This window comes from Hyperolius riggenbachi, chromosome 8 (assembly GCF_040937935.1).
Source record: "Hyperolius riggenbachi isolate aHypRig1 chromosome 8, aHypRig1.pri, whole genome shotgun sequence".
Taxonomy (NCBI): Eukaryota; Metazoa; Chordata; class Amphibia; order Anura; family Hyperoliidae; genus Hyperolius; species Hyperolius riggenbachi.
Genome location: NC_090653.1, coordinates 242,358,029 through 242,603,801, shown reverse-complemented (window position 1 = coordinate 242,603,801; position 245,773 = coordinate 242,358,029). Strand labels below are relative to the sequence as shown.

The window sequence follows — 245,773 nt, the reverse complement described above, 5'->3', positions numbered from 1 at the left end:
TGATAGATACCACATCCACTGCAACTGATGTAGGGAATGAACTAGACAGATGTTCAGGTGTATGTCTGTTTACTCTGCACAACCCCAACCTATTGGCTCGGGGTCTCTGCGAATCAAAACTGAACTAAACTACTGTCAAGGTGTTAATCCCATGTATGGTTTGCAGTGTGAGTTGTGTCCAAGGGTCAATAAGTTAAAGGGATCCTGAACAGTGATAAAAAAAAAACCTGGGCTTACCTGGGGCTTCCTCCAGCTCACCTGTAGCCTGCGAGGTCACTTGGCATCCTCTGTGGTCACGTTGGGAGCCCCATTATCCTGGCGACTTCAGCGCACATGGGTGCATGCACAACAGCCTATCTATGCACCTATCTATGCACTCGGCTCAATCATGCATGCATTGCCGTAAGCCTCTTGACCATGCCCAGTTTTTCAAAGACTGAACTGACCAGGAGTCTTACTGCGACCCACATGTGACAGTCTGGTGCAGGCACATGCTCAGTTACTCATGACTTTGGCCCAAGTCATAAGGATAACGGAGCTGCCAGAAGCACCACGGGGGGGGAGGGGAGGAGCCTTCACGGGCAACAGGGGGGCTGGAGGAAGCCCCAGGGAAGTCCGGATTTTTTATCACTGTTCTGGGTCCCTTTTATGTTCATCAAGGTATATTCCAAATTAATCACAACACTCCATTACGGCAGCAAGTGAACACTGGGCACGGAGCGTACTTCCAGAGCCTGCGCATAATGAGCCTGTGTTGCTAATGCTGCATACACACTTGAGATAAAAGTCTCTGGAAAAGGCAAGATCACAGACCAATTTTACCCCATTCCATGTAGTATGAGAGCCATACTCTACACAGTCTATTCTATGGAGCTGAACTCCACATCAGATAAAATCTTTGCAAGATGCTGCACACAAAGATGCCCGTACACACTCAAAAGATCATTATCTACAAAAGATCTCTTCCTGCAATAGATCCATTCCTTCAAAATGCATTCACAGTCTATGAGATCTGCAGATCATCATACACACCTTGTTTAGCAGACTTCATCTGCATATCTGGCAATCATCTGCAGATCTGAAAATCCATCCTGGTGGATCTGATCTGCAGATGATTGCCTGCTAAACAAGGTGTGTATGATGATCTGCAGATCTCATAGACTATGAATGCATTTTGAAGGAATGGATCTATTGCAGGAAGAGATCTTTTGCAGATAATGATCTTTTGAATGTGTACAGCATCTTTGTGTGCAGCATCTTGCAAAGATTTCTGTCTGATGGGGAGTGCAGCTCCATAGAATAGACTGTGTAGAGTATGGCTCTCATACTACATGGAATGGGGTATAATTGGTCTGTGATCTTGCCTTTTCCAGAGACTTTTATCTCAAGTGTGTATGCAGCATAAGGCCCTCTGGGCTGGGGATCGTTAGGAATAAGGTAACAAATTAGCTGTATTCTCCGGGCACTGTATAATTTTACAAGCCTCTCTATATCTGCAAAACATTTTATCGCTACACATTACACTGTATAAATACAAGTCCCATACACACCCGGAGATCGCTGTCGCCCGACACAAATTGGAATTTGATCCCTCAGGTGACAGTGCATAGTTGATGCTGCACATATGCGTCACTAGCCTTAAGGCTAGCGACACATATGTTATGAAGGGGAGGCATTGAGTGGCGCATGATGGAACAGTTTACCGCAGGAGGGGCGAGTGGGGAGAACAATGTGCCCATCGCTCACTCGGGCATTGGGGGTGATCTGTTTTTCATCAGATTCTATCTTTATCGAATCTCATGGACGATTGTCTGGCAAGTCTACAGATGTATGGCTATCTTAAGAAATGCGCACATTTTAAACGTTTTACTGACTTATTTCACTTCACATAGTTTGTCACAAAGCCCTCTAACTGCAATAACGTAAAATCATTGCATTGCTTCTAATCTCCAGTGACCTCCAGTCTTAAAGTAACTCAGGCTGGTCAACTGGTCACACACTGGCAGCTCATCCAGCAGATCCCTGCTAATAGTGGTCGTACAATAAAAACGTTAGATTTTCCCATTTTATTCAACCAAAATGATTAAATCAAATGAAAGTTGAAAATCTTTTTATTTATTTTTTTAATCAAGAAAAACAAACGATTATCCCAGTTTTTTTTTTTCAATAAAAATCTGATTGGACATGTTGGAAAGATCTTTATATTCGATCTAACGGAATAATCGAATGAAATTATCTAATCGGAAAAAATTAATAAATTGTACCGTGTATGGGTGGTATAAAAACCGTGCAAGTAGGTTCCATTGTATCCACTTCAGACATGTGGTCATGTCCAGCAGTGTTACACAATTGATTCAGTAATCTGTGTGGACTGTTGCTGCATTAAAGTGATCTAATGGAAATCTGCTAGTGTGTGTCCAGCAGTAGTAAACTCAGCCCCATTGTTAAAAATATTTGCAGTTGCTTACTTGTCTTATGACATTTACCACAAAGGTACAAAAAATGGATTTATGCTTTACCAGGTAATTCTTTGTATTCCCCTCTTTAAAAGAACTCTCCACCCACAATTTTGGTCTAGTATTGCAAAGAAAAGGAGTCCATGAACGATATTGATATGATCTAATCAATTAGACCGTTGCAGTGTTCCCCAACCCTGTTCTCAAGGCCCACCAACCGTACATGTTTTGTAAATTCCACAGGGGTAGGTAATCGGCTCTGCTGAGACACTAATTACCTCACCTGTGCATGTTTGTGGTTTCCTGCAAAACATGTACTGTTGGTGGGCCTGGAGGACAGTGTTGGGGAGCTCTGCTTTAAGGGACAACTGAAGCATAAAAAAAAGACATTTCCACCACCTTGCGTTATACAGTTGTGCTCATAAGGTTACATACCCTGGAAGAATTTCTTTCTTAACCATTTTTATCATCAACGGTGTTTACTCTTTTTATATCATAATCGCTACACTGATCAAAAGCTTACATACCTCCGTTCTGAATACCATGCTTTCCCCCATTTAACATCGACAGCTTGAAGTCTTTTGTAGTAGTTGTGGATGAGGCTCTTTATCTTCTCAGATGGTAAAGCTGCCCATTCTTCCTGGCAAAAAGCCTCTAGTTGCCATAAATTCTTGGGCTCTCTTGCATTGAACTGCATGTTTGAGGTTTCCCCAGAATGGCTCAATGATATTGAGGTCAGGAGACTGGGGTGGCCACTCCAGAACCTTTATGTTGATGTAGCCAATGACTTGGCCTTGTGTTTTGGATCATTGTCATGTTGGAATGCCAAAGTACAGCCCATACTCAGCTTCCTGGCTGATGAGTGCACATTTTCTTTCTTTCTTTATTTTTTTTTGTTAACTGACTGCATTCATAAAGCCATTAATGCTGACTAAATTTCCTGTGCCTTTGTAGCTCACACATCCCCAAAAACATTAGGGATCCACCACCATGTTTCACAGTTGGAATGGTGGTGACCTAAAGCGATATAGGACAGCACTCATGATTTGCATACTTGATATTGATTGAGATGCATTTTGTGTGCACTATATAAAGACATTGTGCTGCATATCTCAATTGTGCTGTGTGGTGTGATCAAGAGTCTGGGAGGCTCAAAACGGTGGGCCATAATCACTAAAGCGTTACAGCAGTTTGTCAATGCCTATATGATTGCTGTAACACTTTTGCAATAAAGTGGATTTAAAAGAGCAGTGCTGGATCTTGTGGGTGACGGTAGAAATTGTGTACCTTTTCTTATAGGCCTTGTTGACTCTTCACTAAATGTAGCATTTATGGTTGCAGCCGAAAAGTTCAGTGTTAACTTCAGCACTCTAAGGGCCTTTTTCCACTACACAGCTGAATCGCAAAATCGGAACTCGCTCGTGATTTTTAAATCGCTAGGGTTGTTACTTTATCATAGAACTCATAAGAAGAATTTTCCACTATAGTGATTTGATTTGGAAATCACAAATTGCAATTGCTTTCTGAAGCGATTTTTAGAGTGATAATGCAGTGCAAAAAATCGCAATCGCATAACAGAATTCATGAAAAATCGCAATCGCTGGCGTACGTGATTGCGATTGCTAGTGGAAAAGGGCCGTTAATGAATTTATGCCAGAAGGGTCTGAGGCTTGTCTCTGTTCTGTTTGGCATATTGTAAGCGGGATACTTTGTGGCATTTGCGTAGTAATGGCTTTCTTCTGGCAACTTGGTCATGCAGCCCATCTTTATACAACTGCCTTCTTCTTATATCTTGAAACGGTCACACCACATTTTTGTATTTCACCTGGTTATTTGGATTGTTGCGTTCCCCAACATTTCTGGCAGTTGCGGCTAAAATCTCAGTTTGTCTACCTGATCATGGTTTGGTTACAACAAAACTCATCATTTTCCACTTCTTCATTAGAGTTTGAACATTGGCATTCTCAATTGTTTCGATATTTTCTTATATCCCTTTCCTATTTTATAGAGTAAGTCTTCCTTTTCCGCAGATCCTTTGACATTTCTTTTGCTTTCCATATGTTGTAGAAACCCAAAAACATCAGTGCTGCACTGAATGAAAGATGCAAGGGTCTGTCAGGAGTCCAGAAGCTCATTGACCTTATATACACACCCACTTATTACAAGCAAACCGATCACAGCTGAAGATGGTTACCTTTTAATAGCCATTTAAAACCTGTTTGTGTCAAGTTGTGTGCATGTTATCAGGCCAAATCCCCCGGGTATGTACATTTTTGATAAGGATCATTTGAGTACTTTATGTAGTGATTATGGTTTAAAAAGGGTAACCACAGTTTTTCGACAATAAATGGTTAAGAACTCATAAGTTCTGCCAGGGTATGTAAACTTGTGAGCATAACTGTAGTTGCTATAGGGTTGTTATGGTAAAATGCTGTTTTCTTTATTTCACCTAATGCGTCTTCTGGTACTATACTAGATCTAGCAGCTTCTCACTAGACTCTCATGTTGAGAGACCTCCCTCTGCTTTTCACACCCCTTCCAAGCTGGTGCTAGTTTTTCAAGTCCACATATGGTACTTTCATGTCATGAAGTTTGTATCCATCTAATTTGCAATGTTTGGCTGACTGACTCCAGGTTAACCAATGTTTCTAGTGTTGCATCAGCCAAACATCCAGACTTCTGGCACCAGTAATTATTGGTTGCTAAATGTATGACAATGGTGTTAAGCTTGTGGTATTGCAGTGTGAATTGATGGACTAGGAAATTGAGTATTTGTTACATCACCTTTCTTTCAATTAACTAAATGTTGAAAAAGTCAAAAAAAATTATCCTTTGCGTACTAAACTTAAAGGAATACTATCGATGTATGCATTTATTTTTAAATGCTGTATGTTGTAGCACACATTAGGACAAGTACTAGGAGCAATTTGATTCCTCACACAGCTGTTCCTCTCAGCTGTAAAATCCTCGTCAGTTTTGGCCGTCAGTGTTTGATACAAATGTATCTATATGCTGAGGGCTCCCAGAGGGCTAAGCCCATGTCTGCACAGGGGAGTTGCTATCAACTCCTCAGTTTATAGTTTAATTATCACCTTGCTGAAAGAATCTTATTGATATGGTGGTAAGGGGTTAAAGATTCTAGCAATGTGTGTTTATTATCTTTGCTTCTCTTGACTGATAAAGATACTAATAATGCTAATTGTAGACAGTGGTCTGCCCCTCTCAGCAGCTTGTAAAGTGGATGCAGCCTGGAGTGAATCTCCTCAAGCAGGCAGCAAGTCTGAGTGTAAACACAGACTATTGTTATAGCTTGTTATATTCCAGCAATATTCCAGCTCATTTAGTTACCTGTTACCACCTCAGATCAGCCTATTTCTCCTCATGTCTGCTGCATGCTGTGAGTGACACAGTGAAATATATTTGTGAGCTGTGTGACAGAGTAACCAAGCAGCTCAGGGTGACCCAAACTACTATGAGCTGTGTGAGAAATGAATTTTTAAGCAGGGATAGCAAGAGAGAGACCTGGGTGAATAAATAAAGTGCCCCTAGCACTAGTGGTAATGTGTACACTAATATACAGTATTAAAAAAAAGTCGTTTCAATCGATAGTACTCCTTTAAGGTTGTGGGAGGAGTGTCTTTGTTTTCTTTTTTTGTTTAACGTAAGCCACTCAAGAGGACCAAGTTAACCGAATTAGCGGAGTGTAGTACATTGTGATGCTGGATCCTGGTGCACCCTCTATTAGTCTATCCTGACTCTTCCATATTGCCTGTCTAAACTCAAAATGAAAGAAACTCCAGTAGGGCTAGTGCAGACTACTTCAGCATTGTCTTGAATTGCTCACTGCTGCATGACACATTGTACAGAGTGGAGTGCAACCTACACCCCTCTCAGGCACCCATCTCAATGTTTGTTGCCAGGACTGTATTCTCTCTCCTAGCTGTAGTCAGTCCTTGCTCCTATAGTCAAACACTAGGTGGCGTTAACACGATGTCCCATTGTTGATTAGTATCTCTGTGAAGTAGAGGCTGTACACACCACTGCACTGCCGAAAATGCATCATGATCAATACAGGGCAATGCTGGTTTAGTCTGTACTGTCACTGATTTCTGGGTGGTGGGGGTGGGTAGCTTTTAAAGGAAACTGGATTCAGAGGACCATAGAGGCTGCTAGCATTAATCTTTATTCATACAACTGGTAGATCATGCATTTAATAGTCAGGCTTGAGTCAGACCACCTGCCTTTACTTAATCTGGGTCCATGAGATGTGATTGGAGACAGAGGATCTGCATGAATGTCCAATAGGCAGCATTTAAAGTGAAGATGCCACCTTTTGTCACTTAAAAAAAAAAACCCCAGTGCTATAATATAATATTCTCTTATGAAGTATTGTTCAAAACGATTACTATCTCAATTTTTATCCACTTATGAATATATAACATTCCCAGAGACTCAAATAAGGAGCTTACCATACACTATACCAGTGCTGTCCAACTTCATGGACAGGGGGTGTGGCCAGCACCAGATTTTTTGGGGCTGAAGGGGGCAGAGCATTAATGTCCTTGATTTGAGGGGAGGTGCCAAGCACAAATAAAAGATGGGCCTGCCAAAGGAGAGGGCCTGAAACAAAAACAGTCCAGGCAAGTGAGTGCGGGCCGGTGGCCACATCCAGTTCGCGGGCTGCCAGTTGGACAGCCCTGTCCTATACAATCTGATTGTACTGTCTTTATTCAGTCTTGCAACAACTATGTTGTATAAGTCTCTACATGAGCTATCTATCTATATATATCTATATATATTGTTCAATATGTTGGTCCTCCTATCAAATAGCTGTTAATAGCTGTTGGTAGGTTGGCCAAGGATTATACAGATCGGTTTGTATGGCAAATGGTAAAATTATGACTAGGTAAATTCCAGGGAATGCTTCTGTTAAGAATAAAGGAAAACTGAAAACCCATCTTCCATGAGGGTATGAACTAGTTAAATGTTTCAGACCTATTAGGTTTTATCTACCTACTGTAAATTACACCAACATAGGAAAAAAGTAATGTATAGTGCGTTTTACTCCGAAAGAAATGTACATTTGAAAATATATTTTAACCACTTGAGGACCACAGGTTTATACCCACCTAGTGACCAGGCCATTTTTTTTGCAATTCAGCACTTCACCACATTTATTGCTCGGCAATAAAACCCAAATTAATTTTACCTCCTTTTCTTCTCACTATTAAGGGATTTTTTTGGGTGGTCTTTGATTGCTACTGTGATTCTTTTTTTAATTAATTTAAAAAGTAATGTTTTTCTTAATATAAATCCTATGTTTCTTTATTTCCCTCCCCCCCCCCCCCCCCCCCACCCCCCCCTCGATGGGCCCTGACTGAGATCCTTACACTATACTAACCTCTCATAGGCGTCAGCCTATGAGAGGAATTAGATTGTGAGCAATTCCTGGGGACAGTTCAGTGACAAGGTAGTCCCCTGTACAACGCTGCGGTAGATCACAGCACTGTACAAATGTTAATAGCCTTTTTTTCCCACTACAGCTCCGATCGCGGCTGCCCGGCTTTTAACGGATCCCTGCTCTGTTTACAGCCGGAGACGCGTGCTCGAGTGAACATGCATTTCCAATCGGCGTTAGGCGCTCCTAGGAGAGCCGCTCTGCAGCCGCCCATTGGCGATCGCAAAGTGGTTAAATTTTAAAATTTTTCGCGATAGTAGTCCTTTTAGCCCTGGTCCTTCTGACACCAAATCCTACCCCAAGTTTGTGCATGGGCCTTAGTGGCAGACGTGACTGGGACTTAAAGGGGTGAGGTATATGGAGGCTGCCATATTTATTTCCTTTTAAACCATACCATTTACCTGGCAGTCCTCCTTATCCTCTGTCTCTAACACTTTAAGCCATAGACCTTGAACAAGCATGCAGCAGATCAGGCACTCTGACTCAGCGGACTCAGGTTTTACTGGATTCGCCATATGTTTGTTCCTGGGTTTTGACTCTACTTTGAAATTACTTATACCTGAAGATCAGCAGGGCTGCTAGGCAACTGGCATTATTTACAAGGAAATAAATATGGCAGCCTCCGTATCCCTCTCACCTTAAGTTCCCTTTAAAATCTGGGATTTTCAAGGCCTATTTGTATCTTGCCTAGGCAGGCAGAATAGCCTTTAGGACTATAGCAGGTAATCTCTGACACCACAGTGCTGTACTTTCTAGCATGGCTGGCTGATCAAATTTTATGATGAGACAGGTTCATTTCCAGTTAAAAAAAAACTATCCATTTCCTCCTGTAGTTTTAGTGGGAGGGAGATGTAATATTGTTAACTTGCAGTATTACCAGTCTTTATAAACAAAGGTGTAAATGGCTTCTAATAGGACTCTGTGCCCTGCTGCCCACTTGCTGTGTGACTCTACAGGCAGGCCTGGCACTTACCAGCCTCACCCTAAATGTTCTTCCTTTTTAAAACTCTGTAGGCCTTTGGTAACTGATGATTGTTTAAAAAAAATTAATCATAATTACTTGGGATTTTTTTCCCCTCCCTTACTAAAGGTTCTACTCTTTGTTTTTTCTGGTGGTGTGGTTGAGGGTAGGTCTTTTTTTTCCTCAGTGCGTCAGAAGGTACATAATTTATTGCCAGGTTAAAGGACTTGGGGCACTTTGAGGGAAGGGGAGGAAAACTGTGAACGTGTCTGACCCTTTCAGCGATGCCCTAGATAAACCGGTCATTCCAGAAATAGTCCATGTATGCCACACATACCAATCTTTTCCATATTCTGCTGAGCTTAGCCAGTCAAGTGCAACTATTGATAAATAGGAGCATTAAAGGACAACTGTATTTATTATACACACAAGTGCATTTGATTGCTTCCCAAAGGACCCCCTATGGATCTTCTATGTTTGATGTCCAGTATGCATGAGTTTAGACAAATGTATGCATGTTTTCAGCAAACATATGCAGCTTTAAAAAGGACCAATCCATTTAAACCTGGTTTAACCATTACACCTCCAAGTTAGATCCCCTTAAAAAAACAGAGCAATTTTCACCTGTCTGCACTCCTTCCATTCATTTGCCTATAACTGTATTACTACTTATCACAACAAAACCAATCTATATCTTGTTTTTTTCACCACCAATTAGGCTTTCTTTAGGGGGTACTTCTTGCGAAGTATGATTTTATTCTAAAAGTGTTTTAACATGGAAAATAAGAAAAAAAATGGAAACAATTCATTCTTTCTCAGTTTTTGGCCATTGTAATTTTAAAATAATACATGTTACCATAATTCAAACCCACACATGTTATTTGCCTATTTGTCCCAGTTATTGCAGCATTTAAAATTCTTCCCTAGTACAATGTATGGCAACAATATTTTATTTGGAAATAAAGGTGCTTTTTTAAGGTTTGCCTCCATCCCTAATTAAAAGCCAATAATTTATAAAGTAACAGTAATATACCCTCTTGACATACATATTACAAAAGTTCAGTCCCTAAGGTAAAGATTTGTTTGTTTTTCTTTGTAAAAATGTTTAAAAAAAAAAATTGGGAAGTGTGGGAGGCCCAGAGCTAATTAAAAGTATAAAAATAAGTATTTAATTGAAAAAAAATATGGATGTAATTTTACTATTTGGCCACAAGATGCCCTCGCACCTGACTTCCTTATGTGTAGTATTACTACGCAAAGAGGGAGTGATGCATGGACAGTCTTTGTGAATGGCGGTGCCGTCTCATGGATCATTCACACGAACTTAGATCAATGAATGGTAACTGTGTTCCCATTCATTGATCTAGCGGCTACCGATCGGCAGCGGTAACAAGGGGGGGGGGGGGGGGGGCGAGCAGGAACGCGCGGTAGGAAGGAAAGTAGTAGCTACACCCCTGCAAACAGTTATGGCATTTTGTAGGGACGTAGTTACTTGTCCCGGTTGAGGGGAAGTGGTTAAATTGATTGGCCCATTTTCAAGCTGCATATATTTGCATACAAATTTGCATACATTTACATAAACTTGGAAATATTTGCATCTCATTGATCATCCCTAATGTTGAGAGGTTTGGCCACTGTGTCCCAGTGTCCCTCGTCCCTCTTGTCCACATTGGCATTTGTAAACAAAAAGAATGTCCTCTTCTGTCCACCTATAGGAAATGGCTGAGGGGTTTACGCTTCTGTTTGTTAGGGCAGGTCTTCCAACATTACAGCCATAGGTTACTATTGCTTTGCCACTACCAACTTTAGAAGCCCCACCCCTTGTCTTCGTCCTAGCTTTTTTTTTTTTTTTTTTTTTTTTAGATAGGCAGGAGATGACATCACTTTGTTAACTGCCAGCATGGACTGGAGGGACAAAAGCATCCAGATATCTGTATCCACCATCCAAGTTGGGGGAAGTCCAGTTTAGTTTTTGAATGACAAAAAAAGGTACTTGTGTGCATGTGTACACGCATTCTTTAAGGTTATTAAAACCAACAAAACTGGGAATGGTTTAGATTATCCACATGAGTTGAGGCCCGCACACACGCTAGATGGATGTCGCCCAGCAGGGATTGGGATTCCTTGGAAGACATTGCTTGACCAAAGTTGTACAGATGCGTAGTTGGCCTGCAGGCTAACAACGTGTTCTGTTGCAGTGGGGGGGGAGGGGGGGGGGTTTATTAGTGCTGGCAGGGCAACACAGATATGGCGTCATGTGGGGCCATATCTAGCGTGTATACGGGCCTTTAATGTTCATGGTCTGGATTTATGATAATCGTATAGACGTATAGAAAAAATACAATATCAAGGTGCACTCCTTCACTTCTTAACAGCACAGATCATGCCTCGTTTTTTGGATCGCTTAGACCCAAGGTGAGGTGTCACACCCTTGGAAAACTTATTGTAAATGGTCCAGAGCTCAACAAGTCTGTAAATAGTATATTTCTCCGCAAGTTTATAAACAGTGTACTTCTTCAAACCGGTACAGTTCAATAATGTTAGGTTCAATTCAAGCAGTGCTTCAGTAAATCATACTATCAGATTATGCTCACCAGATTACGATGCTAATCGATTACAGATCAGCTCGTGCGGTTTTTGGCCTAGCCAGTCTACTTTCTCCTGATCCTTATCTCCTGGATGCCTCATGCAAAAGAAAAAACTCCAATAGTGTAGTATGTTCTATCAATCCACTCTGTAATGCCCACACAGATAAATTGCGCTCACCAAATAGTTATGCCAATCAGTCACAGATCAGCCAACGCGCTTTTGGCCCGGCCAGTATTATTTTCTCCCAGGTAGTATCTTCAGTCACTCGCAGGTATATAGAGAAAAATAAACACATAGTGTAGTCTGTTTATTTAGCCACCACCAAGAATGCACCCATCCATGCAATGTGCTCACCAGATAGCAATGCCAATCGATCACAGATTAGCTTCACAAGTTTTTGGCCCAACCAGTATGATATATCTTCAATGACTCAAAGATAAAAGCAGACACATTTATGGTGCAGCACATCCAGTGTAATCACCCCTCATGTGCACATACCACCTGCAATGCCCCTATATATAGAGGTATAGAAAAGCCTTACTGGGAAAATAAAAGGGGCAGTCCACCAGATACTGCTTTCTCGATTTTCAGTTGTAGCTGATGGTTTAAAGGGGATTTGCAGTACAAGTAAATACATACAAAATGCAGTGCTGGCTGCTCCTATTCTTACCTAATTCAGATTTGATTGTATGTCATCCCAGCAGCCCCATCAATTTCAACCAAAACAGGAGAGTTTTCTGTGTTGTCATTAAATACTAATACATTGTCTGCTCAGCAAATCGGGAACAAATCGCATGATGCTGCCCCTAGCAACAAGTGGCTCTGCCCTCATTGGGTGCTGATGGCTGGTTTGCAGGACTTGACTTTCACGAACCAAATTATTTGTGTCTATAGAGAACAGATCATATCTACTTCAATCAGACCATACGAAATAGTATTCTGATTTTTGTTTTTTGTCCTTTGAGATAAATTTGAACTACCGGCGTGCAGATTTTGGGGCATTCCTTTATCAAAGTGGTGCTAGATCTCGTGATGATATCTCAGTGAAGGGGCTAGGAGATCACCAGATGGTATTCGCCGTGGAGGTGCTAGGAGCGAACACAGTAAATCCAGCACTGGAGACTTGGGCGCAGCCGGCGCCACCATAGGCCGTAATAGGAACTACGGCTATCGCAGGCACAGGGAGTAACTTCAGCGCCGTCAGAAGACGGACCTGAAGTTGCTTTTAAAACAATAATTCGGATTCCAGCGATTGCTGGAAGCCAAATTATTTCATTCCCCCACTATCCATGTCGGCCTGGAGGGGGAATAGTAATTAACACGGCCCGGACTTGTGCGGCAGCAGGATCGGCCATATACTGGCTGTGTCCTGCGCCCAAGTCTCCGGCGCCGTTCTCTCTCGTACGCGCTAGGAGATCTCTGGGTAATATTCTCAGTGGAGTGCCTAAGTGATCTCACGATGATATTCTCAGTGGAGGTGCTAGGAGATCTCCCAGTGATTATTCTTAGTGGAGGTGTTGGGAGATCTTGGGATAATATTATTAGTGGAGGTGCTAGGAGATCGAGGGATGAGATTCTTAGTGGCGATCGAGGGATGATATTCTCATGGAGGGGCTAGGAGATCTCAAGATGATAATCTCAGTAGAGGTGCTAGGAGATCTCCGGGTATCTCAGCGGAGGTGCTAGGACATCTCAGAATCTCTCAGTGGAGCGGCTAGAAGATCTTTTGATGATATCTCGGGAAGATATTCTCAGTGGAGGTGCCAGGAGATCTCAGGATCACCTCTCAGTGGAGGTGCTGGATCATCTCAGGATGACATCTCAGTGGAGGTGCTAGGAGATCTCAGGAAGATATTCTCAGTGGAGGTGCTAGGAGATCTCCGGATCACCTCTCAGTGGATGTGCTGGATCATCTCAGGATGACATCTCAGTGGAGGTGCTAGGAGATCTCAGAATGATATTCTCAGTGGAGGTGCTAGTAGATCTCAGGATGATATTCTCAGTGGAGGTCCTTGGAGATCTCAGGATGGTATCGGTGGATGTGCTAGGAGAGCTTGTGAAGATATTTTCAGTGGAGTTGCTAGGAGATCTCTGGATAATATTCTCAGTGGAGGTGCTAGAAGATCTCAGGATATTCTCATTGAACACATTAGGATGTGTTTACTGAGGATATCTAAGATGTTTGATCGCTGGAGATACATTAGTAGATCAGGTCCAATGTCTTTGTGCAGGATGTTTTGGTTCATTTTGAGTTGTTGTGGTTTCCATCTGTCTAGGAAGAAGGAAGTGAATGGCATCCTCTTGAAAAGGAAAGACTGGCTGTTTGAATTCCTTCTGAGGAAATGCCACTCGCCTCTTCTGGTGGCACTGTATTTGGTCTTCTCATTGGGAAGCAAGGGAATAACCTCAGCTGGAACCCTCTCAAGGATATCAAAAACTGGTTCTACATCTTCTCCCCTAATTTCAAAATGAAAACAAAAAAAGGGTTAGCTGCCGTTCCACCTAAACTTGCAGCACTGATAAAAAAAAATGTTCATGTTGTTTGATCCACAATCAGCCTGCAAATAATCATCTTTGCTACTGGCAGACATGAAAAAAAGACAGCACTTACAGCCATTATCTATAACCACTCCCCTAACAATGTGACGGGCTTAAAGGTTGTTTTTTTATACATATGCACACAGGAAGATACTGGTTGCTTGGCAGTTGAAAATAGCCATCATTTCCCACAATGCAACATGGCTCAAACAGTGTGATGTTCTGCCTAGATCAGGCATGGGCAAACTTGGCCCTCCAGCTGTTAAGGAACTACAAGTCCCACAATGCATTGCAGGAGTCATGACTCATAAAGGCAAATGCATTGTGGGACTTGTAGTTCCTTAACAGCTGGAGGGCCAAGTTTGCCCATGCCTGGCCTAGGTCCTGACTTCACACTGTGGGAGGGGTTTTATTCAAATATCAGCCATACAGATTTTCCCAATGATTTATTTGAGAAAAGGTAAAGATTTCTCATGGGAAAGGGGGTATCGGCCACCGATTGGGATGAAGTTCAATCCTTGGTTACAGTTCCTCTTTAAAGTAAACAGGCCACCTATTGTGAGTGGCTAGGCCTCCTATACCTATCATGGGTGTGGCTGTGTGGGCGCAGGTAATAGAGTGTAAGGGAACGGTAAGGATGATTTGTGAAGCACCTATCTCATAGTTGACACTCCCTTCCTATACTGTCTGGTAATGGCAGCGCTTAAAGAGCCCAAGCCGGAAGCTCCAGTATGAAATATGTTCTAAGAGGCACCTTTTTTTCTTCTGTGAATAAAAGAGACTTTTGCTTTATTAACCAATGCTCCCCTGCTGTATGTGTAGCTGCAGACCCTGATCCAGCCTCATTCTGGTGAGCACAGAAAAGGGTCACTCTGTGTTTTATTTTTTTTACCTTCTATGCAAGTGAAATAAAAGGGGAGCTATTGAAAAACAAATCTGTCCTCTCGCCTGTCTTTTATGTGTGAAACAAAGTTTGATGTTGAAGTTTCAAATACAATTAGAATGCCTTCCATATCTCTGAAGTGGAGGCTTCTGGGTAATTGCCTTCGATTATTGTGTGCTTCGGGGTGCTTAGTCATTCCAAGAAAGAGATCTGATATAGTTGTACTCGCTGACACAATGGTGCTGCGGCTTCATCAAGAATTCTCTAAACATACCCCGGCGTTGGGGAGGGCATGTTTGGGCCTACTGAGAACCTCTTTAAAGTGGGGCTCTGGGCACAGAATGATGACAGTACTGTGTGTCCTGGATGACACCCAATAGCATAACAGCTGTTGTCCAAAAACTACGGTGCACACTGTAGTCAGCCGGATTCCTTTCCTACCCCCCCCCCCCCCCCCACCCTTGCAGAGTCATAAGAGTGCGTTAAAACTCACCTGATCACTGATGCGGTCAGGATGTGCCAGCGGCATGTGACGTGACACCCTGTGGCCATGCAGACATTGGAATCAGCGATCGGGTGAGTTTTAACCCGCTCTTATTGCCCGCTCGCGACTCTGCAGAGGAGGGAGGAGGGAAAGTGTTTTAGGAATGCAGCCCGTGGATCGCAGTATACGGCCTGGGCCACATTAAAGGAAGCATCCAAGCAGCCCAAAAAAAAATCTACTTACCTGAGGCTTCCTCCAGCCCCTGGAGGCCACTTTGTCCCTTGCTGCAGGTGCGGGATCCCCTGCGTTTCAGAAGCTGACCTCGCCGGGTCGGCCTCTACTGCGCCTGTGTGAGCGCTGCTGTCAATCACAATTATGTGGTCTGGAGTGTTCTGCGCAGGCAAAGTAGAGGCCAAACCTAGGGAGATCGGCATTCTGAAACAGAGGGCATCCTGAACACCGGAGCTGCGGCAAGGGACATATAGGCTGCCAGGGGCTGGAGGAAGCCCCAGGTAAATAGATCTCATTTTTGTTGGGGAGAGGGGGTGCCTGCTCAGATGTTTCCTTTGCCCAAGCCTTCACTAGAGGCATTGTGGCACATAAGCTACGTGACCACTAGAGGGCTCTAGTGTTTTGTCAGTTGATGCACAGCTCCCTGGGAGTAGAGGAAGACTTCCCAGCGGTGGCAAGAAGGCATGGAAGGAGGTGCTGGCAGACAAGTGAGAGTAGAGTTGACCCAAAATCAAACACCTCTAGGGCTTACTTCCGACCTGCCACTGAACCAGCAAAATCTTCTATCAGGCAAGATCAACCAAATTGATCGTTTTGGCCAGAAATGGCTAATTTGGGATTAGTTTGTGAAATCTATTTCTAGCAGATTCCATGAGATGATCAACTTGGCTGGATATTGATGAAAAAATGTGAATAGCCACCTTTACTCCTCCAACCCAGGAGCTTCTGGTCACATGATCAAACCTATGGTAACTGAAGTAAAGTATAACATGACAAAAATGTGTAAAATGTTACTTAGGTCTAGGCTGAGGCCATTGTTCACCTTCTTACCCCTCCCACTCTGCTGTACACAACGCTGTTGTCCCTATTGCCCTTCCCTCCTCCATGGCAACAGAAAGCATCGCTAGCATGTAGGCTAGCAACTCTAGTACACAACTGTCACCCAAGTTCTGATCCCTGCAGGTAACAGTAATTGTGTATGTGTACACACTAAGGTGGCCATACATCTCTCGACTTGGTAGTGATCGAATATCCGATTATCGAATCGGATGAACGTAGGTGCTGCCAAGAACATGCTCGATTGATGAGGTGAACAATTTTGGGCCAAAAATTGGTGCATGTGTTGATCAGACATGCTGCAAGATGTTGGGCCGGCATGGTCGACGGGGTGCACGGTGATGACGATATCTGAACACAGTGGCGTAGCTAAGGAGCTGTGGGCCCCGATGCAAGTTTTACATTGGGGCCCCCCAAGCACTCTATACATAACAATTGATATGGCGCTCCAAAACCTGCCAATGGCAACTACAGTGTCAGAGGTGCAAGAAGGGGATAGGGAACAGATTATTAAAGATTACCACTATTCAAAGTATCTATAGAAGTGATTATTATGAGCACAGGACCAATAGAGAGCTAATACTGTAGTTGAGAGAGGGCCCTTCGGGGCCCCGATGCGGTTGCTACCTCTGCACCCCCTATTGCTACGCCCCTGTCTGAACATTAGTGATGGGTTGTTCGCAAACGAGCCGGCTCTTTGCTGCGAACGACAAGAGCCGGCTCTCAGTTTTAAAAGAGCCGATGCCTCAGCTGCCCCACACAGCTCTGATTTGCTCTGTAATAAAGGACGCTGAGGCATGCTGGGAGATGTAGTCCTCCTCTTCCAGCTTGTAGGAGTGTATGGGGCAGAGCAGTAGCAGGAGGGATTGCCCCATTCCGGGAAGCAGTCTGGAGTTGTCATGGAGGCGGGGGCGGGGCTTTTACTCCAATTCTGAGTGGTGTCTAGTGATATGTAATGAAGAGCCAATTCAGAGCCGTAAGAGCCGACTCTTTGATGGGAGCCGATTCAGAAGAGCCGATTCTCCGAGAAGAGCCGGAATTCCCATCACTACTGAACATGCGACAGGAACCCCCAGCGATGTCCCTCCTAATGTAAAATGTGCCCGCCCAGTGAATATTTTACCTATTCGTGCTCGCCGCTGGCTCAGGTCCGCAATCCGCGTACGCACTTTTAAGCAGTCTACTTCTGTTTTCTGAGGAAAATGCAGTGTTGCCAACTCAGCCCTTTAATTACTGACACATATGAGTTATACAGGTTTTGGGGCTAGGTAGATGCAGTTAAAGCACTGCTTATGTGCAAATAGCCCCAGAACCTGTATAACTTAGATGTGTCAGTAATTAAAGGGATGAGTTGGCAACACTGGGAAAATGTCCTCCTTCCCACCTCCGATATTTCCAGGGGCCGCTCAGCAGCTCATGTGACTCTTCGGCAATGTTTCTGCCTGTTTACTCAAACCAAGAGTTCCCTTTCCTCTGGTGTACATTAGTCGTGGTGTATTATTGTATTGATATTATATCCCCTAAAGCTCAGATGTTAGCAGAGTTCATATTTATTGTGTTCCTGCAGCTCACACACTGATTGCATAAAGTGATGAGCAGGTATCTGGCGTGTGAAGGGTTAAACTCGGTGATAGCGCTGTTGTGTTTGCCGGCGGGAGGTTCTGTATTGCAGTAGTGTGTCTGGTGTGCCGTCCTTATAGGTACAGTGCTTTACATACAGTGGGGGTGGAGGCTGCGGGGATGGTAATCCCATATGAATAAGGGGTGGCTCTATAGGTTCATTGCATTACATGGAGAGCAATATCACTATAGACTATAACACTGATCAGCCAAAACATAATGGGCTTGATTCAGAAAGCGGTGCTAACTGTTAGCACGCCTCTGAAAACCCCCTTAGCACGTCTAAACGAGCTTTTCGCGCGCAAAACTTTACGCGCGCACTGCACAGAGCGCAGGGCGCTCCGTGTGAAGTGCCCATTAAAGCCTATGGGACTTAGCGCGCGCATAGGACTTTGCGCGCGTAAAAGTTTACGCGCAAAACTTTGCGCGCCATCTGATTGAGGAATCCGGTGCTAACCTACTTAGCACCCTGGTTAGCACGTCTAAAGACTTTAGACGCGCTAAGTAGGTTAGCACCGCTTTGTGAATCAAGCCCAAAAACTACCTGCCTAATATTGTGTAGGTCCCCCTTGTGCCACCAAAACAACTGTTGCCCATAAGGACTCCACAAGACCTGTGATGGCGTCCTGCTGTACCTGGCACCAAGACCTTAGCAGCAGATCCTTTAAAAGCAACTGACTTCATAACTTCAAAACACACAAGACAGTGTATATAATTGGGTCCTTGATACTTGCAGGTCCCCCTGTTTAACTGGACTTCCCTCCATAGCACTGATCTGCTCCAGTCTAACAGTGTAAGGGCCCGTTTCCACTACAGCGAATCTGCATGCGTTTTATGCATGCAGATTCGCATACCTAAATAGAAGTAAATAGGGCTGTTTCCACTTGTCAGGAAAACAGCATTTTGCTGTGCAGAAAAAATCTGCACAGCAGAGCCATCAGAATTCGCACACCGCAAGCTAGTGTGCGATTCGCATATCATGTAATTAATAGTAAATTTGTATGCGGTTTTGCTTTGCGAATTTTAATGCGAGTTCGCATATCTTTCCGCATTAAAATCAATGAAAAAAGCACACAGGCACTGATATGGTTAAATTCACATCCTTATACAGGAACGCGTAAACGCATGCGAATTCACATGAAAATTTGCATACAAATTTTCATCCGCATGTGAATTTGTTTATGCGTTTTCCGCATAGCAATCGCACCGCACTAGTGGAAACGGACCCTTACATTGATTTTATGCAAAAACATACGCGAATGCACGGAAAATTCGCATAGCGAAAACGCATGTGAATTTCCTATTAATTACATTGTATGCGCAAGGCGGTGTGCAAATTCTGATGGCTCTGCTGTGCAGATTTTTCCTGTACAGAAAAACGCTCTGTTGTCCTGACAAGTGGAAACAGGCTAATTAACTTGTATTGGTTTTGCGAATCTGCATGCAGAAAACGTATGCAGATTCACGATAGTGGAAACGGGCCCTAAAGCAGCTGTAGCCAGAAGTGTTGGGAGTATGGGTATTGTTTTGTATGTGGGCAAAGCCACAAACGGGCAGCACAACAGCAAAATGGTGAGGGCCCATCCTAACAGGGACTGGTAAGTTTCAGGACTCCTTAAAAGGAAACCAGAGCTGACTAATAATAAAAGTTTTATACATACTTGGGACTTCCTCCAGCCCAATCCGTACGGATCACTCCCACACCGCCATCCTCAGCCTTCTCCTGCTCTGGTATTGGGTTTTGTAACTTCAGCCAGTCGCGGCCAGTCTGACACAAGAGAAGTGTGCTCTTTACGACTCTCTCCAGCAGCTGCCGGAGAGATTAGAGGGCGCACTTCTCTTGCGCAGACTGGCCACGACTGGCTGAAGTTACGGGAGAAGGCTGAGGATGGGAGCGATCCATGCGGATGGGGCTGGAGAAAGCCCCAGTTATGTATAAAACTTTTATTTTCCTAATGCCTCCATGGCAGCACCTATGGGTAGTAGTCCCGCCCCCTACCCTGATAGGACAGGTATCTAGATAAATTAAAGGTAGTAGGACTCCACCCCGTCTAATTTTTTCGTCCTTACCTCGACAGGTGTTCTAGGAGCTGTGCACCCATATCTGCAGTGGTTTTCCCCCAGGTTCAGCCTCTCCTGGGGAGTGGGCCTAATAAACTCTAATAGAGTCTTATGGCCGACCCCGTTTCTGCTGGTCTTTGGGGGTCCATGATGTGCGTCCAGGCTTCCGGAGGGGCTGTCAGGTGGGAGGCTAAAAGCTTCTCTTTGCCGCTCGCCGCACAGACTTTGGCTGGCTAAATGCCGGTGTAGAGGGCAGAGGGTCCAGGCGCGTTTTGCTCCGCCGCTGCGGCGGTTGCACTGCACTGATTGGGCGGCCGGAGAGCGGCATGACGTCACTTCCGGTTGCGCTCCTCGCACCCGGAAGTAGGAAGTGGTCCGACCTGGGTCGCTCTCTGGTGCGCTCCAGGCCTCCAGCACAGTCCTGGGGGTGGAGACTGCCTAGGGGAAGGGCTGGGGAAGCCTTTTAGAGGCAGACAATGGCGGTTTTGGCGTCCTACGTGCGGGAGCGAGGTCTGCTGCTGCTGGAACCGAGCTGCCACTGTGGAACACTTGGGAGTGTACTTCTCCGATCAAGGTGGGTAAAAGAATGTATTTATTTTTTGCCTACCTTACACTTCGCATACCAATAAGCCTCATTGCATGCTGGAGTCTCAGTTTGGGTTTTGTCTCTCTGGTCTGTTGCAGATTGACTCTTTATCCGATCTCCAGTATGGACCCTCTAGCGCCTAATACAGACCAGCCTCACACTGACAGGTATGTGGTGCTTAAGGTAGGTTTGTGTTTTTTTTGTTTTTTTTTAGGAAAAGAGTGCGAAAATTCTAAGACATACAATTATGTCTCCTGACAGCCCCAGAAGACTGCAATCAAGCCATTCCTCGGAGGTGGCCAGTACCTCGAAGAGGAAGGATCATCCAGAGGGCGGCTCTCCCAAGAAACATCGCAAAAAGAGATCACACAAGCACTGCTGGGCATGTGGAGAAAATACTTTACCAGGGAAACTGGTCTGTGGAACGTGTTTCATGCAAATGTCCCGGGAAGAACAACCACCTGTGGAAGTATCGCAGTTAATTAAGCAGGCGGTACAAGAATCCATGGCAGAGTACATAGCAAACCTGCCACAAACAGCGCCTACCTCAGAACCGGTACCTTCAACCGCTCAACAACAGGCGGAAACAGAGATCCAGGAAACAGAAGTGGGGTTTAACTTCGCCCTGGTAGAGCCTTATGTTAAGGCGGTGAGACAGGCCATCGAGTGGGAAGAGGAATCAGATGAGGATTCAAAACAGGATAAGAAAAGAAGGACCTACTACAAGCATCTTAAAAAATCATGTACACCATTTCCAGTTATGGAGGAGATAAACCAAGTCATACAAGATGAATGGGAAAAGACTGAAAAGAAAGTAGCAATAGCAAACAAGCTGGCCAAGCTCTACCCGTTACACGAAGAACATTCAAAATCCTTAGACAATGCTCCCGTGGTAGATGCCTCAGTAGTCAGGCTGGCCAAACACGTCACGCTTCCACTGGAGGATGCCATATCGTTTAAGGACACTATCGATAGAAAGATGGACTTCGACCTCAAAAAAGCGTACACAGTCTCTGGCGGAGCAATGAAGCCTGCAATCGCATTGACATCTGTAGCGAAAGCCATACATGCCTGGACAGACAATCTGGAGACTGCGATTGCAGGTGATACCGATAAGGAAACCCTAATCGACTCGCTACAAGAATTCAGACTAACAGGAGACTTTTTGGGAGAAGCAGCGGTGGACATCATACGCTCAACAGCGAGGTCTATGCTCCTCAGCGTGACCACTAGACGAGCTCTGTGGCTTAAGTCGTGGGCGGCCGACCCCAATTCAAAGCAGAATTGGTGCAAGATCCCGTTTGACGGAGGCAACCTATTCGGCGAACGCATGGACAAAGCGATAACCAGAGTCACTGGAGGGAAGTCCGGTCTTATTCCGCAGGACCGAAGACCCAAGAGACCATTTACTGGTCAGCAAAATAGAGGTCAGCAAGCGCGCTTCAGAAGCTCCAGATCCTACCGGCCCGGAAGAGATTATAAGAAGACCTGGCAGGGGGGTCAAGCGACCCTTACTAGGCTGAATAAACAAAAGGCCTCAACCTCTTCAGGCACTTCCGCAAAGGGCTTTTGATGGTGCGCTCGCCCAGGTATGCCCGGTGGGTGGAAGACTTCAGGCCTTCGGGCAGATCTGGGCGGACAACTGTCGGAACCCTTGGGTGATATCCACAGTGAGAGACGGGCACAAGTGGACATTCAAGCGAGACCCTCCAGATTCCCTATTTGTACCCACGAGAATTCCAAACTCGCAAGAGAGAGGGACTATCTTAACAACATACATCCAAGACTTACTGCGGAAGAAGGCAATTCTAGCAGTACCACCTCAGGAGAGAGGACAAGGAGTCTACTCACCACTGTTCTTTGTTACAAAGAAAACAGGGGAGCTAAGACCAGTCTTAGACCTAAGAACTTTGAACAGCCTAATCAAGTTACCACGGTTCAAGATGGAGTCGCTGCAGTCGATAATATTAGCCACCAGAGTGGCAGACTGGATGCTATCGATCGACCTAGAGGACGCATATTTGCATATCCCCATAAGACCGGATTATCAGCGTTTTTTGCGTTTTGCTATAGGAGAGAAACACTTCCAGTTTGCCTGTTTGCCCTTCGGAATAAGTACTGCCCCGAGGACTTTTACAAAGGTGCTAGTCCAGGTAATAGCCCTACTACGTCTGAAAGGTCTTCGAGTTTATCATTACCTGGACGACATTATCCTGCTAGCCCAGAGTCAGACACAGATAATGAAACAGAGGGAGACTTTAACCACCCTGGCGTTCTGATTAAATCGCCAGGGTGGCTGCGGGAGGGTTTTTTTTAAATTAAAAAAAAACTATTTCATGCAGCCAACTGAAAGTTGGCTGCATGAAAGCCCACTAGAGGGCGCTCCGGAGGCGATCTTCCGATCGCCTCCGGCGCCCAGAATAAACAAGGAAGGCCGCAATGAGCGGCCTTCCTTGTTTTGCTTATATCGTCGCCATAGCGACGAGCGGAGTGACGTCATCGACGTCAGCCGACGTCCTGACGTCAGCCGCCTCCGATCCAGCCCTTAGCGCTGGCCGGAACTTTTTGTTCCGGCTACGCTGGGCTCAGGCGGCTGGGGGGACCCTCTTTCGCCGCTGCTCGCGGCGGATCGCCGCAGAGCGGCGGCGATCAGGCAGCACACGCGGCTGGCAAAGTGTCGGCTGCGTGTGCTGCTTTTTATTTGACAAAAATCGGCCCAGCAGGGCCTGAGAGGCAGCCTCTGGCGGTGTTGGACGAGCTGAGCTCGTCCAGACCGCTCAGCAGGTTAATACAGACTTTACAACAGTTTGGATGGCTGATAAGTTGGCGCAAGAGCCAGCTACTTCCAACACAAGATATAACCTTCCTAGGCGCGAGATTTCAAACAACCTTCAACTCATTCAGTCTACCAGAGGAGAAAAAGGCAAACATAATCAGGAAGGTGGAACACACAATCTCGTCTCCTCATCTTCGTGCCAGACAATGCTTAAGTCTACTGGGGACATTGACAGCAACTATACCCATGTTGAGATGGGCACAATGGCACACCAGGCCATTCCAGTGGAACTTCTTGAATCAATGGCGCAAACAAGAGATGCAACAGTGGATAGAGATTACACCGTCAATGAAAAGCAGTCTAACATGGTGGATGAATCCGATGAATCTGTGCAAATACCAACTGATAGAGGAGGTGAAGCAGTTTATGATAACAACCGACGCAAGCTCCAGAGGTTGGGGAGCATACTCAGCAACCCAATCGATACAAGGTGTATGGAAACAACAGCCATGCAGGGAACCGGCGAATATCTTGGAACTGAGAGCTATTCTACAGGCACTACGCTATTTTCTTCCCCAGATCAGCAACAAATCTGTCCTTATCAGGAGCGACAACCGAACGGCTGTAGCTTATATAAACAGACAGGGGGGAACCCGCAGCCTCAGACTGCTACAACAGACGGCACCGCTAATGCAGTTTGCAGAAGAACATTTGAGCAATCTCAGAGCGTTGTACATTCCGGGGCCATCCAACAGGAAGGCGGATTATCTGAGCAGAGTGTCTATCGACAACAACGAATGGACTCTGAACCAGAAGGTGTTTCAGACCCTATGCGACCGTTGGGGCAGTCCGGAGATAGACCTGATGGCGACAGCACAGAACAGGAAATGCATACGCTTCATCTCCAGGAATGCATGTACGTTGGCAGAGGGTACGGATGTAATCACAGCAGCATGGAACTGCCGACTGGCCTATATGTTCCCTCCGATCCCGATGATCAACAGAGTGCTCAGGAGACTTGCGAGAGAGAAGGTGACTGTAATCGCTGTTATACCATTTTGGAGCCATCGACCCTGGTTCCCACTGTTATGGGAACTAAAGATCAGACCCCCGTGGATGTTGCCGACAACACCAGACATTCTGATACAAGGGCCTATTCGGCATCCGGATCCTCAGAGACTACATTTAACGGCCTGGCTCTTGAAGGGGAGAGGCTAAGGGAGGCTGGTTGTTCTGAAAACGTCATTACCACCATTCTAAAATCTCGGAAACCTTCGACAAATAGAGCTTACCATCAGATCTGGAGCAAGTTCATCGATTACGCAAGGGACCACAGTTTTGATCACAAGTCCCCAGAACCCTGCAACCTACTGGCATTCCTACAGACAGGTCTTGAGAGAGGGCTCAGCTATGCGGCACTAAAGGTGCAGGTAACAGCTTTGTCGGCCCTAACAAATGTAAGATGGGCTTTCAACCCCCTAGTAATCCAATTCTTGAGGGGCGTAATGAAAATCAAGCCGCCTAGGAAGAATGTTTTCCCAAAATGGGACTTGCCAGTAGTACTACAGGCCTTATCGGGGGCTCCGTTCGAACCACTAGAGTCCTGTTCACTGTGGAACCTCACGATGAAGACGGTATTCCTGACTGCGGTATCATCCGCGAGAAGAGTATCTGAACTGCAAGCAATCGGAACTAAGGAGCCATATCTCTGTTTCTTCCCGGATAGGGTAGTCATTCGACCTTTACAGCATTTCATACCCAAGGTCTCCACAGTGTTTCACTATAACCAGGACTGGACACTTCCCACTTTCCAGGAGGACCAGTCATCAACACCTCACAAACTAGACGTGGGGCGTATGCTCAAATGTTACCTTGAAGCAACTTCGGAGTTCCGCAAAACGGAAACATTGTTTGTAATACCAACGGGTTACAGAAAAGGCGAGGCCGCCTCTTCAAGAACGATTTCATCTTGGATAGTAAAGACGATTCAAGCGGCATACAGGGCTGTCGGTCAGGAACCTCCAACAAATATTGTGGCGCACTCGACCAGGTCCATCTCAACCTCTTGGGCAGCGTATTCAGGAGTGTCGGCGGACCGAATATGTCAAGCGGCCAATTGGAAAACAATTAATACGTTCATGCAGCACTATAGGGTTAACCTAGCTGCAAATTCCTCTATAGAGTTTGGAAAGACAGTATTGTCTGTTAATTCTTCAGTTAATCCATAATGACATAAAATTTTGTTCGATTATTCTGTGAAGTAATAAATCCTTTTTGTTTGGTGCACAGGCAATGGTCTCCCTCCCTCTATTTTTTCTTGTGACTAGTTAGATCCCATAGGTGCTGCCATGGAGGCATTAGGAAAGCGGAAAATTGTATACTTACCTATCGGTAATTTTCCTTTCCTGATGCATCCATGGCAGCACATAGGGCCCACCCATATCTCGGTAAGTCCGACAGGTTAGACGGGGTGGAGTCCTACTACCTTTAATTTATCTAGATACCTGTCCTATCAGGGTAGGGGGCGGGACTACTACCCATAGGTGCTGCCATGGATGCATCAGGAAAGGAAAATTACCGATAGGTCAGTATACAATTTTCCGCTATTACTCAGCTTTGGTTTCCTTTAAAGGGACTGTGGAGTTGGTCAGGGCAATGTTTGGGGACCTAGAGTCAGAGATTTCATAAACTGAGGAGTCGGAATAAGATGATTTTTTTTTTTTACTCACTCCATAGCCCTGCAAGTCCTGTGGAGTCAAGGAGTTGGAGCAATTTTGGGTACCTGAAGTCTGAGTTGGTGGTTTCATAAACTGAGGAGTTTGCGTTGGAATCGTGGTTACATAAACTGAGGAGTTGGATGATTTTTGTACCAACTCCACAGCCCTGCCCCTTAATACACATATTGTCATGTGATTTTGAACAATAATTAGGGCAGGTCACGTGCCCTTTAACGCCTGTAACTTGTGAGGTGGGGTTTCCATGGATTGAGTGTAATCTAGTACATCACACAGATACTAGGTTAGATAAAGATCTGATGGCCAAATAAAAATCCAATTTGAGCAGTCCGCTGCCTTTCATTGCTTCATGGTCCAGTCAGGGCTGGATTTGAGCCAAGGCCACATAGGCCATGGCCTAGGGCACCCCAGGATGAAGGGGCACCACAAGATGAAGGGGAGGTGGGCAGCAGGCTATACTGGGGTCACCTGGCTACCTATACTGGAGGGAGAGGGTGTTATCAGGCTATCTATACAGAAGAGGGGGGTATTCTAGATTCTTATACTAGAGGGAAGGGCCGGGGGGAGGGTCGTCAGAATGCGGATACTAAAGAGAAGGGGAGTCATCAGGCTATCTAAACTGGAGGGGGGAAGGGTTATGGGGATACCTATACTGGAGGTTGCGGGGGAAGGGTCATCTGGCTGCCTATACTGAAGAGGGGTGGCTGCTGACAGTGGCCTTGGGCGGTAGAGAGTACAAATCCAGCCCTGGGTCCAGTTGTAACCTTGATGAGCCTGTTGTAGATGCTTTTGGTGCTGGAGAAGGGTCCACATGAGGTCTGCAACTATGCAGCTACATCAATTTCACCAGTTATCCTTGAACCACTTTAGGTAGCTATTAACGACTGCATACTGGGAAAACCTCACAAGTAAGGATGAGCGAGATCAAAGCGCTTGAACACGGCAGGGAGCCCTGTCACAAGAACAAATCACACAAGCTCTTGTCATATGTCCCAAGGGGTCTGGGGTGGGGTGGAGGGGCGGAGCGACGGGTGGCGGCGAGCGGCGATGATCGAGTTATGCACGCAGCTAGCAAAGTGCTAGCTTCGTGCAATAAAAAAAAAATTGTGAAAATCGGCCCAGCTCAGCTCGGGATAACCGGCAAGGAGGTTAAATAAAGATTTAATATTTCAAAAAAGTGGAACAGTGCAGAAAGAAATATATACAAAAATATTTACACAAAAAAAACAAAGTAAATAGTACAAAGACACAAGCCAATTTTCTTATCAAAAGAAAAAGAGAATAAAACAGAAATCAAACTTTACCAGCGTAAAGGTCCGAACTTGGTTTTGCGGCAGGACGCAGCTGGTCAGAAACCAGAGTAGTCCTAACTTCTCGCTATCTCCTGGGGAACTACGAGTTCTAAATCCTGGAAGCGGTTTCTTATAGTACGAAGTATGCCCTGGGGGCTATCCAGGGCCGGTTCTAGTAACAGTGGGGCCCCCCAATAGACCAAAAAGCGGCATTAGGGGCACTTTTTTTGCAACAAATTTCCCTTCTGGGCTCCTGAACTGACCCTCCCTTCCAATTAACGCCTAACTTAACTGTGGGCCCCGGGGCCCCTGCAGAGCTTTTGGCAGTGTAGCTTCTCACCTGCCCACCAACACAGGTGAGACGTTCCTCTGCCAAAGACTCTGCAGAGGCCCCTGGGAGCAACAGTTAAGATGAGAGGGAGATGCCTTGACTCTTGAGGGCCCCTGCAGGCTCTGGGGCAATTGCCCTCTTTGCCTCTATGGTAGCGCCAGCCCTGAGGCTATCCAATCGCCTCATTTAAAATTAATCTAATTTCCTACTATTCCATAAATTTGTCAAGATCTCCAGCTTGCTATTACATGCAAATATCAGTTTCCTGTACTGCTTTGAGCCTCCCGACAGTAGACTCTAGACCAGGCATGGGCAAACTTGGCCCTCCAGCTGTTACGGAACTACAAGTCCCACAATGCATTGCAGGAGTCTGACAGCCACAGTCATGACTCATAAAGGCAAATGCATTGTGGGACTTGTAGTTCCGTAACAGCTGGAGGGCCAAGTTTGCCCATGCCTGCTCTAGACAGTCCACGTTGTGTATTGGAACAATATGTAGCTGTATAGGTGTCAGGCTTAGCTGTCCTGGAAGGCAAACTTCAAAGCGATGCAAACATCCTTCAAGCACATCAGACTATTCATGAAAAATGGCTGGCTAATTAACAGTTTCCTTGCTAGAGGCCAGCTAAACATTTCCTACTACAGGTTACAGGAAATGAAATGCATATATACTCTGCTTACATACCATGGTATTTTACAGACAAGATGGAGGCTACCTAAGATACCAGTCAAAAATGGCCACCATGTTCTGAATATTACCGTACATCCTCATCGCCCAATTTATCCTTACACGGGGACGTAGCAATAGCCATAGCAACTGCTATGGTGCCCTGGAGCTGAGGGGGGCCAGGTTGTACTTGATGTGTTCACTATTAACTTTCCATTGTTTCTCCGCCCTCTGACTTTTTAGCCCAAAACACTATGTAGAGTGTACATTACACGGGAATGTAAATTGGCCAATCAACTCATATCCATAGGGTAGGGGAGGTGGCATTGCTCAAGAGTGCCTCGTTCCAAGGGCCCCATTAAAATGTTGCTATAATAAATGTTGCATAAATTCTAGCTACACCACTGGGTACACGTGAAGTTTTTCATTGTTCGTCAAGCTGTCTACAAATAACATAAAATGTTGTTGGATTGAAGCTATGTTACAGTTTTCTCCAAAGAGAGCGTGACCTGGATATCTGGGAACGTTCACCGTTAAAGCAGGCAATTTTTGATAAATCACTGATGTTCTCCATTGTTCACCTACTGATGAGAGCCTTAGTAATGCAGGCTCTGTGGGCACAGCACATTAGAGGGAAGAGGCAGAGATATCAGTCCCCTGTGGATAGATTTGTCTATACACAGCATTTTCCTGGGCTGAGAAGGGGAGGAGCTGCCTTATCCAGAGACAGAACAATAATTAAGCCGTCTCTGGTGAGTATTTCACATCAGCCTGTCACTGCAGTTCTGTCATTCCTCGCTATCAACAAACACAACTCGCTGATATTTATATTCATTTATCAAACACATTTATCAAATACTTCACTGCATTTTCCAGGGTACACAAATTGTTCCCATCAGTCTCTGTCCTCACATTGAATGAGCACCACCCTCTCCTCGGTGTTACCAAAAATGTTAACTTACATTTTTTTTACTGTACTTAAAGGACACATCCAAGCAATTTTAAAATTAAAAATCCACTTAGGCCCCGTTCACACTTGCGGTTGTCTGCCAAACGGACCGGATGACCTGACCGGATCCGGACCGGATCCGGATTGGAACCGTACGGTTCTGATCCAGATCCGATCCGGATCCGGTCAGGTTGCATCAGGTGTTCATCAGGATGCGATCCGGATCCGTTTGGCAAAAGTTACGTAAAAAACAAAAAAAATGTTGGGGTCTGGGAGGTCAGCAGAAGGGGGACCTGTGGAATCAGGCCCTCCGCTGTTTAGCACTCACCTCCACCTCCAACATGCTGCCAACATCTCCAGCTCGTGCTGCTCCACTCCAAAATGCTTGCCCATGTGTCCCCGATCCAATATCGCCGCAACAATCCTCATAGGAAGTGGGGTAGAACATCCGGATTTTTAGCCAGTGTGTTGTGCGCTATCCGGTTCTCATTGATTTGTATTGGCCGGATGGTGCAGTCCGGCTCCGCCTCGGATACGGCTGCCGGAGGAGCCGGACCAAAAAATAGCGCATGTTGGAACGGACGCCGGAGTCCGGATCCGGTCCGGTTCCGGTCCGGACGAAACAGACGCATGTGAACGGTGGCATAGACTTACATTGCTATGCCGTCTGTCCGTTTCGTCCGTTCCGCATGCGGTGCGGCTCCGGCACGGCGATTCCGGATAGCCACCGCTAATGTGAACCGGGCCTTACCTGGGGCTTCCTCTAGCCCCTGCCAGCCGTTCTGTGCCCTCGCCACAGCTCCGCTCTCCGCTGTTGGTCCTGTGTCCCCTCTGGCGCAGGATTCCTACTGCGCCTGCGCGAGTGGTTCTCAGAGTCGCGCTGACGTCATCTGGACTGTACAGTGCAGATGCAGAACTGTGCCTGCGCTGTACAGTCCAGATGACGTTAGCGCGACCAGTGAACCGCACGCTGGAGCGCAGAGAAAGCCGACCTGGAGAGGTCGGTAGCCAACGGAGCTGCAGTGAGGGCACAGGACGGGATGCCAGGGGCTGGAAGAAGCCCCAGGTTAGTGGATTTTTATTTTTAAATTCCTTGGACCTTCCCTTTAAAGGGAGTTGTAACATCTAATAATAATAAAAAATACCTAAAAATAGTGCCTCAAATATATATGTATATATTTTTTCTAAAAGTCCATATATGCCCCCTAATTTTGTTAGAGTGCATATGTGCTAGGCATGTGTGAGTACTTGCCTAGTTAAACCAAGTGCTCATGCTCGGAGGAAAAAAAAAAGTCAAATGGATGCACTCGTCCATGGCTGGGGGTGTGGCTAGAAGATAAAAAGGGACCCATTGCTGGATTGGTGGACTCTATGAGGATGCAGGGAAGCCCCTGGACCATACAGAGGCTTTGATAAATGGAAGTAAGTATCCATTTGGTGTACTTTAATACTTCTGTTTATAATAACCCTAGCCGATAAAAGTAATCCTCCCTTATTTTATCCCCTTGCAAACCCACCTAAAAAGACATCTAACCCCAACTGCTAACTCTAATTAGTTCTTTTGCCCCAGCTCTTTGCCTTCTACTTCATACCTATTCATTCTGGATCTAATGGACATGGATATGGTGCATTCATAGGCAACAGCCAGTGATAAACAGAACAAGCAGAGCCGTTTCTTGGGCAGGGGGACCGCCGTGGGCACAGATCGGCAAGTAGAGACAGGGAGCGCAAGCTGAAGGACATAACCGCTTCAGAGCTGGTGACGCACGTTGCAGCCAGATGGAAGAAGAAATAAGATTACCAGTGTGATCACCTTCCTTGACTCCTGGGCTGCCTGCATCTGACGTCAAGTCGTCATCACGTCACCACCGCGTGATGACACCTGATGTCCTGTAGCAGTACTGCAGGCTGTCAGTGCGTGGCGCCCATGGAGGAGTCAGCTTTCCTGGTCCCTGCTCCTCCTGGATGTGCGGCTAGTCACTAGTAAGTGGGCAGATCTACTTGTGACCTGTGGCTGTGTGATTGTCCCTAAAGAGTGAGGGTTCACAAGTCCCTGGGGGAGGGGCCAAGGGGGCTCAATTTTTACACCCTCGCCCTGGGTGCAATTTAGCCTAGAAACTGACCTGAGAACAAGCATGGGTAAAGAGGACATGTAGAAACTAAGAGAGTCGCTATCAGATTTTTCTCTCGCTACTACCATCCTAGCATCCTAGCTAATGCATCCCCTAAAGTTGTCCTCTCCATTCTGGGACAGTGCCAGTACCCAATCAGTGGCAACCTCCTACGTGGGCTGCAGGAGTAGAGCTGGCATTCGCATGAAGCAGATCCACAGAAATACTTGTTTCTTCAATCCCAGTTTAACCGCTTACCGACCGCGTCATGCCGATGGGCATGGCTGCGGACGCAGCCCCAGGACCGCTTAACGCCGGGCGTTTGGTCCTTGGGGCGGGTATTGCAGGAGATCGCGCGCTGATGCCTGCACATCTCTGCATGAATCATGGAGCTCCGCTCCGCCTTCAGCCTCACAGTGGCGATCACCGCTAGGAGACTGTTAGACGGCGAAACCGTTGTCTAATTACCGTGTACAGTGCTGCGCTGTAGAGGCAGGAAAGTGATCAGCTGTCATAGGCTGAAGCCTATGACAGTCGCTCACGCTGATTGGCTGGCGGGGGGAGGGAGGGGGGAATACAAAAATATAAAAAAATAGGGAAATGTAATAAAAAAATAATAACATAAATATTTGTTGAAAAATAAACAAATATCTGGGGGGTGATCAGACCCCACCAACAGAAAGCTCTGTTGGTGGGGAGAAAGGGGGGGAGATCACTTGTGTGCTGAGTTGTGCAGCCCTGCATCGAGGCCTTAAAGGTGCAGTGGCCCAATTTCAGAAAAATGGCCTGGTCTTTAGGGGGGTTCAACACTCGGTCCTCAAGTGGTTAATTGTGACCATAACGTACACAGAATCCCTGGAAGGTTCTCACAGTACCTTTGTCTTCTGCAAAACCCCTCAGGAAGGCGTACCCTAACCTAACAGGTGAAAGGGGTGAGACAGGCAAACTGTGACCTCTCACAATGCAGGGCCGTGACACAGCAAATCACAGCGGGGAGCCGTTCCAGCTAATTCTGGAAACACTTAATTTTAATTACTGACACTTTACTCATGAGCTCCATTTCCTACACTCTTCTGGGAGTAAAGTGCCCATTAGTGTAATTAAGGCCTCTCTTCCACAGGCAGCTGAACTGCTCGTTTGTTGGGCAGTTCATCCTGATGACCGCTGGCCACAAGCACCATTTGGCTGCAATTACATGGCAGCATTTGGTAACACCGCACGTCTCCTGTTTGACGTGGTATCGTTGCCCAGTGGTACAAAGAAGTCTCGCTACATCTCAGGACGGCAACCAGGGCTGGTCCTAGACTTTTTGCTGCCTGAGGCAAACTTGTGAGAATGCTTCCCCCCCCCCCCCCACCACCACCACCATGCACGCACGCACGCACGCACACACACACGCACACACACACACACACACACACACACACACACTGCCCTTCCCTATTTGGAGTGATCGCACAGCATCCAACAGTTTACTCTGATTCACGTAATTCAAATGAAACACTGCTGCTCTCCTGCCTCCCCTCCTCACTCACTGTCAGGCTCCTCACACAGCACAACAAGCTGCTTTTGCCCAATGATGACCTTTCACCTCGCTCACTCTCCTCTCACTTCTCCTTCTACTCTGACTGAATTCTGTAAGGGCCCATTTCCACTAGCCACCGTGCGCGGCTGGGAGACTGGGGCACTTCCGGGTCTGCGGCACTCAGACGAATCTCAGAAACCGTGCCACGGCAATGGGATTCGCTGCCTCCCAAGCGAAAACTGTGGGCAATGCCGGCCGAATCGCTAGGGCAAGCGATTCGGCTGTCGGCGCCATTATTTCCTATGGCAGAGTTACCCCGAGTGATTTGCCTACGGGGAAACTCTGCGGATTTGGCGCGGTTTCCGCACTAGTGGAAACAGGCCCTAAGTGTAAACAAACAGTACAAAAATGCTGCCCCTGTAATCTCTGCGTCTGATGCAAATGTTTCACCTTGCTTCATGAGAGAACCAGCCCTGACGGCAACTGCTGTGCTCAGATGCAACTCAATGGGGGGGATGTTGCCTGTCCACTGACTATGCTGAGCACCAGCAAGTGCTGAACGTGACTAGCTGACAGGTGGTGATTTCACTGCCTTCAGCTGCCAGTGGTAATGAGTGAAACAGCGCAAAATGATGCTGGGAAATTTGGGCACACCATGCTCCGCTGTAGGCCATACAGCTATCGCGGGGCTCAGACAGTTATTTGGGCGCTGTCAGAAACAGCGTAATTTGGTTGCCAGCAATAACTGGAAACCGAATTATGTATTTCCCCAGAGTCCACGGCGGCCTGGAAGGGGAATAGTAATTAACGCTGCCGGAACTTTTGCAGGAGCAGGGTAAGCTGTTTTTCGGCTTTACCCTGCACCCCACAAGCGTGCGCCTCCGCTCCGCCCACACATGCCCGCCCCTGTCCTCTTCCGGTCCTAACAACCGCCCGTGCTACACATGCGCAGTAGCGCAAAAGCACGGACACAGGGACAGGAGGGGATGCAGGGACACGGGTTTTATAGCATAGGTTGCCATTCACACTTGTCAGCCTGCAATGGATCCATGACCGCACATCTCTGCAGTTCACGATAATCCCGGGCCAGGCGGATGCGTTCCCCATATAGCCTATGGGGGTAACACATCTACCCTGGGCTCCAGCAGACTTTAGGAGCAGACATTACACTGTTCGCTCCTGTTGGCTGCATGTGGACCGGTGCAAGTGGGAGCCAAGCATTAAATTGGCGAATTGCTTTGGGCTGTTCGCCTTTCCTCTGGTTGCCCAAATGCAAAGATCAGTGAAACAATCCTGAATTTTTGATTTTTCATGAAGTGGACTGAAGTCAGTGGGCGAGAGAAAACCCTTTATCTCAAAAATTCAAATATTTGAAAATAAATAAATGATTCTGGCAATAATACAGGATCATCTTTAGAGGTCAGAAATGGGATGCTTCCATATTTCTCCCATGTCATGTTTAGCCATACACAATTCAATTTTTTTTTCAATCAGAAAATTCTGATCAGTTATTCCCCTCAATCGAATGAATCTAAAAGAGGTTGATTTTACTAAATATCTGGGAAAAGTGATTGAATAATCAAGAAAAGATGGAGTTGGTATGTTGCTGCTGCCGCTGCTCTGCTTTTATGTACATAGGTAGGAGAGTAAAGGGGGTATACATGTAATTAAGGCGATGGGTCATTTGGGCACAGGGTATTATTATTTAGTACTTATATAGCATCAACACCTTCCACAGCACTGTACAGAGTATATTGTCTTGTCACTTAACTGTCCCTCAGGGCAGTTTCTAGGCCAAACTGCACCCAGGTCAAGGGTGTAAAAATTGCGAACCCAGTGGACTTGAGAATGTTATATGCGATGCGGTATTAAGCCCCTCAGCATAGGTAGCAAGGAATAAGTGCCCCCCGTATAGGTAGCCAGGTATAGGTGCTCCCAGTATAGGTAGCCAGGTATAGGTGCCCCCAGTATAGGTAGCCAGGTATAGGTGCCCCCAGTATAGGTAGCCAGGTATAGGTGCCTCGCATATAGGTAGCCAGGTATAGGTGCCCCGCGTATAGGTAGCCAGGTATAGGTGCCCCGCGTATAGGTAGCCAGGTAGAGGTGCCTCCCGTATAGGTAGCCAGGTATAGGTGCTCCCAGTATAGGTAGCCAGGTATAGGTGCCCCCAGTATAGGTAGCCAGGTATAGGTGCCACCAGTATAGGTAGCCAGGTATAGGTGCCCCGCGTATAGGTAGCCAGGTAGAAGTGCCTCCCGTATAGGTAGCCAGGTATAGGTGCCCCCAGTATAGGTAGCCAGGTATAGGTGCCCCCAGTATAGGTAGCCAGGTATAGGTGCCTCGCATATAGGTAGCCAGGTATAGGTGCCCCGCGTATAGGTAGCTAGGTATAGGTGCCCCGCGTATAGGTAGCCAGGTAGAGGTGCCTCCCGTATAGGTAGCCAGGTAAAGGTGCTCCCAGTATAGGTAGCCAGGTAGAGGTGCCCCGCGTATAGGTAGCCAGGCATAGGGTACGCCCAGTATAGGCAGCCAGGTATAGGTGCTCCCAGTATAGGTAGCCAGGCATAGGGTGCCCCCCAGTATAGGTAGCCAGGCATATGTGCTCCCAGTATAGGTAGCCAGGTATAGGTGCCTCCCAGTATAGGTAGCCAGGTATAGGTGCCCCCCGTATAGGTAGCCAGGTATAGGTGCCCCCCGTATAGGTAGCCAGGTATAGGTGCTCCCAGTATAGGTAGCCAGGTATAGGTGACCCCCGTATAGGTAGCCAGGTATAGGTGCTCCCAGTATAGGTTGCTAGGTATAGGTGCCCCCAGTATAGGTTAGCCAGTTATAAGTGCCCCACTATAGATTAGCCAGATACAGTGGGATGCAAAAGTTTGGGCAACCTTGTTAATCATCATGATTTTCCTGTATAAATCGTTGGTTGTTACCATAAAAAGTGTCAGTTAAATATATCATATAGGAGACCCACACAGTGATATTTGAAAAGTGAAATGAAGTTTTTTAGATTTACAGAAAGTACATAATAATTGTTTAAACAAGATGAAACAGGTGCATACATTTGGGCACCACAAAAAAAGAAATGAAATCATTATTAAGTAGATCCTCCTTTTGCAGAAATTACAGCCTCTAAATGCTTCCTGTAGGTTCCAATTAGAGTCTGGATTCTGCTTGAAGGTATTTTGGACCATTACTCTTTACAAAACATCTCTAGTTCATTTAGGTTTGATGGCTTCCGAGCATGGAAAGCTCTCTTTAACTCACACCACAGATTTTCAATTATATTCAGGTCTGGGGATTGAGATGGCCATTCCAGAACATTGTACTTGTTTCTCTGCATGAATGCCTTAGTGGATTTTGGGCAGTGTTTAGGGTTGTTGTCTTGTTAAAAGGTCCAGCCACGGCGCAGCTTCAGCTTTGTCACTGATTCCTGGACATTGGTCTCCAGAATCTGCTGATACTGAGTGGAATCCATGAGTCCCTCAACTTTGACAAGATTCTCAGTCCATGCACTGGCCACACAGCCCCACAGCATGATGGAACCACCACCATATTTTACTGTAGGTAGCAGGTGTTTTTCTTGGAATGCTGTGTTCTTTTTCCTCCGTGCATGATGTCCCTTGTTATGCCCAGATAACTCAATTTTCGTTTATCCAGTCCACAGCACCTTATTCCAAAATGAAGCTGGCTTGTCCAAATGTGCTTTAACATACCTCAAGCAGCTCTGTTTGTGCTGTGGACGGAGAAAAGGCTTCCTCTGCCTCGCTCTTGCATACAGCATCTCCTTGTGTAAAGTGCGCCGAATGGTTGAACGATGCACAGTGACTCCATCTGCAGCAAGATGATGTTGTAGGTCTTTGGTGCTGGTCTGTGGGTTGACTCTGACTGTTCTCACCATTCGTCGCTTCTATCTATTCAAGATTTTTCTTGGTCTGCCACTTCGAGACGTAACTTGAACTGAGCCTGTGGTCTTCCATTTCCTCAATATGTTCCTAATTGTCGAAACAGACAGCTGAAATCTCTGAGACAGCTTTCTGTATCCTTCCCCTACACCATGATGGTGAACATTCACCACTGTATAGGTGCCAGCAGTATAGGTAGCCAGTTATAGGTGCCCCTAGTATAGGTGATTGAAGGGGGAGCACATTTGGAGTCAGGCGTGGGGGGCCCTACTCCTCCCTCCCTCTCCTTGGGCCCCTCTCCATGCTCCCCCCTCCACTGCAGAGTTATAGCTCAGCCTTGTAGAAACAACTCACCTCCTTCCGGGCTCCAAGCAAAATTCACTTACCGCCAGGCTCCTCTTTCTGCAGTGCTGCTCACTACTTCGTGATTAGCGAAATAGTGGGGAGGTTAGTGTTAGGAGTAAGGCTTCGAGAGGGAAGACAGTGATAGGAATGGAGAGGGAAAAGTTGTAACATCTATCAGTAACATCTCATGTCCAAATCACTTGAGGCAATCCTAAACGTACTTGAAATTTTAGAGAGCGCTTCCCCCTAGTTGTGCTGAGCATAGACCCGGATGTCCAGACACATTATGTAGCAAAGAGTATGAAAATTCCATTCATCCTCCATTGCAGACCAACAGTAGTGCAATGATTTCGAGCCAAGCAAGAAGACAGAGCACATTTCTGGTCATTACTAGTGTCTGCCGAGTGCCGACATGCTGGAGCTGTACGGTAATGAGGGCCTGGTCACTATGCATTAGCCTGTCTGCACTGTGCTGAACATTAAACAGCGTCTGTTACCAGAAAACATGGCTTTTCCCGATATCTGCCTCCCAATTACTGCTGGTGTCTGCTTGACACCTGTAACATGTCTTGTTAAAGGGAATCGTGCAATGCTCTTTAAAGTGGACCTGAACTCTTGCACAGGGCAAAGGAAAAACAGAGAAATGCACTCTGTGGCCCATATGCAATTCCTTTTTTCACCTGAGTTTTCTCCTAGGAGATCATTTTTCATTTTCTATTTAAAGTAATTTTCCAGAACTTTTCAACTGAAACAGTACTGAAAAGTTGGTGAAAAAGTACTAAAAGGACAGAGATCGGCTATTTTCTCCTATCTCCGTGCGGAGAGCTGCAACAGCGCCCCCACTGGAGCCAGGAAAGGTAAATAAATCAGCGTTTATCAGCGCTTGTCAGGCTTGTCAAGGGAGGATTGCGGAATGCTTCGGGGGAGCCAGCGCTGGATTGCCTGCAGCTACAGGGGTGGAGGAAGCCTCATTGGGACCCTGAGGCTTCCCCCTCCCGAGGTGAGTACCCCCAGGGGAACTTTTTTTGTTACAGGTTCTCTTTAACCCATATCCATGGGGTGGGGCAGGTGGCATTGCTTAAGAGAGCCCACATCTAAGGGCCCCATGAAAGATTTGCTATGGAGCCCCATGATCTCTCGCTATGTCACTGCCCTTGTCTGTGACTAATATCAAGTTGTAATTTGATCCCTCAGCGGTGTCAGCTGACTGCCACTGCAGAGAGCTCATTTTTAAACACGGGATGTTAACAATATGATTTATTGTAGGATTTGTATCAGCCGTAATAAAGATTTGTATTTCTTTAAAGTGACACTGAAGCAAAAAAAAAAGTACGATATAATAAATTGGTTGTATAATACGGATTAATAGAGCATTAGTACAAAAGAAAATAGTGTTATATTTTTATTTTCAGGAATACAGCTTTTTTTTTATAACATTGCATCATTCTCTAATAATTGCAGTTTCCACATTACACTCAGCATTTTAAATGATTGCACAGAGCAGGCTAATTGACCCTTTGAACTTTTCTCTGCAGAAAAACCATAAACATAGAAACCAGGAGAGACCGTTGAGATAAGTGCTTCAAAAGACAGTGCTGTCCATGACTTTATAAAATCGCAGAGCTCAAAGAAGCTCTTTTGCATAGATAACAACTGAAGTTTCTTAACTCTTCTTGAAGTGAAGTGAAATTTCACTTCTTTCTAGGGGTCTTAATTTTGCCCCCTCTTGTCATTTTAATTTGTTTATCACTATATTGGATATGAACAGGTTTGTCCATTCTCTTCTCCTCAAAAAACACTTCCTATCACAAGATGGACCAGACAATATTAGTCGTTTGATCGCACATATTCCCACCCCTATCCCTGACATACTTCCTTTCACAATACCAATACCATTGCATCTCTGCAACAATTGGCAGCAGAGAGTGGCGGTGGGATACAACTGGAAGAAGTATGATTATTACCCCGCCCCTTAAATTGAGATTATTATAGGGTACAAAGTCGCTCAACGCCTGTTGAGGTCTTTCAGGATGAAGTCGAACGGGAGCTCAGACTTTTGGAGCAATACATCAGGACACGACCGAATTTGACTCCCCTGAGTTGGCGGCATTAAACAGACAAAAAATAGGAACGATGTTGTAATACGCAATGCTGACACAGAGGGGGCGGGGGGGGGGGGATGCTGAAGACTACAGGTCTGAGGCCCTACGGCAGCTCGCTGATCCTGACACATATACACCCTTGCGGTCAGATCCCACGTATGAATATAAGCCTGAATTGGAATTACTCATCTCCATAGGAGAAACAATGGGGGCTTTGAGGAAAAACATGGCTGACTACTTGAGGGTGCAATGTCCAATCATCCCAGTCTTCCATCATCTCCCCAAGGTGCACAAACCAGTAGAGATGGTTCGGGTTCACCATGTAACGCAAACTTTTCCGGAAGTTCGGTTCGCCCCCATAGTGCGCCATTAGTTTCAACTTTGACCCTTTACATCACAGTCAGCAGGCACATTGTAGCCAATTAGGCTACACTCTCTGCTGGAGCCACTCCCCCCATATAAAAGGCAGGCAGCGCTCGCCATTACACTCACTCGTGTGCCTGCATTAATTAGTGAAGGGACAGCTGCTGGCAGACTCTCATAGGGAAAGATTAGTTAGGCTCTTGTAGGCTTGTCAGCTTGCTCCTGGCTGATTCTTATTTCTAAAATAGCACCCATCAACAGCTCTTTGTTGAGGGGTGCTATTCTCCTGATGTGTTTTTTTTTTTGTGTTGCCCACTGACACTGCATTATACAGCCCTATCTGTTGCAGCTGGACCTTGGTAATTGCTATTATTGTGCCAGCCAGGCCCTACCTAACTATCTATACTGGGACACCTACCTATGCCTACCTAACTACTGGGGCACCTACTTACCTATACGGGGACACCTACCTATGCCTACCTACCTATACTGGGTCTCCTACCAATGCCTAGCTAACTACTTGGGCACCTACCGCTGCCTATCTACCTATACTGGGACACCAACCTATGCCTACCTACCTATACTGGGACTCCTACCTATGCCTAGCTAACTACTGGGGCACCTACCTATGCCTACCTACCTATACTGGGACTCTTACCTATGCCTAACTAACTACTGGATCACCTACCTATGCCTACCTACACTGGCACACCTACCTATGCCTAGCTAACTACTGGTGCACCTACCTTCTGCCTATCTACCTATACTGGGACACCTACCTATGCCTACCTACCTATACTGTGACTCCTACCTATGCCTAGCTAACTACTGGGGCACCTACCTATGCCTACCTACCTATACTGGGACTCCTACCTATGCCTAGCTAACTACTGGGGCACTTACCTATGCCTATCTACCTATACTGGGACACCTACCTATGCCGACCTACCTACCTATACTGGGACTCCTACCTATGCCTATCTAACTACTGGGGCCCCTACCTATGCCTACCTACCTATACTGGGACTCCTACCTATGCCTAGCTAACTACTGGGGCACCTACCTATGCCTATCTACTGATACTGGGACACCTACCTATGCCTACCTACCTATATTGGGACTCCTACCTATGCCTAGCTAACTACTGGGGCACCTACCTATGCCTATCTACCGATACTGGAACACCTACCTATGCCTACCCACCTATATTGGGACTCCTACCTATGCCTAGCTAACTACTGGTGCACCTACCTATGCCTATCTACCTATACTGGGACACCTACCTATGCCTACCTACCTATACTGTGACTCCTACCTATGCCTAGCTAACTACTGGGGCACCTACCTATGCCTACCTACCTATACTGGGACTCCTACCTATGCCTATCTACCTATACTGGGGCACCTAACTACTGGGGCACCTACCTATGCCTATCTACCTATACTGGGACACCTACCTATGCCTATCTACCTATACTGGGACTCCTACCTATGCCTAGCTAACTACTGGGGCACCTACCTATGCCTATCTACCTATACTGGGACAACTACCTATGCCTACCTACCTATACTGGGACTCCTACCTTTGCCTAGCTAACTACTGGGGCACCTACCTATGCCTACCTACCTATACTGGGGCACCTACCTATGCCTACATACAAGAAGATAATAAGGTTGTTGCTTCATTGTGGACAGACCAAATTTGATCAGCTGGACAGTCACTGTTGTTCTATCATTGAGCTACCACAGCCCAGCGACCATATGGGCTTGAAAACCGCCACGGCCTGCACTCTCGCCATGGTGCGCACCAGTCCAGCACGGCCGTCACTATGCAAACAGCTGTTTGCGGTGCGTTACACAGTGAGTTTGGTGTGTCAGTGTGAATCAGTACTCTAATTACACTCCCTGATTGATGTATACACATGCAAGGTGTTTTAAAGCACTTTAGGCCTGCAATTTAGCATTCAATGTGATTTCTGCCCTTAAAACGCTGCTTTGCGTCAAATTCAGATTTTTCCCCAGGACTTTTGGCGTTTATCCCACTCCGCCATGCCCCCCTACAGGTGTTAGACCCCGTGAAAAAAAGATTTTCCATCACTTTTGTGGCCAGCATAAATGTTTCTAGTTTTGAAAGTTCGCCTCCCCATTGAAGTCTATTGTGGTTTGCGAAAGTTCGCGCGAACCGAACTTTCGCGGAAGTTCGCGAACCGAAAATCTGGGGTTCAGGCCATCTCTACAGAGGATCTCTGAACACTACAAAGGGGCCTCCTGGAATTCAGAATGGATTTCAAGTGTTGCAAAGCATTTTTGGACCGTACATGGCGGAGACATGCGCAGTTTTGTGTATTTTTTTCCCTTTGCCCAGTGTTGCTGCTTGCAGTCCAGCACCCCAACACGGATGCCAAGAGTGCAGTGGTGTTTTTCTTGTACATTTAAGAATAAATACATTGTATTTATTCTTTTCCAGGTCAAAGAGTTCACTTCCTGACTTGCGTTACAAAACCGCTCAGAAAAAACGCTTAGAAAACCGCTAATTACAAAATGAATCGCCCACCCAAGCGCCGGGAATTGAAAAGAAAAATGTGTCAAGAACCGCCCAACGCGGACGGACACACGAACGGAACGCAATGTGAACAAGGCCTGAGGCAGGGATCACATCTTATTTTTGTTGCTAGTGTTCATTTTCCGCACATGTAAACCAACAATCAGCTGATAGCAGCCAACTATCGGCAATGGAAATCACACGCGATATGCGAAGAAGTAGTGCGTGCAGCAATTTTTTTTCTGCACTAATTTGAGCCAGGCCATTGATTAACATGGGCTGTAATACCAAAAGCGTTACACACGGGTAAGAGTGTGTATAAAGCACACAGACAGTACAATCTGCAGGTCACACCAGTTAAATGACATGACAAGGGGAATAACAGCATAACCCCCATAACAGCAATGTAATATTGTGCGGGGCGCGAAGCGGTAATTCGGGGCTCTGGCAGTTGCCAGACGTGGAATTACGTCTGCGACAACTCGTAGGGGGAATAGTATTTAACGCTGCAGGGGAGTTTTGCAGCAACAGGGAGAGCCAAAATTCGGCTCGCCCCACGCCGAACTGCCCAGCGCCGTTACAATATGTACTTGAGAAATACACTATGGCGGAAATGCTGAAAACAGCTGAGTTTACCGAGCACTTAGAAAAATGTCTATTCATAAAAGCTGTTTCCGCATGAAAAGCTGGCATTTCCGAGCAGAGCGATAAATTACTACCTTGTGCGGATAACAGCTAAGTTAATGGAGACAGACCTCCCAGGCAGCAGCAGTGAGAGCAGAACAAACAAGGCATCCCAGAATACCCAGGCTTTGTTTTTTAACCCCTTTGTGTACCTGTTTTCAGATATATGTCACATCAGAAAGCCTGCATGTGTAACATTTCTGGGAGTTCTTCTAAGCTGTGGCAATTAAATAGATGGTTTAGAAAGACTAATAGACAGATTCAGGGCAAGGAGAGGCAGTTTTAAAAAAAAATGCACATCTAAAGGGATGCTGGGGCTGCCTCTTCTATTGTAACGCTGTCTCTGGAGGAGAAAATGTAAGAACTCAGCGTTTCCGCCAGTCTACCGCCAGCCTAGAGCCAGCCTAGTTTGGGAAAATACCGCAGTGCTGTCGCAACTGTAAACATTTTTATGAATGACCACACAGAAGTCTAAAATACCGAATGCGGTATTTTCCCGCATGGATTTTTTTTTACCGAACACACTTTTATGAATGATAGCACATGTATGTACCGTATTTTCTGGCGTATAAGACGACCCCCCAACTTTTCCAGTTAAAATATAGAATTTGGAATATACTCGCCGTATAATACTACCTCTCTTCCAACGCACACCAAATAAAAATTAAAAAACCATCATACACTGGTACTGTACTGTATGTATGGAACAGTCCTGTATATAACCAGTATATAACAGTATACAGGGGATTGACTGCTTGGATTGGTCAACTCTCCCTTGCCCTAAGCGGATTGGTCAGCTCTCCCTGTTCATCAGAGCGGTATGGAAGAATAGATTGTGCTGTGCCCATAAAACACGCCTCTTTCACCTGTCTGGCCCGCCCTTCTATCTTATTTACCTCCTTCTCTGCCTCTCAGATCTCGCACATGCGGTAACAGGATAGGAGGGGCAGACGGGTGGAAAAGCCGGGTTTTATTGGGCACAGCGCAATCTCTTTCTTCCATAACCTGGGCGTCCCAGACCTTACAGCGAAAGCGATGAGATCCCACCCAGCATATGCGGCGACTGCAGAATCTCCAGCACCTGATAATTAACCACTTAACAACCACGGTCAGCCGATCGGCGGACCTAGGTGTTAAGTGGTTTTACATGGAAACGGCCGCTCGTTCGAGCGGCCTTTCCATGTCAGTTCACGGAGGGTGTCTCTGTGAACTGCCTGCGAGCCTCCGATCGCGGCTCGCAGGCGAAATGTAAACACGCGGGGAAGAAATCCCAGCTGTTTACAAAAGGAGATCGGCGATCCCCGGCCTCTGATTGGCCGGGGATTGCCGGCATCTGATAGGCTGAAGCCTATACTAGGCGGCGCAGGACGGATATCCGTCCTGCGCAGTCCACAACGTAAGGGAGAGGGAGAGAAGGGCAAAGAGGGCGGAAATCGCTGCGGAGGGGGGCTTTGAGGAGCCCCCTCCCCCCCCCCCCGCAAATCACGGGTAGCCGGCGGCGATCAGACCACCCCAGCAGGACATCCCCCTAGTGGGGAAAAAAAGGGGGGGGGGGGAGTCTGATCGCCCTGCCTTTTACTCGATCTGTGCTGCGGGCTAGAGAGCCCACGCAGCACAGATCATCCAAAAATCCCCTGGTCCTTAAGTGGTTAAACATCAGCATGTTGCATATGCGCATCACGTATTAGCATCGCGTATCACGCGGCATCAGTAACACCTGGCGTATAAGACGACCCCCGACTTTACCAAAGATTTTCAAGGATTAAAAAGTAGTCTTTAGAGAGTTTAGCCTGCCTACTTCTCCCTCATCTGTGAATAATCACAACTGTAATTTAATCTTTCAGCTGTGTCAGCTGGCTGCCTCGGCAGAGCAGCTAATTTTTAAGCACAGGATGTTGACTCTATGTCTGCTTCCATGAAAGCAGGAAGTAGGCACACTGCAGATTTATTGCAAGATTTGTTTCAGCTGTTACTAAGAATTTTTTTTTCTTTATTATTATGCTGTTTCTTATCTTTTAGAGCGGAGAGAAAGCTCTAAATTCAGGTCCACTTTAATGTTCATAATCTACAGCACACGCAGGCACAATTCCAGGAAACCTAGGCATGTCCTTGGAGCTGGCCACTGTGGGGATATTTTCATTGTCACCCCGAGGAATAGAAGATGGACGGATGGCTTGATAACCGCAGGCCCATTCATTAAACCTCGCCATCTTCAATAACACTTTCACGCACGCAGCACACAAGCAGGATGCCGCTGTCTTATTGGTTTTCCTTATCGCAGATTGTTCGCCTCCACGCACTGAGAATTCATTTTGTTTTCTTGCTGTGATGTTATCTGCTGGTAAACAATAGTATATGTTCTTACTGCTGCCGTGCTGCTGAAGGGCGGCCAGAACACAGCATCCCCTATCAGCTGTCTGTCACCCACAATGCACTGCGGCTGCTCCAGCTATCGCCATCACACCTATGCACGATGCGAGAATGCCTGAGGTGCCTCTGGGTGTCACTGCGAGCAATCAAGAGTCTATAGGTAGCCATACATCTGGCGATTCTAATTCATTCGACAAAGTATTTGGTTTTATTGAGTGATCGACTTGAGTATGGTTAATCAAATCTAGATCGACTAGTGGCCCACACACTACAAGCGATATCCTATCCAATTCACTAATCGATCAATAATCGATCTGACCGATGTTGTGCTTCCATGCTCTGAATGCAAACATTGATTTAGAGTCTATTAATTGACATGTGAACAGTAGCCGATTTCTGTGCGATCGACCGATATCTTCCATCCTGCTCGACAGACAAAACTAGTCGATTCGACATGATATCAGCCACTTTTGAATTGGCTGGAACATACTCGATTCTCTCTCGATTCGATAAAATGATCTAGTCGAATGGTTGATCGCACAGCCAAATCGCTAGATGTATGGCCACTTTTAAAGTAGCCATACATCTTGTGATGATGGGCAGATCCGACCAAGCGACAAATCTCTCTCTGATTGAATCTGGTTAGAGAAAGATCTGTCAGTTGCCCACACACCACAGGCCAATTCTCGATCGATTTTAGTGTGAAATATCTCTTAGGCCTCATTCACACCTGTCACGGACGATTGCGGGGACACAGGCGCGTCCTGGAACCGCCCGTGAAGAAAAGAACGATCGCACTCGATTCCTGCATCGATTGCGCTTCAGATCAATAGAACCAAGATTTGATGTGTAGTATCTCTCTGCCTAGGAACAGCTGGGGGATCTGTCTTAGCTGAAGTGACAGCCTGGGGGGAAGGTGTTAATTAGCTTGGACATATTCCCTGTGGAAGGCACAATTCCCCTTTTGGTTCTGGGAACCAGGTGACACTTAGCTGATCTCATGGAGATGCTAATTAACCAAAGGATGCCTAGGTACAGCCAGGCAGGCTACGAATCCACGGGAGGTCTTGACACTTTGCTCCCTAGTAAAGATCAAAGGAAAGTCAGCTGTTAGCAGCTAGAACACACCCTGAATAAACCTGAAGTCTCATGGCATAATCCATAACTTCCCAGATCTGTAATATTTCTGGGGTTCCTGAGATGGCAGCTTCACCAAACGTGGGGGAAGTGTAGCATGAGCCCCGGTGCTGGTTCTGAGGAAGTTTCAGAACATTCTGAGGTAAGGACTGCCAGTTAGGCAGTTTGAAAATGCCCTGATGATACCACAGGGGTCCCACCCCTCATGTCTGGTATCAGGGCGCTGGGTAAATCGAGACAGACCTGAAAATGTTAATAAATCTGCCCTGACCTGTACGGTTCTGTGAGATAGAGCCCATATATGGGTAGATATGATTTCTAGCCCCCAGGATAAGGGGAGGGCTCATCTCATCTTCTAAGGGGGTGTATGGCTCCCCGCCCTCACTCCCTCCTACTGAAGCAGGGGCATAAGAATGGCTGAGGACCCAAACTCAGTGTCCTCCACACTGAAACATCTTGAATTCATCAGATGCCAGCTTGAGGATATGCTGGCATCCACCTGGTCTGAACTCTGAACTCAAATTGAAACCCAGAACTCTGTTTTCCCACAAAAAGGACATCTTTCCAGGAACTAAGTATTTTTCTCCCTTCTTTTATTTTTTATACTGGCTATTACTGTTTTAATAATTGTTGATTTTAATAATTGTCTGTATATATTAATTATTTATATTGCGTGAATAAACGACTTTCTCCAAGTCATTCACTATCCGCTACCCTGCTTATCAGCACACGCAGAACTGATCCCGGGTCTCTGAAGATACGCTACTGTTTGTTTGTTGTTGGCTAGACAGAATACCATGTGTTTAACCGTTTTATTCGCAGGACTAGTCAGTCAGTTAGTGGGCTCCACGGTCCCATGGTAACCGCGGTGGTGGCAGTTTACTCTGAACCAGTAGGTGACGTTGTAATTACCCGTGTCTCACAGGCTCCCTTCTGAGCTGTCTGCGGCTAATTCTTAACGGTTCCTGCGCATTGACTGCGACCAGAGTTCGCACGATCTGTGCGCTGGCACCGTTTAGAAGGCTAAGTGCGGTCAGCCACTAGGGCTCCTGTGACAACACCTAAAATCGAAAACGCAAGCATTTTGTGTTTTAGTGCACTTTTTTTCCCCCTCCCGGCGCTCCACTGCATGCTGGGTATCTGGTAAAAGCGCTTTTCTAAGCGCTTTTCCAGAGCGGTTTTGTAATTCACTCCCTGACGCAAGTCAGGAAGTGAACTCTTTGACCCGGAGATTAATAAATACAATGTATTTATTCTTAAAAACGTGAACGCAATTGCTGCACAAAGCGATTTTTTTGAGCGTTTGCGTTTTTCCTATACCTTCCAATAAGGCAAAATCGCCCCAAAAATGGTACAGGCATTGCTTTGCTGCACGCACAGCGCACAAACCGCGCTGATATGAACTTTCGGTACTTATCCTTTAGCCGGGCGCATCCGGCAGGTGGCGACAAAACTCCACCAGAGTTACATCTTTCCCTACTATCCATGTCGGCCTGGAGGGGGAATAGTAATTAGCGCCACCTGCCGGATGCGCCCGGCTAACGGAAAAGTACCGAACCTTCTTATAGAGATTCATTGCACAAGTGTTTTATGAGCGAAATTCGCCTGCGCTTGAAAAAAGGCCCTAGTGTGAACGAGCCCTCAAAGTGCACCTGAACTCTTGCACAGGACTGAATAAACACATAGAGAAATGCACCCTGTATGTATTTAGACAGTTTAGCCTGTTTAATTCCCCCTCATTTGTGTCTAATCACAAGTTGTAATCTGATCTCTCCCCTGTGTCACATGACTGCCTATGGCAGAGATGGCAGTTAAGGCCATTTGAAAGCACAGGAGGTTAACAATATGTCTGCTTCCATGTATCAGGAAGTAGAAACAGTGCAGATTCATTTTAGGATTTGTATCAGGTGTTTTTTGTTTAAATGTTATTATGCAGTTGCATATCGTTTAGAGCGGAGAGGACGTTCTGAGTTCAGCTCTGCTTTAACTTGTGTGGGTGATGGGGGGATCATTTTGCAAAAATCTTTGGAAACTGGCCACACACTTCAAATTACAAGATGTCTTGTTATTGTACATTCACCCTCGTAAAGCTGTATTGAGTAATAGAAATGGTGGTTTTTACCATTGTCAGAAGCTGAAAGCCAATTGGATAGCACCTACCATGCAATCTCACAGCAATTAAATTGTTACACAATCACCTGTATGGTAAGATGCTGAGCCAGCCGCGCACACAGACTGAGCATGATAAATCTCATACATGATAATGCTTGTCAAGTGTTTGTGCAATAGCGCTGCAGAGTCTATTCCCCCTGGAGCCCAGGCTGTGTAATTCACATTTACAGTGACAGGGTGACGGATCCGCAGGGACGCTGCTCCTCTGCCGTGGTGTGAGCGCTGCTTAAACAACCAGGCTCTGTGCGTTATTGATTAGAGGCCTGCTGGGCCCACTGATTGCGGACTAATGGATTTAGACGTTGTCCATTTAATGTCCGCTCGCTCACCCCATCCCCACACTGCCGTCGTCCTAGATGTCACCTGTATACAATGGATTGCACAGCCAGGCAATCAGCACAGGGTGATACAATACTGCAGCTTTATCAAGGACATGGGTGACTTCAGAGGAGTAGAAAAAATAATCAAGTATATCGGGCCAGGGGCGTAGCAATAGCCATAGCAGCCATATAAACTGCTATGGGGGCCTGGAGCAGAGGGGGCCCAGGCAGTTCTTGATGTATTCACCAGTAACTTTCTTGTGTTCCTCCACCCTTTCAGTGCCCATGGACTATACGCAGAGTAGATTGCCAATCACCTCATATCCATAGGGTAGGGGCAGGTGGCACTGCTCAAGAGCGCCTACATCTGAGGGCCACATTAAAGTTTTGCTATGGGGCCCCTTAATCTCTAGCTACGCCAGTGTATCGGGCCCAAATGGTGGGGAAGAGGTGGCCTATATCGTAAGCCTCGTGCATGCCCTGGTAGTACTCACCCAAGATGATTGTTTTGGGCCATGTTGGCTGTGACTCTGGCAACCGTAAAACAGAATTCAACCAGAAGGAGGAAAAAACACTATCCTGCACCCCCACATATCCCAGTAGATCCAGTCATGGGCTGTACTATCATGGGTGGGAAGGGGAGGGAGGAGCAATCGCCATGGCCACAATTGCACAATTGTCACGTGACTGCTAGCAGTTTGGCTCCCTGGCCATAGGGGGTCACTGTGAGAGTGGGGTAAAGAAGTGCGAATGTGGAGGGGGGGGTATAAATCTTTTGCTGGGGAGCCCTGTGGTTTGTAGTTATGCCTCTGCTATCCATCCTGTACATGTGCAGCAGAGAAACTCTTCCATGAGTAGCAGTCCCTCATCTTTATGAGGTTCCCTACGTGCAGCAGCTGCCCTTCCATGCCAGTCCATAAGGGCAGAAGCCAGGGGCGTAACTTCAGGGGAACAGCCCATGCAACTGCAGTGGAGCCCAAAGCTGTGAGGAGGCCTGACTTCTAACCTTCCCTTCCCCCAATAAAGGGGTCCATTCTTGAGATCAGGTGAATTGTGGCTACACTTGGTAGGAGTGTGAAATTTATGGTGACCACACTTGTTTTATGGCTCTTATAAGATGGGCAGTGAGGGACTGAGGGTCAACAATACTGTTTGTGCCCCTAGGCCAAGTATGTTGGGGCTCCCCCTCCCATTTCATGTGCAGCGATACCCCTCCCATTCCATGTGCTGCCCCCTCTTCCATGTGTATCTATGAACAGCTCCCTTGAGCATCAGTTTCCCTTTTTCATGTGTTGCTCCACCTTTTCAGCCTCCTTTTTCATAGTTACCACTGGCGTAACAATAGGGGATGCGACCCCTGCCGTCGCGTGGGGGCCCGAGGCCCCCCTAGGGCCTGGTCGGGGACTCGTGGCAGCGGCGACGGCGGCAGGCAAGCACATACCTCCTTCTGGCCGGAGGTCTCCGATCACTAAGAGCTTCATAGAACTTCCTGTTTACACAGGAAGTTCCATAAAAGCACTTAGTGATCGGAGACCAGCCAGAAGGAGGTATGTGCTCAGCTTGCCTGCCGCCGCTGCCGCTGCCACGAGCACCACCAATGATTGCAGGCGGGGGAGCGCTAAGAGGAGAGCCCGAGGTGAGGGAGGGGGGGGGGAATTTTCCCCCTCCCCACCGATCTGCGGCCACAGCTCTCCTCTTATGCTGCAACCCCTCCTGCCCCCAAAAAGTCCCCGAGCGGGAGGGAAGCCCGGAATTTTTTTTGCAGGGGGGCTCGGGGCTTTCTAGGTACGCCCCTAATAGTTACATAGTTATTTGGGTTGAAAAAAGACATACGTCCATAAACTTCAACCAGACAACAAATTTCAACACCAGCCTGCTCCCTCACATATCCCTATTGATCCAGAGGAAGGTGAAAAACCCTTACAAGACATGGTCCAATTAGCCCCAAAAGGGAAACAATTTGTTCCCGACTCCAGATGGCAATCAGATAAAATGCCTGGATCAACACCACTGGGCATTACCTAGTAATTGTAGCCATGGATGTCTTTCATCACAAGGAAAGCATCTAAGCCCCCTTTAAATGTAGGTATAGAATTTGCCATAACTACTTCCTGTGGCAATACATTCCACATCTTAATCACTCTTACTGTAGAGAACCCTTTCATAAATAGATGGCTAAAACATTTTTCCTCCACGTGCAGATCATGTCCTCTAGTCCTTTGTAAAAGCCTGGGGACAAAAAGCTCATCCGCTAAGCTTCAATACTGTCCTCTGATGAATTTATACATGTTAATTAGATCCCCTCTAAGGCGTCTTTTCTCCAGACTAAATAAACCCAGTTTATCTAACCTTTCTTGGTAAGTGAGACCTTCCATCCCTCGTATCAATTTTGTTGCTCGTCTCTGCACCTGCTCTAAAACTGCAATATCTTTCCTGTAATGTGGTGCCCAGAACTGAATTCCATATTCCAGATGTGGCCTTACTAGTGAGTTAAACCGGGACAATATTATGCTAGCATCTCAAGTTTTTATTTCCCTTTTAATGCATCCCAAAATTTTATTAGCTTTAGCTGCAGCGGCTTGGCATTAAATATGTAGAAACCCTCTTTAATGTTTAAGTGCCCCCTTGGGCAGCAGCCGGCCAAGGCCAAGCCTTTGCGGCCTTTCCAGATATCTGGCCCTGGTCACCAAGGGTAGGAAGGGGAAATGGTGTGAACATTGTGGGCCACATCAATGTTTTTCTGGGGAGCCCCATTATTTTTACTTGTCTCTGGCAGCATCAACTGCCCATTTTCTCCATATGCAGTCAGATCCAGGCCATGTATCCACTTGTGTAGCCTTTACAGAAATCCATTCTTGCCTGAACTAAAGGACAGCTAACAAAGTTAACTAAAATTGTACATGTCACATATATTTCCAGTAATTACACAATACAAAGGCTTTTTTTCATCTTTTCATGTTTCATGTGAAGAAAATTACATTTACATAGAACAGATTTCACTGTGGGCACTGGGCATTACTATGGAGGACTGTGCCCAGTATATCCAGCATACGGAAACAATCTTCACTGGCTCTAATACTGTGAGTAAAATGTGTTCAAAGTGATAGAAAGCAGAAATATTGCTTCAAATGTGTGTAAATAATCATCAGCTGCAGCTCTGTCTGTGTGCTCCTGTGTCTCTTTCTCTCTGCCACAAAATTGTTACAAACAGCTGGTAAACTCAAGATATTGTGTCTGACCTACAAATCCGTCCACAAAACCTGTCCAAACTACATTTCTGATCTTACTCAGAGAAACACACCAAGCCGCTCACTCCACTCCTCAAATGAACTTCGCCTGACCGTCCCCCTCATCACCCAGTCCCATGCACGCCTCCAAGACTTCTCAAGAGCCGCTCCAACACTATGGAACTCCCTACCACCACCCATTAAGGCAGCCCCCTCCTTCAACACCTTCAAGAAGGCCCTAAAAACTTACCTTTTCACTCTGGCCTACCACCCCTCACAATTGCTCTAAACCCACAGCTGAACTCTGGTCCCCTACCTCTCGTGTCCCTACCTCTCCCTCTAGATTGTAAGCCTTTGAGCAGGGTCCTCCTCCTTTTGTGTCCTACCTGATCATGCACCTCCATTACTGTGCACCCATGCTATGCATCTGAGTGAACTTAACTTGCCTAATCTCCATGCTCCCCTCCAGTGACTGACTAAGCATTACCTTGTACTCATACTGTGCTGTGTGATCTGGTTTTCTTGTATTCCTGTATTGTCATATTGCTGCTTGTCACCCCTAAATATTGTCTGTAACCTAAATTAATGTCCAGCATTGCGTAATATGTTGGCGCTTTATACATACAATAAATAATAATAATAATAATAATAAACAAGGCATATTTTTCACACAGGCCTTTGAGCTGAGAGATCTCTGAAAAACTTTCTAGTGTTGCTGGCTAAAAGCTCTATAGGTATGTGGGGTTTACAGAAGAACAGTTTCTTTAATAGTGGTTCTTAAAGGGGCACTATGGCGAAAAATTGTAAAATTTAAAATATGTGCAAACATATACAAATAAGAAGTACGTTTTTTTCCAGAGTAAAATGAGCCATTAATTACTTTTCTCCTATGTTGCTGTCACTTACAGTAGGTAGTAGAAATCTGACAGAATAAACAGGTTTTGGACTAGTCCATCTCTTAATGGGGGATTCTCAGGGATTTATTTATTTTCAAAAGCACTTAGTGAATGGCAGTTGCTCTGTCCAACTGCCAAAAAACTGTGTAGTGAGCAGGGAAGCTGGCCAGCATCATTATTTAAATCATTTTTAGGGAATATCTTTATAAAGAATAAAAGAATCCCCTATGAAGGGATGGACTAGCACAAAACCTGTCGCTTCTGTCATATTTCTACTACCTACTGTCTGTAAGTGACAGCAACATACCGTAGGAGAAAAGTAATTTATGGCTCATTTTACTCTGGAAAAAAACGTACAATTTTTCACCATAGTGCCCCTTTAAGCTCACTGACGTCAGGTGGCTGAGAGATGATTGCTGATTGGCTGATACCTGTTGATGTACTGTACCAGCTGTTTTTTTTTCTTTACTCCATGAATCCAAGTGCAACACATTGCGGATAGTCTAGGTAATTTGAATGAATTATAGATGTGAGCACTGCAGTGCTATACACTGACAGACAGCGCTGCGGCAGAGACAAATGTTTGGCCCCTGGTGTACAGACAGAGATGAATGGGCTCATTCCCCAGCCAGCTCTCCGGTGGTTCACGCTGTAATGTATAGGAAGCTTATGTTATACAGCGTGGTGCTGTGATACAAGCTGAGGACCCCTGAGAGGCTACAGTCTATGAATGAGCGCAAATCCCATCCACATTAGCAGTCAGGTACTCCCGGGACTGCTGGAGACTCTTGTAGCATGGGTGGTGAAGTACAATTTACACCCCTCCCCTACTGTGTCAGAACTAAAGGTGGTCCTACATCTACCGATTTTGCAGCACGATCAACCTTCCGATTCGATCATTTTATGTAGTCAGTTGAAAATCAGTGCCGAAACAACAATAACAATAACATTTATATAGCGCTTTTCTCCCTGGGGACTCAAAGCGCTGTGACCCTGCATTATGCAGTCTCAAAGGCTCAGGAAAAGAGGTGAGTTTTTAGCCTTTTTTTAAAGCTGTCCAGAGAGGGAGCCTCTCGTACTGATTGTGGAAGTGAGTTCCATAGAGTAGGGGCTGCGTAGGAAAAGGCCCGAGCACCAAATGTTAAGTGTATCCTGGGAATAACCAGCTTCATCTTGTTGGCAGAGCGGAGGGTGCGTGGAGGGGCATAAAGTTCCAATAGATCCGCTATGTATTTGGGTCCCATGTGGTGTAGAGCCTTGAATGTCAGCAGGCAGATCTTAAAATTGATTCTCCATTTTACTGGCAACCAGTGAAGAGTTTGCAGTACTGGGGTGATGTGTGAGCTGCGGGGGCATTGGCTAGGAGTCTGGCTGCAGCATTCTGTACTAGTTGTAAGGGGTGCAGAACCTTATCTGTAGATCCCATGAACAGGGCGGTGCAGTAGTCTAGGCGGGAGGATACAAATGCATGAACCAGGGCAGGTAGGTCTTCAGCTGGGATAAGGTGTTTGATTTTCGCTATATTTCTTAGATGGAAGAAGGAAGACTTGACGACAGCTGATACCTGCTGAGTTTTAGATTTCCATCCAGGATCACCCCAAGGTTTCGCACAGAGTCTTTATACTGTACAGTATCTCCCCCAATTGCTAGTTTGAGGTAGTGAGCGTTTTGAACTTTATCCATCATGTTTGGACCACCTACCACCAACACCTCTGTTTTGTCAGAGTTCAGCCTCAGCCAGCTGGTGTTCATCCAATTTTGTAAATCAACTAGACACGCATTTATGGATGCTGATGGGTCTTGGGTGCCAGGCTTGAAGGACAGATACAGTTGTGTGTCATCTGCATAACAATGGTATCCTAGGCCATAGTTCTGGATTATTTTGCCCAGTGGGAGCCTGTAGACTGCAAAGAGTAATGGTGATAGTACAGAACCCTGTGGAACTCCATAGGGAAGTGGAACTGGATTAGAGTAGTGTGTGCCCAGACATACTTGCTGTGTCCTGCCAGATAGGAAGGTCTGAAACAAGCAAGACAATTGATGATTCAACAGATTTCAGGCTGAAATTGGTTGAATGCATGATCGACTGGACATGCTGGAAAGCTCTCAGTCACGATTGCTCGATAGCGTGCGTGCAGGGCCAGATTTAGGCCAAGGCCGCCTAGGCCATGGCCTAGGGCACTATAGGAGCAAGGACACCAAAGCAGCAGATTAACTGCATGCAATGCAGGGAGATCAGGCGAGCGCCTGACTTGGACACCAAAGCAGCAGATTAACTGCATGCAATGCAGGGAGATCAGGCAAGCCGCCGACTTGCTCTCTGTGCATGTTTGGATTGTGGTCAGCGGCTATGGACTTATGCAGCATTTGAGATGGAAAGAAAGAGGAAGCTTCTACACTGGAGATGAGCTGATGGCTGCTGCATTGTGAAGGCAGCTTGTTACCTATACTGAAAGGGGTGGGGGCAGGAGGGATTAAGGGAATTATCTGGCTACCTACACTGGAGGAAAAGGGGGGAGGGGTCACCTGGCTACCTATATTGAAGGTGGGGGGGGGGGGGGGGGTCATCTGGCTACCTATACTAGAGGGCAGGGGGGGGGGTAACATACGGCTACCTATACTGGTGGGAGGGGTCACCTCACTACCTATACTGAAGGGGGGCGGCTGTTGACAGTGGCCTTGGGCAGTAAAAAGTACAAATCCGGGTCTGCCTGTGTGGCGGCAACGGCATTCGAGATTACTGACAACCGCGCCAAATGTCACCTGTCTGGCCGCCCTCAAGTGTAAATGTCCCCACCGGTGCCTGTGCGATGTAAAATCTAACCTGTCCAGCTACCATGACTATGAACAAATAAAAGAGCCAGCCAGACAGGTGAGACGTTTGGCTTGTACTTCTAGCCGTGAGGCTATGTTATATTATTTGATAATGATAACAACAATAACAATAACAATAATATTTATATAGCGCTTTTCTCCCTGGGGACTCAAAGCGCTGTGACCCTGCATTATGCAGTCTCAAAGGCTCGGGAAAAGAGGTGAGTTTTTAGCCTTTTTTTAAAGCTGTCCAGAGAAGGAGGCTCTCGTACTGATTGTGGAAGTGAGTTCCATAGAGTAGGGGCTGCGTAGGAAAAGGCCCGAGCACCAAATGTTAAGTGTATCCTGGGAATAACCAGCTTCATCTTGTTGGCAGAGCGGAGGGTGCGTGAAGGGGCATAAAGTTCCAATAGATCCGCTATGTATTTGGGTCCCATGTGGTGTAGAGCCTTGAATGTCAGCAGGCAGATCTTAAAATTGATTCTCCATTTTACTGGCAACCAGTGAAGAGTTTGCAGTACTGGGGTGATGTGTGAGCTGCGGGAGGCATTGGCTAGGAGTCTGGCTGCAGCATTCTGTACTAGCTGTAAGGGGCGCAGAGCCTTATCTGTAGATCCGATGAACAGGGCATTGCAGTAGTCTAGGCGGGAGGATACAAATGCGTGAACCAGGGCAGGTAGGTCTTCAGCTGGGATAAGGTGTTTGATTTTCGCTATATTTCTTAGATGGAAGAAGGAAGACTTGACGACAGCTGATACCTGCTGTCTGAGTTTTAGATTTCCATCCAGGATCACCCCAAGGTTTCGCACAGAGTCTTTATACTGTACAGTATCTCCCCCAATTGCTAGTTTGAGGTGGTGAGCATTTTGAACTTTATCCATCATGTGTGGACCACCTACCACCAACACCTCTGTTTTGTCAGAGTTCAGCCTCAGCCAGCTGGTGTTCATCCAATTTTGTAAATCCACTAGACACGCATTTATGGATGCTGATGGGTCTTGGGTGCCAGGCTTGAAGGACAGATACAGTTGTGTGTCATCTGCATAACAATGGTATCCTAGGCCATAGTTCTGGATTATTTTGCCCAGTGGGAGCATGTAGGCTGCAAAGAGTAATGGTGATAGTACAGAACCCTGTGGAACTCCATAGGCAAGTGGCACTGGATTAGAGTAGTGTGTGCCCAGACATACTTGCTGTGTCCTGCCAGATAGGAAGGTCTGAAACCATCTAAGAACAGTACCCCTTAGGCCACAGTAATTCTTCAGTCGCTGGATAAGAATTTCATGATCCACAGTATCAAATGCTGCTGACAAGTCAAGAAGAATCAGAATTGAGCAATCACCCTTGTCCCTTGCAGTAAGTAGATCATTCATTACTCGGATATGAATGTTTTTTTAATTGTTGTTTATAGCACTTTGTGCACTTACTGCACTTTCAACGAGAAAACGAGAGAGAACTGTGAGAGTACATACTGGATTGATGTGGGTGATGAGAGGCAAGTATGTAAAGTTATACTCACAAACATGGGTTACCACTAAGACAACCACTGTAAATGCAGGTGGGGAGATTAGACCCATCCCCACTCAGGATTAAGAAGTCGCTCTCTGTAGATCTGGAAACAAGGGGTTAACAACCTTCCACCATGGGTGGACTCAAACAATGTGGAAATGACCAGAGACGCCAAAAGGATAAAAGTGGCTAAAATGTTTTAAAAAAAGAGGGGAGGCAGTGGTGGACTTACCCCCTCCAAGCAGACACAAAAACAGGTTGATATTATATCAACAAACAAATGTATTCATATATACACTCCAAAGGGTCATGGCAACGCGTTTTGCAGTTGTGTCCCCGCTTCATCAGGCAATAGGGAATGGAGCATACAGCAACGAGTGTCTATGTCTCAGCCTAGTGCCTCTGTCTGCACTTTGTATCTGTCCCCGACGAAGCCACTTAAGCTAATGGGAGTGAAACATGTTGGGCTAGGGTGGTGTTGTGTCTTATAAATATGCATCCTGAATAGGAGGCTTTAAAGGGGAAAACACACTGATCATTTTTTGGCTTTTTGAGCCAGTAAAGGGTGTCTCAGACCTCCAGTGCCCCTCTTATATCATCATATTTCAAATTTATACAGGTAGTACAGGCAGCACTGGGTTTTAGAACTGAATTAAAAGTTAAGCTGTATTAATAACTATCTCCTACTATAAGCATAAATTGTGTGTTGTTGTTTTTTTGGGAAGAATTCAGCTCAGTATTTAAACAGCTGCCATGACTCCCAGTCCAACCTCCTCCGCCTTCACCCGTGTGGCACCAGACACATGTGTGTGATGTCACACACGCACCGTGCGGTATACGTGCCATCACATGTTGACGGCGGTGCTCAGGGGAGACAGGTGAGAATTACAATGCAGGGAAGGGGGGCATTTACATTTGGGGGGCAGCCAAGTGGGCGGAATTGGCATCATCACCAGATAGGGAATTGGTCCGTGTTGTATGGGCAGCCAACAGATTTCTCTCTGATGAGATTTTATCACAGAGCAATCGGTCTCTTGGTCGATCTGCTGGTACATTGCTAGATGCATGGGCACCTTGAGACTCTTAAAGTACTCTGCAAAGTTCAAGTCAAGTTTTTCCAAATGTCTTTAATAGAAACATTGTTTTACATGAATTACGCATAAAAAGTTTTATAGAAAAAAGGTTTTCAGGAAGTTACCTGCTGCTGAGTTCATAGCTTCTGATTTTCGCATCAGCGATCTCCTGATGCCTGCTGGCTCCCAGCCTCCCACGCCCTTCCCTCCCACGGACTGAAGCTATGGTGCCTGTCAATCAGAACGTGGCTTCACCTGACAGAAGATCAGCGTTTGGCTCCTGGGTTACAGCCAAACTTCCTGCTGGGAAGATGGGCTGGGGAGATTTTTACCATTACACTGTTGAAAACTGATAAGAGTGAACTTGTACATGTTAAACTACAGCATTTTGGCGAGTGACACCCCACTTCAGTATCACTTTATGGGGTCTGATGGGGTAAAGTAAACCTGTGTTTCAGTGGTGTACTTAAAGTGCTATAGGCCCTAGTGCAAGTTTTACATTGGGCCCCCCAAGCACTCTATACATAACAATTGACACAGCACACGAAAATCTGCCAAGGACAACCACAGTGACAGAGGTGCAAGAAGGGGGTGGGGAACCGTTTATTAATGATTACTACTATTCAAAGTATTTATAGAAGTGATTATTACCAGCACAGGACTAATAAAGAGCTAATACTGCTTTTGAGCCGATCTGGCCCAAGGGCCCCGGTGTGGTCGCAACCTCTGCACCCCCTATTGCCAAGCCATTGCTGTGTTTGTATTTGAATTTGACAAGCTTTGCTGCATACTGTATATGTAAGTCTAGCCTAGCCAGTGCTATTTTCATGTTTTTGAAGTGTTTTGTTGATTCTGTTGAATACGGTATACTGAGTAGCTGCAACAACATGCTATTCAAATACAAATGAAACACCTATTTAAATGCAAATGATGATCACCAAAACGCACCAGTGACATCACCAGACAGCATCAGTGACATCACTAGCAAGTACCAGTCAGCACCTGCTAAGCGTGTGGTTGGGACTAGTGTTATATTAGCTCCTTCAGTGTGAATGATCTCTAACTATTAACCACCCTGGCGTTCTATTAAGATCGCCAGGGCGGCTGCAGGAAGGTTTTTAAAAAAAACAAAACAAAACTATTTAATGCAGCCAACTGAAAGTTGGCTGCATGAAAGCCCACTAGAGGGCGCTCCAGAGGTGTTCTTCTGATCGCCTCCGGCGGCCAAAAGTAACACGGAAGGCCGCAATGAGCGGCTTTCCGTGTTTTGCTTACTTCGTCGCCATGGCGACGAGCGGAGTGACGTCATGGACATCAGCCGCCTCCGATCCAGCCCTTAGCGCTGGCCGGAACTATTTGTTCCGGCTGCGCAGGGCTCAGGCGGCTGGGGGGACCCTCTTTCGCCGCTGCTCGCGGCGGATCGCGGCAGAGCGGCGGCGATCGGGCAGCACACGCGGCTGGCAAAGTGCCGGCTGCGAGTGCTGCTCTTTATTTCATCAAAATCGGCCCAGCAGGGCCTGAGCGGCACCCTCTGGCAGTAATGGACGAGCTAAGCTCGTCCATACCGCTAAAGTGGGACATGATAGAGGTGCTCATTCCCTTTCACTGCAGCCAGTGCCACCAGGTTGAATTTGATATTGCCCTGAGGAAACAGGAAGAACCTGCAAAACGCATTGTAGTTTTGTGTGCAATAAATGTATTTTAATTCATTATAAAATAGGCTTTTTCATTGAGAGAGGCTCTTTTTGGGAGGTGTTATTGACTTAAAGAAGTCATTGTCTGACCCTGTTTCAGTGCAATCATTTTTTTTTCACTTCCTTTGGGGGGTCTGTGTGGCTGATTGTGTGGTGGAACCCCTCCGGGCTCTCTGTACCAGACATGTACAGTACCTGTGTTTGTGAACACGCATTCCCTAGGGATGCTCATGTTTGGCAGGTGGTCACACCAAGCAAAGCCCTTTATTATGACAAATACATGATATACCTTCCTGTACATGTCAACAAAACTGCATACACAGAGACACGTTTATATCCTGGGTGTCGCGACCACCCACACTGCACCACTACGGAACAGAAATGACAAAATTCACACAGAACAGTCGGGGACAACGGCCTCAAGTGTGGAGAGCGCTGAACTCGCCCCTACTGGAATACAAATATTTGCAGGGAAAGCAAGAATTCTCGGTTTTACATTAACCTATTCCCTGTCAGAATTCCCCTGGCACTAGCTGGAGAAATGGCGTTTGAGCACAAGAATGTCACGCCAGCTGCCTGACTGTAGGGAAATATCAATATGTTTTGATTTAATAATAAAATATTTTTATGAAATAATAAAAAAAAATGCATGTTTTAAAAAAATAATTGAAAGATGTGAAATATTCCAATATTTGTTATTTTTTCCAGGGATAGGGGTGGGGTGATACCCACCTACTGGCTACTGGCTTGACACCTACTGGCCATTACACAAGCCAAGTCCCTGGACTTGGTGGCCGATGATAAATGGGTCCTGCTGTTCACCGTGGAGCTATTTTAAAGTACCCATGAAGCAGATTTAAAAATAAAAAAATAGACACTTGATACACACATTCAGTTTTGATCATCTTGACATTTCCATGCAGTATGAGAGCTTACTTGCATAATCTGTTCATAGTATTTAAAATCTGCTGGCCCTCATGCTGCATGGAGGTGTTAAAATTGGCTAGTGATTGGCCAATCAATATTGGATGTGTGTATGCACCCTTACCTATGGAGTGGGAACTCTCTGGATAGAGCAGAACTGCAGATGCTTCCCATATCTTCTTACACCTCACCGGTCCTGCAAAGAGTCCTCCTAAGCTTCTTTTCTTTTGTGCAGGAGTGGCTTCGCTCTTCTGAGCATGTGCAGACCTAACTTGCACATGCCCAGTCAGGATGCACTCATCTACAGCAGGGAGCGTAGCCGAAAAAAGCTTATTTGACAGGTTCTAGTTTAGGAGGACTTCTCGCTGGAACAGTGAGGTGTAATTCTCTGGAATGTTCAGAGGCTTTCCATTACCAAAAAAAGTACCGTCAGGGCCGGATTTGTACTCTTTATCGCCCAAGGCCACTGTCACCAGCCGCCCCCCCTTCAGTATAAGTAGCCAGATGACTCCTTCCCCTTTCCCTCTAGTATAGGTAACCTGATGACTCCCTTAATCCCTTTTTCCCCCCAGTATAGGTAGCCAGCTTGCCTTCACAACGCAGCAAGTTGTAGATACACGATGCATCGGTTGGGAACTGGTTAATCCAAGCCGGAATTGAGTATCCTGGGATTTTGTACACTTATTGTTTAATCTTATCACTGTGTTATTACAGCAATCTGGTTCTATGGATGTTAGCTGAGTAAGGGTCATTCTATTGTGTTTCCTTCTATTTTCACAACAGTGAATTCCCCACGATTATGCAGCGACAGGAGGAAAAAAAGCTTGGTGGAGGAAATTGTTTGAATTGCAAAGTTCTAGGGAAAATCGCATAGCGGCGTGAATGATCACTATGTAATTTTTTTAACCTACAATGAAGCAGTCCAGCAATTGTGATTTGGAAAAAATGTAATCGCACTAGTGGAAAAACAGCGCTGCTATGTACACGTTAATCGCGGTGCTGTAGCGATTGGAAAAACACAAGCAATCGGATTTTCGGATCGAAAGGCACCTGGTGGAAAAGGCCCGACATACATCTCAACTGTTATCATCTGAAATCTTTGTGCCTGGTTGATTGGAACAACACAGCGAGCAGAACCAAATATAAATAGCAGGAGCAGTTTGTGGGTAGTGGGGGAATATCTACAGTATACTTAAAGGATACCCGAGGTGACATGATGAGATAGACAAGGGTATGTACATTGCCTAGCACACAAATAACTATGCTGTGTTCCTTTTTTTCTTTCTCTGCCTGAAAGAGTAATATAATATTAGGTATGTAAGTGGCTGACTCAGTCCTGACTCAGACAGGAAGTGACTACAGTGTGACCCTCACTGATAAAAAATTTCAACTATAAAACACTTTCCTAGCAGAAAATGGCTTTTGATAGCAGGAAAGCGATAAAAAGGGTCAATAGTTCATAGATTTTAGCTCTGGCATACTTCAATGAATGTGTCATTGAGCAAAAACAATACAACAGTAAAAAGTAAATAGTAGTATAAACATAAAATAAAACTGTGGAATATCTTAAAAAGCCATTTTTAGGAGAAGGAAGATAGATACAATCGTTTATTTCATTCGTTTATTTTCGCCTCGGATGTCCTTTAAGCCTGGTATACACTTTCAATTATGATTGGCCAATCACTGACCAATTTTACCACCTCCATGTAGTAAGAGGATCCACAGATATTGAATACTGTAAGCAGTCTGTTTAGGTAAACCCTAATGCTACCTGGAGGTGGGAAAATTGGTCAGTGATTGGCCAATCATAATTATAAGTGTGTACCAGGCTTTAGGGTGCATACACATCCACTTTTGGAAGTGGTAAAAGCGGTCAATCAATATTGGACGTGTGTATGCACCCTTATGAATGGCGCATGTAGCTGTTATAAATGATTGTGTCAGGCAACCAAAGTAAAAGGGGTTCTTTGAAGGCTTTAAAAAAAACAAAACAAAACGGACACTTACCTGGGGCTTCTATCGGCCCCCTGCAGCTGTCATGTCCCGCTCCGTCCTCCTATGATCCTCCATTCCCCGCCGCTGGCACCGGTCTATTATTTGTCTAAATAGACGAACAGTGCTTGTGCCGTACGCGTCATCGGGAGCTTACTGCGCAGTACGAAGTTTTCTTGTACTGCGTCTGCGCAGTAAGCTCCCGATGGCACACACTGGAGCGAGCACGTGCGCGGCCAAGGCCGAGAAGTCGGATTAGATGCCGAATTAGACCGGGAACGGCAGATTGTAGAGGACGGCACGGGACATGACGGTTGCAGGGGGCCGATAGAAGCCCCAGGTAAGTGTTCGTTTTTTTTTTGTTTTTTTAAACCCTCACAGAACCCCTTTAAAAGTTTATACAAGCTACAACATGGCTCCCACATGTGCGGAAGTTCATGCTCCTGAAAGTATAATTGTACATACTTGCTGCTGTCTCTGGCAGACCTGCTGCCCTAGGCCGCAGCCAATATGGCCCTAATGAGAGACTATTTGTTCTGGCGCCAGTCATGTGAAAAAATAATAATAATAATAACTAGTCTACCAGACTACAGTAGAAAAAAAACACATTTTCTTTTGCGATGTATGATCGAGTGTCTCTGGAAATTAGGTGGCGCCGCCGGCGTTGGCCCAGATGTGACAATGACCTGGAGAGCCTCCAGTAATTTTAGGAGAATAAAAGGAATTGTATAAATTTTAAAAGCCCTTGGGCGTACTAATGACTGCAAATCTAATTCCATTAAGGTCGCCGGGATGTGGGACCAGGCGGGAGAGTTATCATTAATGGAGGCAGCTACTGACTCACGCGGCACAACACATAGCAGGGACAGTAATGATATACCGTCACTGACAGACTCAGCTACCTCCTGATAGACCCGCGTGTTACACAATGAGCAAACGCCTCAAATATAACATGAGTCATCAGGCCCAGTTCTGAGGGCAAGGCGGATGACCCCGGGGCTCAGGGCAGCAGGATTGCTGGGAGCTATAGAGAGTGCCTGCAGACACATATGCTGCATGGCTGCTGGACTCCGTGTGCTTTCAGTCAGGCCAAGGACTACATGACATCTTTATGGGCAGCTATAGCAATGCCAATGCTAAGTGTTAGTTTTATTTAGTATTATTATAGGTAATATGGTTAAACCTCCCTGGCAGTGCATTTTTTCTGGAATTATGAGTCAAAAGTGGTACATTGTTTTTTCAAGAATTTTAGGCCTCCAAATCTTAAAGAGACTCTGTAACAATTTTTTCAGCCTTAGTTCTTCTATCCTATAAGTTCCTATGCCTGTTCTAATCTGCTCTGGCTTACTGCAGTCTTTCCTAACTGCACTGTCTCTGTAATAAATCAATGTATCTTTCCTCTGTCCTGTTTGTCGGGCTAAAGCTTGATTGTGTGGAATGTGCAGGGCTGCTTGTGATTGGTAGAAGCGATACACACCCTCTGCAGGCCCCCTGCATACTCTGAATGACTCATACACTATGCTTAGCTGAGCCTATTAGAAGCTGGTTAGTTTGTTTGTAAACACTGCCTAAAACTGTTAATTACAAGCCAGGATTGCAGCAGAGAGTGGCAGAAACAGCACAGAGGGGCACAGGAGAAAATAAGGAATAGAATGGTATGCTTTTTAGTGTAAGAATATTAGAGTACAGATTCTCTTTAAAGAGAACCCGAGGTGGCTTGTAAGAAGCCTATTAGCACACAGATATATAAAAAGGAGAACCGAGAGCCCAATATAGAGTAGTAAGTCAATGGCAATTGGTATAATGAGAAAGGAGTAAGATGTATACTCACAAACCAGGGTTACCTCCAGGCAACCACTGTATAAGCAGGTGAGGAGATTGACCTGTCCTCGCTCAGGATTAAGAAGTCGCTCTCTGTAGATGTGAAAAAAGGGGTATCCCCCTCCACCAAGGGTGGATATATAATGTATTATAAACAGAACAGAGGCGCCAAAAGGATAAAAACAGTAATTAAAATATTCAAAATTGCTTAGGAGGCAGTGGTGGACTTACCTCCCTCAAGCAGACACAAGAAAGCTGTGTAATTCAACATAGGGAAATTTAATGGTACACTCCAAGGGTTTGTACAAAACCTTAAAAACTCTCAAGGTTTTCTATATTTTTAAAAGCACTTGGTGAATAGCAGTTGCTTTGTCCAACTGCCAAATAAGTGTGCAGCAAGCAGGGAGGCTGACCAGCATCTTTGTATAAATCTTTTTCAGGGCATGTCTTTCTAAAGAATAAAGGCCATGCTGAGAATCCCCCATGAAGAGATGGACTAACCCAAAACTTGTCAGTAATATCAGATTTCTACTAACTACTGCAAGCAACAGCAACATAGGAGAAAAGTAATTTATGGCTCATTTTACTCTAGAAGAAATATACAACTTATTTGTATGTGTTTTAAATTTTAAGATTTTCGCAACAGTTCAACAGTGATGTAACAATGCAGAGTTGCTAAAGGGAATGCTCAGCTTCGGATGAGGTAGTTATCACAGAAGTTATTGTCAAAGTGGGTAGGATGAAAGACTTAAGTGACTGTGAACAAGGGACGATTGTCGGTGCAAGAAGCGCTGGTGCTAGCATCTCTGAAATGGTGACTCTTTTAGGATTTTCTCACCCAACAGTATCTCGGTTGTTTAGAGATTGGCAAGCGATAAGGACTGTTCTGGTCAAAAAAGGCTGGTGAACGAGAGAAGTGAAATGCGAGTAGTCTGCACCAACAAAAGGTCAACAACACCACAAATTAGTTACAGCTGAATTATTATTATTATTTATTAGATTTATATAGCGCCAACATATTACGCAGCGCTGTACAATAAATAGGGTTACAGACAATGAGAACAGGGGTGACAGAAAAATACAGGTAATAGACTATAGATACAACAATACCGGTAATAGCAAAAAGATACACAACACAATGCAGACAGTAGTACAATGCCAGATCATACACTGGAGTGGTAGTGGTAAAAATTACATGTTCCAAATTCTGGGTAAAGTGCACACAGGGTGGGGTGGACACCGAGGCCAACCAAGTTATCCTGGAGTATTTGGGGGCTGATGGTATTAAACACCGAGCTGAAGTCGAGTAGGAGGATCCTGGCGTAGGAGTTCGGATGTGAGAGCCACCGGCCTGAAGTTGTTGAGGACAGAGACACCCTGCTTTTTGGGGACAGGGATGATGGTGGACCTCTTGAAGCACGCTGGAACTTTGCCTTCCTGGATGGATTTGTTGAAGATAGAGGAGAGAATAGGGGCAAGCTGCCATGCACAAGTTTTCACACAGGCTGGTGACTGGGAAAATGGCCTAGTCCTCAATACTGCAAAAACAGTAGAGATGATCGTGGACTTTAGAAAACGTGCTGCCACCCCTCCTCCAATCTGCATCGATGGTACGGAAGTGGAAAGGGTTCCCTGCACACGCCTTCTAGGCACTACAATCTCCAAGGACCTTACTTGGAAAGCCAACACGTCCTCCACTCAGAGGAAAGCCCAGCAGAGGCTATTCTTCCTACAGCAACTGAAGAAGTTCGGGATGGCCCGGGAGCTTCTGACGAACTTCTACACAGCCACAATTGAATCTGTCCTCTGCTCCTCCATCCTTGTCTGGTACGCTGGCGCCTCCGCCAGCGACAGGCACAAACTACAGAGGGTCATAACATCAGCTGAAAAAATCATCGGGAAATCACTCCCCCCACTAGACCAACTCTACAACTCCAGACTTTGCTCCAGAGCTCTGAGGATCGTCAATGACCCGTCCCACCCAGGCTTCCGCTTCTTCCAGCGGCTCCCCCTGGGCCGGAGATTCCGGTCCATCTACACCAGGACTGAAAGACACGAATAGCTTCTTTCCCTCAGCTGTAAACTCTTTGAACTCTACAAACTTCTTACCTGCCCCATTCAAGTAGCATTCGGTAGCACGCGACATGACTGCACTGCCGCACATCTTACACCTTACATACTTGAGCTCTAACTTGTGTCAACATGTATGGTTAATCGCTGTATCTGTATTGTTTACTGTATTGTTTTTTGTACTGTATTACCGTATTTTTCGGCATATAAGACGCTCCGGCATATAAGACGCACCTTGGTTTAGAGGGCAAAAATAAGGGAAAAAAAAATAAACTAAACCTAGGTGCGTCTACATTGCTGGGGCGTCTTATGGACCTTTTACCCCCTAAAACTGCCTCTAAGCTACTCTACATCTACACTACACTACACTAATCCCTGCTGCCCTAACAACTAAACTACACTGCAATACAATACACTACACTACCACAACACATTAATACACTTCACTACACTATGCTACACTACACTACCACAACACTAACACAACACACCACTGCAATACCCTTCACTACACTATACTACACTACAATGCACTGACACAACACACAGCTTCACTACACTACACTGTACTATACTAACACTAAGCTGCACTACAATGACATTAATACTACACCTGTTCCTGCCGCCATGCTCCTCTTCCCCTCGCTTCAGCCGCGATCCTCTTCACCTCCTCAGGCGCAGTTCTCGGATGCCAACTCCGCCGCCAGGTCCTCCTCTCCTGTGAAGGGGAAACGAAAACATTAGTGGCATTGTCCCCCTCTCCTGCCGCGATCCGCTCGACGCTGCCACTCACGGAAAGCCGCCGCCGCCCCCTCCGCCGCTACACGCCGAGCGTCCATCCTCTTGCCCTCCTACTTCCTGTTTACATCACGTGCAGCAGTAAACAGGAAGTAGGAGGGCAAGAGGATGGACGCTCGGCGTGTAGCGGCGGAGGGGGCGGCGGCGGCTTCCCGTGAGTGGCAGCGCCGAGCGGATCGCGGCAGGAGAGGGGGACAATGCCACTAATGTTTTCTTTTCCCCTTCACAGGAGCGGAGGACCTGGCGGCGGAGGTGGCATCCGAGAACTGCGCCTGAGGAGGTGAAGAGGATCGCGGCTGAAGCGAGGGGAAGAGGAGCATGGCGGCAAGATGGGTAAGCGCTTCCCTGCGCACTCTGCAACATTTTTTTGGGTGCATTTGGCATATAAGACGCACCCAATTTTTCCCCCCTGTTTTGGGGAAGAAAAAGTGTGTCTTATATGCCGAAAAATACGGTATATTGTATGTCTTATTCCACACATAGCCCTGTACATGCCAAAACCAATTCCGGGTTCGACCCAGTCGTGCTTGGCGAAATAAATTATTCTGATTCAAGTATGATACACAAGGGGAGAGGGCCCTGCCAAAGGCTTACAATCTAGAGGTAGGGGTTGGTGACACAAAAGGAGGGGGTGCAGCAAGAAGTTATTGGCAGAGAGGATTAGGGCAGTGTTGAGTTGATGTAGGCCTCCTTGAAGAAGTGAGTTTTAAGTGCTTTTTTGAAGGTGTTGAAGGTGGGAGCGAGCCTGATGGGCAGTGAAAGAGTTCCACAGGATGGGGGCAGCTCGAGTGAAGTCCTGCAGTCGTGCATGGGAGTGTGAGATGCGTGAGGTGGTTAAGAGGAGGTTGTTGGAGGAGCGAAGTGGGCGGCCAGGTTTATATCTGCTGACCAGGTCAGTGATGTAGGTTGGGCAGGACTTGTGTATGCATTTGTAGGCCAAACATAGGATCTTGAAGCTAATTCTGAAGTGAATTGGAAGCCAATGAAGGGATTTGCGTAGGGGAGTCGTGGAGACAGAGCGGTGGGAGGAGTAGATGAGTCTGGCTGCTGCGTTCATGATGGATTGTAGGGGGGCTATGCGGTTTTGAGGGAGGCCTGACAGGAGGGAGTTGTTGTAGTCCAGGCGGGAGATGATGAGGGCATGGACAAGGAGTTTGGCAGTGTCTGGGGTCAGGAAAGGTCGGATCTTGGAGATGTTGCGTAAGTGGAAATAGCAGGCCCTAGCTACGGTTTGGATGTGGGAGGTGAAGGAGAGGGCCGAGTCCAGGGTGACACCCAGGCAGCGGGCTTGTGTGGTTGGATGAATGATTGTGCCATTGACAGTGACGTAGAGGTCAGTGGGGGGTGAGGCAGCACGGGGCGGGAAGATTAGGAGTTCAGTCTTATCCAGGGTTACTTTTAGGAACCTGGCAGACATCCAGGATGAAATAGCCGAGAGGCCAGAGGATACCTTCTCCATGGTGGTGGTGGAGAGGTCAGTGGTATGAAGGTAAATCTGGGTGTCATCTGCATATAGGAGATAGTTAAAACCCAGAGAGGAGATGAGTTTTCCGATGGAGGCGGTGTAAATGGAGAACAGCAGGGGACCAAGAACAATGCAGGTGTATCACAAAGCAAATCCAAATGCACAACAAGATGGACTTTGTAAAGGATGGGCCTTAGCAGAAAGAGACCATCAAGAGTGCCTTTGGCATCACAGACAAATAGAAAAAGATGCCTGTTGTGGGCCCTTGCCACCATGCTCTATCAGTCTCAAATTGGTTTGAGGAACATCAATCAGAGTTTAACCTTCTTCCATGGCCAGCTCAGTCCCCTGACCTCAATGCTATTGAGAACTTATGAGACGAATTTGAAAGATCACTTCAAAGCTTTGAAACGCCGCCATCCAATCTGACCCAACTTAGAGCCATTATGTCAGCATGGGCCAACATTCCTCAGCAATGGTATCAGCATCTTGTTGAGTCCATGGCAAGAAGAATATTGGCTGAGATCAGGGCCGGATTTGTACTCTTTACCGCCCTAGGCCACTGTCACCAGCCGCCCTCCTTCAGTATACTGTAGGTAGCGAGATGACCTCTCCCTATTTCCCTCTAATATAGGTAGCCTGATGACCCCCCCCCCCCCCCGTATAGGTAGCCAAATGACTCCTCCCCCTTTCCCTCCAGTATAGGTAGTCAGATGACATCTCCCCCCTTCTCTCTAGTATATGTAGCCAGATGACTCATCCCCCCTTTCCCTCCAGTATAGGTAGCCAGATGACTTCCTTAATCCCTCCTCCAGCCCCTCCCCCCACACACACACACCTTTGAGTATAGGTAGCCAGCTCGCCTTCACACTGCAGCAGCCATCTGTGTCACTTATTTCGCCTCTCTTCTCCATTGCAGAAGTCTCCAATGCTGCCCAAGTCCATACCCGCCGGTCAAAATGCAAACGTGCACAGAGAGCAAGGTGGCTGCGGCACAGGCAGCTAGCAGCAGAGTACCGCGATCAAGCGCTGGCCTGATCTCTCTGCATTGCAGCTGTTGCAAGCTTGCAAATGCTGCACCAGTTTGATGCTTTTGGTGCCCTAGGCCATGGCCCTAAATCCGGCCCTGGCTGTGATCAGAGCTATTATTAGAGGATGTCTTGTCCACTCAGTGTGTGTGTCTAAAAGGAAGTACTTATGTCATCCTCCATATCCCTTTCACTTCAGGTGTATGCTAGGATTTTTTCTTATCGTTTATCGCTGGCGAGTTTAGTAATTCAATATGGCCCATAAACGCTCACACACATGCAGACACACACACACACACACACACACACACACACACACACACACACACACACACACACACACACATGCAGACTTACACACACACACACACACACACACACACACACACACACACACACACACACACACACACACACACACACACACACACACACACACACACACACACACACACACACACACACACACACACACACATAGAGACTTACATACACATGCAGACACACACATGCAGACTCACCCACACATGCACACACAGACACACACATGCAGGCTCACATACACATGCAGGCTCACATACACATGCAGACTCACACACACATGCAGACACACACACATGCAGGCTCACACACACATGCAGGCTCACACACACATGCAGACTCACCCACACATGCACACACAGACACACACATGCAGGCTCACATACACATGCAGGCTCGCATACACATGCACACACAGACACACACATGCAGGCTCACATACACATGCAGGCTCACATACACATGCAGACACACACATGCAGGCTCACTCACACATGCAGACTCACACAGATACCCACATGCAGGCTCACACACACATGCAGGCTCGCATACACATGCACACACAGACACACACATGCAGGCTCACATACACATGCAGGCTCACATACACATGCAGACACACACATGCAGGCTCACCCACACATGCAAACTCACACAGACAAACACATGCAGGCTCACACACACATGCAGGCTTACACAGGCACACACATGCAGACTCACACACACATGCAGGCGCACACACACATGCAGGCGCACACATGCAGGCTCACACACACATGCAGGCTCACACACACATGCAGGCTCACACACACATGCAGGCGCACACACACATGCAGGCTCACACACACATGCAGGCTCACACACACATGCAGGCGCACACACACATGCAGGCTCACACACACATGCAGGCTCACACACACATGCAGGCTCACACACACATGCAGGCTCACACACACATGCAGGCGCTCACACACATGCAGGCGCTCACACACATGCAGGCTCACACACACATGCAGGCACTCACACACATGCAGGCTCACACACACATGCAGGCTCACACACACATGCAGGCTCACACACACATGCAGGCTCACACACACATGCAGGCGCACACACACATGCAGGCTCACACACACATGCAGGCGCTCACACACATGCAGGCGCTCACACACATGTAGACTCACACACACATGCAGGCTCACACACACATGCAGGCTCACACACACATGCAGGCTCACACACACGTAGGCCTAGTACACACCAGAGCGGTTCTGCTGCGGTTTGCGATCCGCTTGCGGGTGCGGATCCGCTAGGGTAATGTATTTCAATGGGCTGGTGCACACCAGAGCGGGAGGCGTTTTGCAGAAACGCATACTCCCGGGCTGCTGCAGATTTTGGATTGCGGATGCGTTTCTGCCTCAATGTTAAGTATAGGAAAAACGCAAACCGCTCTGAAAAACGGCAGTTCAGAGCGGTTTTGCAGGCGTTTTTTGTTACAGTAGCTGTTCAGTAACAGCTTTAATGTAACAATATATGAAATCTACTACACCAAAAACGCTTCCCGAAACCGCAAAATGCTAGCTGAAACGCTACAGAAAAAGAAGAAAAAGTGTTTCAAAATCTGCTAGCATTTTGCGGATCTGCTAGCGTTTTTTGGTGTGCACCAGGCCATTCAGGCGCACTTACATATGCAGGCTCGCACACACATGCAGGCGCACATACACACATGCAGGCTCACACATACATGCAGACTCACACACACATGCAGGCTCACACACACATTCAGGCGCACTTACACATGCAGGCTCGCACACACATGCAGGCTCACACACACATGCAGGCTCACACACACATGCAGGCGCACTTACATATGCAGGCTCACACACACATGCAGGCGTACTTACATATGCAGACTCACGCTCACACACATGCAGACTCACACACACACACACACACACACACACACACAGAGACTCACATACACATGCAGACACACACATGCAGGCTCACACATGCAGACTTACACACACACACACACACACACACACACACACACACACACACACACACACACACACTAACACACACATAGAGACTTACATACACATGCAGACACACACATGCAGACTCACCCACACATGCACACACAGACACACACATGCAGGCTCACATACACATGCAGGCTCACATACACATGCAGACTCACATACACAGACTTACACACACATGCAGGCTCACACACACATGCAGGCTTACACACACATGCAGACTCACCCACACATGCACACACAGACACACACATGCAGGCCCACATACACATGCAGGCTCGCATACACATGCACACACAGACACACACATGCAGGCTCACATACACATGCAGGCTCATATACACATGCAGACACACACATGCAGGCTCACCCACACATGCAGACTCACACATGCAGGCTCACACACACATGCAGGCTCACACACACATGCAGGCGCACACACACATGCAGGCGCACATGCACACATGTAGACTCACACACACATATGCAGGCTCACACACACATACAGGCTCACACACACATGCAGGCTCACACACACATGCAGGCTCACACACACATGCAGGCTCACACATACATGCAGGCTCACACACACATGCAGGCGCTCACACACATGCAGGCTCACACACACATGCAGGCTCACACACACATGCAGGCGCACACACACATGCAGGCGCACACACACATGCAGGCTCACACACACATGCAGGCTCACACACACGTAGGCCTAGTACACACCAGAGCGGTTCTGCTGCGGTTTGCGATCCGCTTGCGGGTGCGGATCCGCTTGCGGGTGCGGATCCGCTAGGGTAATGTATTTCAATGGGCTGGTGCACACCAGAGCGGGAGGCGTTTTGCAGAAACGCATACTCCCGGGCTGCTGCAGATTTTGGATTGCGGATGCGTTTCTGCCTCAATGTTAAGTATAGGAAAACCGCAAACCGCTCTGAAAAACGGCAGTTCAGAGCGGTTTTGCAGGCGTTTTTTGTTACAGTAGCTGTTCAGTAACAGCTTTAATGTAACAATATATGAAATCTACTACACCAAAAACGCAAAATGCTAGCTGAAACGCTACAGAAAAAGAAGAAAAAGTGTTTCAAAATCTGCTAGCATTTTGCGGATCTGCTAGCGTTTTTTGGTGTGCACCAGGCCATTTAGGCGCACTTACATATGCAGGCTCGCACACACATGCAGGCGCACATACACACATGCAGGCTCACACACACATGCAGGCTCACACATACATGCAGACTCACACACACATGCAGGCTCACACACACATGCAGGCTCACACACACATTCAGGCGCACTTACACATGCAGGCTCGCACACACATGCAGGCTCACACACACATGCAGGCTCACACACACATGCAGGCGCACTTACATATGCAGGCTCACACACACATGCAGGCGTACTTACATATGCAGACTCACGCTCACACACATGCAGACTCACATACATACATACACACACACACACACACACACACACACACACACACACACACACACACACACACACACACACACACAGAGACTCACATACACATGCAGACACACACATGCAGGCTCACACATGCAGACTTACACACACACACACACACACACACACACACACACACACACACACACACACACACACACACACACTAACACACACATAGAGACTTACATACACATGCAGACACAAACATGCAGACTCACCCACACATGCACACACAGACACACACATGCAGGCTCACATACACATGCAGGCTCACATACACATGCAGACTCACACACACAGACTTACACACACATGCAGGCTCACACACACATGCAGGCTCACACACACATGCAGACTCACCCACACATGCACACACATGCAGGCTCACATACACATGCAGGCTCGCATACACATGCACACACAGACACACACATGCAGGCTCACATACACATGCAGGCTCACATACACATGCAGACACACACATGCAGGCTCACCCACACATGCAGACTCACACAGATACCCACATGCAGACTCACACACACATGCAGGCTCGCATACACATGCACACACAGACACACACATGCAGGCTCACATACACATGCAGACACACACATGCAGGCTCACCCACACATGCAAACTCACACAGACAAACACATGCAGGCGCACACATGCAGGCTCACACACACATACAGGCTCACACACACATGCAGGCTCACACACACATGCAGGCGCACACACACATGCAGGCGCACACACACATGCAGGCTCACACACACATGCAGGCTCACACACACATGCAGGCTCACACACACATGCAGGCTCACACACACATGCAGGCGCACACACACATGCAGGCGCACATACACAGATGTAGACTCACACACACATGCAGGCTCACACACACATGCAGGCTCACACATACATGCAGGCTCACACACACATGCAGGCGCTCACACACATGCAGGCTCACACACACATGCAGGCTCACACACACATGCAGGCTTACACACACATGCAGGCTCACACACACATGCAGGCTCACACACACATGCAGGCGCTCACACACATGCAGGCTCACACACACGTAGGCCTAGTACACACCAGAGCGGTTCTGCTGCGGTTTGCGATCCGCTTGCGGGTGCGGATCCGCTAGGGTAATGTATTTCAATGGGCTGGTGCACACCAGAGCGGGAGGCATTTTGCAGAAACGCATACTCCCGGGCTGCTGCAGATTTTGGATTGCGGATGCGTTTCTGCCTCAATGTTAAGTATAGGAAAAACGCAAACCGCTCTGAAAAACGGCAGATCAGTGCGGTTTTGCAGGCGTTTTTTGTTACAGTAGCTGTTCAGTAACAGCTTTAATGTAACAATATATGAAATCTACTACACCAAAAACGCTTCCCGAAACCGCAAAATGCTAGCTGAAACGCTTTAGAAAAAGAAGAAAAAGTGTTTCAAAATCTGCAAGCATTTTGCAGATCTGCTAGCGTTTTTTGGTGTGCACCAGGCCATTCAGGCGCACTTACATATGCAGGCTCGCACACACATGCAGGCGCACATACACACATGCAGGCTCACACACACATGCAGGCTCACACATACATGCAGACTCACACATACATGCAGACTCACACACACATGCAGACTCACACACACATGCAGGCTCACTTACACATGCAGGCTCACTTACACATGCAGGCTCGCACACACATGCAGGCTCACACACACATGCAGGCTCACACACACATGCAGACTCACCCACACATGCACACACATGCAGGCTCGCTCACACACACATGCAGGCTCACACACACATGCAGGCTCACACACACATGCAGGCTCACACACACACATGCAGGCGCACTTACATATGCAGGCTCACACACACATGCAGGCGTACTTACATATGCAGGCTCACACACACATGCAGGCGTACTTACATATGCAGGCTCACACACACATGCAGGCTCACACACACATGCAGGCTCACACACATATTCAGGCACACTTACATATGCAGGCTCGCACACACATGCAGGCTCACACACACATGCAGGCTCACACACACATTCAGGCTCACACACACATTCAGGCGCACTTACACATGCAGGCTCGCACACACATGCAGGCTCGCACACACATGCAGGCTCACACACACATGCAGGCTCACACACACATGCAGGCGCACTTACACATGCAGGCTCGCACACGCATGCAGGCTCACACACACATGCAGGCTCACACACACATGCAGGCGTACTTACATATGCAGGCTCACACACACATGCAGGCTCACACACACACATGCAGGCTCACACACACATTCAGGCACACTTACACATGCAGGCTCGCACACACATGCAGGCTCACACACACATGCAGACTCACCCACACATGCACACACATGCAGGCTCGCACACACATGCAGGCTCACACACACATGCAGGCTCACACACACATGCAGGCTCACACACACATGCAGGCGCACTTACATATGCAGGCTCACACACACATGCAGGCTCACACACACATGCAGGCTCACACACACATGCAGGCTCACACACATATTCAGGCACACTTACATATGCAGGCTCGCACACACATGCAGGCTCACACACACATGCAGGCTCACACACACATGCAGGCTCACACACACATGCAGGCTCACACACACATTCAGGCTCACACACACATTCAGGCGCACTTACACATGCAGGCTCGCACACACATGCAGGCTCGCACACACATGCAGGCTCACACACACATGCAGGCTTACACACACATGCAGGCGCACTTACACATGCAGGCTCGCACACGCATGCAGGCTCACACACACATGCAGGCTCACACACACATGCAGGCTCACACACACATTCAGGCACACTTACATATGCAGGCTCGCACACACATGCAGGCGCACATACACACATGCAGGCGCACATACACACATGCAGGCGCACACACACATGCAGACTCACACACACATGCAGGCTCGCACACACATGCAGACTCACACACACATGCAGACTCACACACACATGCAGGCGCACTTACATATGTAGGCACACATAAACATGCAGGCTCGCACACACATGCAGGCTCACACACACATGCAGACCCACACACAAATGCAGGCACACACACATGCAGGCTCGCACACACATGCAGGCTCACACACACATGCAGGCTCACACACACATGCAGACTCACACACACATGCAGGCTCGCACACACATGCAGACTCACACACACATGCAGGCTCACACACACATGCAGGCACACATAAACATGCAGGCTCGCACACACATGCAGGCTCACACACACATGCAGACTCACACACACATGCAGGCTCACACACACATGCAGGCTCGCACACACATGCAGGCTCGCACACACATGCAGGCTCACACACACATGCAGGCTCGCACACACATGCAGGCTCACACACACATGCAGGCTCGCACACACATGCAGGCTCGCACACACATGCAGGCTCGCACACACATGCAGGCTCACACACACATGCAGGCTCGCACACACATGCAGACTCACACACACATGCAGGCGCACTTACATATGCAGGCTCGCACACACATGTAGACTCACACAGACACACACATGCAGGCTCACACACACACATGTAGACTCACACAGACACACACATGCAGGCTCACACACACATGTAGACTCACACAGACACACACATGCAGGCTCACACACACACAAGCAGGCTCACACACACACAAGCAGGCTCACATACACATGCAAGCTCGCACACACATGCAGGCTCGCACACACATGCAGGCTCACACACACATGCAGGCTCACATACACATGCAGGCTCGCACACACATGCAGACACACACAAATATAGGCTCACACACACACATGCAGGCTCACACAGACATGCAGGCTCACACACACATGCAGGCTCACATACACATGCACACTTGCACACACACGTAGACTCACACAGACACACACATGCAGGCTCACACACACATGCAGGCTCACACACACATGCAGGCTCACACACACATGCAGGCGCACACACACATGCAGGCGCACACACACATGCAGGCGCACACACACATGCAGGCGCACACACACATGCAGGCGCACACACACATGCAGGCCCACACACACATGTAGACTCACACACACATGCAGGCTCACATACACATGCAGGCTCGCACACACATGCAGACACACACAGACATGCAGGCTCACACAGACATGCAGGCTCACACAGACATGCAGGCTCACACACACATGCAGGCTCACACACACATGCAGGCTCACACACACATGCAGGCTCACATACACATGCAGACTTGCACACACACGTAGACTCACACAGACACACACATGCAGGCTCACACACACATGCAGGCTCACACACACATGCAGGCTCACACACACATGCAGGCGCACACACACATGCAGGCGCACACACACATGCAGGCTCACACACACATGCAGGCTCACACACACATGCAGGCGCACACACAGACACACACATGCAGGCTCACACACACATGCAGGCGCACACACAGACACACACATGCAGGCTCACACACATGCAGGCTCACACACACATGCAGGCGCACACACAGACACACACATGCAGGCTCACACACATGCAGGCTCACACACACATGCAGGCTCACACACACATGCAGGCTCACACACATGCAGGCTCACACACACATGCAGGCTCACACACAGACACACACATGCAGGCTCACACACACATGCAGGCTCACACAGACACAAACATGCAGGCTCGCACACACACATGTAGGTGCATACACACATGCAGGTTCATACACACACACACCTGTAAGTCAGCTCAGAATGTAAAGTCCCATACACACTCTTGTGCTTATCGGAAATACGATCATTCACTACAAATCACACCATTAATGTGCTTCTTTAGTGCATCAGGCCCAGTAGATAAGACAGCGAGGTGATCTTGCAGTCGGTAAACGTAGAATGCAGGTTTCTGCTATCACTGCCTTAAACAGCACATATGACTTATGCTGGAATGTATCCGCTAATAGGGGAAAATGTGTTGTTATTTCCCGGAGAAAAGTCCTCAAAAAGTCCCCATGGAAACGGCATTCACAGTCATAATTATATAAATTATATAGCAGCAAGCGTATCATTTAATGCAGACAACCATTTGCCCATATCAGGTAGTGAGAAAAGGTCTGCCGGACTGCAAACCACTTATAGCTGGATGGAATATGTATTCTATAGGGGAGGACCTTCAGCCAGTACAAAGAGGGTAATCAGCGGCATGCTGTGCAGAGGGAAAAAGTAATACATATATATATGCAGATTGCGTCGCCATGGCTATGCCTCGTCCACGGCCGGCTACCCATCATTTACAGGCCAAAAAATGCTGCACTATGAATTGTTTCTGCAATCCTTGTAAATTGGCCCAAACCCACACTTACTGTTACGCATTGCACCTAGAAAATGTTAGAATCTTTTTTGTTGCTTTAGAAAGTGTATACAGTAAATGGGTTTTTACTGATGTCTTTGTTCACATTAGCAAAATGTCTTTATTGCTTGCTTTCCTTGGAACCTCCATGGTTTAAAGTACAACTGAAGTGAGAAGAATATGGAAGCTGCCATACGTATGTCCTTTTAAACAATACCAGTTGCCTGGCAGCCCTGCTAGTCTATTTGGCTGCTGTAGTGTCACCAGAAACAAGCATGCAGATAATCTTGTCAGATCTGACAATAATGTCAGAAACACCTGATCTGCTGCTTGCTTGTTCAGGGGCTATGGCTAAAAGTATTAGAGACAGAGGATCAGCAGGGCTGCCAGGCAACTGGTATTGCTTATAAGGAAATAAATATGGCAGCCTCCATATCCCTCTCGCTTCAGTTGTCCTTTAACCAACTTCAGCCTACGGCTGTTTTCACCTCAAGGACGGAAGCAATTTTTCCCTGTCAGGGGCTCCTCCCAATCATTTGTCAATAACTTTATCACTACTTATCACACCTATATGTTCTATATCTTGTTTTTTTTGCCGCAAATTATGCTTCTTTTTTTTGGGGGGGGGGGGGGGGGGATACCTGTTTTCAGTAATTACGTTAATTTCTATACAATAGGGAAAAACAGGGAAAAATATAAATATACACTATTTCTCCAATTCCATCCCCTATAAAATTAGCAATGCTACTATAAATAAAACCCACCCATGTTATTTTCCCTTTAGTCCCAGCTATCACAACATTTAAATTATGTTCCAAGTACAATGTATTCTGACAATATATTATTTGGAAATAAGGGTGTATTTTATCTGCTTTTGGGTTTTATTGTTTCCCGTCATTAATTACCAGCCTTTATTTACTAAAATAACACTAATATATCCTCATGACATATATACTAAAAAAGTCTCTAAGGCAATTACTTGTTTTTTTGTTTTTAACTGTTATTTATTTGTATTTTCTAAGTGTTTGTTTGTTAACTGGGGGGGGGGGGGGGGGGGCTTAGGAAGAGATTAATTTAATTGATTCTTTATTAAAAATCTATGGTGACTGTAATTTTACAAACACTATCCTGTTTTTTTTTACTTTAGCAACGTTATTATGAATGGAAATGGCCCCTGATCGGGGTTGTGTTCATTCATTCCAGGCACTGCGATTCGCTCAGGGGAACACTTCCATCTTCACCAACCACCACCACATAAATGCCGCCGGGAACGAGCAATGTGCACTCCCGTAGCGTGTGGGAACAAGCGCCAACACTGGATGCGAATACATGTCTAGCTAGACTGTGGCAGCTCCTATCTAGATGACAACAGTTGTCCAGATACAATTAAGTGGTTAAAAGGGAAATTTAATCCTGGGAAGTCTTTATGCAGTTTAGTATTATTAAAATATATCAAACTACTAAAAAAGAGAATTGGCTCTTGGGTGCATGAGAAGGTACAAAACAGTTTTTATTGTAATATAAATTTAAATATACACAGAAATACATAAATAATTTGACTAACTAGAGTTCCCCTTAAAATCAATGGGTAATCTCCCCAGGCAGAAGTGTTCAAGGTAGTGAGGCTGCAGTCCTCACAAAAATAGGTAAAACAAAGAGTCCCACTCCAAACCCTAAATCCACAGTTGATAATATGTGAGAAGACGTTTAAATTCCATTTTCCAGACAAAGGATGATAGATGAAAACCACCTCATGTAGTGGAAGTTTTGAGCTGAATAGATCCAATCACATATTGATGAAACAAATGCTGGATATATATCACACCCACATCATAAAGGGGTATGTTGTAGTTCATATGCCGTATCATAAACCATTCATAGTTACCATCCTGTTATTCGTGAAGAACGTCCGGGTATTGGAACGTGGGTATGGAGTGGCTCATCTGTATAAGCCTGGAGGAGAAGGTAGCTGCCAGGGCGCCTGACATGTTTCGCCGCACTAGCGGCCTTTTCAAAGGCAGGCAGCAAAAAAGAAATGTCACCCATGAATGCCGTAATGGCGTTTATGAAGGCCGCCGCAGCAATGTCCGTCCCGCCCACTTCCGCCCACATCGAGACAACGTCAGCCGGAAGGCCGCGCTGACGTATGGGCGGCGACTCGCTGGAGCGCAAATGCACTCCTAGATGCCACACAGGAAGCGTAACATCGCGTCACTGTGAGGCTGGAAGCGAGAAGCCGAGCAAAGCTCAGAAAAGTGCAAGAAGAAAAGACGGGGCGGACATAAGCTCCAAATACGCGACCTGGGGATAGTGAAGTAACTAATATGCCCAAAAAGGGCCAAACCAACAAAAATAATAATAATAATAATAATTAAATTATTTTAAGTTGCCCACACCCGTCTAGACACAGCAAACAAACTACATGTGTCCAGAATGGTGTGGCCCCTGAATAAGGAGAGCATGCACATAAATATTACCATATGAATATGGGTATATATACCGGTATATATATATATATATATATATATATATATATATATATATATATATATATATATATATATATATATATATATATATATATATATATATATATATATATACACAGGATCTTCTCCAAAAATTAGCATATTGTGATAAAGTTCATTATTTTCTGTAATGTACTGATAAACATTAGACTTTCATATATTTTAGATTCATTACACACAACTGAAGTAGTTCAAAGCCTTTTATTGTTTTAATATTGATGATTTTGGCATACAGCTCATGAAAACCTAAAATTCCTATCTCAAAAAATTAGCATATCACGAGAAGGTTCTCTAAACGAGCTATTAACCTAATCATCTGAATCAACGAATTAACTCTAAACACCTACAAAAGATTCCTGAGGCTTTTAAAACTCCCAGCCTGGTTCATTACTCAAAACCGCAATCATGGGTAAGACTGCCGACCTGACTGCTGTCCTGAAGGCCATCATTGACACCTTCAAGCAAGAGGGTAAGACACAGAAAGAAATTTCTGAACGAATAGGCTGTTCCCAGAATGCTGTATCAAGGCACCTCAGTGAGAAGTCTGTGGGAAGGAAAAAGTGTGGCAGAAAACGCTGCACAACGAGAAGAGGTGACCGGATCCTGAGGAAGATTGTGGAGAAGGACGGATTCCAGACCTTGGGGGACCTGTGGAAGCAGTGGACTGAGTGTGGAGTAGAAACACCCAGAGCCACCGTGTACAGGTGTGTGCAGGAAATGGGCTACAGGTGCCACATTTCCCAGGTCAAGCCACTTTTGAACCAGAAACAGCGGCAGAAGCGCCCAACCTGGGCTACAGAGAAGCAGCACTGGACTGATGCTCAGTGGTCCAAAATACTGTTTACAGATGAAAGCAACATTTGCACGTCATTCGGAAATCAAGGTGCAAGAGTCTGGAGGAAGACTGGGGAGAGGGAAATGCCAAAATGCCTGAAGTCCAGTGTCAAGTACAGGTCAGGCGCTTCTGCAGCTGTTTCTGGTTCAAAAGTGGCTTTATCTGGGGAATGCGGCACCTGTAGCCCATTTCCTGTACATGCCAGTACACGGTGTCTCTGGATGTTTCTACTCCAGACTCAGTCCACTGCTTCCACAGGTCCCCCAAGGTCTGGAATCGGTCCATCTCCACAATCTTCCTCAGAGTCCGGTCACCTCTTCTCGTTGTGCAGCGTTTTCTGCCACACCTTTAACTTCCCACAGACTTCCCACTGAGGTGCCTTGATACAGCACTCTGGGAATAGCCTATTCGTTCAGAAATTTCTTTCTGTGTCTTACCCTCTTGCTTGAAGGTGTCAATGATGGCCTTCTGGACAGCAGTCAGGTCGGCAGTCTTACCCATGATTGCGGTTTTGAGTAATGAACCAGGCTGGGAGTTTTTAAAAGCCTCAGGAATTTTTTGCAGGTGTTTAGAGATAATTAGTTGATTCAGATGATTAGGTTAATAGCTCGTTTAGAGAACCTTTTCATGATATGCTAATTTTGTGAGATAGGAATTTTGGGTTTTCATGAGCCGTATGCCCAAATCATCAATATTAAAACAATAAAAGGCTTTGAACTACTTCAGTTGTGTGTAATGAATCTAAAATATATGAAAGTCTAATGTTTATCAGTACATTACAGAAAATAACTTTAAAAATAACTTTATCACAATATGTTAATTTTTTGAGAAGATCCTGTATATATATATATATATATATATATATATATATATATATATATATATATATATATATATATATATATATGAAACACTGCAGGAAGGCACGAAAATGCCAGCTGTGCGCTAGTGGTGCGGTAAAACGCATCAACATAAGTGCACAGAGCCATGCGTTCCCCGGAGTGTCACCCATCAAACATCACATGAAATAAAGTTAGAGGGGGAGAAACACCTCCATAAAGCATCAAAACCCGGTGCCACATGGTGCACAAGAGGACACGCTAGAAACATGTCCATACACATTAGTATTATTAAAAGTTATATTCCTATTTCAGGCTGCAGCCAGAGAGAATTTGCAAAAACCCAGAGGGTGACAGTGTAGGGCCGAGGCTGTACATATGCATAACTAGTCTACATGCTAGTGGCGCGTTCTGTTGCTATGCAGGAGGGAGCTGACTGGAGTGACGTACTGCAGTGGGCGGGGTGAGTGGGGAGTGCAACGCTTGGCCAAATTGATCTGGCAGGCTGATCAGTGGCCAAGACATCAGGGACATCGGGGGCCACTGTACTCACGCTAGCAGAGGCAGTAGTTATCGGCATGTGTACCAGACTTAAGGTGCCCACTAATGACACAATCTTCTTTATTCAATCTTACCACTTCTATGCAGGGCAGTTTCTAGGTCTAATTGCTCCCATGGCAAGTGCCAAAAAATACAGGTTTCCAGAATGGCAGTCCCCATACGCAGTGCCCTTCCCCCCTCCCTGTGTTTAGGTTGCCACTGGTTTGCCAGAAATGTACCCCTCAGCCAGAGACCCCCCCCCCCTCCCTTAAAAATCGTGCAGAGCACAGTGGAAGGGAGAACTCATGATCCAGGCAGGGACTCTGGAGACATATAATCTGACTTACTCCATGGCCTCTTTGACTGCAATAGCAGCAGACCGTCAGTGTCATCTCGTAAACCGCCACTTCGCTGGTCACGTGATGACCTACGTCTTGCAGTTATGGAAAAACAGGATGCCCAAGAGAGGAGTCTAGATCACAGGAGTCTCCCGGTCTGGCTGGATGGCAGGTTCTTGCAATGCTCTGCATTCTCCTCTCCTCCTTCTGCACTGCCTGCTCCTCCCTCCTGCACTGTGCCCTGGGCGGAGAACCTCCCCGCCTGCCCCAAGAAACGGGCCTGCTTCTATGCAATATAAGGAACTACCTAAAGTATCCATTCATAGTACAGGTATTACTCAGTTTACCCTTCTGCAACATAAATTTGGTAAGATTTTACAATCAAGATTGTATCATTAGTGGACACCATTAAGCTTAAATTGCTTTTCTGTCTGCTGGTCAGGAAGTACGTTACTGGGAATCCAGGCTTTCCCCGTCATATTTCCGTGGTTGCGAGCATGCGCGCCGCACCGCTGGCAATAAATGTGAAATTTCTGCGTCACTCGTTGACTTTCATTACTTCCGCCGCCGTGTCAACGCGGAAGTCCGACGGTAACACGCTGTTGACTTTGCTGCGGCTCGGCGGCCAATTGGGCACTTCTTAATCTATCTAGGGGCCTAGAATGTAACTGTGAATGCCGCTCACTCAAGAAGCTACATGTAGTGCATGGGAGAACTCGATTGAATGACCACCGTGCTTCAGCAACCATTCTTTTCACCTATGGATCCCAAGTGGTAAACAACAGGGACAATCGCTGGCACCTGCCCAAGCCCAAGGAAAACTCCAATGTAGAAACAGAGGCTCCAGGCATGTACAGGCAACAGTCCTCATGCCCACCGCTCACCCCGTCCCCCTCCGTCCTAATGCCCCCATAAGTGTTACATGTCGTGGCTGGGTTGCAAACGATTGCACATCCCTGCCTTGGCGGCGGCGGTGTTCTTGATCCCGCTCCCAGGAGCGCTCTGCACATGCACACTACAAGTCACCGAGTGCTGCTGGGCCAGCGCTTGCGCAGAAGTGCAAGACCTGGCCAACCTAGATCATTTATGTGGGCATTTAAAAGGGAACAGAGGGGGATGGAGGAGCGTGGGGGGAGCTGTGGGCATGGGGATTGCTGCCCATACATGAGTGTGTGAAGTGAGAGGTATATAGAGGCTGCCATATTTATTTCCTTTTAAACAATTACAGTTGCCTGGCAGCCCTGCTGATCTATTTGGCTTGCAGCAGTGTCTGAATAACACCAGAAGCCAGCATGCAGCTAATCTTGTGAGATCTGACATTAATGTCAGAAACACCTGATCTGCTGCATGATTGTTTAGGGTCTATGGCTAAAAATATTAGAGGAGGAGCATCAGCAGGGCTGCCAGGCAACTGGTATTGCTTAAAAGGACATAAATATGGCAGCCTCCATATCCCTCTCACTACAGTTGTCCTTTACGCTAAGTACACACATGTGATAACTGTTGCCCATCGAAGTTCGGGAAACGATCAGTGGCATAGCAATAGGGGATGCAGAGGTTGTGACCTCACCGGGGTCCAGTGCTGGTATTGATCACTTCTCTAGATGATTTGAATAGTGGTAATCCTTAGCAAACGTTTCCCCACCTCTGCTTGCACCTCTAACACCATGGTTGTTCTTGGCAGGATTAGGTGCGCCATATTATTATATATAGTGTGCTTGGGGGAGGGATCCCAATGTAGAACTTGCACAGGGGCCCAAAGCTCCTTAGCTACGCCACTGGAAACGATCCCTCAGGTTACAATTCGGGGACTGATGCTGTAGAGACATATCGTTAGCCTTCAGGCTAGCAATGTGTTCTGTTGCTATGGAGGGGGTGGAGGGACAACCATCCGCGCATAGGGGAATGAATTCCTGCGGGTTGGGGAAGCAAAAATAACACTGCTACCAGTCCTGTTCAGGGGTTGTTAAAGAGAACCCGAGGTGTGTTTAAAGAATGTTATCTGCATACAGAGGCTGGATCTGCCTATACAGCCCAGCCTCTGTTGCTATCCCAAACCCCACTAAGGTCCCCCTGCACTCTGCAATCCCTCATAAATCACAGCCATGATGTGAGGCTGTGTTTACATCTGTAGTGTCAGTCTCAGCTGCTCCCCCGCCTCCTGCATAGCTCCGGTCCCTGCCCCGTCCCTTCCCTCTAATCAGCAGGGAGGGAAGGAATGCAGGCGGGGACTGGAGTTCTGCAGGAGGCGGGGAGAGCAGCAGACTGACACTATAGAGATAAACACAGCCAGCTCTGACAAGCTGTTTGTCAGCAGCATGGCTGTGATTTATGAGGGATTGCAGAGTGCAGGGGGACCTTAGGGGGGTTTGGGATAGCAACAGAGGCTGGGCAGTATAGGCAGATCCAGCCTCTGTATGCAGATAATATTCTTCAAACCCACCTCGGGTTCTCTTTAAGGATCCAACATGACAGTTACTTAAATTACAAAAAAAAAAAAAAAAAAAAAAAAAAAAGAGTTTAACTTACCTGGGGCTTCTACCCGACCCCTGCAGATGTCCTCTGGTCTCCCGCCACGGATCACTTCTGTTTGCGCTGACTTTAATGTTGCCGACCACTGCGCCTGCGCGGTCCCGCACCTGCGCATGGCCAGTTGCTGGCAACATTAAAGTTGGCGAAAACAGAAGTGAGCCGGGCACAGGACATCTGCAGGGGGCTGGTAGAAGCCCCAGGTAAGTTAAACTATTTTTTTGTAATTGCTTACAGTAAGTTACAGGTGTCGTTTAACCAGGTAACAACCTCCCCCCCCCCCCTCCCCAGGGGATACTTACCTCTGGATCCTAATGAGGCTTCCCCTACCCTTCTAAGCCTCAGGGATCCAGCTCAGTCTCCCACAAAACTACAGCCGACAAGGATGTTGGCAATAGCGCCTGCAATATTTAACTACTGTGATCCTGCGCCGTTGCAGTAGCGGCTTTCCGATTGGGCTCAGGTGTAAACATCTGAGCCCGATCGCGTCTGCTCTATTGCGCAGTAGAGCAGACCCAATCAGGCTCGGGTTTTTCCACTTGTGCCCAATTAGAAAGCCGCTACTGCACTGCCGCAGGATCGTGGTAGCTAGATATTTACCTTGCCGGTGTTGGGGGGCTGCCAGTGCTGGATCCCGGAGGGTGAAGAGGACAGAGTAAGCCTCATTAGGATCCAGAGGCTTCCCCCTTCAGAGGTAAGTATATCCTAGGTTTGTTTTTATTTAAAGTGTATCTGAGATGGTTCACTGGCCCTTTTTTATACTTACCTGGGGCTTCCTCCAGCCCCATGAGCACAGTGGCTTCCCTCGCCGTCCTCTTCGGCCCCTCCATTCTGCTACTATGAATCCGGTCGCCACCAGTTGTGGGCTTCTGTGCATGCAGCCCCCTGCTGCGCTCCTGCCCCCTGGTGTGTTCTGCGCCTGCGTAGTAGTACTACTGCGCAGGAGCGGAATGCTCCAGGGGATAGGAAGGCGGAAGGTGCACGTGCGGCCAAGCCGTGCATGCACAGAAGCCCAGGACTGGTGGGCACTAACCGGATTCGTAGCCGGTGACTGCCTGGACTACTGGGAGTCATAGCGGCAGAATGGAGGAGCCGAAGAGGACGGCGAGGGTGGCCACGGTGCTCATGGGGCTGGTGGAAGCCCCAGGTAAGTATAAATCGCGGCTAGTGAACCATCTCAGACTCATTCTGAGCAGGATCGATTAGTGGCCGATGTACACACAGAATAATTATCGGCCTAAACTATCTCACGTGTGTACGTTCCTTTAGCCTCTGTGGAAAATTCCAACAATAAAACAAAAAGCCAGCGAGGGGTTCGCGACATCTGTCTGCAAGCGGGGAACAGATACAGAGACACCAACATGACAGGGCAATGAGAACTTCACACACACCAATCTGCTCTACATAACAAAAAATGAAAGAACTGGGTGTCTGGCATTGTTCTGCAAGCCAATCTGGCAAAAGGTTAATGGAGTGGCAGCTAGAGAGCAAGCTGGGGAGGTGGTCATGAAAGAAAAAAGCAATTGTGAGTGAGAGTGGGGGAGCAAAGGAGAGAGAGAGAGAGAGAGAGAGAAAGAGGGAGAGAGACAAGAATAGAGAGGCGTTATCTGCACAGGAGGATGGAGGGGGAGACAGAGAGCTCAGCAGACAGGCAGGCAGTGTGAGGAGAGGAGGAGGAAGGCAGCATGTGTAGTGTCATGTAACCAGGGACAACCACACAAGCACAGTCCTGGGGAGGCAGGCAAGTGGGCAGGCACAGTCCCAGTCCTGCCAGCCTGCTGCTGCACAAGGGGGGAAACAACAAGCTGACTTTTACAAGAAGAAGCCCTGCGCTGTGTGTGTTGTGTGATCAGCCAGCTGCAGCCTCTCTCTCCATTGTCAGGGCTGCCAGTGAAATCCGAGCTGCAGCAAAGAGGCACAAAGAAGAACAGGAAGATCTCCCACCCCAGCATCAGCCAGGAGCAGCGTGTCTGCGGCTCCCCAGGCCCACCGGCCAGGCCCCCCCTCTATTTCCCCGGGAAGATCGAGGGGACTGCAAGCTGCCATTCATGAATTAATCATCAGATCTCAGCATGGGGAAATCCAACAGCAAGCTGAAGCCGGAGGTGGTGGAGGAGCTGACCAGGAAGACTTACTGTGAGTGCAATGCGGGCTTTCTGTGGGAGTGGGTGGGTCGGTGGACTCGGCGACCTGAAGCTGCTGCTGTCTGGTAGCCATGGGCTACTGATCTGGGTGTGGAGCTGGGGAGGAGGAGGGACTCGCAGGTAGCTCAGGACGCTGTTTGGGGGTGAACAGATGTCCTGGAAGTTAGGCTGTTGGGGTTACCTGCTTAGATGAGTTACTTTTACATCTACATGGGAGTCGGGAGACAGTCAGATTGTGGAGTAATCTGACAGGAAGTTGTATCGTGTGTATGTGTCTAAATTGCACCTGATCGATAACATGATCAATTTTCCCAAGATGACTCGAAACCTATTCTGTTATCGTACAGAAGCAGATCAGATATGTCGGAAATAATCATCTGATTCCTGTGAATCAGGTGGTAAATCATTTTTTTTACTTAGCTGTATGTTTTTTTTAAAGTAGCCACAAGCTATCCTTTTTTTTGGGGGGGGGGGGGGGGGGGGGGAATCGACATCACAATCGAGATGCAGTACTGCAATGTTGACAACAAAATTGTATCGTGTATGGCCGGCTTAACGCCTCTCGGTAATTGCAGCAGATTGATCAGGAATGTGCGGCAAAAGTGCTGCCAAAGTGCAGCAGATGCTCCGAACAACCAATCGGAACCCTTCCTTGCGTTTTGTTTCTCAGCCCCTGCGTCCTCTGTGACTGGGATGGGCTACCTGTTGCTCTCAGGCTGCTGCTGTGGGACTACAAGGCTCAGTGAGCAGTAAAGAATAGATAGATGAAATCTTCACCCCAAAAGACTATAGGTGAAGATTGACTGGCTGCTCCAACAAATATATCTTAAAATCGATCACACTAATAAAAACAATCCGATCTACAGGTCTAGTAAGGGGGCCATACAGTGGTCATTTTGTTTAATGATTAGAAAATTATCATTTATTGAAAATCTACGCCAAAGAGTATAGTAATTTTGACCTGATCAAAATCCATTGAATCTGTGAAGCTAGCCACATAATGTGTGGTCTGATGTGGTCAATCGATTGGAAAATAGCAGTCTATGTACCACATATGCACCGTTGGTCTTTAGTGAGATTTCAATAGAAATCAGACTGAAAATCAATGCTACTTCCACTAGAGGAGTTCTGCAAGATATCTGACAAGACACCCGTTCTCTCGATAACTATTTTGATCAATACAAAATCAATTGAATTTTTATTGATTGGCCATGTGTGGGTCAGTAGGTCACTGACAGATCTGATCAAAGTTATGAAATCTGCCAAAGCGTCTATGTCCTGTATATCCACGTTTGCTCCATATTGGTTACAATCATTGTGGAACAAATTTGGTTAAAATTTTCCAACTTGTCCAATTGCACTCTCACTCTGTAAGACCATCAGAATCAATCAAAACGATGGACTCTGTGAAAAGATCACTGTTTTAATTTGAACTATGTATGGACACCTTTATCAGTTGAGGCACCTTATCCCTGTGTGACCAACAGGTATCCACAGATAGGAACCCGAGGTGTGAGACCTATGGAAGCTGCCATATGTATTTCCTTTTAAACAATACCAGTTGCCTGGCAGCCCTGCTTATCGTTCTGGTCAGTAGTATCTAAACCACACACCTGAAACAAGCATGCAGCTAATCGTGTCAGATTTGTCATAGACATCTGATCTGCATGCTTGTTCAGGGTCTATGTATTAGGGGTAGAGGATCAGCAGGACAGCCAGGCAATGTGCATTATATAAAAGGAAATAAACATGTCAGCCTCCGTATCCTCACCTCGGGTTCCCTTTAACATTTTGCTTTTGCACCTGAATTTTATATATCAATGCATTAGTGTGACCGATTTTTTTAACTACCGGTAGTCTTCCCAGGTGCCTATAGATAACCAGTGTCGATGGGCAGATCTGATCTAATCTCTGCCGTATGTGTGTGAAACAAAACCAAAATGATCTGGCTTATAGCTACTATTCCACACCACGTCTGTTTTTATGTTAGTGCTGTTGGGAACTGCATCCGATGACAGCAACATGTCACATTTATGGTAGCCACTGCAGTCCGCTCACTCTCAGAGCCTGCCGTTGCCAGACAAACGTTTACTTGTGTTCAGTCATTCGGTTTCTGCTGTGAAAATGACACACTCTTAGTCGCACACAATCGCTGAACAGGTGGAACACTGGATGTCCTACGGAGCGGTGTACAGTTGCCATTGCAGCATCAGACAAAAGCGGGCGATTCATTTGTAGGTTTGCGCCGTGGGGAGTTTAGCGTCCCATCTGCTAAGTGACTGTCTGAGGTTTATCAGACGTTGAGTGATTAAACATGGACATTCATAGACTCTAGGAGCTTATAGTTCTTGAAAACTGGGGATGGGGGGGGGGGGGGGGGGTGTATGTCAATGCACTACCATGGTCTGCAGTGCGAAATGTTTCAGCTGAAACAACCACTGTCCGTTTGCCGATGGATTTGGCCTCCAAAAGGTTATGTTTACCAAAAGAACAGAATACCAAGCAGCTCGGGGTGACTCAAAACCACTAGGAAAGTGTAGTGGACCAAAAGAGACAGAAAACCCCTCCTACTAAATAAAAAGCAATGCTTAGTGTGGTTTGCTTTCGTAAAACAAAAGGTATTTGTGATATTTCAGATTTAAGTGTGTAACTTTGGTTACTCACAATGCACCACTTCTAAATATGCAAATGATCTCATTTTTGCCCCAGGAAGCCAGGCTTACATCCAGAACCGCTGGTGTATAGCAAACCTATAGCTTTACATTTTACAGAGCCACACCAACCCCACATGCTGACAACCTGTTTGACTGTTGGTCCTCCTCGGTGCATGGCAAGGATTGATATGGCTCTATGGGATAGGGCTTGGACCAGAACAACAGAATACCTAAGCAGCTTGGGTGACCAAAAACACACTAGGAAAGTATAGAGGGCCAAAAGAGACTGAAAAGCCCTCCTACTAAAAAAAGCAAAGCCTGGCTTCAGGGGCATAAAGAGATAATTAGCCGTCACCAATAGAATGCATGCAATTATTTCCTTCTGGGACGCCATGTGGGTTTCCAGTTAGCAGTTTCTATGCCTAGGCTATGTTACAACCTTACCTATTAAGCCCAATCTACATGATACGATTCTTTATACAATTCGATTACGATCCTATTTACGATCCGATTAAATCCGACATGTCCGTTCGGGATTCAATTCGATTATATCGAATTGAATGGAATCCTGATCGGACATGTCGGATTTAATTGGATTGTAAATAGAATCATAGTCAAATCATATAAACAATCGTATCGTGTAGATTGGGCTTTGGACCTATGTGACTTGTTTTTGTTATTTTGTGATCTACAGTATTACCATTTTTATGGTCCTCTGATTGGTAGACTGCGCCTCAAGCAGAATTGTGGCTCCCAGTTGAATGCAGCAGAATGCTGTCTCAGGGTATGTGGCCACAAAACGATTGGGAGCGCTGAAATCAGGAATTGGGGATGTCTTCAGAAATGTATAAAGTGCCAGCTATCTGTTACATGCAGTCTCGGGATGTCTGTACAGACGATCTATAAACTGTAAGCTTCTGTGGCTCAGATCTCTCTATCGCTGTGCATTGTGTTTCCAGGTAGTTGAGCATTATTATTCTGTTTGTGCAGTGAATCACTGGAGTCAGGCGTATGGTAATTCTGTGTACATACGGTGTGTTGTGTGGACGCTGCAGTGCCTGTTAGCGGATGGTATTGTTTACAGGGCATAATCTGCAGCTCTTGGTAGTCAGTGATTTGTTTATAGCTGCGTGTTGGAATCAGGTGATTGTTATGTGGATGTAGATTGTTCCCAGGCAGAATAACATGATCTGTGCAGGTGATTTATGCTACCCTATACATCTGTGATTGCTGTGCTGCATCCTGCAGCCTCCTGCGCCTCCTACTCTGCACTGGCTGCAACTTATTGCACCACTCGGGTGACACAGGTGGCTGCTTACACTGGGCACTGTCTGCACCTTATTGCACCCCTAGGAGGACACAGGTGGCTGCTTACACTGGGCACCCGCTGCATCTTATTGCACCCCTAGGACACAGGTGGCTGCTTATGCTGGGCACTCTGCATATTGTTGTACCCCTTGGCTGGCATATATAGCAGTTTACTCTGGGCACTTTCTGCATTACACCCTCGGGGGACACAGTTGGCTGCATACACTGGGAACCTTATTGCACCTCTCAGCTGGCACATATAGCAGTTTATGCTGGGCACACTCTGCATCTTATTGAACCCCTCGGTGGACACAGATGGCTGCTTACGCTGGGCACTTTCTGCATATTATTGTACCCCTTGGCTGGCATATATAACAGTTTACGCTGGGCACTCTCTGCATAATATTGCACCTATTGGCTGGCACATATAGCAGTGTACACTAGGCACTATCTGCATATTATTGCACCTATTGGCTGGCATATACAGCAGTTTATGCTGGGCACTATCTGCATATCATTGCACCTATTGGCTGGCATATATAGCAGTTTACACTGGGCACTATATGCATATTATTGCACCTATTGGCTGGCATATATAGCAGTTTATGCTGGGCACTATCTGCATATTATTGCACCTATTGGCTGGCACATATAGCTGTTTACACTAGGCACTTTCTGCATACTATTGCACCCCTTGGCTGGCATATATAGCAGTCTTGCGCTGGGCACTCTCTGCATCATATTGCCCCCTCTTGGCTGGCATATATAGCGGTTTGGGCTTGGCACACTCTGCATGTTGTTGCACCTCTTGGCTGGCACATGTGGCACCTTACACTGGGCACTTTGCATCTTAATGCACTTCTTAGTTTGCACATACAGCATTTCATGCTGGGCACTCTGCAACGTATCACACCCCTTGCACTCTGCATCTTATTGCACCCATTGCCTGGCACATGCAACATTTATGCTGGGTACTCTGCATCTTATTGCACCCCTTGGCTGGCACATGTGGTGCCTCACACTGCACACAATCTACATTACATTGTGTCCCTAATTTGGCAAATTCTTCATTATGTACTGATCACTTGGCAACTTATTGCACCCCTTGGCTGGCACATCGTGCAGCTCATGCTTAGTTCCCCATGGATGATATCCAGAGATGAACTGTGATGAATTGGGGCCCTGGGCAAGCTACCAGTTTAGCCTATGCCCCAGGCATTCCTTTACGTTGCTTCATGGATAATTTATTGTCCTCCTTGGCTGGCACTTGGAGCAGCACATGCTATGCACCCCGTGCCCGGCACATGTGGCAGCTGATGTTAGGCACTCCATGCCTCTTATTGCCCTCCTTCCTTGGCACTCTCTGCAGCTGCCTTTTGCTCTCCTAGCTTGGCTTGCCCTGCAGATCCCTGTGGCTGCCTCCCTCTTGGCATAGACTGCACTTGAGGATCCAGCTTCCTGGTCTCGTGCTGGAGCTGGTGGCATGTCATGTTGGCACACGGCGCAGCTAATCACACTTCCTGGGCACAGCGTGCAGCTCGTACCCCCTCTGCTGCAGTGCATTATTCGGCTTCCTGGGCACAGGATGGTATTTCACTGAACTCCGCAAGACATCAGCACGTATGCACTTTCCAAGCTGGGCCGCCCCCTTTCCAGGGAGAGCACGCATGGGTGCCTGTCTGTGCGGAGAGGCCTACTGCAGGAGAATCCCTGGGCTGGGCTGGCTGAAGGCTGGGGATCTCTGCAGCACAACACACATCAGAGTCAGGAATCCACAGCTGGGAGAGTTTCTGTACAGCATTGTGGATAATCTACACTTCATAGGCCTCCCTATAGGACTGGCGGTGGGATTTAGTGTCTCAGCCAGCCAGTAATGAATCTGCATCTGCAAATCATTTCATGGCTATGGTTATAAGGGAGATTATTATTATTTAAATGGCGCTGACATCTTCCGCAGCAGCATACATAGTCATTATTATTATTACTTAGTATTTATGTAGCGCTGGCATTTTCCGCAGCACAATACAGAGTATATTTTCTTGTCACGTAAAGAGGAACTTTAACCCCGGCTTGAACTTCATACCAACCAGTAGCTGATACCCAGGGTCGGACTGGGACACCAGAGGCCAACCAGGAAAGTTTCAGCCTGGGACCTGTTTCCCCCCCCCCCCCCCCACACACACACACACAGCAAGGGATTGAACACCCCCCCTCCCCCCACACCATTGTGAGCTCGCTCGTGCATGTACTACAGAAATTTTGCACTATATAAATACATCAGTTGTTAGGACATTAGATTATGGTAGGGAATATATTGTGAGCACTTCTGAGGACAGTCCATAACAGGGAGACGGACAAATGCAGCGCGCGCAGCAAAAAAATGGGTGTCACCATGCACTGGAACGTGGGCGTGGTCATGATGGGTCATTGGCAGACCTCAAAATACCAGGGCTGTGGAGTCGGAGTTGGAGTCAGAGTTGAGGAGTCAGAGCCGGGGCAATTTTGGGCACCCGGAGTTGGAGTCGGAGTTGTTGGTTTCATAAACTGAGGAGTCTGAGTTGGAGACGGTTGATTTTTGTGCAAAATCCACAGCCCTGTTAAGTATTAGACTAAGGAGTCGGAGGTATAGGTAGTTAGATATAGGTGCTCCCAGTATAGGTAGCAAGTTATAGGTGTTCCCGTTATAGGTCACTATAGGCGCCCCCAATATAGGTAGCAAATTATAGGTGTTCCCAGTATAGGTAGCCAGGTCTGTAGGTGTCCCCAGATTAAGTAGCCAGGTCTATAGGTGTCCCCAGTTTAGTTAGCCAGGTCTATAGGTGTCCCCAGTTTAGTTAGCCAGGTCTATAGGTGTCCCCAGATTAGGTAGCCAGGTCTATAGGTGTCTCCAGTAAAGGTAGCCAAGTAGGTAGCCAGCCCAGGTCTATAGATCTCTCCAGTTTAGTTAGCCAGGTCTATAGGAGTCCTCAGTATAGGTAGCCAGGTCTATAGGTGTCCCCAGTTTAGGTAGCCAGGTCTATAGGTGTCCCCAGTTTAGGTAGCCAGGTCTATAGGTGTCCACAGACTTGGTAGCGCAGGCAGCGGCAGTGAGCGGGGAACATACTTCTTCCTGGTTCCAGCTCTGCGTGCTGCTCTGGTCTGGTCTTTTCAGTTGTCCAATCACGCTCTCACAGGAAGCACAGCGAGAGCGTGACTGGACAGAACAGAAGACCAGACCAGAGCAGCGGCATGCAGAGCTGGAACCAGGAAGTAGTAAGTTGTTCCCTGCTCGCTGCCCCTGCGGTACATAGTGATTTGGAGGGGGAAGTGTGGAAAGGGGGGGCAGGAGATGGAGGGGGGGAGACTGCTCCCCTCCCCGCTTCTCTGTCCCCGCCGCTGCTCCTCCTTCCTGCGCTGTGCCCCCTCCTGCAGTGCTCGGGGACACTGACCTCAGTGTAATTAAAAGGCCTACCTGGGAAAATCCCGAGCTCCCGCCGGCCCAGTCTGACCCTGCTGATACTCCCTTTCCCATACACAATAAATCTTTACCTTTTATCCACTAGTTCATCAGGAGAGTCTATATAGCTAATATTAAAGGTGCAACCGCTCCCACAGTGTGATGTCATGACTATGGTCCTGACAGTTTGCTGTCTGTGAACCTCGTTGCATTGTGTGAAATAACGGCTTTTTCCAACCATCAAGCAAGCAGTATCTTCCTCTGTGCATAGAACTCTCAGTGACGAACATTCCGTACAGATCACCTGGCAGAGCTAAAGATGTCACCACCAGTGAAAAATTTTAGAATGTAAATCAGGGTGAGGAAAGATTTAACAGTGAGCAAACACTGGCTAAATAATCTGTTAATGAATATTGTAAGAAAAAATTAAATTCATTATTCGTTATTTTAACTTCAGTTCCTTTTTAACTGTCCTTCAGAGGGGCTCACAATCGAATCCTACCATAGTCCTATAGCTGTATCATGTAGTGCATGTATCATAGTCTAGGGCCAATTTAGGGGGGAAGCCAATTAACTTATCTGTATGTTTTTGGGATGTGGGAGGAAATCGTAGTGCCCGGAGGAAACCCACGCAGAAATGGGAAGAACATACAAACTCTGTGCAGATAGTGCCCTGGCTGAGAGTTAAGCCGCGAGCCCATCACTGCAAGGCATAATTGCTCTGAGAATTTGCTTTGATTATTTTTTGGACTCAGCTGGACTTTAAAACTTTGCAAAAACATTTTTTTTGTTCAGTAAAAACATTACAATAGCCTGTCTCAAACTGATTCAAATAAAGGGGGAGCAGATAGTACTCTGCTCTTCAAACAGTTTAGAGAAGTCACACTTGATTAGCTTCACACCTTCCCTCTGGATAAGAGAGGGAAGGGGAGGGGGAAATGGTAGCTCCTACAGCTATTAGAAACCAGGACAAACTGCAGAAAAAAAGCTGCTTGGATCCCTTAAGAGAGTTACGTTTTCCAGTACAGATATCGATAAGTGCTGTGTGAACGCCACAGGTCCAATCTTGTAGTGAAGAGGGAGGATTAATCAGAGACAGAGGGAGGATCAATCAAAGAGAGAGAGAGAGAGAGAGAGAGACAGAGGATTGATTGGACAAGGCTGATAACCCCATTTAATAGTCATTAGCCACGTCCGGTCAGTAATGGCCAATTATGGCAAGTAATCAATTGCTCCCTCTTCATAAATCAATTGGGTAGCAATGACCGATCCTCCCACGATGTCCACGCAATCTTTCTGATGAAATCTAAAGCTCCATACACATGCTAGACTGCAGTTGTTGGAAAACGAGCTATCCTTAAAGCTGGTTTGACACCAGAAATTAGCGTTGTAGGAGCGTTGCGGTGCGCCGATCGCATGGCACCGCAATGCTTAAAACAGCCTTTGGGGATTACCATGGCAATACGCGGTAATCTCTCTTCTGGCTACCGGCCAAGCAGGAAGTAAGGCTTTCTCGCGCTCACTCCCATGGCCGAAATTGTAATTGCGCATGTGCGGCACAACACGAATGCCAAACATTCAAAAATCTCTGCGTTGCTATAGACTTTCATGACTTCTGGTCGCCGTGTATGTTGCCCCACAATGCGCTGTTGCCTGTGCAGCAAATTCGCTCATTGGCATAGTTACTCTACAGCAAAACAGGGTAACGCAGTGCACCAGTGTGGAATGCTCTTGAGGGTCAGCAATAAGCAACGGCGTTGGCACACATTTGAATTTAACAACGGCATAGCGACGGTCTGCCGATCAGATCATTATCGAAAGCATGAAAGTGAAGGCCCAGAACCGCGAATATCGGTACACGTGAGTACTTTGAGTGGGTCGATCGTCTATCATTCAGTATGAATGACTAACATTAATTGCCGCCAGGACGGATAGGTCCTCATTGACGATGATCGCTGTCTTTTACCATGGTTGGGACATTTTTTTTAAAATTATTCTCTGCCGACCCATTGTTTATCGTTCTAGCATGTGTAATCAATCACTGAGAACTGATTGAATTGCCAGCATTGCACCTCTTGATGCAGCATAAAGCTGTGCAGCTGTCCACTTCCCCTGCCTACTCTTCCAAAATTTCCCAACAGGCCTGGTTCACCTTTGATTGGCAAAATGCTGAAATTGAGCAACAGTTGATCATCCAGGTATGCTGGGGGCCACAGATCACTGTAATCAATACGACCAGAGAAACTGACAAGAGCGCCGCCAGCCTTAAGGCTCATACACACATCAGACCACAGTCTTTGGAAAATGAAAGATCACAGACCAATTTTAGCCCCTTCCATGGAGTATGAGAGCCATACCTACACAGTCTATTCTATGGAGCTGAACTCCCCATCAGATAAAAATCTTTGCAAGATGCTGAACACAAAGATGCTGTACACGTTCAAAAGATCAATATCTGCAAAAGATCTGTTCCTGCAAAAGATCCTTTCCTGCAAAATGCATTCATAGTCTATGAGATCTGCAGATCATCATACACACCTTGTTTAACCTCCTGCCGCCCGCGTCACGCCAGTAGGCGTGGCCGCGGCGGCAGCCCCAGGACCGCCTAACGCCAATTGGCGTAAAGTCCTGGGGCTCTGTTTAGCATGAGATCGCGCGCATGGTGCGCGCGCATCTCATGCTCGGAGGGCGGAGCTCCGCCCCGCCTTCAGTCTCCGAGCGGCTATTGCCGCTCGGGAGACTGTTAGACGGCGATCACGCCGTCTATTTACTAGGTGCAGCGCTGCGATGAGCAGCAGCGCTGCACTGGGGACAGCCGTGTGACACGGCTGTCCCCATGGGGGACAAGAGAGCGATCGGCTCTCATAGGCAGAAGCCTATGACAGCCGATCGCCGTAATTGGCCGGCTGTGGGGAGGGAGGGAGCGAGGGAGGGAAAGCAATTAAAGGAATAGGTTTTTTTTTTTTTTTAAAAGTGACAATATAAATATTTATTCTAAAAAAAATAAACATGGGGGAGCGATCAGACCCCACCAACAGAGAGCTCTGTTGGTGGGGAGAAAAGGGGGGGTGAATCACTTGTGTGCTGAGTTGTGCGGCCCTGCAGCTTGGCCTTAAAGCTGCAGTGGCCAATTTTGCTAAAAATGGCCTGGTCACTAGGGGGGTTTAGCCCTGCAGTCCTCAAGTGGTTAACAGACATTCATCTGCAGATCAGACAATCATCTGCAGATCTGAAGATCCATCCTGGTGGATCTGATCTGCAGATGAATGTTTGTTAAACAAGGTGTGTATGAGGATCTGCAGATATCATAGACTATGAATGCATTTTGCAGGAACGGATCTTTTGCAGATACTGATCTGTTGCATGTGCACAGCATCTTTGTGTGCAGCATCTTGCAAAGATTTCTATCTGATGGGGAGTTCAGCTCAATAGAATAGACTTTGTAGGTATGGCCCTCATACTACATGGAAGGGGGTAAAATTGGTCTGTGATCTTTCATTTTCCAAAGACTATGGTCTGATGTGTGTATGCACCCTGACTTGATATTTCTTTCCCTTCTGATAAGCTGCTGCAATCTGTATCCATATACAATCCCTTTCCTCCATAGAAGAGAGATAAGCATTGCAATAGGCACTGCGCTCAATAGGGTTGTTTGCATATACATGGGATCACGGTGGGATAGTGGTTATCAATCTCCCACTTGCAGTGCTGGGTCCCAGGTTCAAATCCTAGCCAAGGCACTACCTGCATGGAGTTTGTATGTTCTCCCTCTGCGTGGGTTTCCTCCGGGCACTCCGGTCTCCTCACACATCCTGAAAACATGGTAGGGATTAGATTGTGAGCCCCTCTGAAGGACATTTAAGTGGAAAGACAGGGGCTAAGGGTTAGGTGTGTGGGGGGTTAGGGTCAGGCATCAGGTGGGGGCCTGTTGGGGAGCGGTAGTTTGTGTTAGGCGACAGGTGAGTGTCTGTGTGTGTGTGGGGGGGGGGGGTGTTTAGTGTTAGGCGTGGGGGGTGAAGGTTAGGCATCAGGTGGGTGCCTGTTGGGCAGGGGGGCAGATGAGGTTAGGAGTCAGGTGGGGATGCGTTGGGGGAGGGTTCTGTGTAAGGGTTAGGAGTAAGCTTAGCTGTATATTTTAGGATCCGACGTTCTATTATCGAAATTTTCTTGGGCACTCACTTTCCAGGCGCCTCTTTATTATGTGCGCCATGTTACTGTTCTTAATAAGGCCGACAGCGATCACCGTTAAAACATTTTAGCTCTGTATAAAACCTGTAAGCGGTTTGCCAGCCAAATAATTTCATTTTTATTTTAATGCTTCTGCAGTGGGCCCATTACGCGGCATAACGTCAGTGTGGGTTTTTTTTTGTGGTAATGACAGGGTGCTATGAAACAAGAGGTTGCTACGGCAACCAGCACCACGCCTGTGCATGAAAATGGCAAAGTAAAAAAAAATCAAGACGACCGATTCTCTCACGCCGCAGAAGACATTGCGCTCGGGAGACGCAGGATGTTTCATTCACAGCAAAGTGGCGGCTAACAGAATTAGCCTTATGTCGTGTCAGTGACCCCTGGGGAAGGCATAGGGTTAATTGTTCAATTCTATTAGGAGGAATTAGGTTTGGGGTTTGTCATGCAGCATCTGTTGGCCATTGTTGTGACGATGTGTTAAGCCGGCCCAGCAGTAGATTCCCCCTCCTTTGTGCGTGGGCAATGGAGGGGGGGGGGGGGATAGGGGGTCTGCACTGTGTCGGGACCTCCTCAAACTCAGCAAATGCCTCTGTAGGCCGAGCTCCTTCAAGCAGCTTACTATTTTCCTGGGTCCTTACCACCTGTCGACTGCCGCAGTGCTCAGACAGCCGGTAACCGGTGAGAACGATGGGGCGGCAGTTGATTGCAGTTTAGGCGAGTCGGTTGAGTGTCCGACTGACAAATGTTACAAGTGGCTGTTTGTTTGCTTCTGACTGCCAACTGACATCGGAGGCTGAAGGCAGTAAGTTGCTCCCATTTAGAGGCCGAGTCATTGCTATTGCTAGGGACTATAGACACATGCACATTACCATGGTAACGTACATGCCACTACTGGGTTAAAGAGGAACTCCAGTGAAAATAATATAAAGTGCTTCATTTTACAATAATTATGTATAAATTATTTAGTTTGTGTTTGCCCATTTATAAAATATTTCCTCTCCCTGATATACAGTCTGATATTTATCACATGGTGACATTTTTACTGCAGGCATGTGATGTCAGTGGAAGGAGATGGTGCTTGCTTTTTTGGCAGTTGGAAACAGCTGTAAATAGCTATTTCCCACAATGCAATGTGGCTCACAGACAGGATGACATCGCACTGTGGGAGGGGTTTCACCACAATATCAGCCATACCAACCCCCCCCTGATGATCCGTTTGTGAAAAGGAAGAGATTTCTCATGGGAAAGGGGGTAGCAGCTACTGATTGGGATGAAGTTCAATGCTTTTGTCACGGTTTCTCTTCAAGGTGCCTGAGCTCCCCTTGCGATAGGAACGATAAACTTGCCCTGCACTCCCCTGCACACGACAACTTTACCGAACTTTTGTACATTAGGCCCATGGAGAGATAAGTCATGAGATAAACATATAAGGAGAGATAAATCCTGAGGAAAATTGTGAGTCAATAAGTAAGGTAAGATAATTCAACAGAAAAGCTTTGTGAATCAACCCTTATATTCTATAACGAAGGGCTGAGGCAGAGTTTACACCTGCAAAGTGCATTTGCGATGTGTACCCCACACGGTGCACCGCAATGCACAAAATAACTAACAAATGACCTTGCTGCATAGTGTGCTCACAGGGTCATATGCATAGCCCCGCCTCTCCACATGCCTTTCACCCAGTAACGTACTCCGTGCTTTACAGGAAGTACCTCACTGGGATTCATGTGGTTTCCCCCTCATTCCACGCATGTGCTCCGCCACTGCCAACATGTTTAATAATTTTGTGTCGCTCATTGAATTACTTGACTTCCGGCACCACGGCGTTGCCGAAGAAGTTGGCCGGTAATACGCTGTTGACTTTGCAGCGGCTCGTTGGCGAATTGGGCACTTCCGGCGCAGCACGATGTGGTAAGTGTGCTAGGCCCCATTGCATTGCCGATGTGTTACCATGACGTAAAACGGTAACTCAACTCAGAATTCCAATGGAAGTATAAAAGGGGCCTCGCGATGTCAGCGCTATATAAATACTAAATACCTATAAATATTAATCTCCCTAATAAAATTTGTGAAAACAAGCACTGATAAGAATAGACATTCCCTAAATGAATAGAATAGTTGAAATGTTGAAAGCTTGGTGTGAGTGTAACTCGCCTTCTCAAAAACAGGACTAATGATAATGGCTATAATACACAAATGTTATTCCTTTGGAATGCTGAACCCAAACCCACTTTACGGAGTTCTCCTTTAATGTAATAGTGTGCGGTGTTTGTCTAGCGGTGGCTTCTTATGAGGTCAGTATGTGTAAGTGCTGTGTATGATTGCGTTCGTGAGAGGCATGACAACAAGCATGACCTCTCAATCAACACGGACTGTGTCTATTTGTCATACCATCACCAGCTACAACTAGATGCCCCTATGGCCCCAATTTACTCAGGTTCTGCAGCGGTGACCCCAGGGGAGCAGGTGTAATCCAGCAAACCTAGACTAGAATTGTAAAAACATTGTCTGCTACTAAGAGGATACTGTCCCTACCTGGGTCCAATCAAAGCCCTTATCTGAGTCATAAAGAGGTTTTTATGCAAGGTTAGTAAGTTAGAGGGAACCTGAAGCGAGAAGAATATGGAGGCTGCCTTTATATATTTCTTGTTAAACAATAGCAGTTGCCTGGTAGCCCTGCTGGTCTATTTGGCTGCAGTAGTGTCTGATTCACACCAGAAACAAGCATGCATCTGTTTCTGAGATATTTGTCAAATCTGACAAGATTAGATGCATGCTTGTTTCTGGTGTGATTCAGAAGGCTAGCGACTCAATGGATTGAGCCCCAATTCCTGCAGGGGTGAAAGTCCTCTTGCGTGTGTATGAGCCTTTACTGGCTAAATTATCAGATTACACAGATAACATGTTGGGAAGAGTTTTCCTTTAGTATCCTGTGATAGTAATGGCTTATGAGCTGTATGCAGGACGGTCACAGATGGAACTCATTAGAAGCTACTGAGCAAAGCCACTAATATGTAAGCTACGCACATCAGGGCCTCTTGGGCCTGGAGTGCATTGACACTGTTTGTAACTGTATGTAGCGAGACATACTGCAGCTCTGCACAATCCATTCCTTTACCGATGACATCTCTAGAGAGGACTGGGCCGCCAGGGGCGTGGCCTGCAAATTCCCCTCCCATTCACAGACAACAGAGACTTGGAGAGAAAATCCTGCAGCCGTAAATGTGGTTCTTTTTTGTCCTTTTCTCTAATAAGAAATTATGAAGAATTCCTTTTCCAAAGGCTCCCAAAGATGAAAACCTGCTGCACAGACCAAGGGCGCTGCCCAGGATTTTTGAAGTTTGCGTCTGAGCCATAGGCAAATTCGGGGAGGGGGGGGGGGGGGGATAACAGCTGCCCAGAATCCCCCCTCAAACCAGGGCCGGTGTAGTGTTTGAGGACAGTCACAAGTTGAGACACCAGAATATCTGCAGGCATCCTGCTGCTCACAGCATCGCCCCCCTTCTTTCCCTGCTACAGTTGACTTTGGGTGGAGCAGCATGTCTACAGGGCATGGGGCAGCAGCGTGTGTACAGGGCATGGGGCAGCAGCGTGTGTACAGGGCATGGGGCAGCAGCGTGTGTACAGGGCATGGGGCAGCAGCGTGTGTACAGGGCATGGGGCAGCAGCGTGTGTACAGGGCATGGGGCAGCAGCGTGTGTACAGGGCATGGGGCAGCAGCGTGTGTACAGGGCATGGGGCAGCAGCGTGTGTACAGGGCATGGGGCAGCAGCGTGTGTACAGGGCATGGGGCAGCAGCGTGTGTACAGGGCATGGGGCAGCAGCGTGTGTACAGGGCATGGGGCAGCAGCGTGTGTACAGGGCATGGGGCAGCAGCGTGTGTACAGGGCATGGGGCAGCAGCGTGTGTACAGGGCATGGGGCAGCAGCGTGTGTACAGAGCATGGAGCAGCAGCGTGTGTACAGAGCATGGAGCAGCAGTGTGTGTACAGAGCATGGCAGATGGCACAGCAGTGTGCGTACAGAGCATGGAGCAGCAGTGTGTGTACAGACCATGGGGCAGCTCCGGGGAACTTAGAGTCAGGTATGAGCACAGCCCTCTGCCCTGCTGTGTAAATGCTTCACTTGCCCTCTCATTAGCAATGTCGGCTGTCCTCATTATTATCTGTATCCAAGCTGCTCCCAAACAATTCCGTTGTCGATCGGGAGCAGATCGGAAATGCCAGAAATAATCAGCAGATCCTGTCAGTCGGCCGGGAAATTGCTTTATGTGTACCCAGCATGATGTCCTACCATATTATTATACTGTATTGTGCGTGGCTGAGGGAGAACTTTCAGGAATCCCACCACCTTGAAAATCCTGGGTTTGCCCCTGCGAGCTTCCAGCTTGCGCAGTTGCACGACCCACTTGTGTTTTTAGCATGTAAACTACAGAAAATCTGTGATCTGCCACTCACTGCCTTCAGCTCCTAATAACATAATTTATAACCTTGAGGAGAGTAATACATTAACATATAACTGTTAATCAGTTTCAATTAAAATATTTTAGCTGCTGATGTCCCTATAATATTGAAATACTTTCATGAGCATATACAGTATAGCAATTCAAGCTCACAGGATAAGCCCCTAACTGCTTGATAATGGTATTGATAATCTTGCATATAAGAAAAAAACACTACCACCAACCCTACATGTTTTACCCCCTCAAATAGGAGGCTTCGTCAGGGAAGAAAGTGCCCAGTAATAAGGTGCCAGTGCAGAAACCACAAAACAGCCTTTCAGCTCTATCAGCAGCTGGGTAGAACCTAAAGTCTGCTTGTTTTCTTTAAAGAGTAACTGTCGGGCATAAAATCAAAAATCAATTATTTATTTTATCTGCTAAATAAGTAATAAGGACGCTAACCAGGCACTCCAAAAGTTAAAATCACTATTACTTTTCTTGTTGATAAATGATAATTCCCAAGTCTACCTAACTCTTTTTTTGGTACACACAAAATATGGTACACAAAAAGGAACGGCATGCTGGGTTTTCTTTTTTTGCTTCTCTACTTTCCCCTCAGACTTAACCACTTGAGGACCACAGTCTTTCTACCCCTTAAGGACCAGAGCCTTTTTCTCCATTCAGACCACTGCAGCTTTCACGGTTTATTGCTCGGTCATACAACCTACCACCTAAATGAATTTTACCTCCTTTTCTTCTCACTAATACAGCTTTCTTTTGGTGCTATTTGATTGCTGCTGCGAGTTTTAGTTTTTATTATATTCATCAAAAAAGACATGAATTTTGTAAAAAAAAATGACTTTTTTAACTTTCTGTGCTGACATTTTTCAAATAAAGTAAAATTTCCTATACATTTGAGCGCGAAAGTTATTCTGCTACATGTCTTTGATAAAAAAAAAACCATTCAGTGTATATTTATTGGATTGGGTAAAAGTTATAGCGTTTACTAACTATGGTGCCAAAAGTGAATTTTCCCATTTTCAAGCATCTATGACTTTTCTGCCCACCTGTCATGTTTCATGAGGTGCTAAAATTCCAGGATAGTATAAATACCCCCCAAATGACCCCATTTTGGAAAGAAGACATCCCAAAGTATTCACTGAGAGGCATGGTGAGTTCATAGAAGATTTTATTTTTTGTCACAAGTTAGCGGAAAATGACACTTTGTGACAAAAAAAAACAAAAAACTTTCCATTTCTTCTAACTTGCGACAAAAAAAAAATGAAATCTGCCACGGACTCACTATGCTCCTCTCTGAATACCTTGAAGGGTCTACGTTCCAAAATGGGGTCATTTGTGGGGTGTGTTTACTGTCCTGGCATTTTGGGGGGTGCTAAATTGTAAGCACCCCTGTAAAGCCTAAAGGTGCTCATTGGACTTTGGGCCCCTTAGCGCAGTTAGGCTGCAAAAAAGTGCCACACATGTGGTATTGCCGTACTCAGGAGAAGTAGTATAATGTGTTTTGGGGTGTATTTTTACATATACCCATGCTGGGTGGGAGAAATATCTCTGTAAATGACAATTGTTTGATTTTTTTTTACACACAATTGTCCATTTACAGAGATATTTCTCCCACTCAGCATGGGTATGTGTAAAAATACACCCCAAAACACATTATACTACTTCTCCTGAGTACGGTGATACCACATGTGTGGCACTTTTTTTGCACCTTAACTGCGCTAAGGGGCCCAAAGTCCAATGAGTACCTTTAGGATTTCACAGGTCATTTTGAGACATTTGTTTTTAAGACTACTCCTCACAGTTTAGGGCCCCTAAAATGCCAGGGCAGTATAGGAACCCTACAAATGACCCCATTTTAGAAAGAAGACGCCCCAAGGTATTCAGTGTCATTTTCCGCTAACTTGTGACAAAAAATAAAATCTTCTATGAACTCACCATACTCCTAACGGAATACCTTGGGGTGTCTTCTTTCTAGAATGGGGTCATTTGTGGGGTTCCTATACTGCTCTGGCATTTTAGGGGCCCTAAACCGTGAGGAGTAGTCTTGAAACCAAATGTTGCAAAATGACCTGTGAAATCCTAAAGGTACTCATTGGACTTTGGGCCCCTTAGCGCACTTAGGGTGTAAAAAAGTGCCACACATGTGGTAGCGCCGTACTCAGGAGAAGTAGTATAATGTGTTTTGTGGTGTATTTTTACACATACCCATGCTGGGTGGTAGAAATATCTCTGTACATGACAATTGTTTGATTTTATTTTTACACACAATTGTCCATTTACCGAGATATTTCTCCCACCCAGCATGGGTATGTGTAAAAATACACCCCAAAACACATTATACAACTTCTCCTGAGTACGGCGATACCACATGTGTGACACTTTTTTTGCAGCCTAGGTGCGCTAAGGGGCCCAACGTCCTATTCACAGGTCATTTTGAGGCAATTGTTTTCTAGACCACTCCTCACGGTTTAGGGCCCCTAAAATGCCAGGGCAGTATAGGAACCCCACAAGTGACCCATTTTAGAAAGAAGACACCCCAAGGTATTCCGTTAGGTGTATGGCGAGTTCATAGACATTTTATTTTTTGTCACAAGTTAGTGAAAAATGACACTTTGTGAAAAAAATAAAATAAAAATCAATTTCCGCTAACTTTTGACAAAAAATAAAATCTTCTATGAACTCATCATACACCTTACAGAATACCTTGGGGTGTCTTTTTTCTAAAATGGGGTCATTTGTGGGGTTCCTATACCGCCCTGGCATTTTACGGGCCCAAAACTGTGAGTAGTCTGGAAACCAAATGTCTCAAAATGACTGTTCAGGGGTATAAGCATCTGCAAATTTTGATGACAGGTGGTCTATGAGGGGGCGAATTTTGTGGAACCGGTCATAAGCAGGGTGGCCTTTTAGATGACAGGTTGTATTGGGCCTGATCTGATGGATAGGAGTGCTAGGGGGGTGACAGGAGGTGATTGATGGGTGTCTCAGGGGGTGATTAGAGGGGAAAATAGATGCACTCAATGCACTGGGGAGGTGATCGGAAGGGGGTCTGAGGGGGATCTGAGGGTTTGGCCGAGTGATCAGGAGCCCACACGGGGCAAATTAGGGCCTGATCTGATGGGTAGGTGTGCTAGGGGGTGACAGGAGGTGATTGATGGGTGTCTCAAGGTGTGATTAGTGGGGGGGATAGATGCAAGTAATGCACTGGCGAGGCGATCAGGGCTGGGGTCTGAGGGTGTGGGCGGGTGATTGGGTGCCCTAGTCGCAGATAGGGGTCTAATCTGATGGGTAGCAGTGACAGGTGGTGATTGATGGGTAATTTGTGGGTGTTTAGAGGAGAGAACAGATGCAATGCACTTGGGAGGCGATCTGACTGCGGGTCTGCAGGCGATCGGATGGTGTGGGTGGGTGATCAGATTGCCCGCAAGGGGCAGGTTAAGGGCTGATTGATGGGTGGCAGTGACAGGGGGTGATTGATGGGTGGCAGTGACAGGGGCTGATTGATGGGTGATTGACAGGTGATCAGTGGGTTATTACAGGGAAGACCAGATGTAATTTAATGCACTGGCGAATTGATAGGTGGGGGGGGTCTGAGGGCAATCTGAGCGTGTGGGCGGGTGATTGGGTGCCCGCAAGGGGCAGATTAGGGTCTGATCTGATAGGTAACAGTGACAGGTGGTGATAGGGGGTGATAGGGGGTGATTGATGGGTAATAAAGTGGGTGTTTAGAGAAGATAACAGATGTAAACAATGCATTTGGGAGGTAATCTGACGGCGGGTTTGCGCGCGATCTAATGGTGTGGGTGGGTGATCAGATTGCCCGCAAGGGGCAGGTTAGGGGCTGATTGATGAGTGGCAGTGACAGGGGGTGATTGATGGGTGATAGGTGATTGGCAGGTGATTGACAGGTGATCAGTGGGTTATTACAGGGAAGAACAAATGTAATAAATGCACTGGTGAATTGATAAGGGGGGGTCTGAGGGCAATCTGAGCGTGTTGGCGGGTGATTGGGTGCCCGCAAGGGGCAGATTAGGGTCTGATCTGATAGGTAACAGTGACAGGTGGTGATAGGGGGTGATTGATGGGTGATTGATGGGTAATTAGTGGGTGTTTAGGGTAGAGAACAGATGTAAACACTGCACTTGGGAGGTGATCTGATTTCGGATCTGCGGGCGATCTATTGGTGTGGGTGGGTGATCAGATTGCCCGCAAGGGGCAGGTTAGGGGCTGATTGTTGGGTGGCAGTGACAGGGGGTGATTGACAGGTGATTAACAGGTGATCAGGGGGGATAGATGCATACAGTACACAGAGGGGGGGGGTCTGGGGAGAATCTAAGGGGTGGGGGGGGGTGATCAGGAGGGAGCAGGGGGAGGGGGGGGGATAAAAAAAATAGCGTTGACAGATAGTGACAGGGAGTGATTGATGGGTTATTAGGGGGGTGATTGGGTGCAAACAGTGGTCTGGGGGCTGGGCAGGAGGGGGGTTTGAGGGGTGCTGTGGGCGATCAGGGGGCAGGGGGGGGCAGATCAGTGTGTTTGGGTGCAGACTAGGGTGGCTGCAGCCTGCCCTGGTGGTCCCTTGGACACTGGGACCACCAGGGCAGGAGGCAGCTTGTATAATACACTTTGTATACATTACAAAGTGTATTATACACTTTGTAGCGGCGATCGCGGGGTTAACAACTGGTTCCGCCCACCCGCTGCAACATCCCGCCGGCCATACGGAAGCGCCGGCGGGATGTTGCAGCGGGTGGGCGGAGCCAGTTGCCGGGGGTAGCGTGCGTCATCAATGACGCGATTGCTCCCCCGGCATGCGAAAAGGACGCAACGCCCTTGGGCGTATTGCGGTCCTTTAGGGATCCACTTTGCCGCCGCCCATCGGCTGTGGGCGGTCGGCAAGTGGTTAACTAATGCAGCCTAATTGGCTGAAGCCTCTTTCCCTCCTGTTTTCCCCTCCTGCACCTCTGTTCCTCTCTGATTGGCCAATATTTCTCATTCTGAGACAATGCACTTTCTATAGTGAAGGGTAGGCAAATCAGGCAGAAGAAAGTAAGGGAGGAAGTTGCATCAGAATTGGCATCAAAATAGCCACACTTAAAATTGGAAATGCTAAGAAGGATTTTTTTTTAACTGTAGAAAGATCACTAAAATCAAAACATGGACAGTGCAATACATATGTTATGTAAGTAGAGCAAGTATTTATCTACTTATATATGTGTTTTTTCTGAGATAGTATGGCTGACAGCTCCTTTTTAAATGTGTATCTAATGTACTTTGTGCACTGAGCACTGGCACATTTGCACCAGGCACTTTCTCCACTGACTAAGCCCCCCATTTGAGGGGGTGAAACATGTATGGTTAGTGGTGTTTTTTTTTTCCCCGTATATGTGAGCTTATCAGTACCATTAGCAGCCAGTAAGAGGGTGATCCTGTTAACATGAATTGCTATATGTGCTAGTGGATCTACCATACATACCTGTGCGCCTACTTCTTGAAAGTAATTCAACATTATAGGGGCATCAGTAGCTAATATATTTTAATTAAAACTAATTAAAGTTATATTTTAATGTATTACTCTCCTCCTCAAGGTTATGTGCTACCCCTAGGCTGTGCAGAGTGTTTTATACTGACTTTATGCTCACCTGTCTGCTGACACGCTCCTCCTACATCCTGTGTCTTCTTTCCATCTCCGTTGGGGTGTTGCCTGTACCTAGTGACACGTTCATTACTTGCCATGTACATGCCGTTGGTCAAGGGATGGAGAGAGGACACAAGGGAGGAGCTTGCTAGTGGACATGTGAGTATACGCTCTGCTGCCAACACTGCATGGCCTGGGGGAGCACATTATAGATTTGGGGGGGGGGGAGGAACCGGCCCTGGGTCTGTTAGTTGTTTCAAAATCGAACACTGATTCTGCCATGTACCCCAAGAGGCCCTTTCAAGACACAGAGCTTTTTAGCTTGTGCTATCGATAATTTTGATATGGAATCAATCCAAATTACGATTGGGTGGCCAGGTTGTGCCCAATAATCAAATCTGCTGGAAAAATCGAGCATGTATTTGTGCAACTTTAGACTGTGGGAAGTACAGTTTGTGACATGAATTGTCCGATGTACTCCATAAAGTGCTGCAGCTAATGCTGCCAACGTACACATGGATAATTATTATTATTATTATTTAGTATTTATATAATGTCAACATCTTCCGCAGCGCTGCACAGAGTACTTTGTCTTGTCACTAACTGTCCCTCAGAGGGGCTCACAGTCTAATCATATGTCTATGTATGTGTTGTGTAGCGTTTGTATTGTAGTGTAGGGCCAATTTAGGGGAAAGCCAATTAGCTTATCTGTACGTTTTTGGGATGTGGGAGGAACACTGAGTGCCCGGAGGAAACCCACACAGACACTGGGTGGAACATTTACCCTATCAAACGTTTTTAGAGAATAAATTGTTTTTAAGGACTCAGAACCCCTAACCAGTTCCTCCAGTCAAATTCAGTCTTTGATTCTCAGTCCACCAAATATTTTGCTTTTCTCCTGGTGGACTCATAGCACCAGCGCTGCAGCCACTAGGACACGCTCTATAGGCAGTAGCAGTGTTAGGGAGTTTTGCCCAAGTTCTCCTCACTGAATAGGTGCTGGCTTACTGAACAGGAAGATCTGAGATCCAAACCCAGGTCTCCTGTGTCATAGGCAGTGCACTATCCAGCCACTGGATTAGTGCAATGGCGGTTGCACTAATTTCCTTTGCACTCTTAATAGATCAGCCCCACAGTCTCCATAAGTGTCAGTGTTCCTTTGCTTTAGGACATTAACATGCAAATACAGACCTTGGCAATTTTATACTGCCATGCATCAATAAGCGAATGCCATTTGTTATCCGCCACCAAGGCTGAGTCTGTTTACTGCCGAGCTCGTGTGTAATAACAATGCAAATTACGTTGTTGGAGTAAAATAAATCTCTGAGGGATCAAGACAATTTACTGCAAAATCAGGTCCCTTGCATAGTTTATCCAGGCAATTTCACGCTGTGACCTGCTGTATAGCTCTATAGCTGCAAAACGTCCCCGCTTGGACCACAATCCCTCCGGCGCTCTCTCCTCCGCAGCTCTCTTCCGATGTAGCGATCCGTATGAATAAATCTGTTCATTTATATACCATTTTTTTAATAGTAACGGTACTCCTAGAACATCTTGAGCCTTTCACCTTTGTGTGTTTCCCTGAAAATCGCTCCTATGTACAGTACTGCTTTCTTAAAGAGAACCAAGCACCACTTCATTTTCTGCAGTTTGTCCTAATACAGTAGCTATACGAGCTGCCATGTTCCCCCTTTCCCTTTCTAGCTTCCCATTAATTATCCAGGAAAAGGTTTGAACATAGCATCTGTGACTTCTGTAAATTCTTTTAAGCACAGTGTCCTATCTCCCCACTTCACCCCCACTGATGAAAGCTTTTGTTTGCTCTCTGCTAATGTGTGCAATAAAATAACTACATCAGTCCTTATCTGCCTGAAATTTCTGCGGTCAGAGTAATGAAGGCCTCTCCTAAACTTTTAAATGTATAAGGTAATGTATGCATGAGGTAAAGTTCAAGATTTTATTAATGATGAGCCACATTGTTGTCATGAATTTTTAAAGTGCTTTTGAGATGCCCTGGATTCTAAAAATGGCACTTGGTTCACTTTAAAGGACTCTTGAAGTGAGAGGGACATGGAGACTGCCATATTTATTTTCTTTTAACCGGTTACCTGGCAGTCCTGCTGATCTTTCATGCATCAGTAGTGTTTGGACCACACACCTGAAACAAGCATGCAGCAAATCTTGTCAGATTTTTGTCATAAACCCCCGATCAGCATGCTTATTTAGGGTCTATGGCTAAAATTATTAGAGGCAGAGAATCTGCAGGAATGTCAGGTAGTTTGCATTGTTTAATGGCAGCCTCCATATCACTCTTACTTCAGGTTCCCTTTAACCTAAACTGAACCGTATTAGGGCATCACAAGTTCTACCCCCCTTTCAAATTTAGGATAACCTCCTCTGTCTGTGGTAAAGACTCCACTCCAAACTCCTAGCATAACCCACCCTTCCTTTTTTTTCAAGTGGAACTGAATAGTTAAAAAACACGTGTTTCACTTATCTGGGGCTTCCGCCAGCCCCTTGCAGCCTTCCTGTCCCGCGCCGGTCCTCCACAATCCTCCGTTTTCCCGCCGCCAGCTAGTTTCAGTTCGATTGACGTGGCAGCTGCCTCTGTGCACCCCGGGCCACATACAGTATATCCTGCTTTGCAGGCTGGAACGCGAAGAAAGATAGGTGTGGCTCAGGGCGCACAGGCGCAGTTGCCGTCGACTTACAAGTCGATGGTTTGACCAAACCGAAACTAGCTGGCGGCGGTAGAACGGAGGATCGTGGAGGACCGGGACAGGAAGGCTGCAAAGGGCTGGCAGAAGCCCCAGGTAAGTGAAACTCTATGCCTAATACAGTGTTTAATTTAGTCAAAAGGTGGAGATCATGTGGAGAGTTTGGATCAGACTGCATAAGATAAGAAAATGCCCCATACACACCTATGAGGCATGTCGCCCAGCAGGGATGGGGACTCGATCCCTCAGGGTGACATCACAGGCAGGGATGAGCGCTGGATAAAATTTGGATGAAATCCAAATGAGTTTCATTCGGATTTCATCCTCTAAGTCTAATTACTGCACCTGAGCGGGTGTGTGTGTGTGGGGGGGGGAAGGGAGTGGGTTTAAACTTACTCAGCATCCTTCCTCTTTTACCCATCCCATGGCGCGTCCCACGCTGCGTTCCAAGCCGCCTCACGTGGTTGTAGTCACGTGACCGTGGCTTGGAAAGCAGCGTGGGATGGATTAACCACCCTGGCGTTCTGATTAAATCGCCAGGGTGGCTGCGGGAGGGTTTTTTTTAAATAAAAAAAAAACTATTTCATGCAGCCAACTGAAAGTTGGCTGCATGAAAGCCCACTAGAGGGCGCTCCGGAGGCGATCTTCCGATCGCCTCCGGCGCCCAGAATAAACAAGGAAGGCCGCAATGAGCGGCCTTCCTTGTTTTGCTTATATCGTCGCCATAGCGACGAGCGGAGTGACGTCATCGACGTCAGCCGACGTCCTGACGTCAGCCGCCTCCGATCCAGCCCTTAGCGCTGGCCGGAACTTTTTGTTCCGGCTGCGCAGGGCTCAGGCGGCTAGGGGGGCCCTCTTTCGCCGCTGCTCGCGGCGAATCGCCGCAGAGCGGCGGCGATCAGGCAGCACACGCGGCTGGCAAAGTGCCGGCTGCGTGTGCTGCTTTTTATTTGACAAAAATCGGCCCAGCAGGGCCTGAGCGGCAGCCTCTGGCGGTGTTGGATGAGCTGAGCTCGTCCAGACCGCTCAGCAGGTTAAAGAAGAAGGCTGCTGGGTAAGTTTAAACACCCCAACCTCATGCAAAGGAGCTTCTCTGAGATGTTCGACCCAATACAGTCCTGTTCTCTGAAGCACTTGCACAGCTAAGAAACAGTGTGTGAAAGCTTGAGATAAGGTTTTACTGTAGAAAAGTTCAAATGCTCATTATTTCTGCTTTGTTTTATAGCTTAAAATACAGAGTGGTTTTAAAACTGCAACTGTGACAGAATGATGCAGTGTTCTTAAAAAAAAAAAGCTACCGTATATACTCGCATACAAGCCGAATTTGAGGGGGTCGGCTTGTATGCGAGTCATGTTGGTCCGCGGGTCCCCCCTCCGCTGGTCCGCGGTTCCCCTGCTCCCCCCACGACCGCCGCCGCTGCTATTACTTGCCCGCATCTTCTATTCCCCTCTCCGTGCTTGTAAACATTCATAGCAGCGCGCCCGGCGCTGCTACTGTGACGAGGCAGGAAAGAGCGCGGCTTCCTGTTACTATGGTAACCAGTCTTTCCTGGCTCGCCGCTCGTCACAGTGGCAGCGCCGGGCGCGCTGCTGTGAATATTTACAAGCACGGAGAGGGGAATAGAAGATAATAGCGGCGGTGGGGGTGGGGGCGACTATACTACCTACACTGGGCACTTTTGCTAGCTATACTGAGCGCTATACTAGCTAAACTGGGGCACTTTACTAGCTATACTGAGCACTATACTAGCTAAACTGGGGCACTTTACTAGCTATACTGTGCACTATACTAGCTATACTGAGCACTATACTAGCTAAACTGGGGCACTTTACTAGCTAAACTGGGGCACTTTACTAGCTATACTGGGCGCTATACTGGGCACTATACTAGCTAAACTGGGGCACTATACTAGCTAAACTGGGGCACTTTACTAGCTATACTGGGCACTATACTAGCTATACTGAGCACTATACTAGCTAAACTGGGGCACTTTACTAGCTATACTGGGCACTATACTAGCTAAACTGGGCACTATACTAGCTATACTGGGGTACTACCTAATAATAATAATAATAATAATAATAATCCGAACATTTATATAGCACTTTTCTCCTGTCGGACTCAAAGCGCTCAAGAGCTGCAGCAACTGGGATGCGCTCAGGAGGCCACCCAGCAGTGTTAGGGAGTCTTGCCTTGAACTCCTTACTAAATAGGTACTGACCCTAGCCAGGATTCAAACCCTGGTCTCCCATGTCAAAGGCAATGCCCTTAACCAGCACTCCATTCAGCCACTACCCATACTGGGCAATTTACTAGCTATACTGGGACACACTAGGGGAATAAGGCAGCCAACATTTCCTACCCCCGGCTTATATGGGGGTCAATCATTTTTCCCTGGTTTTTCAGGTAAAAGTTGGGGGGTCGGCTTATATGCGAGTATATACGGTATATAACTGAAAATAAAAATGAGACTCTTTTCTTTGCTACTTACTGTATATACTCAAGTATAAGTCTAGAAATTTAGGTCTGCTCCACTTCATAAAAGTATAAGGGTCGACTTATACACGAGTCACAGGCAACACTGAGCACACTGAGTAATGTGAGTACTATTAGTGAAATTCCCATTTGCAGCAATTTACCCAGCGGTAAATGACACTTTGAGGAAAGGAAAAGCCAAGAAAACACAGGTCTGAAAGTCCTGGCCACAACAATTAACAAGGAAAAGGGAAGGGAGGTAATACTGGGCTGCGTAAAAGGGAGTGAATAATTGCTGCACTGGAGGAGGTATTGGCTGCACTTAAGCAACAGGAGGGGTTAATGGCTGCAATACTGTATGCAGTGCAGTCATTAACCCTGCTTAAGCCCCAAGTGCAGCCATTAACTTTGCTGGGTAGACTTATACTTGAGTCAGTAAAAAAATCCAACTTAAGAGGGTTGAATATTGGAGTCGACTTAAACATGAGGTCGACTTGTATTTGAGTATATACGGGTACTGAATGTTCCATTCATTATCCGTACTACACGTACAATTATATCATACTTTTTTTTTCCCCTTCAGGTTTGCCATAAATAAAGTAATATGTCAGCCACCATATGTCTCTCACCTCAGGTGCCCTTTAATAATTACAGTGGCTTGCAAAAGTATTCGGCCCCCTTGAAGTTTTCCACATTTTGTCACATTACTGCCACAAACATGAATCAATTTAATTGGAATTCCACGTGAAAGACTAATACAAAGTGAGAAGTGGAATGAAAATCATACATGATTCCAAACATTTTTTTACAAATAAATAACTGCAAAGTGGGGTGTGCGTAATTATTCAGCCCCCTTTGGTCTGAGTGCAGTCAGTTGCCCATAGACATTGCCTGATGAGTGCTAATGACTAAATAGAGTGCACCTGTGTGTATTCTAATGTCAGTACAAATACAGCTGCTCTGTGACGGCCTCAGAGGTTGTCTAAGAGAATATTGGGAGCAACAACACCATGAAGTCCAAAGAACACACCAGACAGGTCAGGGATAAAGTTATTGAGAAATTTAAAGCAGGCTTAGGCTACAAAAAGATTTCCAAAGCCTTGAACATCCCACGGAGCACTGTTTAAGTGATCATTCAGAAATGGAAGGAGTATAGCACAACTGTAAACCTACCAAGACAAGGCTGTCCACCTAAATTTACAGGCTGAACAAGGAGAGCGCTGAACAAAAATGCAGTCAAGAGGACCATGGAGACTCTGGACGTGCTGCAGAGATCTACAGCTCAGGTGGGGGAATCTGTCCATAGGACAACTATTAGTGGTGCACTGCACAAAGTTGGCCTTTATGGAAGAGTGGCAAGAAGAAAGCCATTGTTAACAGAAAAGCATAAGAAGTCCCTTTTGCAGTTTGCCACAAGCCATGTGGGGGACACAGCAAACATGTGGAAGAAGGTGCTCTGGTCAGATGAGACCAAAATGGCACTTTTTGGCCAAAATTCAAAACGCTATGTGTGGCAGAAAACTAACACTGCACATCACTCTAAACACACCATCCCCACTGTAAAATATGGGGGTGGATGCATTATGCTCTGGGGGTGCTTCTCTTCAGCAGGGACAGGAAAGCTGGTCAGAGTTGATGGGAAGATGGATGGAGCCAACTACAGGGCAATCTTGGAAGAAAACCTCTTGGAGTCTGCAAAAGACTTGAGACTGGGGCGGAGATTCACCTTCCAGCAGGACAACGACCCTAAGCATAAAGCCAGGGCAACAATGGAATGGTTTAAAACAAAACATATCCATGTGTTAGAATGGCCCAGTCACAGTCCAGATCTAAATCCAATTGAGAATCTGTGGCAAGATCTGAAAACTGCTGTTCACAAACGCTGTCCACCTAATCTGACTGAGCTGGAGCTGTTTTGCAAAGAAGAATGGGCAAGGATTTCAGTACCTAGATGTGCAAAGCTGGTAGAGACATACCCTAAAAGATTGTCAGCTGTAATTGCGGCAAAAGGTGGTTCTACAAAGTATTGACTCGGGGCTGAATAATTATGCACACCCCACTTTGCAGTTATTTATTTAAAAAAAATGTTTGGAATCATGTATGATCTTTCCTTCCACTTCTCTCGTGTACACCACTTTGTATAGGTCTCTCACGTGGAATTCCAATAAAATTGATTCATGTTTGTGGCAGTAATGTGATAAAATGTGAAAAACTTCAAGGGGGGGGGCGAATACTTTTGCAAGCCACTGTATATTCCCCCATCCTGGTCAACTGTAGCAACACTTTCCCATTCCTGATCGGTGTTGCATTTGAAATGTATGAGCCTAATCGCTTCATAAATAAAAAAAGAAAAGAATGCCTTTCTTCTTCTCTCAGGGCCGCATTGAGTCCCGGTCCTCAGTACGCTGTGAGGAAAGTAATGTACTGAAGGATATAAACAGTGTCAGTGCATTTGTGGTCAGTTAATTTAAACACTCTAAATCCTTAAGCTCAGTGACAGGATTGGGCACTCCTGTTACAGACCTTCTGTGCCGGAGAAAAGGCCACATTAGCCATCCACACAGGAATTCACAGAGCTGTCTGTGTAGGCCTCATTTGCTCAGATAATCTGTCAGGGCCAGAGATCCTTTCATCTCTGTTTCTGGATATTCGCGGGACAGAATGAAGTATGGTTTTAAAGAGGCCCTGTAGTGACATATAGTAGAATGCAGTAAATTACAAATACCGGTAACAACCACAACAAATAACATTTGTAAAGCACTTTTCTACCATAGGACTCAAAGCGCATAAGCATGGTTCAGACAAGTAACTGGTTGATTGGTAAACTTTGGTGCAGAGAAAGAATTCTACAAGTCTGCATATGCCAGGATAAACCGGTGGCTTTTCAATTTGGATTTGAATTACTCCAGGGATGGGGCTGTCTTTACTGGGTGTGGTAGGGAATTCCAAAGGGTAGGGGCAGCATGACAGAAAGCTCTGGCTTCCAAGGTTTTGAGGTGCACTCTGGGAGTGACTAAGTTTATGGATCCTACTGATCTGAGGTTGTGAGAAGTGTGGTGCAGTTTCAGCAAGTCCTTCATGTATCCAGGGACCAAATTGTGGTGGGATTTGAATTATTCAGGATACCCACTTTTACGGTAATTTTCCTGTTTTCAGAATCAGAAACCCTTCCTGTATTTATATATCGCTGAATATTGGTATGTAGCCCCACCCTTCCAGTGATGCTTAGCTTAGGCTAATTAGCTATGTGTAATTCTCCCACACAGAACATTCTGGGAGACTTTTTGTATTGGCTTCAGAACTCTTAGTAAACAAACATTTCTTGACTATCACCTGACAGGACTAAAGATTTTGCCACCTGAGATAAATTTCAAAATGTAAATCGGGGTGAGGAAAGATTTTACAATTGGAAATCATTTAGAAATTAATATTGTAAAAATTAAGACTTACATTTTACAGGCTAAATGTATGAACACCATATTTAGCAATGTCCGACACCTGACTGATCCCTAGGTGCTTTTTTCTCCTACATTCCCCACCCGCCGGGGGACTCTCTGCTGTGTGCCGCATGTCATCCCCACTCCACAGTAAGAGACGTGTCGCTGGGCTCTAGGCTAGCAACGCATCTGTACATCCCAAACCCAGCATTTAATAGCCCTCAGACATGTGTTCGAGGCTTTAACCACTAGCCGTGATTGCGGCAGTATAAATACGCCCTGCGGGGAGACTGTTCCCGTCCCAGGGGTGTAGATATGCGTCTTTGTCTTCTAATGCGCCTCCGACCTCCCCCCATGGCAGAGTAGTAGACCACTGATCAGTGAATGGGGACGCAGTTCAAAGTGTCCATGGTCAATGGTCACTGGTATCAATGAGATGGCGGTAGTCATTGATAAAATGAAAATGAAAGCATACACACATAGCTTTAATTAACTGGGGGAGGGGGGGTTGGCATTTAGTGGCCAAATAGTAAAAAATACACCCTAATACAGTAAATTTAATAAAAGTAAATCCCCCGTTAAAATTAACCCCTTACGTCCGTCCCTTGCTGTCCCATAGTTACCAAGATAAAACATTTGTATATATAAAAAAATTACATTTAAAAAGTAATACATAAATATTTACCTTAGGGACTCAACTTTTTTTTGTAATATGTATGTGGGTGGGTATGTATAAGGGTATATTACTGTTATTTTTGCAAATAAGAACTTGTAATTAGTGTCGGACACAAAACTGAAAAATACACCTTTTTGTGAGAGAACGCGGAAAAGCCGCCGCATGTACTGACAGCAAGGCGGCTGATTCCGCGTCCAACGCAGCGGTCTGCACGCGGAAGCGTGCATCTAGTGACATGGCAGAACGCGGAAAAGCCGCAGCATGTACTGACAGCAAGGTGGCTGGTTCCGCGTCCAGCGCGGCGGTTTGCACGCAGCAGCGTGCAGCTGGTGTGGCTGAGCCTGTTAGTTCACACAGGTTTAGGAATACGCGCGCGCTGAAAGGCAGAACTTGATGGTCAAGGGGGCATCAGCTGACCAGGCCAGTCAGCTGACCTCAGAGCTGGTAACCATTGGTTGATCACTTTAGGGTGGCGCCAGAGAGCACTGCTCTATATATGGTTACTGCTGGCCACTCTCAAATTTTCTGCCGTTGCGATCACTACGTGGAAGCACTCAGACCTTAGTCAGATCCAACAGTGTGTTTGATCCAGGAGGACCTGGGAATTCACACTGAGCCAGATTACTTGTGTTATTATTCTGTTATACTTTAGACTAGTTCCAGGGTGTAGAGACCACGGACCTCACACCCAAGACTAGGCATTGTTTGATATTTGTTATGACCTGTTGCTTTCCTGACTATCCCTCTGCTTTCTGATTCGGTACCACGCATATCTGATATCACGTTGCCAAACCCTGCCTGACTTGGATACCGAATCAGCCTTCTGTCTTTATACTTTATCTGTCCATGTGTTGCCAACCTGGCTTGCCCGACCTTGAGAGCTATCTCTCTCCACTTAAGAGATAGTCTCCAATATCAGTCAGTGACATCCACCTTCAGGTGTCACTCACTCTCTGGTCCTTCTTACCTTCAGCCTGACTCCACCCCTTGGAGAGTCTCAGGCTGCTGGAAGGTTTCTGTACTCTCCATAGCAGTGTCTTCTGTAGTGTTGGGCGAACAGTGTTCGCCACTGTTCGGGTTCTGCAGAACATCACCCTGTTCGGGTGATGTTCGAGTTCGGCCGAACACCTGACGGTGCTCGGCCAAACCGTTCGGCCATATGGCCGAACTAAGAGCGAACGCGCTCTGATTGGCCGAACTGTCACGTGGTTCGGGTAAATAAATACCCGAACCACGTCATATCTCCGCCATTTGTCTGTGGGTTTAGCTTTGGGTAGGCAGGCAGGGTAGTTCGCGCTCCAGCCACGCTAGCCAGGGTCCCCCCCAGTCATTGTGTGTCGCTGCTGGGAACAGTAGTACACCGCTCGTTCAGCCACACTATATAGCATTCTGTGTACTGTTCTGTGTCTGCTGGGAACAGTAGTACACCGCTCGTTCAGCCACACTATATAGCATTCTGTGTACTGTTCTGTGTCTGCTGGGAACAGTAGTACACCGCTCGTTCAGCCACACTATATAGCATTCTGTGTACTGTTCTGTGTCTGCTGGGAACAGTAGTACACCGCTCGTTCAGCCACACTATATAGCATTCTGTGTACTGTTCTGTGTCTGCTGGGAACAGTAGTACACCGCTCGTTCAGCCACACTATATAGCATTCTGTGTACTGTTCTGTGTCTGCTGGGAACAGTAGTACACCGCTCGTTCAGCCACACTATATAGCATTCTGTGTACTGTTCTGTGTCTGCTGGGAACAGTGGTACACCGCTCGTTCAGCCACACTATATAGCATTCTGTGTACTGTTCTGTGTCTGCTGGGAACAGTGGTACACCGCTCGTTCAGCCACACTATATAGCATTCTGTGTACTGTTCTGTGTCTGCTGGGAACAGTAGTACACCGCTCGTTCAGCCAGACTATATACCATTGTTTACTGACACTATATAGCAGACTATATAGCATTGTGTGTACACCGCTCAGCCAGACTATATACCATTGTTTACTGACACTCTGTGTACACCGCTCAGCCAGACTATATACCATTGTTTACTGCCACTCTGATTCTGCTGGGAACAGTAGTACACCGCTCGCTCAGCCAGACTATATACCATTGTTTACTGACACTATATAGCAGACTATATAGCATTGTGTGTACACCGCTCAGCCAGACTATATACCATTGTTTACTGACACTCTGTGTACACCGCTCAGCCAGACTATATACCATTGTTTACTGCCACTCTGATTCTGCTGGGAACAGTAGTACACCGCTCGCTCAGCCAGACTATATACCATTGTTTACTGCCACTCTGATTCTGCTGGGAACAGTAGTACACCGCTCGCTCAGCCAGACTATATACCATTGTTTACTGACACTATATAGCAGACTATATAGCATTGTGTGTACACCGCTCAGCCAGACTATATACCATTGTTTACTGACACTCTGTGTACACCGCTCAGCCAGACTATATACCATTGTTTACTGCCACTCTGATTCTGCTGGGAACAGTAGTACACCGCTCGCTCAGCCAGACTATATACCATTGTTTACTGACACTATATAGCAGACTATATAGCATTGTGTGTACACCGCTCAGCCAGACTATATACCATTGTTTACTGACACTCTGTGTACACCGCTCAGCCAGACTATATACCATTGTTTACTGCCACTCTGATTCTGCTGGGAACAGTAGTACACCGCTCGCTCAGCCAGACTATATACCATTGTTTACTGACACTCTGTGTACACCGCTCAGCCAGACTATATACCATTGTTTACTGCCACTCTGATTCTGCTGGGAACAGTAGTACACCGCTCGCTCAGCCAGACTATATAGCATTGTGTTTACTGCCACTCTGTGTACACCGCTCAGCCACACTATATAGCATTGCGTACTCTGCCAGTCAGTGTGTATATTGCTGGGATCAGTAATACTCCACTCACCGTCAACCACTATATGAGCTCAACATGAGTTCCCCAGAGACCTCCGCTGTGAGCAGCACTCCCAACAACAGCAACAGCCAACGCCCCATGCAAGCTATAACATCCACCCCAGCAGCCAGTGGTCAGCAGCAGCCCTCCCCGGAGGAGAACGTTGTGTCCATCAGTCCGTCGCCAGAGCGATTAATGAGGGCTGCCATTGAGGAGATGATGGGGCCTGATGTGGAGGAGGAGGTCTGGCTCAGGCCAGCATCCCAAGTTAATGTTGAGGACGATGAGGGGTCTGTGTCTGGGGATGTTGGGGTGGCAGAGGTGGTGGGTGGGTCAGACTCAGGAGAAGAGTTGTATGATGAGGATGATGATCGGGACCATCTGTATGTGCCTCAGAGTCCGACCCCGGAAAACATGTTGTATCGTGTGTTTAGGTACTAAAATCTGCGATCCCTCCCAGTAGTGTTGGGCGAACAGTGTTTGCCACTGTTCGGGTTCTGCAGAACATCACCCTGTTCGGGGTGACTATATAGCAGACTATATAGCATTGTGTTTAATGCCACTCTGTGTACACGGCTCAGCCACACTATATAGCATTGTGTTTACTTCCACTCTGTGTCTGCTGGGAACAGTAGTACACCGCTCACCCGCCACTGTATAGCATTGTGCTCTGTGTCACTGCTGACAATAGTGGTACACCGCTCACCCACCACTGTATAGCATTTCTGTACTGCCACTGTACTGCTGCCAGTCAGCGTGTACTTTAAGGATAAGTGAAATGAGGAAGAAATCCGGTGAAAGAGGGAGGGGCAAGGGAAGAGGTGTTTCCCCTGACGGTTCACGTACAGGCCACAGGGGAGCACCCAAGAAAACCCACTCAATACTGCCCATGTTGTCCAGGACAACAACCCTCACAGATCCAAAAGAACAGGACCAGATAATTACTTGGATGACCTCTCAAGCGTCCAGCAGTGGGTTAAGCAGCACCAGCACATCACGCACGAGGTCCGAGTCCTCAGCCAGTTAAAGTCTGGGCTTTCTTTGAAGACTGCACTGAGGATGTTACCATGGCGATTTGCAAGGTGTGCAAGACCCGCCTGAGCAGGGGGAAAAGTATTAACAACCTCTCCACCACCAGCATGAGCCGCCACATTCTATCCAAACATCCCACTCTGTGGGCAAACGCGGCAGGACAGGGTACCACCGTACCACCAGCAACACTGCCTCCCTTGGGTTCACCAGACTCACCACCAGACCCGCCTCAGCAGCAGCAGTAGCCCAGCCATTGCGTGGTTCACAACATTCACAAACATCAGACGATGCTGACACTGTCACTTTCCGGACTAGTGCTCTTGAGGTCTCCCAGTGTTCATCAAACACAACAACCAACAGCCCTTCGGTGTGCAGCGCTACGGTTGAGTTGTCTGTCTCTGAGATGTTTGAGCACAAGAGGAAATTGCCAGCAAATGACCCCCGGGCCGTGGCAGTAACAGCCAGCCAGCATAGCCAAGCTTCTGGCCTGCGAAATGCTGCCATATCGAGTGGTGGAGACAAACAGCTTCAAGGGCATGATGTCAGTGGCCATCCCACGTTACGTGGTTCCCAGCCGCTACCACTTTGCGCGCTCTGCAGTGCCTGAGTTGCATGAGCACGTGGTCAGCTAAATAACCCGAAGCTTGAAGAATGCCGTTGCCTGCAAGGTTCACCTCACCACTGACACCTGGACGAGTGCGTTCGGCCAGGGTCGATACATCTCCCTTACCGCGCACTGGGTGAACCTTGTGGAGCCTGGCAGCGATTCCTCACCTGCTACGGCGCGGGTGTTGCCCACGCCGCAAACAGCTGCACCGCCGTCCCTCCCACTGGATAACAACAGCAGCACCTACCTCTCTGACTCCTTCTCCTCCAACGCATCTCAAAGCTGTACCTCATCCGGAAACGCTAACCCAGCACCAGCAGCAGTAGGATCGTGGAAGCAGTGCAGCACAGCTGTTGGCATGCGTCAGCAAGCGTTGCTGAAGCTGATCTGCCTTGGGGATAAGCAGCACACAGGGGAGGAAATTTGGAGGGGAATAAAGGAACAGACGGATTTGTGGCTGGCACCGCTGGACCTGAAACCGGGCATGAAGCTAGACACCTGGCACGAACTGGCAATGTACGCAATAGAGGTGCTGGCTTGCCCGGCAGCCAGCGTTATGTCGGAACGCTGTTTCAGTGCTGCCGGAGGCATCATCACAGATCGGCGTATCCGCCTCTCCACAGAAAATGCAGACCGTCTGACTCAAATTAAAATGAATCAATCCTGGATTGGAAACGACTACGCAACACTCCTGGACCCCAACCAAGTAACATGACCGATGAACATCTGGGATGGTTTAGCGTTTCCGGTCCCTGTTTATTGAACCTCTCATCTGTATTACATTTATGACTGCATGGCGGCAAAAAGCATTGCTGCTATATCCGCACGCTTTTTGTCCTCATGCAAGGCCTGGGTTGTTGTGTCTCACAAAGCGTGGCCTTCTCCTCCTGCGCCTCCTCCTGTTCCATCACGTGTGCTGCTGCTGCTGCTGCTGCTGCTGGGTTACCGTTGCCGGTCCCTGTTTATGGAACCTCTTATCTTTATTACATTTATGACTACATGGCGGTACAAAGCATGCTATCCGCACGCTTTTTGTCCTCATGCAAGGCCTGGGTTGTTGTGTCTCACAAAGCGTGGCCTTCTCCTCCTGCGCCTCCTCCTGTTCCATCACGTGTGCTGCTGCTGGGTTAGCGTTGCCGCGTGGTCCCTGTTTATGGAACCTCTTATCTTTATTACATTTATGACTACATGGCGGTACAAAGCATGCTATCCGCACGCTTTTTGTCCTCATGCAAGGCCTGGGTTGTTGTGTCTCACAAAGCGTGGCCTTCTCCTCCTGCGCCTCCTCCTGTTCCATCACGTGTGCTGCTGCTGCTGCTGCTGCTGCTGGGTTACCGTTGCCGGTCCCTGTTTATGGAACCTCTTATCTTTATTACATTTATGACTACATGGCGGTACAAAGCATGCTATCCGCACGCTTTTTGTCCTCATGCAAGGCCTGGGTTGTTGTGTCTCACAAAGCGTGGCCTTCTCCTCCTGCGCCTCCTCCTGTTCCATCACGTGTGCTGCTGCTGCTGCTGCTGCTGGGTTACCGTTGCCGGTCCCTGTTTATGGAACCTCTTATCTTTATTACATTTATGACTACATGGCGGTACAAAGCATGCTATCCGCACGCTTTTTGTCCTCATGCAAGGCCTGGGTTGTTGTGTCTCACAAAGCGTGGCCTTCTCCTCCTGCGCCTCCTCCTGTTCCATCACGTGTGCTGCTGCTGCTGCTGCTGCTGCTGGGTTACCGTTGCCGGTCCCTGTTTATGGAACCTCTTATCTTTATTACATTTATGACTACATGGCGGTACAAAGCATGCTATCCGCACGCTTTTTGTCCTCATGCAAGGCCTGGGTTGTTGTGTCTCACAAAGCGTGGCCTTCTCCTCCTGCGCCTCCTCCTGTTCCATCACGTGTGCTGCTGCTGCTGCTGCTGCTGGGTTAGCGTTGCCGCGTGGTCCCTGTTTATTGAACCTCTTATCTTTATTACATTTATGACTACATGGCGGTACAAAGCATGCTATCCGCACGCTTTTTGTCCTCATGCAAGGCCTGGGTTGTTGTGTCTCACAAAGCGTGGCCTTCTCCTCCTGCGCCTCCTCCTGTTCCATCACGTGTGCTGCTGCTGGGTTAGCGTTGCCGCGTGGTCCCTGTTTATTGAACCACTTATCTTTATTACATTTATGACTGCATGGTGGTACAAAGCATGCTATCCGCACGCTTCTTGTCCTCATGCAAGGCCTGGGTTGTTGTGTCTCAAAGCGTGGCCTTCTCCTCCTGCGCCACCCTCCTCCTGTTCCATCACGTGTGCTGCTGCTGGGTTAGCATTACCGGTCCCTTTTCCTGGAACCTCTTATATGTATTACATTTATGACTGCATGCCGACAAAAAGCATGTTACCTGTGCAAAGAAAACAGACATTTCCCGCATTTAAAAGACAGTTTTCCCTTTGAAACTTTAAAATCGATTTTCTCAAAAACTATAAGCTCTTTTTGCTAAATTTTTTTTTCCTCTTGTACCCACTCCCAAGGTGCACATACCCTGTAAATTTGGGGTATGTAGCATGTAAGGAGGCTTTACAAACCACAAAAGTTCGGGTCCCCATTGACTTCCATTATGTTCGGAGTTCGGGTCGAACACCCGAACATCGCGGCCATGTTCGGCCTGTTCGGCCCGAACCCGAACATCTAGATGTTCGCCCAACACTAGTCTTCTGTACTGCTCAGGGTCACCTGTTCATCAGGTGGGTTGCTCAAAGTCATACTGTTACACCAAACACTCACCATATATATATATATCTAGAGGTGTCCAGAGGTTAGCACTATATCTGTATTATTGGTGATTCTGCAGATCACCCATAATCAGGTATAAATCTGTATTCTTGGTGATACTGCAGATCACCAATAATCAGATTCTCTCTGCGTGCGGACACCAATCGTTACACTTTTATTTCCAAATTGTAACGATCGGTGTCAGCAACCAGAGAGAGAATCTGATTCTTGGCGATCCGCAGTATCCCCAAGAATACAGATATACCCGATTATTGAGGATCTGCGGAATCGTCAATAATCAGATATGTCTAACCTCTAGACACCTGAGAGAGTGTAAGTGTTTGGTGCAACAGTAACAACTCTGAGTGAAGACCACCAGGAGAGCTGGCGGCCTAAGACTCCTGAGGAATTCACCCCTGACTATGGGTGATATTCCTATAGCCTGTGGACCCCTGGGCAAGGGACCGAGACTGGGTTGCAGGAAGCCCTGCTGCTAATATGCAAGGTTTTGCCCTGAACTGGGCTAACGTAACACAGTAATAGCAATACTAGTCTGGGGTGTGAGGTCCGTAGTCACAACATCCTGGAACTAGTCTGGAGCATAACATAAATGATAATACAATTCCCTAGTCTTGGGTGTGAGTTCCGTGATCATCAACACCCTGAAACTAGTCTGGAGTATAACACAAAGACAATACAGTTTCCTAATCTTGGGTGTGAGGGCCTTGATCTCGAACACCCTGCAACTATGCTAGAGAATACACAGAAGATACACAGTATTCCTAGTCTGGGGTGTGAGGGCCTTGATCTCAACACCCTGGAACTGGTCTAACAAATAATACAATTCAATTAGTACTTTAAGCTATCAACAGAATCTGGCTAAGTATGAATTCCCAGGTCCACCTAGTTCAAACATACTGTAAGGATCTGACTATGGTCTGAGTGCCTTCACGAAGTGTTAGCAATGGCAGACAACCAGCAACTGACAAGCAGCAGAATATATAGTTGCTGGACTGCCCCGCCCGAGCCATTCAGCCAATCATGAGTCCTGCAGGAATCAGCTGATCTTCCTGATCAGCTGACACTTCCTCCTGCTGGTATAAAGGTCCTGAGTCCATCTGCCTATGTGCACTAACAGACCCAGCCACACCAAGCGCACGCTGCTGCATGCAAACCGCCGCGTTGGACGCGGAAACAGACGCTTTGCTGTCAGGACATGCGGCGGCTTTTCCGCATTCCACCATACTACCTGACGCGTATCTATGCGTGCAAACCGCCGCGTTGGATGCGGAGTCAGCCGCCTTGCTCTTGGCACATGCGGCGGCTTTTCCGCGTTTTCTCACACAAATAAAGTCACCATACATTTTTGTTATGACTGGAACGAATGTGCAAATAAAATGTGTGCTTTTTATCAGGGCTGTGGAGTCGGTCCAAAAATCCACCGACTCCGACTCCTCAGTTTAGGATTCCTCCGACTCCACGACTCCGACTCCTCTAATTTGCATATTACAATTTTGTTGATTAAAAGTATGTAACATGAAATTCGTCTCTTGACTGCCAACGCTTAGGAATTTTACAAGACAACTGAAGTGAGAAGGATATGTAGACTACTATATTTATTCCCTTTAGACTAAAACTAGTCCTTGGTAAGAGTACTTGTAAAAGGTACAAACCGGAACAAAGAACATCTATCAGGCCCTAGGCAATGTAAGTGTGGGTACATGTAAGAATGATGTGCAGGTATTCTGCAGGGGAATGAGGAGATTGTAAACAGACAACACCTCTGTGTTCAATGTGCACAGCATTCTCAGTGGATTCCCTGCAGCTCTGTGGGGAGTGCATATGTAGAGTATAGTACTACTGTGTAACAAAGTAAACCTGAGACAGATGAAATTAAAGTTTTATACATACCTGGGGCTTCCTCCAGCCGCCTTCAGGATAATCAGTCCCTCGTTGTCCTCCTCCACCACCTGGATCTTCTGCTATGAGTCCAGGTACTTGAGCCAGTCGGGCGTAGTGCGCATGCACACACTCCGCCGCCAGGAGCATACTACACCTGTGCAGCACAATTGCGCAGGTGCAGAATGTTCCTGGCTGTGGGAGCGGCATGCGGCCGGACAGCGCTGACTGGCTGAATTACCAGAACTCATAGCAGAAGATCCGGGTGGTGGAGGACAGCGAGGGACTGATTAGCCTGAAGGGGGCTGGAGGAAGCCCCAGGTATGTATAAAACTTTACTTTTCATCCGTCTCAGTTACCCTTTAATTTGTAGTCACCAAACCAAATTTTAACAACATATCACATTATTTGATTTCATCAGCAAAGGGAGTGCATACATTTGCATAAATCAGCATCAATGCAGAATTATTTCCATCTCGTTGACCATCTCTATTAGTGACACAGCTACACATCAGGCTTTATTCTTACAGCATAGATGTTATTTAGTATATATGTTACGGCCAGAACCCGAAGTGTGGCCACTTCTAGTTCTGGCCGGCCACTTCGGGTTCTGGCCGGCCAATGCGCGAAGTGGCCGCAGCGCAGCGGCCAATGTTAGAAATGGAATGTTTCCTTTTAATATTAATATAGTTTTTCGGCCGTCTCTGGCCAAAATGTAGCAAAACAGTTCGTTCATTGAATGAAATGAAGCTGGCGGCTCCGCCTCCTCTCCTCCGCCCCTGCCTCTTCTCTCTCTCTCTCTCTCTCTCTCTCTCTCTCTCTCTCTCTCTCTCTCTCTTCTTCGGGCAGCCGGCGGGGACACGCGTGTCCCCGAGAGTCGTTCGTGGCGCCAGGAAAGCAGAGCAGGGAGGCTGCAGACATATCTTCTGCCAGCACCCGCTCTGCAGGGACGAACGACAGGATTGCCTGCCGCGACAAACGACTCTGGGGGGGACACGCATGTCCCCCGCTGCCAGTATCGGGGAGAAGAGAGAGAGGCGGGGGCGGAGGAGAGGAGGCGGAGCAGAAGCCGGGCGGCTTCATCCTTCTACATTGCCGCCAGCTTCATTTCATTTAATGAACGAACTGTTTTGCTACATTTTGGCCAGAGACGGCCGGAAAACTACATAATAAAAGGAAACATTCCATTTCTAATATTGGCCGCTGCGCTGCGGCCACTTCGCGCATTGGCCGGCCAGAACCCGAAGTGGCCGGCCAGAACTAGAAGTGGCCACACTTCGGGTTCTGGCCGTAACATATATAAGAGATTCCTGTGTACACATCATATATACAGTCACAATCAGATATGTATATCTGACCTTAAAAATACGGGGACTGCTTTATTGAAGCAGCACAAGTAACTAATTTTGATTGGTTTATTTCATTTTTGTGGACTAAGCACAGCTATTACTGTATATATACTGTATATATACATTATTTTTAATGACTATTATCTGAGAAATAGAACATTTTATCATATTTTCTATTTTAATTACAGTTACAAATTCATTCGGAGTCGGTGCATTTTTTCCCGACTCCGACTCCAGGCACCCAAAATTGCCCGACTCCACGACTCCGACTCCGACTCCACAGCCCTGCTTTTTATCCACAGTAGCATGTTTTATTGTATATTCATTTATATTTTATCTTACCGTATAATTCCCCTTAAAATGCATTTAGAATACAATAATTCTTAGCAAAACGTACCACCCAAAGAAAGCCTAACTGGTGGTGAAAAAAACAAGATATAGATCATTTTGTTGTGATAAGTGGTGAGAGTTATTGGTGATTGAAAGGAGGAGCGCTGAAAGGTGAAAATTGTTCTGGTCCATAAGGGGAAAACCCCCTTAGTGGTTAACTGCACCCTGACCTTTGCACACTCCTGTCATTTATGACTTCATTTATGACTGTGAGATCATCCCACACTTTCCCTTTCTGCTTGGCGGGTTTCCTCTGGTGGGTTAGGTGGCCTGTGTTGGCGGTCCATGATGCAGACAAGATGAGAATTATTATTTTCCACCTCATTATCGCTTCCTCTCCTCCGCTCGTCACTTGGCGATGAAGCCCTATTTCACGCCCCTCCATGGACCTCTCCGCCACGACGACACGCTGCATAATGTGTGCACCACCTTCTCCTCGGTTTCATAATTCAGCACTGCTTAATAACTTGCCATTGTAAGCTTAGAATCGACTCCTATCTTTCCACCCCTCCCTGCATTTACCTTATACGAACTCGGAGTACTTGTTTTACGCTTGGCTTCTTCCGTCGTGATGACAGGCTGTGATCAAAGCCATTGTCTTTATATTGACTGCTGTGCAGGGGTTGCTAAGGCTCAAGTTCAGGTTTTTTTTATTCATACATTTATTTGACAAGTGTTTTTTAGATTTTTAATGCAAATAAAAATCATTAATCAGTAAATTCAACACGTATAAAAAATTGTTCCACCAATAATATTTTTGCCCTGGACCAGGAAAATGTGTGCATGTTGGTGTCCTACAGAGGACCTGAGGTTGTGTGTGTGTGTGTGTGTGTGTGTGTGTGTGTGTGTGTGTGTTTGGGGAAGATGGAGATGGAACACAGAGGCATGTTCTCTGCCTCATGACATGCCCCTGTGTCCCCCCCACCGCCACTCTCTGCCCCCCCGCCGCCGCACTATAGCCTCCTAAGATTAGCGGCAATATTTGTCACTATCTCGGAGGTAAACATAGGGGAGAGGGATTCCCATTCCTGCAGGGTTTTAAGCCTTCTATCCCTGGCCACGCCCCTACCGCTCCCCTGCCTCCCTGCACACTGTGAATAAGAGACACAGTCTATCATTCCAGCGTTGTGACCCAGAAGTCACGAACGTGAAAGTGGGCCATTGTGGCCCACAGGAGCGGCGGGGGCGGCAATTTTTGCGGGTCAACCCCCGGATCAGGTAGCCTATGTTTTTTTTTTTAATCTATGAGCCCATGTGAGGCTCTCTTTAAAGAGGAACTATCAAAGAAACTGTGATTCTGTAAACCCCACATACCTATAAAGCTTTTAGCCTGCAACAACAGAAAGCTTTTCAGAAGTCTCTGATAGCTTGTGTGAAAAAAATGCCTAGTGCATGAGCAGGCGTGTAACTAGAAGTCCCCAGGCCCCCCTGCAAGAATTTGAGCATGCCTACTCCCCCCCCCCCCCGGGGCCCACTCATGGATCTTTTGGGGGGCAGGAGGGGTCACAGCATGAGGGGAAAGCTTTGCACATCAGCGGGGAGGGGGGGACAGTCCCCCCTCCCTCACCTTGGGCTCTCCCCTCTGGGCTCCCCCTCCTGCATCTATCTAGGTGGCAGCAGCGGCAACGGCAGCTATAAATCGCTCCATTCAACACCAGAGGTCTACGATCTGCAAGGGCTTCTCCGATCTGCAAGGGCTTCACATTACTTCCTGTTTTTATAGGAAGTAATGTGAAGCCCTTGCAGATCGGCGACCTCCGTGGTGAATGGAGGTATTTATAGCTGCTGCCGTTGCCGCTGCTGCCACTTAGATGCAGGAGGGGGAGCGCAGAGGGGCGAGCCTGAGGTGAGGGGGCTGTCCCCCCTCCCTGCTGATGTGCAAAGCTTTCCCCTCATGCTGCGACCCCTCCTGCCCCCTCAAAACGGTCACGAGTGGGCCTGAGGGGGGCTCCGGGCCCCCCACAGGGGCAGGGGCTGCTTCGCCTATTGTTACGCCAGTGTGCATGAGCTTTTTGTAACAAAGTCAGCGTCGGGGCCATAGCTATACCATGTGGCTAGGTTCCACTCCTCTATCACTATTCACAGAGGAATGATTTACTGTCTGTTTCTGCCCTGTCCACGCACACACACACACACACACACACACTGCCAGGGCTGTGGAGTCGGTACAAAAATCCACCGACTCCGACTCCTCAATTTAGGATTCCACCGACTCCGACTCCTCTAATTTGTATATTACAATCTTGTTGATTGAAAGTATGTAACATGAAATTCGTCTCTTAACTGTCAAAGCTTAGGAATTTTAAAAGACAACTGAAATGAGAAAGATATGGAGACTGCCATATTTATTCTCTTTAGTCATAGACTAAAACTAGTCCTTGGTAAGAGTACTTGTAAAAGTTACAGACCGGAACAAAGACCATCTATCAGGCCCTAGGCAATGTAACTGTGGGTACATGTAAGAGTGATGTGCAGGTACTCTGCAGGGGAATAAGGAGATTCTTCCTCTATTACACATTCTTCATGCACAATCTGAACCAGGTTTATGGGTGATAGACAACACCTCTGTGTTCAATGTGCACAACATTCTCAGTGGATTCCCTGCAGCTCTGTGGGGAGAGCATATGTAGAGTATAGTACTACTGTGTAACAAAGTAAACCTGAGACAGATAAAATTAACGTTTTATACATACATGGGGCTTCCTCCAGCCCCCTTCAGGCTAATCCAGTCGCTGTCCTCCTCCACCACCTGGATCTTCTGCTATGAGTCCAGGTACTTGAGCCAGTCTGGCATGCGGCTGGACTGCGCTGACTGGCTGAATTGCCAGGACTCATAGCAGAAGATCCAGGTGGTGGAGGAGGACAGCGACTGGATTAGCCTGAAGGGGACTGGAGGAAGCCCCAGGAATGTATAAACCTTTTCTTTTCGACAGTCTCAGGTACCCTTTAATTCGTAGTTACCAAACCAAATTTTAACATAGTAAATTATTTGATTTCATGAGCAAAGAGAGTGCATACATTTGCACAACTCGGCATCGACGCAGAATTATTTCCATCTCATTCACCATCTTTATTAGTGACACAGCTATACATCAGGCTTTATACTTACAGCATAGATGTTATTTAGTATATATAAGAGATTCCTGTGTACACATCATATATACTGTACAGTCACAATCAGATATGTATATCTGACTTTAATAATACGGGGACTGCTTTATTGAAGCAGCACAAGTAACTCATTTTGATTAGTTTATTTCATTTTTGTGGACTAAGCACAGCTATTACTGTATATATACATTATTTATGATGACTATTATCTGAGAAATAGAACATTTTATCATATTTTCTATTTTAATTACAGTTTAAATTCATTAGGAGTCGGTGCATTTTTTCCCGACTCCGACTCCAGGCACCCAAAATTGCCCCGACTCCGACTCCACAGCCATGCGCACTACTTTCTCACGGATTATATAAGAACAGCTGAGCGATTTTTCAGCAACAGAGAAAGCATCTGAAGAGAAGGACCTCTACTTTATTGAATGAGTTCATTCAGAATGAGTTCTTCCTGTCTGTAATCTCTGTATACCGTACTTTGCACTGCATGAGGCAAAGAGACGCAGGAACAGCTAATGAGTTATTTACACACTACTTGATGCTATGTTTCGGCTTTCTATCATTCTGTAGAAATACAGACAGTGAGGACTATTTCTGTATGCTGGATGTTCTGGACACAGTCCCCTATAGTAATGCCCACAGTGAAAACTGTTCTCTGTAAATGTCATATTTTCTTCACATAAAAAACGAAAAGATGAAAAAAGCCTTTGTATTGCTATTTGCTAGTAATTACTGGATATATATGTGGCATTTAGAATTTTAGTTAACTTTGATAGTTGTCCTTTAAATCAATCTTTGTGACTTTAACCACTTCAGTACCACCAGTCTCTGGCCACTTACAACATGCCTCACGGATTCGCCGCTACCACCGATCGCGCCGCTCTCTCGTCGCTGAAGTTCACTCACTTTGCCATTGCTATGACGGCAGAGCTCTGTGAGCCGGTCTGGAGCTGATTTCATTGGCTCCTGACCCTGTGATCAGTGTGAGCCAATGAGATTGGCTAACAGCGATTACAGGGATAAGAGCTAATGAAATTGTCTCCAGACCGGCTCACGGAGCTCTGCTGTCATACCAACAGCAGTGAGTAAGCTGCAGCAGCAAGAGAGTGGCGCGAAGGGCGGTAGTGGTGGAAGCGTGCGGCAGGGAAGTTGAAATATACGCCCTGTTTGGGAGCTGTGATGCCTGCCAGGGCATGGATTTGAACTAGCAAGGTCCGCAAGTAAACAAAGAAGAAAAAACAAGAAAAAAAAGTCAGATACTTACATCTTGATTCTCCTGAGGCTTTCCACTTCCTTCCCCAGCCCACCGCCTCTGGCCGGGGCCCCTCTGAAATTTTGCGGGCATGCTTCTGTCTGAGAACGGGCATGACCGCACTGTGCAAGCGCCTGACAGCTTATGACTGCACAGCAGCACGGTGCCTCTCAGGCATGGAAACAAGCATGCATGAGCAGCTTCATGCTACTGCACAGGTTGCACAGTGCGGCCGCTCTCGTGCATGGATGGGTGTCCGGCTGTGCGAACCTCTTTATCTAGCCCTTGTGAAAGGGTTTCAAGGGGTCCCAATGCTGGAACGGAGAGCTTGAGGGGGAATGCACAAAGTCTCTGGATTATCCGGATGCTTTCCTCTTCTAAGGTGACTATCTGCCTTGCGCACTTTTTCCTCTACAGGAACACCTTAAAGTGGACCCGAACTCAGAACTTCCGCTTTTGCTTTATAGTATAAGCAACATCATAATACCCTTTAAAGAAAAACATTTCTTTGTTACAGCTGATCCAAATCCAGCAATAAACCTGCTGTGTGTCTACTTCCTGCTTTTACGGAAGCAGACATAGGGTTAATATCCTGTGTTTGCAAATTAGCAGCTCTGCCGTGGCAGCCAACTGACACAGCTGAGATATCAAATTACGGTAGTGATTAGTCACAGATGAGGGGTGGAATTAGACAGGCCAAAGTCTCTAAATACACACAGGCTGCATTTCTTTCTGTTTTCCATCTGTCCTGTGCAAGAGTTAAGGTCCACTTTAAATCCAGTTAACTGTATGTATTTGTTTTTTTAGAAGTGTATTCTATATATCCCGCAGTTGAGTAGTCATTTTGCTGTTTTGTGAAATATACAATTATCAGCTTTGTGCAGATTTTAGTCAAGTGAATAAAGCGTCCCATTCACTGTTGTAGTGATTTTAATAAGTTTAACCCCCCTTCTCTTCCCCCCCCCCCCCCCCTCCTTTCCACTGGAGATCAATAGGCAGCTATCTGAAGTCTCCATCTTGAGGTCCCGGCTTGGCACGTGCATCTCGCGTTGGTGAAGATTGGAAAGCACTCCGCTAATCTCGCCGCCATTGTCCTTTAACACTGCAGGGAATTAGAAGAGTTTCTTGTAAATTGGTTCTGTGAAATTGCTTTTGTGTCCTCCCCTGAGTATCTCGCCGTACCTCCGCTGCTTACTGTCTAAGAGGTCTCCTCCATGATAGAATTGGAGCACTCTACTCCCGGATCCGACCTCCCTCGTTCTGTTGTACCCCACACTGCTTTATTCTATTTTGCTTTACGTTTCTGGGGATGGATATTGGAAGGATGCGGCTACAGGACGCTCAAATTTATTATCTAAATTAAAGTGAGTTTGAAGCATTTAAAAGAATAACAAAATAACAAAAACAGATACTCGCCTAAGGAGAGGGAACACTCTAGGTCCTATAAAGCCTTTACCGTTCTTCTCCTGGTATCCGCGTTCCAGGCCTGTCTCCCCCATTCAAATATCCTGCCACGGGAGGCTTCGAAACTCTTTGGGAACCCGAGTGCTCCTGAAAACAGGAGAGCGTGCTTGCACATGCGCAGTGCGGAGCGGCCCGTCTTTGAGAGCACTCGGGCTCTCGAAGACTTCTGAAACGGCAGAGAGCATTCTCCAACCCATTGGTCGGAGACCGCTAATGTGGGAACAAATGGTGGAATGCAGGGACCGTAAGAGGCCCCAGAGAGGATCCGTCATTAGGACCCAGAGGCTTCCCTCTCCTTAGGTACTTTTTTTTTTTTTTTTTTTTTTTTTTTTAAATCGCTTTAGAGTCCCTTTAATGAAAGTAAAGACAGGTACAGACATTATTAACGATTGTTGTCGCTAGGGATGGCAATGCTTAGGAGAGCCTGGAGAATCATGTGATCAGTTTGATCAGCGGATAGATCAGTAAGGTTCTGATTTGCTGTGATGACTTCCTGGTTTAACACAAGATCATGACCAGCAAAGTAGAGCCTTACAAATCTATCAACTATTCAAAGTGATCACATGATTCTCTGAGTTCTTCTAGACATGACCATCACTATCGTCAGATTGAGGGCCAAGCCTCCTCCACTTTTGTTTAAAAAAAATGTATCGTCACGAAATTGAAACTACGTTTTGTGAAGTGTTGTTAAAGGGTACCTAAAGTGGCTAGACGAGAAAAAACACATTAGCTTATAGTATCAATCCTGCTTAGAACATGTCTGCATTCACGTTTTAATTAATCTTTCATTGCCAGGTTTTGCAACCCAATGCTTTATCTGCGCAGTCAGCAGTGCTCCGGAAAACTAATTAGAGGCTGTTAAACTTTGTGAAGATCACCCCCCTACAACTAGCACTAGTAAAAACTCCATCATGGTTGGTCATTGCTACGTTTGTGCCAATTTCTGCTGTAAAAATGAATATTGGTGCAGCTTTCCTTTAAAAAAATAATAGGAATTATTTTTCTTTAAGACCATGACATCATTCAGCCCCCGACTAAAGATTATGGACATAAATGCAGTATGGTGGGGTAGTGCCGTATTTGTGCTGCAAAAGGGAAAAAAAATCAGATATTAAAGGTCAAAAATTCACCCAGCCATGCACTGTAGGGGGCTGAGTGAACTTTTGATCTCCATAAAAACATTTTGCAGCACAAACTCAGCACTACCCAACCGTTCTTGTTTTCTGTCTGTAAAGGTGGCCATACATCTAATGATTTTGGTGGCCAATCAACCAAGAGACAGATCTCTCTCTGATCGAGATCTGTTGGCAACATAAACCGCAGGCAGCTTCCCGATCGATTTCAGCACAAAATCTTTCATGAATTGGCCTTGTGATGCTGCCTCTCTGCCCCAGGCTGCTCTCCCCCTAATGTTTTATGTCGTCCCCCGTCCCCCCCCCCCCAATGCCCATGCAGTTACACACTACCTGTTCGCCTTCTGCGCTGAGGGTCCTCATTGTACTTCTGCATTTGTGCGTGGTTGCCCATTCCATTTCCTCCCTATTTTGCCTGATGAATGGGGTTTACCTGCAAAACGCGTTGCACTGTAGAGTAGTTAAAGTCCAATTTCTTCTGAAATTCAACAACATTGAGTCTTCTTTGGGGAGGTAATTCCACCACTACCTCCTTTTTTAAACTGTTAACTGTTAAACTGTTTTTAGTGTATTTTACTCTGATTGGCATCTCTGTTTAAGTATTTCTTACTAGATTTCAGCAGAAATACATTTGAATATTGATTGACTGGCTTCGCACCAATTGATGTAGTAGGAAACTGAGCGACTGTAAGTCACCCGCCGCTCCTTTTCATGGGCAGTCAATAAAAATTACCGCCTCTCCTGATCAAATTTCCAGTGACAATTAATTTGAAATCACTCAACTGAGGTCCTGATTTTTAATTGTTTTTTGTTTGAGCCAATGTTTTTAATATCAAGCTGAACATCTAACATTAACATCATATCAATCTTGTGATGAAATAAACTGCATACTGGATGGGAAACTTTAAATTGGACTAACCTGTATATTTAAGAACAACTATCAAAGAAGCTGTTCTTCTGTAAACCCCACATACCTATAGAGCTTTTAGCCAGCAACACTAGAAAGCTTTGCCGAGGTCTCTCAGCACAGTCTGTGTGAAAGAAAATGCTTTGTTTACCCGCTGTTTGTAACAATTTTGTGTCAGCATGGGGGGAAGGGGGGGGGGGGGTGCAAAGGTGCACTGTGACCTGGCTGTAAACTGTTTACACTGCAAGGCAGAGAGATAGACCAGAACACACAAACAGAGCTGCAGCTGATGATTATTTACACACATTTAAAGCTAGATTCTGCTTTCTATGAACAGATTCCAATCACAGTATTAGGGCCAGTGAAAATTGTTTCTGTATGCTGGAGGTGCTGGACACAGTCCTCCATAGTTATGCCCACAGTGAGAAATGTTCTCTGTAAATGTCATTTTCTTCACATAAAACATGAAAAGATGAAAAAAGCATTTGTATTGCTGCTTGTAATTACTGGAAATATATGTGGCATTTAGAATTATAGTTAACTTCGATAGTTGTCCTTTAAGGTATCTTGCTAGGGTCTCTTAAAGGAAACCAGAGACGGATTACTACAAAGATTTGTTACTTACCCCGGGCTTCCTTCAGCCCCATGAGCAGCGATGTGTCCCATGCCCTCCTCCCTCGCTCCTCCGCCGCAAACAGCCCTGGTAAGTGCTCTACTGCGCATGTGCGGGAGGGGTCACGGGTTGACAGAAGAGCCGACTGGCGTGACTGAGCCAATTTATCGGGAGTGATTGCCGCTGAACGGAGGCTTTCGGGAGGACGGCGTGGGGTTGGAGGAAGCCTGTTACGCTCAGTGGTATATTCTCCACAGTCAGCACGACATGCATAACCTGACGTGAAGGAGACGCACACTCAAGCACAAGGAACCAGGACATCCCCAGTTGTAGTGGAGGAGAGGACTGACTCCCGTAGGAAATGTGGCGCACAGAGCAGGCGTAGATCCGAACAACCACAAACAATACTTAAATACAATAGATATGATATTCCTAGCGTATTATAATTACAGCTATCAATGAAACTACAAACGACTGACTAACATATGTATATATCGGCGATTAACTGATATATGACATAAGCAAGGAACACTGGCTAGGAAGGAACTGGAGCAATACAGAGAACAGGACTAGGAAGGATTCGCTACCTCTACGCAGAAGTGAGCGCAATCCACACAAGGCAACAGGAACAGGACTAGGAAGGATTCGCTACTTCTACGCATAAGTGAGCGCAATCTACGCAAGGTAACAGGACTAGGAAGGATTCTCTACTTCTACGCAGAAGTGAGCGCAATCCACGCAAGGTAACAGGAACAGGACTGAACTAACTAAGCACGGGTGATCACGCTAAGCGCAACCTACCGAAACGTGCTGGAAACTGACTGACTGAACACAGGATATAAACAGTTCAAGTACGTATATATCAGCGACACTGATGTATTAACGTAACACGAATACAAGGAAAATAACAAACACGCTAGTATGCGTATATATCGGCGATGAACCAATATATGATGCAAGACCAGCAAAATAACAATACTGATAAGTAGGGACAGAAACTAGAAGGACTCACTGACTCCTATGCAGGAGATCAGTGCAGTCCACATGAATTAACATTAGAACTAGAACCACGATCTGGGGCCAAAGTGACAGCAAGACAGGCTGGTGCTGGTGAGACTATGATAGCCCATGGAGCACTGCAGGAAGCAGTCCTTTATACTGAGGTCATCCAATGGGAGCAGACATGCAGATTCCCACACAGGTGAATGGTAATTATTCAATCCTGAGCTGGCCAGAACTGCAGAGCAACTGCAGATGGAATCAGCAACTAGTTTGAGTGCCAACAAGACTATGCAAGCAAATGCATGTAATGAAATCAGAACTGCTTGGGCTGCAATACAACTGCAGCCAGTAGTACACACTGCAGAAGCGATCGTGACAAAGCCCGGGGTAAGTAACAAATCTTTGTAGTAATCAGTCTCTAGTAAAGAGAACCTGAGCCAAAGCTTGGGTTCAGAAGCATATACTTACCTAAGTAGAAGGAAGCCTCTAAATCCTAATGAGACTCCCCACAGCATCCTCTGCCAGGGACCCTCCAGCTGATCAGGGACGTGCTCCTCTTCTGGCACAACACGCCTGCACAGTAGCACGTAGCTGTGTGTATACGAGTGGCTCCTGCTTACTGTGCAGGCGCGGCCTTACTCGTGCAGGTGCAGTACGGCTGTGTTCGTGCTTGAAGATGAGCGCGGCCCCAATCAGATTAACAACATTTTTTGTCAGTAATTTTTGGAGGGTCCGTGAGTGGCAACAGGGTACTGGAGGATGCCGTGAGAAGCCTCATTAGGATCCAAAGACTTCCCTCAGGTGCACTTTGAGCCTTGTAGACACGCTAGATGGTTCTTGAGTGAGCTGTCTCTGGTGACAATCTAGCATGTGTGTGGCTGGCCCTGAGCCTTGCCAGTGTGTCATTGAGAGATTTGGACTTCTAAATAATAGTTTGAGCGCCGGCCAATATATATACGCTATACACTAAGGGGAACAGCGACTTCGTTTTCATTGTGTCTATTGCTCGCTGTTACCGCAGGGCACCTGGCCGACCATGACGGCCCTAAATTGGTCATATCATCATCAGCAATGCTTTTGGCAGCACCAGAACGAGACTGGTATTCCCGTCCAGAGGATAGCATATTCCAATCGGGATCAATAGCTACAAATGGATGGCAAGCAGAAATCTTATAAACGGAGTTCTCAGGTTATTAATTAACCCACCACAAAGACATGTCCATCAGCAGTAAGCAATGGTAGCCGCAGGACATGCCCACCTATACAATTTTAAAAAAATAGACAATATCTGCAGTATGGCGTCAATTAAAGTTACCTGAACTCTTGCACAGGACAGAAGGAAAACGGAGAGAAATCCACCCTGTATGTATTTAGAGAGTTTAGCCTGTCTTATTCCTCATCAACTGTAACTATATCTCTCAGCTGTGTCAACTGGCTGCCTCGGCAAAGCAGCTAATTTGTAAACACAGGGTGTTAACCCAATGTCTGCTTCCATGAAAGCAGGAAGTAGACACACTGCAGAGTTATTGCAGGATTTGTATCAGCTGTAACAAAGAAATGCTTTTCTTCAAAGGCTATTATGCTGTTGCTTATCTTTTAGAGCACAGAGAAAGTTGTAAGTCCAGGTCCGCTTTAAAGGGAACCTAAACTGAGAAGGATGGGGATTTTCCTTTTAAAATAATACCAGTCGCTTCACTCTCCTGTGTTTCTAATACTTTTAGCCACAGCCCCTCAACAAGCATGCAGATCAGGTGCTCTGACTTAAGTCAGACTGGATTAGCTGCATGCTTGGTTCAGGTGTGTGGTTCAGCCACTTCAAGCCAAAGAGATCAGCAGGCTGCCAGGCAACTGGTATTGTTCAAAAGGAAACATTCATATTCCTCTCAGTTAAGGTTCCCTTTAAGCGTTACATGCTCCACGATTAAGTATTCATTGAATGATTCTAATCTCGAGGCGAATTGGAACATTTCTCTTTTTAAACAACATTTGTAATTTTTTACCTTTTTAAACTGTTTTGGCCTTCAACATGTATCAGCTGCAGCATTTTCTAACGCTCCCATTATTCTGTGTCTAGCCAGCTGGCTGACGTTCAGTTGGAACGAGTTACAAGGATAAGCAGAGAAGCTCTAAAGATTGTAGATCCTCCAGACATCCCAGACATCCTGTTCTATTAACGGTGATGCTCGTCTTGTCGAGCTGGGAGAGAAGGATTTCAAACGGGGGAGGGGGGAAGGTTGCAGGACAGGACAGGACACTCACCTCCCCTCCCATTTAGAATGCAGAGTAAGGGCCAGTACACACCAAAAAGTGTAATCGCAAATGCTCAGCAATTTTTTTAAAGTGATTTTTCTAGGTGGTTCTAGGCATGTGCCTAACGATTTTCTAATCATGCCTAGCGATTTTTGGAACATGTGGTGCAGCGTTTTTTATTTTTTGTTACAGTAGTGCTATAACTGAACAGCTTCTGAACGCTTGGAAATCGCTGTGATCTAGTGCTTTTCAGAGCATTTTTCCAATTTCCCATTCTTAACATTGAGGCTGAATCGCCTCAGAAAAGCACAGAAATGCTGCAGGACCCGCGTTTGTGTTTCGGAGAAAATCACATTGCTCTGGTATGAGCCATTCCATTCAAATACATTAGTCAAGCGCTTTTAAAAGCGCTCAGAAGCGCTCTTGGTGTGCACCAGCCCTGAGACACGGCCAAGCTGCCACTCCGCACCCCACCCAGTTAGAATGCAGAGTGAGTCATGGCCAAGCTGCTACTCCGCACCCCTCCCAATAAGACTGTAGAGTGAAACAAGGCGAAGCTGCCACTCACCACCCCTCCCAATAAGACTGTAGAGTGAAATAAGGCCAAGCTGCCACTCACCACCCCTTCCAATAAGACTGTAGAGTGAAATAAGGCCAAGCTGCCACTCACCACCCCTCCCAATAAGACTGCAGAGTGAAATAAGGCCAAGCTGCCACTCACCACCCCTCCCAATAAGACTGTAGAGTGAAACAAGGTGAAGCTGCCTCTCACCACCCCTCACAATTAGTTTGTAAGGTAGGACATGGCCAAACTGCCACTCACATTCCCTCCAAATTTAATTGCAGACTGAGACATGGTCAAACTGCCACTCACCCCCCCCCCCCCTTTCCCAATTAAAATGCAGAGTGAGACATGGCCAAGCTGCCACTCACTACCCCACCCAATCAGAATGCAGAGTGATACATGGCCAAGCTGCCACTCACCACCCCACCCAATTAGTTTGCAGAGTAGGACATGGTGGAGCTGCCAGTCACCACCCCTCACAATTAGTCTATACATGGTCTGAAGAAGGGAGCCCCATAAAACGCGTCACCATTGTCAAATATTTGGGTACTAGTGTCATCTTTTGAGGTAAGCCATTTTTCTATTACTCATTTTATTGTTTTTTTTTAACCCAGTTTAATCTTTACCTTGACACTCCCCCCCCCCCCCCCCCCCCCATTGCATTGTTATACTCCCGTTTGGAGTCTGTGGCCCCTATTTTTCATAAGAGAGCGACCGCCCCAAGAGGATCCAATGATCAACTGTATGGTGATGGGCTTGCAATCTCCGCCTGTCTAGTTGTTGGTTGCCTCTAGTAGCAACATGATGTTGTGAGTACTCCTTCTCTATTATACTCTTCATGAAACTCATAAGTACTATGCACCATTTGGGCTCCTTGTTTCTCTTTGTTTACTTTTGAAAGTGCCACATCGTCTCATATCTCTGTTGCATAGTGTGTTAGGATTCAAAAAACATGAGAGAATACTTTATAGTCTGCACCAAATTTGTGAGAATGTCCCACTGTGGATGTTCTCATTGCTTTCCGAGAGGGACCATGCACCATTTAAGACAAGACAAATAACAACATTTATATTTGTGCTTTTCTCCTGGCGGACTCAAAGCGCCATAGCTGCAGCCACTAGGATGCGCTCTATAGGCAGTATCAGTGTTATGCTGGATACACACAGTTCGTTCCTGCACTCGATTCCCATCGATGCGCCGCTCGATTCCCGTTGATTCGTTTATTTCCGACATGTCCGATTCGCGTTTCGATGGATCGTTAGGTCGATTTGCCATACTTTACATGGCAATCGACCTAAAAATCATCGAAATGCGCTCGGAAATGTTCGGAAATAATTGAATCGTCGGGAATCGAGCGCCGCATTCGATGCGGGAACGAACCGTGTGTATTCACCATTAGGGAGAGTTGCGTAAGGTCTCCTACTGAATAGGTGCTGGCTTACTGAACAGGCAGAGCCGAGATTCGAACCCTGGTCCCCTGTGTCAAAGGCAGAGCCCTTAAACATTACACTATCCAGCCACTACTGAGTCAATGGGAACTGGGAAAAAAAAACAGCCAGATACTTTCCTAAGGTGGTGGAAGGCTCTGGGTCCTATAGAGCCTTCCCGCTCCTCTCACGGATCCCTCTTTCCAGAGCTGGCTCCCACGGTAGCAGTATTTGACCAAAATGGTCAAATACTGCTTTCTGCTGCCGGAGGAGGCTTCAGAAGTTTACAAGAGCCCAAGTGCTCCCCGAAGACGGGCCACTCCATACTGCACACGCGCAAGCGCCTACTCTTGTGCGTGCGCAGTATGGAGCTGCCTGTGTTCTGGAGGATTCTGCACCCAAAGACTTCAGAAGTTCCCCGCGGTGGGGGATTCAAATGGGGGAGCCAGCGCTCAACGGAGGAGACCGGGAGAGGAGTGGGAAGTCTATAGGACCCAGAGCCTTCCACCGCCTTAGGTGGATGTTTTTTTGTTTTTGTTTTAGTCACTCAGTTGGTCAGTTATTTTGAGCTCCCATCCCTTCTCCTTAGCACAGTACATGCCAATACATGGTCCATATCCAACCCATATCCTAAAGGTACCACAATCCAATTTTTTTGAATGATTTTTCGCTAGGCTGTGGAGTCAGAGAAATTTTTGGGTACCTGAAGTTGGTGGTTTCATAAACGGAGGAGTCAGAGTCTGATGATTTTTGATCCGACTCCACAGCCCTGGTGGGTACTCTCAGTATTTTTAGAGCAGAACTGCCTATAAGGGCCCTTACACACTGAAAATCTGCAAACACAATTTCAAATACAATATGATGCGATTGCATTTTTGCCAAGTTTTTTGGTGGTGTAATTTTTTTGTGATTGCGTTTTGTGATTGCGTTTCTCAGTTTAAATGGCCAGTTCAATCGGGCTGCAGAGAATTAATTTTGTTTGTCTTTGCTAGGTACACACAATGTGTTTTTTCGGTCGATTTTCCATCCGATCGATTCTCCGCTTGATTTTCTGCTCGATTCTCTTATCTTTTCTTATCAATTTCTATTCACTTGAGCAATTGACCAGAAAAACGATCGGAAATAATAATCTGCCGAAAAAAAACGCATTGTGCATACCTAGCATTAGAATTTACAGGCTGGAAAAGGTAACGTTTTTCAAGAAAATATTATCTTCATACAAATCAGAGTCTATGTCTGCCTCGCCTTGCTCACCTTTTTGATTGTCCAAGTGCAACGGGTGTCCTGATAGTATGGGCCTGGATTTGGGTAATCCGTTGAAAGTATTCCTGTGAATTGGACCTAAAAATTGCTGACAATCTCGGGAATGGAAAACTCATCGTGTTTTTCTTGCTCTTCCATTGATTTGACACAAACACAAACGCATAAATGCAATTGCATTTTGATGAATACATTGCAATGAATCATTAAAGAAAGCGCATCACGATTTCCCTAGTGTTCATGCAATCAGCAAATCGGATTGAAGAGCATGCAGTGAGAAATGGCCCTAACTATGAGGCTTTAGCTGTGTGGCTTTCCATATATTTTCAAAGTCTGAATGAAGTCTTTGTTGTCCATCACAAATGGAGATGGCTACTCTTCCTGGTTTCTTATTGTTTATATATTTTTTTTTTTTTTTTACCTGCACTCTGATAGGATTCCCTGAGGTTGCCCCACCTCAAGCTGTCTCTGGCTAGCTTGAAGCTGGGTACCCAGGTGAAACTTGCAGAAAATGAATTGGGGAACCCACAGGATCCAAGGAACTCTCTATCCCTGATCCCTCTTCTGCAGGCAATACTTTTTTGCTGAAGTCTATGGCGATCGGAACGATTGTTCGCGATCAGATCCCCCAAATAGTCATTTAAAATGACCTGAAGTCTCGAAAAAAAGAGTCTCACTTATCTGGGGCTTCTGCCAGCCCCCCTGTAGCTGTCCTGTCCCCGCAACATTAGCAAACGATCTTCCAGTCTCCTGCTGCGGCTCTGTTTCTTCACCACCAACTTACAAGTCAACCGCCACCGCGCCTGCTCATCCAGGGCCATGCAGGCGCAGTGTCCTGCCGACTCACAAAACGAAACTGGACACTGTCGAGGGCCAGAATATCATTTTGCACCGGCACAGGACGTTTGCAGGGGGGCGGTAGAAGCCCCAGGTAAGTTAAACTCCTTTTTTTTTTTTTTTTAAACCTTACAGGTTTCCTTTAAAGATGAGTGGTCGCGACGTGGGTGGCTGCGTTGTGCAATGTCATTTAACCCATTAGCAGCTTCAATAGAGTTATCTCGTTTGAGATAAGTGCTCTGCTTTGGCCTCGGTCAGCAGAACTCTTTGTGCTGTAAATACTTGAAATGATTTGATATCTCTCTACTTACAGATAATATAGAATCTGAAAGCAGAAGTCCTGTTATTGTCTTACACTGCCCCCTGAGACAAGTGGCCATAAATACACTTTACAGCAGTACTAATTAGAAGCCAAAAAATGGGCTAAAATAAATTGGCCCGGAGCACTTGTAAACCTCTAAATAAATGTGCTGCTAAAGAGTTAACAAGGCTTTGTTAAACGATGTCGCAAAAAATTGCCGTAAAAATCAGGTTGTGGGCCTTTACTGTTGTCTCTGCGGCCATTGTGAACTTGCATGACCCGTCCACATTTGGACACGACAGGAAGGTTATTTTTGGAGGCCCGCGGGGAGTCTGGGCCTCTGAGCAGGAAAGACATTTATTACGTAGGTGGTATAAATATAATCTTTACCTGTGTTGTTCACCCCGCTGCTCCCTGGCCTGGCGCAGTTTGTTGGTTTGCCGTCCCGGTAATTTTCCTGTAATCCTCCATCTTGGCACAATCCTCCACCTCTCTCCTCTCCCTCCAGTTTCCCCACCATCCTTGTCTTGTTCCCGTAATTCACTCTGACCTGCACCTACAGCGCAGCGACTGGTAATTGCTCTGAGATGTCTGATGCTCCTCTAAGCATTATGTCGCCTTCCATCCGTAACATATACCATAAATATATTATGTTCTAAGGGGTCTGCTTGCATGGAAATAGACTTGCCGCTCTTCAAGCAAACGCTCCAGGAAACAGCTGATGCTAGCCGTACATGGCTGGATTATGGGTTACATTAAGGAGTACGTGTAGTGCTACTGTTGTTTTAGTTGGGCGCCAGGTGGTGCCCCTAGTAAAAATATCAAGAATATAGGTAATTTGCAATGTACCACATACTAACATTGTCCTCATTCTCCCCTCCTAGAGCCTAATACTAACCCCCCCCCCCCCACCACCACCACCACCACCTAATTCCTAACACTAATGCCCCCCCTCCTAGTGCCTTACATTACCCCCCCCCCTACCCTCCTAGTGCCTAAAGGTGGCCACACACGATACAATAAAATTATCCGATTTTACGTTAATTCGATAAAAACGATCGGATCTCCCGAAAAAATCCGATCGGATTTCCCGTTTTCTTCGATTTTAATCAATCCGGAATGCCAGATATTTGTCTTCAATCTTTCTAAAGATTGTATGGTGTGTGTTGGATTGTCCATTTATTAATATACATACCCTAGCAATTTTGTCAGAGTTTACAATCATTTTTATCATAATTGGGGAAAAATTTAACATACGTGTGTGGTACATTGGTCATATTTTTGAAATGTTACAATCAGTCAGAAAAATTGATTGCAATTCTTAAATTGAAAAGATATTTAAAATATTGTATAGTGTGTGGCCACCTTAACACTAACCCCCAACCTAATTCCTAGCACTAACCCCCCCCCCCCACTGCCCAACACTAACAACCCCAACTAATATCTAACACTAACCCCCCTCCACCTAGTGCCTAACACTAACCCCCCACCCCACACACACTTAATTCCTAGCACTAATTCCCCCTCCTAGTTTCCAACACTAACCCCCTCACCTAATGCCTAACACAAACCCCTGACCCTCCTGGTGCCTAACACTAACCCCCTCTTAATACCTAACACCCATTATCTAACGCTAACCCTTCCATCTAATTCCTTACACTAACCTCCCTCCTAGTGCCTAACACTAACCCCCCTACCCCCAGCTAATGCCTAACATTAATCTCCCTCCTAGTACTAACCTCCCCCTCATTATAACTAACGCTAATCTGGGTGCCCAAAAGACTGCCATTTGTAGCTGATTGTCAATCACTATTCCCTATCTTCTAGCTAGCCGATAGGCTACTATCCACATCGCCAGCCCAGCTTATCGCCTGGGTGCCCTATTACCAATAATTTCCATTGGTGTCTATTTATACCTGCTGATTCGTGCACCCAAATGACCAGACATTTAATATAGCCGATAGGAAGTTTGGGGCAGTATATGACCAATAATTACTATATTGGCACAGTCTAACCAAACTTCCATCTCCTACTCTCACCCTTATTAAACTCCTAATACTAACCAACCCCTCTCCAGCTCTAACAGTAGCCTCTCCCGTCTTCACACCTGATAGGAACCTGACCCGATGCGTTCTGTCGTCCCGCCACTATATGAGTTTGGCTAATGTATGGCCGAACACATTGCAGACACTTTTGCTCGTCCTGCCTCATCTCTAAATGTTTTTGCTGTCCCCGCCGTGCGCCCACTATTATCGAACGTCAGTGCCCACTGTTGCCTAGTGCCAAAACGAAGCTCCCCCATTGCCGCTAATTAGTATTGCCGGAGCCTGCTATTGCTAAGCTTCAGACACCACCATTCAGGGTTCGCCGTGCCACTAATAAGTGTTGCCAAAACTAAGCATCCAGCACCCCTGTAGCCACAAATAAGTATTGAGTTATTCGGGAGGAGCTGAAACACGATAGGGGCCCGTGCGCCAAAAATAAGCACCTTGTGGATTATGTCCTATATAGAGAGTCAATGAGAGCTTCTAATTACTTCATGCTTGCAATGTTCCAAAACTATTGTTTTCCCAGCAGGGAATCTATTGAAAATCTATCTAACTGCAGTGTTGCATCGTTAGATTCAGAGCAACGCTATGGGCAGTCAATCTACCACCGCTCCTGCCCCGCCCCCGATCAAACTTGATTTTCCATGCTTTCCAATCTATACGTTTTTTGGTCAAAATCCATCAAGATTCGATCGATCTAAAAACAAGAGGAATTTATTTCCATCCAATTGATGTGTGTATGGGTACCCTTAGATTCGAGACTTAAATCGATTTGAGGGTGAATGGAATAACCTTTGGTTGTTCGATTGATGAAAATCAGTACGAAATCTATAAAAATGTATCGAGCCACAGCATTACACTATCTATCCAGTACAGTGCTATGGGGCGTTGATCTGCTGACACTCTAAACCCCCCCCATCAAACAATATCTTCTGTCCGGACCAATCAATTTTAGCAGAGAATTGATTGATGGGGCTGCCTACTGCATCGATTCCTAGCAGATTCAGCCAGATATCGCCAGGAATAATCAATCACTGTATGGCCACCTTTACAACTCTGATTCCTACTGATTCTTATTCAGCTTTGTGGACTTCTCATTAAAAAGTTTTGTGTGCTGAGGCCTTTAAATACACCATTAACCCTTTAATTACTGAATCGTGATGTTCTTTGCTGTAGCAGTGAACGTTACACTGACCAGACTCCGTGCAGCAAGCATCAGACATCGCCTTGGTATCAACCACAGCAGGATTCTTCCATGCAGAAAGAATCCCGGGGGATTTTCACTGGCCTCTGCTTGTTAGAGGAATAACATTTACTTCATGTTACGTGTGAACAGCAGTAACTCTGCTTTCAAGCAAGTCTGTTACATGCAGCTGACCATAGGGTGAAAAGGTACAGAATCTGAACAAACTGCACGTCAGAATGATCAGTAGAAGGAGTGAAAGAAAAGTCTCCTAATACATGCTAATCTCCACTGGTTGTGCAGCAGGTGAAGCAAAGCCTGGTACACATGTACGAGGACTGACTTGCGGCAGGGACCTGACTCCTTGGCTGATAGTTCAGGGTCGAGGCTGTAGAGACCTGCAGGCTAGCACTGCTTTCTGTTACTATGGACAGGGGTGGGACAATGCAAGGTGCACAGCAGAGTGGCACTTAGTGGGTGGGGTTAGGAAGGAGAACAATGGAGTTGACCTGGGTCTGAGCTAGATGCCTTAGGGAGGGGTGGTGGTATTGAGTGCCCCTCTAATGTCACATTTGGTGCTCTATTGTGGCCTACATCACTGAGCTGTGCCACATCACATGCATGCTCAGTATAATCTTGAATAGTCCCCCCCCCCTCTTCCCCAATTCTCTAAATTCTAGGTCTCTAACACCCCCCCAAATTTGAGGGGACCCCTGAGCTACCTCTGTGCCAAGCCCCACTGCTTCACAAGATTGGGGGGGGGGGGGGGTATATTTGGGGTGTGTAGGAGGCGTGGCTTCAGAGATATTGGGCCTCAAATAGCAGCAGCATAAGCTGACAGCGCAATGACACATGGAAAATCTGTGGCAGCACATGGTGGCAGCACGCGCCCGAAGATCCATTGATGCAGTAGGAAAACATGATTGGCAGCAGAGTAACATTACACCACTATACCCTCCACCAAAACCCACCTAGCGTGTGTAGAATAGTTACGTTCAATGTATTTTGAAGTGGTATTGTACATATACACAAAAGACACCTGAACTGATAGGGATATGGAGGCAGCCATATTTATTTGCTTTTAAACAATGCCAGTTGCCTGGCTGTCCTACTGATCTTTCTGGCATTATTAATGCCTGGATCACACATCTGAAACAAGCATGTGGCTAATCCAGTTAGACTTCAGTCAGAGCATCTGATCTGCATATGCTTGTTCAGGGTCTATGGCTAGGGGTATTCGAGGCAGGTTCAGCAGGACAGCCAGGCAACTGGAATTGTTTAAGTGGAAATAAATACGGTATGTCTGCCTCCACATCCCTCTTAGTTCAGGTGTCCTTTAAGGTGCTGGCATCAGTTGTTGCTGTGTGTGTCTGTGCTTACATTACCGTAACTGCAGTGTGTGCTGATGTCTGAATAATGTGATATTTAAGTATGGCGTTCAGGCTGTTAATGACTTAGTCATGTAATTTAAATAACGGCAGTGACTGAAATCAGTCATGCAGGTGTTTTGAATATTTGATTAGAGCCTCATTTTAAATTAGTTTAAGCATGCATGAAGCCCATTTCCTAGCAGAGATTTGAATTCTAAATAGCTTAGTAATCAAATTACTCAAATGTTACCTTTTTGTGGGAAATGAGACATCTGCTGCTGAATATCTCAGTCTGCACGTTTGAATCACATGATCAGAAGCTGCTTGTTTTAAAGTCAGTTTTAGGCTGTGTGGGTGTGGCTGCAGCTGGTATTGCATCACCCTGCTGTTCAGACTGCAAATAGGAAGGCACTGTCTGAATCTCTCTGAGATGATTGCAGCCTTTGGGAATGACTTTCCGCGGTGCAAGAAGTTGCCAGGGCTTCTGAAAAGGTATACGAAAAGTAACTGAATTTTAAATCAGCTAATCTTTGATTAAGAAACAGTGCTGCACAGATCTGGAATACATTTGTGTTGGAATTAGGGTGTTAAAGGGGACCTGAACAGGAGAGAAGGAAGACTGAGAGGAGTGCATCCTGTATGTATTTAGATAGAAGAGCATGTCTAATCCCCCCCCCCCTCGTCTTCAAGTAATCACAAGTATAATTTGATCTCTCAGCTGGCTCAGCGCAGAAATTTGGCAGTCCTCCGCAGACACAGCTAATATGTAAACACCGGGTGTTAACCCTTTGTCTGCTTCCATGAAAGCAGGATGTAGACACACCGCAGATTTAGTGCAGGAGTTCTGTAAGCTGTATCAATGAAATGTTTTTCTTTAAAGGTTATTATTATGTTGCTTATCTTTTAGAGCAGAGAGGAAGTTCTGAGTTCAGGTCCGTTTTTAAAGGGTATCTAAAGTCAGGAAAAAATAAAAGCGTTGGTACGGGGAAGGCTCTGGATAGTCAAGAGGCTTCCCCTATCTTCGTACGCTCCTGCATTCCTCCGCTGGGACGCCTCTTACGATATTCAACATTACTGTTACATTACTGAATATTGTTTGCGGCTGCGCTCCCCTCCGTGTACGAGTACAGTCTCCCTATACGAGCACATTCTCCGTGTACGAGCACATTCTCCGTGTACGAGCCCGGCCTCCGTGTACGAGCACAGCCTCCGTGTACGAGCACAGCCACACTGCGCAGGTGTACAGTACGGCTTGTAGCTGCTTCTGTGTGCTACTGCGCAGATGCGGACCATACTTGCCAGCTGCGCAGTGCAGTCATGCCCATACATAAGATTTTAAAGGGGAACTGAAGTAAGAGGTATTCGGAGGCTGCCATATTTATTTCCTTTTAATCAATACCAGTTGCCTGGCAGCCCTACTGGTCTATTTCTCTGCAGTAGAATCTGAATAACACCAGAAACAAACATGCCCTTTTTTTTACAGAGGAATCCTCAATCCTGGTGAAAGGTCCTAGTACAGAATGCAATCCATTTTGGCAGCTAATAACCTCTATTTCTGCATCCTAGTTAATAGCACTACGAGTGCTTCACTTTGCTGTGAATGATAAGTGTGCAGGAGGTTAATGATTGTTTGTATGAGAAATCTAATCTGGTATCTATCTACCGTTTTTCCTACTTTGGGTTTCTTATTGTCACCATGGTCACATGATGTGTCATATGGTCACACCTACTTGAATCACCCAACAGCTGCATTTAGGGGGGACTGTATGAGAGCTGCAGTGTAGTTTGACGTGTTTGACCTCTCAAACAACAATTCTGGCAGTCACTGTGCTCTTCTATACACTGTGTATGTTGAGTTATCAGTTTGATTGCTCTTGACTTTGTTTGTTTTGGGGTTAAATTGGTCTTAGCAGCGACAGAGCATGGAGGGCTTGGTGTATGCAGCATGCACTGATTTGCCCGGATACACAAATGTTACCATCATCAGTTTACTGAGCTGTTCCGAAGCGCTGAAACTGCCAAGCCATGAAAACGCAGTGTGCCAGAGCACATGTTAGGCTATGGCGTAATCTTCCCATTCCATGGCAGCAGCCTGTCATATTACTTGGCGTTGTTTGCTGTTCTTATTCATTTTTGGAGAGGAGGAAAACAAAGAGATAAAAAAAATGAGCAGAAAAACAGGATGAGAGATGCAAAACACAACATGAGAAAAACCTCAATTAAGGACACAAAGCAAATTAAAGGATTTGCTACTGGATTATTTAAAGCCCAAATGAACGCTTTACTTGGATTTGGTTATTTAAAAGGACACCTGAAGTGACAGGGATATATGGAGGCTGCCATATTTATTTCCTTTTAAACAATACCAGTTGCCTGGCAGTCCTGCTGATATGTTTGGCTGCAGTAGTATCTGAATCGTATGCCTGAAGCAAGCATGCAGCTTTAAAGGAAATAAATATGTCAGCCACTTTATGTCTCTCACCTCATGTTCCCTTTAAAATCCAAATAAACACTTACAGGAAGATCCCCCAAGAATATGAATAGTGAAATAGATCTAACCTCCTGGATCATCGTCATTATAGTACAACAGGTTCATTTTTGTAATGCTCCAATCCAAGCACGTTGATAGTGGCTTCTTCCCAGCTCGATCACTGTGCTAATTTCCATTTGCTTGTGTCAGATGCACAAAGCAGGATGCAAGCAGGATGCATGTAAAACTTTCTGCATCCCTTCAAACCCTATAGTTTTGCTAAATTAACTGCAATAAAAACATTCATTCTGCAGGGGGGTGGGACACAGCAGGGATGCTGGCTAGGAGTACACGCTGTTAGGAACAATCAATCTTATCTCCATACAAGCTGAGGGCCATGCAGAGCAGCTTTCACAATGAAAAAGGCAGAGCTTCAGGCCTATTAAGTTACCACAGGTGAGTTTGCGTAATGCAGCTTGCTAAAATACTTGAAACGTAAAGGCCTGGTGCACACCACAAACCGCAAGCAGATCCGCAAAATGCTAGCAGATTTTGAAACTCTTTTTCTTATTTTTCTGTAGCGTTTCAGCTAGCATTTTGCAGGTTTGGGAAGCGTTTTTGGTGTAGTAGATTTTTGATATTGTTACAGTAAAGCTGTTACTGAACAGCTTCTGTAACAAAAACGCCTGCAAAACCGCTCTGAACTGCCGTTTTTCAGAGCGGTTTGCGGTTTTCCTATACTTAACATTGAGGCAGAAACGCATCCACAATCCAAAGAATGCCTCACCCCGGGAGTATGCGTTTCTGCAAAACGCCTCCCGCTCTGGTGTGAACCACCCCATTGAGATACATTACCCTAGCGTATCCGCAGCCGCAAGCGCATCGCAAAACGCAGCCGAACCTCTCTGGTGTGCACTAGGCCATAGAGAGGATTTGATAGGGGTTGATTTGTACTCTGTGGGGGGACAGGGAGTATGCACTTAAAACACATAGAACATGGCAGAACCAGGTTCATGTTTAGGAAAGTTTAGTTCAGGTTTATTTTAAAGCAGAATTAGACTGGCGTAACAGTTAATAAATTAATAAGCAATTATCATGCTTTCTTTAGTCCCAAAGTAATGTCATCTGTGTATAGATCACAAGTCCCCCCAGCATAGAATATAGCAGGGCTGGGAACTGCCATTGCAATGGGCGTATTAGATCAAATTCATTCAGAAAACTCTTACAGTGAGGAAAATGCTCTTCTTCTAACCTTTACCTGCAGAGTAGCACAGAACCGCTGTTTAGGCTCGGCAGAAAAAGCCAAGCCCATTCAGATCCCCGCTACCGCATAGGCACGAGCCTGCGCAACGTGGCCGAGCTCGTCAACAAGCTTCCATGGGGTGCTGACATCAAGAGTTGGAGGCAGACTGGGAAGCCTCTGCATTATCCAAAAGCCTCTTCCTACTTAATACCCATTTGGGGCATTATTGTTTACTACAGGTACTCTTCAACGTGAACCTAGTGCAGCAGTAGTTCATGTATGTTGTATTGTGTGTGAAAAATCTCCATGCCGGTTTCAGGGATTCCTTAGCAATTCACAGCCATCCTCTTCCACACAAAGGCTCAATGAAGGCAGATGGTGTGATGAAAGGCCACCTCACCTCTGGCATGCCTCCCAGGCACCGTGCTTCATGATCCCCAGGATGGTGCTCTCTGAAAGTCACCCTTAAAAAAAGGGCTGAAAAGCATCAGCTGTTTTCCTGTATGAGAGCTTTAATGGTTTCCTGAATAGCTCTGCCCTTGTTTGCCCTTGTTGTGTCAGCACGTCTGCTTTCCATGAATACTGGATATGTTATGGTGAGCACAGGAGGAGCCCCTACCTCCTGTGCTGATGGTCACGTATCTTCTGGCCTTCCTAAACCCTCACTGAGGCCCTTTCTCTACAGATTTCATTGGGGCTATAGCCGGCCTATAAAGGAGAACACCAAAGAGTCTACTGAGAGGCGGTGGTACTGAGAGGCGGTGATACTGGTGGAACTGAGAGGCGGTGATACTGGTGGTAGTGAGAGGCGGTTGTACTGGTGGTAGTAAGAGGCGGTTGTACTGGTGGTACTGAGAGGCGGTTGTACTGGTGGTACTGAGAGGCGGTTGTACTGGTGGTACTGAGAGGCGGTTGTACTGGTGGTACTGAGAGGCGGTTGTGCTTGTGGTACTGAGAGGCAGTGGTAATAGTGGTACTGAGAGGCGGTTGTACTGGTGGTACTGAGAGGCGGTTGTACTGGTGGTACTGAGAGGCGGTTGTACTGGTGGTACTGAGAGGTAGTTGTACTGGTGGTACTGAGAGGTAGTTGTACTGGTGGTACTGAGAGGCGGTTGTACTGGTGGTAGTGAGAGGCGGTTGTGCTGGTGGTACTGAGAGGCAGTGGTAATAGTGGTGCTGAGCAGTGGCGTGGCTAAGGAGCTGTGGGCCCCGATGCAAGTTTTACAATGGGGCCCCCCAAGCACTCTATACATAACAATTTATACGGCGCACCAAAATTTGCCAATGGCAACTACAGTGTCAGAGGTGCAAGAAGGGGATGGGGAGCAGTTTGTTAATGATTACCACTATTCAAAGTATCTACAGAAGTCATTATTATGAGCATAGGACCAATAGAGAGCTAATTCTGTAGTTAAGGAAGGGCCCTTCGGGGCCCCTCTGGCCCAAGGGCCCCGATGCGGTCGCTACCTCTGCACCCCATATTGCTATGCCCCTGGTGCTGAGAGGCGGTTGTACTGGTGGTACTGAGAGGTAGTTGTACTGGTGGTACTGAGAGGTAGTTGTACTGGTGGTACTGAGAGGTAGTTGTACTGGTGGTACTGAGAGGTAGTTGTACTGGTGGTACTGAGAGGTAGTTGTACTGGTGGTACTGAGAGGCAGTTGTACTGGTGGTACTGAGAGGCAGTTGTACTGGTGGTACTGAGAGGCAGTTGTACTGGTGGTACTGAGAGGCGGTTGTACTAGTGGTAGTGAGATGCAGTTGTGCTGGCGGTATTGACAGGAGCTTTTACTGGGGGTACTGAGAGGCGGTGGTAATAGTGGTACTGAGAGGCAGTGGTACTGAGAGTGGGTTGTATTGGTGGTAGTCAGAGGCGGTTGTGCTGGTAGTACTGAGAGGCGGTGGTAATAGTGGTACTGAGAGGCGATAGTACTGAGAGGCGGTTGTACTGGTGGTACTGAGAGGCGGTTGTACTGGTGGTACTGAGAGGCGGTTGTACTGGTGGTAGTGAGAGGCGGTTGTGCTGGTGGTAGTGAGAGGCGGTTTTGCTGGTGGTAGTGAGAGGCGGTTGTGCTGGTGGTAGTGAGAGGCGGTTGTGCTGGTGGTACTGAGAGGTGGTAGTACTGATGGTACTGAGAGGCAGTTGTACTGGTGGTACTGAGAGGCGGTTGTGCTTGTGGTACTGAGAGGCAGTGGTAATAGTGGTACTGAGAGGCGGTTGTACTGGTGGTACTGAGAGGCGGTTGTACTGGTGGTACTGAGAGGCGGTTGTACTGGTGGTACTGAGAGGCGGTTGTACTGGTGGTACTGAGAGGCGGTTGTACTGGTGGTACTGAGAGGCGGTTGTGCTGGTGGTACTGAGAGGCGGTTGTGCTGGTGGTACTGAGAGGCGGTTGTGCTGGTGGTAGTGAGATGCAGTTGTGATGGCGGTATTGAGAGGAGCTTTTACTGGTGGTACTGAGAGGCAGTGGTAATAGTGGTAGTGAGAGGCGGTGGTACTGAGAGTGGGTTGTATTGGTGGTAGTGAGAGGCGGTTGTGCTGGTAGTACTGAGAGGCGGTGGTAATAGTGGTACTGAGAGGAGATGGTACTGAGAGGAAGTTGTGCTGGTGGTACTGAGAGGCGGTTGTACTGGTGGTACTGAGAGGCGGTTGTGCTGGTGGTAGTGAGAGGCGGTTGTGCTGGTGGTACTGAAAGGTGGTAGTACTGATGGTACTGAGAGGCAGTTGAACTGGTGGTACTGAGAGGCGGTTGTGCTTGTGGTACTGAGAGGCGGTTGTACTGGTGGTACTGAGAGGCGGTTGTACTGGTGGTACTGAGAGGCGGTTGTGCTGGTGGTACTGAGAGGCGGTTGTGCTGGTGGTAGTGAGATGCAGTTGTGCTGGCGGTATTGAGAGGAGCTTTTACTGGTGGTACTGAGAGGCAGTGGTAATAGTGGTAGTGAGAGGCGGTGGTACTGAGAGTGGGTTGTATTGGTGGTAGTGAGAGGCGGTTGTGCTGGTAGTACTGAGAGGCGGTGGTAATAGTGGTACTGAGAGGAGATGGTACTGAGAGGAAGTTGTGCTGGTGGTACTGAGAGGTGGTGGTACTAAGAGGTGGTTGTACTGGTGGTACAGAGAGGTGGTTGTACTGGTGGTACTGAGAGGCGGTTGTACTGGTGGTACTGAGAGGCAGTTGTACTGGTGGTACTGAGAGGTGGTGATAATAGTAGTACTGAGAGGCGGTTGTACTAGTGGTACTGAGAGGCGGTTGTACTGGTGGTACTGAGAGGCGGTTGTACTGGTGGTACTGAGAGGCAGTTGTACTGGTGGTACTGAGAGGTAGTGATAATAGTAGTACTGAGGGGCGGTTGTACTGGTGGTACTGAGAGGCAGTTGTACTGGTGGTACTGAGAGGTGGTGATAATAGTAGTACTGAGAGGCATTTGTACTGGTGGTACTGAGAGGCAGTAGTACTGGTGGTACTGAGAGGTGGTGATAATAGTAGTACTGAGAGGCGGTTGTACTGGTGGTACTGAGAGGCAGTTGTACTGGTGGTACTGAGAGGTGGTGATAATAGTAGTACTGAGAGGCAGTTGTACTGGTGGATGGGATAAGTGGTTAAGAGAATCTGATTCAAATAGGAATGTAAAGCGGAAATCTGCACAGTTCTCTGTCGCCTTGTAAGGGTTGCCCCGCTCCCCCACAAAAAACACCATTCTGTTTTCTCCATCTCAATAGAGAAAACAGAATTATTTTTTTTCATGGGACTGGGCAACGCAGCAGAAATCAACAGATACTGGGCTTTGGGGACAGTTTCACCTGAGAAGACGCAGCAGGTAATTATAACTTTCCCGTACAAGAGGACCTGTGAAGTTTACAGTTTTCACTGGATATCCGCTTTAAGATGACCAGAATGTCCACACAAGAAAAACTGAATCCATCACATGTCTATCTTCATTATAATATGTATAATCCCCACTTGGCCTGATCAGCAGTCGTGTCTTCTGATCATCTTGCTCATGGCCTTCCACTATTGTTTGGTTGAGAACAGGTTTTCATTCATTGTTCTTTCAGGCACGTTTCCCTCCTCCAGTCTCTCTAACAATATTTTGCCCATCTGTTATTTCTTCTGCCTTATCATTATTACAGCATATTCTGCAGAAATTCAAAATCCAACACTGCTCCAGTAACTCTTATTATGCTTCTCTCACAATTACCTAGAAGAGTCTGCTCATCACCTCATCAGAATTCCTGTATCCTTATTTTAATGAACTTTTTAGTTTTTTGGTTTGGAAATACACCTAGGAACACAGAGTACTCGTTTTATACAGTATGTGCTTCATTTACCCAATTTTTGCCATTTTGTTTGATGAATGCAGGTAGTTTAGAATTAAAAATAGTTATACAGGTGTATCGAGGGAGCTGGAATGTGTGGCAAAACAATAATGTACCAGGCTGGAAATACTGTACTCTGATTAACAAAGATTAAAGAAGCATAGGCAGCACGGTGGCGTAGTGGTTAGCACTCTCGCCTTGCAGCGATGGCTCCCTGGTTCGACATCTGCAAGGAGTTTGTATGTTCTCCCCGTGTCTGTGTGGGTTTCCTCCAGGCATTCTGGTTTCCTCCCACATCCCAAAAACATACAGATAAGTTAATTAGCTTCCCCCTAAATTGGCCCTAGACTACAATAAATACACTACACGATACATACGACTATGGTAGGGATTAGATTGTGAGCTCCTCTGAGGGGCAGTTAGTGACAAGACTATATTCTCTGTACAGCGCTGCGTAAGATGTCGGCGCTATATAAATACTAAATAATAATAATAATAATACTATCCCAGGAAAAAAAAGTACACACACATATAAGTAGTGAAATACTTTGGTGCCCTGCGGATTCGCGCTACAATTTGTTACTCAGCACAGAGTGGCTTAAGATTTGGTACTCTGCGCAGTCACGGAGATTTGGTACTCTGCGCAGAGTCGCTGAGTGGCCGGTTACCCTTTCTAATTAGGACTTCAGTAGAAGGTGTAGGGCGATGATTAGAGAGATGTGGTAAGGCCTGCAAAGGGGATGGGTTTCTGGCAGGGCTTCAAGAAGTGCTGTCAGCGTGTCTTAAAAGATTAGCGATTTTTTTTTCTTTTTGCGACTAATTCCGCGACCTCACGACCTGGGTAGAGGTGCATGATTATGTGAATGACGGATAGTGGTGCGCAGCGATGACGACCTTAACGGCGTTACTACGCTGTATTCCCCATCTGGCACTGGGCCAATCAGGAAATGACGCACGCTTTGTGGTCACTTCCTGCTTTTGGGGGATGTGGAAGTGCATGGAAGCGTATTGTGAAAATACACTTCAGCGCATGCATGTCACCATTTCAAGAATCCCTGCATCGCCATCTACTAACATGACTTCTGGGCCGACGCAGATCCCCGAAACTCAATGCAGAAGCCACACGGTAACGTAGTTCCAGACCTGAGACAGGGGTGCGGTGAAAACGTCACTTCGCACGACCAAAAATGGGTGCATGCTTCCAATAGCCGGTGCGAAGCCCATTTTTGGTCACGGGGGATGGGGATTATTAGTTGTGGGGAGGGGGGTTATTAGTTGCCGGTGGCAGTTATTTGTTGCCCACTGGGGGAGGGGTGGTGGTCCTGAGTGAGAGTAGGGAGAGGTGGGATCATAGTGAAATGGCAAATATTACCAATATTTCACTGTACCAGTTAGGTTGTAGAATGAATATCAATAAATTTACCGATATTCTGCTACTGCTATAAAATGCTTCCTGTATCTTTTTTTTTCGATTACGCCCGCGCCCAAATTAGTGCGCGGCATTTTAAAATGTACTCATTAATCCAACATGCTTTGCCCTGCTGAAGGATAGGCTGTAGGCACTCTGCACACTAGCTGTTCTGGATGTGTGTTTAGCTTCTCAGGGACCTAAAGAAAGAATCTGCATACTCACTCACTGAGCACAAGTGATGCATCATGGGAGTTCCTTCTAGCTCACATAAAGCTGAGTAATTGCAAAAACCTTCTGTTCTGGGAAAGCAAAATTATATTTAGCATAGACTAAACGTAGATCCTTCAAGACTTTACTCTGTCATCGGATGTGGTTCTCCTAAGCCAGACTGTGTCCTTTTTCTCTGGCAGTTTAGTTTGGATTAGACGATCCATAATTCTGTAACAGTTTTCCAGCGGGGAGCATGATTCAGTGATACAAATATATGGCGTTAATGATTGCCCTTAAAATAGCGCTGACGTGGGCTCCCGCTCCCTGTGAGGTCTTGCTTTTATATTGGGCCTTTTTTTAATGGGGTGGAAGAGGCAAAAACTTCCAGTGTGATTTTAATCCTCTTTGTTTTGTTTTGTCTTGCAGTTACCGAGAAGGAGGTGCAGCAATGGTGAGTCACTGAACTGTTCCTAACTATAGCCCTGCCAGTTGTGTGTGCATCTGGGGAGCCCTGTGCATTGTGGGCGGAGTCAGGCATGTGATAGGAGGAGTGCATCAACTGTCATCAGATCAGAATATTACTTGCAATTTACAATTTTCCAATATAAGTGATGCAAATATGTAATATTTACCAAGCTGCCTGTCTAGTCAGGCTAGGGACGAGTTAGCATGGTATAAGTCTGATGTTTTTAAGATGGGCCTGAACTCTTGCACAGGACAGAAGGGAAACTTAGAGAAATGCACCCTGTATGTATTTAGAGAGTTTAGCTTGTGTAATTCCCCTTCATCTTGATCTCAGCTATGTCAGCTGGCTGCCTCCGCAGAGCAGCTAATTTGTAAACGCAGGATGTTAACCCTATGCCTGCTTCCATGAAAGCAGGAAGTAGACACACTGCAGATATATTGTAGTAAGGTATCCGTTCCTACCACACACAGCACATCTATTTTCAATAGATTCCAACCTGGGAATCTTTTGAAAATCAGTTGCTCGAACTGCAGCCTTGCACTGGTGATGGCAGCAACAGCCCTAGGATGGTTTCCAATAGATCTCATGCTGAAATCTATTGAAAATCGCTGTGCAGTGTGTGGGCAGGCAATAGAATCCTATGGGATCTGATTCGATCAGAGAGGGATTTATCTGATGGTCCATCGGATGGCAGATCAACAGGTGTGTGGCCAGTGGGGCGCAACTACAGCCCCTGCAAGGGATGCAGCCGATGGGGTGCCCTCCGGGGGAGAAGCCTGAGGGGGGCCCCGGGCTCTGGGGCCCTCCAGGGAAATTTTTAGGGACAGGAGGCGGCGCAGTGCAGGAAGGGGAAGCAGCAGGCACAAAAAGCTGCAGGGAGGGGGGGCTCAACTCACTCCCCGCACCTCAGGCTACCATCATCGCTTCTGCCTCTAAGGGGGGGGGGGGGTGGTGATCGAAAGTTTTGCAAAGGGGCTCAGTGATTTCTAGTTATGCCCCTGGTGGCCACCTTAAAGGTAATATCCGGGCCTATAAAAAATCTGCTTACCTAGCAGCCGCTATGTCCCACACCGCATCTCTGCTCTTAGCCTCTGGCTCCCGGTCCCCTCCGGTGCGAGGGCGTCCTCTACTGCGTCTGCACGGGCGCCGCTGTCAATCAAGTCCACGTTGTCCAGAGTGTACTGCGCAGGCTCAGAAGTACTGCACATGCGCAGTACACTCCGGACAACATGAACTTGATTTACAGCGGTGTTCACGCAGGCGCAATGGAGGCCTTTCTCGCGAGATCTGCCTTTGCAGCAGCGTGGACCCTAGGCTGGGACATGTTGGCTGCAAGGGGCTGGAGGAAGTCCCGGGTAAGTAGATCTTTTTTTTTTTTTTTTCTTATTCGCTCTGTTCGCACCTGCTCCTGAACCATGTGGCGCCAGCGGGAGCGGACAGTATAGTTTCCGCTCTGATGGTCCGCTGTGATCTGACTGGAGCCTGGGGCAGATGCGCACCCTCATTGGCTAGATGGGAGAACACATCTGCCTGTCCCAGGATTATCGTGGACTGCACAGAAGTGCGGCCAGCTTACCGCATCTAATCCAGCTGTATCGGAGCTGTCCACTTAGCGATGAGCTGAGAACGGACAAAAAATGTTTGTTCTCCACTCCAGTGGGAACACAGCCTCCTACATATAGTGATACTGAAGACAACCTGAAAGTGGCCAGTCTACACTCTGTCCTGAGATCTCTAGATTCTGTAATGTGGAGGTGGTGTATGTGAGTAGCAGCCGGGGAATCTGCCTTATATGTCTCGGAGAGTCGGAGCGCACTGTGCGCAGACAGCGACTGACACTCGGGGTATTTGGAGGAATGCGTGAAACCAGGGATCATCCGTCTCAGAATAAACCTTTGTCTTTTCATATTTCACTCTCGCTGCTACGCCGCCGGCTGCAGGGGGAAGCTCCACGCTGAGCAAGCGAGATCCCTTCCACAGAATAAACACTGTTCATTCTCAGCATGCAAATACAGTTCTCATCCAGCTGAGGAAAGACTGCATAGAATCCCTTCCAGATTAACAGAATACATTTTACTGCACTTATTTATCTGCTTTTGTTCTATAGATAAGAAAACGGGCCATGCCAGTGCTGCCGCTTAAACCTTTTAAAATGACTGCTAAAGCTGGCTGTATACTTATCCGTAGTTTCTTCATTCTTCAAAGAACGAAGTACTTAACTCGTTAATATTATTATTATTTATAGTGCCTACACATTCCGTGGCGCTGTACAAAGTTAAGGTGCCCGTGCATCAGATGATGTATAGGCAGATCAACCAAGAGACAGATCTCTCCTTGATCCAATCTGATGTGATAGAAATCTGCTACCTGCCCATACGCTGCAGGCCGATTCCTGATCAATTTCAGCATGAAATCTCTTGAGAATCGGCCTTGTGCCACTGCATCTGCTGCCTCGCCTCCCCTGACGCTGTCCCCTCTAGTTTAAATTGCCCCCCCAGTGCCAGTATACTTTACCTGTGAGTGTCCATCGTTGTCTCCGGCTTCATACACATCCTGGCGTATATGTGGACGCGTGTGTGTCACACATGTGCTCACGTTTCAACAGCAACCACGTGGGTCACATGTATGAAGACGGAGGCCGGAGCCAGTGTCGGACACAGACAGGTGAAGTATACTGCACCGGGGGTAGGGTGAACATTTTACATTAGGGGAGACAGTGCCGAGGGTTCTACTGCATTTGTCGCTCATCCCGATATCGCTCGCCTTACAGCCTCACACCCAATTGAGCAATGTGGCTCTACATCTTACAGCATGACCGATTGATAAATGCAACCAATTTCGGCCCGAAATTGGTCGCACCGTCGATTGGGCATGCTCTTGGCGGCACAGATTTTCATCCGATTACAATAATCGAATCTGATGGTCGATCGGCTGCCAAGTTGCCTGATGTTTGGCCACTCTAATGCTAGGCATACACGGCTCGACGCAGGCTTATTAATCGAGCCGCTGATGGCTCGATTGATAATATCCGACGTGTTCGATCACCGCGGGGATCGATTCCGCGTTCCATACCCGCGGGTGGTATTAGCGGCGAATCAAGCGGAAGATAAGAAGCACCGGCGGGGACGAGCGGGAATCGATCCGGGCGGATGAGCGGGGACACGGCGGGAGTCGATCCGACGGCTAATCGGCCGCCGGATCGACCCGTGTATGCCCAGCATAAAAAGCAAACAAGAAACAAACATTTGGTGTATAATAATACAGACAATGGTCTACACAAAATGTAGAGGTTGGTGCATAATACAGAATTGGTAGACATACATAGTGATTATAGTGAAAATTGTAACATGGTGATGTATTTGTATAAATGTATTTGCTATTTCACAAAATGGTGAGAGTCCTTTCCTTGCAAGCTTACAATCTAAAAGGAATAGGGAGGAAACAAAAGGTTGGGGTAGTATACAATATGTATACCTAGAGGAAGTGGTGAGGCACGTGAGAAATCTTGTACATGTGTATGTGCGGAGGTGTTTCTAGAAGAGGACAGAAGATCTGAGAATGTGGCTGGGTTGGTATCTGGAAACTAGTGAGGAGATATACATTGGAGAGAGATTGTGGAGAGCTTTGTAGGTTAGGGTTAATGCCTGGTACACACGATGCAATTTCCCATCAGACTAACAGTCGAATCTCTCCCCCAGAGTAGCCCTGTTAGGCCTATTGGACAGTACTCCTCCGGGCAAACACCCCCAATATTTGGTCAGAATTTGGCGTTTTTAGAGACCTTACGTACCTGGAAATCAGACAAACCTACCTCACTTAACTCGTGGAAACGTACAATTCGGAAAGCCATGCCCTTATACCCCCTAACCTATAAAAGCCGCCACTGCCCGCAATGTTTTGACAGGCCATGGGCCCCTTGGTATAAAAATGTTGCTGCTTCCCCCTCTGGTCCGGAAGACTAGTTAAAGAGGAACTGTCACGAAAATCTTAAAATTTAAAACACATACAAATATGAAGTACGTTTCTCCCAGAGTAAAACGAGCCATAAATTACTTTTCTCCTATGTTCGTGTCACTTACAGCAAGTAGTAGAAATCTGACAGAACCGACAGATTTTGGACTAGCCCATCTTCTCATGGGGGGTTTCAGGGTTTTCTTTATTTTTAAAAGCACTTAGTGATAGGCAGTTGCTCCGTCCAACTGCCAAAATAGTGTGAAGCGTGCAGGGAGGCTGGCCAGCATCTGTGTTTTAATCATTCTCAGAGAATGTCTTTATAAAGAATAAACGCCATGCTGACAATCCCCCATGAAGAGATGGACTAGCCCAAAACCTGTCTGTAATGTCAGATTTGTACTACCTACTGTGAGTGACAGCAACATAGGAGAAAAGTAATTTATGGCTCATTTTACACTGGGAGAAATGTAATTCTTATTTGTATGTGTTTTAAATGTTAAGGTTTTCGTGTCTCCTCTTTAAGTTTAATCCTAACCTGCTACGGGACCCTGGTAGATAGGTTAGAGAGGTTCTATATGGGTCCTAACTGTCCTATGGAGGTGAGCATCGAAGACTTTTCCTTTCTTCCTCCCTCTTTCTTTCCTTCTTCTTCCTCCTCCTCCTTCTTCTCCTGTTTTTCATCAGTCTTGCTGCATTGGTACAGGTTTCATTACCAATTATTAGACTTCAAGGGTTGCTATATAGGATGTTTGTTATCATTTATTGCATTATAACCTATTTGCAAAAGTACCCACTATGTTATGACCTTGACCTGTGCTAATGTTAAGTAATCTTTTGCAGTTTTACTATTCTTGTTATTATGGCCTTGTCTTTATAATCAATAAAAATTGATTTGTTAAAAATCGACAATTTTCAACAGGTCCGATCTGACTTCCAATTGTTTTTCTGATTGATTTTCCAATCACTTCTATACAAAATCAATCAGAAAAACTATCGGAAATCAGATCAGACCTGTCGAAAATGATCGATTTGACCAACAATCTGATAGCAAATTGCATTGTTTGTGCCAGGCATAAGAGTTTGAACTGAATCCTCTGGTTACTTAGCAACCAATAAGGAGCTTGATAGAGAGCAGCAGAGTAAGAACGAAAAGAAAGATGAATGAGACGAGCCGCTGAGTTCAGTACAGATTGGAGAGGTGCCAGTCTGTTAGTTAGTAGTCCACAAAGTAGTGTATTACAATAGTCCAGGTGAGATATTATGAGAGCATGTGGTAACATTTTAGTAGTGTCCTAATATAATTGCCAGTGATGTTGTCATCTGAAAGACCTCAGTAAACTGAAGGTAATGCTAGGAGCCTCTATGTGTGCTAGCTTTTGCAAACTGTAAAATGAGTAAAAATAATATTCACAAGCCAGGGCCAGAGTCATAGGCAAATGGGGGGGGGGGGGGGCTTTGGGGTAGGATTACAGCTGCCCAGAATCCCCCCTCAGACCAGGAATGCTCTGCAGTGTCTGGGAACAGGCACAAGTTGAGACACCAGAATATCTGCAGGAATCCTACAGCTCGCAGCACTGCCCCCTTCTTTTCCTGCTACAGTTGACTTTGGAAGTAGCAACAGCGTGTGTACAGAGCATGGAGCAGCAGTGTGTGTACAGAGCATGGAGCAGCAGTGTGTGTACAGAGCATGGAGCAGCAGTGTGTGTACAGAGCATGGAGCAACAGCGTGTGTACAGAGCATGGAGCAGCAGTGTGTGTTTACAGAGCACGGTGCAGCAGTGTTTGTACTGTACAGAGCAAGGAACAGCAGCGTGTGTACAGAGCAGGGAGCAGCAGCGTGTGTACAGAGCAGGGAGCAGCAGCGTGTGTACAGAGCATGGAGCAGCAGCGTGTGTACAGAGCATGGAGCAGCAGCGTGTGTACAGAGCATGGAGCAGCAGCGTGTGTACAGAGCATGGAGCAGCAGCATGTGTACAGAGCATGGAGCAGCAGTGTGTGTGTACAGAGCATGGAGCAGCAGTGTGTGTGTACAGAGCATGGAGCAGCAGTGTGTGTGTACAGAGCATGGAGCAGCAGTGTGTGTGTACAGAGCATGGAACAGCAGTGTGTGTGTACAGAGCATGGAACAGCAGTGTGTGTGTACAGAGCATGGAGCAGCAGCGTGTGTACAGAGCATGGAGCAGCAGTGTGTGTGTGTACAGAGCATGGAACAGCAGTGTGTGTGTGTGTACAGAGCACAGAGCAGCAGTGTGTGTACAGAGCACGGAGCAGCTGTGTGTGTACGGAGCAGCTGTGTGTGTACAGAGCAAGGAGCAGTAGTGTGTGTACAGAGCACAGAGCAGCTGTGTGTGTACAGAGCAAGGAGCAGCAGTGTGTGTACAGAGCACAGAGCAGCTGTGTGTGTACAGAGCACGGAGCAGCTGTGTGTGTACAGAGCACGGAGCAGCTGTGTGTGTACAGAGCACGGAGCAGCTGTGTGTGTACAGAGCACGGAGCAGCTGTGTGTGTACAGAGCACGGAGCAGCTGTGTGTGTACAGAGCACGGAGCAGCTGTGTGTGTACAGAGCACGGAGCAGCTGTGTGTGTACAGAGCACGGAGCAGCAGTGTGTGTGTACAGAGCATGGAGCAGCAGTGTGTGTGTACAGAGCATGGAACAGCAGTGTGTGTGTACAGAGCATGAAGCAGCAGCGTGTGTACAGAGCACGGAGCAGCTGTGTGTGTACAGAGCACGGAGCAGCTGTGTGTGTACAGAGCACGGAGCAGCTGTGTGTGTACAGAACATGGAGCAACAGTGTGTTTGTACAGAACATGGAGCAGCAGCGTGTATACAGAGCATGGAGCAGCAGTGTGTGTACAGAACATGGAGCAGCAGTGTGTGTGTACAGAGCATGGAGCAGCAGTGTGTGTGTACAGAGCATGGAGCAGCAGTGTGTGTGTACAGAGCATGGAGCAGCAGTGTGTGTGTACAGAGCATGGAGCAGCAGTGTGTGTGTACAGAGCACGGATGTGTACAGAGCACGGAGCAGCTGTGTGTGTACAGAGCACGGAGCAGCTGTGTGTGTACAGAGCATGGAGCAGCAGCGTGTGTACAGAGCATGGAGCATCAGCGTGTGTACAGAGCATGGAGCAGCAGCGTGTGTACAGAGCATGGAGCAACAGCGTGTGTACAGAGCATGGAGCAACAGCGTGTGTACAGAGCATGGAGCAACAGCGTGTGTACAGAGCATGGAGCAGCAGTGTGTGTGTACAGAGCATGGAGCAGCAGTGTGTGTGTACAGAGCATGGAGCAGCAGTGTGTGTGTACAGAGCATGGAGCAGCAGTGTGTGTGTACAGGGCATGGAGCAGCAGTGTGTGTGTACAGAGCATGGAGCAGCAGCGTGTGTACAGAGCATGGAGCAGCAGCGTGTGTACAGAGCATGGAGCAGCAGCGTGTGTACAGAGTAGGCCTGAAAGTTAAATCGAATTTAAATCGATATCGTCATCACCCAGCTCACAATTTCGGAATCGTCAAAGTGGCAATTTCTGCGATGACGTTATTTCCACATGAAAAATGTTTGAAGAAGCGGCTTCAAACTTCCCCCAAGTCTCAGCGCGTGCAGCCCGCAGCATAGGCTGTGTTTGACATACTTTTTGACAGTAGTCAAACACTTTCCATCCTCTCTCTCCATCTGCCAGCTCTTGTGCATGGCATACTTCCTGGTTCCTGTATGTCACATGACATACAGGAAGTATGCCGTGCATTAGACGGGCATCGCTGGACTCGTGCTGGAAGGTATGCCCAGCACAGCTGCAGCTTGGGGGACAGGGGGCACAAGAGAGAGGCACAAAGAGAGAGGGGGGGACAGAGAAACACAGAGGGGAACAAAGCTTGATTTTAAGGAAATCGTAAATCGAATCAAAATCGTGATTTCGGACAGAAATCGCTCAATTCAATTTTTTACTAAAATCGTTCAGGCCTAGTACAGAGCATGGGGCAGCAGCGTGTGTACAGAACATGGGGCAGCAGCGTGTGTACATAGCATGGGGCAGCAGCGTGTGTACAGAGCATGGGGCAGCAGCGTGTGTACAGAGCATGGGGCAGCAGCGTGTGTACAGAGCATGGGGCAGCAGCGTGTGTACAGAGCATGGGGCAGCAGCGTGTGTACAGAGCATGGGACAGCAGCGTGTGTACAGAGCATGGGACAGCAGCGTGTGTACAGAGCATGGGGCAGCAGCGTGTGTACAGAGCATGGGGCAGCAGCGTGTGTACAGAGCATGGGGCAGCAGCGTGTGTACAGAGCATGGGACAGCAGCGTGTGTACAGAGCATGGGACAGCAGCGTGTGTACAGAGCATGGGACAGCAGCGTGTGTACAGAGCATGGGACAGCAGCGTGTGTACAGAGCATGGGACAGCAGCGTGTGTACAGAGCATGGGACAGCAGCGTGTGTACAGGGCATGGGACAGCAGCGTGTGTACAGGGCATGGGGCAGCAGCGTGTGTACAGAGCATGGGGCAGCAGCGTGTGTACAGAGCATGGGGCAGCAGCGTGTGTACAGAGGATAGAGCAGCAAAGTGTGTACAGAGCGTGGAGCAGCTTTGGGGAATTTAACAGAGTCTGGTATGAGCACAGCCCTGAGCCCTGCTGTGTCAATGCTTCACTTTCTCCTTCATTACCAATGTCAACTGTCCTCATTATTATCTGTATCCAAACTGCTCCTGATCAATCCTATTGTCAGTTGGTTGGTAAATTGCATTTTGTGTACCCAGCATGATGTCCTACCATATTAGTATATTGTATTATGTGTTGCTGAGGGAGACCTTTCAGGAATCCCCCAAACACCCCCCCCCCCCCCCCCCCTTCCCCTGAACATCCTGGATTTGCCCTGACAGTACCTGCCTTCACTCAGTATCTAGGCAATGATAACTGACCAGTGATTCCAATAGTCAGTGCTAAAAGGACACGGTCCCCACCCCCAACACTGTCTAATTATAATAATCACATATAATGATCACATGATGTGGCGAATTACCAAAACCTGCTTACAAGGACCGCTGCATCTAAATTCAAACAGTTACCCAAGGGATGCCCTCATTGAAAACCGCATATCCAGTCGGTCATCAGTTCCAGATATTCCAGCTACTGTATAAATTTCACGTCTTCATTTTATTATGTTCATAATGCATTTCTATGGCACTGAACTGACCTCTTCCACAGCACTTTAGTTGGCGTCGATACTCAGACTGTTTGCTGTAGAGTTCAGATCCCGCCATGTATAATATTAACTTATTTGTGAGCCTGTTAGGAGTGATTCACCTCCATAGCATGCAGTACTGGTGAATGTATTATGGAACTTCATAAATTAGAAGTTTATATTAATGAGGCTAGGTGAATCACGAAATGGGTGAGTCATAACCTAGGCGCAGGGTTGAAACTGCCGTCCCCCTATTGAGTTAAAGGATAATTGTACATTTTTAACGTTCTGTGCATGGGAAGTTTTAAAGTGGAGCTGAACTCTTGCACAGGACAGAAGAAAAGCATAGAGAAATGCACCGTGTATGTATTTAGAGAGTTTAGCCACTCTAATTCCCCCTCTTCTGTGACTAATCACAAGCGTAATTTGACCTGTCAGCTCGTTGTCTCAGGAGTACAGCTAATTTGTAAACATATGATGTTGACCCTATGTGCGCTTCCATGACAGCAGGAAGTAGACACTGCAGATTAATTGCAGGATTTGCATCAGCTGTAATAAAGAATTTTTTTTAAGGTTAATATGCTGTTGCTTATCTTTTAGAGCGTAAAAGGAAGTTCTGCGTTCAGGTCTGCTTTAGAAGTAGCTCCTGAACAGTAATTGTCACAGACCCCAGGTTTCTGTCACACCTAGCATCCAGGACTATAGTCTTCTGCACCAGTAATCTGAGAGCAGGCTTACAGACCACCATTGTGCACACAGAAAGAATTGATCACTTGCCACCATGTGTCTGTAGGGACACGAGCTAAAAAAGGATCAGTTATACAAAACAACCTTTGTTTAGTGGTGGTGCTCAGAGGAGGGGTTTAAATACTGTGAATAGAGTAGGGCTGTGGAGTTGGAGTCGGAACAATTTTGGGTACCTGGAGTCTGAGTTGGAGTCGGTGGTTTCATAAACTGAGGAGTCAGAGTTGGATGATTTTTATATCGACTCCACAGCCCTGGTGAGAACAGGAGATAGCCTTATATGATTTTATATTATTTATTTACAAAAGTAAAATGAGTGCATTATTAAAAGATGTAATTTTTGGAATAATATTACATTATAAATTATTTATTAACAGTGTTTGCCCACTGTAACATTTTTCCTGTCCCTGATTTACACTTTGAAATTTATCACAGGTGACAGCAGGCTAGCCAGGGGATCTCTGCCGAATATTTATTTACTGAGTTCTAAATAGAAAGAAAATAGAAAATATACCTGGTCTAGAATGCTTGGGGGGGGGGGGGGGGAGATTGGTGAGCGAGGAATTCTATATCTATATACATATATAGATATATAGATAGATAGATATATAGATAGATAGATAGATAGATAGATAGATAGATAGATAGTGCTTCTGATGCGGAAAGCATAAAAATTACAGTAAAGTGTGTATTCTGAATATTTTACTGCATTCTGCTTACGTCACTACAGCGCCTCTTTAAATCGACAATAAATAAAAGGGAATGAAAATGAAAGTGGTTACCTTAACTGTAAAAAAAAAATGAGTTTTACTTACCTGGGGCATCCACCAGCCCCCTGCAGCCATCCTGTGCCCTCGCAGTCACTCATGGCTCCTCTGGTCCCCCGCTGGCAGCTAGTTTCGTTTTTGCCGACTGGGAGTCGGCCGGCCGCCATGCGTATGTTTTTACGCATCCCTGCTGGTGCAGGAAGCTATTGCAGACATCAACAAGTACATTTTTACGCGTTACGGTTGCGTATGCATGGCGGCCGGCCAACTCCCAGTCGGCAAAAATGAAACTACCTGCCAGCGGGGGACTGGAGGAGCCGTGAGTGACTGCGAGGGCACAGGATGGCTGCAGGGTGCTGGTAGATGCCCCAGCTAAGTAAAACTTTTTTTTTTACAGTTAAGGTCCCCTTTAAGTCTGTAAGTTTTTTTTTGGAATTAGAGGCCTGTTGTGATCTTCCACAGAGACTCCAGTCTAGTCCACTCTGGAAGAGGCAAAATAGTCTTTATAGTCTTAAGGTAGCCATACACTGGTCGATTTGCCATTAGATCGACCAGCTGACAGATCCCTATCTGATCGAATCTGATCAGAGAGGGATCGTATGGCTGCCTTTACTGCAAACAGATTGTGAATCGATTTCAGCCTGAAACAGATCACAATCTGTGGAGCCGCCGCTGCCGCCTGTCCCCCCCCCGGTCATACATTACCTGACGCTGGCTCCCGGGCATCTTCTCCGCATCTTCTCCACGCTGCACCCGCTCCATCCCGGCGCTTCCTGTGTCACTCCGTGACCAGGAAGTTCAAATAGAGCGCCCTCTATTTGATCTTCCTGGTCACTGCAGTGACAGGAAGCGCCGGGATGGAGCCGGTGCAGCGCGGAGACGATGCGGAGAAGACGCCCGGGAGCCAGCGTCAGGTAATGTATACCTGATCGGATCGGCCGCCGCTAGCGACACACTCCCTACCCGCGGGCGATCGAGGGTAATTTCCCGCACGGCGCGATCGACGGACCGATCCGATTTCGGGAGGAAATCGGATCGGCGGGTGCGTTTAGCGCGAACGATTGGCAGCAGATTAGATCGCAGGATCGAATCTGCTGTCGAAACGGCCGCGAATCGGGCCAGTGTATGGCCACCTTTAGGCTGCTTTCACAGTGGGACGTTACAGGCGCTCGTTAGAGCAGCCTGTAACGTAGCCCACCGCACAGTAATAAAAAATCAATGGGCTGTTCACAGTGCCCACGTTGCATTACATTGTAACGCAAGACGTCAAGACAACATACTGCATGCAGTACTTTATAAGCGGCTAAGCCGCGTTAGACTGCTTGCCCATGCTCAGTAATGTTGGGGAGGAGGGGAGAGCGGCCAGGCACATGGCTAATTAATATTTACTGCACTTTGTGACGTGTGGAGTGTTTACTTCCTGGAGCGGCCGCTCTGTGCGGCGATTGGCTGGCGGGACCACGTGATGCCGCATGCGTCCAAGAGTACGCATCACGGACGCCAGAGTGAGCTGCACAACGCGGCTTGCTCTGACGTCCACATCCAACACCACCAGGCGTTGCGTTAGGGGCACGTTAGACCATAACGTCCCCTAAAACGCAACGTCCTGGTGGGAAAGTAGCCTTAAGCCATTAGGTAGGGGTTGTTGGCTCCCTTGAAGAGGCAGAGCCTTTTGCAAAACTGATCCATTTCAGTATTGAGATGCAGGATCTAAATAATTGTGTAATTTCCACTAACTTCTGTTACTGACTGTACTCCAGTAAAATAAATACCCACTTATCTTCTCCATGTAGATCTGAACCATTACTATCATCCCTTCTTTTGTTCCTGAGAAATTAAAAAATTCATTTTGCCATATTTGCCAGAATGAATGAATGAAACATTGATAAAACCAGTTTACTTTGATAGGATTGATAGAAAACAAACAGGAGCGTTCTATGGTGCGTTATCGTTTCTTAGAACTGCTAAAATGAGTGAAATCACCCTTACAAGATGATCAAACAGTATTTCACTCAACTAGTGGGTAGGCGGGGAAACCCTTCACAACTTCTCTCTCTGGAATCTGCAGTTATGGGCAGCAGTATGGGCGCCCTAGCGGTAGAGGAACTGGTCCGAGGAGAGTTGTGGGCAGGGATGGTCCGGTGCCTGCAGCATCCTGACACCTTTCGGCATACCTATGCCTTCATCAGATCATTGCTAGGAGGCATGAAAAAGTAGCCGGGTGGGGTGCAACTGGGGGAATGCAATGCCAGTGCTACTCTTCTTACAGCACAGGAGGAGGATGAGGAGGATAGTCGATGACAGCCGGGTGCTACACAAAATTAGCTGGGTGGCGCACTTGGCTAAAAGAGCCTGGGGAGAATACTGCTGGGTGAGTGTCCATCTTGAACTAATGTCTGCATGAAAATACAACTGCTCCAAAATCGCAATCACACCAAAAATTGAACCACTGAACATCACCGCTGCTGGACACAACAAACAGCTCTGGAATTTCGACCGACTGCAATCGTCGGTAAACACATTGAGAGGAATGCTGCCTTTAATGTCGATGCGAGGGGTGTGTTCAATCATGGCAATAAACAATAAGAACAGACATCAGCAGCCATCCCTCTGAACCAACCCTTAGAGTGCTTGACTTCCTATTTCTTTAGAGTGCGCACTAATTACACACGTCGGTCAGGACAGTAATGAGTTATTAAAACCACCTGTAATCCAGAATGGAGAAAAGACCAATTCTGATTGAGTTGATAAGCCACTTTAAACAGTGTATAAATGTTGTTACTTTGGCACAAAGGCAGGTAGGATAACTACATAGGCAGTAACGAATTGGGAGATAAGTTTGTACTAATTGCAATGCCAGACTAAATCCATGTTTAAGGTACCTAAACTGAAAAAAACGATTAACCCTTCGCACTCTCGCATGCAAATGTTCAAACAAATGCATAGTGCAGACACGCAAACACATTCATTGCAATGAATGTGTTTGCGTGTCTGCACTATGCATGTTACAGGGCCAGAGTTAGGACACCTATGTTTACCTGGGTACTTCTGCGCAGTATAGGTGACTAAGCATAAAAATGCATTCTTCTGTGAACTAAGACCCCGGCTTTTAACTTAGCTGTAGGGATAACAGTTGTGCCTGGATGAATGAATCTGTAAATGCATTTGTTTGAACATTTGCATGCGAGAGTGCGAAGGGTTAATAGATTTTTGCTGTTTTCTAGCCACACCCCCTTCAGCACCTCCCTTTCCTTAACTTATTTAATGTCCTAACTAGATGCGATGTGCCTGGATATATGTATTTTTTTTCTTGTTACTGACCCCTGTGGCTAGGGTCTAATTCAGAGCACTCCCTCCTTCCCCTGTATGTGTTTGTCAGCATGCACACAGCTAATGCTGGTGTATGTGCATGGTGCACATGGATACATTACATTAGCTCCCTTGTGCGATTGGTAAGATGCACTATCTGTCCCAGGAGAGGACGTCAGGATGTGTGCTCCTAATCCATTGATAGGTTTGATGCAATGAATGTGTTTGCGTGTCTGCACTATGCATGTTACAGGGCCAGAGTTAGGACACCTATGTTTACCTGGGTACTTCTGCGCAGTATAGGTGACTAAGCATAAGAATGCATTCTTCTGTGAACTAAGACCCCGACTTTTAACTTAGCTGTAGGGATAACAGTTGTGCCTGGATGAGTGAATCTGTGAATGCATTTGTTTGAACATTTGCATGCGAGAGTGCGAAGGGTTAATAGATTTTTGCTGTTTTCTAGCCACACCCCCTTCAGCACCTCCCTTTCCTTAACTTATTTAATGTCCTAACTAGATGCAATGTGCCTGGATATATGTTTTGTTTTTTTTAAACTGAACAAAACACCTAAATTTTGGATATGTGCCTTGTGTATTACCTTATTAGGATTAATAAGGTAAAGGTGTCTGTGGGCTCCAGGGTCCCCCATTCCCCGGCTTTAGCTGCTGTTTTTCCTGCAACTGGAAACCAGTGCTTCCTTTTACTTGTCTTGCACAGTTTGTTGGCAGTACACTACTTTTCTTTTCACCCCTCTTGACTGGCTCAGTGGCATTAGACACACCTGGGCTACTGTGAGAGCTGCTTCCTGCCCTCCTGTGGCATAATTTCTTAAAAGCCTTTGCAAGGGCAGAAAACTGCCGTGGCACTTTTTCAGAAGGGGGCATGGCTAAATAACAAAACCTGTTTTTTTAGGCACAAAAGGTCTGTTTATTTTAAACATTTATTCATGCCACTTCTGTGGACTGTGCTGACAGTGTGGCATTTATTTTTTACACTTTTAGGTCCGTTTTAAGGTGTACCTGAGACAGAAAAAAATATATATACATGCCTGGGGCTTCCTCCAGGCTGATCGCTTCCTCGCCATCCTCCCCCGCTGCCTGGATCGTTCGTGATACGGCCCTGAATGTCCTTCAGTCGGGACCAGTTGGCGCAGACCGGCCACAAGTGCTCCCGTCGCTGGGAGCGTAGTACTGCGCAGGGGCAGAAAACTCCTGGCAGCGGGAGCACAACAGGGGCGCATGCGTGGCTGGTTGGGCGCATGCGCAGAACGCCTCAGATTGGAGGACTTTCGGGGGGGAATTGTGGAGCATCCAGGCAGCAAAGGAGGGTGGCAAGGGAGCATATCTGCCTGGAGGGAGCTGGAGGAAGCCCCAGGTAGGTATTATTCTTTTAAATTCCCTGTCTCCGATTTTAACTCTGGCCTCACTGAAATCCCTTTATTACAGTTACATTTTATTGTTAACTGATACCTTATTCTTTTCTCTTTTTTTCCATTTTGTAACCCTGGTTGTGTTACTGTGTATGCAGAAACAGGGCTGTGACACTATGCAGGCCAGAGGTAGAGTCTGCGCAGCTCTGGGTAATGTGCTTGAGCGCATCCCCGCCGCTCCTCCGCCTCCTCCTCTCCGGAGAGTCAGACCCCGGCTGTCACACAGGGCAATGTCTCCTGGGATTTCTATGCTGCAGACACTCTTAGAAAGAGCTGAGCTTACAGCTGGCAGTCAAGCGGATAACTGAGCTTAGGGGGAAGAATCAAGTCATGAATGGCTCACCTGTGACCTGTGTAACATTACTACTAGACATAGGAGAGCGGCCAGTCATGCAGGCCGGATCCAGCTGCCCCAAAGCAGAAACTTTTCTTTCTCTCTCTGTCATTTTGCCTTCTTAAAGTGTACCTGAGCCTAAAGACCCGTTTCCATTACAAGTGGTGCGACGCGGCTACATACACGCATTGCACCGCGGCTGCACTAAAACCAATGCACCAGTTTCCATTGCGTGGTGGTTGTGCGGAGCATCCGCCTGCCGTGTCCTTCTATACCTTTCCGCTTTGGGAGATGCGGAAGTGACGCAAACGAGCGGAATTGATGTGATGCAATAGTCACATCACATCCCTTCAACAGGTGAAAAAGGGCCCTAAGGGAAAGGAAAAAAAATGTATACATACCTGGGGAGTCCTCTATCCCCCTTCAGGCTAATCGGTCCCCCAGCATCTTCCCAGGCCGCCTGTGTCTTTCACTAGGTGGCCCAGTAATTCCGCCAGTCGGCACAGTCCGGCCGTGTGGACTCTCACATTGCGCTTCCTTAGCCAGGAGTGTTCTGCTTGCATAACTCTCCCAGTGGTGGGAGCGGGATGGGGTGTGTGCAGCCGGCCCATGCGTGGGCAGTACGCCACAACTGGGGGAATTACCGGGCCACCTAGTGCAGGATATAGGCGGCCTGGGAAGACAGAGAGGGAAAAATTAGGTTGAAGGGAGCACTTGAGAATTGGGACATACTATGATGGGCTCTGGGGAGCTGAAACACACTAAAGTAGAGTTCCAGGTACCCGGGACTTTACCAACCAGCAGGGCACAGGGGGATACCTCTCTAATTATGCGGAAACTACTTACAAAGGCTCCGGGTTCTGGTCCTCTTTGCTCCTGCAGCTGCTGGCTGCTCTGCTGCATCCTCGTATGGCATTTCGTGACGTTTCGGGAACCGTACAGAGCAGATGCAGCAAAGCAGCTGGGAGCTGCAGGAAGAGAAGAGAACTGACACCTGGAGCCTCTGTAAGTAGTCTCTGCATTCAATCTGTGGGGGGAGGTTAGTGTTATACAGTAGTTGAGCCCCAGTTGCTTGACTTTTCAAGCAACCAGAAAGAACTCATGTCAGGCAGTCCCTGTGCTGGATAAATGAGACTCTACTGTATTTAGGCCACTGGAAAGCTGAAGCACATTATGGAGGCCACTAAAAAGCTAAAATGCTCAATGTGAAGCACTGAGAACAGGGGTAGGGAACTTATGGTTCGGGAGCCAGATGTGGCTCTTCTGATGGCTACATCTGGCTCACAGACAAATCAGTAGGGGTTGATTCACTAAGCTACACTGCTCAAGCAGCGCAGCTTAGTGTGGCAGCGCAAGTAAAATTTTTAAAGTAGGCACACTACTGCTGCATGCACTACTTACTTACCCGCGGTACCCCAAAACAGCTTTGTAGAACGAGATCCCCTCACTTTGATTGGCCCAATAGGCTGCCTGTCACTTGACAGACAGCCTATGGGGCCAAAGTGCGGGGATCTCATCCTACAAAGTGACTCAACTCCCAATTCAGCTAGATAATTGTACAAGCTGTTAGTCGGTATTTCTCCTCTCGGGGAAATTGCTAATGTGGCTGAAACCCAAGAGAAGCTGAAGATGTGACGGACACTTCCGCTGCCCGGCCTATCAACTGTATACACATCACCATGGCAACAGGGACGTGAGCCCTACTGTCTGTTTGAAACATATTGTATGGCTTTCATTGAATTGCATTTTAAAATATGTGGCGTTTATGGCTCTCTCAGCCAAAAAGGTTCCTGACCCCTGCACTGAGAAGCTGGGGCGTGCAAAAGCTGTGACCCCTTATAGGAATCTCTGTTGTGTGTGGATTATAAGGGTCATCTTTTCTTTGATTTTTCCACTTGTTGCTCTTGCTTGTCCGAAGAGATCTGAGAACCTCCTGGCTGCCTCAAAAAAAAAAAAAACCTGTCCTCTATGCTAGCAGCCTGTACATGTACATTGCTGTACACCAGTGCCGCTGTAACTATGCTGGTTACACATATGGCAGCTGCCCGTATCATTCATGGCTTGTAAGGGAGGGACACAAGGGAATGGTCCATTTACCAGAAAAAAGGGGTCCCCCGGCTCATTCTCAGCCAACCTGTCTGTAATTGCAGCAAAACCCAGGATCTCAGTGGCGCATGTAGATGGGAGGCAGAAGGGTCCCCTTTAAAGCTATCTTATTACACCCAGTCTGATACTTTCATTTAGTCTCCATAATGTGCACTAAAAGAAGTGAGTTGGAATATGGTTGCTGTGGACTGCACAGAGACTGTTGTACTAAGTGGTTTCTGTTGTCCGTGGCAACCTAATCCAGTTTCTTTTTGAGTGCAGTGGAATGAAAGGAGCTGATGGGTTGCTATGGGCAACATCATTTATTGTATAGCTGTAGCATTTATTAGTTCATTAGTGTCTGACTGATATCTGTGGGTGGGAGCGCTGCGGTTTTCTCAGTTCTTAGCTGTTTTGTTTTTTTTTATTTAATATTGGCAATACAGATGCATGAGGAGACTTAATGCCTTACATTTATGAAAAATTAATTCTGCTTGGCTGCATTTAAATGACTTCAGGCAGTGCAATATGCAATTTTTATGAAGGGGGGCAGGGCCTCCAAAACATTTTCAGAGGGCTATCTGGTGCCTGTCGCTCATCATTTCAGGCTTTCTATGATCATACTGTGAAAGTCTCACAAATTATTTCTATCTTTCAATCTTAACATTTATCTCCGCTCACACACTGTCCTCATCTCCCCCTCTCTATCTCCTTCTCTCTCTTTTATCAGATTCCTCTCCAAACCCCCCCCCCTCCTCTCCTTCAAAGCAGGTCATTTTGGCACGTGCCTGACCTGGGCGCCGCCATAGACATAATGTTATGTCTATGGAGGCACAATGGTAATTGCTGGACCCCGAGTTACTATTCACTCCGAATTGCTACAACTTCCCTAGTTCTGCTGTATGATGTCATGGTGCCATCTCTCTCCTAGTTCCCTCTGTATGATGGCATTACTTCCCTAGTTCCTGCTGTATGATGTCACGTGCCATCTCTCCCCTAGTTCCGGCTGTATGATGCCACGGTGCCATCTTTCCCTTAGTTCCTGCTGTATGATGTCATGGTGCCATCTCTCCCCTAGTTCCTGCTGTATGATGTCTCTGTGCCATCTTTCCCCTGGTTCCCTCTGTATGATGTCATCACTTCCCTAGTTCCTGCTGTATGATGTCATGGTGCCATCTCTCCCCTAGTTCCTGCTGTATGATGTCTCTGTGCCATCTTTCCCCTGGTTCCCTCTGTATGATGTCATCACTTCCCTAGTTCCTGCTGTATGATGTCATGGTGCCATCTCTCCCCTAGTTCCTGCTGTATGATGTCACGGTGTCATCTCTCCCCTAGTTCACATTGTATGCTGTCACGGTGCCATCCCTCCCCTAGTTCACACTGTATGATGTCACGGTGCCATCTCTCCCCTGGTTCCCCCTGTATGATGCCACAGTGCCATCTCTCCCCTAGTTCCTGCTGTATGATGTCATGGTGCCATCTCTCCCCTAGTTCCTGCTGTATGATGTCACGGTGCCATCTCTCCCCTAGTTCCTGCTGTATGATGTCACGGTGCTATCTCTTCCCTAGTTCCTGCTGTATGATGCCACTGTGCCATCTCTCCCCTAGTTCCTGCTGTATGAGGCCACGGTGCCATCTCTCCCCTAGTTCCTGCTGTATGATGTCACGGTGCCATCTCTCCCCTAGTTCCTGCTGTATGATGTCACTGTGCCATCTCTCCCCTGGTTCCTGCTGTATGAGGCCACAGGGCCATGTCTCCCCTAGTTCCTGCTGTATGTCACTGTGCCATCTCTCCCCTAGTTCCTGCTGTATGATGTCATGGTGCCATCTCTCCCCTAGTTCCCGCTGTATGATGTCATGGTGCCATCTCTTCCCTAGTTCCTGCTGTAAGATGCCACGGTGCCATCTCTCCCCTAGTTCCTGCTGTATGATGTCACGGGGCCATCTCTCCCCTAGTTCCTGCTGTATGATGTCACGGTGCCATGTCTCCCCTAGTTCCTGCTGTATGATGTCACTGTGCCATCTCTCCCCTAGTTCCTGCTGTATGAGGCCATGGGGCCATGTCTCCCCTTGTTCCTGCTGTATGATGTCACAGTGCCATCTCTCCCCTAGTTCCTGCTGTATGATGTCACTGTGCCATCTCTCCCCTAGTTCCTGCTGTATGATGCCACGGTGCCATGTCTCCCCTAGTTCCTGCTGTATGATGCCACGGTGCCATCTCTCCCCTAGTTCCTGCTGTATGATGTCATCACTTCCCTAGTTCCTGCTGTATGATGTCACAGTGCCATCTCTCCCCTAGTTCCCACTGTATGATGCCACAGTGCCATCTCTCCCCTGGTTCCCTCTGCATGATGTCACGGTGCCATCTCCTCCCCTAGTTCCTGCTGTATGATGTCATGGTGCCATCTCTCTCCTAGTTCCTGCTGTAGGATGTCAAGGTGCCATCTCTCCCCTAGTTCCTGCTGTATGATGTCATGGTGCCTTCTCTCCCCTGGTTCTCTCTGTATGATGTCATGGTGCCATCTCTCTCCTGGTTCCCTCTATATGATGTCACGGTGCCATCTCCTCCCCTAGGTCCTGCTGTATGATGCCACAGTGCCATCTCTCCCCTAGTTCCTACTGTATGATGTCATGGTGCCATCTCTCCCCTGGTTACCTCTATATGATGTCATCACTTCCCTAGTTCCTGCTGTATGATGTCACAGGGCCATTTCCTCCCCTAGGTCCTGCTGTACGTCATGGTGCCATCTCTTCCCTAGTTCCTGCTGTATGATGTCACGGTGCCATCTCCTCCCCTAATTCCTGCTGTATGATGTCACGGTGCCATCTCCTCCATAGTTCCCTCTGTATGATGTCATGGTGCAATCTCTCCCCTGGTTCCCGCTGTATGATGTCGGAAACAACATCCTTGACCCTCTTCAATCTGGTTTCAGGAAATATCACAGCTGTGAAACAGCCCTCACCCAGATTTGCAATGATCTGCTCATTGCAAGAGACAATGGTCAATGTTCCATCCTGATTTTGCTCGACCTCTCAGCGGCTTTTGACACAGTCGATCATGAAATCTTACTCAACAGGCTACAAGAGTACTGTGGCATAGATGGCATTGTTCTCCGGTGGTTCAACTCCTTCCTGGCTGGCAGAACACAAAGGGTAGCCTTAGGGCCCTTCCTCTCCAACCCTGTACCACTAAAATACGGTGTACCTCAGGGCGCAATATTATCCCCTTTACTGTTCACCATATACATGCTGCCACTTGGAGAAATCATACAAAAACATGGCCTGACATATCATTGCTATGCTGATGACACCCAGCTATATTTGTCATTCAAACCTGATGTCACAGACCCTACTCCACAAATAAACGCATGCTTAGCTGAGCTTCAGGAGTGGATGAATAATAATTGGCTAAAACTTAATGCTGACAAAACTGAGGTTCTTGTTATCGAGGGCCAGGGCTCAACAGCAAAGCAGCTCCAGTCTCAACCAACACTGCTAAGGATAGGGAGCTCAGACCTGAACAACTCAGACTGTGTGCGCAGCCTGGGAGTACTGATTGATGGGAAATTAAGCTTCAGGAATCAAATCTCAGCTGTTGTGAAACATTCCTTCTTTCACCTAAGGAATATTGCAAGGATTAAACACCTAATTCCTTCAGAGGATCTTCCAACCCTAGTTCATGCCTTCGTCACATCAAGGTTAGACTACTGCAACGTCCTCTACACAGGCCTGCATAAGAAAGACTTACGCCGCCTGCAATTAGTACAGAATGCCGCCGCAAGGCTGTTAACGAGCCAACCCCGCCATTGCCACATAACACCAACCCTGAGCTCACTCCACTGGCTACCGATAAAATGGAGAATTCTGTTTAAGATTGGCTTACTGACATTCAAATCCTTGCACAATCTGGGCCCTGGATACCTGAAGGACTTGTTGCAACTACATCACACCCCCCACAATCTTAGATCAAAAGGACGTAACACCTTGGTCACCCCCAGAGTCCACCTCAAAACCTTTGGAGACAGAGCCTTTTGTCATGCTGCCCCTACACTTTGGAACTCCCTGCCACACCCAATCAGGACAGCCCCATCCCTGGAAGCATTTAAGTCTAAACTGAAAACCTACCTTTTCAGTCAGGCATTCATGAACATCTGACTATCTCCTCTGTAACACAACCCAGCCTGAAACCCTGTATTAATCTGAGACACAGCTATGCGCTTTGAGTCTTATGGGAGAAAAGCGCTTTACAAATGTTATTGTATTGTATTATTGTATTATGTCATCACTTCCCTAGTTCCTGCTGTATTATGTCATGGTGCCATCTCTCCCCTAGTTCCTGCTGTATGATGTCATGGTGCTATTTCTCCCCTAGTTCCTGCTGTATGATGTCATGGTGCTATCTCTCCCCCAGCAGTCTGTGATGTTCATACTGCGCCCTCTCCAGCCTCTGCCTCGGACCCATCCATATATGCTTAGCTCAAGATGTGCCATACAACTGTGTTGCAATTCCTGTTTTGTTTTTTTATGTCTGCGTAACTCGCTTGTTAATTGTTATCTGTATTGCGCCACAAAATATGTTGACGTTATATAAATCAGTTATAATAATAGCAGAAATGCGATCGGGATCCCTCATCTGGCATTTTGTAGGTAGTGATTTTTCTAGAATATAGATGTCTATGCAGTCCTCTGCTTTGTTGTGTAAAATAAAAGTAGACGTTGCGTTTGGAAGGAGTGACTGCCTCCTTCAATGCGGATCCTCCGGCAGGCCCTGCGCACGTTTGCTGACTGGGCTATGTCAGTGAGGGGCTGTGAACCAACAGGCCAGACAGCTGATGCCGGGGATGCTCCTGTGTTCCCATGGCGACCAAGCACTCCATGTCTGTCTACACGACCTGTCCCTGCATCGCCTGACGCCCGAGCATGAGTGACGGCGCTTGAACGTCTGCCACAATGGCGGCTTTCCTCTCTCTCTCTCTCTCTCTCTCCCCAAATCCAAATCCTTTCCTCTCTCTCTCTCTCTGTTTGAAATCCATTTTACCATTAGAATGATGTGAGATTCGTCTTGTTCTATTTCTGGTTCTGCTCCCTGCTGTGCTTACTCTACCGTGCAGGCTAAAAATAAAGAGCACCTCTCCCTTACTTGTCATGACGTTCTCCCATATTCTGTGAGGTAAATCTAAATTACTTAAAGCGGACCTGAACTCCGAACTCCCTCTCTGCTCTAAAAGATAAGCAACAGCATAATGTCCTTTACAGAAAAATATTTGTTGCAGCTGCTAGAAATCCTGCAATAATTCTGCAGCGTGTCTACTTCCTGCTTTCACGAAAGCAGATATGGGGTTAACATCCTGTGTTTACAAATTCGCAGCTCTTACAAGATTCCTGTGCTGACACAGCTGAGCGATCAAATTCAAGTTGTTATTAGTCACAGATGAGGGGAATTAGACAGGCTTGTGGACTTTACATGAGTTCATGTCCACTTTAAAACACAGAGAAAAAAAACAAAGAGTGCATACATTTCTGTTGCTATGGGTGATCAAAGAAATGATTACATCTTCCAGTTCCACTACCAGAAATGTCACTGTGCTAATCTGTAGAGCACCATATTAATGCAGTTTTAGCTATGTGTACAGTGACTGCATGATACTGTTTATTCTGGTCCTTGCGAATATCTTAAAATTTAAAATATATGTAAACACATACAGTTAAGAAGTATATTTCTTCCTGAGTAAAATGAGCCATAAATGACTTTTCTCCTAGGTTGCTGTCATTTACAGTAGGTAATAGAAATCTGACAGAACCGACAGGTTTTGGACTAGCCCATCTTCTCATGGGGTGTTTCAGGGTTTTCTTTATTTTCAAAAGCACTTGGTGAATAGCAGTTGCTCTGTCCAACTGCCAAAAAAGTGTGCAGCGAGCAGGGAGGCTGGCCAACATCTTTGTATACATTTTTTTCAGGGAGTGTCTTTATAAAGAATAAAGGCCATGCCGAGAATCCCCATATGAAGAGATGGACTAGCCCAAAACCTGTTGGTAATGTCAGATTTCTACTACCTACTGTAAGTGACAGCAACATAGGAGAGGAGTTATTTATGGCTCATTTTACTCTGGAAAAAACGTGCTTCTTATTTGTTGAATGTGTTAACATTTATTTTAAATTTTAAGATTTACGCGACAGTTTCCCTTTAATGCGCAAGGTGTAAGAACTGATAATATGAAGGCAGAGATACCAACAGTACCCAGGAGGGAAATGCAGGTAGTAAGGTCTTGCAAGCCAGGGGTCATACACGTAGGACACTATAAACACGGTAGCAGGGAGCAGGCAAAAGAATAGTCGAACACTAGCAGAGGTCAGTCCAGGCGGCAGTCCACAGAATGGTCGAAAGCACAGGCAAGGGGTCAATCCGGGCAGCAATCACAGAAAGGTCAATCCAACCAAGAGTTCACTCTAGGCAGCAATCAAAGGGTAGTCAAATAACAACAGGCAAGGTCAGATCCAAGTAATCAAATAGCAGAGTAGCAATCACTTCCAGCAACTAGCAGAAGCTAACGCTATCACGGGCAGTTTGGCATGGAAAGGAGCAGCCCTAAAAAGCCACATATACCAATCAGCAGCTTAGCTGCGACTGGGCAATCATATCCTTAGCCGGCTAGCACTTCCTGCACAGTGCGGGTGCGCATCCGCCCCACCTTCCACGACCCCCAGTGTGTGCACGCCGCATCAGTGAGAGGAGGATCGATGCGCTCTGTCCGAGACCCGGAAGTGCCAGGGATGTCGTGGGGGTGCAGACCAGGTAATATGACATTGTGTTTTTCCCCTTGCTAATATGTATTGGGATTTGGGAGGAAACCAGAGCGTCTGGAGGAAGCCCACAGAGGGAGAACATACAAAATCCTTGCAGATCATATCCTGGCCAAGATCCTAAACTGGGTCTTTCGCACTGCCGGTCCCAGTGAAAGTTGTCACTGTGTCATTTCTGAGACTGGAGTTACTCCTTAAAGGGAATGTCTGCGGACATTAAAAAAAAAAAAAAAAAGATTGACTTACCCATGGCTTCCTTCAGCCCCTGGCAGCCGATATGACCCTCACTGCAGCTCCAATGTCCGGGGATCCCCTCCATTGGAGGTCGGCATCTACAGGGCCTGCGCGAGCTGGTCTAGAGCGTTCTGCGCATCGGTGCTCACGCAGGCGCAGTGGAAGCCGACCTGACTAGGTTGGCATCTGTACTGGAGGGGACCCGGGCCACCGCCGGGAAGCAGAGCTGTGGCAAGGGACAGATAGGCTGCCAGGGGATGCAGGCAGCCCCAGGTACGTAGATTTTTTTTTTTTTCCCAATCATCTGATGTTTCCTTTAAGATTACATTAAGGCTACAGGATTTACATCGGTGTTATTATTGCAGGGCAGTCATTCAGAGCTCTGCCGCTTGGGGCTGACCCATGTTTTTGATTTTATTTTATTTTTTGTATCGCTCTTATTCTTCTTTTTTCCAGAGAACAGATTGGTCACTGCCCCCCACCGTGAACTGAATGGAAACTGAATTTCATTCATGCTGCTGGCCATCTGTTTACTATGTGCGTCCCGCGTGTGCCACAGGAAGCAGCAGGGGAACATTCCTCTCGCAAGCGCACACAGGGCTGGCGCTTTTTATTTGGGCGAGATAGAAATCTTCTCAGGGATATAAATAGATTAAACTGTCCGATTTGCTGGTCTTCTGTATAAATGGCTCAGCGGTTGTCAAAGAGTAGGTCCTCTTCGCATAAATGGTGCTCCTCTCTTTGAGGACATTTAAAGTGTACCTGAGGCAAAAAAAAATATAGATACGGGAGAAAAGGGAGTCCTCTGTCATCCTGGCTCCCACCACTGCCGCACGTACACACCCGGGACCAACGAGCAATGTTAGTTGGCTGCACTAATCTTCATGCATGAGCAAGCAAAATGGATTGAATCGGTGAATCGTACCAAATGTAAAGCCCCATCTACACCATACATTTTTTTGTACTATTCATTGATTCAATTCGATTCATTCTGACATGTCCGATCGGGATTCGATTCGATTCATTTTGCCATTGCAGAACAATGGCAAAATGAATCAAAACGAATCCCGATCGGACATGTCCGATTGAATGGAATCAATGAATCGAATTGAATCAAATCGCACAAAAAAATTGTATGGTGCAGATGGGGCTTAAGATTTTGATCGATACGTGGTGGGTCAGGAGTGGCGGCAGATCACTGGCCCATGGCATTGCACTGCATCGAATAGTACAATGCTGCGGTTAGATGGATTTTTAATAATTTCATGCAGAAATCTATTAAAAATCTATGTGCTATGTGTGGAAGGATTCAATCAGACAGAGCATTCTCTGACCAGAGTATGGTCTGAGAGGGATCTATCTTTTGGCCACATCGACCGTATATGGCCAGCCGAACAGATTTTGCCACGTCTAAATGTTTCTCTGAATGTATTAGGTGGCCTGCTTTGCTTCTGAGTACGTGTAGGATCAGCACTGGCAAGCACCTTGATATCAGGGCACAGGTGGACCTGGACTCTTGCACAGGACAGAAGGAAAACAGAGAAATGCACCCTGTATGTATTTAGAGAGTTTAGCCTGTCTAATTCCCTGTACCTAATCACCAGCGTAATTTGATCATTACGATCCTCCTTGACTTTCGTGGGTTTTGCCCAGGGCTGTGGAGTCGGAGTCGTGGAGTCGGGCAATTTTGGGTGCCTGGAGTCGGAGTCGGGAAAAAATGCACCGACTCCGACTCCTAATGAATTTGTAACTGTAATTAAAATAGAAAATATGAAAAAATGTTCTGTTTCTCAGATAATAGTCATTAAAAATAATGTATATATACAGTGTATATATATATATATATATATATATATATATATATATATATATATATATATATATATATATATATATATATATATATATATATATATACAGTAATAGCTGTGCTTAGTCCACAAAAATGAAATAAACCAGTCAAAATTAGTTACTTGTGCTGCTTCAATAAAGCAGTCCCCGTATTTTTAAGGTCAGATTGTGACTGTATATATGATGTGTACACAGGAATCTCTTATATATACTAAATAACATCTATGCTGTAAGAATAAAGCCTGATGTGTAGCTGTGTCACTAATAGAGATGGTCAACGAGATGGAAATAATTCTGCATTGATGCTGATTTATGCAAATGTATGCACTCCCTTTGCTGATGAAATCAAATAATGTGATATGTTATTAAAATTTGGTTTGGTGACTACAAATTAAAGAGTAACTGAGACGGATGAAAAGTAAAGTTTTATACATACCTGGGGCTTCCTCCAGCCCCCTTCAGGCTAATCAGTCCCTCGCTGTCCTCCACCACCCGGATCTTCTGCTATGAGTCCTGGTAATTCAGCCAGTCAGCGCTGTCCGGGCGCATGCCGCTCCCACAGCCAGGAACATTCTGCACCTGCGCAATAGTGCTGCACAGGTGTAGTATGCTCCTGGCGGCGGAGTGTGTGCATGCGCGCTACGCCTGACTGGCTCAAGTACCTGGACTCATAGCAGAAGATCCAGGTGGTGGAGGAGGACATCGAGGGACTGATTATCCTGAAGGCGGCTGGAGGAAGCCCCAGGTATGTATAAAACTTTAATTTCATCTGTCTCAGGTTTACTTTGGTACACAGTAGTACTATACTCTACAAATGCACTCCCCACAGAGCTGCAGGGAATCCACTGAGAATGCTGTCCACATTGAACACAGAGGTGTTGTCTGTTTACAATCTCCTCATTCCCCTGCAGAGTACCTGCACATCATTCTTACATGTACCCACACTTACATTGCCTAGGGCCTGATAGATGTTCTTTGTTCCGGTTTGTACCTTTTACAAGTACTCTTACCAAGGACTAGTTTTAGTCTAAATGGAATAAATATAGTAGTCTACATATCCTTCTCACTTTAGTTGTCTTGTAAAATTCCTAAGCATTGGCAGTTAAGAGACGAATTTCGTGTTACATACTTTTAATCAACAAAATTGTAATATGCAAATTAGAGGAGTCGTGGAGTCGGAGTCGGTGGAATCCTAAACTGAGGAGTCGGAGTCGGTGGATTTTTGGACCGACTTCACAGCCCTGGTTTTGCCGTAAATGCGTAAACGATTGTTTACACAATCGTTCATTTACGACGGTGCCAACAACGCTTGCAGATTCAGCCAGATGAATCGGGAGCGATCGTTCATTAGCGGAGATCCTGGATCCATCTGGCCGTGAGTACTTGGCTTTAGTCATGGTGCTGCATGCACATTCTTCAGCAAGACAAATCGTGACTGGTTCTCTTTACTGGAACAGCCTCGGTTTATGCCCAGACAGAATTTCCACTTATAGAAATGCTTCTCTTGCAGAAGCTATTTTGCGTTAATGCAAATGCCACATACTGAACGTTGGCTAATTGAGAAGGGAATCTCATTAGAAAGTCCTAATGAAGCCTCTTTGAAGAGATAATTTTTCCGTTCCCTAAGACTGTGGGATCCCAGCTGTGTTTACTGATAGCATGTGATCTCTGCCTGCTCCCATAATGCACCTCCCTCCGTCCCCAGCTTCATACACACAGCACATTAACATATACACAGATCATGTCTCCAGCATCCCTCCTGTCGCGCAGGCGGGTAGCAAGCCCACTCCATCCTGCCACCCTCAGCCCAGAAACATCTGCGTCACTACAGTTAAAGGCACACAAGCTGAATACATTTGCCTAGCTACAGGCTGGCTTCATAGAGCCGTGTGGTGCACAACATGTGATCCTGCTTTACGGACAGTGGCACCCTCGTAGGGATTTCTCTGTGCACTCTGAGGAAAATATTAAAGAAGTGTACTAGAATGTGTTGAATAAACTTAAAGGGAACCTGAGGTGAGAGTGATATGGGTGCTGCCATATTTATTTCCTTTTAAACAATACTAGTTGCCTGGCAGTCCTCCTGACCCTGTTTCTCTAATACATTTAGCCATAGACCCTGAACAAGCATATGCAGATCAGGTACTCTGTCTCAGCTGACTCAGGTTTTATTGGATTAGCCATATGCTTGTTCCAGAGTTTTGACGTATGCCAGAAGATCAACAGGGCTGCCAGGCAACTGACATTGTTTACAAGGAAATAAATATGGCAGCCCCGATATCCCTCTCACCTCGGGATTCCTTTAAAGCGGACCTGAACTCAGAACTTCCTCTGCTCTATAAGATAAGCAACAGCAAAATAACCTTTAAAATGAACCCGAGGTGAAAGTCATATGGAGGCTGCCATATTTCTTTCCTTTTAAGCTATACCAGTTGCCTGGCTGTCCTCTAATACTTTCAGCCATAGACCCTGAACAAGCATGCAACAGATCAGGTCAGATCAGATGTCAGATCTGACAAGATTAGCTGAATGCTTGTTTCTGGTTCAATTCAACCACTACTGCAGCCAAATAGATTAGCAGGGCTGCCAGGCAACTGGTATTGTTAAAAAAGAAATATGGCAGCCTCCATATCACTCTTACCTTTGGTTCACTTTAAAGAAAAACATTAACATGAACGGACTGGTTTGAGCGGATCTTTCTCTTCTCTATTAAACTCTCTAAATACATACAAGGTGCATTTCTCTGTTTTCCTTCTGTTCTGTGCATGAGATAAGGTCAAATTTAAACTTGTAAAAGCGCGACAATCTCAATTTTATCTATTCTTGTTGCTTGTGTTGCAAATGCGATTATCACATGTTCAAATGGGTTTCATGGCGAGACTGCGTTCGTGATTTGTGGCAGAAAAGAAAGAAAAAAGCACTGTAAAAACAAAAATGTAGCTTTCCGGATCACAAGAAAATCACATAGCACAGTGATTGCATTGTGATTTTGCTTGCGCTCCCATTGGTTTTACCCAAAAATGCAGCTTGCACTGCTTTGGCGTTTAGATAATACTGTAATCTGATTGCACAAATGGGAAAAGGGCACAGTGTTTATGTTAATCATGGAGCCCTTGCGATCAGTAATTCATGTCCGATACGGAAAATGGATAAAAACATGGCTAGTGGAACAGTACATATTGAGCCGTCGCTACTTTGATTAGGTGCTGGGTGAATATTGTTAATGTAATATTACCGATATTTCACTATAGACCAGCGCTAGGCAAACTACAGCCCGTGCGTGCTGTACATCCGGCCCGCCGATAGTGGGCGGATTCCTCTCTTCCCCCCTCCCTGCACAGTCGAGAGCGACAGATTAGTGAGATTAAAACTCACCTACTCACCACTTCCTACGTTGCATCTCCATGACAACAGGACGTCGCATGACATGCCATAAGGATGTGGCAGCGTATTACACACTGGCTGGCGTGTCATATGACACGTGTCACGTGACGATTTTGCTGCCCCGGGAGACAGAGCTTTGCACTGTAGCTCTGCCTCCACTGGAGTCAATCTCCACGGATCTCCGCCTCTCCCCGCTCCCTCAGTGAAAGAAGACTGAGGGGCGGGGAAAGACGGCGATCGGCTGAGATTGACTCAAGTAGAGGCAGAGCTAAAGCGCAAATCTCTGCCTCTACCAGGAAGCGTTCCACGATTTTTGCCCCGAGGATTTGGGGGGTATAAAGACCTCGATCTGCTGCATGAATTCGACATTTCAGCACTGTTTATATTGCTTAAGATGAATTGCAAGTAAAAAGAAGTATTTAATTTGGCTTCAGACTCTCTTTAAGTAAGTATTTACTTTTTGACAATGATTACGCCTCGGGTTCTCTTTAAAAGGAAATAAATAAGGCAGCCTTCGTATTTCTCTCACCTCAGGTTCCTTTTACAAAACACCCTGCCCTGTGTTGCCTGCATTAGTAAATTACTCGCTCTGTGTAGTATCATGAGGCTCTAAACATGGCCACACTTTTGGTAGATAGAACTATCAATTTGTAGTAGATTTGATTCTGATTGAAAGAAGTCTTCTGCTGCACTCTAAAATCGATCGATACCTTCCCGCTGATCTTAATGGGTCGAATTGAACAAAAATGCAATGAGGATGGCAAATTTCTGTTGAATTTGATTTGAATTGATCATTTTGTACTGCAAAGAGACGCACAGGGCAGAAAATTCAGTCTGCTTCTATTCCATTAGCATAAAAGGAAACCGCACTGCTCCATCTGATAGGATTCCATTTAAAACTGATAGTTTCTAATCAATCGTTTAAAACATTTGTTCAAAGGTTGACAAATGTGTAGTTATCTTAATGGCTCGCTTTCTCTGTGGTATCTTGAATTTCTGCCTTTAGAAAATGAAATTGTGGTATGTACCGGTAATATAAAAAAATCAACGTTCATGATAACAGAAGGTTTTCTTTGCTTTGACCCACTTCCACTGACACACCTAACACTAAGATGCCCCCAATCCTACCCGCCACCTTCATTTTGCAGCTGACAGCTGATTAACCCATAAAAATGCCCATAGATTTATAGACTTGGCGGCCGATCGACCATCTGATTTGATAACTACAGCAAAAGGAATGGCAGCGCTTTCAAAAACTCATACCTGAATGTTTTAAAAGCATAAGATGTGCAGAGCTCCAATAACTACTGGACTAAAATACACACCAACACTCATTACAGGCACAAATAGTGGGGAAACATGACTTCAATAAGGGGTGAACCTATACCTGAATAAATTATCTGCCATAATGTGCAGAGTTCCAATGACTACTGGACTAAAATACACACCTAGCTTCACTACAGGCAAAGGGGGGAGTTCGCTTCAGAGAAAATATGTGCACAAATTATAACCTACTAGACTTCCCCACGGCTGTGATGGACCCCCTTGGGGAAAACGCTGATCTAGCGATAAAAACACAACATTTCCAGTGCAGCTAATCAGACAAATGGTATACACATTTGATAAAACATATATACAGACTGGTGACAGCGCTGTCACCAGCCTGTATGTATGATTTGATAACTACCTTATATACTTGCAATTAAGCCAAATTTTTCAGCACAAAAAATATGCTGAAAAGTTACCCTCTCGGCTTATATGCGAGTCAGTGGAGCAGAATGGATGGTGGAGCAAGTTTTGTTACTGGCAGAGGAGTGTAAGGATCGTGCATTAGTGATCCTGCTCTTACCAGCTGGCTCCCTGCTGTGCCCGTGCCCCAAAACCCCTGCAACATAGCATGCAGAGTGTGCTGCTCAAGACTACCTGTGTCCCCTGGACTGTGGAGCAGAGTGTGCACAACGTTTTAGCAGTGCAATGATCAGAGATTCTTCCTGTGTGACAATTGCTGTGTCTCATATCTTTGAGCCATCTAGTGGCATCTTGAGACACAGCTGTATCATCCTTGGGGCACATCTGGATCTGGGGAGTGGGGCTGACTTGTACTGGGGGCAGATATGGCTACTATGGAGGGGAATATACTGGGGAGGAGGCTTATATATACACACGCCCCATGTGGTTGCCGGGACGCCACACACACCCATGTTACTCTGGAAACCACATGGGGCACGTGTATGGACAGAGAATGGTGCCCGGAGCCAGCGGCGGACGTGGACAGGTAATGTATAGTGCACTGGGCACTGGGGGGGGCACATTGAACATTAGGGGGTCAGCAATGTGGCGGATGCGGCATCACAAGGCTGATTCTCAGAAGATTTCAGTGTGACATTGATCAGGAATTGGCCTGTGGTGTATGGGCATGCAACAGATCTCTCTTTCATCGGAGATTCAATCAGAGAGGGATTTGTCTCTTGGTCGATCTGCCAATATATGCCAATATATCATCTGATGTATAGGCACCCCCCTCCGCGCACACAATGCTCACCAGATATCTGTATAATTAAGCTTTGTATATCATCTGTCAATTGTTAGGCCCTCACTGCGTCCCACAGTTACCCTCCGTCCAATCCTTCTACGCTGTCACCAGCACCTCCTTGCATCTTTGCACCATAATCTAAAACCCCACGCTCTGGCTAGCTCTGCCCAACTAGTTTCGTCCTCAATCAGACTCATCAGGGGCACTGAGGATTACCGCAGAATCTTGCCAACTAAGCGTCCCACAGCTACCCTCCGTCTGCTCCTTCTACGATGACATGAGCACCTGCTTTCACCTTCGCACTATATGATAAAATGTCACACTCTAATTAGCTCTGCCCAACTACTTTTGTCCTCAGTTAGACTCATCAGTGGCACTGGCACTGAGGATTACCTCCAGCCAGGGCTTCTGCAGCGTCCCACAGCTACCCTCTGTCCGATCCTCCTACGCTACCAGCCCCTCCTTGCACCTTTGGTTAGCTCCGCCCAACTACTTTCGTCTTCATTCAGACTCATCAGGGCACTGAGGATTACCTCAGAATCTTGCCAACTAGAAGGAGGGTGAGTCACTGCAATAGCCTAACCTGCATGGTACCTTCTGGTATGTTCGTATTGTGGCACTACCACATGATTTACATTACCGATATTTTACAATGCACTACCCGGCAATTATGCTCACTCCAAACCTCCCCTTGTTTATTAGGCACCTGACAATCCCCTCGCGTATTGTGTCTGCGCAGTACGCTCCCGACACAAGGGAACATGCACAGTCCGGCTGGACAACTTACCGGGGCCAGTTGCGGAGGTTGCAGGTATTGGAGGACGGCAGCATGGGAGCGATCAGGGCGGAGGGGGCTGGTGGAACCCCCAGGTATGTATATATATTTTCTATCCCCCGTCTCAGGTACACTTTAACTTGCAAAAACACACGTGTAGCGATTATAAATATAGCAAGTTCTAAGCAAAAGTGGTACGTCACTTTAAAGGGCATCTAAAGTGAGACAAAGGCTGCCACATTAGCATCACATTTTTATAAAAATGTCTTTTATGTTGCTGTTGTGCTGATCTAGTCTTCAGCCTTGTCTGAGTCATAGATCTGCAGCAAGCAGGCAGTTAGGTGAATCAGAGTGAGTCAGACCTGATCTGCATATTGATTCTGGCTCAGTGACTTAGAAGTGATTATTGGCCAGTTCGCGTGGATGGCGCAACAGATGTTCGCATCGACGTTCTGCCGTCACCTCTTGCCGTCAGATTTGGCTATTGTGTTTGCCTCTTGCATTCCTAATTCCAGTGCGGCCATCAGGATGAAACGCGATGCCAAATAACAAAAGCCGCGTCTTTTTAGAAGGTAATTGCTGGTTCCACAATGCTGCCGGCGTCGGCTCCCTGCATCTCTGTAAACGCGACACAGTAGGAGAGCCGCTAAAGAGGACTGTGACGCTAGATTCCCTGGCAGTAAAGAGATGCTTCTCAATGATAAAACCGCTGGTAAGACAAGTGGCGGGGGGTTTGTGTGAATGAGGACACAGCATCAGCACTACGGCCAGGCGAGTAGCCAGCAGTGGCTCGTTGTGTATAACTCCTGATTCTCATTTTTACATTTAACAAAAGTTCAGTCATAATTTATCTGCCGTTAGGGCGTTTTGCCGAACATTGCCGCTACTGCTATGGAAATGCAGTTGTATGCCAGAGACGATAGATTTATTTAGCCTAACTGCCTGTGAAGGTTTGCATTGGTGGTTTGTACTGTACTGTCTTGTCTAAGCACAGCCTAACCAGACTGTACTCACCCACAGGAAGTCCCGGTACTTGGCAGAACTTCATGGTTTGGACCTGCAGGGTGCCCCACTGGTGGAATGCTGCAGAATTTGGCTGAGAATTTTCTAATTTTCAGACTGAACAGGAAGCCACTCAAGACAACCGCCACTGCCCAAGACCCATTGAAATTTGTGTCCATGCTCCCTGCTGTGCCAGAGCTGCTGTTGGACGAATGGCTCCGGCTACTGTGCAGGCGCAGACATACTCACGCAAACACAGTACAGCCACACTCATACGCAGCGGGGAGCAGGCCACAATAACATATCCAACAAACTCTTTCAGTGTTCTCCCCAGAAATCTTTTCGAGCCGGGTGACATGAAAAAGTAGACTGGTGGGGCAAGAAGAGAGAATGCATGGCCGGTGCTTCTCTGCTTACAGCAGAGGAGGAGGTGAGCCGATGACAGCCAGATGCTCACCAAAGCTAACCGGGTGTAGCACTCGCCTAAAAGAGCCTGGGGAGAACACTGTCCTTGGAAATGTTCCAGGGGTCCATGTGCGGCAACGGTGGTCCCCAGGAGGACATGGGAAGCCTCTGGAGGATGCAGAAGTTTCCGTCTTCATAGGTAATTATCTGATTTATTTATTTTTTTATTAAGTTTGCCTTGTGTACCCTTTAAAGTGAACCTAGATCGGAAAAAAGAGGTTCTACCAGCCACCCTGTGCCCGCGCCGTCATTTAGTGATCCTCCAGTCCCCCGCAGCGCCCCTCTTTCTTCTGAATGTGCAGCCCCGTTGCGTGCACCTCCTGATTGCGCTTCTGTGGATGGGAGCAACCTGCGCATGCGCAGTACAGGGGAATCAGGATGGCAGTGGCCATCGACTTACCAAGTTGCGTGGCCAAAAGAGGGGCATTGCAGAGGATTGGAGGATCCCTCAGTGATGAGGTGGGCACAGGGCAGCTGCAGCGGGCTGCAGGTTAAGGGGGCTTTTTACGATTAAGGTTACCTTTAATAAATATTAGCCCTCGTCGTGGGGACTATGATAGACAACTGTTAAGAAAAGAGTCCATGTGGATATATGAATGTGGGAGTTTACATCCCCAGGGTCTTAACAAAGACTTGAATATTAAATCTTTCCTCTGAGGACAACAGTTTTTTGGCATTTAAAAGTTTTGTGATGTACCAACTGTTTTTGGCCACATGATGGCGACTGATGAACTTTTTATGGCTCTTTTAAGTCGCATGAGTTTAACCCGAGAGGTGGGCGTTCCTTATGCTTATAAGAAGCTACGCCGCCTTCCTACGTAACGTCTGAAGAAGTCACGTGGGCTGTGACGAAACGCGTCACGTGAGACGCTTGCCTATGCGGAAGTGGGACTGAGGATCATCGCCCGTGCCTCCGCTACTCTTCCTCCCCCCTGCACATTGAGAGTGCGCTATGCGCTTATGCGCCTATGCGCCCGAGCACACGTCTACCAGCGACGATAGGCCGAGCTACTGGAGAGTTCCCCCTGAGACGGCGGATTTACGCCATTCATGGCCATCAACCGCACAATAGGTCATGTGAGTGCCAGCATCTAAGATTGAAAGTGCCACGGGAGTTGAGGTTAGACACCTGAGGTGTCTGTAATGAGGGCGTACGCTGACATTGCAGAGGCGTGTATATTGTCTTGTATACACACGGGCTGATGTGCAATATATTTCTCGACCAGTTCCGTTACTTGCTTGGATGCAGTTGTTTCCCTGGGCCTGAAGATTTATGCATGCATGCGTTTTTGACTATATAGGAGTGCACTCCAATTCATACGCAATTATCCCAGATGTCAGCTTGCTCCGCTAGTGTTTTTATTGGGAGGGTATATGTTTGTTTGTCAGTTGTATGTCTGTGGTCCTTTGCCATATATGAATAAATTTATACTTGTTCACCAGCTCTGAGCTCCCCATACATTTTGTTTTTCTATATATGGATATTCATGGGTGAGACGAGCCTACTAGGGGGATATCCCGTACCTCCCCCTTTTTTTCCATACTTTTAATGATCAATGATGGTCAAGGGCGAGTATAACTGACCGTTTGTGTAAGGATTTAGGCTCATGCTAGATCTCCACTCGAGATGCTCACAAACGATTGTTGTGGACCACAAATATTTAATATGCACATAGTAGTGCATGCCCTACCCTCTGCCCTCTCTAGTTTCAAAAAAGCTTAAAGTGGATCAGAGATGAAAAACTAACTATAACAAGTAACTTGTCTATATATCTTATCTAAAGTTTAGATAGTTTACACAGCAAATCTAGCTGCAAACGGCTTCAACAGTATATAATTATTTCTACATGTGATACAATGAGAGCAGCCATATTTTGCTTGTCATCATTACATAGGCAAGCTGCTCTGCATCTCCTCCCCTCAGCCTATGAAAACTCCCCTCCACTCTCTGCCCCCTTGCCTCTTAAATCTCGGGCTAGTAATGCCTGCACCTCCTCCTTCTGGAAAAACCTCCTCCTCCCCAGACTGAGCACTTGCTACATGGGACTCAGAATGCCCAGGTGCTGGAGGAGCTGTGGGCGGGGCTTGTTTAGTTTATAGGGAATTAGGGTATTACAAAAAAAGTATTTGGGCTTGAGGAATGACCTATAAACTATATGTAAGGGGTACAATTATTCAATGAGTAAAAGTTTATCTCGGATCCACTTTAAGCTGAACTGGGTTCACACAGGAGGAGGGAAAGTGAGGTGACGCTCGATATTAACTGAAAAAAGTGAAATAAATCCTCCAATAAGAAATTATTTATTTAATGAACCTATCCTGTTGTTTTTTAGTGTTCAGTGTCAGATTTAAGAGAAATGTGATATGGAAAAATAAAATATTTCTGCTGGTTTCCCTCTTTACTTTTTTCTGTGATGCCAAAAGTGACATCACTTCTGCCCTTTTCTTTACTTTTTTGTTTTGTTTTTAACCCAGCTCATTGTTAAAGAGAATCTGTATTGTTAAAATCACACAAAAGTAAACATACCAGTGCGTTAGGGGACATCTCCTATTACCCTCTGTCACAATTTTGCCGCTCCTCGCTGCATTAATAGTGGTTAAAAACAGTTTTAAAAAGTTTGTTTATAAACAAACAAAATGGCCACCAAAACAGGAAGTAGGTTGATGTACAGTATGTCCACACATAGAAAATACATCCATACACAAGCAGGCTGTATACAGCCTTCCTTTTGAATCTCAAGAGATCATTTGTGTGTTTCTTTCCCCCTGCAGCTATCTTCCACTGAAGTGTCAGGCTGTTTCTTCCTGCAGAGTGCAGACAGCTCTGCCTGTATGTAATTCCTCAGTATGTGAAAGCCCAGCCAGCTCAGAAGAGGATTTATCCAGCTTGTAAAAGATAATAGAGCAGAGAGAAGCTGCACTAATCTAAATAACACACAGCAGTGTGCAGAGAGGGGCCTGGAGGGGGGAGATGCATCACAGAACCACAACACTGAAGAACTTGGCAGCCTTCCAGACACAGGCCTGACAAGTCTGACAAGAGAGAGATAAGTTGATTTATTACAGAGATTGTGATAGTAGAAAGTGCTGCAGTAAGCCAGAACACATTAGAATAGCTTTTGGAACTTGTAGGATGATAAAAAACAGGATGCAATTTTTGTTACGGAGTCTCTTTAACTTACTGCTTGTTTTACAGATTACTGCCCCAGCAAACATCACCTAGATAACAGGCTTATGCTGGGAATACACAGCTCGATTCTGAGCCATTTAGATTACTCGATAGATAATTTCCGACATGTCCAATCTCCCGCTCGATCGATTCGCCGCTCAATTCTGCATTGAAGTGAATGGAAAAATATAAGAAAAGACAAGCGGAAGATAAGAGAATCGAGCGGGGAATCGATCGAGCGGGAGAGTCGAGTGGCAAAATTGAGCCATGTATGCCCAGCATAACATTGTGTAAACTCTTCAAAGGGAGGGGGGATTCAATTACCTTCTGGTCATAGTGTCCTTATCTTATCTGAAATGGGAAGTTATGTGTTTGCATTTTGAGATAAGCTTGTTACTATAACTTAAAACAAAACTTCCCACAATACTGTCGTTACTGCACAGTTCAGCAAAGGGACATAGACCAGGTAAAAATAATAGGGGACCTATATGGACTTATTTTACAAAAACGAGGTTTATATAAATACAGTATTTGGGGCACTAACTATTTGTTAGACATTTTTTCTTATTTTTGGATGTTACAACCTCCTTTAAAGGTCTGAATGATGAAGACCATTGGCAATAGTATTGCCTTCTGAACGATTGGAAAGCAATGCCATCCTATTGGCTACGAGTGGAGGTACTCTTTTTAGTAGAGCATACAGTACTAGCTGAAAATGACAAGGTCACAGGCAGACTCTTGAAACACTGCCACACATGTATACAGTTCCGCTAATTCCATGTATATCTAACAAAGATGCAGACGCTGGGGGTCTAAACAGATGCAGACTCTGCTTACATAGAGAGACACACACAGGCTAATCTACACACTGGGGGCCTCCTGTCCATTTATAAACACATCCTGATTAATATGCATGCAAGCCATAGACTTCTCCTGACAGATGTGCAGAGAGGCACCGCATACCCTTGCAGGATCGGCATAGGCTGAGACAAACAAGGGCACAGACGGACAGACTCTCCTCCGCCCACACACGGAGCATTCTTCAAGGCTTCTGGCAGACCTCGTGTGTGTTTTTCGCTCTCTTTTGGATGCCGTTCACAAGCTTTTGTGTTAATTGGGGTGAAATTGGGAGTGATCCAGCTCCTGGTTTAATTAGCAGTTGGAAGAGAAAAGGCAAGAGTTGGAGCGGGAGGCATGAGCGGAGGAGGGAGGCGTGTAATGAGAATACAAGTACTTGGGGGCATAGGGAGGTCGTGGCATTACCTCCGGGGCCGGCGATTACCATTCTAACCAATAACAAACAAGGTCTAAAGGGCTGACATTATGACTTGTGTTTAATCCCATAAAAAATAACTCATGGTAATTATTAGATTGGCTTGGGAGCTGCTGGGAGCTCATAATTGCAGGTGATTTATGATTGCTGCAGAGGAGGCGTGGCCTGGAGCAGCCAGTCGGCTTTCAGCGGTCACGCGCCTGGTTTTGCCTGGTGTGGGCAGCAAATCACTTTAAAGTCAATTTAAGGAGGCTTTACTACTGCGCTGGTATAATTAAACCCAGGCACAATATTGTCTCCAAGAACAATGAAGCATTAATGGGCTTATTTAATAAGGCATTGAAGAGGGTACTGATTAGAAGGAAAGCGCACTAACATATAGCAAATAATGGGACTTGCTCAATAAAGGACGTGTAGAGATGTTGAAGCTCAGTAATTAGAAAAAAATGACTTTTTTTCCCCCCTGAAACTCAATTAGAGCTACAGGTCCTTCTCAAAAAATTAGCACATTATTTTCTGTAATGTACTGATAAACATTAGACTTTCATATATGTTAGATTCATTACACACAACTGAAGTAGTTCAAGCCTTTTATTGTTTTAACCAGTTCAGCCTTCAGTCGTTTTCACTTTATGCATCCGAGCAATGTTCACCTCCCATTCATTAGCCTATAACTTTATCACTACTTATCACAATGAACTGATCTATATCTTGTTTTTTCCGCCACCAATTAGGTTTTCTTTGGGGGGTACATTTTGCTAAGAGCTACCTTACTGTAAATGCATTTTAACAGTAAGAATAAGAAAAAAAATGAAAAAATTCATTATTTGTCAGTTTTCGGCCATTATAGTTTTAAAATAAAACATGCCTCCATAATTAAAACCCACGTATTGTATTTGCCCATTTGTCACGGTTATTTCACCGTTTAAATTATGTCCCTATCACAATGTATCGCGACAATATTTTATATGGAAATAAAAGAGCATTTTTTCCGTTTTGCATCCATCACTATTTACAAGCTTATAAAAAAAAATAGAGAGAAATATTTCATCTTTACATAGATATTTAAAAAGTTTAGACCCTTAGGTAAATATTTGTGTTTTTTTTTTTATAGTAATGTTTTTGTTTTTTTTTATTAAACATTTTATGTGGGCATTTTTGGGAGGGTGGGATATAAATAGTGTTTTATTTGGGGAAATATTTGTGTATTGTAATGTTTTTTTTACTTTTACTTGTAGTTTTACTTTTTGGCCACAAGATGACAATCTTGAGTTTGTTTACATGACGTCACTCTAAGCGTACAATGTACGCTTAGAGGGACATAGCTTTAGAAAAAGCGTAGCTTCCGAGAGAAGCTGTCGCTTTTTCAGCGGGGGAGAGGAATCAGTGATCGAGCACCATAGCCCGATACATTGATTCCTGGGCTACCGAATTCCTCGGCCGGGAGTGCGCGTGCACGGCCGCGGGAGCGCGCGGACGCGCACGTGGCCTCCTGGACGTAGGTACTACGTCATGGAGGCATAAACGGTTAATATTGATGATTTTGGCATACAGCTCATGAAAACCCAAAATTCCTATCTCAAAAAATTAGCATATTGTGAAAGGGTTCTCTAAATGAGCGATTAACCTAATCATCTGAATCAACTCATTAATTCTAAACACCTGCAAAAGATTCCGAAGGTTTGTAAAAACTCCCAGCCTGGTTCATTACTCAAAACCGCAATCATGGGTAAGACTGCCGACCTGACTGCTGTCCAGAAGGCCATCATTGACGCCCTCAAGCAAGAGGGTAAGACAGAAAGAAGTTTCTGAACGAATAGGCTTTTCCCAGAGTGCTGTATCAAGGCACCTCAGTGGGAAGGAAAAAGTGTGGCAGAAAACGCTGCACAACTAGAAGAGGTGACCGGACCCTGGGGAAGATTGTGGAGAAGAACCGATTCCAAACCTTGGTGGACCTGCGGAAGCAGTGGACTGAGTCTGGAGTAGAAACATCCAGAGCCACCATGTACAGGCATGCAGGAAATGGGCTACAGGTGCCGCATCCCCCAGGTCAAGCCACTTTTGAACCAGAAACAGGGGAAGAAGGGCCTGACCTGGGCTGCAGAGAAGCAGCACTGGACTGTTGCTCAGTGGTCCAAAGTACTTTTTTCGGATGAAAGCAACTTTTGCATGTCATTCGGAAATCAAGGTGCCAGAGTCTGGAGGAAGACTGGGGAGAGGGAAATGCCAAAATGCCTGAGGTCCAGTGTCAAGTACCCACAGTCAGTGATGGACTGGGGTGCCATGTCAGCTGTTGGTGTTGGTCCACTGTGTTTTATCAAGGGCAGGGTCAATGCAGCTAGCTATCAGGAGATTTTGGAGCACTTCATGCTTCCATCTGCTGAAAAGCTTTATGGAGATGAATATTTCATTTTTCAGCATAACCTGGCACCTGCTCACAGTGCCAAAACCACTGGTAAATGGTTTACTGACCATGGTATTACTGTGCTCAATTGGCCTGCCAACTCTCCTGACCTGAACCCCATAGAGAATCTGTGGGATATTGTGAAGAGAAAGTTTAGAGACGCAAGACCCAACACTCTGGATGAGCTTAAGGCTGCTATCGAAGCATCCTGGGCCTCCATAACACCTGAGCAGTGCCACAGGCTGATTGCCTCCATGCCACGCCGCATTGAAGCAGTCATTTATGCAAAAGGATTCCCGACCAAGTATTGAGTGTATAACTGCACATAATTATTTGAAGGTTGACTTTTTTTGTTTTAAAAACACTTTTCTTTTATTGGTCGGATGAAATATGCTAATTTTTTGAGATAGGAATTTGGGGTTTTCATGAGCTGTATGCCAAAATCGTCAATATTAAAACAATAAAAGGCTTAAAACTACTTCAGTTGTGTGTAATGAATCTAAAATATATGAAAGTCTAATGTGTATCAGTACATTACAGAAAATAATGAACTTTATCACAATATGCTAATTTTTTTGACAAGGACCTGTATGTGTACATCTTAGGGCTCGTTTCCACTATTGCGGTGCGGAATCGCCTGGATTCCACCGCTGATGAAATCGCATGCGGATGCGATTCCCCATGCATTTTTTGCCGCGAATTTGCATAGGTGAGGGTATATGCGATTTTAACCATGTCACTGCCTGTGTGAATTTACATCGGTACCTATGCGAATTCGCGGCAAAAAACGCATGGGGAAAACGCATGCGATTTCCCTATTAAATACATTGCATGCGATTCGCATGCATTCCACTCTCAGGCGAATTCGTTGGCTCTTTTGTGCGTTTTTTCACCGCTCAAAAAAACGCACATCACCAACGCAACAGTGGAAACAGGCCCATTCACTTGCATATGTGCGAATCCGCATGCGTTGGACGCATGCGGATTCGCGATAGTGGAAACGAGCCCTTATAGATTTGCCATCCAAAACTATTGTTCCTGATCATTTTAGGTGACCTTTGAGGAATGAAGACTGTATAGACACACTGCTCAGCTATCTGCTCTATGTATAGGGGAAGATAGGATGACAGATTAAAAGGGAATCTGAAGTCCGAGGGATACGGAGGGTGCCATATTAATTTATTTTTAAACAACGCATATTGCCTGACTGTCCTGCTGAACCTCTGCCTATAACACTTTTAGCCTTAGGGCCCATTTCCACTGTCGCGAATTTGCATGCGTTTTTCGCATGCAAATTCGCATAGCAATACAAGTGAATGGGACTGTTTCCACTTGTCAGGATTCCTGTGCGTTTTTCTATGCAGAAAAAATTTGCATGGCAGAGCCATCAGAATTCGCATACCACTATGCGAATCACATACAATGTATTTAATAGGAAATTCGCATCAGGTTTGGGTATGCGAATTTTCATAGAAACAATGGAAAATCACACCAGCACTGCCATGGTTAAATTCGCATACATCGTCATCCATGCAAATTCGCATGAAAATTCGCATAGAACCGCATGCGAAATTCGCATCCGCATGCAAATTTTTACCGCTGCGATTCGCACCGCACAAGTGGAAATGCAGCCTTAGACCTGAACAAGCATGCAGATCAGGTTATTTCTGACTGAAGTCTGACTAAATTAGCTGCATGCTTGTTTTATGTGTGTTATTTAGACAGTTCTACAGCCAAAGAGATTAGCAGGACTGCCAGGTAACTGGTATTGTTTAAAAGGAAATAACAATGGTAGCCTCCATATACCTTCAAGTGTCATTGAATTGGATCTACCAGTGGCCTATTGACTCTGAAGCTGCGTACACACGTCAGAGAACTGTCTCCTGACAGGGATCAGGACTCGATCTCTTGGGCGACATTGTAGGGCTGAGGATATACTTATGTGTTCTGATGTTATGGAGTACTAATGGAGTGGCGCACGGCAGTGGGGTACAGAGTGGGCAGCGTCACAGATGTCAGGTCTGGGTCACTGTACATATGCTAGATTTTCAGCAGAGGTGGCGAGATAATCCTGGCATAGTAAAAGAACTTAAAGGGGAACTGAAGAGAGAGGTATATGGAGGTTGTCATGTTTATTTCCTTTTAGACAATACCAGTTGCCTGGCAGCCCTGCTGATCCTCTGCCTCTAATACTATTAGCCATAGCCCCTGAACAAGCATGCAGCAGATCAGGTGTTTCAGTGGTTCAGACTTATAAGTCTGATCTGACAAGACTAGCTGCATGCTTGTTTCTGGTTTTAATCAGATACTACTGCACAGAAATAGACCAGCAGGGCTGCCAGGCAACTGGTATTGATTAAAAGGAAATAAACATGACAGCCTCCATATACCTCTCTCTTCAGTTCCCCTTTAAAGCGGGATTGTCACCATAAAAATCAAATTTCAACAGCAACTGGTCTGAATGTATTAACTGATAAAGATGCTAATCCTGCATTCAAAACTTTTTCTGCTGTTATGGTTTGGAGTTGTCACATACTTTAGGAGCACTGGCCTTTAATAGTCAGTGCCAAACAGTTGCATGCTGGGGGTTCTTTTTTTCTATAATATTTTCCTCCTCTTCCATTTATTTCCCTGCCTAGCTGCCTATCTGAAACACGATCCTCTGCTTACTTGTGTTTACAAGCAAGGCTAAGGTGACTCAGCGATTGGAGGAGAAAAGAAAAAAGTTAAGGGCAGATATGACATCAGGATTTAGCTTCAAACTGTGGGCAAAAGACATGGTTCCCACCAGGAACAGAATTATCTTCATTTACTATATAAAATTAACTGAAATCAAAACGTGGACAGTACAATACATGTGTTATATAAGTAGATCAAGTATTTATCTACTTATACAGTGGGTTGCAAAAGTATTCAGCCCCCTTAAAGTTTTCCACATTTTGTCATATTACTGCCACAAACAAAAATCAATTTTATTGGAATTCCTCATGAAAGACCAACACAAAGTGGTGTAAACATGAGAAGTGGAACGAAAATCATTTTTTACAAATAAATAACTGCAAAGTGGTGTGTGCATAATTATTCGGCCCCCTTTGATCTGAGTGCAGTCAGTTGCCTATAGACATTGCGTGATGAGTGCTAACGACTAAATAGAGTGCACCTGTGTGTAATCTAATGTCAGTACAAATACAGCTGCTCTGTGACGGCCTCAGAGGTTGTCTAAGAGAATATTGGGAGCAACAACACCGTGAATTCCAAAGAACACACAAGACAGGTCCAAGACAGGCCAGGGATCAAGTTATTGAGAAATTTAAAGCAGGCTTAGGTTACAAAAAGATTTCCAAAGCCTTGAACATCGCAAAGAGCACTGTTCAAGCGATCATTCAGAAATGGAAGGAGTATGGCACAACTGTGAACCTACCAAGACAAGACCATCCACCTAAACTCACAGGCCGAACAAGGAGAACGCTAATCAGAAATGCATTCAAGAGGCCCATGGTGACTCTGGACGAGCTGCAGAGATCTACAGCTCAGGTGGGAGACTCTGTCCATAGGACAACTATTAGTCATGCACTGTACAAAGTTGGCCTATATGAAAGAGTGGCAAGAAGAAAGGCATTGTTAACAGAAAGCATAAGAAGTCCCGTTTGCAGTTTGCCACAAGCCATGTGGGGGACACAGCAACCATGTGGAAGAAGGTGCTCTGGTCAGATGAGACCAAAATGGAACTTTTTGGCCAAAATGCAAAACGCTATGTGTGGCAGAAAACTAACACTGCACATCACTCTAAACACACCATCCCCACTGTCAAATATGGTGGTGGCAGCATCATGCTCTGGGGGTGCATCTCTTCAGCAGGGACAGGAAAGCTGGTCAGAGTTGATGGGAAGATGGATGGAGCCAAATACAGGGCAAACGTGGAAGAAAACCTCTTGGAGACTGCAAAAGACTTGAGACTGGGGCGGAGGTTCACCTTCCAGCAGGACAATGACCCTAAACATAAAGCCAGGGCAACAATGGAATGGTTTAAAACAAAACATATCTATGTGTTAGAATGGCCCAGTCAAAGTCCAGATCTAAATCCAATCGAGAATCTGTGGCAAGATCTGAAAACTGCTGTTCACAAACGCTGTCCATCTAATCTGACTGAGCTGGAGCTGTTTTGCAAAGAAGAATGGGCAAGGATTTCAGTCTCTAGATGTGCAAAGCTGGTAGAGACATACCCTAAAAGACTGGCAGCTGTAATTGCAGCAAAAGGTGGTTCTACAAAGTATTGATTCAGGGGGCTGAATAATTACGCACGCCCCACTTTGCAGTCATTTATTTGTAAAAAATGTTTGGAATGATGTATGATTTTCGATCCACTGCTCACATGTACACCACTTTGTATTGGTCTTTCACGTGGAATTCCAATAAAATTGATACGTTTGTGGCAGTAATGTGACAAAATGTGGAAAACTTCCAGGGGGCCGAATACTTTTGCAACCCACTGTATATGTTTTTTTTCCCTGGCATAATATGGCTAATCCTACTGCTTTAAAAAGTAGCTTTTTTATACAAAAAAATGTAGAGGAAATGTTGTAGAGGAGTGTTGTAAAGCCAGATACAGTGTGGAAGCTGGTTCTGTTCTGTGGAGAGGGGAGGACAAGCAAGAGGTGCCCTTCTGCAGGCAGTACAACAGAACCATAGTGTGCAATCATTACTGATTGAACATGGCTGACTAATCACTACCATACCCATCAGTGGCATCAGGAGCTAGCTTTACTCACACAATTTACCGTATTTTTCGGACTATAAGACGCACTTTTTCTCCCCCAAAAGTGGGGGGGGGGGGGGGGAAGTTACTGCGTCTTATAGTCCAAATGTAACAATTTACCTGTCTGGGCGGGCACTGTGTCAGCAGCAGCAGAGTTATCCGGAGGTGTTCCAGCATAGCAGCAGCTGCTGCAATCTGTATGCCGGTGTCCATTGTCTTGTTCCCCGAGTGGCGGCAGTGGGATCAGCTGTACATCTCCCTGGGTGGCATAGCAGCAGCTGCTGCAATCATCTGCAATGCCTATGTGTATCTGCGGCTTGTCCCCCGAGCGACTGCAGCAGCAGCGTAATCCGAGATAACTCCCCAGGTGGCATGGCTGTAGGTGCTAATAAGATTGCTTATGCATGCGCCTCTTCTGCCCCGCATCAGCTGCGAGTCATTGTAATACAGGCACAGCGGGACATCTTCAGCCACATTACTAACAGCATCCGGTGTAATGTCAGAAATTGCAGCCCTGCACGTTTTGCAGCCCCGCATGCGCAGTTGGAGCCTGCATCCCATTAAATTGTGCAGCCACGTAAAAGTCCTAAATATCTCCACTTCCGCACCACGTACACCCCCGAAATTTTCAGGGGAGGGAGGGGACCCCCAGATCAAGCTCAGTGCCGAATTGCAGCCCCCGAGCCCCGCCGGTTCCCGAGACTGATTGCAGCAAACCTGCTTTGTGAAGTGTAGTATAGGGCTTTGTGAAGTGTAGTATAGTGTAGCTGGGTGGGGGGGATACATCAGTGGTTAGTGAAGTATAGTGTAGCTGGGTGGGGGGATATATCAGTGGTTAGTGAAGTATAGTGTAGCTGGGTGGGGGGATACAACAGTGGTTAGTGAAGTATAGTGTAGCTGGGTGGGGGGATACATTAGTGGTTAGTGAAGTATAGTGTAGCTGGGGGTGAGGTATCAGTTGTTAGTGTAGTTGGTGGGGCAGAAGTGGTTAGTGTAGCTGGGCAGTATAACTTAGATAGAAACATCTTAGGGGGAGGTTAAAGGTCTATAGGAGACTCCTGGACCATGAAGGCACCTAGATTTAGTAATTTTTTTCTAAATCTAGGTGCGTCTTATAGTCCGAAAAAAAAAGATGAAAAGCAAGGTACACACGCTGCATTGAGATAAACCCATCCCTCACGTCTTTTTCTTAGCTGTTTTAGCTTCTATTTACTTTTCAGGAAACCAGACTGAATTTGACAAGCTGTTCCTCATTTGCATAAATAACAACTTAAAAATATATATACTTAAATTCTTGCTGTGCTGGAAGACAGAAAGGGATTTCAGATGGCTAGTACAATATGTGTATATGTTTATCTCGTGGCACTCAGCCCCACTGTTGCCATTGCGGCCGAGTTCCCAGTCCCCGTAGGCGAAAGTACTTGTACGTGTGCATGAGGTTTTAACGGGCGACAATTGGCACACAAAAATCTAGCGTGTGTACCTGGCTTAATGCAGAGGCAAGTTGAGTACTACAGTATGATATGTAAACAAACCTCCCAGCTAAATCTGTCTGCAGAGGACAAAGGAAGAAGATGTGTTGTAAACATTAAACTACTACTAATAGTTGGTAGCCTGGCAACAGCGTTTATACCATTGCAGCTACAACATTTTCTATAACCGCATCTCCTAAGTTATACCAATTATCACAGTTAATTGTCAAACATCAGTTTTCTTTGTTGTAATCTTTGAAATTAGCTTAAAGCAGACCTGAACCCAGAAGTTCCTCTCTGCTCTAAGAGATACGCAACAGCATAATAAACTTTAAAGAAAAACATTTCTTTGTTACAGCTCATACAAATCCTGCAATAAATCTGTAGTATGTCTACTTCCTGCTTTCATGGAAGCAGACATAGGGTTAACATCTTGTGTTTACAAATTAGCAGCTCTGCCATGGCAGAGGAGAGTCCTGAGCTGATGCAGCAGAAGAGATCAAATTATAGTGGTGATTAGTCACAGATAAGGGGGACTAGACAGGCTAAACTCTCAGAATACATACAGGGTGCATTTCTCTGTGTTTTCCTTCTGTCCTGTGCTAGAGTTCAGGTCCACTTTCAAAACCGGGTGCCTGGCATCTTAAGTAACTCTGTATTGTGGCATGAGCTTGAAGGATCCCTTAGTGTGTGTGTGTGTGTGTGTGTGTGTGTGTGTGTGTGTGTGTGTGTGTGTGTGTGTGTGTGTGTGTGTGTGTGTGTCAGGCACCCTTTTGTTTTGTCTGTGGATCTGTCAATTAAACATTTTGAAAATTAAAGGCACCCATACACTTGTCTATTTTCCCCAGCAGATTTGATCACTGTGATCAAATCTGCTGGAAATTGATGCCCCAACATGTCATCAATGGATGATAGTTTTGATACATTTCCAGGTTAAATGAATCAAAACGATTGCTCCAGATGGAAAGATCTTGCTCGAAACGAGGCGGTCTGGTGCACAACAGTAGCGGTAGTGGATAGATGGCCGATCAATGTACCCCGGCATAGTGTTGGCAGCAGAGTGAATACTCACCTGTTCACCGCAAATCTCCTCCCTTCCCTGTGACCTTGTGGCATATACGGGGACATGTCAGGCACGTACCGCAGGTCATGGAGTATAGGTTGCCAACAGTGATGGAGAAAGGATACGGGAGGAGCCTGCCAGCAAACAGGTGAGTGTGCACTTTGCTGCCAACAGTTTTGGGGGAGAACTAGATGGGGGAGACCCGGGGAAAGCCTGGCAGCTGGCCCTGCATTGCAGCAGTGGTTCCATAGATTTTTAATAGATTTCTAGGTAAAATCTATTAAAAATCTATTTGAGTTATGTGGCAGTAATAGATACCTCTCTGATCAGATTTCGATCAGAGAGGATCTCTATCTTTATCGAATCTGGTTGCCATCTGCCAGTGTATAGCCACCTTATTTCCTTGCTAATAGTCAAACAGCTGGCTAGAAAGACATTATAGACATATTAAAAACATCAGCAGCCGATAGCTTTCAAAGCGAATCATTTTAAAGTGGACCTGAACTCCTGCACATGACAGAAGGAAAACAGAGAGAAATGCACATTGTTTGTATTTAGAGAGTTTAGCCTGTCTAATTCCCCCTCATCTGTGACTAATAACAAGTGTAATGTGATCTCTCAGTTGTCAGCTCAGGAATCTCAACAGTCCTTGGCAGAGCAGCTAATTTGTATTCACAGGATGTTAACCCTATGTCTGCTTCCATGAAAGTAGGAAGTAGACACGCTGCAGATTTATTGCAGGATTTGTATCAGCTGTAACAATGAAATGTTTTTTTCTTTAAAGGTTATTATGCTGTTGCTCATCTTTTAGAGCAGAGAGGAAGGAGTTCAGGTCCGCTTTAAAACTGTAAAAATGTAAAAGTCTATTCTTATGCAGTGCTGAAAGCAATGGTGCTTCATGGCACTGTTTAGTGGGAACGTGAAGAAGTATAGACAGCCAATTAAGGGTTTGTGCTTGGTAGGAAAACGAGAATGAAATGTAATTTAACTGTTTGTTAGAGCTGTCACATCAGGCATGTAGACCGACGCCACTTCCTGTCGCCAGGGAGATGCCAGGGGCCGGAAATGTATTCCTGAGGAAGAAATCATGACTTTTAATTGGATGCCAGGGGAATCCTACAGCTGAGGACTTCCAATGAGAATCTGCAGCATTCCATACATGCCCGCGTAAATGCCTGCACACCCTCACACGTATCATTTACATACACGTGTATATATACATATCTGTATACACACACACCCATATTTATGGACTTATAAACGCATCTGCACATATGCTCTCAAGTACTCCACAGCGTGGCTGGCAAGAAAGGGTATAAAAGAAGAAAAACTAATGACATGGCCTCCTTGATCACCTCATCTGAACCCCATTGAGAACCTGTGGTCCATCATAAAATGTGAGATTTACAAGGAGGGAAAACAGTACACCTCTCTGAACAGTGTCTGGGAGGCTGTGGTTGCTGCTGCACATAATGTTGATGGTGAACAGATCAAAACACTGACAGAATCCATGGATGGCAGGCTTTTGAGTGTCCTTGCAAAGAAAGGTGGCTATATTGGTTACTGATTTGTTTTTGTTTTATATATATATTTCCATAAAAAAATACTTAAATAGTTGCCTTAGGGACTGAACTTTTTTAATTGGTATGTGAAGAGGGTATATAACTGGGTTTTTTTTTTAATTTGTGGGCTTATGAATAGTGATGGACGCAAAACTGTAAAAATGCACCTTTATTTCCAAATAAAATATTGAATTTATATACATATACACAGTGGTTTGCAAAAGTATTCAGCCCCCTTAATGTTTTCCACATTTGTCATATTACTGCCACAAACATGGATCAATTTTATTGGAATTCCACGTGAAAGACCAATACAAAGTGGTGTACACGTGAGAAGTAGAACGAAAATCATTAATGATTCCAAACATTTAAAAAAATAAAATACAATAACTGCAAAGTGGAGTGTGCGTAATTATTCAGCCCCCTGAGTCAATACTTTGTAGAACCACCTTTTGCTGCAATTACAGCTGCCAGTATTTTAGGGTATGTCTCTACCAGCTTTGCAAATCTAGAGACTGAAATCCTTGCCCATTCTTCTTTGCAAAACAGCTCCAGCTCAGTCAGATTAGATGGACAGCGTTTGTGAACAGCAGTTTTCTGATCTTGCCACAGATTCTCAATTGGATTTTGATCTGGACTTTTACTGGGGCATTCTAACACATGGATAAGTTTTGTTTTAAACCATTCCATTGTTGCCCTGGCTTTATGTTTAGGGCCGTTGTCCTGCTGGTATGTGAATCTCCGCCCCAGTCTCAAGTCTTTTGCAGACTCCAAGAGGTTTTCTTCCAAGATTGCCCTGTATTTGGCTCCATCCATCTTCTAAGTCTGAACGATTTTAGGAAAAAAATTGAATTGAGCGAGTTCTGTCCGAAGTCATGATTTCGATTCGATTCACCATTTCCTTCAAATCAAGCATTGTTCCCCTCTCTATTTGTGCCCACTTTGTGTTCCTTTTGCCTGTGTGCCCCCTCTGTGTCTCTCTGTGCCCCCTCTGTCTCTCTCTGTGCCTCCTCTGTCCCCCAAGCTGCAGCAGTGCTGGACATGCCTTCGAGCACGAGTCCAGTGATGCCCATCTATCCACTTTGCCGCAGGCTCTTGTGCACGGCATACTTCCTGTATGTCATGTGACATACAGGAACCAGGAAGTCTGCCATGCACAAGAGCTGGCAGACGGCAAGAGAGGATGGACAGCATTGGACTCGTGTCGGAAGATATGTCCAACATTGCCGATGCTGCGGGCCGCACGTGCCCGGACTTGGGGTAAGTTTTTAAAGCGCTTCTTCAAACTTCCCTCGTGTGGAAATACGTAATCACAGAAACTGTCGCTTTGACGATTCCGAAATTGTGATCTTGGTGATCATGATTTTGGTTTAAATTCGATTTATCTTTCAGGCCTACCATCTTCCCATCAACTCTGACCAGCTTCCCTGTCCCTGCTGAAGAGAAGCACCCCCAAAGCATGATGCTGCCACCACCATATTTGACAGCGGGGATGGTGTGTTCAGAGTGATGTGCAGTGTTAGTTTTTCCGACGCACATAGCATTTTGCATTTTGGCCAAAAAGTTCCATTTTGGTCTCATCTTACCAGAGCACCTTCTTCCACATGTTTGCTGTGTCCCCCACATGGCTTGTGGTGAACTGCAAACGGGACTTCTTATGCTTTTCTGTTAACAATAGCTTTCTTCTTGCCACTCTTCCATAAAGGCCAACTTTGAGCAGTGCACGACTAATAGTTGTCCTATGGACAGATTCCCCCACCTGAGCTGTAGATCTCTGCAGCTCGTCCAGAGTCACCATGGGCCTCTTGACTGCATTTCTGATCAGCACTCTCCATGTTCGGGCTGTGAGTTTAGGTGGACGGCCTTGTCTTGGTAGGTTTACAGTTGTGCCATACTCCTTCCATTTCTAAATGATCGCTTGAACAGAGCCTCATGGGATGTTCAAGGATTTGGAAATCTTTTTGTAGCCTAAGCCTGCTTTAAATTTCTCAATAACTTTATCCCTGACTTGTCTGGTGTGTTCTTTGGACTTCATGGTGCTGTTGCTCCCAAGATTCTCTTAGACAACCTCTGAGGCCGTCACAGAGCAGCTGTATTTGTACTGACATTAGATTACACACAGGTGCACTCTATTTAGTCATTAGCACTCATCAGGCAATGTCTATGGGAAACTGACTGCACTCAGACCAAAGGGGGCTGAATAATTACGCACACTCCACTTTGCAGTTGCACTTTGCAACAAAAAATGTTTGGAACCATGTATGAATTTCGCTCCACTTCTCACAGGTACACCACTTTGTATTAGTCTTTCACATGGAATTCCAATAAAATGAATTCATGTTTGTGGCATAATATGACAAAATGTGGAAACCGTCAAGGGGGCTGAATACTTTTGCAAACCACTGTATGTATAAGTATGTATGTGTATGTATGTATATATATATATATATATATATATGTATTATGGTCCATAAATATTTGGACAGAGACAACTTTTTTCTAATTTTGGTTCTGTACATTACCACAGTGAGTTTTAATGCAGCAACTCAGATGCACTTGTAGTGCAGACAGTTGTGAGGCAACTGAAGCATTTTTTTAAAGCGGACCTGAAAACTGACAAAAAAAAAACCCTTTCACTTACCTGAGGCTTCTGCTAGCCACCTGCAGCTGCCCTGCGCTCACGCCATTACCATAGGATCCTCCAGTCCCCCACCACAGCTCTGTTTCTCTATCACCGACTTATAAGTTGACGGCCACTGCGCGCATCCTCACTCCCACTCACGACGCCGGCAGTGTCCTGTGCAGGTGCAGTACGAGAAAATCACCTGGTGACCGGAGCATGTACGAGAGGGCATGCAGCCAGGGCCCCGCAGGCTCAGTGGGTGGCGAGTGCAAAAAGTGAAAGTGAGTCGCGGCAGGGGAACGGAGGAGTGTGGACACTTAAGGCGTGTACACACGCCATACCGCCGGCAACGACGGGCAGACTGATGAGGCTGATTCTGAACGATCCATCAGAAACGGCCTTATCAGTCTGCCGACAGCGCATACACACGTGCTACTGTCGGCTGAACGTCCGCCCAGTGGGAGGGTGTGACGGACCCGTCATTGCCGGCGGTATGGTGTGTACACGCGCCTTTAATCTTTTATGTAGTTGCGGCCCCAAAACAGGTCTGCACACACTTTGGATGGCTGCCTAATGTAATCACCACCAGTTCAAGTGGGTGAAAATTATCTAATGTCTGTATGTAGCTTAGGCTGAGTGGCTGTGTGACTGACAAGAGGGGCCTTTACTTTACCCAAATTGCCCTTATTATAACACAGCAGAGAATGAAAGCACAAGCTATGTCACCAGCCAAATGTTCTTTTCTCCAGCCATGACCCACATGCAATTGTTCTGTGCTGGATATTGTGCTGTTTGATTATTGCTGGAATATTAATTCTGCTTTGTGGTTATTGCTGCACCTCCTGTAACCTGGCCTTGTTGTGTCCACAGGTATAAAGGCTTCATCAAAGACTGTCCCAGCGGGCAACTGGACGCAGCAGGGTTCCAGAAGATATACAAACAGTTCTTCCCCTTCGGAGACCCAACTAAATTTGCCACATTTGTCTTCAATGTCTTCGACGAGAACAAAGTGAGTTACTAACTGCTTATAATGTATATTTAATGTATTAAAGCCATTATTTTAATTCTCTCTTTTAAAATATGCAATACATGCAATCATTATTTCATTAATATTTAGAAGTGTGTGTGTGTGTGTTGTGTGTGTGTGTGTGTGTGTGTGTGTGTGTGTGTGTGTGTGTGTGTGTGTGTGTGTGTGTGTGTGTGTGTGTGTGTGTGTGTGTGTGTGTGTGTGTGTGTAGCGAGAGACTGTATCTTCTGCTTATTTCGTCACATAATCTTTTCCTTGTAAGCATTTTTCATATCTTTTACATGGTTTTCAATTCCTTTTGTTGTATTTGCATCACACTCCTCACCTATGGGTTGGAGGAACTGAGGGGTGGAGCTTCATGTTAATGCTGCTGGACTACTGTAGGGGAAGAAGAGATTAACCTGACAGGTGCAAGATGTGTGTGTATGTCTGTGTGTGTGTAATGCAGGGCAGAAAGTTTGAAAAGCACCACATATAAAACAGAGCACTGTAACAATCACCCTTTAGCACTCCACTGTATTGAACAAATGTTGGCCGACTGCTATCTTACTTGCCGAATTGGGGCCATCTCCTGCTTATTATTTCCTTTACAGAACAGAACAGTCTACATGTTCATATGATTGTTCCTAAACTGTCATCCAAAATTATCACTAAGGACCATTAAGGGGGATAATAGAGTTGCCTGTGTGTGTGGGATTTGCTTTTGTGAGTAGGTGCGGGTCTACTATAAAGCCACCTGAATCACTTGATTCAGGTGGACAAATCTAGGAGCGGTGTTTTGACAAACAGTTTGGGCCACCTGGATCCTCCCTCCTCTGTCCTGCCCACCTTCCTGACACCCACATTACCCTCCTCATCCACGCATCGGCGAGAGACCACCATGGCCATTCAGAGGGGAAGCTTAGGCATGCGACCAATCAGGCGGAGGTGCAGGCACCAGACCGGCCAATCACAGCCGCCCGCTGCTCCTTTTGCTTACCGGTACAGGCAAGAGCACGGCACCGTCATTGGGCCAATCACTGCACTCGATCAGTAGCAGTTACATCTGATAAGTGCCTGCCTGATTGGTCTCATGCCACAGCTTTCCCCTCTTACTGGCCACGGTGATCTCTTGCCGGTGATGGGGTTTATAGGGGAGGCATACATTTTTTTTTTTGGGGGGGGGGGGAGTTTGAGGGAGGAGCATCCTTCAAAGTTTGCTTAAGGCAGCAGAAAGTCTAGAACCGGCCATGTTTGTGAGTCACAAACATTTTGCCCCATCCCACAATTAAAAATCTGGCTATACCCAGGGCCGAATTTCTGGAAGGGCCACAAAGGCCCAGGCCTTTAGCGATTGCTTCATCTGAAAAAGGAGACTGAAGAGCAACACATAAAAAAGGGAAGATCTCAAGAGACCTTCATGAAACTAAGGGGCTGCTGTACATGATTGATACACATGGAGGAGGGGGCTGCACATGGAATGGGAGGGGTGCCGTGCACAAAAAAGGGGAGCCACAACATACTTGGCCTTGGGGCACAAAAAGTCTAAATCTGGCCTTGGCTATACGTAATGTAAATAGAGAGCACAAGCACTACATTGCGGACCGAGCCCTTCCTCGGGTATGAAGATCTTGCTGCTGTATGATTCCTCTTTTCTATGAAAAAAACACCCACCACGGTTCTCCTGACCTACATACCTGTACATTATCCCAGGAGCCACAACACTATCTACATCACGCGCATTGTCTTATTTTCACTTATTATGACTAAACCCCACAGAGAATAAGCATAAAATGTAACAATTATACATAATGTCCTACGCTGGATGTGGGCCTCCCCCAGAGCCTTGTTTCATCCCTAATTGATTACATTATATATGGCTTTGATCGCTCTACCAAGGACAGCATACAGAACGACTCCTCAGCTGTTTATGATTAATTGACGTTTATTACATTAATTTAAGTGTAACTGGTTTATTTACTCCTGGCACAGACAGCCGCAACACATGGCGTGGGTATATGTCATGATTTCATATTTCAATTTGTGCACCCCTTACAGTAATCATATTGGTTAGTGTAACCTAAAGGGGATTTTCTCAAGTACTGTGACAGATTTGCTTGCCGTAATCGGATAATATACGGATTAATGAGTTGATCTGCTCAAACTTTTAATATTCCCAACTGGCTTTTTTATATCTCTGAGCGACTCCTTTGCAGAGTTTGTTCTGTATAGCTGAAGCAAGTGATCAGTCAGGTGGTAGAATTGTAAGGCTCTGATTTGCTGGTCACGGTCATGTGACGTTTCTGTCCCTTTTGTAGGCTAAATCAGGAAGTGGCCACAGCCAATCAAAGCCTATAAATATTACACCTGATCAATGCACATTGATTACAGGCTTCTTGATGAGTTCTGCTGCACACAAGCAACTCTCTCTGCACATCATTTCTGTGTTGGGCATGTCAACGGTTAAGCTAACCATGTGTGTGTATTAAGCATACAGTGGTTTGCAAAAGTATTCTGCCCCCTTGAAGTTTTCCACATTTTGTCACATTACTGCCACAAACATGAATTCATTTTATTGGTATTCCACGTGAAAGACCAATACAAAGTGGTGTACATGTGAGAAGTGTAACGACAATCATACATGATTCCAAACATTTTTTACAAATAAATAACTGCAAAGTGGGGTGTGCGTAATTATTCAGCCCCCCTGAGTCAATACTTTGTAGAAACACCTTTTGCTGCAATTACAGCTGCCAGTCTTTTAGGGTATGTCTCTACCAGCTTTGCACATCTAAAGTCTGAAATCCTTGCCCATTCTTCTTTGCAAAACAGCTCCAGCTCATTCAGATTAGATGGACAGCGTTTGTGAACAGCAGTTTTCAGATCTTGCCGCAGAGTCTCGATTGGATTTAGATCTGGACTTTGACTGGGCCATTCTAACACTTGGATATGTTTTGTTTTAAACCATTCCATTGTTGCCCTGGCTTTATGTTTAGGGTTGTTGTCCTGCTGGAAGGTGAACCTTCATCCCAGTCTCAAGTCTTTTGCAGACTCCAAGAGGTTTTCTTCCAAGTTTGCCCTGTATTTGGCTCCATCCATCTTCCCATCAACTCTGACCAGCTTCCCTGTCCTTGCTGAAGAGAAGCTCCCCCAGAGCATGATGCTGCCACCACCATATTTGACAGTGGGAATGGTGTGTTCTGAGTGATGTGCAGTGTTAGTTTTCTGCCAAACACATAGCGTTTTGCATTTTGGTCTCATCTGACCAGAGCACCTTCTTCCACATGTTTGCTGTGTCCCCCACATGGCTTGTGGCAAACTGCAAACGGGACTTCTTATGCTTTTCTGTTAACAATGGCTTTCTTCTTGCCCCTCTTCCATAAAGGCCAACTTTGTGCGGTGCACGACTAATAGTTGTCCTATGGACAGATTCTCCCACCTGAGCTGTAGATCTCTGCAGCTCGTCCAGAGTTACCATGGGCCTCTTGACTGCATTTCTGATCAGCGCTCTCCTTGTTCGGCCTGTGAGTTTAGGTGGACGGCCTTGTCTTGGTAGGTTTACAGCTGTGCCATACTCCTTCCATTTCTGAATGATCGCTTGAACACTGCTCCATGAGATGTTCAAGGCTTTGAAAATCTTTTTGTAACCTAAGCCTGCTTTAAATTTCTCAATAACTTTATCCCTGACCTGTCTGGTGCGTTCTTTGGACTTCATGGTGTTGTTGCTCCCAAGATTCTCTTAGACAGCCTCTGAGGCCATCACAGAGCAGCTGTATTTGTACTGACATTAGATTACACACAGGTGCACTCTATTTAGTCATTAACACTCATCAGGAAATGTCTATGGGCAACTGACTGCACTCAGACCAAAGGGGGCTGAATAATTATACACACCCCACTTTGCAGTTATTTATTTGTAAAAAAATGTTTGGAATCATGTATGATTTTCGTTCCACTTTTCACATGTTCACCACATTGTATTGGTCTTTCACATGGAATTCCAATAAAATTGATTCATGTTTGTGGCAGTGATATGACAAAATGTGGAACATTTCAAGGGGGCCGAATACTTTTGCAAACCACTGTAAAGGTTTTTCACCTTCTTCTGGATGAACTGCGATATATGGAGATATATGAGGGTGCAGGCTAGCGTTGTACCTTATTTTCTGGTTAAACTTGACTTCAGGAAGTATTTTTTCAACCAAACTATGTATTTTAAATTTAAATTGTGGATGTGTAATAAAGTTGTATTCATATTTACATTTATATTGAATTGAGGCCCGCTTCCTTTCATTTATATTGATTTCCATTGAGCCTCAGGCTTTTACATGCATCCTTAGAGAGGTTGTAGAGGAATAACCAGCTCCTCTAGCTTTAAACGTTGAATCGGAAGTGACTTATGCATGATCTGCTGTTTTATTTTCCTCCAGGATGGAAGGATTGAGTTCTCAGAGTTTATCCAGGCTTTATCGGTCACTTCCCGGGGGACGCTGGATGAGAAGCTGAGATGTAAGTCCTCTGCAATGTGCAGTGTACATCCTCTATTGGAAGCCACACATTCCTATCAGAAAATCATGCACAAACTACTATCAGAAAACCATGCACAAACACTCAACCATCTGAAAAACATACACAAACACTCAACCATCTGAAAAACATACACAAACACTCAACCATCAGAAAATCATGCACAAACACTCAACCATCAGAAAACCATGCACAAACACTCAACCATCAGAAAACCATGCACAAGAACTCAACCATCAGAAAACCATGCACGAACACTCAACCATCAGAAAACCATGCACAAACACTCAACCATCAGAAAACCATGCACAAACACTCAACCATCAGAAAACCATGCACAAACACGCAACCATCAGAAAACCATGCACGAAAACACTCTACCATCAGAAAACCATGGAAAAACACTGAACCATCAGAAAACCATGCACAAACACTCTACCATAAGAAAATCATGCACAAACACTCAACCATCAGAAAATCATACACAAACACTCTACCATAAGAAAACCATGCATAAACACTGAACTACCAGAAACCCGTGCACAAACAATCAACCCTCAGAACACCATGCACAAACACTCAACCCTCAGAACACCATGCACAAACACTCATCCTTCAGAAAACAATGCACAAACACTCAACCATCAGAAAACAATGCACAAACACTCAACCATCAGAAAATCATGCACAAACATTCAACCATCAGAAAACCGTGCACAAACACAGCCCACTCTATTTATGAACCTGCCTTGCTGGGAGGTTCATTTTCTATATTTTTGATGACTTTACTCTTTCCTTCTTATAGGGGCGTTTAAACTGTACGATTTGGACAATGACGGCTATATCACGCGAAACGAGATGCTGGACATTGTGGACGCCATTTACCAGATGGTGGTGAGTGTGGAACTTGCCTATTCAGTAAATAAATTAATTTTGGTGCAGAAAAGTTAATGCAGTTTAGATTTCCCATTTATCAATGCCAATTTCCTGCTGTGATTGCAGCCTGTTGGTTTTTTTTGAATTCTTGGACATTTTTATGTTTTTTCTTGAGGGGTGTATTTAGCATACTTTGCTCCATTTTTTTTTTATGTCAAAATGCCACAAACACTGCCTCATAACCAAGGCCGGGTTTATACTTTCTCCACCCCTAGGACAACTCCCTTGTGGCATTCTTTCCATGTGCAGCCGCTTTCTTCATGTAATAATAATCCAAACATTTGTATAGCGCTCCTGTTGGACTCAAAGCGCTCAAGAGCTGCAGCCGCTGGGATGCGCTCAAGAGGCCACCCTGCAGTGTTAGGGAGTCTGGCCTTTAACTCCTTACTGAATAAGTACTGACCCTAGCCAGGATTCAAACCCTGGTCTCCCATGTTAAAGGCAGTGCCCTTAACCAGTACTCTATCCAGCCACTCTACTGTCACATCCATGTACAGAAGCCCTATTCCTTGAGCAGCATCAACCCTCTTCCACGTTGCTCCCCATATTCATAAGACCTTACATTTTATAGCCTCCTCGTTAACATGCAGCAATACCTCTTCCTTGCCCAGCTGCCAACCTCGGCTTAACCCGTCCAAGGCCAGGGCCTTTGTGGCTTTTCCAAAAATCTAGCCCTGCTCATAACACAAAAACATATTGGTTGCATGTGTGACACTAATTCAGAGTGCAGTGCGGGACATGTAGTTTATTATTAATATTATTGTTAATTGGATTGGCTGCATAGGGATAAATAGGGGTGACAGAAAAACTAGGACATACAAGGTACCAGAGCATGCGATGGGGTGAAAGGTCTTCGATAACACATAATTCAGATCCAGGTCAGCTCGTGAGTAGGTTGCCCAACAATGAGGGTGCATGATCAAGTTGGATACGCTGGGTGGGAGGGGAGGACACTGCCAGAGGCTTAAAATTTAAAGGGAGGGGATAGGGACACGTTAGGTCTATTGGCAATGTGCACTTTAACTCTTTCGAATCCTATATAGGACTACATCTCCCCTATAGCACCAATGTCAGACATGGTCCGACATGGAAAAATGTGGCTTCCACTAGATGGCGTTGTTGCTGATAAAATACGGCGCAGTGTCGCCCTGTACTGATCAAAGTGTTGGACTATGTCCAACACTCTGATCGCCACCGGCCATCTCCTACTCCAAATTTGGTCCAGTATGGCTTCCCCTATGATTGCAAGGTCTGAAACTTTAATCCTCTCTGGCAGCACCACGTAAAAATGGAATTGCGAAACAGATAGATAGAGCCTCTCCTTTTGGAGCTGCAGCGCATGTGCTGGCCCTGCAGCCGCCACTGATCTCTGATGCTCTAGAGCGAGGAGGTACAGATTGTAACGATTGGTGTCAGCACACAGAGAGAATCTGATTATTGGTGATCTGCAGTATCACCAAGAATACAGATATATACCTGATTGATGATCTGCAGAATCACCGATAATACAGATATATTGCTAACCTCTGGACACCTATATAGTGTGAGTGTTTGGTGCAACAGTAATAACTTTGAGTGAGGACCACCCGAGGAGCAGGTGGTCCTTGGCAGTATGAGAAATACCTCCCTTTGGAAGTGCAGAGATCTTGCAGCAGCCTGAGACATCCAAGGGGGCGGAGTCCCTGGCTGTATAGCAAGAAGACCCGGTGGCTAGTGACCCCTGGAAGATGGGCGTCACAAGCAGGTCTGGAGAATAACACAAATGACAATACAGTTCCCTAGTCTTGGGTGCGAGGTCCGTGGTCTCAGCACCCTGGAACTAGTCTTCAGCATAATACAAAGAAAATACAGTTCCCTAGTCTTGGGTGCGAGGTCCGTGGTCTCAGCACCCTGGAACTAGTCTGGAGTATAACACAAATAATACAGTTCCCTAGTCTTGGGTGCGAGGTCCGTGATCTCAGCACCCTGGAACTAGTCTGGAGTATAACACATATGATAATACAGTTCCCTAGTCTTGGGTGCGAGGTCCGTAGTCTCAGCACCCTGGAACTAGTCTGGAGTATAACACAAATGATAATACAGTAGTAATCTGGCTCAGTGTGAATTCCCAGGTCCTCCTGGTTCAAACACACTGTAGGATCTGACTATGGTCTGAATGCTTCCACGTAAGTGTTCGCAATGGCAGACAACCAGCAACTGACAAGCAAGCTGTATATATAGTTGCAGGAATCTGCCGCCCCGCCCGAGCCACTCAGCTAATCAGGAGTCCAGCAGGAATCAGCTAATCGTCCGGATCAGCTGATACCTTTGCTGCTGGTATAAAGGTCCTGACTTCTGGCGCGCGCGTAGCTCTCCATCCATCTGTGTGAACTAACAGACCCAGCCACACCAGACGCATGCTATTGCGTGCAAACCGCCGCGTTGGACGCGGAAACAGCTGCCTTACTGCCAGTACATGCGGCGGCTTTTCCGCGATCTCTCACACAGATCCTCCCAACTACTGCCACCACTCCTTTTTTCTGGACACCCATGCCCCATGCCCCATGCCCCATGCTTTTGAAGCTCTTGTAAGCCACATTATGTGGCTATGTGGGCTGCATTCGGCCTGTGGACCAGTTATTTGGAATTGCATTTAAAAAAAAAAAGCCAGATACTTACCTAAGAAGAAGGAAGGCTCTGGGTCCTATAGAATCCTACTTCTTCTCTCCTGGTGCCCTCGGTGCAGCACTACCTTCCCCGTTTGAATCCCCTGCAGCAGGGGACTTCGGAAGTTTTCGGGAGCCAAGTTCTCCCAAAACAGGCAGCTCCATACTGCGCACGCGCGAGTATGCGAGAGAGGGCGCTCGCGCGTGCGCAGTACAGAGGGGCCAGACTTCAGGAGCACTCGGGCTCCCGAAGACTTCCGAAGCCCCCCTTCGGCGGCAGACATAGCTGTATTTGACCAAATTAGATGGATACTGCTATGGGGGATCCTGCAAGGGAATGGGCAATGGGAGAGGAGCGGGGAGTCTCTATAGGACTCAGAGCCTTCCCTCTCCTTAGGTAAGTATCTGGCTTTTTTTTATGCAATTCCCAATGACTTTAAGATTGACACCTAGGTAATGATATACTCCTCTCACCATATTCATGTCTCTAGAAAATTCATAGTTCTTTAAGAAGGCAGTGCCACTAACTTATCTACAAGCTCAAGCGCTATATTTTTTGCTGCTGCACATAAATAAGTTGTTTGTTTTTTATCCAATAGATATTTTATGATGTCCCCCAATATGTTTGAGGTGCCCAGTCTCATCTTCCATTCATTTTCCTGCAATGAGTCTGAATTGTGTGTTTTCTTCTTGCAGGGTAACACAGTGGAGCTTCCCGAGGAGGAGAATACTCCAGAGAAAAGGGTGGACCGGATTTTCGCCATGATGGACAAGGTGGGAGAAATGGCCTCTTCATAGTAAGAGGAGTTATCTCTGGCTTAAAGTGTACCCAAGATGGGGCCCCTTTAAAAATGTATACATACCTGGGGCTTCCTCCAGCCCCCTCCCGACTGATCGCTCTCTCATCGTCCTCAGTCGCCTTCTCCTTCGCCTGCACCAGTCTTGCTCCCGCTCTCTGCCTCCTCCTTCGTCCGCAACTGGCTCTGGTAAGTCCTTCAGTCGGGCCAGTTGTCGCAGGTGCAGTCCAGCAGCGCACGCTCCCCGTCTTGCTCCCGTCGCTGCAGCTGTGCCGTAGTACTGCGCAAGCACAGATCGCTCCTGCCGATGGGAGCATGGCAGGCGTGGGAGTGATAAGCCTGGAGGGGGCTGTAGGAAGCCCCAAGTATGTATATTTTTTTTCTTAAGTTCCCATCTCAGGTTTACTTTAAGTTTAGCTACGACTAAGGACCCGATAGGGTCAGAAACGCGTCAGCTTGCATGCTGTTTTTTACGATGGTCTAATAAAGTATTTGGTCTTAACTTATGGAAGGTGTGCGGAGGAATCTTCGAACATTACTTTAAAGGGGAACTGAAGAGAGGGGTATATGGAGGCTGTCATGTTTATTTCCTTTTAATCAATACCAGTTGCCTGGCAGCCCTGCTGGTCTATTTCTCTGCAGTAGTATCTGATTAAAAACAGAAACAAGCATGCAGCTAGTCTTGTCAGATCTGACTTATAAGTCTGAACCACTGAAACACCTGATCTGCTGCATGCTTGTTCAGGGGCTATAGCTAATAGTATTAGAGGCAGAGGATCAGCAGAGCTGCCAGGCAACTGGTATTGCTTAAAAGGAAATAAACATGACAGCCTCCATATACCTCTCTCTTCAGTTCCCCTTTAAGTTTGGGTGCTAAAGTTGGGATAAATGATGTATAAGCATCCAAATGGGGTAGGCAGAGTAAGGATAAGGTTAAGTACCAAGCAAGGGATTAAAGGGAACCTAAAGTGAGAGGTATATGCAGACTGCCATATTTATTTCTTTTTATGCAATACCGGTTCTGATCCTCTGCATCTAATACATTTATGTATAGAGTAGTTGGGAGGAGAGCCATAAATGACTTGTTTAACCACTTCACCCCAAAGCGGTTTAACTCTAACAGACGAGCGATTTTCACCTTTCAGTGCTCATCCCTTTCATTTGCCAATAGCTTAATCACTACTAATCACAATTAAATGATCTATATCTTGTTTTTTTCACCACCAATTAGGTTTTTGGGGGTTGATATGTTTTCAGTAATTACTTTATTTTCTATGCATTTTAAAGGGAAAAACAAGGAAAAAATACACTCCAACTTCATCCCCTATAGTTTTAATATTTACACTGCTACCCACACATTTTATCTGCCTATTTGTCCTGGTTATCACAAGATTTTAATTATGTCCCTAGTACAAAGTATGGTGACAATATATTATTTGGAAATAAAGGTGTATTTTTTCTATGGTGGTTTTTTTCCCCTAAACTCACATGCACGCGTGCGGGAACGTACGTAACGCACGGGAGCGCACATGAGTGCGCAGGAGCGTGTGCATGCACACAGCGGCAGCAGCGCTGTTTGACCTATAAAATCGTCCTGGAGCCGTTAAGAGGCTCTAGCTTGTTATTAAGTGGTTAAACAAAATCTTCATACAAGTCCACCACACTCGAATAGTCACGTGTTGATAGGAGGATAAGGATCATGAGAAAACACAGAAAATATGCTAAATGTCCAACTTTTTTGTATCAGAAAAAAGATTTCTATATCGAAAAGTTTCCAAGATATAGGATTGGTCCTGCCAAAGGGAATCAGACAATCTTGACAATTTTATGAAAGGAGTACGGTAAGTTGTACACTTTGTTGCATAGCAATTCAGCCTGAATTGCTATGCATACAAAGTGTACAACTAAAAGTACCCGTACATCTAGCTACGATGGGTAGATTTGACCAAGAGACAAATCTCTCTCTAATTAAATCTGATTAACCACTTGCCGACCGCACGCTTATACCGTGCGTCGGCAAAGTGGCAGCTGCAGGACCAGCAACGCAGTACTGCGTCGCCAGCTGCAGGCTGATTAACCAGGAAGCAGGCGCTCGCGCGAGCGGCTGCTTCCTGTCAAATCACGGCGGGGGGCTCCGTGAATAGCCTGCGGGCCGCCGATGGCGGCTCGCAGGCTAAATGTAAACACAAGCAGGAATAATCAGGCAGATCGGCGATCCCCGGCCAATCAGCGGCCGGGGATCGCCGCCATGTGACAGGGGACATCCTGTCACTGGCTGCACAGGACGGATAGCGTCCTGTGCAGCCTCGATCACCGGGGGGGGGGGGGGGGGACAGGTAGGAGAGGGAGGGGGGAATTTCGCCGCGGAGGGGGGCTTTGAGGTGCCCCCCCCCCGCCAGCCACACGCAGGCAGAAGAGATCAGACCCCCCCTGCACATCATCCCCATAGGGGGGCAATCTGATCTCTCTGCCTGCACCCTGATCTGTGCTGAGGGCTGTAGAGCCCACCCAGCACAGATCACTAAAAACCACGCTGGTCCTTAAGGGGGGGGTAAAGGGTGGGTCATCAAGTGGTTAAAGAGAGAGATCTGTTGGCTGACCATACACTGCAGGCCGATTCACGATCAATTTCATGCTGACATTGATCAGGAATCGGCCTAGTGTCGCCGCATCCAACCGTCTCGCTGCCCCGACGCTATCCCCCTAATGTTAAATGTTCCCCTGGTGCCCAGTGCAAGTGATACTTTACCTGTCCGTGGCCTTCGCTTGTCCCCAGCTGGCTCTGGGCACACTCTTTTCTCCATACACGCGTGCCATGTGGTTGCCTAGTAACGTGGCCGCGTGTGTGACGTCACACGTGTGCCCTTACTAGGCAACCACGTGGGGCACACGGGTATGGAGAGCATAGTCTGCCCAGAGCAAGCAGAGGATAAGTGGAGGCCGCGGACTGGTAATGTATAACTTGCACTGGGGCACATTTAACTTTAGGGGGGACAGCGCCTGGGGTTTCATCACATTTGTCGATCGGCCCGAAATTGCACGGTGTTACCGCAGCGCTCCCAATTGAGCAAGTCGTCCCACCATCTTGCAGCATGTGTGACCAACTTATGCGTCCCAAAATTGGGCGCATTGTCAGTAGGGCATGCACTTGGTGGCACCGATTTTCATCTGATTCGATTATAATCTAATTGGATGGTCGATCGGCCTACAAGTACACCTTGCATAAAATTGTCTGATTCCCTTTGGCAGGACCAATAAAACTTTTTGATATAGAAATCTTTTTATCTGAATATTTTGCATTTTTGATACAATAAAGTTGGACATTTAACATATTTTCTGTGGTTTCTCATGATCCTTATCCTCCTATCAACAGATATCCTAATACTTTTAGCCATAGACCCCGAACAAGCATGCAGGTCAGATTTTTCTGACAAAAATCTGACAGGATAGTCCCATGCTTGTTTCAGGTGTGTGATTCAGACACTACTGCAGCCAAAGAGCGGCAGGACTGCCAGGCAACTGGTACTGTTTTAAAGGAAATAAACATGGAAGACTCTGTATATTTCTCACTTCAGGTTCCCTTCAAGGTAAGGAATGGGGATTGATGTGAAGTGTGCATAGCCTGTCAGAATGTCCTGCTACAATGTATTGCAAGTGCGCATGTTTAGGAAACTGTAAATGATAAAATCCGTACAGAATTGGCACACATACAGACGGGCTTTAACCATTTGTGTTGCCTTTTTACAGAACTCGGATGGTAAACTGACTCTGCAGGAATTTCAGGAAGGATCAAAGGCAGACCCCTCAATTGTGCAGGCACTATCTCTATACGATGGGCTGGTATAGGGACCACCGACCACAGCTGTATGTAAGTACATAGGTCATGTGCAGGGAAATGCAGCTGGGAGTGCTGAACTCTATGGGAGGCTGTGTATATAAGAGAAGTCGTATCTTGCATGCAGGATAAAGGCGTGTACACACGCCGGATTTATTCAAATCCGGCGTGTGTACGTGCTTTTAGAGTGTAATGCTGGCCACACAGCATTAAACTTTACAATCGATCATGCAAACATTGTCCAATCGATCGATCATCATCTGAAATGGATCGATGCAATCGATTGGGCAGAATGAAAAATTTTGCTTTGTCGGGAGCGCATCCGGTGGTTTAACGTCATGCCGCAGATCTCCTCCACCCAATGTCCTCTTCTGTTCCACGTCACGTGACACAAGCCGAAGTTCAAACACTAGAGGTCCGGTATGGAGCTCTAGTGTCTGAAATTCAGCTTGTGTCACGACACGGAAAAGAAGAGGCATACAGTGAGGACGAGACCTGGCACCGGACCTGGGAGGACAGGTGAGAGCTTTGCTGCTGGCCGGGAGAGCACAGATGGGGGGAGCACAGATGGGGGAGGCCTGGGCAGCAAAGCAGGCGGTGACGGCTCCACAGGTTTTGGAACGATTCAATTCTGAAATTGATTCAAAATCTGTGTGCAGTGTGTGGGCAGCCAATAGATCCCTCTTACCAGATTTGATCTGATGGTCATCTATAGGTGCATGGCCACCTTAAAGGACTTACGAGGCCAAAATCTGCCCCCAAAATGTAAAAAAAAGTTAACTACCTGCATGACTTTGTAAGGCAGGAGGACGCCGTCCGCGCCCTCCGTGCCGTTCCGCCTGGTCCCCTCTGCTCAATAGCCCCCCGAAAGGCTGCAACCCCACGGTCCGGGTCGGTATCTGCAGCCTGCATAAAGATGGCCGCCAGAGCTGGCCACGGCTGCGCAGTCCGCATAGCCGCTACCGCGGCTGCGCAGCTCTAGGGCCAACCCTCCGATCCACACTGCCTGTTACGTGGATCGGGGGGTTGGCCCTAGAGCTGCGTAGCCGCAGTAGCGGCTATGCGGACAGCGCAGCCATGGCCAGCTCCGGCGGCCATCTTTATGCAGGCTACAGATACCGACCCGGACCGTGGGGTCGCAGCCTTTCGGGGGGTTATTGAGCAGAGGGGGCCAGGCGGAACGGCACGGAGGGCGCGGACGGCGTCCTCCATGCCTTACAAAGTCATGCAGGTAGTTAACTTTTTTTACGTTTTGGGGGCAGATTTTTGCCTCGCAAGTCCTTTAACTGCGCTGTGAAAGCCTCTGAAAATAAATCACAAATCTATTATTTTTTTTATGTAAGCAGAAGCATTTAATCATACAGATAAGGTATTTGACTTCCCCCTAAATTGGGCCTAGACTATGATACACACACTACACAATACGCACATGGTAGGGATAAGATTGTGCGCTCCTCTGAGGGACAATAAGGCCTGTTTTCCACAGACAGTTGATAGGCAGTGAAATGCCTCTCAAACTCTCACAACTGCTCACTGCTGTCTGGTAAATGCTTGTTGCTGCCTGGTAACTGCTCACTGCTGCCTGGTAAGGGCTTGTTGCTGCCTGGTATCTGCTCACTGCTGCCTGGTAAGGGCTTGTTGCTGCCTTGTAACTGCTCACTGCTGCCTGGTAAGTGCTTGTTGCTGCCTGGTATCTGCTCACTGCTGCCTGGTAACTGCTTGCTGAGCACACAGATCAACAGTCAACGGAAAAGAGGCCCTGGTGACAAGACAATATATTCTGCAGAAGATGTCAGCACTGTATAAATACTAAATAATAATAATAATTTAATGTATTGAATTCTTTTCTTGTGTCTGGACAAATAGCTAAATTCTTCAGCAGTATTACAAATACTCCACGGAAGATGCTAGCTTTCTAGAAATGCAAAATAATAATATGACTCATTCTCCCTGCTGGGCAGTCCATTCTGTCCTATGGAGAGGGGAGGGAGAAGATGAGCAGGAGATTACTACTGTGAGTTATATTAGGAACTTTCTTATCCTCCCTGGCGTTATGATTATTTCCAGATTTAGGGTATAAAAGCCGTGCAATTTTTTCACAAGCTTTTAGACCCTAAAAACAAGAAAAAAAAAACATACCACAGAGAGATATGCAGCTGCTCCTGCATATAACTCACTCAGGCACGGGATTATCGCTCTGAGCTGCAGATTTCCATCCCGAGCCTGACTCGGAGGTTAACCACCCTGGCGTTCTGATTAAATCGCCAGGGTGGCTGCGGGAGGGTTTTTTTTAAATAAAAAAAAAACTATTTCATGCAGCCAACTGAAAGTTGGCTGCATGAAAGCCCACTAGAGGGCGCTCCGGAGGCGTTCTTCCGATCGCCTCCGGCGGCCAGAAGTAACACGGAAGGCCGCAATAAGCGGCCTTCCGTGTTTCGCTTACCTCGTCGCCATGGCGACGAGCGGAGTGACGTCATGGACGTCAGCCGCCTCCGATCCAGCCCTTAGCGCTGGCCGGAACTGTTTGTTCCGGCTACGCTGGGCTCGGGCGGCTGGGGGGACCCTCTTTCGCCGCTGCACGCGGCGGATCGCCGTGCAGCGGCGGATCGCCGCGCTGCAGCGGCGATCAGGCAGCACACGCGGCTGGCAAAGTGCCGGCTGCGTGTGCTGCTTTTTATTTCATTAAAATCGGCCCAGCAGGGCCTGAGCGGCAGCCTCTGGCGGTGTTGGACGAGCTGAGCTCGTCCAGACCGCTCAGCTGGTTAAGGTGCCTACACTCAAAGAACAACGATCGCTCGTAATAAGTGAGCAACGATAGTTAAAATAGTCATCAGTCAATAAAACAAACAACTACAAACAAAACCCTAAAAGAGTTGTTGTTTCAGAGATGCTAACTCCAGCTTTTCTTGCACTGACAATCATCCCTCATTCAAAGTCATGTAAATCTTTTGTCTTTTACCCCTTTTAACATTAACTTCCATGATAACTATGTAGACCGAAGCTGAGCATTCATTATATAAGCAGATCTGTGTTGTTATGTCTCTCTACATCACTGTTGGGCTAGTTTACTTTCAAATAAGAGGTGTCTGTAATGTTTTGGCCACTCGGTGTATAACTGCATCTGCTGCTATATGTGTACTGTCTGTATGAAGACTATAAGCAATGCCTGTTCCCTGCAGTGTAAGCAAGCAGTGGATCTCTCTCACCTCTGAACGCCCACAGGAGCTTCCCCTGGGAAACTGAACACCCCTCACCCCCCATAAGCCCCCTGCTATTCACAGCTCTCTGTTACCGTTTGGATTGCCCTATATAACACTGTCTGGAAGACATGGGTGTGAATTGCTGGGAAAATGATTACACTGATGTAATCGTGTGAAACTTAACAGTTATAAAACTCGGCTTAAAGAGGAAATTGTCGGTTTTACAAGATAGTTATTGTAGGGGAAGAATACATGGATCACATTGGCTCCCTTCCATGCAATGTCTCCGTGGGGACGCATGTGTACAACTTTGCCATCTGTGTCGTGCATGTAGGGTTAAAATGTTGAGATGATACTCGGCCGAGGCAGTGCGACCTCTTACCAGTGGTTATATTGTGTACATGTGCTGAGTACTGTCACCTGCAGGGGTCGGGACTCCATTCCTTCGATGACAGTTTTGAGGTCCAGTGCTGTTCAGATGCGTCACTAGCCTCCGGGCTAGCAGTGCGTTCTGTCGCTATGGAAGGAATAACGTGGGCACACACAACTTTTTATTTTATCTTTATTCTTTTTTAGCATTCTTCCTTGTTAAGAATTCACCTCATCAAGACCTTGCAACCGATATTTTCCAGCAGGTCCAATTGATCCTTACGACTGATTTCTGCTGGTAATTGATTAGGTGGCCATGTTGCGGTATCCATTCTCCTCCTCCATTCAATAAAATAATTGGATCAAAAGGTTGTTCGGCACACAAAATCAAATAATGTATGACCACCTTTACAGGATACAAATCCATTCAGCAGTAGCTCCATGACAGAAAGGATACAGCTTGTTGATGACTGGTTCTCTTTAAAGAGAACCCCAAATGGTCAAAGAAGTAAAATCGCAGATCCGCTCTCTAAAGGTAAACTTTACTACCAGAATCCACCGATCTACAAAGAAGTAAAAACAAAGCTTACTACCTGAACCCCCGGGAAGGGGGGATCAGGTAGCGTCCATTACTGCCTCTTCCCACCGCTCCTATGTGGTTTATTACAGCATTTTCAGTTCTGTGACCTTTGGGGTCACAATAAATGCAGCTCTGTGTTCTCCTCCGAGCACAGAGTGGTGATTGACGTGGAAGGGGTGGGGAACCGGCAGAGGAGAGCCAGCAAGAGGCACTTAGAGGCGGGGAAGGGGCGTTACATAGGAGTTCCTCTCCTGGAATAGACGTCCCTTCCCCCATTAGTCGGCTGACATGCTGCTTGTCGCCAGGAGGAGCTAGTGTGGCACGGGGGAGGGGGGGTTTGGCAGTGGAGTGGCACTCAGAGGCATATCCTTAAGATGAGAACTGCCTCAGGGTAGCGGAATTGACTTGTAATATGATGAGATAGACTTGTATAGTCCCAATCCTTCTTGGAACTGTGTTCTTATTGGGAAGAATCTAGAGCTCTATCTTAGTTTTATTCATTATTGCAAGACTTGCTATTTACAGGTGCTACTGTATATCAATGTAGGTTTCCTATTGTGTTGTAAGTAATCGACAAATTATGTTCACCGTCTTACTTTATATCTATCGCTGTACTATGTACATTGCGGCAAGATCTTGCCATTTTGCCAATACACCTGTTTTAAAAAGAATCTAGAGCTATAAATGACCATTTCTCTACTGTAGCATAACTCTCACTGATGACTAATTAGAGATAATCAAACTCTGTGTGACTGAGAAAAACGCATCAAGTGCAGAGTACAGGTTCAAGATTTGTCTGTATGGAAGCGGAATAACACAACCCCCCCCCCCCCCCCCCCAAATGTATTTTCCTGAGACAGTCAAAACCCAGGGCTGTGGAGTCGTAGGGGGGGCAATTTTGGGTACCTGGAGTCAGTGATTTCATAAACTGAGGAGTCGGCTTTCGGAGCCGGATGATTTTTGTACCAAATCCTCAGCCCTAGTAAGTATTAGACTAAGGAGTCGGAGTTCAGAGCCATTTTGGGTACCTGGAGTTGGAGTCGGTGGTTTCATAAACGGCGTCGGATGATTTTGGTTCTGACTCTACAGCCCTGTCAAAACCCTAATATAGCCCATAGCCTTTGAAAACCAAAATAAGGCTATGAGATTCCAGGAAACTCCTTTTTTAGGAGAAGAACTATGTTTATCTCATAGGTTTATTATCACTTCAAGTTTGCTTTTATGCCCATTGTAACCCATTGCTTTTATGTTTTTTTCCTATTGTAGATGCCCTGGATAATACTATCCTTCCTGTGCCACCAGACCATGTCAGCCGCTTCCCTCCCTCTTTTTAATCACTCCAGTTTGGCGCGAGGAGGAGATCGCCCATCCCAGCCACCCTCTCTTCTCTTGTCCTCCTTCACACAGACACCGGAGCGAGCAGGAGTGCCAACCGCAGCTCCCGGCAAGGCACCAAAACGTCAGACCTCAGTCTCTTCAACATCCCACCCCTCCTCTTGCTGCTTCTTGTGCTTCCTCCCTCTTGGAGGAGAATTGCTGATGAAGATCACACGCCTTCCTCCCTCTTGGAGGAGAATTGCTGATGATGATCCCGCCCTTCCTCCTGCTTCCTTTCCTCGCTCCGGACCTAGGGGGCGCCCAAGCTTCACTTTCTGGGATATCACGCATCCTTCGGACTGTCTATTCCGCCCACCATGGCAGACAGCGACATTCTGGGTAACGGTAGAGGGAGACAGGAGGGGTATTGTGAGAGACGATGGATGAGGCCGGCCCAGTCTTGCAGTATTTGAGGAACAAGGACTTCCCTTTGGAGTCAGTTTGCTATCTGGGGACACGGCTGGTTCTGTGTGTGTGCGTATTTGGACCCTTCAATGCACGGCTTGCCATGGATTTGGATCAAACTACATGATGCTGAGTTGTGCTTTTTTTTTTTTTTTTTTTTTGTGAATAAGTGATTTTTTTATACATATAATATATAGCATATCTTTTTATTTATTTTTTATTGTAGTTGTCGTGTCACATGCTTCTATCAGATGGGTACGAGGGAAAAAAACAAATAATGTATCTTGGCTTTGATTCACCGCTTTATGTTCTGCGCTCTCCACGGTACGTAAATTCACAAAGACCCTTTGCAGCAAAAAGGGTTAATAAGGGTTGCCAGGTCGGACGCAACGTTTTGGCAAGGGATTATGGGTATGTGTACAAGCCTGCGGCGGGTGCGTTCCACTTGACGTGCCTTTTTTTTTTTTTTTTTTTTTGCCATGCGCTGACTGTATTGTGACAGCATGTCATGCATGCGTATCTCCAGGCTAATAATAAACAGTAAGTCAGTCATCGACACAAATACCGTGTTATGGTACTTAAAGTGTAAATTCGGTCTCAGGAAAGGCCCTTACGGCTTTCAGGGTGGCTATGCGGGAATTAATTTTCCTATCATGAAATGTAATTGTGTTTATTAAATCTTGCAAGTTATATTCTCTGAAAAGTGCTGTTAACCAGTTGTATGTAATGCCTGGTACACACCACGCAATTTCCCGTTAGATCGATGGATCGATTCGATAATTTCCAACAGGTCTGATCGAATTCCCGATTGTTTTTCTGATCGATTTTTGTACAGAAGGGATCGGAAAAAATGATCGGAAATCAGATTGGACCTGTCAGTTGATCAATTCGACCCACCAATCTGATAGGAAATTGCATGGTATTAATCAGGTATTATGGACGCTACCCCCTCCCCCCAGCTTTTGAATGAGCAGGTCGACAGAATACATTCAAGCCTTGTCTTGTGTCTGATTGTGTGTAAATAACCCCCTTGTGAAAAGTGCTCAGCTGGCTTCCCTCTCCCCTGATCCATCCAGCCACACCCACACAAAGGAAATGACACAGTAGCAGGGGGAAGGAATTATACCAGACAAAAGCAGTGTGAAGGAGAGGAAAGGGGTGCCTTAAAGTGTTCTAGAAACTCCCTATATCCTCAATATGCATCCAGTTTAGTCCTGGCCGCTTTGTGTAAAAAAACAAAACCGATATTTTGACTTTATGGAAATTAACCAATATGTACCTTTGCAATGTGCACAGACGGATGAGTTAAAAAAATAAATACCTTAAATACCTTACAATGATTAAGATATGCATTTGGTATTTGAAATGAACTAAATCCCAACTCTATGCACAATAAGACTTTAAGAACTTTGGTTTAATACTCTTCTCTCTCACTCACCACTGGTGATGGTCATGTCTAGAACTCATGGAGAAGCATGTGATCAGTTTGGTCAGGTGATAGATATGCAAGTCTCTGATTTGCTAGTCATAATTATGCACAAAAGCAAAATGTGATCACAGCAAATCAGAGCTTTGCAAATCTATCAGCTGATCAAACAAATGCTTCTCCATGAGTTCAGTGAATCAAGCAGCATGAACAAATTACACAGTGAGAATAAACCATTTCTTGATCTATCTTTTTTTTAAAGGATACATCCAAGCTAAAAGAAAAATCAAAATCCACTTACCTGGGGCTTCCTCCAGCCCCTGGCAGCCGTCCTGTGCCCTCGCCGCAGCTCCGCTCACTGCCGGTGTCCTCCTCAGTGCGCTCCAAGGCGCAGGTCACGTGGTCTAGTCGACGTCCTCGGGTATGTACTGCGCAGTAGAGACCTGATGACGTCGGCTAGACCACGTGATTGGCGCCGTGGTGCGCACAAGAAGCTGACCCGGAAGCCGACCTGGCGAGGTCTGCTTCTTCAGCGAAGGACACCGGCAGTGAGTGGAGCTGCGGCAAGGGCACAGGATGGCTGCCAGGGGCTGGAGGAAGCCCCAGGTAAGTGGATTTTGATTTTTCTTTTTGCTTGGGCCACTCCAAGTTGCACTTTAATTTCTTGAATCGTGCATTTTACTTGATAAGCATATTATTGATACAGGTTCGTGTTCTAGAAGAACTGGACTTATGGAATTGATGGGAAACCCAGTGCAACCTTTTAGAGGGGCATGCCAGGATTTGTTTGATAAAAGTATCCCCTTAATTATATCAGTGATTAATCTATAAATTGTAAAAGTGCAGTTTTACCTGGCTTATAATCTACATTAAAAGGTTGCTAAGCTATTCTAAAACTGAAAACACCATGAATCATGGACTGCGGTTAATGGTTAAAGGATATTTTTTTCTCTCCTCATGCTGTTTTAGAACTCTAAAAGATAAGCAACAGCATAATAATCTTTACAGAAAAACATTTCTTTGTTACAGCTGATACAAATCCTGCAATAAATCTGCAGTATCTACTTCCTGCTTTCTTGGAAGCAGACATATTGTTATCATGTGTTTACAAATTAACTGCTCTGCCGAGGCAGCCATCTGACACCGCTGAGAGATCCAAACACAGTTGCAATTAGTCACAGATGAGGGGGAATTAGACAGGCTAAACTCTCTGAATACATATAGGGTGCATTTCTGTCTATTTTTCAAGTCCACTTTTTTAAACAGCCCTTCAGTGGATCGCTGTGCATCTATTTGGTAGTAAGGCAGCATTTCCTGCTGTCACAAACAGGGCTGTAATGAACAAGGCGGTGTCTCCATAATGGGATAAGTATCTGATTATGGACCTGTCTGCTAACCCTTTCCTCAAATGACAGCTGCTTGACTTTGGTATTGGTGCAGGAATCAGATGTTGACATAGGCAAGGGACCAAGAGGGGAAGAAGATGTGGGCAGGAAGGGGCGAGCCTAAGCCTCTTAGCCAGGAAGTACAGTCAAATACTGGGAGTCATTAGGGCTCAACAGAACATGATGGCACCAGCATGTGGCAAGGCTTCCTTGCCACAAGTTTACTGTTGAACAGTGCAAGTTTACATTAACATTGATATGCAGGTTCTCCCAGGCAGAGCCAATCAATTTTATTGTTTTTAAAAAGTCTGTTAAATAATGTGTTTCTCTAGTTCTCTTCCGGCTCATTCAGACAGGGCGAGTCAGCCATTGGGCTAGAGAGAAAGTCTGAATGAGATCTAAGTGGCTAGCACTCTCATCTTGCAGAACTGAAGTCCTAGGTTCCTTTACCAGCCAGGGTTTTGCCTGCATGGAGTTTGTATGTTCTCCATGTTTTTGCGTGAATTTTCTCTGGGCACCTTATTTTTTCCACTAAAATCATGTTGGAATGCTATTTGGCTTTCCGTCAACCCATTAGCAGCTTCAAAGGAATTATCTCACTTGAGATAAGTGCACTGTTTTTCCCCTTAGCCGTCAGAACTTGTTGAGCTGTAAATTCTTGGGATGCTTTGATGTCTCTCTGCTAGAAGAGGAAATAGAAACTAAAAACAGAAGTCCTCGGTTATTGTCTCACACTGCCCCCTAGTGATAAATGGCCATAAATACACATTGCAGCAGTACTTATTAATAGCAAGGAAATGTAACAAATAAGTAATGTGCTCAAATAAATTGGCCGGGAGCACTTGCAAGGATCTAAATAAAATTAAAGGACCACTATCACAAAAACTTATGAAATGTAAAATAAACGAAGGTGGGTGGAACGGCACTCATTTAATCCCCGCCTTTCACAGGTGTAGAAGGCGGGGATGCCTGTACAGACATGAGAATGACAAGCAAAGCAATTATGAAAGTTTTAGACATCAGTTGTCCCGTGTTTGTACAATTTCCATCAGAGAGTGAGCAACCTGGAAGCACTGCAGGAGTCCAGGGAGATCCACAAGGAGGCCCGAAGTCTTTCATTTCAAGTCCTCAATGATGAAGAATATCTGCACTAGACCACATACCCTCACTAATGTCCCCTCAGATCATCATGTGGGGCTGAGTGGAGCTCTCGTGTAATAAATTCTGCAAAATACCCCATCCTCAAATTTCACATGAACGCCTTGCGCATCACTGCCTAGCACGTCCAGGACATGCCCAGTGGCGTAGCTGAGGAGCTTGGGGCCCCAGTGTGAGTTTTACATGCACCCTTTTGTTATGAAGCCCCAAAACCTACAAAGGACAGTTTCCGTGTCAGAGAGGTTTAATCATAGTAAGGAAACAGTTGGTTAAGGATTACTACTATTCAATGCACATATAGAGGTGTTCACTACCCATGCAGCACTAATGAAAAGCTAATGAGATAGGAGGGCCCCTCTGGTCCAGGGGCGCCGGTGCAGTCGCTACCTTTGCATCCCCTATTGCTGTGCCACTGGACACGCCCCTTCCCTGCCTTTATAAGGGTTGTGTCCAGCTCCAAGTAAGAAAAAATAATTGTTGTGCTCGACATAAGACGTTTTTTCGCCTCTGTCGCTGAACGCTGCCCTTCGGGTGCATGTAATTATAGCCGGACGGCACTTGAGACCGGGGACGGAACTACCGAACAAATGAGCCGTTCATTAAAAAAAAGGCCTAAATAATTCTAGATGGGGCGCAGTCAGCCCTGTCGTACATCCCTGATTAAAGTGGTAATGTGATCATAATTTCTTGACACATTTATTTCCCTACTTTTTTGTATATTGTAAACTTTGTTTTTTCACTTTATTCTTGAATTGTTTTTTGTTTCATGTTTGTTCATTTATCAAATAAATTAGAAATGTTAGTTCTGAATATTTCACATGTACCTTGAGGAGCCAGCAGGTGGACCTCCAAGCAGCTCAACTTGAAAACAATGAATGTCCGCTTACTATGCACCCAGCTGCAAATATTAGCGCACTGCGAACGCATTTTCTGCACGCCTGTACATGTACCCCGTGTGCTTTACTTACTTCTTGTGGTTTCCGAAAAAAGAAAAATCTTGACTACATTTCAGTATATCAGGCAAGCTTTAAAATAAATTCAGCACGTCTTTGAATATATTTTGTGGTTTGTTGTTATTGTTCCGTTGCTCACAACTATCACGGTGGAAATGTCTGAATAACACTAAATAATTAAATAAATGTACTTACTTTAGTTAAAGGACATCTGAACTGTGAGGGATATGGAGGATGCCATATTTATCTCCTTTTAAACAATACAGGTTGCCTAGCTGCTAATCTCTTTGGTTGATGTAGTGTCTGAATCCCACACCAGAAACAAGCATGCAGCTAATCCAGTCAGACTTCAGTCAAAAACACCTAATCTGCATGCTTGCTCAGGGTTTATTGCTAACAGTATACAAGCAGATGATCAGCAGGACACTACAGGCAACTATTATACTTTAAGAAGAAATAAATATGGCAGCATTCATATCCCTCTCAGTTTGAAGAGGAACTGTAGTGAAACTAATGAATAAAATTGCATTTTTTACAGTATCCATTTATAAATTATTTAAAGAGAACCCGAGGTGTGTTTAAAGAATGTGATCTGCATACAGAGGCTGGATCTGCCTATACAGCCCAGCCTCTGTTGCTATCCCAAACCCCACTAAGGTCCCCCTGCACTCTGCAATCCCTCATAAATCACAGCCGTGCTGTGAGGCTGTGTTTACATCTGTAGTGTCAGTCTCAGCTGCTCCCCCGCCTCCTGCATAGCTCCGGTCCCTGCCCCCGTCCCTTCCCTCCAATCAGCAGGGAGGGAAGGGATGCAGGCGGGGACCGGAGTTCTGCAGGAGGCGGGGAGAGCAGCAGACTGACACTATAGAGATAAACACAGCCAGCTCTGACAAGCTGTTTGTCAGCAGAGTGGCTGTGATTTATGAGGGATCGCAGAGTGCAGGGTGACCTTAGGGGGGTTTGGAATAGCAACAGAGGCTGGGCTGTATAGGCAGATCCAGCCTCTGTATGCAGATAATATTCTTCAAACCCACCTCGGGTTCTCTTTAAGAGTAGTCAGTGTTTACCCATTGTAAAATCTTTCCTCACCCCAATTTGCATTCTGAGATTAACCACATGTGGTGATCTATTTCGTTCTGTCAGGTGCAGCTTGGCAGAATGTTTGTTTCTGAGAATTCAGTAGCCATTTTAAATAATGCCTGGTCTCCCAGAATGCTCTGGAAGGAGAATTCTGCATAGCTAAACAGCCTAGGCTAAGCTTCACTGGGAGGGCAGGGCTACATGCCAATATATAGCAAGATATAGGAAGTGTTTCTGGTGCTGAAACCAGAAACATTACTGTTAATGTGGGTATCCTGAATAATAAACACGCACATATTACTTCCTGTGTACTATTCGGTACATAGAATACAGTGTGGGGACATCTAATGGACATGAATATACAATGGCCTGCCTCTGTGTCCTTTCATTGCTCCTCCAACCCCCCCCCCTCCGAGCTCTGCTGTTCCCCAATAACAAAAGCGCCAAGCTAGCGACACGCAGATTGTCGCTAGCCTGCTATTTACCTCATGCTGCCACTCACCGCTGGTCCCCCGCCTCCTGTACAGCGCGGCTCCTCGCCTGTGTCCCTTCCCTCCCCACCTCTGTAAGCCGATTGGAGGAAGCTTACGGAGGCGGGGAGGAAAGGGACACAGGCGGGGAGCCGCGATGTACAGGAGGCGGGGGACCGGCGGTGAGTGGCAGCATGAGGTAAATAACAGACTAGCAACAATCTGCGTGTCGCTAGCCTTGCGCTTTTGTTATTAGGGGACAGCAGAGCCCGGAAGAATGGGGGCTGGAGGAGCAATGAAAGGACCCAGAGGCTGGTCATTGTATACACAACTTGCTTCTTTGTCCTAATATGATTTTTCAAACCCACCTCAGGTTCTCTTTAGCCCCTTCTTCCCTACTCCCCATAGTTATCAAAAAAAAGTGACAAGTGAAACGAAATAAATAAATAGTAATTTAGGGACTCAGCTTTTTGAATATGTATGTCACAAGAGTATATTCCTGTTATTTTTGCAAATAAGGTATTGTAATTCTTGATATAGTATAAAGAAAAAATACTCCTTTTATTTACTAATAAAATATTGTCCCCATACATAGTACTAGGGAGTAGGGACACAATTTAAACGAAATAACCGGGACACATGGGCAAAGAAAATGTGTGGGTTTTATCTACAGTAGCACGTCTTATTCCATTTAAAATGCATATTATGTAAAATAATTCTTAGCAAAAAGTCAGTGACGTAGCTAAGGAGCTATGGGCCCTAGTGCAAATTTTACATTTAGGCCCCCCCCCCCAAGCACTCTGTACATAACAATTAATACGGCACACCAAAACCTGTCAAGGACAACACAGTGTCAGAGGTGCAAGAAGGGGATAGGGAACAGCTTGTTAATGATTAATACAATTTAAAGCATCTATAGAAGTGATTATTACAAGCACAGGACCTACAGTGGGTTGCAAAAGTATTTGGCCCCCTTGAAGTTTTCCACATTTTGTCACATTACTGCCACAAGCATGCATCAATTTTATTGGAATTCCACGTGAAAGACCAATACAAAGTGGTGTACATGTAAGAAGTGGATCGAAAATCATACATCATTCCAAACATTTTTTACAAATAAATAACTGCATAGTGGGGTGTGCGTAATTATTCGGCCCCCTGAGTCAATACTTTGTAGAACCACCTTTTGCTGCAATTACAGCTGCCAGTCTTTTAGGGTATGTCTCTACCAGCTTTGCACATCTAGAGACTGAAATCCTTGCCCATTCTTCTTGGCAAAACAGCTCCAGCTCAGTCAGATTAGATGGACAGCGTTTGTGAACAGCAGTTTTCAGATCTTGCCACAGATTCTCGTTTGGATTTAGATCTGGACTTTGACTGGGCCATTCTAACACATAGATATGTTTTGTTTTAAACCATTCCATTGTTGCCCTGGCTTTATGTTTAGGGTCGTTGTCCTGCTGGAAGGTGAACCTCCGCCCCAGTCTCAAGTCTTTTGCAGTCTCCAAGAGGTTTTCTTCCAAGTTTGCCCTGTATTTGGCTCCATCCATCTTCCCATCAACTCTGACCAGCTTCCCTGTCCCTGCTGAAGAGATGCACCCCCCGAGCATGATGCTGTCACCACCATATTTGACAGTGGGGATGGTGTGTTCAGAGTGATGTGCAGTGTTAGTTTTCTGCCACACATAGCGTTTTGCATTTTGGCCAAAAAGTTTTATTTTGGTCTCATCTGACCAGAGCACCTTCTTCCACATGGTCGCTGTGTCCCCCACATGGCTTGTGGCAAACTGCAAATGGGACTTCTTATGCTTTCTGTTAACAATGCCTTTCTTCTTGCCACTCTTCCATAAAGGCCAACTTTGTACAGTGCATTAGAACCAGTAGAATGTTGTACCGTGTTAGCCATGAGTAAAAGCAAAAAGTTTTGAATCAGGATGATACCATTTATTGGCTAACTTAGAGATGGCTAAACAATGAGCTTTCGACTTATAAAAAGCCTTCGTCGGACTGGTTTCTGACCAAAACTGAAAAACACAGCTTATATATGTTACGGCCAGAACCCGAAGTTTGGCCAGAACTAGAAGTGGCCGGCCACTTCGGGTTCTGGCCGGCCAATGTGCGAACTGGCCGCTGCGCTGCGGCCAATGTGAGAAATGCAACAATTCCTGTAAAGTTAATGGGATGTTGTGGCCGCAGCGCAGCGGGCAAATGTATCACACATCTTACTTTATTCAATGACATTAAGCCGACCGGCTTTTTCCCCGCTTTCTCTCTTCCTCTCGCCTCTCTCTCCTCCCCTCGCCTCTCTCTCTTCCTTCTCTTATGGGCAGCCGGGCGGGGACACGCGTGTCCAGGAGAGTCGTTCGTCGCGGCAGGAGAGCAGAGCGGGGAGGCTGCAGACATCGCTTCTGCCAGCACCCGCTCTGCAAGAACGGCAGGATTCCCCTGCCGCGACGAACGACTCCGGAGGGACACGCGTGTCCCCGCCCGGCTGCCCATAAGAGAAGAGAGAGAGAGAGGCGGGGGGAGGAGGAGAGAGAGGCGGGGGGGAGGAGAGAGGCAGAGAAAAAGCCGGGCGGCTTAATGTCATTGAATAAAGTAAGATGTGTGATACATTTTGCCCGCTGCGCTGCGGCCACAACATCACATTAACCTTACAGGAATTGTTGCATTTCTCACATTGGCCGCAGCGCAGCGGCCAGTTCGCACATTGGCCGGCCAGAACCCGAAGTGGCCGGCCACTTCTAGTTCTGGCCAAACTTCGGGTTCTGGCCGTAACATATACACTGACATACAGAGGAGAAACATTCTTTAGCAAACATAAATGTAATTAGATGCCTTTAGTAACAGTTAAGGCATCTAATTACATTTATGTTTGCTAAAGAATGTGTCTCCTCTGTATGTCAGTGTATATAAGCTGTGTTTTTCTAGTTTTGGTCAGGAACCAGTCCGACGAAGGCTTTTTATAAGTCGAAAGCTCACTGTTTATCCATCTCTAAGTTAGCCAATAACTGGTATCATCCTGATCCAACACTTCTTGTTTGTACAGTGCATGACTAATAGTTGTCCTATGGACAGAGTCTCCCACCTGAGCTGTAGATCTCTGCAGTTCGTCCAGAGTCACCATGGGCCTCTTGACTGCATTTCTGATCAGCGCTCTCCTTGTTCGGCCTGTGAGTTTAGGTGGATGGCCTTGTCTTGGTAGGTGTACAGTTGTGCCATACTCCTTCCATTTCTGAATGATCGCTTGAACAGTGCTCCGTAGGATGTTCAAGGCTTTGGAAATCTTTTTGTAGCCTAAGCCTGCTTTAAATTTCTCAATAACTTGATCCCTGACCTGTCTTGTGTGTTCTTTGGACTTCATGGTGTTGTTGCTCCCAATATTCTCTTAGACAACCTCTGAGGCCCTCACAGAGCAGCTGTATTTGTACTGACATTAGATTACACACAGGTGCACTCTATTTAGTCATTAGCACTCATCAGGCAATGTCTATAGGCAACTGACTGCACTCAGATCAAAGGGGGCCGAATAATTATGCACACACCACTTTGCAGTTATTTATTTGTAAAAAAAATGTTTGGAATCATATATGATTTTCGTTCCACTTCTCATGTGTACACCACTTTGTGTTGGTCTTTCATGTGGAATTCCAATAAAATTGATGCATGTTTGTGGCAGTAATGTGATAAAATGTGGAAAACTTCAAGGGGGCCGAATACTTTTGCAACCCACTGTATAAAGAGCTAATACTGCAATTGAGGGGAGGGCCCTTCGGGGCCCCTTTGGCCCAAGGGCCCCAATGTGGTTGAGACCTCTGCAACCCCTATTGCAGAGAAAGCCCACTTTGCAGAGAAAGCCCAACCCCTATTGCAGAGAAAAGCCCAACCCTCCACCCAGAAAAAGACCAATTCCTGGTGAAAAAAACAATGTAACATTTGGCTGAATATATGTAATTAAGGCACCTGGAAATTTGGATGCAGGGTAAAGGCAAAAAACATCTCACCCTGCTCCTGCAAAAGTCCCAGCGGAGTTAATTACTACTCCCCCTCCAGGCTGCCATGGACTCTGGGGTATGATGTAATTCAACTTCCAGCTATTGCTGGCAGCCAAATTATGCTGTTTTTATCATAATTTGGGTGCCGTCTTTTGATGGCGTCCAAATTACTGACTGAGCGTCGATATAACCATAATTTACAGTACGGCCTATGGCGCCACCGGCTGTGGCCAAATTTCCGACGCTATTTTTGCCTGATTCACA

The 245,773-nt window shown here is 46.4% G+C and overlaps 1 protein-coding gene and 1 long non-coding RNA gene across 2 annotated transcripts; one reads left to right on the top strand and one right to left on the bottom strand.

Annotated features, from left to right (window-relative positions):
- Nucleotides 1-11,758: 11,758 nt before the first annotated feature.
- On the bottom strand, nt 11,759-89,469 carry LOC137527693 (uncharacterized). The gene is made up of 2 exons (XR_011023197.1): nt 89,386-89,469; nt 11,759-13,921 (listed from the first exon to the last, which is right to left on the bottom strand). It is a non-coding gene; the product is annotated as an uncharacterized lncRNA (long non-coding RNA).
- Nucleotides 88,910-236,739, top strand: NCS1 (neuronal calcium sensor 1). The gene is made up of 8 exons (XM_068248459.1): nt 88,910-89,386; nt 162,158-162,182; nt 216,236-216,374; nt 220,802-220,880; nt 221,704-221,792; nt 225,176-225,253; nt 229,024-229,144; nt 234,527-236,739. Exons 1-7 carry the CDS (start codon nt 89,323-89,325, stop codon nt 229,120-229,122), a joined length of 573 nt encoding a protein of 190 aa, XP_068104560.1. The 5' UTR covers nt 88,910-89,322; the 3' UTR covers nt 229,123-229,144; nt 234,527-236,739.
- The last annotated feature ends 9,034 nt before the right edge of the window (nt 236,740-245,773 follow it).

Excerpts from the sequence above, each read along its gene's own strand:
- NCS1 (XM_068248459.1), top strand. The coding sequence starts at position 89,323 with ATGGGGAAATCCAACAGCAAGCTGAAGCCGGAGGTGGTGGAGGAGCTG. Across the intron at positions 220,881-221,703 it reads GCTGGATGAGAAGCTGAGAT|GGGCGTTTAAACTGTACGAT; the intron begins GTAAGTCCTCTG and ends TCCTTCTTATAG. Across the intron at positions 225,254-229,023 it reads TTTTCGCCATGATGGACAAG|AACTCGGATGGTAAACTGAC; the intron begins GTGGGAGAAATG and ends GCCTTTTTACAG.